The sequence below is a fragment of the Schistocerca piceifrons genome, chromosome 2 (genome assembly GCF_021461385.2).
Source record: "Schistocerca piceifrons isolate TAMUIC-IGC-003096 chromosome 2, iqSchPice1.1, whole genome shotgun sequence".
NCBI classification, from domain to species: domain Eukaryota; kingdom Metazoa; phylum Arthropoda; class Insecta; order Orthoptera; family Acrididae; genus Schistocerca; species Schistocerca piceifrons.
This window is the reverse complement of record NC_060139.1, coordinates 297,344,431-297,632,788: the sequence shown is the minus strand read 5'-3', so window position 1 is coordinate 297,632,788 and position 288,358 is coordinate 297,344,431. Positions and strand designations below refer to the sequence as shown.

The 288,358-nt window shown below is 42.3% G+C and overlaps 1 protein-coding gene across 1 annotated transcript; it reads left to right on the top strand.

Annotated features, from left to right (window-relative positions):
- The first annotated feature begins 82,598 nt into the window (after positions 1–82,598).
- LOC124775335 (galactosylgalactosylxylosylprotein 3-beta-glucuronosyltransferase P-like) lies at positions 82,599–276,323 on the top strand. The gene is made up of 6 exons (XM_047250167.1): positions 82,599–82,826; positions 193,604–193,793; positions 221,356–221,513; positions 257,707–257,883; positions 258,140–258,253; positions 276,204–276,323. The coding sequence occupies exons 1-6, from the start codon at positions 82,599–82,601 to the stop codon at positions 276,309–276,311; spliced, it is 975 nt and encodes a 324-aa protein (XP_047106123.1). The 3' UTR covers positions 276,312–276,323.
- The last annotated feature ends 12,035 nt before the right edge of the window (positions 276,324–288,358 follow it).

Sequence of the window (288,358 nt, the reverse complement as noted above, 5' to 3'; positions counted from 1 at the left end):
GTCTTTAACACTGGTAGCATGCCGCGACAGGCATGCGGGAGGCCGGGTGGACGTACCGCCGAATTGCTCAACACGTGGGGCGTGAGGTCTCCACAGTACATCGATGTTGTCGCCAGTGGTCGGCGGAGGGTGCACGTGCCCGTCGACCTGGGACCGGACCGCAGCGACGCACGGTTGCACGCCAAGACCGTAGGATCCTACGCAGTGCCGTAGGGGACCGCACCGCCACTTCCCAGCAAATTAGGGACACTGTTGCTCCTGGGGTATCGGCGAGGACCATTCGCAACCGTCTCCATGAAGCTGGGCTACGGTCCCGCACACCGTTAGGCCGTCTTCCGCTCACGCCCCAACATCGTGCAGCCCGCCTCCAGTGGTGTCGCGACAGGCGTGAATGGAGGGACGAATGGAGACGTGTCGTCTTCAGCGATGAGAGTCGCTTCTGCCTTGGTGCCAATGATGGTCGTATGCGTGTTTGGCGCCGTGCAGGTGAGCGCCACAATCAGGACTGCATACGACCGAGGCACACAGGGCCAACACCCGGCATCATGCTGTGGGGAGCGATCTCCTACACTGGCCGTACACCACTGGTGATCGTCGAGGGGACACTGAATAGTGCACGGTACATCCAAACCGTCATCGAACCCATCGTTCTACCATTCCTAGACCGGCAAGGGAACTTTCTGTTCCAACAGGACAATGCACGTCCGCATGTATCCCGTGCCACCCAACGTGCTCTAGAAGGTGGAAGTCAACTACCCTGGCCAGCAAGATCTCCGGATCTGTCCCCCATTGAGCATGTTTGGGACTGGATGAAGCGTCGTCTCACGCGGTCTGCACGTCCAGCACGAACGCTGGTCCAACTGAGGCGCCAGGTGGAAGTGGCATGGCAAGCCGTTCCACAGGACTACATCCAGCATTTCTACGATCGTCTCCATGGGAGAATAGCAGCCTGCATTGCTGCGAAAGGTGGATATACACTGTACTAGTGCCGACATTGTGCATGCTCTGTTGCCTGTGTCTATGTGCCTGTGGTTCTGTCAGTGTGATCATGTGATGTATCTGACCCCAGGTATGTGTCAATAAAGTTTCCCCTGCCTGGGACAATGAATTCACGGTGTTCTTATTTCAATTTCCAGGAGTGTATTCTCCTACAGTCTCTCAACGACGACACCTCCCTGTACACCACAGCATCATCGGCAAACTGCTGCTCACTCTGACCTTCAGACCACTTACGTATGCCGAAAACAATAGCTATCCTCTCACACTCCAAACGGGCACTCCTCACTATGCCCTAGTCTCTGATGAACATTTGTCGTCGAGGACATGGTACTGGGTTCTATTACTTACGAACGCTTCGAGCCATACACGTATCTGTGAACTTACTCCGTATGTTTGGGCCTTGGTCAACCATCTGCAGTGGGATACCTTGTACGCTTGCCGGAAATCTAGAAATACGGAATTTGCCTGCTGTCCTTCACCTGTTGTGTACAGGATATCACGTAGGAAAAGGGAAAAACTCAGTTTCGCAGGAACGATACTTCCTAAACCCATGCCGATCTGTGGACAGAAGCACTTCTGTCGCAAGAAAGTTTAATACAATCGAACTGAGAATGTGCTCAGAGTTCTGCAGCAACACCACGTTAAGCATTTTGCTGTCGTGATCTTCAGTCCTAGACTGGTTTGTTGTGGCTCCCCAAGCTGCCCTATCCTGTGTAAGCCTCTTCAACATCGAATAGCTGCTGCAACCTACAGTCTTCTGAATCCGATTACTGTATTCGTCTCATGGTCTCCTTCTACAATTTTTACCACTCCGCTCCCCCTTCTCACCACTTACATCTAATACTGATTGGGTGATCCCTTGAAGTGTCACGATGTGTCCTACCAACCGATCCCTACTTTTAGTAAGGTTGCACCACAAATTTATTTTCTTTCCATTTCTATTTAATACCTCATCATTAGCAACACGATCTGTCTTTAGCATTCTTCATCTTCTATAGCATCACATTTCATAAGATACTATTCTCTTCTTATCTAAACCGTTTATCATCCATGTTTCACTTCCATACAAGGCTACACACCAGACAAATATCTTTATAAAAGACTTTCTATCATTTAAATCTATATGCGACGTAACTCATTTCTCTTCTAAAGGATATTGGTCTGTAAATTTGCGAGTCCGTTCTTTCACTCTTCCCATATACAGGAGTCACATCTTTCGCACAGTTGTTTGGGAGTTCGCGCTGTGTGAGAGATTCACAATAAATGAAAACAAAGTAAGGAGCCTATGCCGAAGGGCAGTCTCTGTAAAACCGAGCTGAGATTCCATCTGGGCCTAGCGACTTACTTCTTTTCAATTTCTCGACACCAGGAATGCCTATTGCTACGTCCTCCATTTGGGAGACTGCGGGACGGTCACACGACGGTACGTTTGTGCGACCCTCCTGCGTTGATGATTCCCTAAATGCGAAATTTAAGACTTCAGTTTTCCCTCTGCTGTTTTCTGTTGTCGCACAAGTCTGGTTAAATAGTACTGGCTAGAAGCGTACGATCAGCTCAGGTAATTTTCCTAGGACCAGAATTTTCTCGGTTTCTCGACCAAATCTTTCGCTGAGGTATGCCGGTGGAAGTTTTTTTATGCTTCGCGCATTGATCGTCTTACGGACGCACAACAGTATCTGTTTCCTCGGCATTTTTCGAATCTGATAATGAAGCCCCAGAAGGTCTAAAAAATGGTTCAAATGGCTATCAGCACTATGAGACTTAACATCTGTGGTCATCAGTCCCCTAGAACTTAGAACTACTTAAACCTAACTAACCTAAGGACATCACACACATCCATGCCCGAGGCAGGATTCGAAACTGCGACCGTAGCGGTCATGCGGTTCCAAACTGAAGCTCAGAAGGACTTTTCCATCCTCAATCCACTTATCTGGCACGCACGTAATTCAGAGTGCGGTTTACAGTCAGTTTAAAAGTAACAGGGTGGCGCAATGGTTAGTTTACTGGACTCGGATTCGGAAGGACGACGGTTAAAACACGCGTCCGGCCATCCTGATTTAGGTTCTCTGTGATTTCCCTAAATCGCTTCTGGCAAATGCCGGGATGGTTCCTTCTAAAGGGCACGGGCGATTTCCATCCCTATTCTTTCCTATTCCGAGCTTGTGCTCCGTCTCCAATCACCTCGTTGTCGAAGGAACGTTGAACACTAATCTCCTTCGTCTTCCTCAATCAGTTTAAATTTTGTGAATTATTCCTCTATATCCTTAATATTGAAACTAAATGGTACGTGTAACTGTCTTCTCAGTCCGGGACATACAGTTGTGGGACGAGGAGCGGCTGGTAGTAGCGGCAAGTAACACGAAGTCAATGGACGCAGTCATGCGGTCGGTGTGTGCCTCATCTCTGTTTCACTGGCGGAATTAAATCACTCAGCATTCCCTCCGAACAGGACATTGTCCGTCAACTCGTGACGTCATATTCTGGTGTAGGAAACTCCAGCGTGTGACGGCTGTTTTGTAATAGTCAATGGTCAGAACGTATTCTAAGAGTGAACATTAAAATATGACAAGTGGGCAGAAGTAAATATAGGTGAGAAGACCTGCCTTACATTTTCGCTGTTGACAACACTTGTACGATAAAATTATTACATTTTATGTAATATCTCGGCCCAAGCGTAGAGGTTGTGGTTCCAGGTCTCAGTGTGTTTCAGTGCGACTGGCTTATGTTTTCTTAGCGCATTGATCAGCCAGTCACATTTATCCGATGCACAGTTTTTGATTTTTCCATTGAATACTTTATCGTTATTACTAAAAGCCTTAAATTGACAGTAACTTCGAACTCTGTATTCCTGCGCGTGCGCGAGTGCGAGTGTATATCTGTGTGTCTGTGAGTGTGTATATGATGGTTACATAATAGTAGACATTAATATTTCTTTAACTTCACTCATCTGATAAGGCATATTTGAAAGTGCGCCAAAAACATGGCTGCATTCCACCCTAAAAACATCCATCATCATTAGCGTTGATGGCACCAATTGCTCAGCGGATCAAATAATAACACATCTAGAACGCGCAGAGGGATTGTATCCATAATATGTTGTCGGGAGAGGTGCAGTATGAGTTGTTAGGAACGATGTAGCACTCGGCTGCAGGGACACCAGAACAGCGCGTCTGTGGTTGTACGTAATTAAACGCTTCCAAGAGAAGTCAGCAACATCCCATGAGCGACGTGACACTCTTGATGGTGGTGTCCATGTGAGCATGATGTCGTTGGAGCACGGTTCGCCACCGTAGTTACTGGCGGGCACACCTAACTCTTACTAGTCTGGTGGCTTTTTTATATACAGAACGCAGGAAGGCCCAATCCTGAAGATATAAAGTTTACGGGATGTGATAATGTACTTGTAAAGCAGAATATCACCTTCGTTATTTCTTATCCCCGTTTGTTCACAATTTTAATATACTGCAGTTCTATAAAACGAATGTCCATTTACCAGCCGGAACAGATAACCTTTATAGCTGATGTAAAGTAGTGCCATAAAACAAGTGCCCATTTAGCATCAGTAGCAGATAACCTTTATAGCGTGCGTACGCTTTATGAACTGATTTCAAGGACGCTTCGGTGACGTGGAATATTTACGGCTGACGGCAACGCTAGAAGCTACTTGTATCAATAATTTTATGGGGCGGTTGTTTAACATGTGACTGGTGTAATATGAGAATAACAGTTCGCCATAACGAAATTTTCAACGTTAACGTACAAACGTCTTGACAAGCACTCAGTATGTTATACTGGCAAAAAAAAAAAAAAAAAAAAAAAAGTTTTTGGATTTGATACCAGTGACGTCTTTGCGCTTGTAAAATACAATTTCGATGGAAGTTCAAGTTAAAAAAAAAATTCCATATACCTCAAACTGCAACATTGGTTGTCACGGAAACAGACTGTTTTACTAGGGAGGAGTCGTACAGAACACTAAACGACCTAAATCTAAATAAGGCACGTGGAACAGACGAAATATCGTTGGAAGAACCAACGGTAACAAAAATGTCACAGTTGGCATGTAGAATTGATATGAAGCGCGCAAGACCGTTAGACTTCAGGAAGATTCTAATGATTCTGATAGAAGGAGGTGGTGAGAGATGCATTCCCGAACCATGAGGAGGAAAGATGCTAACATAAATCTTCTACAGCAGAATGGAACGACAGGTGAAATCCGATGTGGGTGATGTTAGTTTGGATTACGGAGAAAAGTATCCAATACTAAACCCCTCAACTCATTTTAGAAGATAGACTAAACGAACATAAACCAACATACAGTATATAACGTTTGTAGCTTTATAAATGATTTTCCACTTTGCTTAGAGCTATACCGTTGTTGAATTTTTTAAGTCATCTGAGGTAAAATGCAGACAGCTAAAGTTGGTATACAAGTATTATATAAGCACGTCGCAGTTCTACGAATCTGACAAATGAAAGGGAAGCAGAAAATCGGACGAGTTACGGTGGTAGCCTGTCCCTCATCTTACTCAATCTTTAGAAACATAAAACAGCGTAATAAGTTAAGGGCACATTGAGTTAAGGACAAAGTAACAATATCTTCAACGTTTGCCGATCACGTCACATTGGTGTCAGAGAAGGCACAGCATTTGGAAAACGAGCTGAATGTTTTGAAGAAAGAAAAAAGATGTATCTGCGATCTGGTTTCTGCAGTCTTCTTGCCGTGCAATGGGGGAGTCACAGCGATTTTCTGCCGGCAGCGGGAGGGGCAGTGACGGACGCTTTAAGTGCGACAGCGGGGACAGTTGCTTTCTCTCAGTGACCAGGCGTCAAGCGGTTTGTGTGGCGACGGCTGGTAATGAACACTGTGACGTCATGAGCAGCAGGGCAAAGTGTGTTCTGATGCATTTTCTTTTTGCTGGTTGCTTACATTCAGAGGCATACCTATTGTTATACTGCTTAATTTATGACCCCATGGACTTGATTTCTGACCTCCTGAGGATAATCTGCCCTTCTGAGAAACCATCCACTCCTCCTCCTCCCTCTCCTGCACCCCTACTTCTCTGGGAAATCTCCCATACACCACTTCCCCTAGTCGATAAAAGCACACTTTTGATATCAGATCAGTTGACTGATTAATTGAATTGATGAATTAATCACCCCATGAACCTTCCTGTGAATACCCAGTGTCCCCTTTCCTCCCTTCACTTCCCCTTCCCCACCCACCAAAGTAATCGTTCAGAATGTGGAGAGCTGCTGGTATGGAAGGTGCAGGTACTACCCTCTGGAGCAACTACATGTCCTAATTATGTATTTACACTGCTGCAGTTGGGAGGTGTAGTCTTCTCAGAAAATTTTTGTATGTGTGCTCACTTTGACATGCAAGGATCGACTACGCCGGTGCAAAATGACATTTGACATGCAAGGATCGACTACGCCGGTGCAAAATGACACCCCCAGAGAATGTCCTACCACCCCCCCTCCCCAGAAAAATTGGTGGAAGTAATATTCCGTGCTGGAGAGGAAGGATCTTACACCATAAAATTCAAAACAGTACCATTAGTACATTCATTTTGGGGGTTTAGCCAAAGGTGTAGCCAAAACTGGCCTAGTGATCCAGAACCCACCTAATGTATCTACCTTTACCCCAATCTTTCCGCTGAAATTTCTCTCAAAAAACTCTCAGGTTGGCACAAGCGTTCACCTTTGTTCACCGTAGTTCACACCTTTATTCTCTTACGTTTCTCCTCTTTGTAGAGAGCGAAACGAATGCTAGTCTCTTCAACAGCGATAAGATTTTTATGCACTGCCAATTCTCTATGCTGTGTGAGTTATGTATTGAATACAGTTCCACTACACTCACACGCCGAACGGTCTAAGGCGCTGCAGTCATAGACTGTGTGGCTGGTCCCGGCGGAGGCTCGAGGCCTCCCTCGGGCATGGGTGTGTGTGTTTGTCGTTAGGATAATTTAGGTTAAGTAACGTGTAAGCTTAGGGACTGACGACCTTAGCACTTAAGTCCCATAAGATTTCACACAAATTTGAACATTTGAACACACTCACACGTAATTTTTATCTTCTTTAATCGCCATTAAATTGTGTATGTTATAAATGAACCCCAACAAGAGCTCTACAATGGTCTACATTGTTGAAGAGCTAGCAGAAATGATTTACAACAGATCTGAATTAAGACCTTTATTTGAATCAGAAGGTGAATACAGTGATCATGAATATGTTGACTATACTGATTATGAAGAAGATTACAAGAATGAGTAGTGCGACTGCTTCCCTAGGTGAATGTAAGAAAAAAGTGTAAAACATTCATATCGAACACATTCCACTCAGTGATCACTGAGCTTCAGGCCTCTGCCTTCTGTACGTCAACTCAGCATGGAGTCCTATCTCTGAATTAACAGAGTCGCTCCATTATTCGAGTTGAAACACGCCAATGGATGGCGTACAGAAGAGAGGGTAGAAAATGTTTTGTCAAGTGGCTAGCTCTCTTCAAACCACTAAAACTTGATGACTCCATGAGATGATGGCCAAAATCCTTCTGTCTATGTACTCGGTTATGAGGTTTGACAGAACAAAGAGGCTCTTTTCTTTTTCTTTATTGGATTTGAATTCCCCGACCCTCGAAGGGGGGAGGCTGGCAGCAGCATAATATTCTTCTCTACAGCCTACATAAAAGGTAAAAAACATAATGAGAATATAAACAAATGAGAGAAACAAGGCGATAAAACGGTGACATTGTAAAATGGCGGAAGATGTGGAATTTAAAATATAAAAACACTGCAGTAACGATGCTGAAGAAGATACACAAGAAGGAGACAGGCTCAATTAAAAAACACGGTGGCAGTCTGGCTTCTGTTGGCATGAGATAAAAAACACAGCTAGCAACCCATCATAGCTGTTCCCAACACTGACCCAGGAAGCACAACACAGAACACTCACTTATAACTGCACTATAGAGCGGCAGAAAGGGCGGTGGTAGGGGGGGGAGGACCCGGACCTATGAGGGGAAGGACAGGAAAAAAAAATGGGGAGCTGATGGAGGGAGGGAAAATAAAAAAGTGGGACCTGGGCAGATGCTAGAGGGAGTGGGAAAGGCAGTGGAGATGAGAGCAGAAGGGACTAGGGGGAGAGAAGGGAGGCAGAGAGAAGTTGGGCAGCGAAAAAACAGGATGGAAGGGGGGACAGAGCCCAGGGAAAGGACAGAGGAAGGGAGGGGGAGTTGAGGATCAGAGTTGATAGGAGGGATAAATGGAGGGAGAGAGGGCTTCGTCCAGGAGAGGGAGTCGACAGAAGCCACCTTGGGCAGGTGAAGAGCAGCGGGGACACAATGGTGAAGACGTGGCAGAGGGCAGGCTTGGAGAGGAGAGGAGCAACAAGCAAAGGCAACGGGAGGTGTAAAGGATGCAGGTAGAGGAAAACTAGCAGGTAGAGGATCCATGTGGGGGATGGGAGGTGTATACAGAAAGCGAGGTGGAGTGCTTGGCACTCGAGAATCTGGAGGGACTTATAGAATTTGGGGGGGTGGGTGTGGGCGGATATCCAGGCGGGACTGGCATGACAGATGATGGGACAGATTAAGGATTTGTAGGTGTGGAGGATGGTAGAGGGGTTCATCCCCCATGTCTGGCCAGAGAGGAGTTTGAGGATCCGAGGCGGTTGTGGGCTTTGAATTGGATAGATGAGAGATGAGGTATCCAGGTGAGGTGACAGTAAATGGTGAGGCCAAGATAGGTGAGGTCTGAGAAGAGGCGGACAGGACAGGCGCAGATGGTAAGGGAGAAATCAAGGAGCCTGAAGGAGCGAGTGGCATGACCTATGATGATTGCCTGGGTCTTGGAAGGATTGATTTTCAGGAGCCACTTGGTACACCATGCAGCAAAAAGGTCAAGGTGACTCTGGAGAAGGCGTTGGGACTGTTGATGGGTAGGAGTGAGGGCACGGAAGGCAGTGTCATCGGTATGTTGCAGGAGGTGTACTGGATTGGGGAAAGGGGGTTTGGGGCGTATCTGCCACGTACAGGAGGTAGAGGAGAACGTAGAGAACAGAGCCTGGGCCACACCTACAGAGGGGTAGAAGGTGCGGGAATCAGCATTATGGGCGGTAACAGAGGAGGGGCGATAAAGAAGCTCTTCCTTTTTTCTTTACTGGATTTCAATTCCCCATCGGGGTGGGCTGGCAGCAGCATATCCGCTGCTCTTCAGCCAAAAGACAATAATGATACAACGGAAGACATTTAAATTTACAAAGGAGAAAATATGTCAGACAAAAATATAAAAAGTGGAACATAATGGACGAGAACAGACAAAAAGGGGGCGACTGTAAAGTGGAGGCAAAAATTTTAAAAAGTATTGAGCACAAAAAACCACACACTGGGACAATTAAAAGAGCACAAGGCAAAGTATGGCTTCAGCATATGGACGGCGTAACACATAACGAATACTGACAGTAACACTATGTACAAGTCCAGCACATAACTAAAATCACGGCTCTGGACACACAGGATGTAGCGGGACGCGAAATTGAAGCGTCACCCATCCACCAGTGTCAGCCCAGTTTGCAGGTGAATATTAATTTAATTTAGTGTTTTGTTTATGTATTTTTGTAATCTTTGTAATTGTTGTGAATTACCTAAAGTTTTGTATCTATTTTTTTATGTTTCATGTACGGAGAGGGCGGCGCAACGAACGGAGACAGCATCTTCACTGACGGGACCAGAGAGAAAATTACTGGCCACTATACGTCGTGGGTCGACAGCCAAAGAGCAACGGAAGATCCTGAAACCGAGTTGTTGCGTCGTGCTTCTAAAAACTGGAAAAATAAGAATTTGTAATGTTTCTACAACAATGATGTCATAGAAAGTTTAATCATGTTGTAAATGTTCAGTCATAACTTCTCAAGGCTCAGATTCACGTCTATATGTAGGAAGATAATAAACTAGTGGATACTGCTAAAGTTCAAATACATGTTCCGAGAATTTATTTATGAAGAATTATGTGAATGGATTGATTATTAATTTTGACAACGTTCATCGCGAGTTTGACAGCACCAAACACAACACTGACGTAGCACACTGATGACAATGAGCAAACTGGAGGATCTGCCAGGCGCAATGAGATGAGGGAGAAGGGAAGAAGGGAGAGAGAGAAAGAGAGGGGGAGACAGGTGGGGGGCTCGCCAAGGAGGGTCAGGGATGGAAAGAAATGGGATGGAAAGAGGCAAGGATGGGGTGCTTGACTCAGGAAAGGAGGAAAATCCGCTCTGGGAGAAGGAGGGGAGAGGAAAAGGGGGGCCATGGGGTGGGGGGAAACAAAACAAGGTTACATTTGGAAGGAAGGGTATACGTCATGGCGAAGTTTAACATCTGGAAAGGGGATGTGTTGGAAATTGCCCTGATGAAGGAGATGGACGGTTTGGAGGTGGAGAGAGGCAGGGATACAGTGATAGAGGTCCGGCAATGGGCGAGGGATGGAGAGGATGGAGGAAACCAGGGGGTGGAGGAGATCAAGCCAGTGGACAGTGTAAAGGATGCGGAGATGTTGGAGGGAAAGGAGGAGGTGGGGGAAAGGGATGGAGCCGTACAGGAGCCATGTGGGGGAAGGAAGGCGGATGAGGAAGGCAAGGTGGAGCACATGGCGTTCGAGGATTTGGAGGGCCTTGTGAATGTGCGTGGGTGCAGAGATCCAGGCAACGCTGGCATAACAGAGGATTGGACAGATGAGGGATTTGTAGGTGTGGAGGGTGGTGGAAGGATGCAATCCCCTTGTAAGGCTGGACAGGAGTTTCAGGAGGCAGAAGTGGGAATGGGCTTTCAGCTGGATGGTTAGGTGGTGAGGGCTCTAGGTGAGGTGACGGTCGAGGGTGAGGCCAAGGTATCTCAGGGTGGGGATGAGCTGGATGGGACGACCATAAAGAGTGAGGTAGAAATCATGGAGACGGAAGAAGCGGGTGTTGCGGCCTATGAGGATTGCCTGGGTTTTGGAGGGACTGTGACAAAGGAATCACTGTTTACACCAAGTGGTGAACTGGTCAATATTAATTTTCTGCAGTCAAGTGCCAGCTCTGACCTGCTGCCAGAGGCATCTATTGAGTGCTTGCTTAACTGCTGCAACACAAGTGTTGCTGGGACCGATAGAGACAGAGATACGAAGGCGAGGCTAGTTATCTCAAGGCCGCGTCAGCTGCTCTATAACACCCTGCTATTTTCTCTAGCGCCCATTTGAGTTAGCGATCTCATACGAGCAAGACTTACGCAATTTCTGTCACATGTCGCGGGCAGCGGTGGCCGATACTTCACGAAGAAGTAAAACTTAAAAATTTTCAAGCAAAATTCTGGGTTGCGAATCATAAGTCAAAATCTTTTTACCATACATTACCAAATACATAAGTGTATCTTTCGGAATGTTATAATTAAAAATGGCACACGTTTATCGTTTGCGTTCATTGTTCATCGCCCAACGGTTGCATTCAACGCTCAACATTTACCTTTAACGTTCAACACTTATGTTCATCATTGAACACTTATGTTCAAAACTTGCACTCAGCATTCAACACTCACGTTCATCATTCAGCTCTTGAGTTCAACACTTGTGCTCATCGTTCACCGCCATCGAATGCATTCTTGCGTGAATGAGCGTATTGAACATGAACAAAGTTCCAGGGAGGAATTCTTTCTCCACTGGAAAAGAATAACATTTATTTCCTATTTTCATCTCTTGCATGCCATGCCTCGACGACGTGTAGTAGGTGATTTCTGAACAAAGCTGATGCAGTCTAAGACTCCTTCGGCAGTCACTGAATTGAACAGTTGCCTATAGTTTCTAAGTTGTTAAAATCGATTTTAATGATCGTTATATAGGTCTAAACTTTTTGTTCTCGTACCAACTTTGTCACTGAAACATCTAGTATGTAAGTAGGCTGTTTAGGTTTTTATGTTGGTTACGCCACGTAGCGCTCTGTATGAAAATCACTGACTGTGCTGTGTGCAGTCTGTGGCTGGTTGACATTGTTGGAATATTCGCTATTGTAGAGTTGCGCAGTTGGATGTGAACAGCGCGTAGCGTTGGGCAGTTGGAGGTGAGCCGCCAGCAGTGGTGGATGTGGAGACAAAGATGCCTGAGTTTTGAGCGGACGATATGGACATGTGTCCGTCAGAAAAAGGAAATTTGTTTCATCGGAAGTCACAAAATTATATATATTATGACTTTTGAACGCTATTAAAGTAAATACATTCTTTGTTATCTATCAAATCTTTCATTTGATAACTATTCCTATTAGTAGTTAGTGCCTTCCGTAGTTAGAATCTTTTATTTAGCTGGCAGTATTGACTCTCGCTGTATTGGGGTAGTTCGACTAACGAAGATTTTTATGAGATAAGTGATTCATGAAAGGTATAGGCTATTGTTAGTTAGGGCCATTCTGTTGTAGGGATTATTGAAAGTCAAATTACGTTGCGCTAAAAAAATATTGTGTGTCAGTTTAACAACGATCAGAATAAGTAAAGAGAGAACTATCTGAATAAGTTAGTTGTTACTGAGCTGTCTTTGTATCAAATAACGTAGGAGTTTACAAGCACAGTAATTCATAATTTTCTAAAGGGGACGTTTCCCATGTATTTTATTTAGCGCAACGCAGTCTGATTTTCAATAATCCCTACAAAAGAATGGCCCTGACTAACAATAACCTATACCTTTCATGAATCACTAACCTCACTAAAATCTTCGTTACACGAACTACTGCACTACAGCGAGCGCCAATACTGCCAGCTAAATAAAAGATTCTAACTACGGTAGGCACTAACTACTGATAGGCATAGTTAGCAAATGAAAGAGTTTGATAGATAACAAACTATATATATATATATATATATATATATATATCATCATCATCATCATCATTTATTGCCTTATCGGGCCTTTAAGGCCTACAGCAAGAAGAACAAAAGGAAAAGTAAAGACAAAAAGACTTACAAAAGTACTCTATACAGTAGTAAAAGTTACATATGTACATTACAGCTTAAAGAAAAACGAAAAAATAAACAGGGCATTCAATCAAAGGTTTAAAAGGCAAGAGGGATACATTACAGAAACAAAAAAACAAAAAAAAACACACACGCAGTGTCTGTCAATTACACGAGAGGAGGGAGCTGTTGCAGATGGCAGTCCATCTCATCCGGTCGTTGGCGTCCTCCTCCACGGCTGCTGGTTCCACTTCTTTCAGGATCGTTGTTATCCTATCCTTCCATCGAGTTCTTGGGCGTCCTCTAGGGCGTTTTCCTGTGGGTTGAGAGTGGAGGACTCTGTTTGGAAGGGATCCGTCTGCCCGTAGGATGTGGCCAAACCATTGGAGTCTCTTCTGCGCCAATATTCGTCCAATGTGTGGCTTTCCATACCGCTGGTATAAATCTTCTTTTTTTCTTCGTTCCCATTTACCTTCCATGGCATTGTAGATGGGTCCATATATCTTCCGAAGTACCTTCCTTTCAAATGCACATATTGCTTCTTCTGCTGTTGCTGATGTTGCCCAAGTTTCACAGCCGTATAAAAGTACTGGTCTCACCAGTGTCGTGTATAGGTGGATCTTGTTCTTCTGCGATATCAGCCGAGATCTGAAAAGATTGTTCAGGCTAAAGAACATGCGATTAGCATTTGTTATACGTTGCTGTACTTCTTTCGTTACTTCACTTCTATTTGTTAGTATGGAGCCCAGGTACTTGAACTCTTCAACTCGTTCGAAGGTATGCCTGTCGACATCAATGGAAGGAGGGAGATCTCGGCGGCGTGATACAACAAGATATTTAGTTTTTTCCTCGTTCACCACCAGCCCAATTTTCTCTGCATTGTGGAGGAATCGGGAAGTATCCCTGCGTACTTGCTCTAGAGTGTCGCCAAGGATCACAACATCATCAGCAAATGCCAAGATTGTGTCTGCTCCCACCATCTCCATCTCTCTGGTTCGACAAGTGTCACGGCTTACTTTTTCCAGGGCCAAATTGAATAATATTGGCGCCAATGGATCTCCTTGTCTCAATCCATTTTGTATACTGAATGATGGTGATAGTTGATTACCAAACCGCACTTGGGCCGTAGACTGAGAGTAGCAAGCAGCAATTAAGCGGATGTATTTTGATGGGATGCCAAGTTCCTCTAACGTTTCCCATAACGTGGCGCGGTCAATGCTGTCATAAGCTTGTCGAAAATCGATGAAGATGAGGTGTAGATCCTTATTGAATTCGTAGAATTTTTCTATCAACTGCCTCAGAGTAAATATGTGATCAATTGTCGATCGTCCAGCAACGAACCCACATTGATAGGTCCCTACAATTCCTTCAGCCAGTGGTTTCATGCGGTTTAGTAGCAGTGTTGTAAAAACTTTGTAGCCAATTTCAAGTAACGAAATCCCTCGGTAGTTGGATACATGAGTAGCATCTCCCTTCTTGAATATGGGACATATGATTGCTCCCTTCCATTCCTCAGGAATAACTTCTGCTTCCCAGATGGTAGAAATTAATCGTTTCAAAGCACCCACCAGTGTTTCCCCTCCCAAGCGAAGCATCTCAGCTGTGATACCACTACCTCCTGGAGCCTTGTTGTTCTTGAGTGCTTTTAGGGCAACACTGATTTCTTCCTCAGATGGTTCAGGGACTTCAACTCTGTCAAAACGGGCATCCGTCTGTGTTGTCCCTACTGGTGGGTTGTCGGGATTCAATAGGTTTTCAAAATGTTTTTTAAATAGGGTTGCTTGCTCTTCTGGCGGTACAACTTCACCCGTCTCATTCGTTAGGACCAATGTACGTTGTCTGTATGCGCCTCTGGCGAATCTTGAGGCCTGGAAAAACGAGCGTGACGACTTTGCTTCTTCGACTGCAATCAACAGACTTTTGTGGTGGTCCCGTTTCTTCTTTCTCATATATATATATATATATATATATATATATATATAATTTCGTGACACCCAATTAAACAAATTTCCTTTTTCTGACGAACACGCGTCCAGATCGTCCGTTCAAAACTCAGGCATCTCTCTCTCTCCACATCCACACTGCTGGCGGCTCACCTCCAGCTGTGCAACACTATGCGCTGTTTACATCCAACTGCCCAACACTGCAATAGCGAATATTCCAACAATGCCAACCAGCCACAGACTGCACACAGCACAGTCAGTGATTTTCATACAGAGCGCTACGTAGAGTTATCAACATGAAAACCTAAACAGCCTACTTACAAGTATACATACAATCTTCAAGCCTCTTTACTCTGTCAACGCTCGTAACTGAGTACATGGGCAGAGGATTTTGGCCATTATCTCAAGGGTGAAGTGTCAGTGGTTTGAGGAGAGCTAGTCATTTGACAGAACATTTTCCATCCTCGCGTCTGAACGACTTATCGCCATCCATCGACATGTTTCAACCTGAATAATGGAGGGGCTCTGTTAATTCAGAAATGGGACTCCATGCTGAGTTGACGTACAGAAGGCAGAGGCCTGAAGCTCAGTGACCACTGAGTGGAAGGTGTCCGATGGGGAATGTTTTGCACTTTTTTCTTACATTCAACTAGGGAAGCATCGCACTACTCGTTATTGTCATCTTCTTCATAATCAGTATAGTCAACATATTTATGATCACCGTATTCACCTTCTGATTCAAATAAAGGTCTTAATTCAGATCTGTTGTAAATCATTTCTGCTAGCTCTTCAACAATGTAGACCATTGTAGAGTTGTTGTTGTCTTCTGAGTCCATTTGTACTTTGTCTTCAACAGCGTAGCCATTGTAGAGTTGTTGTTGTCGTCCATTCATAACATACAAAATTTAATGGCGATTAAAAAACTAAAATTACGTGTGAGTGTGGTGGAGCTGTATTCAATACACAACGCACACAGCATAGAGAATCGGCAGTTCATAAAAATCTTATCGCTGTTGAAGAGACCAGCATTCGTTTTCTTCTCTACAAAGAGGTGAACATAAGAAAACAAAGATGTGAACGACGGTGAACGAAGGTGAATGCTTGTGTTAACCTGAGCATTTTTTGAGATAAGTTTGAGCTGATAGATTGGGTTAAAGTAGAATACTTTTAGGGGTTTTAGATAACTGACTCATTTTTTCGCGAACCCCGAGGGGACCCTCAGGGTGAGCCAGAAAATGAGTCAGTGAGCCAGAAACCCCAAAAGTGTTCTACTGTCGTTAATTTATTGATGCATACTGTTACATCTACAAGTTACATTGTAAGTAGGCTGTTTAGGTTTTTATATTGGTAACGCCACGTAGCACTGGCTCTGCTGTGTTGCAGTCTGTGGCTGGTTGGCATTGTTGTAATACTCGCCATTGTAGCGTTGGGCAGTTGGCTGTTAACAGCGCGTAGCGTTGCCCAGTTGGAGGTGAGCCGCCAGCAGTGGTGGATGTAGGGAGTGAGATGGCGGAGTTGTGAGAGCGGATGATCTGGACAGAGACAGTAAATTTGTAAGACTGGATGTCATCAACTGATATATATAATATGACTTTTGAACAATATTAAGGTAAATACATTGTTTTTTTTCTCTATCAAAATCTTTCATTTGCTAACTATGCCTATCAGTAGTTAGTGCCTTCAGTAGTTTGAATCTTTTATTTAGCTGGCAGTAGTGGCGCTCGCTGTATTGCAGTAGTTTAGTGTTGATCAGAATAAGTAAAGAGAGTAATGTCTGAGAACGTTCAGTTTTGCTCAGCTGTTTGAAAAGCAAATAAGGTGAGAGGTTTATCAGCACAGTAATTCAATAATTTTTCTAACGGGATGTTTCAACATACATACTGAGTGTATTGTCATGTTGGAAAGTTTTTGCGTGTGTGCAGGGATAGACTGAGCTAGTGCACAATGCCACCAACAAAGGATGTCACAACCCCTCACTCACTACCCACTCCCTCCTCACCCTCTCAGAAAAATCTAGCTGGGAAACGATTGAGTCTGTGCTGCAGCTGAAGCATTGCATGACACGAAATTCAAATCAATGTCAATAACATAGGATTCCTTCACGCGGGTAGAGGCCACACTGCACCCACCAGCCTCCCTTCCTTTTTTTTTTTAGTTAACAGTCTTCTGACTGGTTTGATGTGCAACCTCCTCATCTGAATGTAGTCCTTGTTACCTATATCCTCAATTATTCTTATTATCTGAATGTGTTCCAATCTCTATTTCTCTCTACAGATTTTTCCCTCTACAGCTCCCTCTAGTATCATGGAGCTCATTTTCTGATGTCTTATCAGATGTCAGATCATCCTCTCCCTTGTCCTTGTCACTGATTTCCACACATCCCTTTCCTCTCGACTTTTTCGCACAACCCTCTTTCCTTACCTTATCAGACCACCTAATTTTCAACATTTCTCTGTAGCACCACATCTCAAATGCTTCGATTCTCTTCTGTTCCAGTTTTCCTATAGTACATGTTTCACATCTACTCAATGCTGTGCTCAGAAAGTACATTTTCAGAAATGTCTTCCTCAAATTAAGTCCTATGTTTGATACTAGCAGACTTCTCTTGGCCAGGAATGCCGTTTTTGTCAGTGATAGTCTGCTCTTGATGTTCTCCTTGCTCCATTCCACATTGCTTATTTTGCTGGCTATGTGGAGTTCCTTAATTTCAGCTACTTACTGACGATCAATCCTGATGTTAAATTTCTCGCTATTGTTATTTCTGCTACTTCTCATTACTTTTGTCTTCCTTCGATTTACCCTCAGTCTATATTCTGTACTCATTAGACTATACATTCCATTCAGAAAATCATGTAATTCTTCCTCACTTTCACTCAGGATAATAATGTCATCAGCGAATGGTGTCACCGACATCTTTTCACCTTGAATTATAATTCCACTTCGGAACATTTCTTTTATTTCCATCACTGCTTCTTTGATTCATAGATTGATCAGTAGGGGCGAAAGACTACATCCCTGTGTTACACAATTTCTTATCTGTGCACTACAACATTGATCATCCAATCACATAATTCCTTCTTTGCTCCTTCCTTCTTGCATATTGCACGTCTCACACAATAGCGTAGCCCTACTTTTCTCAGAGTTTCGAACATCTTGCACTGTTCTACATTGATGAACGCTTTTTCCAAGTCGACAAATACAGTGCACGTGTCTTGATTTTTCGTTATTCTTGCTTCCATTATTAACCGCAACATCAGAATGGCCTTTCTAGCACCTTTACCTTTCCTAAAGCCGAACTGCTCATCATATAACACCTCTTCAGTTTTGTTTTCCATTCTTCTGTATGTTATTCATGTAAGTACAACTGATGCATGAGCGGTTAAGCAGACTGTGCAATAATTCTCGCACTAGTCAGCTCTTGCAGTCTTCGGAATTGTGTGGATGATGTTTTTTCGAAAGTGAGATGGTATGTCGCCAGATTCATACATTCTACACACCACTTCCTCCAAAGATTTTAGAAATTCTGACGGAATGTTATCTATCTCTTCTGTCTTATTTGATCTTAAATCCTCCAATGATCTCGCAAATTATGATTCTAGTTATGGATCCCCCATCTCTTCCTTGTTCACTCCTGTTTCTTCTTCTATCACATCAGACCAATCTTCCCCCTCATAGAGGACTTAAGTGTACTCTTTCCGCCTATCCGCGCTGTCCTCTGCATTTAATACTCCAATTCCCAGTACACTCTTAATATTACCACCCTTGCTTTTAATTTCACCAAAAGTTGTTTTGACTTTCCTATATGCTGAGTCAATCCTTTCAAAAATCAATTATTTTTCGATTTCTTCACATTTCTATGCAACTATTTCGTCGTAGCTCTCTGCACTTTCTATTAATTTCATTCCTCAAGGACTAGTATTTCTGTATTCCTGAATTTGTCTGAACATTTTTGGACATCCTTCATTCATTGATCAGCTGAAGTATTTCTTCTGTTACCCATGGTTACTTCACAGTTACCTTCTTTGTACCTATGTTTTTCCTTCCAACTTCTGTGAGTGACGTTTGCTCTTCAATTGCACTGGCTACTGAGCTCTTCCTTATTCCTGTATCTGTAGCCTTAAAGAAATTCAAGTTTATCTCGTCACTCCTTAGTGCTTTTTATCCCACTTCTTTGCATATTGATTCTTCCTGATTAAACTCTTAAAGGTCAGCCTACTTTTCATCACTACTACATTGTGATCTGGGTCTATATCCACTCCTGAGTATGCCTTATAATCCAGTATCTGATTTCGGAATCTCTGTCTGACCATGATGTAATGCAACTGATATCTTCCAACATCCCCTGCTTTTTCCAAGTATACCTTCTCCTCTTGTCATTCTTGGACAGAATATTCGCTATTATTAGCTGAAATATATTACCGATCTCAATTAATCTTTCTCCTCTCTCATCCCTTATCCCAAGCCCATATTCTCCTGTAAGCTTTTCTTCTATTTCTTCCCATACAACTGCATGCCTGTCCCCCATGACTATTACATTTTCATCTCCCTTTATGTACTGTACTACCCTTTAATATCCTCATATACTTTCTCTATCTCATCTACGTCGAAATGTAAACCTGAGCAATTGTTGTCGGTGTCAGTTTGCTGCTGATTCTGATGAGAACAACCCTACTATTGAACGGTTCGTAGTAACTCACTCTCTCTCTCCTACCGTCTGATTCATAACAAATCCTACTCCTGTTATACCATTTTCTGCTGCTATTGATATTACCCTACACTCCTCTGACCAGGAATCCTTGTCTTGTTTCCATTTCACTTCACTGATCCCTACTATATCGAGACTGAGCCTTTGAATTTCCCTTATCAGGATTTCTAACTTCCCTGTCACGTTCAACCTTCTAACATTCCACGCCCCGACTCATAGAATGTATCCTTTCTTCAGCTATTAAATATTTTTCGCATGATCACCTCCCCCTTTGCGGTCCCCTCCCAGAGATCTGAATGGGGGACTATTCTGGAATCTTTTGTCAGTGGAGATACCATCATGACACTTTTTTGGTTGCAGGCCACATATCCTGTGGATACACGCTATGTAGTGCAGTAGTTGTCATTTCCTTCTGCATCCTCATGTCTTTGATCACTGCTGATTATTCTGCCTTTAGATGCAGTTTCTCACCTCAGGGACGTGTGAGTGCCGTGACCTCTGTCTACTCCTCGGTCCTCTTCGACAAAACGTTTGACAGAACGGGGGTTGGAAGAAGTCTTCGGCCACAAATTCTGATTATTAATCACAATTTCGGCTGTGGTGGGTTTCGAAGCAAGGCCTGATGTCGTTTTGATTACTAATAAATGACGTTGCCCCTAGACCATGGGGGCCACTTCCCACTTCCTACGCCATAATAACTGTAAGCAGTGTAGTAGTCCCCATTTTTGCCACCCCGCGCATGCAAAGTGCGTTCCATAAGTAATGCGACCAAATTCATAAAAAATCATTTATTGAATATATTCTTACAAATAGTCAAACATTTTCAAAATAGCACACTGTTGCGTCTATACACTTCCGGAATGTCCCTTAGAGCTGATGTAACATGCGCCCGGATGCTTTCAATCGTGTCCCAATGTTTTCCTTTCATGACTCCTTTTAACCGAGGAAACAAAAACAAAACAAAAAAAATCAGCGGGAGCCAGGTCAGGACTGTAGGGAGGATGGGGAACCAATGGGGTCTCGGTCCTGGCCAGGAAGTCGTTGGCAATGAAGGCACTGTGACTTGGCTCGTTGTCGATATGAACTTTCCACGTGTCCTTGATGTCGCTTCGGCAGCGCGAGCCCCACCTTTTCAGTCTTTTGAACACTTCCAAGTAGAAAGCTGAGTTAATTGTAGTCCTGGTAGGTACGAATTCGTGGTGTACAATGCCTCTGACGTCAAAGAAGATAATGAGCATGGTTTTGATTCTGGACTTGCTCATGCGTGCATTCTTGGGACGGAGCGTTAATGGGGTGTGCCACTCTGAACTCTGCTTTTTGTCCCAGGATCGTATTCAAAAGCCCACAACTCATCACGAGTGATAACTGAGTTTAAAAAGTGAGGATCATTTTCACACATTTCCAACATTTCTCAGCACCGAAGCACTCGCATGTGCTTGTGTTCGTCGGTCAACAATTTTGAGACGAGTTTAGCACACACTTTTCTCGTGTTCAAATCTTCGGTCAGAATGCGGAAAACGGTTGTTTTTGACATGTTTAGAGTTTGTGCTATCAATTGAAGGCTCAGCCGTCTGTCAGAGTTCAAACCATCGCGCACACGCGTCACATTTTTGTCGACTCGTGAGGTTGATGGCCGTTCACTGCGAGGTTCGTCGGTGATCTCCTCTCGGCACTCCATGAACGACTTGTGCCATCGGAAAACTTGTGATTTGGTCAAGCAATGATTCCCAAAGGCATACTGAAGTAATGGAAACGTTTCGGTGGTGGACTGCAAAAGTTTAACGCAAAATTTGATAGCGTACCGTTACTCTACAGAAAGATCCATTGTGCTGTGTTACATAAACTCAAAACGGGTTGACGGAAACATACGTCATAACTCTCCGGCAGCTCGCATCCCAATGAGACAAAGAGCGTTTTGAAGCTAACGCCCCTCTCCACGTAGCCAGCTGGTTACAACACGCTGTGGTGTATGTTGCGTCATAAAAAATTGGACGAGTCACTTATGGAGCGCACTCGGTATGTCTGTCATCTAGGGTCCACCACAGAAGTCAAAAACCTCCCAATGTTCTAGTTAAAGATCACATTACTAAATACTATCGACCGCAGACCGGATGTCGCATTCCTTTAATCTCATGGCCCCAAACAAACCATCAGGTGGCGACATTCTGTTGATCGGCGACTTCCAGACTCACTTCCAGTCTTTGTCTCTTTCAAGTTTCTAATTCCTGTTTGTGTGTTTCCAACGTCCCCAAAACCATAGACAGAGATTTTCATCTCTCCTCTGAGTACTGTGTTGCTATTGAGTAATGCTGGGGACAAAGGGAGAGATGTAATTTCGATATCAAAAACAGAGGGAAAGACTCCATTAGCAGTACTCTCTCAACCTAATTGTTTAACAATTTACAGGAGTCAAGGAGTTCACGTCAGACAATCACTACCATCTTATGATGATCCTTCTCTATAATAAAAGTTATTTTCAACGACTGAGTATCACAAGTAAATATCAAACTTTATCCAAATCAATTCCGTCACAAATAGATCATAGCACTAAATATTTCCGAGGTCTTGTATGCACTGAAGTTTGAGAACGCAAGCACCCTTCTCCACCGAAAATTTTCACTTTTTACAGGAGTAAAAAAATCCCTGTCGTAATCGCGATCGCTAAACGACCGCCGGACTACAGCACATGCCATCTGCCGCTCTTCTCGAAACCGCGCCGCACCACCGGGAGACAAGTGTGCTGCATGTATCGACCACATCAACAGTTAAGCACCAGTCGCTTGGCCAGGAAGAGTAGCAGCATGGGCACCCAGACATCAACCAATTAATTTATATGAGAGTGAATAATTGTCCATCACAAACACTTGCCATATTGATTCTTCTCACGCAACACACACGTCCATTTCTGTCACTGCTCTACCAGCACATTGTCTAGTTCACTAATCAGTTATCGAGAGGGCACCGCGAGACCCACCACTGGGACTAGTCCCTGGCTGCAGCAAGAGTCGACCAGCCCGTAGCCAGAATATTTTCTATGTGTCTGTTGTTCATGCAAGGCTAAGCCATCACTTCCAGTCAGGCACTGACAGCAGACATTGCAAAACAAGCAGCAGTGGCTAGGGTGCATACAGTAGTTCTAATCAATTCCACCCTAACATTGACCAATCAGTTAAAAAAATCCACTTTACTCTATTTGAAACAGTAATGTTATTGACCACATACCTCGAATTTCTGCAACAAAATATAGATTTCTCACTTTTATACGACTTATTTTGGAAGACAGAAGAAATTTAGTCATAAACGAGTTTTCACATCAGTAAAGTATTGTTACTTGTTGTGAAAATGCTTTAACAGTACGGAATAGGCTATATTTCCTCTAAGCATTCTCTCATTAGGAATAAAAGAATCTGACATATTCAGCTTAATATCTGTTAGGTTCTGCATCACAGGACTGGAACATGTAACACATTTTTGACTCATGGCAGAGTGCTAAGAACAAGCTCTACCTCTGTCACAGGATGCTTCCTCACTTTCAGACTCTCTTAACGTAACGAGACGCTTCGTCACATACCGAGTCTCTTAAAGCAACAGCACAGAGAAATTGTAAATATTACGTTTATACTGTGTATCATATTTCAAATTCGGTACTATATCTGACTGTATTGCGATGTTCATCTCTCCGTGCGTTGGTGGGAGATTGAAATTTCGTTAAAAGATCTTGCAGCAACAAAAAAAAGCCTTATTACGGCTCCCATTCCTCGGTCATATCCATGCTGCTCTATTCCTCACTTCCACCGGCCTGCTGGCACGTCACTGGTATGAAGTTAGTAGGCTAATTAATTAAACTGAGCCGGCCGGAGTGGCCATGCGGTTCTAGGCGCTATAGTCAGGAGTCGAGCGACCGCTACGGTCGCAGGTTCGAATCCTGCCTCGGGCATGGATGTGTGTGAAGTCCTTAGGTTAGGTAGGTTTAATTAGTTCTGAGTTCAAGGCGACTGACGACCTCAGCAGTTGAGTCGCATAGTGCTCAGAGCCATTTGAACCAATTAAACTGATCGTGAGGGTCACTTTGCAGGATGAGTAATTATTCTCCAGCTGTCAGATTACAATCGCCAGGTAGCTCAGATGGAATCCCTGGAGGGAAGGCGATATTCTAATTCTGTAAGGATCTGACATTTGAAGCCGATCACAGAAGGATTCTACCACAGCCAACGTACATTTCGCTTTAGGACCACAAGGATAAGATACAGGAAATTAGCACTCAAAAGGAGGCATATAGACTTTCTTCATCCCTCGCTCTGTTTGTGAGTGGAATACAAAAGGGAATGACTAGTAGTGGTATAGGACACTCTCAGCCACATACCCTCTGATGGCTTTAGAAGTAACTATTTAAATGTAAGTATAAATTTCATCTACCTACGAATATGTCACTGCATCTATTTATAGGCACACAAACCTCATGGAAGAATGTCGTCTCTTATTTATTGATAAAACAAATGACAGAACTACTGCTGCTGATTGTCTCTCGGTAAACATATTCATATTAGCTCCTAATTTTCTCACTGCAGTCAGATAGCGCGATGTATATGAGAGGTTGTAATACGTTTGTCCACAACACTTACCTAAGTAGTATAGAGCTCAACTCCCTTTTCGTCAGAGTAACGCTTGCCTGCTGTATCTCACAAATGCTCCAGTCTTCGACGTATAGCATTTGAATACACATGATTTCCACGAGTGAGAGATGTCCCCCACCAAGTCACAGGCCCCTGTTGACACGCTCGAATACCCATAACCTTCTGACAGCACTGTTCTATTAGTTAGAAGGCTATCTAGCCCTCCAGCCATCACATTAAGAAAAATAGCACACTAACACACAGGAGGAAATTCATGACCATGCAGAGTATACAAATAAGTTCAGAGGCACAACATCCACAATTCATCGATATCAAATCATGGTCTACAAATATCATCCTGATCTCCTTTAACATATTCCTATGATTACTATGTTAGAAACACGACAGTGTAATGGTTTCAAAGACTTCACTGAGAGCACAGTCTCTCTCTGTCTCCCCCCTCGTTATTTTTGTAACATCCAGTGGAATAAAACTATGACCTAGAAAAAATTCACTAACATCACCTGGTACAGTACTCGATAAGATAGTACCACGTTCTTCTATTCCAATATATCGAAAACAAATGCAGTCTGCATGTTGACATCTAGTACATGTGGTGATCCTATTATATAGAGAAGTATTGGTGCACCTGTTCAGGTGACCACTGATCAAAGTCGCTTGTGCAGACCTGTTTAAAGCTCTGTCACCTGGACTCTAGGAGGACCATATCCCAAAGACTGTCAGTTCTTGTGGCGTTCTTTCACGAGAAATTTCATACAATGTTTTCTGCTGTAACACATCCAAGCAGTGTACAACACAGCTTTGTGTCCCACCATTTTTTTCCACCATGACTTTCAAGTCTCTGTCAAGTGCTGAGCCAGCATTAACACGTTTCGATCCGTCAGCTCTCACAGAAAGCTGGACATCACATACTGTAAGTTGAGCTGCTCCCACAACACACTGGATTGTTGAAATAAAAGACAAAGCCAGTGTTTATAATCGACAAAAATTCTGAAGACATAGCAACATATGGAAACTGGAAGGGGTTTCAGCGTTGTGGAGTGTCTCTAAACAACTCTCCACAAGTGATGACCTCTACATTTAAACTCACAGTGATGGGGTATTAGATACCTCAATGCACTGTTTTTTGATGAGACCAAGAGCACTGACTCTCATATTACCAGAGCATATTTCACCAATGTATTTGATCATTTTTTCGGTGTCCTAGGTGGGGCATCATTACTGAAAAGTATTTGGACACTACGTCTTTCATTTTTGTGGGCTACAATGCACGTGGAACTAGAGCTTATTCTGCAGGACTTCAGCACATAGAGCATGGACAGTATTGGCCTTCAGTCGTTAATCGCACCAGTGGTAGAAGGGAATGACTTTCATAAACCCAGTCAGGCACGTAAGCAACGTAATTCATCCACATTTTAGTCATTTTTACCTCCATTTTACGAATTTCCCATCAATTTCCGTTATTTTACCAGGTTCCCCTTAATTGAAATGCATTTCACCCAATTACCTGAACTTCAAGAAACCAATCTCAATGACACGTCACGTCAACAAAACGTCTCATCTCGTCGATGGTGTGATGCTATCAGCTGATGACAGCACAGCAGGACTCTGAGTTTCTGTACCATTGCTAAACCACCACCCTCCAATGCTCTGTGAGGGCTATATACATGTGGATATATCATGAATCCTGTTACAGTGCATAGACCACCTAACGCAAATACTGTTTCTTGTCAAAACACTTTACAAATTCGGTAAGATTTCATTACGATTTACCATCTCTACCTATGTGGATGGGAGTCACAAAATATTCTTGCATTCATGGATCTTAAGAAAACTCTAGATAGTCTCTCAGTGGATCTTGTAACTGTTCCTCTGTTTTTAACCAACCCTCCTCGCAGCATTGTCTCTGATTTAATATGGAACTGACGAGAAGTAGAGCGCACTATACTTGCTACATTCGATATCTCCTTAAGGAAAAGAACGAGATGAGATCCACGTAGTCGATACACTTCGATACTTTTCTTTCAGGAGGAGCATAGCATGTGTTCCAAACATGCACAACCGATCAATGCCTGTGATACAGCATAGTAGTCTCATTCTAATACCACAACCACCGTTATGTGAAGACTATTCTGTACCAACCTTACTCGGTCACCTATCCATATACGCCCTATCTCTGTAGATGCATGTATGCTGAGGATGTTAGCACCACTTATTGGTGTGTAGTAGCTACAAACCTGATACATTTGAGAGTGTTGTGGTTATATAACAGACTGTGAGGAAGAAGAAGAAGAAGAAATGCATAGTTTATTCATGATGGAGTTCAAGATGGAAATATTTTTAAACATTTTATGAAAGTCACTTGTGCTGTCAATTCTGTAGTATCGTTGCAGTGTTTGGATTCTATACCAAGAAGATATTGTAATGAGAGAAATGATTATAGAACATAACGACGCACTTCCAAGGCTATATGGTTGTGCGTTTAAATACGCTATAACGTTAAGGCAGTGTGATTTCCGCTGTGTTAGTCATGTGGAATGCAAAGCTGTTAGTACCCCAATGCAGGAAATACATTTCCAACACCTGACACAGATTCACCCAGTATGTTTTCTATCCCACTCACTACGGTGAGAAACTGTAAGACGATAAAACTACTACGTGCTACATCAAAGGAAAGAAAAACATTGATTCTTTGTTTTGAATGCGACTATATAGCTTTCTGGCGGTATACTGTGTTCACTGTTCACACGTGATTACGGTTAAAAAACTATGCTATGCTGGCACCCTTCCTATAAGATGATCATCCGCAATGGAACATGTATGAAACCATGAGACTGTGTAAGGAAATAGACAAATGCGTGGTAGCGGAGTTTTACATGTGAAATTACACTTCACGCAGCCGTAACCTCGTGAACCGCAGACAGTCTCTTCCACACACAACATCTGTTTAGCAGCTGTATGCACAGGGTTTGCAGTACCTCACAAACCTCTGTCACTGACTTCGAATCACTGCAGTTATAGAACTGAAGACCAGATTTACGTCCAAAATGTGGCAGAGAAATGGAATATCTTGCATACACCGTCGTTTGTCTAGAGGTGGGTGCCGAAATAGGTTTTCCACCGGTCTGGTGAACATGATTCATCCCACATGCCCTGGATGTCCTCTGGTGGCTGTGGTACGGAGATCTTTTCTGTAGTCGATTGCAGGTAGATAGCGCTCTAAGTAACACCCATAAAATGCAATTATACATTAGTCGAAAGTGGGTTATATGAAATAGCTGATACACCCCGAGAGCAAAACGGAAAAAAATCGTCAAATGTGTGAAAGCGACCTGTTGCAACATTGCCTCTTTCTAGAATGCATCATCATTGTACTATTAAATCACACCTCACTATTGCCCCTCTCAACCGATTACTCCATCTACTTTCTATCATCCTTTAAAGCAGATCTACGTCAGATTAGAGGCAGGTGGTTCTCTTTTCCAGAAAATGATCAAAGACAGCATTAGCTCGTATGTATCCCTATTACGTAAATAGACACACAGCAGAACGTTGTTAGAAACCATGCATCATCCGCTCTGTAAGGTGTTTTTTTAGCTATCACTACATAGTTCTTATTGACAGAGAGTGCAGAGAAGGACGTTGTAAATACTGTTTGTTAGAGTTTGAAACATCTAAACAGTCTTGCACTGGGTCAAACAAACAATGCATTGTGTAGTTGTATATTGCAGTTCTCAAGCTTGTGATACAATGCTCTTTAACTAAGAATATTCTATAAACGTTTATAAGGTGGTTGCCTATAACTCTGGAATCACACCTGGGCTTGTGATCAAATACAAATTTATTGCTCTAAATTCAATAGTCAACTAAATTAACAAATGTATTCCAGCCATCTTCTAACTGTCTACGAAAAATGACTGTATCTCTGGTACCCAGTGCTTCCATGGCAACTTTTTCTCGTATTTCTCATGCTGTGATGTACTCATCCCTATGTGCAAGCATTTTCCTGCACCAAGCAGACATATAAGTTCTCCCTCATTCTCCCACAATTTACCCACATTTTTGTGTATTTTCTCTCAATTTATACGTATTTTTCGTTAATTTTACTAATGTTATGTCACTTCTGTTCATGTGATCAAGACATCACTCTTGCCATGTATTCTAAAATTGCTTGTAAATGTAACACAGTTGTGAACATGTAGTGCAACAGCGCTATTTTTCTGTATGTGTGTGTTTGCCCGTACCAATTTCATTCAACACCTTAGATATATTAATCGCAACGATCTATTTGTGGCGGAAACACCACTACTTGATTTGCATAATGTTTGCATGTGATCTCAGACGCTGAAAATTTGATCTATTTGATTCCTGTAAATTTTCGTACTATTAATTTGATAGTTCAGTGCTCATGGACTATTTTCCTTCTAGTTTTAATATCGAAATTGTATCAGCTCTCCCTTAGTCCCCAGCATTACCCAATAGGAAAATGGTCCAAATGGCTCTGAGCACTATGGGACTCAACTGCTGTGATCATAAGTCCCCTAGAACTTAGAACTACTTAAACCTAACTAACCTAAGGACATCACACACAGCCATGCCCGAGGCAGGATTCGAACCTGCGACTGTAGCTTTCGTGCGGTTCCAGACTGTAGCGCCTTTAACCGCTCGGCCACTCCGGCCGGCACCCAATAGGAACACAGTATTCTAAGGATAGATGAAAACGTCTGTCTGTGTGTTTGGAGACTTTGGTCCACACACAATCAGGAAGTAGCCACTTGAGAGAGACAGAGAGAGGGAGTTAGTCTGGAATTTCCTGATCAACAGAGTGTTACCTGATGCTTTGCTTGTGGTCATGAGACGAAAGGAGGCCATCATCTGGTCCATGTCAGCGGTATTTAGTATTATTATATGTAATTAGGACACTGGGCAGTTTTTAGACCCCTGTGGCGTTGCACAGATGACAGCCATACGTGTGGGGGACCCCAGAGTTATCATACGATGAAATGTGTGGGTTGACGGTACAGATATAAGCTCTACCCAGATAGAGAGCCCTGTTTCCCAATAACTGATTAAATAAAGAATATGCATTAACATATTACTGACATTGATTTGTATTTCGCGTTATGAGATACTTCCCTCCAGCATTGACTTAGCCTTTATACCACCAATTTTTTCTGAGGAGCGGGAGAATGCGAGGGGTGGGTGTGACACATCCTCTTGTAATAGCGACGGGCACCGGCTCAGTCGATCGCTGCACATCAAGGTGGGGACACACACAAAAAGTTGCCAACCAGACAACACCTCCAGTCTGCAGCAGTGGAATTACACAATTAATACACGTAAGATTGTGCATCAATATATTATTCACATTGATTTGATTTTCGTGTCCTGAGGTCCTTTCCAGCAAAGATTGAGTGTTTTTCCCTCCGCTATTTCTGGGAGCAGTGGGGACAGAGGGGGCGAGGGGTGGGAGAGTGGGACAGCCTGTGGTGGTGGCATTGTCCACTATCTCAGTCGATTCCTGTATGCCAGAGTGAGCACACTGAAAAAGATTTAACAACAAGGCAACACATCAAATTTGCACCAGTGTATTTACGTAATTATTACATGTAGGTATTTTACCAATGGTCTAGCGGTAGCGTCATTCATTATAAATCAAAACGACATCGGTCCTAGGTACGAAAACCACAAATGATTAAATTTTGATTAATAATCAGCATTTGCAGCTGAAGACTTCCTGCATAAGAAGTCACCCGTCATTCTGCCAACGGCTTTGTCAAAGAGGGCAGAGGAGTGGACAGAGGTTCAGGGCACTTTCGTGTCCTTGGGTTGGGAAACTGCCCCTATAAGCTGAAAATCAGCAATGATCAACGGTATGAGGCTGCAGAAGGAAATGAAAACCACTGCATTAAAGACACATAACGTGTATTTACAGCGCATGTAACCTGTAATTGAAGAAGTGTCATGATGATCTCTCCATTGGCAGTAGATTCTGGAATAGTCACGCATTAGGATCTCCAAGAGGGGCTGCCAATAGGAAGGTGACCGTGAAAAAAGATGGAATAACTAACAGAAGAATAACATTCCGGGAGACCAGGTGCGAAATGTCAGAAGCTTGGATTTGGTAGGGAAGCTAGAAAATCAACATATAGTAGAAATCGGTGAAGTTAAATGGAAAGAAGATAAGGATTTCTAGTCAGCTGAGTGTAGAGTAACATCAACAGCAGGACAAAATGGGACTCGGATTCGTTATGAACAGGGTGGTACGGCAGAGAGTGTGTTACTGTGAAGAGTCCAGTGGTAGGGTTGTTCTTATAAGAATTGACAGCAAACCTGCACTGACAACGGTAGTTCAGGTATACATGCCGACGACGCAACCTGCAGATGAAGAGAGAGAGAGAAAGTATTTGAGGATACTGAAAGTGTAATAAAGTATGAAAATGGAGACGAAAATCTAATAGTCATGGTAGACTGGAAAGCAGTTGTAGGGGAAGGAGTAGAAGAAAATGTTACAGGAGAATATGGGCTTTGGAGAGGAACGAGGAGGAGAAAGATTAATTGGGTTCTGTAATAAATGTCAACTAGTAATAGCGAACACTCTGTTCAAGAATAGTAACAAGAATAAGTATATCTGCAAAAGGACAGTTGATATGGGAAAATATCAGTAAGATCATATCATAGTCAGACAGAGATTTCGAAATCAGGTACTGGATTGCAAGGCATACATAGCTGCAGGTACAGACACTGATTACAATGTAGTAGTGATGAAGAGTATGTTGAAGTTTAATGCATTAGTCATGAAGAATCAATACAGAAGGAAGTGGGATACGGAAGTGCTAAGGAATGACGAGATATGGTTCAATTTCTCTTAGGCTGTAGATAGAGCAATAAGGAATAGCTTAGTAGGCAGTACAGTTGAAGAGGAGTGGACATATCTAAAAAGGCCCATCACAGGAGTTGGGACGGAAAACGTAGATACAAAGAAGGTAACTGCAAAGAAACTATGGGTAACAGAAGAAATACTTCAATTGATCGATGAAAGGAGGAAGTACAAAAATGTTCTGGCAGTCACAGGAATAGAGAAATACAAGTCGCTGAGGAATGAAATAAGTAGGAAGTGCAGGGAAGCTAAGACGAAATGGCTGCAGGAAAAATGCGAAGAAATCGAGAAAGAAATAATTGTCAGAATGACAGATCAGGATACAGGACAGTCAAAACAACCTTCGGTGACATTAAAAGCAAGGGTGATAGCATTAAGAGTGCAACGGGAATTCCATTGTTAAATGCAGAGGAGAGAGCGGGTATGTGGAAAGCTTACATTGAAAGCCTCTACGAGGGGTAAGATTTGTCTGATGTGACAGAAGAAGAAACAGGAGTCGATTTAGAAGAAACATGGGATCCAGTATTAGAATCAGTCTTTAAAAGAGCTTAAGATCAAATAAGGCAGAAAGGATAGATAACATTCCATCAGAATTTCTAAAATCATTGGGGGAAGTGGCAACAGAAGGACTACTCAAGTCGGTGTATAGAAAGTGTGAGTCTGGCAAAATACCAGCTCATTTCGGAAAAATATAATCCACACAATTCCGTAGACTGTAAGAGCTGACAGGTGCGAGAATTATCACACAATAAGCTAACACGCTAACACAGCTAAGCACGCAAGTTTCAGAAAAGAATTATATAGAGAAGAAAGGAGAAGGAAATTGAGTTGTTGTTTGATAACGATCAGTTTGTCATTAGGAAAGGAAAAGGCACCATAGAGGCAACTCTGACGTTTCTGTTGATAATGGAAGCAACACTAATGAAACGTCAAGGCACGTTCATACGATTTGTCGACCTGAAAAAGCATCTGACAATGTAAAATGGTGCAAGTTGTTCGAAACTGTGAAAAATGGGGCTAAGCGACAGGAAGATACGGGTAATATGCAATATGTACAAGAAACAAGAGGGAATTATAAGAGTGGATGATCAAGATCGAAGTGCTCGGATTAAAACTTACGTAAGACAGGTCTGTAGTCTTTGGCCCCTACTGTTCAATCTGTACATCGAAGAAATAATGATAGAAATAAAAGTAAGGTTGAGGAGTGGAATTAAAATCCGAGGTGAAAAGACATCAATGATAAGATTCGCTGATCACAATGCTACCCTGAGTGAGAGTGAAGAAGGATTATATGATCTGCTGAATGGAATGGACAGTCTAATGAGTATAGAATGTGGATTGAGAGCAAATCCAAGGAAGACAAAAGTAATGAGAAGTAGCAGAAATGAGAACAGCGAGGAACTTAACAACAGGATTGATGGTTACGAAACAAATGAAGTTAAGGAATTCTGCTACCTAGTCAGCAAAATAACTAGCGACAGATGGAGCAAGGAAGTCATCAAAAGCAGACTAGCACTGACAAAAAGGACATTCCTGGCTAAGAAAATCTACTAGTATCAATCGTAGGCCTTAATTTGTTCCCATCAGTTTTTCATTAGTGGGGAAGGGGAAGTGGGAAAAGGGGATGGGAGATCTGGGGATTTTGCAACAGAGGAGGGAAGTATTAATTCATCAGTTTCATGAATTATCCAATGAATTTGATATAAAATGTGAGCTTGTAACGCCGACATGGAGGGTTGGGTAATTCCCAGAGGGGTGGGGGAGGAGGAGGTACAGGGGGAAGGATGAGGCGTTTCTCAGAAGTAATGATTATCCCCAGGATGTCATAAATCAACTACCAGGTATTCATAAGTCAGTTAGCATAACAATGGATATGCCATCGATGTATGCTTGTCCCTGCATGTATGTAATGCACACAAACAAAATGTGTCAAAACAAACTTTGGCTTACTACTCTCATGGCCGTTTGGATCTTTGGCATCTGAGTTACATGATTCCTGTGTCAGCTGGATCAGTGGAGACTACCCGATGTGGAAGCTATTTCGGTCTGTTGCGAGGTTGCTACCTTGCACTTGGATTTGGATCATTGCAAAGATGCCTGTGATCACTGTGGTGATGGGTAGGTTTCCTATCAGCCAGTGGCAAAGGAGTGGACATGAGGGTGACTGTTGGATATGCCCGACCTACTGAAAGCATTGATTTGGTGATCGTTGACTTATGCTCCTACTATCTAAGAATTACAGTGTGCATGCATTTACATTCCCAATAGTTATGGTTTGTGTGTGAAAAGGCTATTCTGGCTGCTTATCCCTTGTCATCTGTTTTTGTGAACTTGGTCTCTTTGAAGTCATTTTATTGTTTATTTCTGACTATTAATAAATTGTCGGGTGGAAGCCTCTTGCCTGTGTTTGGCCGCTTATTTTAGACTCGCTTATTCTAAAATTTCTCCAGTTTCGCTAGGTGCTGTAATTTTTTTAAGCTTGTTAACTAGTAATCTTCATGTTACAGTATATCATGAGAACACATGTAGTTTATATTGTTAGTTCCGCTAAAAGGCACTCAAGCAAAAGAACTGTTAATTTTAAGGTGGTTCCTCTCTCCATCAGCAGTACTTAAACGAGAGCCTAAAAACTCAGCTGGCCAAGCAGCTTGACTACCAGAATGAGATTTTCACTCTTCAGCAGAGTGTGCACTGATATAAAACTCCTGGCAGATCACAACCGTGCGTCGGACCGAGACTCGAACTTGGGACCTTTGCCCTTCACGGGCAAGTGCTCTACTGACTAAGCTACCTAAGCAATACTTAGGACCCGTCCTCACAGCTTCAGTTTCGCCAGTTCCTCGTCTCCTACCTTCCAAACTTCGCAGAAGCTCTTCTGGAAAACTTGCAGAACTAGCATTCCTGGAAGAAGCGATATTGCGGAGACATGGCTTAGCCACATCCTGGAGGATGTTTCCAGAAAGAGGTTTTCTCTCTTCAGTGGAGTGTGTTCTGATATGAAACTTCTCAAGTCGTGCTTCGGTAGATCAGTCGGTAGAGCACTTGCACATGAAAGGCAAAGATCCCAAGTTGGTTTCTCGGTCTGTCACATAGTTTTAATCTGCCAGGAAGTTTCAGCTTGACTTCCGTTTGTGAAGAAAAAGAAGAAGTTCTTTCGGCTATAAATGAGCAACTGTTTGTAATAGATGTAAGCTTGTCATCAGCATACTTACTTGCATTGCTTTGTTTTTATAATTACATGCGATCTGTTTTACCTGCCGTGGATTTAGTGTTTTAACAGGCTGTTAATCATTTCCGGAAGTGTCTAACGCTTAAATCTGGAATGTATTTTTACTGCCACAGTATTGATCTTATTAAACATCTGTGTTTAAAGCTTGGATTTACTGTTAAGATTTCAGAAATATTTTTCTTAAAACATATTGTCTTCAAATTTTCTGCAGTGTTAATTTAGAGATTTTGTAAGTTGTGCCATCAGTTATTTTGCTTCGGAAAGAGAAATTAAATTTTGGTGGTAGTTTCTGAGACTTCTTTAAGATCATTTTTATGTGGCAATAAGTGGTTTATTTTTTATGAAATTTGTTGATAAAATTATAGCCCAGTTTCCTGCCACTGAACACCAGCTCACTACCACATTTCATTGGCAGCACAGCGTGGTTGTAGTCGAGTTGCCAGATTCTGATCCTGTCTAGTGGTAGGAACAGAATTTACCTTTTTTTATGATTGTGTGGTGGATTCCTTGTTTGTCCTACGATTTTCTCTGTTCTTATCGCTTCTTTCCCCTACAACAATGAGAATAATGCAAAGTCAAATTGCATCTATTTCAGAGTACATCTTGAAACGTATATCCCCCTCTAAATGGTTTTATCTTTTCAGAAGTGGGAGGAAGTCAAAGGTACACTACAACACCTAGGAAAATACTTGTGAAACCATCCTTCAAGTTGAGCACAGCTTTATTTCCTTTACAGAGCAACAAATGAAACATAACAATGCCTATAGCCGGACGACCACACCAGTTTTGGCTACGACGCACGCTAGGCAGCCTCAATGTGAAGCAGCCGATTTAATCGGTCAGCTGACGGAGAGTAGTGACCAGTCAGCCGAGCAAGATGGTTGTGGAATATGTTGTGGAATATGTTACGCGTTTTCTCTCATAACAAAAGTACTTCATTATAATTTTAAAAAATTATTTATCCATCATTCTATTTGCTTAATGTGCTACGGATTATACGTTCTATTGCATAGCTGTTGGATAATGAGGAAAATATAGTCACTCATCTGTTTTCATGCAATCAAATTTGCATGAAACTCTCGTTCGTAACAATTTACAGGTGTTGGAGAAAAGTCCCCTATGAAACAAGGGAGTACCAATGCTGTGTGTCATTGACAGAGACGAGGCATTTGGTATATCCGAAAATTTAATGCCACCAAAGGATGTTTTCCGAGTGGATGCTTGAGATTAATTAGCAACTGCTGTAGTAAATGCATGCCGTGTCTCACAAAATATTGTGGCGGGAAAAGATGGCTATAAATTTTAATAAATTTTGTACGTTACTCCAAAACTGGTAATTCCCCCAAGTCCTACAAGGTGTCGAAAGTCAACATGAAATTTGTTTCAGGAAATAAGGATCGTCTGGCTGCTTCGACAAGTGCACAGAAAAAAAAAAGGCAGTCGCATAAATTCTTCCTGGGACAGTTCGATCACAACTGGCAGCGCAGAGCTAGCTGGCTGTCGCAGCTGCCCATACGCGTGGTACAGTGCACACCACTTTGTTATTGGACTGCCTGCCTACTGTGTTTCAGATCTACTACATCATCGACTCAGCCCCCTTCATCTGCGTCTGCACCTGCCAATATTTCTCCCCGTCTCTCACTCCCACTGCTAACATGACACAAGAACTCTACGTATGGGTCCAATGACGAGAATTCAGCTGACAGTAGCTCTGAAACTTTAAAATCCTCTTTAGACTGCTTACACTATCGGAAATGTGTGTCTCCTTACTACAGTTACGCTATTCCTGGTTGTACTGCTATAAAATGATTGAACTAAGCAAGAACTCTGTGTTTTCTAATGATTCACAGCACCAGAATTTTAATACAATGTATCCTAAAATGTTTATGGAAAGCTGCTTGACATTTAGAGTCATCCATAGTGTCTTAGGATTAACACTGAGTGAGTTTCAAATAATGGTTCAGATGGCTCTGGGCACTATGGGACTTAACATCTGAGCTCATCTGTCCCCTAGAGTTAGAACAACTTAAACCTAACTAACCTAAGGACACCACACAAATCCATTCCCGAGGCAGGATTCGATCCTGCGACCGTAGCAGCAGCGCGGTTCCGGACTGAAACGCCTAGGACCGCTCGGCCACAACTGGCGGCTGAGTGGGTTTGCCGTTAGAATATTGAGAGCTGATTCCTTAGGATGGGGCTGGATAAGGTTCCGATTGTCGATAGGTCCGTAATCAGTTACTCTCGATTGTACAACAAATACGTACACTTTATTTAAAGAAATTAAAATTTTAATACAATCTCTTTAAAAAAAAAAAAAAAAAAAAAAACACAATTGACTGTATAACGGCTGAAGGCCTTGTCACAAAAAAACATCCACAATTTTAGGGCCGAAGCCACCAACAATAACCTTAAACAACAAAGGTCTGAGGCCTGAATTAGAAGTCAGAAGAACAATTCCAAATAGCACATACCAAGAAGGTATGGCCGGAACAATCGAAAACAAGATCGGTTTTATCGATAAAATCAAATCCCAAACTCAAGTCAACTGGCAGCTTCTTAACCAATGCCAAAGACATGGACCAGGAGAAATCGCCAACCGAGAAACTCCCTCGGACCCAACCATGCAGAAGCAACACCTGGCCATTGGCAACTCGACATCTCTACACCGGAGAAGGGACCTACCGAAGTCTCGCAAGGTGACCAAATTCAAGAAACCATTCAAAGCTCAACAACGAAAAAGAGCTACCAGAATCCAAAAGGGCACAAGTAGCTTCGCCACCTACCCGGAAACAAATTTAAGGCAGAGGCGGTGATGATGGGGCGGCGATACCGGTACATCAATGTTCAAAGCCTCGATTTCGAAGTCGCTTCCCAGTCCGGCGTCATTTATTGGCTCTGGTCGCACGCGGTTGAAGGCCATAACGAACTAAATCACCTGTCTGACCACACCTGAAACCAAGTCACGGTTCCGTCTTAGCAGCCTCCACCTGTGTCGCTCATTCGGAGTTTTTCTTGACAACGCCCGCGGGCTGAAACTTAGCCTCATGGCATCCCTCGTCAGCAAGCGGTAACGCAGATATCGCTACATCGGTGGCACAAAGTTCTTCCCAGTTTGAAGGACGGTCACAAAAAACAAATTGCGACTTACCCACGGCACGCATTCCACCTAGGACAATAGAAACCAACAGCTTTTCTGGGAAATCGACCAACAAGGCCAAGCTGGCAGTCTTGACTCTGTCCACATTTTGATGTAACTCCTCTTTATCTTGCTGCATCTGCCAGATACAGGGACACTTGAGCTGTTTGCGAACCCTCATGGTCAATCTTTTATTAATTACCGACTGCCTCAATTGCTGCAAAGCGAACTCCTCTGTCATGGCTCGGGATACGAGGGTCCTCAATTCGCCTCTAACTAACGGATCTGCCAGCTTAGAATGACATTATGACATGAAAAGATTTCATTAGGTATGTGGTTTGAGAAGTGATGATAAAGTGAAATCACAACGAATTATTTGCAAAAACTGCAGTGGAATTGATGATACTTCGATTTCTGCTGCAGAAGACTATGAGCTGAAATTCATATACGCAAGACATAATTAAAGCCGAATTCAGGAGTGCGTTGTTTGTGTAGGACACATATTCTTTACTGTCACACTCGTAGATCTCTGTAAATGAAGGCTTCTGATGAGACGTTTGAAAATATAGTTGTTCTGAAATGTAATTTAAAAGAAAAGAAATGAACATTCGTTTGATAACTGACCAATAACTGGAACTATAAATGGAACTGAATTTCAGATTTAACTTTTAGCTGGCCGGTGTGGCCGTGCGGTTCTAGGCGCTTCAGTGTGAAGCCGCGTGACCGCTACGGTCGCAGGCTCGAATCCTGCCTCGGGCACGGATGTGTGTAATGTTCTTAGGTTAGTTAGGCTTAAGTAGTTCTAAGTTCTAGGGGACTGATGACCACAGATGTTAAGTCCCATAGTGCTCAGAGCCATTTTTTTTAAACTTTTATCCTACACACTTTTTATGCACAGTTGACGAATAAGTGTTTTTATTCATATAATTGCATAATTCTTCCAATAATATATGTTATTCACGAATAACCGATAGTATTTTATATCGATATTGGTTATTCGTCATTCGCATAAATTTTACACAAATCTGGTGCTGATGAAACGCATCGTGCATGCTCACACTGTGAATTCGCAGCCTGTGTGTGAGCACAGGTGTGTGAAATCCCGTGGCTCACGTGCCTGGCCGGCCACGCGTACATGCGCTCACGCTGTTGTTCCCCTTCCTGATCTACATGGCTGATTGACCAGACTTTTGGGTTTTCGGCATTTCTTTTGGTGCTAGACTAGAATCAGGCCTTTAACCAAATACTCTTAGCGGAGTAGTCAAAGCTCTCCACAGCGTTCTGTACGCATTGGAATTTGTTTGAACATGACTGTGCCCCTTTTGGTTTGGCAACAGGTGCTGCAGGTTTGTTCTATCTTTGGGATTCTTTTTTCAGTCACCTACATTTTAGGATGATGATGTTACTTATAGTAAGACCTTCGAAGACCACGTAGATCGCATACGTCAGGTCTTGTGCCGACTATGGGAGGCGGGATTGACAGTTAAACGGTCAAAAGTGACATAGCAAAGAAGGAAATTTTCATTCCAGAGTCACATAACATCCACCAATGGTGTAAAGACACACCAAATCCGCATTAAAGCCATCCAACAGTTTCTGATGCTTAAAAATAAGACGAATTCTGCTAGATTCATCAGGATGAACAACTTTTCCTATCAATTCGGACAGAATTTCGCACCGGTGGTGGCCCCCCAAAACCAGCTGATGTGGAAGGGAGAGAAGATCGTGTGAGGCAAATCTCAGCTAGTCCCACGAATGCTCTTAAGATGGCGTAAGCTATTGCGCCAGGGTTGTCCATACCGAATTTTGAGAGAGACTTAATTCTCAAAATCGACGCTTCCAATTCTGGATTTTCCGCGGCTCACCTTAAGGAAACTGGAGGTGCAAGACGAACAAATGACTATGCCTCGAGAGTGTTGTCCCCTGCTAAGAAGAAGTATTCAGCGTATGAATTACACGCTCTGGATGTGGTATTCGGATTAGAGCCCTTCAGGTTTTAACTTGAACATAAATTGTTGTATTTGAAGACTAACAATCAAGCGTTGTCGTGGGCTTTGCCACGACGTCACAAGAAGGAGCCTGTAGTAAGGAGGGCGGTAAGAATTTCGACGTTCCGTTTTTGGGTGTGGCACATTGCAGGGACGTTCAAAACGTGTGTGAAATCCTATGGGACTTAACTACTAAGGTCATCAGTCCCTAAGCTTACACACTACTTAACTTAAATTATCCTAAGGACAAACACACACACCCATGCCCGAGGGAGGACTCGAACCTCCGCCGGGACCAGCCGCACGGTCCATTACTGCAGCGTCCCAGACCGCTCGGCTAATCCCGCGCGGCTTGGAGGGACGTATAATGCTCCTGAGGTTTTAGGGCCCTTTCGGGTCGTTAGAGCAATCTCCCCAGTCAGTTTCTTGATTGAGGATTCATCTTCACTCTAAGTTATTAGTGCCCATGGAAGTTAGCTTAAAGTAGTCATGGTAGCCAGGATGCCAGGGTGCAATCCAGTCCGTCGTTCACAACACACCCGTCCCCTCAATGTTATGGTGAGGGAAGAGTATTGTAGCGTGCCCGTATATCGTGGCGCAATACAGCATTGATAGATACTTCTGGTTATCAGCATCATGGTCGGTGCTAGCTAGAGTCGGAGGGATTTTCCTCCGTCAGAGGCGAGAACAGTGACGATTAACTGTCTTTCAGTGATCGGGTGTCAAGCGGTTTGTGTGGCGACGGCGGATAGTCAGGCTGTAGAGATCATGGTTCGCTGCTTATTTGGAATGTTAGAGTGAGTTACGTGATTCCTGTCTCGAATGGATCGATGGAGAATGCCCGATGTGAAAGTTATTTTGGTGTGTTGCTTAGGCATCTACTTTCACTTAGTTTCTGAACATTCCGAAGAACATTCCGAAGACAACTGAGTACACTGATTTGTTGGTTTGGTTTCCATCAGCCAGTTACAAAGGACTCGACTGTGACTGGTGGATATGCCCAACTGGATATGCCCAACCGATTGCAACCACTGATCGGGTGATCTTTGGCTTATGTTCCTATTCCTTGAGAATTAACCTGAGCATTCAGTTACCGTTCCGCTGAAAGGAATGGTTAACCGTAAAGTGGCTGCTCTATCAATCAACCGTTATAGTTCCTATTTGAAAAGGCTATTCTCTCATTTTGAATCCTCCTTATCCCTCCTCGTCTCTAAAGCGATTTTTGTAAACCTCTGATGCGATTCTTTCAAGTCATTTTACTGATTGTTTTTTACCATTAATAAACTAGTACTGTAGAAGCCTCTGACCTGGGTTTGACGCGATAAATGGCGTTATCTAATTAGGCAGAGCATAACGTGATTTCAACGCACAACTCGCATATTCTAAAATTTCTCCTATGTCTTTAGGTGCTGTAACTTTTTCGAAACTTGTTAACTAGTAACTTAAATGTTAAAGGATAGCTTTAGTTCACATGTGGTTTATATGTTTGGTTCCGCTCGTAGCAATGGTTAACTGTGAAGTGTTGTTTCCATGGCTCTCGGGTGTCCAGCTGGCTGCGATCGTTGAAGTACACGATATTTATGTGAATAGCTTTTCCGCCATCATCAGGTGGCTCTGATAGAATGGTCTGTCTGCTCAATGTCGGTGTTATTTATGTCCGTCAGTCAGGCTTCGATTCCCTGCGCCGACGGTCCGATTGTGGCCGCCCGCTTTCCGGCTGCGAGCGTCGATGCTTCGATTGCGGCCGCCGACAATCAGTCTGCGGGCGCTGACCCAGCTCCGTGCCATCCCCGGCGTCGTGCCGGGTGGTAAAATGCAGAATCCCGTGGAGTGTCCTCGGCGGCCGTCGTGGAAGGATCTTGTGTCAGCTTGAGGCGTGACTTCTTGATGGAGCTAAGTAATGATTTCCATGCCTTTCTGAGTTGAAAAGATGTGTCTCGTTTTATGAGACTGTAAGTTACGCGAATTTCAATGGCCCCCTTGAAGATCCTGTCACAGTATAAGCTGATAGGGGCCATAATCTCGGTCTCTTCGTATTTCGCGTTGTGTCCAGTTTCCAAGCAGTGTTCTGCCAGTGCCGATTTATTGGGCTGGGCTGGCGCGTGTGACGTTGGTGTTCTTTGGAGCGGTCTTCGACTGTTCGGGCTGTTTGACCGATGTAAGATTTGCCGCAACCACGTGGAATATTATATACGCCCGCTATCTTGAGGCCAAATAGGTCTTTCACTGTTGTCGTAGCGGCCCCTTAATGTTAGAGGATACGCAGAACCGACGCGAAAAATGGGTTGGCGAACCCCTGTCAAGAGTGAGGAGATAAACATCGACAATGGGCGGAAATAATAACAGACTTTCCAAATAAACAGATAACTACATCGCCAGACAACATGTGACAGTGTTTCACCAACCGGAACTCACATGACTGTTGTAGCACTCCGCCGACTTGGCTTCATAAGCATGCCTAGACCGTCAGACCGGCAGTGTTTACCAAGTGCTAAGAACAGCTCGATTATAGCGTTGTACTCACTCCCCGCAGTTTTGTAGTAGCACTTTGTCTTTTGCAGAGTAGATTTTGGTCAGTATTTTCTTCCATTGCCTTGTTTCCCTATCTGGTTTGCCACCACAAAAGTTGTGGATTTTTTTTTCTTGCGTTGAAACTTAGTGTATGCCAAGAAGGCGTTTTTCTATAGTTATGGTAAAGTGTGTTCAAATTCACTGCTAGTTCTTTCGTGCCGACCGCAGGACGCTACAGTTATTGGTGACGAGGATAAGATTTTCATTTTCGAACGGAATGGCCTCCTCCGACAAGCTTCTTCAGTCCTTGGTGGAAACTCTACAACAGACTCAGGCTACGCTCTACGGAAATTCACTCTCACTCACCAGCGTTGCAAGAGGTAGCTTATAGAGTTGATTCCATCGCCGGTAGGTTGAACACTTTTCACGTGGCTCCACCGACGTTTCCGGCTTTCGATCGGTTTGTCGAACCATGTTCAGATTATGCCAAACGGCTGTAACAACATTACCGGCACATTGGATGCACGACCAAAATCTAAGTCGGGTCATTTTCCTGGCAACAGTCGGTCCACGGGTGTATCGTCTAATGCAACAATTGAACCCTGAGCAGCCCCCTCGGGATTTCTCATTTACTCATATTAAGGGCTGCCTTTTTGAGTCTTTGACTCACAAATACACATCACTTCCACCCGTCAGACTTTCTCTTCTTGTCGAAAGTCCCCAGGTCAGCCTTATCGGGATTGGAGTACGACGTTCCGAGGCCTCTCCCGCGATGCGCCAACATTGCCTGCAAGCAGTCTTACGCCTCTTCGTTGATTCACGATACGGTCGTGTTTCATGCACCAGACGAGTGTCTTCGGGCTGATATTTTGAAGTTACAGGACTCGTCCCTCGACGCCTGTCTGCTGATCTTTCGTTCGTTTGAACGGTCTCACCGGCTACAACCACCGCGTCTTGATCCAGCTGTTTCCGCGGCTAGCCAGTTGCCTAGCGCCGAGAGAGAGTCTCGTCGATCTGTTGGTCCACTCCGTGACAGGACGCCTTTCACCCGGCTTCCATCCTGTCCGGACTGTTTCCGGACTCACCAACGGTCGGAGTGCTCCCACTGGCGAGCAAGATGCACGACTTGCAGCCGAGCGGGCCACATCGCCGTGGTGTTTCAGGCCTCGCAGGAGCATCTCGTGGATACCACGCTTCCTGCGGACACACAGGCTCGTCACGAACCGTCACCTCAGAACCTGGAGGCCTCGCATTCCATTCACGGGCAAGTATTCTCCATCATTCCCCCAGTCGGGTGCCCGTTTCCTCCTTGCCTTGGAGGTTGCACATACTGTGGTGGTCTTCCAAATTGACACAGCATCATCCGTTTCTATTGTGGATGGTGCCACACCCCAACACCTGGGCTAGCCTTTCGCAGTTTCAATAATCGCTCTATATCAGTAGACGGCGTTTTTTTTCACACAAATCTCTTACAATGGTCGTCCCTTCACAGCTCAGTTGTTGGTGGTCGGAATCTGCAGGACGCGGTACAGGCGGCGTCGATTCTCTCATCAGATACCTCCTCGCCCCGTTGGTCAGGAAGTACGAAACATTGTTCTCAAATTCCACACCAGGTGTGATGTGTTTCACCGCGCATGTCCAGCTTCTTCCCTCTGCTGTTCCTTTTTTTTTAATTTTTTTATTTATTTTTTATTTTTTTATTTATTTATTTTAGGCGCCTTCGTCCCCTTTGCTCTTGCAAGACGAAGGCACCCTTTCTTCCATCGAGCACAGTCGTTGGGCAACGCCTATCTTGACAGTCGAGAAGCCGAATGGCGCTTTACGCATTTGTGGCGATTTTAAGGTCACGGTAAATTCTCAGTCCGTTATCGATGCCTATCCTGTCCCATCAGTGGATGACATACGCACATGTCTTGGGGGCTCGACCGTTTTCGCCAAAACTGATACGCGCGGTGTTTATTTGGAGCTGTGTTGGACGAGGAATCGTAGCAGATCCCAGTCATCAATACCCCGGGTGGCCTTTTCCAGTACAACCGCCTCCCGTTTGGCATCACCAGCGCCCCCGCCATCTCCAACGTTATTTGAACGCCTGAAAAGCCAGGTGCCTGGGCAACCAATTATCTGGACGATCTCATTCTCAGTGACACATCTGCGATGGACCTCATGGACAAGCTGGATCGGCTGTTTCAGGTTTTTTTTCCGAGGATAACCTGCGTTGCCAGAAAGAAAAGTGTGCCTTTTTGCGCGAGACTTCAGCTATCTCGGGTTCACTACTGAAGCTCGCGGCAGACACTCCTCTAAGAAGTGTGTCGAAGTGATTCAAAACCTGCCTCCTCCCACCAATGTGAAGCAACTGCTATCTGTCTTTGGTCACATCAACTATTATCGGCGTTTTATACCCCACGCCGCCGAGATTTCGGCTCCATTGATCGGATTATTGCGCAAGGGTGCGCGTTTGGTTTAGGTTAGGGCGTGTGAGCAGGCTTTCACACATCTCAAGTCAGCTCTCTCCCGCCCTCCTCGTCTGGCCGTTTATGATCCTTCCCTGCCCCTCATCGTCACCGCTGATGCCTCGGACTGTGGCTCTGGTGCAGTCCTCTCGCAAGTGGTCGACGGTGTTGAGAGCCCTGTGGTTTTCACATCCAAAAAATTGACCAACGCTCAGATCAAATATAGTGGAATTGAAAAGGAAGCATTGGCGCTGGTTTACGTTCTAACGAAATTCTGCGATTCCGTGTATGGTCGTCATTTCACGCTGCAGACCGATCACAAACCTTAGATTTCTTTGTTTCACCCAGGTGCTGCAGTGCCCACCCAGACTACGCGCCGCCTCTAGCGTTGGAGGCTCTTCCTTCCGACTTTCAACCTTGATATTGTCTACCGCACCTCTGAATGGCACGCAACCGCCAGTTTTCTGTCTCGGCTGCCTGCCGGGGCAGACTGTGAGTCTTACGCTTCCCCATTGGTTTGTTTAGATGTGGAACCGGACGTGGACGCAGCTTTGGACGCGCTTCTCTTGGATGCCGATACGGTCCGGCGGGCCACCACTCAGGTTCAGACACTGCAAGCCCTCAGCCGCCAAATCGTTGAGGTTCTGCATTTTTGGGATCATTGGCACAGTCCCTATTTCTGCAGTGGTGTCGAAATAGACGACAGAGGGATAGAGAAACAATTAAAATCGCTCAAAAGAGGAAAGGCTGCTGGACCTGATGGGATACCAGTTCGATTTTACGCAGAGTACGCGAAGGAACTTGCCACCCTTCTTGCAGCGGTATACCATAGGTCTCTAGAAGAGCGTAGCGTTCCAAAGGATGGGAAAAGGGCACGGGTCATCCCAGTTTTCAAGAAGGGACGTCGAACAGATGTGTAGAACTATAGACCTATATCTCTAACGGCAATCAGTTGTAGCATTTTGGAACACGTATTATGTTCGAGTATAATGACTTTTCTGGAGACTAGAAATCTACTCTGTTGGAATCAGCATGGGTTTCGAAAACGACGGTCGTGTGAAACCCAGCTCGCGCTATTCGTCCACGAGACTCAGAGGGCCATAGACACGGGTTCACAGGTAGATGCCGTGCTTCTTGACTTCCGCAAGGCGTTCGATACAGTTCCCCACAGTCGTTTAATGAACAAAGTAAGAGCATATGGACTATCAGACCAATTGCGTGATTGGATTGAGGAGTTCCTAGATAACAGGACGCAGCATGTCATTCTCAATGGAGTGAAGTCTTCCGAAGTAAGAGTGATTTCAGGTGTGTCGCAGGGGAGTGTCATAGGACCGTTGCTATTCACAATATACATAAATGACCTAGTGGATGACATCGGAAGTTCACTGAGGCTTTTTGCAGATGATGCTGTGGTGTATGGAGAGGTTGTAACAATGGAAAATTCTACTGAAATACAGGAGGATCTGCAGCGAATTGACGCATGGTGCAAGGAATGGCAATTGAATCTCAATGTAGACAAGTGTAATGTGCTGCGAATACATAGAAAGATAGATCCCTTATCATTTAGCTACAAAATAGCAGGTCAGCAACTGGAAGCAGTTAGTTCCATAAATTATCTGGGAGTACGCATTAGGAGTGATTTAAAATGGAATGATTATATAAAGTTGATCGTCGGTAAAGCAGATGCCAACTGAGATTCATTGGAAGAATCCTAAGGAAATGCAATCCGAAAACAAAGGAAGTAGGTTACAGTACGCTTGTTCGCCCACTGCTTGAATACTGCTCAGCAGTGTGGGATCCGTACCAGATAGGGTTGATAGAATAGATAGAGAAGATCCAACGGAGAGCAGCGCGCTCCGTTACAGGATCATTTAGTAATCGCGAAATCGTTACGGAGATGATAGATAAACTCCAGTGGAAGACTCTGCAGGAGAGACGCTCAGTAGCTCGATACGGGCTTTTGTTAAAGTTTCGAGAACACAGCTTCAGCGAAGAGTCAAGCAGTATATTGCTCCCTCCTACGTATATCTCGCGAAGAGACCACGAGGATAAAATCAGAGAGATTAGAGCCCACACAGAAGCATACCGACAATCTTTCTTTCCACGTACAATACTAGACTGGAATAGAAGGGAGAACCGATAGAGGTACTCAGAGTACCCTCCGCCACACACCGTCAGGTCGCTTGTGGAGTATGGATGTAGATGTAGATGTAGATCCCTTTGCGTAATGATTTGGACGTTCACCAGATTGTCACACTGCATGCGTTGTGCCACTGTGTCCTCGGCTTCTTCCATGCTGGCCGTTTGGGCATCGTCCTCACCAAATATCTGGTCTGCCGACACCTGTATTGGCGCAGTTGGATAAAGACATCGCCTCCCACGTGTCAGCCTGCACCATGTGCCAAACACATCAGGCAGCACCCCCACATCAGTATTTTTTATGGCTGGATGCAACTGCTCCATAGGAACGTTTCCATTTGGATTTCGCAGGGCTGTTTCATGCTTCCTAGTGGCTCATACTGATCGACTCTGGGTTGGGATACTCTTACGTCTTCTGCATGATGAACACCACTTCTGCTGAGACTATCAAAATTCTCCAGCGCCTCTTTGCTGTCGAGGAACTCACCAAAACTATTGTTATGGATAACCGTCCACAGTTTACTTTGACCATGTTTAAGCAATTCTGTACTGCCAATGCAGTTTCCCTAGTCCACACTGCCACATTTCACCCTGCATCAAATGACTGAGCAGAATATTTTGTGTGGATGTTCAAGACCCAGCTCAAGAGGCTGCTGAGCCATCACCTGCTGGAGGAGGCTGTGTTTCTTTTCTTTGCTACATACCGCGCTGCCCCCCTTGCTGGTAAGAATCCAGTGGAGATACTTCACGGTCAACCATTCTGCTCTCCCTTATCTGTACTGGTTCACGAGGCTTCTCACCCGCACGCCAACACACTCCCTCCGCGTCAGGCAGGAGGTTTGGTTGCGGACATTCTCTCATCCACGGCTGTGCTGGGCGCCTGCCGTCATCACCGAGCTCTGCAGCCAGGTGATGGTTTTTGTCTGAGATCGGTGGTTCCGCTGCCCCCGGGCATCTCAACCAGCTCCTCTCTGTCTGGTGGACCACGATTCCCTGGGGAGCTGCCAGCTCCTATTGCCGACTGCTCTGTGGCAGAACCCTGGCTTCCACCTCCGCCTCAGCCCCTGTCTCCGCCACTAGCTGTCTGTGCTGCGTCGCCACCGTCCGCCCCTGCTGGCCACGAGCCCATGAACGTATGTGGTGCTGTGTATTTTTTTCCCACAAAACCGACACGCAAGATAGGTTGCCACCATCTTTCAGAAGTGCGGAGAGAAACATCGACAACGGACAGAAGCTATAACAGATGGTTCAAATGGCTCTGAGCACTATGGGACTCAACTTCTGATGTCATTAGTCCCCTAGAACTTAGAACTAGTTAAACCTAACTAACCTAAGGACAACACACACGTCCATGCCCGAGGCAGGATTCGAACCTGCGACCGTAGAGGTCTCGCGGTTCCAGACTGCAGAGCCTAGAATCGCACAGCCACTTCGGCCGGCAAACTATAACAGACTTTCCAAATAAACAGGGAACTACTTCGCCAGAGAATATGTCACAGTGTTCCACCAATCGGAACTCATATGACTCAAGTGGCACTACGACGACCTGGCGTTATAAGCACGGCTAGACCGTCAGACCGGCGGTGTTTACCAACCGCTAGGAACAGCACCGGCCCTAGTATTGTATTCACTCGCCGTAGCATTACAGTAGCACTTTGTATTTTGTAGAATAGATTTTGGTCAGAATTTTCTTCCATTGTCTTGTTTCCTTATCTGGTTGGCCATCACAAGAGTTGTGGGTTTTTTGTTGTTGTTCTTGCGTTAAAACTTATTGTATGCCGTGAAGGCGTTTTTATTTAATTATAATAAACAAGTTGACTGTTAGTTCTTTCCTGCCGACCGCAGGACACTACTACTGACCCCAGTAATTCGCGTATTTTGGACGATGGTCGGAAGACCGTGCCAATTTTGTGTTGTTTTAGCAGTATCCCAATTTTTCATGTCACGTTGCCTGCGAACTGCGGAAAGGCAAGGCCTGGTTCCTCATCTTTAGACTGTTCTTTATCTGGGTTTCCGCTGTGTTTCCGTCGTCTGAGGGCTGTCTGGATCTGTTCATTAGTGTAACCGTTCTTGCAGAGCACATTTTCTAGGTGTCTGAGTTTTTTGTGCAGATTTTATTCGTCCGATATCTAGTATGCAATGTGAACCAGTGTGTTGAGCATCCCGTTAAGCTGTGCAGGATGGTGGCAACTCGAGGCCTGTAAATGTAAGTCCGTATCTGTCGGCTTGCGGTACACGCTGTGACCCTGTGTGCCATTTGATCTCCGCTCCACAAGTATATCAAGAAAGGGTCATTTCCCTTCCTTCTCGATTTCCACGGTGAACAGTATGTTGTCGTGGATGGAATTTACTTGTTCTAAAAACGTTTGTAGACGATCAGGCCCATGGGGCCAGATGACAAACGTGTCGCCCACCTATCGGAAAAATACACACAGGTTTCCGTTTGGCCGCTTGTACTGCCTCCTCTTCGAAACTCTCCATAAATAAGTTGGCTACCACTGGCGAGAGAGGGCTCCCCACAGCCACACCGTCGGTCTGCTCTTAGAATTAGCCGTCGTAGACGAATTAGGTGGATGTTAGTACGTGCGTGAAAAGTTGGTCTCTCTATCAGCCGTACTTAAGCGAGAGTCTAAAATCTCAGCTGGCAACCAGCTTGATTACGGTTCATAAACAAAAGGAAGGAGTTCGTTTGGAGCTACACGGGCATTTTGTCCACACGACTAATTGATTGTCATTGATGTAAACTTGTCATTAGCCTGTTTACTCGGACTGCTTCTTTTTCGTAATTACATGCGATCTGATTTACTTGCCAGTGGATGTGAGATGTTAATTGCCTGTTAATAATCTCTGTAGCTTTCTATGGCTTAAATTGAAAATGTATCATTAAACGCCGAATTGTAGACCTTATTAAACACCGGCTTGTATTTAATGTCAAGAGCTCATACAATTTTTCTTAAGATTGTTTTATTAAAGGTTATTTAAGAAATTTTGTAGGTACTACCACCAGTCGCCTTGTTTCCAAAAGAAAAAGTCACTAGTAAATTATTTTTTGGTGGCAGTTACTGAGACTTCTTAGATCTTTATGATGTGGCAGTATAAAGTTTATTTTTTGTTAAATTTGTTAGTAAATTGTGGCTCAGTATCCTACCACTCAACAACAGCTAACTACCGCATTTCAGTCTTACGTTGGAATACTAGTTTTTTGCAGTTATTTACGCTGTACAGGATAGCTGCATGTCCTCGTGAAATGTATAGTGGGTGTAGTTTGCCCTTGATTTCAGTTCTTCGCGGTACCAACGTTACAAAGCCAGGTAGTCTAACGTGACAAGGCCATGCCAGTGGATCATACAGGCTGTCTCCCACGCAACAACAGGAAAGCCTACTGCCCCTTTTCAGGAACCATGTCTGACCCTGGCCTCTCTAGCGATACCCTTTGAATGTGGTCGCACCATGGATTACAGCTGCCGCTCGCTGTGTCCGAGCAGTTCTAGGCGCTTCAGTCTGGATCCGCGTTGCCGCTACGGCCGCAGAGTCGAATCCTGCCTCGGGCATGGATGTGTGTGACGTCCTTAGGTTAGTTAGGTTTAAGTAGTTCTAACTTCTAGGGGACTGATGACCTCAGATGTTTATTCCCATAGTGCTTATAGCCATTTGAACCATTTGGTTACGGGTATCTGTGTCGTGTCGCACAGACGTACAAGCCGCACCATGGGTGCAAAGTCCAGTTTTCGTGGGGGGTTAAGTAGGAGTTGTAGTAAATGTTTTGGAACCTGTGCTTCAGAATTGAAAATAAAGTGAGTGGATTGGACGATTAATGAAGAAGTACTGAGCAATCCGGGGAGAAGGAAGTTTTGTGACCACAACTTGACCAAAAGAAGGGAAATGTCAGTAGAAGACATCCTGATGGATCAATGTATAGGTACTGTGGTAATGAAGGAAAGAGTGTGTGTGTGTGTGTGTGTGTGTGTGTGTGTGTGTGTGTGTGTTTGTGTGTGGGTAGAGTTGGATGGGGGAATGTAAAAAACAAGACTTCAGTAAAGAAATTTTGTTCTAATGGAAGTAGACCACAGTAATTATACTGACATTCAGATACAGTAGCGTGGAGAGCTGTATTAGATTATAATTCATATTGCAAAGAACTACATCACGTTCTGTCGTGATCCGTCTATTCCGTCCATCTATGTTTCAAAGCACATGATCGCTTTAGACCGTTGGAGGTTTCGACAGCCATGTAACACAGAAACTGGATTGGAAACATAAGATAAGGCGTCATCAAATGTTGTGTGTGATCATACTGAAAATAGGAAAAAGTGTCATAAAATGTTGTGTTTGATCTGACCAAGAAATGTTATACAGCCGTACTGTCTGCAGGAATAACTCTCTCCCTAAATTTCTTCTATATGTGCACATATATGAGGTTGAGTCAAATGGAAACCTTAAATATTTTTTTAAATATTATTTATTGAGCAGAAGTGGTACAAAGCTGTATCAATTTTCAACATAATCTCCCCCACGCTCAATGCAAGTCCTCCAGCGCTTTCAATGTGCATAAATTCCTTTAGAAAAAAATTCTTTTGGTAGTCCGTTCAACCACTCAAGCACCGCGTGGCGTACCTCTTCATCACAACGGAACTTCTTTCCTCCCATTGCGTCTCTAAGTGGTCCAAATATATGGAAATCACTTGGGGCAAGGTCTGGTGAGTATAGCCTATAAGGAAGACACTTAAAATGCCGGTCGGTGATTATTGCAACTGTTGTAGGGGCAGTGTGGGGCCTTGCATTGTCATGTTACAAAAGGACACCTGCTGACAGCAAACCACGTCGCTTTGATTTGATTGCAGGCCGCAGAAGATTTTTTAGGAGATGCACTGTGTATGATGCACTGGTGACAGTGGTTCCTCTAGGCATGTAATGCACCAAAATGACGCCTTTTTCGTCCCAGAAAAGACAGCACAACCTTCCCTGCTGAAGGTTCTGTTCGAAACTTCTTTGGTTTTGGTTATGAGGAATGGCGCCATTCCTTGCTCGCTCTCTTCATTTCCGGTTGGTGGAAGTGAACCCAGATTTCGTCCCCAGTAACGATTCTAGCAAGGAAGCCATCACCTTCTCGTTCAAACCGCCGAAGAAGTTTTTCACTAGCATCAACACGTCGTTCTCTCATTTAAGGAATCAGCTTCCGTGGCACCCATCTTGCGACACTTTCTGAAACTGGAGCACATCATGCACAATGTGGTGTGCTGACCCATGACTAATCTGTAAACATGCTCCAATGGCATTCAGTGTCACTCGGCGGTTTTCCTTCAGTATTGCTTCAACTGCTGCAATGTTCGTTGGAGTCACAACTTGTTGTGCCTGACCTGGACGAGGAGCATCTTCTACTGAAGTCACACCATTTGCGAACTTCCTACTCCATTCTAGACTTGCCGCTGTGACAAACATGCATCACCGTACTGATGAATTTCAATAGGTTTCACACCTTCACTACGCAAAAACTGAATAACAGACCGCTGTTCTTCCCTGGTGCAAATCGCAAGTGCGTAGCCATGTTTATACTAATACTGCGACGGTATGTGTGGATCTGCACTATGCTGCCACCTACAGGCCATTCAGCACTTTGTTTGTAGCACGCTTGCCAACTTACAGGATAACGGCGCGAAATTTCGATTCGTTGTTACAAATTTAAGGTTTTCATTTGACTCACCGTATTTTTCCCCACCACCTCTAACTCGGCGTTCTGGGAAATGAATGTATGTTACGTCTTCGTAAATGCAAATTGTCTACCTTATTCTCGTGGACTTCATGTGGTAATACAAATGCATGTAGAATGAACGTATGAGATAACTTAAAACTGGATAGACTATGACGTAGTCAAATCTCTAACCTCAGGCACTATGCAAAAACATGTCGAATTCAGTAAAAATGCAGCTTAATTCCCTATTCAGCAGCAAAATTGAATTGGAGTTGTCGGTAAGTTATTAACAACTTACATACTGTACCAGAAAAGATACGCTTGAAGATAAAGTTAAGAAGAAAATCGGCAAGTTTCAGCCGATGCCTGATAAATAGACGAACTGAACTTGAAATGAGGATTTCAGTTTGCAGTCTCTCACGAAGAGAAGCTGAATACCGACATGTTACTAACACACAACAGGCGGTTATCATTGAATGGGAGCCATGTTGCTGTGACAACTGAGAATTCGACAGAATGCGCGGCATGGAGAGTGTACAATTTAAACTAAAAGGCAGCAGCATTATAATAATACCACTGCAAACATTCAGTAAAATAGCTGCAACATAACCGCAAAGGCTTGAGTGTTACGTTTGCTGCCGAAGAAGTGATCTAGATGCAGGCAGTGGTGCCTAAAATTTCTGTGGTCTCTGACAAAACTTGAAGACATTGGAAGGTAAGCTCCCGATGTACGGTGATGTCAGACAAAGGGACTGAGATAAATCACTGCCTGTCGTGGCATTCCCTTACAACTCAATGAAAGAGGATACTTCATGTTTCACATCGTTCTTTGCATTAGGTCGAAACTGCGACTGATACACTGTTGCTTTTTCCAACGGACGATGTTTAGAGTGACTGAGTTAAGCACCTAACCACCAGGACCGAAGAAGCAATATATCCGGCTTGCATACGAATGCGAAGCCCAAGAGGAAGATCAGGAGTGCTAGAACGCAAGGCTTGGCCAGAGCCATACAGCTCGGTAGACTTGGTATACCTCCGGTCGCACTGTCGGACGTCACATACGTTCCACGTGAAATGAAAGATTACGGTCGTTCGTCAAGACGAGAAAAGCGCGGAGAAGTCTTCCATGCCCTCCCACGATGCCCTACAAGAGTCCTACGACGTTGATCGCAGCTAGAGGCTTTTCGTTCAAGGAAACTGGAGAGCCACTGCACCATGACAAGGCTTAAGCACAGTGTAAGGGATGTGACAACACAAGAGCCGAGTATCTGCCAGCGCTGCCGCACAGAGCACCACTAACAACGCCTTGCTAGCGCCAAACTGCTGTAGTCAGGTCCAATGAGCGCTAGTGGGCCTGTGACTTATTGTCTCTACAGGATATACACCTGTGGCGCCTGCAGCGCAGCGTAGGCATCAGCGAGCTACGTCGGTATTCGTAGTAAACGCGCTTTCAGTAATAACCGTGGTACTTCGCTGATTACCCATTGTCTGGTGGAGACGCCTGTTACTTCGAGCATCTACGTCACTGTGGCTCCCATTTAGCAATTTAATGGCCGTCGTCTACACGGAAAGCGCTCGTAATACAAGCAGTACATCGTTCCAAAGGTCAGAATGTTGGAGATACCAATGGATTAGAAAAGAACTACAGGTCAACTGGTCATGAGGCATCCATCAGTGTTTCCCAGAGACGCTGGTCAGGATCAAACGAAATGGTTAAAAGTCTTCAGCCGAGCCGCAGAATTTCATAGGTGGGATAACATGAAGTGCGTAGCTAATGTGTACCTTCACTACTCCGGCCCGAACTGGAGACAACATTTGGTGACAATGAGCACCAAGTCTGGTTAGTGGAAGAGCAATTGAAGAACAGGGCCCGACGTCATAGAGAAACTACACAACCCTACGCATAGAACTATTTGGACCTACGTCGCACTGTGAATCCGGATATGTCAGATGCCGACGACATCTCTCACTTTATGAAGGAGGTGGTGGCAGACATGTACCAAGTTCATCTGGAAAAGGATATCATAACAGTCGAGGAGTGCATCACGTGAGGCCAACGCATCAGAAGAAAAATATCCACACCAAAGGAGTATTGTCGACACCCAAGCTAGTTACAGAAGACCACCTCCACCTTGTCTCTCTTTCACTCCAGGTAGTGAGAGAGGAGCTGAAGCGTATTGTGGCTGCGAGAACAGCCATGCGTGGCTCGTGTTCGTTCCGTTTATTGTTTGTCGTGTTACTGTACTGCCGCCTCGTTTTCTTATTCCATTTACTAGCGTCACCAACTTCCTGCCTTATCTGCCCGTGAGTGGCAGCAGCAGCGCTTATCGGTAAGTGCTCTGTCGTATTACCTCTGGAGCGACCGATAGTATTTCCGGGTCGTCGTGTGTCTGGGAGTCAACAGGGCACGGAGCAGCAGTCGGTGACGGGGCAGCGGTCGGGGACGGAGCGCAAGGGAGGCACGGACAGCCTATACTTGCGGACCGCTGGCCACACACATGAACTGTCCGACGGAAGGAGATTGGAGAGGGAACGACCGCCGGTTGGTCGTTCTGTTGGTCGTCTCATAGGGCGACGTGTATGTGGTTCTTTGACCGTTTCTGGGACTCGTCAGTTGGTCATCTTACCGGACGCGGGTCAGTTCCTTCTTCGTGCAGAGATGTCGTCGCCGATGAGCAAGAGTTTCCTCTGCATGGATGGGTCCGAGCCAGGGTGCCCGGGTCGCCGTGTCTCCGAGTTCCGAACGGACATCGAGTTGAGTCGGGTTGCAGCTGCTGTGAGCTCCGGACAGCAAAGACTCGCCCGACCGTTGCCGACACACATAATTTGAGTTGGGACGATCTTGGTTGGTAGTTGGGTCGGTCGTCTCATCGAACGACGTGTAATTGGTCGCCGACCTCTTATGGAAACTCTGTGTGTGTGTGACTTGTCATTTTTCCTTGTTGTTCCACGGTGATTGGTTTTAGGATTGTCGGAGTTCTTGGTGCAAGTGTTTACGTGGAACTGTGTGTGCTTCTGTGATTTCCACTGAGCAGATGAATGTTGTCTGCGTACTAGAGTAGTAATCGGTCGGTTGCGACAGAGGGAATTGATTAGGTAGTTGGTTGGTTCGTCAACCGTCCCTAGGTGGTGCTTCCACCTGATTATTTAGTTTTACGCTTGGGTGCCTGTCTCATCTAAACTGTTCTTAAAGTTTCCTCACCAGGCCAACCCTTGGAACACTTCTGAGCACCACTGCTTGTTGTTTGTGACTGTCATTTTATTTTGTCGCAGGTACTGTGTCAGGCCTTCAGCCGTGTATTAATATTGCCTGTTTAATATATGGCCTTCAGCCGAACTTCATAACTGCTTTAAGATTAATCCTTCAGCCGTGTTTCATTTAAAATTCTTGTTGCTCTGCATTTAGGCCTTCAGCCGCGTTTGTTTCAGAATCTGTGGCTTTAATATGTAAATCCTGGTGTGTAAGCTTTCTCTTTAATTATCTTGAATTCTTGATACGGCCTTCAGCCGTGTTCTGTAAATGTTTATCTTAAGGTTGTCTTTTTATTATTACTGAGTAATTGTTTGGACCTTCAGCCGACAAGATACTTTCTGTTGTGCCGTGTAAAAGCTTATCTTTAAAGTCCGTCTTTTACTACGTAAAGAAAATTTTTTAAACTGGGATTTCAGCCGAAGAATTAACTTGAATTTTGCTTAATATGGCCTTTAGCTGGAATTTGTAAATGCTTGGCTTTTAAAGAATTCCCCTAGTTGATATGAAATATTATTTCGGCCTTTAGCCGAGAAGATATTGTAATTTTACGTAAGTAAGACCTTCAGCCGTTACTCTAAATCCTGCGTTTTAAAAGCAATCATTTAAACATATTCTGGAGAAGTTACTTGGGCCCTTATCCGTGAATTGATCTTTGTTGTTTTAAAGAGAAAACTATGCATTGGTTTGAGGAATAAAGTTGTATGTGTTCTTGTATAGCTAACAGTAATTGCCCTTGGCCCCTGATCCGCTCTGTCCTGCGAAGCCATATTTCAAGTCGGACCGAATGAGCAAGAGGTAGCAGCCATGAATGTCGTCACCATACGTCAGGAGGTAATCGAGAATTTAGGACGTGTCTTCGCAACCATTAGAACGTGCCAGCTAGAAGGGACTCCGTCAACACAAAACCATGACACAGGCATCAAACGACAACGCAGCATCCGACCAATGCCGGAACATTCAACCCTTCCGCCAAGTATAACACTCAATAGAAGAACTGATGTTTGGAGAGAGGACAACATGCCGAAGTGTCTCCACTGTGAATGCCCTGAATACGCTGTGCACAACTATAGAGAAAGAATGTGAGTTTCGACGACTACTAGACTGCAAGGCGCCAGTCAAGTGCAGATGATTTCACTGATGTGACAAAAGTCATGGTATGCCTTCTAATATCATGTCGGACCTCCTTTTGCTCAGACATGGTGCAGCACCTCGACGTGCACTGACTCAACAAATCGATGGAAGTCCCTTGCAGAAATATTGAGCCACGCTGCCTCTAGAGCCGTCCGTAATTGCGAAGGCGATGCCGCTGCAAGATTTTGTCGGTCGTTAAGGGAATGCCGTCGGCCACAGCGTTGTCCAGGGTGAGAGATAATGCCTCAGATTTGATATTCTCGGCACGCTCTTGACACTGTGGATCTCAGAATATCGAGTCCCATAACGATTTCCGAACTGGAATGTCACATGAGTATCGCTCTAACTACCATATCGCTTTCAAAGTCTGTTGATAACAGTCTTGTGGCCGTAATCCCGTAGGACACCTTTTCATATGAATCACCTGATTACAAACTCCAGCACCACCAATGCGCTACCCTTTTGTACCTAGTGTACGCAATCCACCGCCTTCTCTGTGCGGGCAACTTGCTGTCCCATGACTTCGGTCACGTCATTGTGTATTCGACCTATGGTACTGAGCCTATCGCAGAACCTCGCAGGATGTTCTCCCCTCCCCCCTCCCCTCCCCCCCCCCAAGTAAACCACGCCTCAGCCGTTCCCCGTCCACCAAAAGAGGTACGAAATGCTCCGCTATTCACCAAACTCAGGAAAACTAACGAAAGCGACCATTTAAGAAGGTGAAGCCGCCTGTGGAGCTGAGGCGGCTACAAGAGAAAATCCCCCAGGGACGACAGTCAACAAGGTGTCAGGAAACGTCATTGGCGTGTCATCGACGGCCTAACTGGCCGGGGATTAGTCGACAATGGGCTTCCTTTTCTGTAGTATCGAATGCTTAACGTCGCCGTCAGAGGTAGACTATGTTCAATGACACGAAAACGATTGTACTGAAGGTCACCAGTGCGAAACACGACTAGTCAACAGCAACATATATTATGAGAATAATTATTATGAGAATAATAATAAATGTTATGAGAATTATTACAGTACACAGCCCTTCTAATTTGTGTTTTAACAAAATTTAGGCATGACATAATTCTCAGACGATATCTTTCAAACAATTACACACTGTGGGAAATCAGACCTCCATATTGAAGAAGCTATTCCAATAATCACACAGTGCAAAGAGCGTTCTGGATGTTCGTTTGCCGTTAAAGGCGTTTCTACCCCGCCATACCATGTCGTATAGTTGATCGTTCAGTTCTAATCTAGTTTTCAGTCGGGGTTCTCAGTTACTCTCTGAGGCTCGTCGAGATATAGCTAACAGCGAGTGAAATGATACATGTTGTTTTCTGTCTTATCTTTCGCTTCCTTTTACCATTAACATGGTTCACATTGTTTTCCGTCTTATAATGTAACATGTAATTATGTTTTCCTTTTTTTATATTACAAGATAAAGTTCTTATTAATACGTCTATTGTTATGTTTTGGTACGCAAATATTTCTGCATTATTTGATCATCTCTGCAATTCTTTTATTAAGCACAACGTGTAAAACTAAATGAAATATGCCAGTCTTACATAACTGTGATGTGAGATTGATATCAACAGCTGCAGTCGAACAGAGGCAGTCAATGGGTGTAGAGTGGCGTGCTCCCTGCAAGTGCATACTATCGTTAGAGTGCAGGATGTTTCACAATGTTTTGACGATTCCAAATTTAAGTAACACAGAAACATCACAAATCACAGTTGAAAATATTACAAAAATTACATCAATTCTTCAAGCTCACTTATAAAACACTAAATCGGACAAATGACGCCATTTCGCGGCTAAGAGTACTCGAGACGTTTCGCTCAGTTTTTAATACATCTTTTGTAATAGCTACAGAAATCCCGGAAAAGTTATCATGACTTCGAAACTGTTGCAATCTTCTCTGCTGAGCAGAGTGCATTCTGACCTTCAAATAACCCCATAGATAAAAGTTCGGCACTGTTAAACCAGACGACCGAGGGCAGCCAATGATATAAACGCGTTTTCACGGTTTTGTGAGGGCTGGTTAACTTTCGGTTGGATGCAACGGCAGTTGCACGCTAGTTTATTACCCAGTTCAGTGTTGTTCTATGAGCTGGAATTGGACATCGACACTCAGATTTTAAATGCCTACGAAAGACGCTTTGGCCTGCCGTTGTGGCCGAGCTGTTCTAGGCGCTACAGTCTGGAATCGCGCGACCACTATGGTCGCAGGTTCGAATCCTGCCTCGGGCATGGATGTGTGTGATGTCGTTAGGTGAGTTAGGTTTAAGTAGTTCTAAGTTCTATGGTACTGATGACTTCAAAAGATAAGTCCCATAGTGCTTAGAGCCATTTGAACCATTTTTGAAAGTCGCGTTGCATGGGCATGACAGATTCGCCGTAGGCGAATAACACTACACTGCGAACCCACTATGTTACTTTGACCAGTTGGACAAGACCAATGAACTGTAGTGTGGGGCCGGCTGGTGTGGCCGAGCGGTTCTAGGCTCTTCAGTCTGGAACCGTGCGACCCTTATGGTCGCAGGTTCGAATCCTGCCTCGGCCATGAATGTGTGTGTTGTCCTTAGGTTTAAGTAGATCTTAGTTCTAGGGGACTGATGTCCTCAGATGTTAAGTCCCACAGTGCTCAAAGCCATTTGAACCATTTTTTGTTGTGTGGGATGCAGACTGACACTCTGTGCTACTATTAGACGTGGCCACCAAGGTTAAAATAGACAAAACATTATGGAACACCCTGTGGTAACTCGTCGGACAGAAGCACAAGCAAAATACACCATTGAGTTCTTATGTGCCGGGCACGGTCTGGACTGGTTATGAACGTGAACGTTTTGAAACAAAATACAGTGAGATTGGAGGAGCGCTATAAACAGCAACGACGATGCACATGCGACTGAACGGTCATTATCGTTGCTTGAATCAAATAGTTCGGATATAACACAGTTGCACAACTTAATGTGCATTCACAATACTAGTATTTTGTTTGCAGCTTAATGAACTGCCGTATCGTTTAAAACTGCTGTGGAAATATTGATAGTGATTGGTGCGTTGAAGCGAATTTTATACTGTTTCAGCACCGTGTAGCGGATGTTAATACCAGAATCGCGTGAGTACCGAATATTGTAACCCGATACATATCTATGATCTACACAACTAGAATTACTTCCGAGCAGTTTGTGACCAGAGGAATGCCTCTTTTACTCATTGTTATTTACCACCTCTGTCTCTCTCTTTATATTTCATTGTAGTTGTTATTGCACGTGTTTCTACGTATTTTTTAAAGGGCTCAGTTTTTACATTTGTGTTCACTCTTTCCATTGGAAGTATTATTTGTTTTGTTGTGACATGCTGTGAGCTGCGTGATTCTGTGGTGACGGCCATTAGTTTCCGAGCTCCGACCAGTAAAATTAAATCAGTGAGTTGGTTCACTGAAAAATAGATTTAAGCGTAGCACTTAAATAAAATTTGTTGTTTCCTCTTCACCCGTAGGCTCACAAAGCGCCTAGACGCCTGGAAAATATTTTTACTGATAAGCATTGGCAAAGTGCCCGTAACATGACTGTTGGGGTTTTCTAGGTTAGTAGCAACGGTTTGTCCAAAAATGTGACCGTGAACCTCGGGCTGCCAAACGCCGTGCTTTCACTAAATTTCAAGTACATGTAAAAATGTTGTTTCATGCTCATCTACTGACATTTTTGAAATCAGGAATACTGCTTATGTCGCTTTGGTTTGCACAGTAACTTACAGTCATAGTACACATAAAATCGCTTACACTGTGACACATACAACTAAACTAATAACTTTGAATTAACGAAAATAATCAGTTTTTGAAGATATGATATAATTGGATAGAAAGAAGTCTACTTACCAAGCGGCGGCACGAGTACATAAACATAAGACACATAGTACCTTTTACAAGGGTGTTCTCGTGGCGTCGCATGGTGAGTAGATTTTTTATCTATCCAATTACATTATAATTACGAATTAATCAAGATAATTATGTGGGTGCAGTATTTGATTGTATCCCTTTACCGCGACGGCAAAACGGTACGTTGTATTTGATTCAGAGCCAGATGTTTAATGAAACTCGGTTGGAAAAGAAATAGAGTGTCACGCGTATCTATGTTATTTATGTTAATGAATGTTAGTGCCTTCATTCATTATATCTTGGGAATCTGCACTTTACAGTGAAAGGAATCACCTAACTGGATTGCTGTCGCCGTGGTCGTGTTTTAGTGGAAGGTAACCATCCTGTCCTTCATCGTTCATTTTATTGCAATTTCACACTGGCCTTCCTTTTATTCCAAAATACCACGTATATTGCCATGGCTCAGGTAAACTTATCACAAACATGTGCTGCTGCTGTAATTTTTTTCCCCCGAAGGGGGCGGGCTAGCAGCTGCTTAGTACACTGCTCTACAGCCTACAGACTTTTTAAAAATGAAGAAGAAAAGAAACAAGAAAAACAGGCGATAAAACGGTGACTTAAATTGTAAAACGGCGGAAAATTGTGGAAAGTTAAAATATAAAGCAAAGGGGTTGGCAATGTTAATAAAATACACAGGAATCAGACAATTAAAAAAACATGGCGACAGTTTGGTTTCTGTTCGCAAGAGATAAAAAATCACACCTAGCGACAGTATGATGGCCGTTCGCAACGCTTCCTAAAAGACACACAACACTAAACACTCACTGTAAAACACTGCACGAAAATGTCAGCACAAAGATGACACTCCCTAGCCAAGGACAGATGCGGGGGGAGGGGGACCAGAATGAGGGGGAAAAACAAGAAGGGAGGAGAGGAAAAAACGAAAGGGGGGAACCAAAGAAGGGAGAGGACTCATAAGGGGGAAGAGGGGCAGGGCAGATGCGAGAGGGAATGGGAAAAGGCAGAGGAGGGAAATGCAAAAGGACTCGGGGGAGTGAAGGGGGGCAGAGAGAGGGTAGGCGGAAAAAAGAAAAAAAGAGGATGGAAGGGGGGGAGAGGGAGCCAGGGAAAAGGACAGAGGAAAGGAGGGGGAGTGAGGATCAGAGTTGATAGGAGGGATAAATGGAGGGGGAAAGAGCATCATCTGGGAGGGGGAGTTGATGGAAGCCACCTTGGGAAAGGAGATGAAGGGTGTAGGGATGGAGGGTAGGGGGGACACAACAGTGAAGACGTGGCAGGGGGCAGGGATGGGAGACGAGAGGAGCAACCAGGGGGTGAGGGGGATAAAGGCAGCGGGAGGTGTAGAGTATGCGGATATGTTCGGGGAATAGGAGCAGATGAGGGAAAGGAATGAGGTCATAGAGGATCCACGTGGGGGACGGGAGGCGGATACGGAAGGTGAGGTGGAGTGCATGATGCTCAAGGATATGGAGGGACTTACAGAATTTTGGGGGGGGGGCAGATATCCAGGCAGGACTGGCGTAACAGAGGATGGGACGGATTAAGGATTTGTAGGTGTGGAGGATGGTAGAGGGCTGCAACCCCCATATCCAGCCAGAGAGGAGTTTGAGGAGTCGGAGGTGGTTGTGGACTTTGGATTGGATGGAGTGGAGATGAGGGATCCAGGTGAGGTGACGGTCAATAGTGAGGCCAAGGTAGGTGAGGGTGGAGGTGAGGTGGACAGGATGGGTGCAGATGGTAAGGGAGAAATCCAGGAGCCGGAAGGAGCGAGTGGTACGACCTATGATGATTGCCTGGGTCTTGGAAGGATTGATGTTCATGAGCCACTGGTTACACCATACGGCAAAAAGGTCAAGGTGATTCTGGAGAAGGCGTTGGGACTGCATTTGCTCTCATTACATATTTATTGGTTTCTGTATGATTTATCTTCTGTTCGAATTAACCATGAGAATAATAACATTAGTGATTACGAGTTTCTTCATACAGGAAAATGACAACATTTGTGCAGACAGTTCTTCAAGGTTCTAACAGAAGGCGCCCTTGTCACATTCACAGAACACTAGCGTCTAGTTTCAAGTATCTCAAACTCCGCTGTGGACTCAGTGTATTTAGATCTGTGTTGCAGTCTTTATTTAATTGTATAATTACACACCTCACAGCTGGAGCGCGACTGCAGGCAATAGGTGAAGAGGCGCTGCACTAACGTCGGACGATTAATGGCTACATCTACAACACCTACACTTAATAAACCACTGTGAAGTGCCTAGCTGAGGTTATGTCCAGTTCTGTTCACTTATCGAACTCTGTAAGAACAGGGTTTAAATGCGTCCATTTCTGTTGCAAATAGTCTATTTTGTCCTCACCATAGCTTCAACAATGATACGTAGGGGGTTGTAGTATACCTCTAGAGGTATCATTTTTAAGCCGTGTCTTGACACTTCATATGAAGGCTTCCTCCAAATGCTTTACGTCTGTCAGTTCAGTTTCATCAGCGTCTTTGTGAACAATCTCCCATGCATCAAATAATGCTTTGGCCATTTGTGATGCTCTTCTTTCTATACGTTCTATCTGTATATCCTCTGTTAGTTATATACCATACGGGTTCCACACGCGTAAGCATTATTCTAGGATCGGTTGCATGAGTGATTTGTAAGTAATCTACTACGTAGACTGATTGCATTTCCCCAACAAACCAAAGACTACCATTGAGGTTATGTATTCATTCCATGTCATGTACCTACAAGGAGATTCAGCCAGGAATTTGTGTGGGTTGGTCTATTCCATCTCTGTCGTCATAGAATACAAAATTTTTCCGTTTTGTGAAGTGCACAGTTCTATATTAATAAACATTTAAAGCAGATTGCCTAGATCTAATTCAATATTTATAAAGATTTTCTCAGACAATAATTCGTTATAGGTGCCTTCATCTTCTGCTAAAATTTGAGGTGAAAGGGTACAGTACCGCCCGACATTGAAAATACGTAGTTACAACATTCTTCGTTATTCTTGTCAGAACAACATATTTTTTTCTAATAATAATTCAATTTCAATTAATACAGTGAAGCCGGATACCAGTGTGGGAAAGAATGACAATTTATTTATTTAATTGATCACATGTGCACTCCCACAAAATAAATCCCTTCATCCAGTTTGGTCAGATCTGTGAAATGAATAAATGTATGGTCGTCTGCTAACCGCAGATAGTGAATGTGAATATATGATCATCTTTGAGACGGTACTTTGGTCACCTTTGGTGGGACCAAAGAGATTTACCTGAGCTTTGAGTGCCTGAAATGTGGCTGACCAATACGGTAGCAAGGTGCTCCCCCACTTGGGCAGAGGTGCGAGAGAACCTGAAGAACGGCCATGTTTCAGCACTCTGCCGCTGGATCTAGTGTTGGTAAAACCTGTCTTAGGCGTGCTCCGTAAGGACAAAAGAGTGGAGACATGGTATGCATGTGAAATACTTAAGAGTAGTTTAGAATAATAATTTCTCTATTTCAGCAACTTTTGTGGGGAGAATTAAACGTCAGGAAAGTAACATTAATGGGATCGTAGTAATCTTCGGAAGTGACCAACGGTCACAATGAAACCACGTGTAGCAATAAGTTGAAATACTTCCGAGTGCTTAAGTTAAGCTGAATTACTAGCGTGTGTACTACAAGTTGGAAATATTTAAGAAATTGCGTGTGCAGGACTTGAAATTAGAGACGAGTACTACCACGTGGTGAGGACTGTGTGAGTCTCAATCTGTGTATGAGACAAAGGATAAAGATAAGTACTCGTCCATGGAATCAGTTGAGGACTCGCGTGTGTGATGAATATGTTCTTAACATTACTTTGCGTTTTATGTTTCCGTGTGACGCTTGATTCAAACTATAATACTCTGAGAGAGAAGCAAGGTGAGTCAGCCGTCTATCCAGCAACGCCACTTGGCTTGCATTGCACAGGAAGACGTGCATATATCGTCCAGAGTTCGTAGTAGGAAAGAAAAGTTACGAAGTGGGGCAGTGTCGTGTGGAACTGGGATGAATACCAATTGAAGTGGGAAAGCTGTAAGTGATGGGATTATAATGTTGTGACTATTCCTATGTTGTATTCCATGTTGCAGTGTGGTGTGTGTCATGTAATTTAAGTATGTGTGGTTTGCATGGGAGAGTAGCAAGGTAGTTTCAGAGGTAGTGGGTTATGCATGTTCCTTTTGTACCAGTCGGTCTGGAGGAAAGTTTCGTGATGATGGTTGTGAGGGTCGAAGTGTGATATATAGCAAAAGATCCACCATCCTATCCAGAAAGTGCACTGTAGCATTAAATAGCTACGAGACCATAAGATAGAGAATCACCAATGTAAAGCCATGCCCACTGGGCGGAATTTCTCATGTGTTATTGTTGTAGGTTATAGAATTTGTGTGTTTAGGTTATAGAATTTATCGGAATAAATAAGATAGTGAAAAGAAAAAGATTGGTGGCCTTTTCCTTCGAATTGTATGTTGTCATGATATCCAGAATTTATACGGCGTGCGCCTTTCATATTCAGTGCGATGGCCACGTGTTGATAAAAGCCGTTAAATAAAAAAAGAAAATGTGGTATTGCCAGTGCGTAGTGAACAGTCAGAGTAGTGTAAATTACTAATAGTCAAAATGCGTTTCCGTTGCGTAATATTCATACAGGAGAATAATTTGTAAATTAATTGTGAGTACTAGAGTTCATGTTACTCGACAAATAAGAATGAATCCACTCGCTTGGCAGACCACTCATCTTGCAGGCCTGACTGCTTGATGCCACAGTATGAGCAAAGCATGTGGATGCCTCTCAGAGGTTACCATAAATATTGTCTACAAGGTCATTAGCATACAGTATGAACAAGAAGGGTCCCAAAACACTTTCCTGGAGCATACACGAAGTTACATCTTCATATGTCGATAGTTCTTTATCCAAGACATCTTGTTGCTTCCTACCTACGACAAAATCCTGAATCCTGTGACCAATTTAGCTTCAATTTCCCATACGTAGTTTTGATAGCGAGCATATATGCAATAACGAGTCACATCCTTTGAGGAAATAGAGAAATATCATGTTTCTGACCGCCTTGATAAAAAGCTTTCAATACGTCAAATGAGTTTTTTTTTCACATGGTCGGTGTTTCTGGAATTCATGCTGACTGACATGGAGAAGGTCAGTCTCTTCGAGATGTCTCCTTGTGTTTGAACTGAGAAAATGTTCGAAGATTCTGTAAGAAATCGATGTGAGAGATATTGGACGGTAGCGTCGTGGATCACTTCTACCATCCATCTCGTAAACAGGTGTGAGCTGTGCTTTCTTTCAGCTACTGGCCATGGCTTTTAATTCGAGAGATCTGCGACGTATTGTAGTTGTCAGAGGGACTAACGCAGAGTCCGACAGCAAATCCATCGGGCCATGTAGCTTTGTTCAGTTTAACAATTTCATCTGTTTCTCAGCACCTCTGACATTAATATCTATTTCGCTGATCTTTTCAGTGGTACATTTATTAAATTGAGTTACATTTCCTGGGTTTTGTCTTGTAAAGGAGCGTTTGAAAACAGAGTTTATCATTTCTGATTTTGCTTTACTACACTCAGTTTTAGTTCCTAACTAATTCGGGAGTGACTGGACATGAACTTTGGTACCATTAGAGCCTCTACATGTAAACAGAATTACTTTGAGTCTTGTGGAAGCTTTTTAGTCAAATTCTGGTGTCGTAGTCATTGAAGACTTCACAGATTGTGGTTTTGACAGACAACGATACTTCGTTCAGCATTTCATTGCCTATATCCCTATGTTTTATTACACACCTACATCCATTTGTTTCTGTTTCCTTGAGAGTTCCTTCACGATTACTGTATACCATGAAGGTTCCTTTGTATACATGGAAGAATCCAGGAGATACTAGAAGGTGTCGGATAGATTATACAATGGTAAGACAGAGATTTAGGAACCAGGTTTTAAATTGTAAGAGATTTCCAGGAGCAGATGTGGACTCTGACCACCATGTATTGGTTATGAACTGTAGATTAAAACTGAAGAAACTGTAAAAAGGTGGGAATTTAAGGAGATGGGACCTGGATAAACTGACTAAACCACAGGTTGTACAGAGTTTCATGGAGAGCATAAGGGAAACACAGTGCAAGAAGAATGGGTAGCTCTGAGGGATGTAGTAGTGAAGGCAGCAGAGGATCAAGTAGGTAAAAAGACGAGGGCTAGTTTAAATCCTTGGGTAACGGAAGAAATATTGAATTTAATTGATGGAAGGATAAAAGATAAAAATGCAGTAAATGAAGCAGACAAAAAGGAATACAAACGTCTCAAAAATGAGATCGACAGGAAGTGCAAAATGGCTAAGCAGGGATGGCTAGAGGACAAATGTAAGAATGTAGAGGCTTATCTCACTAGAGGTAAGATAGATACTGCCTACAGGAAAATTAAAAAGACCTTTGGAGAAAGGAGAACCACTTGTATGAATATCAAGAGCTCAGATGGAAACCCAGTTCTAAGCAAAGAAGGGAAAGCAGAAAGGTGGAAGCAGTATATAGAGGGTCTACACAAGGGCGATGTACTTGAGGACAATATTATGGAAATGGAAGAGGATGTAGATGAAGATGAAATGGGAGATATGATACTGCATGAAGAGTTTGACAGAGCACTGAAAGACCTGAGTCGAAACAAGGCCCCGGGAGTAGATAACATTCCACTAGAACTACTGACAGCCTTGGGAGAGCCAGTCATGACAAAACTCTACCATCTGGTGAGCAAGATGTATGAGACAGGCGAAATACCCTCAGACTTCAAGAAGAATGTAATAATTCCAATCCCAAAGAAAGCACGTATTGACAGATGTGAAAATTACGGAACTACCAGTTTAATAAGTCACGGCTGCAAAATACTAACGGGAATTCTTTGCAGACGAATGGAAAAACTAGTAGAAGCCGACCTTGGGGAAGATCAGTTTGGATTCCGTAGAAATATTGAAACACGTGAGGCAATACTACCCTACGACTTATCTTGGAAGGAAAGGCAAACCTACGTTTCTAGCATCTGTAGACTTAGAGAAAGCTTTTGACAATGTTGACTGGAATACTCTCTTTAAGATTCTGAAGGTGGCAGGGTTAAAATACAGGGAACGAAGGGCTATTTACAATTTGTACAGAAACCAAATGGCAGTTATAATAGTTGAGGGGCATGAAAGGGAAGCAGTGGTTGGGAAGGGAGTGAGACAGGGCTGTAGCCTCTCCCCGATATTATTCAATCTGTATATTGAGCAAGCAGTGAAGGAAACAAAAGAAAAATTCCGAGTAGGTATTAAAATCCATGGAGAAGAAATAAAAACCTTGAGGCTCGCCGTTGACATTATAGTTCTGTCAGAGACAGCAAAGGACTTGGAAGAGCAGTTGAACGAAATGGATAGCGTCTTGAAAAGGGGATATAAGATGAACATCAACAAAAGCAAAACGAGGATATTGGAATGTAGTCGAATTAAATCGGGGGATGCTGCGGGAATTAGATTAGGAAATGAGATGCTTAAAGTAGTAAATGAGTTTTGCTATCTGGGGAGCAAAATAGCTGATGATGGCCGACGTAGAGAGGATATAAAATGTAGACTGGCAATAGCAAGGACAGCGTTTCCGAAGAAGAGAAATTTGTTAACATCGAGGATAGATTTAAGTGTCAGGAAGTCGTTTCTGAGAGTATTTGTATGGAGTGTAACCCTGTATGGAAGTGAAACATGGACGATAAATAGTTTGGAAAGGAAGAGAATAGAAGCTTTCGAAATGTGGTGCTACAGAAAAATGCTGAAGATTGGATGGGTAGATCACGTAACTAATCGGGAGGTATTGAGTAGGATCGGTGAGAGGAGACGTTTGTGGCACAATTTGACTACAAGAGGGGATCGATTGGTAGGACATATTCTGAGGCATCAAGGGATCGCCAATTTAGCATTGGAGGGCAGCGTGGAGGTTAAAAATCGTAGAGGGAGACCAAGAGATGAATACACCACGCAGATTCAGAAGGATTTAGGTTGCAGTAGGTACTGGGAGATGAAGAAGCTTGCACAGGATAGAGTAGCATGGAGAACTGCATGAAACCAGTCTCAGGACTGAAGACCACAACAACAACAACATGAAGGTTCCCTACCATTAATACCTGTTCTACTAGGTATATACACTTACAGGTCAAAAGTTGTAGCATAGCGACGTGTACATATGCAAATGGCGACGGTATCGCATACAAATGGTTCAAATGGCTCTGAGCACTATGGGACTTAACATCTATGGTCATCAGTCCCCTAGAACTTAGAACTACTTAAACCTAACTAACCTAAGGACATCACACATGTCCATGCCAGAGGCAGGATTGGTCCCGCGTTTCCAGACTGTAGCGCCTAGAACCCCTCGGCCACTCAGGTTGGCTATCGCATACACAACGTATAAGAGGGCAGTGTGTTTTTGGAACTGTCATTGATAAACAGTGATCCATAAGAAAAGGTTTCCTACGGAATTATGGCCACACAACGGTAATCAACAGACTTTGATCGCACAATGGTAGTTGGAGCTATACGTCTGGGACATTCCATTTCGCAGTTAATATGGCGAGATCCAGTGTGTCAAGAGTGTGCCAAGAATATCAGATTACAGTCATTACCTCACACCACGTACAATTCAGTGGCCGACGGCCTTCACTTAACGACCGACAGCAGCGTCTCTTACGTAGAGGTATCACTGCTAACAGTCAAGCAACACTCAGGGAAATAACCACACAAATCAATCTGGGATGTACGACGAACATATCCATTAGGACAGTGCGGCGAAATTCGGCATTAACGTGCTAAGGCAGCAGAGGACCGACGCGAGTGCCCTTGCTAAGAGCAAGACATCGCCTGCAGCGCCTCTCCTGGCCTCGTGAGCCGGCAGGTGTGCTCGAGCGGTTCTAGGCGCTATGGTCGCAGGTTCGAATCCTGCCTCGGGCATGGATGTGTGTGATGTCCTTAAGATAGTTAGGTTTGAGTAGTTCTAAGTTCCAGGGGAGTGATGACGTCAGATGTTGACTCCCATAGTGCTCAGAACCATTTGAACCTGGTCTCTTGACCACATCAGTTGGACCTAGACGACTGAAAAACTGTGACCCAGTCAGATGAGTGCGGATTCCAGTCGGTATGAGCTGTTGGTAGGGTTCGAGAGTGCCGCCGACTGTAGAAAGCCATGGACCCAACTTGTCAACAAGACACTGTGCAAGCACGTGGTGGCAGCATAGCGGTGTGGTCTGGTTTTACATGGAATGGATTGGGACCTGTGATCCAACTGAGTAAGGCATTGACTGCAAGTAGTTATGTTCGGCTACCTGGAGACCATTTTCAGCCATTTATGTAGTTCTTGTTCTCAGACAACGACGGAACTTGTGGGGATGACAGTGCAGCATGTCACTGAGCCACAGTTGTTCACGACTGATTTGAGGAACATGCTGCATAATTCTAGGGAATACTTTGACTTGGTTGGAAGTGAAACATGGACGATAAATAGTTTAGACAAGAAGAGAATTGAAGCTTTTGAAATGTGGTGCTACAGAAGAATACTGAAGATTAGATGGGTAGATCACATAACTAATGAGGAGGTATTGAAGAGAATTGGGGATAAGAGGAGTTTGTAGCACAACTTGACTAGAAGAAAGGATCGGTTGGTAGGACATGTTCTGAGGCATCAAGCGATCACCAATTTAGTTCAGAATGGTTCAAATGGCTCTGAGCACTATGGGACTTAACATCTATGGTCATCAGTCCCCTAGAACTTAGAACTACTTAAACCTAACGAACCTAAGGACATCACACAACACCCAGTCATCACGTGGCAGAGAAAATCCCTGACCCCGCAGGGAATCGAACCCGGGAACCTGGGCACGGGAAGCGAGAACGCTGCCGCACGACCACGAGCTGCGGACTCACCAGTTTAGTACTGGAGGGCAGCGTGGAGGGTAAAAATCGTAGAGGGAGACCAAGGATGTACTGTGCAGTAGGTACTGGGAGATGAAGAAGCTTGCACAGGATAGAGTAGCATGGAGAGCTGCATCAAACCAGCCTCAGGACTGAAGACCACAACAACAACAACTTTGACCATCCAGATCACCCAATATAAATCCCATCGAACATTTGTGGGACACAATCGAGACCTCAGATCGTGCACAAAATCCTTCACCAACAACAGTTTTGCAACTATTGACAGCTGTAGAGGCAGCATTGGTTGATATGTCTGCAGCGGACCTCCAATGGCGTACTGAGTCCATGCAGCACTACCTGGGGAAAATGCAGGTCCTTCACGATTTCAGGAGGTACCCGACGATTTTTGTCACCTCAGTGTATCTACCCAGTGCTTGGTCAACTATTCTTTGAAATGTGAGCCATAGCTCCTCCACTTCCTTTTGTTGTGAGCTAATAGTTTGAAGGTCTTCGTTCAGATGTTACACTAATTCTTTCTTTTCTAGTTTACTGAAAAAGTAATGGAACTCCAGGTTAATATATCAACAATGAAAAGAAAACATATATTGCTACCTACTGTAAAGATAACATGTTAAGTTGCAGACAGGCAAGATACTTACACATTACCTTTCGGTCAGAGCTTTCACCAGAGAAAGAAAAACACACAGATTCATTCACACAACCAAGCACACGTCACACCCTCATAATCATCAGCTCTGTCAGCTTAGACCAGAATGCAACTGTCACATGCAAAGGAAGCAGCAATCTGGAGGTGGTAGGGAAGGGGAAGTTATTGGTGGGGGGAGAGGAGAGCACCATGTCGCAAAGTGCGTATAGACTAGATTGCCAACAGGCACAGTGTCTGGAGGTTTTGGGCAGGGGCATCAGATAGGTCAGGAAGAATGTAGCGAAAAAAGAGAAGACTGAGGAACCATGTGTAGTTGAGTCGACAGAGTTCCACGCATAAAGAGGGAGGGAGACAATAATACGGAGGAAGTGATAGGACAGACGTGACACTATGTTACGATAGGCGGAGGCTGGGAAATTTCATGAATGCAGAATATGTTGTAACGATAACTCCCATTTGTGCAGTTCAGAAAATCTGCGGGTGAAGGGGAGGATCCTGATGGTTCAGGTAGTGGAGCAGCCATTTAAATAAAGCATGTTATACCGAATTGCATTTTGTGATACTGGGTGATCTACTTTGCTACTGGCCACAGTCTGGTGGTGGTCACCCATCCTGATGGACAGCTAGTTATCAGCCATACCAACATAAAAAGCCATGAAATGATTGCAGCAGAGGTGGCATATGACATGGCTGATTTCACATGAGGCGCAGTCTCTAATGGCGCAGTGTAAGTCTGTGATGGGACTGGAATGATAAATATCTAGTAGCTGTAGATGTAGGAAGTATGCAGCAGACCTCAGTAGTTACGGTGGCTAGAACAGTTGCAAAGTCGAAGAGGAAGAAGAAGGTTCTGCTGTTAGCTAGTTCTCATGGCAGAGGTGTAGGCCAGCAGTTCCAGGAACTGCTGGGGAGTGAGTACCAGGTCACCAGCATTGTGAAGCCGAATGCAGGATTGGCTCAGGTGACTGTTAACATAGGGGGGGGGGGTTATGTAGGGATTTTACTAAAGAGGATGAGGTAGTGATTGTGGGAGGGGCTGGTAACAGTACTGATAGGGATGGGGAGTATGACATACATAGTGACTTGGAAAAGATAGCCACTCACACTGGCAACACGAATGTGCATTTCGTGGAACTGTTTCAGCGTCACGATCGGCCTCATCTTAATACAGTTGTCAGGCGTAATAACATGAGACTTGGGGGTGCGCTGATAACAGAAAACATGGATCACATTTCAGTGGTGTCGGTGGAGTCGATCAGCAGGACAGGTTTCACTAGACATGGCCTTCACCTCAACAGGTGTGGGAAGGGAAGGTTAGCTTATAGGTGACAGCATAGGTGGGGGTGGTGGGATCACTCATGGGAAAATTCCTGCAGTAGTGGGTGTTAGAACTGCACCTTTTTTAGATTGAAGTCAGCTGATAGGTATTCCTGTTTAAGGGAAGTCTCTCTAACAAAGGAAATACTTTTGACAAAGCTTAGGTATCTGAGTAATGAGGGAATTAGTATATTTCATCAAAATATACAAGGTATTAGAGATAAAGTTAGTGAATTGCTTATAGATGTTGACTCTGAAATTATTGGTGTATCTGAACACTTCTTAAATAAGGAGATAATTCAGAGGCTTCCTTTTCCAGGATACAGGTTGGCTAGCAGCTTTTCGAGGAGCGCTTTGCGGTGTGGGGGAGTAGCCATGTATGTGAAAAACGGAATACCATTTGAGTCAATTGATGTTTCAAAGTACTGCACTGAAAAGGTATTTGAATGTTGTGCAGGTGTGGTTAAATTTAATGGAGTTAAACTTCTAAGTGTTGTTGTTTATACATCCCCAGACTCTGATTTCACAACATTTTTGCTAAAGCTAGAGGAGGTTCTTGGTTCACTTTATAGGAAATACAAAAAGTTAGTTATATGTGGTGACTTCAATATTAATAATATAAGTGATTGAGCAAGGAAGAGGATGCTGGTAGACCTCGTTAATTCATATAATCTTATGCAAACCGTATTCTTTCCAACGAGAGTGCAAGGGAACAGTAGAACAACCATAGACAACATTTTTGTTCATTCCTCATTACTAGAAGAGCATGCTGTTAGCAAAAAGGTGAATGGCCTTTCAGATCATGATGCACAAATTTTAACTCTAAAAGATTTTTGTGCTGCAACACGTGTTAAATATAGTCATCAGCTGTTTAGGAAAGCTGATCCAGTTGCTGCAGAGACCTTTGTATACCTTATCAAGGAACAAGAGTGGCAAGATGTTTATATTGCTGATACAGTAGACGATAAATGTAATGCTTTTCTCAAGACTTTTCTCATGCTCTTTGAAAGTTGCTTTACGGTAGAACGTTCAAAACAGGGTACTAGCACAAACAGGCAGCCTGGGTGGCTGACTAGAGGGATAAGAATATCTTGTAGAACAAAGTGGCAATTATATCAATACGTTAGAAACAGTCAGAATCTAAATGCAGCAGCCCATTACAAACAATATTGTAAGGTGCTTAAAAATGTTATTAGGAAGGCAAAAAGTATGTGGTATGCAGATGGAATAGCTAAGTCTCAGGATAAAATTAAAACCATATGGTCAGTCGTAAAGGAAGTGGCTGGTCTGCAGAGACAGGTCGAGGATATAGAATCAGTGCGTAGTGGGAATGTCCATGTTACTGATAAGTCACATACATGTACAGTATTTAATAATCACTTTCTGAATATAGCAGGTGAACTAAATAGAAACCTAGTCCCAACAGGGAATCGTATAGCACTCTTAGAAAGAAGTGTTCCGAGACTGTTACCTGAAATGCTCCTCCATGATACTGACAAGAGGGAGATTGAGTTAATAATTAAATCACTAAAGACCAAGAACGCTCATGAATATGACGGGGTTTCTAGCAGAATACTGAAGTATTGTTGTATGTATGTTAGCCCAGTACTTAGCCATATCTGTGACTTTTCCTTTAGGAGTGGTCGGTTTCCTGACCGATTAAAGCACTCGGTAGTGAAGCCATTTTATAAAAAGGGAGACAGGGATAATATTGACAATAATAGACCCATTTCTATGCCATCGATGTTTGCTAAAGTTATCGAGAAGGTTGTATATACAATATTACTGGAGTATTTAAATTCACATAATTTGCTGTAAAATGTTCAGTTTGGATTTAGAAATGGTTTAACAACTGAAAATGCTATATTTTCTTTTCTCTGTGAGGTTTTGGACGGATTAAATAAAAGGTTGCGAGCGCTAGGTGTTTTCTTTGATTTAACGAAGGCTTTTGACTTTGTTGACCACAAAATATTACTGCAGAAGTTGGACCATTATGGAGTAAGGGGCATAGCTTACAATTGGTTCGCCTCTTACTTTAAGAACAGGAAGCAGAAGGTAGTTCTTCGCAATATTGAGAGTGGTTGTGATGTTCAATCCCAACGGGGCACTGTTAAGTGGGGTGTTCCCCAAGGGTCGGTGCTGGGGCCACTGCTGTTTCTTATTTATAGAAATGATATGCCTTCTAGTATTACAGGTGATTCAAAAATATTTCTGTTTGCTGATGACACCAGCTTGGTATTGAAGGATCTTGTGTGTAATATTGAAACAGTATCAAATAATGTAGTTCATGAAATAATTTCGTGGCTTGTGGAAAATAATTTGATGTTAAATCACAGTAAGACTCAGTTTTTACAGTTTCTAACTCACAGTTCAACAAGAACCGATATTTTGATCAGGCAGAATGGGCATATCATAAGCGAGATGGAACAGTTCAAGTTCCTAGGCGTTCGGATAGATAGTAAGCTGTTGTGGAAAGCCCATGTGCAGGATCTTGTTCAGAAACTAAATGCTGCTTTATTTACCATTAGAACAGTATCTGAAATAAGTTACACTTCAACACGAAAAGTAGTCTACTTCGCATATTTTCATACGCTTATGTCGTATGGTATTATTTTTTGGGGTAATTCTTCTGATTCAAAAAGGGGTATTTTTGGCTCTAAAACGGGCTGTTCGAGCTATATGTGGCGTAAGTTCGAGAACGTCTGTTCTACCCCTATTCAATAGTCTGGGAATTCTGACATTGCCCTCACAGTATATATTTTCTTTAATGTCGTTTGTTGTTTGCAATGTTAGCCTATTCCCAAGTGTTAGCAGCTTTCACTCAGTTAATACTAGGCAGAAATCCAATCTGCATGTGGAATGCACTTCCTTGACTCTTGTGCAGAAAGGAGTGCAGTATTCTGCCGCATCCATTTTCAATAAGCTACCACAAGAACTCAAAAATCTTAGCAGTAGCCCAAACTCTTTTAAGTCTAAACTGAAGAGTTTCCTCATGGCTCACTCCCTCTATTCTGTCGAGGAGCTCCTGGAAGATCTAAAAATGAAGCAAATTCCAGTGTTACACTGTTGATTTTCTTTATTTAAACTTACTTTTCACCTGAATATGTTTTCTATATTTCATTTTATCTGTTTCTAATACCGTGTTATAATTTCATGTATTGACTTGTTCCATGACCATGGAGACTTCTCCTTAATTTGGACCCATGGAACAATAAATAAATAAATAAAATAAATGCTAGTTGGGTCGATAGGACAGGTATTGCACTTGGGTCTTCTAAGGACTACATACCTCATGGCGAGGGGTTGGGGTTAGGAGTGACATCGACTAGGATGTCCTGGAGGTTGTCTGGGTGGTGGAACGTCCTTGAGAGTGTGGGAATATCCTTGGGTAGGATGTCCTTCATTTCTATGATGATGGGTGATCAAAGCTCTGGCAAAGATATGGTTCAGTTGTTCCATTCTGAGGTGGTATTGGATCACAAAGGGGGCACTCTTTATTATCTATTTCTGGGAAGTGGTGGGAGGATTGTGGGTAAGGGCAAATGTCATGGGAAACCTGTTTCCAAATGAGGTCTTGGTGCCTCTTTACGAATGCCTTGTTGAGACCCTCAATTTAATGGCAAGGAAGTTTTTATTACTGAAACTATGGTTTCCCAGGGTGGACATGCTATATAGGAAACATTTTTTGGTGTGGACTGGATGACAGCTTTCGAAACACAGTTACTGTTGGTGGTTGGAGGTTTTAATATGGAGAGATATGTGGATGCACACCACAGCCCAGAAGTTCAATTTCCAGGAAGGTGACAACCCATGTTGAGGAGGACCAAGTGCATCAGATGGGAAAGAAGGTTTTGAGGTTGTGAAAGGATGAAGATGGAGTGTCTTGATTCTGAGCCACGATCATGAAGATATGATCAATAAACCAAAACCAGACTACGGGTTTGGCGTTTTGGGTGGCTAGGAAGTTCTCCTCTAGATGGCCCATAAACAGTTTCCATAGGAGGGTGCCATGTGCGGGCTTATGGCCATGCTGTTGATTTGGTCGTATAGTTTCCCTTCAAAGGAGAAGTAATTGTGGGTAAAGTTAGTAAAGTGTAAGATAGTGGATCTGCAGTCTGAAGGACGTTGGGAATGGTAGTGTTGAATAGCAGTAACACCATAGGCATGAGGGGTGTTCGTGTATAGGAAGGTAGCGTCAACAGTGATGAATAGGAATCATGAAGGTAAAGGGAGTGGGGGATGTTGAAAAGTCAGTGAAGGAAGTGGTTGGTTTTTCTTTTACATTGGACACTATATTATGAGCAATTGGTTGGAGGTTTTGGTCAAATGGGGTATGCAGGTTTGTTGAGTTAGTGGGTTTTGGGTAGTGTGTAGAAGGTGGATGTATGGGCTGTCATATGGGTTAGAAGGGAAATGCATTCATGTAAGAGGTTTTGGGAAGAGCCGAGTGATTACAGCTTATGTTAGATTTCTGGGATCAGCTCACTCTGGCAGAATTTATAGGTGGATGAGTCCGATAACTGGGAAAACCCTTCTACCAGCTAGTCACTGTGGTTCATAACAACAGTGGTGGAACCATTGTCTGCAGGTAGGATGATCAAGTCAGAATTGGTTTTTATTTTGTGTGTGTGGTTGTCCTTTATTTTGCTAAAAGGTAAGTGTTTTGAAGAAGGCACCTGGTAAAGGATGGTGATGATAAGTTTGAGGTAAGGAATTCTGAAAGGTGACCTGTGGAAGGTTAGGTGGGAAGGGGTGCAGGAGGATCATAATTGGATGGTGGTACAAGCTGGCAGATACAGGGTTCATTGTTGGGATTATATTGGTCTTGGTTAAAGGTATTTGTCTCAAAGAACGGACAATGAAAGGAGAATAGGTCTTTGACAAGTTGAGCATCATTCAGTTTGTGCATAGAGCTAAAGGTGAGACAGTACTGAAACTTCTGTGTGGGTGAGGGCAGTCACTATCCCCCATACCTACAGATTTCTTGTGCTGTCTGCCGTCACACCCCCAATCGTTCCACCAGAAAGGAGTGCCTCTTTTGTGGCCCAGTACCATTGCAGACTGGAACAACTCAACCATACCTTCTGCCAGGTGCTTGAGTACCTATCATTATGTCCTGAAATGAAGGACATCGTGACCAAAATTATTCCCACCCCATCACCCAACCAACCTCCACAACATCCTGGTCCATCTCTAAGCCACTCCCAATCCCTACCCCTTGCCACGAGGACCATAGCCCTCTGGAAGACCCAGGTGCATGTTGTGTGCTGTTCATCCACCCAGCATTGCCCGTTCTATTCCTGACACAGGCTTATCCTACACCATCAGAGCCTGGGCCGCCTGTGAAGTCAGGCATGTCAGATACGAGCCCTGCTGCAATCATTGCATGGCATTTTATATTTTTTTGGCTACCAACCAGCTGTCCATAAGGATGAATGACCACCACGAAACTGTTTCCAATAGCAAAATAGAACACCCTGTTGCACTATATGCAATTGGACTTAACATGCTCGATTTCAATGGCCGCTTCACTATGTGAGACATTTGGATTGTCCCCTCAGTCCGTCCCCAATAGCTGAATGGTCAGCGTGACGGTTTGTCAATCCTCTGAGCACAAGTTCGATTCCTGGCAGGGTCCAGGAATTTTCTCTATTCAGTGACTGGGTGTTGTGCTGTCCTCATCATTAATTCAGTACCATGTAAGTAGTAATAAGTGAATTAAGTATGCTAGCATATGCGTGAACTCTGAGTGGCGGCCAGCGTCTTGAAGGTCATTCCAAGACCCTGACCGCAACCCACACACAGGTGGTGGGAAATTCTCTATCCTTTTCTTTCCTATCTTTCTATTTACTTCTTCTTAAATACAAAATGAAATTGTTTTCCATTTCTGTATAACTTATATTATTTGCAAATGTATTCAAAAGATGCACAACGAGTAAAAATGAACAAATAGCGCAAAAGCCCGCCTCCACGAGGTGGGACACGGGCAACAGTGTGAGTGGGATCGAGAACAGGGGAGGTGACACACAAACCACTCCTGGGTCCGAGCCCAGTCACAGTGGCCAAGAGGCTTAATACGACCCACCATGAGGAATTAGAAGGTGGGTCAATAAACAATGAGCAGCAAGTGAAAAAAAAAGTGTCCTCATCATCATCCTGTCATCCTCATCGACTGCCGGTCGCCGAAATGGCGTCAAATTGAAAGACCGACACTCATAGAATGGTCTGCCCGATGGGGGGGGCCCTAGCCATACAAATAAATAAAAAATAAACTTCGTCCCCTCTGCTACCAGCTTTTCTAAATTGCACAAATGGGAGTTATCCTTACAACTCATTCTCCACTCGTGAAATCATCCCAGCGACAAACTACGGCAACATAGTGTTCCCACACCATTTACCTAACAGTTTCCAGCACCTCTGTCCTGTCATATCCTCCCTTTTACCATAACATCTCCCACCCTCTTTGTGTGTGGCCCTCTGCTAACCCATCTACCCGGGTTTTCTCCTTTTTCGCTTCATTCTCCATCCCCTTTCTCACCTCCATGCCAAAAACCTCGATAAACTGCGCATGTTGACCGTTTAGTCCATGCAGTCTCTGCCAGACAGCTCTCTCCTCTCTCCCCACCATACAGTGTTGTCCCTTCCCCTTCCTTCACCCCTCCAGATTCCTGCTTCCACCGCATATGACAGTTGCATTCTGGTCTGAGCTGATGGAGGTGACGATCATGTGTGTATAGGGTCTGCTTGCATGTGTGAACGAATGTGTGTGTTTTTCTTTTTCTGGCAGGAGCTGGGGCCATTGCTACAAAAAAGTCATAGTTACTGGTGTTAGTTTCGATCTGGATATCTTCAAAGAGGTCAGGTCTATTTGTTGCCATTAGATGTAAAGTACACTACTGGCCATTAAAATTGCTACATAAAGAAGAAATGCAGATGTTAAACGGGTATTCATTGGACACATACATTATACTAGAACTGGCCTGTGATTAAATTTTCAAGCAATTTGGGTGCATAGATCCTGAGAAATCAGTACCCAGAACAATCACCTCTGGCCATAATAAAGGCCTTGATACGCCTGGGCATTGAGTCAAACAGAGCTTGGATGGCGTTTACAGGCCCAGCTGCCCATGCAGCTTCAACACGATACCACAGTTCATCAAGAGTAGTGACTGGCGTATTGTGACGAGTCAGTTGCTCGGCCACCATTGACCAGACGTTTTCAATTGGTGACAGATCTGGAGAATGTGCTGGCCAGGGCAGCAGTCGAACATTTTCTGTATCCAGAAAGGCCTGTACAGGACCTGCAACATGCGGTCGTGCATTATCCTGCTGAACTGTAGGGTTTCGCAGGGATCGAATGTAGGGTAGATCCACGGGCTCGTAACACATCTGAAATGTAACGTCCACTGTTCAAAGTGTCGTCAATACGAACAAGAGGTGACCGAGACGTGTAACCAATGGCACCCCATATCATCACGCCGGGTGATACGCAAGTATGGTGATGACGAATACACGCTTCCAATGTGCGTTCACCAAGATGTTGCCAAACACGGATGCGACCATCATGATGCTGTAAACACAACCTGGATTCATCCGAAAAATGACGTTTCGCCATTCGTGCACCCTGGTTGTCCACTGTTCAAAGTGTCGTCAATACGAACAAGAGGTGACCGAGACGTGTAACCAATGGCACCCCATATCATCACGCCGGGTGATACGCAAGTATGGTGATGACGAATACACGCTTCCAATGTGCGTTCACCAAGATGTTGCCAAACACGGATGCGACCATCATGATGCTGTAAACACAACCTGGATTCATCCGAAAAATGACGTTTCGCCATTCGTGCACCCTGGTTCGTCGTTGAGTACACCATCGGAGGCGCTCCTGTATGTGATGCAGCGTCGAGGGTAACCGCAGGCATGGTCTCCGAGCTGATAGCCCATGCTGCTGCAAACGTCTCCATCTGTTGACTCAGGCATCGATGCGTTACAGCCATGCGGATAAGATGCCTGTCATCTCGACTGCTAGTGATACGAGGCCGTTGGGATCCAGTACGGCGTTCCGTGTTACCCTCCTGAACCCACCGATTCCATATTCTGCGAACAGACAGTCGCGATACGATAAACCGCAATCCCGATAGGCTACACTCTGGCCTTTAACAAAGTCGAAAACGTGATGGCACGCATATCTCCTCGTAATACGAGGCATCACAACAACGTTTCACCAGGCAACGCCAGTCAACTGCTGTTTGTGTATCAGAAGTCGGTTGGCAACTTTCCTCATGTCAGCACGTTCTAGGCGTCGCCAAGGCGCCAACCTTCTGTGGATGCTCTGAAAAGCTAATCATTTGCATACCACAGCATCTTCTTCCTGTCGCTTAAAGTTCGCATCTGTAGCATGTCATCTTCGTAGTGTAGCAATTTTAATGGCCAGTAGTGTATTTCCATCGTAAGTGGAGTTTCAAACCATCTGTAACAGGTTGTTTTCGCAAATGGCATTTAATAAAGTCTCCGAGGAGCTCTTTTTATGCCCACCATTAAAAATATTGTCGTTTTACCATTTGACTCTTGAGGATTAAAATTACATCTGATGGTTAGAGTGTGACTGGGGAAGTAAAGTAGAAGTGAACTGAGGTTTCCTCTAAAGTTTTCAATTGCATCAGGAGGTGATTCGCAGTAAGACAACTGATGGAGTAAGTACTCACAAATGTGAATAGATTGTGGGGTGGCGAAAACTCGAAAGGAACGCGAGACATCTCGACGCTGACGCTTTACAAACGGGCCTTGGCCTTGGCCCGAGGTGTACGAGTTTAGACTTATTACAGTCGTTCCTCCTGTTCCTGGTGATGCGATGGTGATGTGGCCTCACTGTGTGGTGTGTCCTCTCGTTGTCCGGTGTCTATCTTTTCCTGGCTACTAGGATGCAGGCATACTAGTGGACTTTGATGTTTTAGGTCTTCTTTGTCTCGCGAGAGACGTTCTACAGCGCTGTCTGCAGGTCTGCAGACAGCTTCCTCGTGCCGTCGCGAACCTCGTTCTTCAGCCGCACGATTGCGTCGTCTAGGATGTATTCCCAGTCGCGCGGCGTGAAGACCGGGTTCGCGTTGATGGTGTTAAGATCTTTCTTTGTCACGAACTCGAGCAGAATTTCCCGATGCCCGCCACGTATCTCCAACGCCTGTGTGGGAGCGACGGCTTCCATTCCCCTTCCACCTGGGCGAAGAGGTATGGTTTCTTTTGGGCGTTGGAGCGCCCATCCCGTAACATGGTGGCAATCTTCTTCAGCACGTTTCGCATGTTCGTGCTGTCCGGGAAGGGTATGATGTCCGTGCGAAGATTGCCATCCTCCTCTTACTTCCCCTCCTGTGCTGCCTCCCCGCCTGGAGTTGGGGAAGGAGAGGACGGTGCCACGTCCATGGGCGTCTCCCCGGTCTCCTGTATTGCTACAGGTTCCGGGGCGACGTCCGTTTGAGTGGCCACGTCCTTCTGCGACGGTAGGTCCGTCTGCGTGACGGCAGGGGAGGCGCACCGCAGGGGAGGCGGGTGCGGGGGCGTGAACCATCTTCTTGTTCAGAGCCCGCAGCTCCTCGCGCAGCTGCTGGAGCTCACGATGAACTGCGACAACTTCTTCTTTGAGCGCGGCCCGTCCCGCCGCAAAGGCGGCTCGGAGGCCGGCCATGGCGTCGTCAGTGGCGGCTTCGGCTTCGGCTTCGTGACGGCGCGGCTCGCACCCGTCGCCAGAGCGGGGTGGGGGGGGGGGGGGCCGTCGTGGCGCTTGACACCAACGCAGCGCTTGGTACGGCGGTCTGACGACGTGACTCCCTGAGGTAGCTGCAGCTACGCGGTTTGGAGGCGTGTGACCCGCCGCAGTTCGCGCAGCTGCTGACCACCCCACGAGGCTTCGTGCAACTGCGCGTGTCGTAGATGTAGATGTAAGAAAATCTCGAGATATAACACGAATCGTGCTCAAGTGCAAGGAAAGTCGCAATCCAATAAATGGATGGCCGCCTGGGGTATCCAGGTGTATCGTACAGCTGCTGAGTCGTATGGAGGTAATCTGCAGATTTGGTGATAAGGGGGCAGGCGATAACGGTGCGGTGATAGAGGGGCAGATGATAAGGGATCAGGAGACAGGGGAACCGGTGCAGCAGGCAGAGGCCGCCATGAGCGCCGACCGGCCGCTGCGCCGGCTGTGGCTGCGGCTGTGGTCGTTGCCGCAGCCCCTGTCGCTGCACCCGCGCTCCCGCCGCCTGCTGGCGGCCTGCTGGCTGCTGGCCGGCGTCGCGCTGCTCCTGCTGCTGCTGGGCGCCTTCCGCTCCTACTACGCCGCTGCCCTGCAGGTAAGCCGTCACCCTCAGGCTACTGTGCGCGCATCAACTTCGTACTGAGGTGCCGAAGCCGTGAGATAGCGATGTGCAGGTATACTGGTCAGGGGTGCTCGCAGGGTGGGGGGGTGGGGGGGGAAGAGGGGGCAGTGGGGGCAGTTGCCCCTAGTGAGAATTCATTCAGTTTACGAATATAAAAAATACCAGCAACTTTAGGGCTCAGTTATTTATGATTTAAAGTACCCGTAAAATTACCACTAAAGTAACCGAGAAATATCGATAAAATGATGTAAAAACGACATAAAACATATGTAAATAGAATTACAGGATGAACTGGAGCAATGAAAAACTTTAAAGGAGAATAGAACTAAATTTAAAAAATGATGATAAATTTAAAAATTGTGTTTTTCTTTAAGAAATCTCGTTCGTTGAAGATGTGCAAAATTGTTATGTATCCGCGAAGGATGACAAGATATCCTTCAGTTACTTCCGAATGTCGATTTTTAATAGCAGGAAATCAAGTAGTTCAGAGAGAAAAAGCTTAGGACAGGATCAAACGAAAATGGCGGCAAAATGTACAGTCTGCTAATGTAAAAACAGGTTTTACTATAGTTATAATGTCAGTTTCTTATGTTCGTAACTCTGGCATGGTGCTAAAAGTGCATCAGTATTTCTAAATTGCATATAAGGGGAAAACAACTGGCTTGCCATGAAACGACAAATTCTCTTCAGAGAACAATAGTAATTCAGTAAGCATATTACAATGCGTAGGCCAATTCCAAAATAGAGCTGTATCACATGAAAGAATCGTTCTTAGTTAATACACTACGCAGCTGCAGAACACTATTGTTAAGTGCATAAAAGCAGCTTTGACAGTAATGTAAGTGAATTTGACCAGGTTTACACAGTTGAGTGTGGTGAACCGTTTTTCTTCCGGACTGTTAATTTAAATCCAACTGCATGAGCAGTATTTTTAAGCGCTTAAACAATTATTAGTGGTAAGAAAACAATTTATTAGCAGAATATGGTTCAGAAACATAATATATATATATATATATATATATATATATATATATATATATATATATATATATATATATATATATATGTGTGTGTGTGTGTGTGTGTGTGTGTGTGTGTGTGAAGAAAATGTTTTGCCGCTACTGAGACAAAAACCTGCGGGCGCCCCTGATACAGGTGGCGGTAGTATCGCGTACGCCAGGTACAAAAGTACAGTGCACTGGCACGTCTGTCAGTTATACCCAAGTGATTCACGTGAAAAGGTTTCCGACGTGGTTACGGCCGCATGACGGGAATTAACAGACTTTGAACGCGGAATGGTAGCAGGCCTTACCTCTCACCACGGGCAACGCAGATGCCGATGGCCGGCAGCGGAGTCGTTTGCGTAGAGTTGTCAGTGCTAATAGACAAGCATAGTGTCAAATAACCTTCCGCAAACAGTAGTATTGAATGAACTGTGGATGAAGCAGGACCAACAGGCATTACATGCATTGAACAAAAATAATAGTGCATTGAGCATAGCTAGTCTCTAGTTGAAATCTAGATCTCCCAATAAAATTTTAAAAGGACGACTCATAGCTTAAATCTATTATTTACAAGTCAATATAACAGGCGCTGAATGCAACAGCCTTCTGAATGCAAGCTAACCTGATGCGAAATCAATGTGCAAACGTACGACGAACGTATCCCTTAGAACGGTGCGACGAAATGTGGCGTTAATGGACTGTGACACAGACAGCCGACGCGAGTGCCTTCGCTGACAGCATGACAGCACGGCATCGTCTGCAACGCCTCTCCTGGGCTCGTCACCATATCAGTTCTACATCTACATCTACATTCATACTCCGCACGCCACCCAACGGTAGGTGGCGGAGAGCACTTTACGAGCCACTGCCATTGCCTCCCCTTCCTGCTCCATTCGCGTATGGTTCGCGGGAAGAACGACTGCCGGAAAGCGTCCGTGCGCGCTCGAAACCCTCATATTTCACATTCGTGATCACCTCGGGAGGTATAAGTAGGGGGAAGCAATATATTCGATACCTCATCCAGAAACGCACCCTTTCCAGACCTGAACAGCAAGCTACACCGCGATGCAGAGCACCTCTCTTGCAGAGTCTGCCACTTGAGATTGCTAAACATCTCCGTAACGCTATCACGCTTACCAAATAACCCTGTGACGAAACGCTCCGTTCTTCTTCAGATCTTCTCTGTCTCCTCTGTCAACCCGACCTGGTACGGATCCCACACTGATGAGCAATACTTAAGTATAGGTCGAACGAGTGTTTTGTAAGTCACCTCCTTTCTTGGTGGACTACATTTTCTAAGGACTCTCCCAATGAATCTCAACCTGGCACCCGCCTTACCAACAATTAATTTTATATGATCATTCCACGACAAATCGTTCCGTACTCATACTCCCAGATATTTTACAGATGTAACTGCTACCAGTGTTTGTTCCGCTGTCATACAATGATACAATAAAGGATCCTTCTTTCTATGTATTCGCAATACATTACATTTGTGATGTCACCGCCAGGCACCACACTTGCTATGTGGTTGTTTTAAATCGGCCGCGGTCCATTAGTACATGTCGGACCCGCGTGTCGCCACTGTCAGTGATCGCAGACCGAGCGCCACCGCGAGGCAGGTGTCGAGATACGGACTAGCACTCGCCCAGTTGTACGGACGACTTTGCTAGCGACTACACGGACGAAGACTCGCTCATTTGCAGAGCAGCTAGTTAGAATAGCCTTCAGCTAAGTCCATGGCTACGACCTAGCAAGGCGCCATTAGCATTACATTGCATTTATCTAGAGAGAGTCTCACTTGTATCATCAAGAACGCTGTATACAAATGATGGATTAAAGTTAAGTATTCCAGCAGCTACGTACTTTTCTTTATAGCATTCATTACGTATCCTGTTTCAGACCTCACGCCACCCTGCGTGAGTTAGCGCGTGCATCTTGGCCGCCTCTTTCTATTAGTGTACGTAGTGTTGGCAAGTCTGCCGACACAACAACATTTGTCTATGTTAAGGGTCAGTTGCCACTCCCTGCACCAAGTGCGTATCTGCTGCAGATCTTCGTGCATTTCGCTGCAATTTTCTAATGCTGCGAAATCTCTGTGTACTACAGCATCATCCGTGAAAAGCCGCATGGAACTTCTGACACTATCTACTAGGTCATTTATATATATTGTTGGATACTAGACGACTGGGAAACCGTACTCTGGCCACATGGTTTCCAGTTTCGGTTGGTAACAGCTGATGGTAGGGATCGGGTGTGGTGCCCACCTCACGATGCCATGGACCCAAGTTGTCAAGGATGCACTGTGCAAGCTGGTGGTGGCCCCTTAATGGTCTGGCGTGTGTTTATCTGGACTAAATTCTATTCTCTGTTCCATCTGAACCGATGATTGACTGAAAATGGCTACCTTCGGCTACTTGAAGACCATTTGCAGCCATTCAACCATAGAATTTTTATGGGTAATATTTCGTCTTGTCCTGGGCAACAACTGTTCGTGATATACGTAGAAATGTGTGTTCTAATAGGACAACTATGCAAGGAGTTCCATCCAATAATATCCAAACAGCAGACTCTGTACACGGTTTATTAAATTGCCAATAGTAATAAGTTAACTTGGCATCAAAGTTTAAAATTATTTATATAAAAAAACTTCGAGAAATATAATGACGCTTAGCACCATAAAATGAAAGAAGCGCGACACACAGCCAATAAATATAATAACAAAATAATAATTTGATACATCCAAAGGGCGAGGGCAACTCCCAACGCAATCACAGACGAGCAAGCTCTCAACACTTCGGAGCCTTCCCACTAGAAACGGTCCCCGAAATAAACCGCTGAGAGCTCCCCGACATGCCTCCCACAACTGCCCGTCACTTACGCACTTTGGTTATGTTCTGTAACACACGACAGATAATATCAACACAAGATAAAATTAAAAAATACAGTATAACATCCCGACAGCACATGATAACCTCGGTGCCGTTAACTCGGGCGCTCTTAATTAGTGCCGGAAGCCAACACACACAAATCTCAGTAAACTATTCTCGCTCCTTAAAACGAAACAATAAAAGCCAAGCGCACATGAATAGTCAAACCACAGTCTTAGAACTGCCTTAACGACACCAAACGCGACTATGCCAGAAGTTAATAATAACACAGTGAGAAAAATACAAAACATAGCACCAAATGCTGTTACACGACCAAACTGACGAGATCGTGTTGTTCAGGTCCGACAAGACAACATATACCAAGCAGCAGTAATTCACTATGTATACACTGTACAAAACTACCATTCTTAGGCAGACTTTACCTAACACATCAAATGCCAAATAAACCATACATGAACGCTACTGCCGGCCGGCCGGCCGGTGTGGCCGTGCGGTTCTAGGCGCTTCAGTCTGGAACCGCGTGACCACTACGGTCGCAGGTTCAAATCCTGCCTCGGGCATGGATGTGTGTGATGTCCTTAGGTTAGTTAGGTTTAAGTAGTTCTAAGTTCTAGTAGACTTATGACCACAGATGTTAAGTCCCATAGTGATCAGAGCCATTTGAACCATTTTTACTGCCGGCCGAGGTGGCCGAGCGCTTCTGGGCGCTACAGTGTGGAACCGCGCGACCGCTACGGTCGCAGGTTCGAATCCTGCCTCGGGCGTTGATGTGTGTGATGTCCTTAGGTTAGTTAGGTTTAAGTAGTTCTTAGTTCTAAGGGACTGATGACCTCAGAAGTTAAGTCCCATAGTGCTTAGAGCCATTTGAACCATGAACGCTACTCCGGGCAGGACTCCAGTTGAGCAAATAAATTAGTACCAACAAATATCGTAACGAGCCCCCCCCCCCCCCACACACACACACAGCAAAAAGTTCCAACAACGCCGCCCCACATCAGAAAGTTCAGAAACCGCTGCTGGAGCTTCCAGGGGAAAATCTGAAGAGCCAACCGAGCCCACACCCTAACCTGGCAGACGACTCCAAAATTCAGCAACTAGTTGTCTCCGGGCCAGAGTATCACAGGACCCCACCGGACCTCCACATCAGACAGGCAGGAAGAACAAGTAAGCCGACCCCAGTTAATCACCACCGCATGGCCAGCACAGCGGCGAGTCGCCTCCGCCCCAGACCACTCTCCTCATATTGCGAGGCACAACCACCTTAGCGCTAGTCACTAGCAGGTCAGGCAGAGCGAAATTTACGTTCCGTGCAATCCCGGGAAACCAACTAGCCTCTCGCTTTCCGCCGGCCACCACAAACACACGCCAGCGACGTCATAGCAAATCGCCACCGGAGCGCCACCCACACCAGGACAACGAACTATAATCGATTACGGTGAGCGCTCTGAACAAGATCACAGGATAGCGTCGCGCGCCATATCACACGTAAATAACGTTCTGGACAATTAGAGCGACACTAAGCCCACCAAATATTTATGGGACATAATCAGGAGGTCACTTTGTCCAAAATATCCTGCACCGGCAAATATGGACTTATATAGAGGCAGCATGAATCAATATTTCTGCAGGGGACTTCCAAAGACTTGACTCCACGTCACGTCGAGTTGCTGCACTACACCAGGCAAAAGGAAATCTGACACGATATTATTCACCTCCGTGAGTAACTCTTTTAATTATATCGCGAGTCTGGACTGTTATTAAAATAATAAATGAAAATAATAAGAATTCAGCACTCCAATATCTGATTTAAACTGCACTCGACAAAACAGTTAAACAGCCACTTTTTAGAAATCCCGTAGTTGTCTCCCATTACAGCGTAGAAGTTTGAAATTTGACGCAAAGCCTACTACAACTTTCTTCCGTGAAGGTGCAAAAGCATCTAGTCCAGTCACCTTCGGACTTGGAGAAGTTTCAAGCAGCCGAGTGTAAACACATCATGGAGAGATAAAGCCAGAGCTCTGAACTTCATGTGAGAGGTAAAGTGATGTAATAATGTCACACAGGCACAAAATTCACCACAATTATTTCCAACGCCACTGTAGTCGTGTCACACGATAGGAAGCTCTCACAACCAGTTTTAAACACATTTCACCCTTTCTGTTGTTACCTATGTGCTGAAGGTGATAACCGTGATGCCCAGCACTGCAGTCACACGGTTTTCCCGTGTGTGACCGTGGAAAACATTCCAGACCCACCGCCGCTCAGCATCCACACAACGGTGGCATGAAGGGCGAAATAAATGGACTCTTTTACTTGGGGCCTTTCTAACATTCTGCGTGGTGTCTGTTTGTTCTAAGTCGTGTCTCCCTACCACTTCCGCGCAACGACGCTCTGAGCGTCTTTTTTTGGGAACTGACTAAGTTGAACCTGGGACCTGAGGCTGGTAAGGAGACGCCAGACCACACATGACATGTAGAGTTCAGAAGAGTTCAGTGGGACTAGCGATGATACAATCAAATACTTAATGATTTCAGCGTCAGCTCCACTGCACTCCCTGTATAAAAATCTTAATACTAACTAAATTTAGTGGAAGGGGTTCAAGGCTTTCCTATTTTTAGTTAGCTGGTAAAATGACGTCGAAAAAGCAGTTAAGTCTACCATTGGAATTTCTACTCTACTCACAAAACATTGTTTATAAATTGTGCTATTGATGAAAGGAAATATTTTAATACAGGATGATAAAAACCAACTGCGTTCAACAAAAATGTGAGTGAATATTCCCTGAATGGGTTTCCAAGTTCTACAATGGATCGAAGAATGACCTATGCCATATCATATCTATAATCTAGGTTTAAATTAAGTTTCATAAAAGAGAAAGCTATCAAAAATGGTCTACAGTGACCCTCAGTTATCTTTAATTACTTATTTAACTTGTCGTAAATTACAGTGGCTGATGTGGCTTCTCAATAATTACATAACAGAAAAATCATCGAGTTTCAGATTTTAACTTCTAGTAGCAAATGTGAATACCATGAGCTTCAATTGACGATCGACATTAGTATTATGCAAAAAGGGGGTGTAACAGATGAGACTTCTGCAGTTCTGAGGGAAGCCTTATGTGGCATCACGTGCGTTCATTACCTTGACATTGGTTAGGCAGCGTCAGGGGGCAGCGGATGGCCCAGCTCCACACACCTCGCCGTCTCGGAAGCAACTCTTTCTAACTTCTCCTTACTACAATTTACTGAAGTTTATTTAAGAAAAGGTATCTGGATGTGTTTTCAACTGACCAATCAGGGTCTCAATGTTAACCTTAAGCTTCGCCTGCAAAAACTTCTGTCTATCCAATGAGAAACATTATACTTTTCGTGGTGGGGCAATGTTTTTAATGTTTGCTACGTAACAGAGACGCGAAAAAGTCTCACGCTAAAACTTGCAACTGGTGTGGCCCTTTTAGTGTTATCGTAAGATCTAAACTGTTCTTCTGGAGGGCTCTATCTTTTAACATGGGCTGGGGGGTCGTCTTGACGGTCGGCTGGCGATGTGGGTGTCCATCCCTTATCGTAGGGCCTTCTAGCTTAACACGGTTCTGCTCTCGGATTCTGTTCTCGTTTCTCCCCTCCGAACTGCGTCTGTTTCACAGTGGGAAGGTATGACATGCATTTAGGCGTTCTTGTGTTAGTCTGTGGTATTCTATTTGCTCACTTGTTGATCGTATTACTTTGGTTAATTTAATGTCAGGATTTATTCAGAACTATGTGACATAGTGCCGGATTTGCTATCATGTCGGGGTTTTCATGGAAGGTGTTGGATTTGCCTGACACCTTACATTCCCACACATTTCGAAGTCGAAAACGACAGTTCGCTTTGTGACGAGCAGGAGGAAGGCGTTCTTGACAATTTATCACGCTGATGATACCCTCGCGGACGATTGAGTCCTCATCTAAGGACACAGTGGGCCTGCAGTCGGTTTGAACGTAATCGCACGCCTCTGAGATGTTGTGCGACCGCAATTTTTGCTCTGAGTTACAGGGTGGTAATCGGTTCGAAGCGTTCAAAACCAGACGACGAAATAGAGAGGGTCGTTTTTGCTTTTTCAGTCCTACTGCTTTGCGTCCTCCTGTTGGGCGTTTGTGAGTTTGGGGGAGATGGGGGCGAGGGGGTGCGACATTGAAATACGCTTTAATAAAACTGCTATGGGTCCCTCTAAATCCCACATTTTTCCAACATCGTCCTCAGTGCCATCTGCGCACCTTTATTGACCACATCAAATATGAAGGCGTACAGAGATAACCAGGCGCTGGTCAGCAGGCGCCAGTGTTAGGCAACCATTTTGAGAGAGCGTCGGATGATGGGACACCTCACATACCTTTGCGTTAAGTGGTGGAGCGAACTGCAACTCCTCCACGAATAGCGAAAGATCAGTGACAAGCACCTGTAAAGATAAATCTCAAGAAAGAAGAATAGGCGAGTCATCTGAATTGGTGACACCTGGGAAGAGGAGGCGCCTCGAGAAGACGGTCGCAAAACTAGCCTCTTTCACGAAAAGTGCAATTATACGTTAAATACGTGCATGTTATTCGAGGAAGGAGTGTCCGACAACCAAAAAGCAGCGTCCTGCACTTGTCGCACCGGACCTGTTTCTGGGTAGTGAATCGCGCTTGCTAAGACTTGTGGAAAAGTTAGGAGTCCGCTGTAAATCTATTTTATTACAGATCCGTGGTGCCAGTTTCTTAGGGAGTTAGTAGAGGCAAATTTTGACATCATTGGACTTCATGAAATTGAGTGAATGCAGGGGACAGATTAAAACAAGGGTGGATAAACGATACCATCTGACATGATATGGCAGCTCCGATTGCTAGAGGAAAGAGAACAATAAATGCCGCGCATGCCGAAAAATTCAAAATATTTCATTCCTAGTTGTCAAACAAGACCTCAGACTTCCACTAAAAATTTTTTCTTTGGGCCTTGTAACGCTTCAACGTGGGGTTGGCCTTGTCGTTACGGATTTGGCGGTGTTAGTTACAGAGGGTGTCCGGATGCCTTTCCTGCCGCCACCCTGAACCCCCCTGGATGTCAGTAGTTTACCCCATATGCCTGCGTCTAGTGGAAGCCATTAAATAGTGCGAACGTCTGCAAATGCCTGTGAGTCGTGTAACTGAGGCGAAACGTGGGGACCAGCCAGGTATTCACCTAGCGGGATGTGGAAAGCCGCCTAAAGACCAAATCCAGGCTGGCTGGCATACCAGCCCTCGTCATCAATCCGCCGGGCGGATTCTATCCGAGGTCGGTGCGCCTACCCGAGTCCAGGAAGCAGCGCATTAGCGCTTTCGACCTCCTGGCGGATCAGACTTCCACGAAGATATGAACCAAAATACTTGTTTGAAGACTTTCTGCTTCGAAACATAACGAAAAACTCTGTACTTTTTATGAATAACGCTCGCAACCATTACGTCGTACAAGATAAGGTTTGTTGGCTACATCAACCTAAGACACGGTTTCACAGTAACTTAAAAAGGGCATGATTGTTAGAATTCCTGTCGCAACACAAGCCACTCAGTTGGGCTCGGGTCGAACGATGCATTGCTAGAGACAGTAGCAAAGAATAGCGTTGCCTACAGTGGAACGCCTTTAGAATTTAGCAACTGAAACAGTGACAGAGGAAGTGTGCAGAAAACTGCCAATGGCCGTTGCTTCCGCGTGCAGTCGGCGACAGCGCCGCTGCTTTGGACCTTAAGAGTCACGTGACAGCTTGTCTAAACCAGACTACAGCGAATGTTTCCTTAATGAAAGAAATGTAGGCGTCGGACTTTTGTAATACGCAGTATTCGAATGCTACCACTCGAGTTTCAGGTAGCCAGTCGTGCCCTTATTACACAAAAGTACTCTTCAATAATATTACATACACTGTCGACAAGCTGACAATTGACACGACAAATCAGCCACCACAAACAGTCCGACTTGATTTTAATCGTTGGGAAAATAGTACTAAACGTCATAAATGGATAAAACCATTACTCCAGAGCGCATTTGCCTGTTAGAAGACGCCCAATGTTATCGTGGTACCACATTAGCTCACGTCGCATAGAATCTTACACAAAATGTAATAACCAGTAAACGTAGTGTATCATGCAGCTCTGACACTTTATTGAAACAATAGCTCTGATTCATGTTGTTTTTCAACTGACAGTTCGTTTAGTAAAGGTCAAACCAAAAGCGTAGCACCAATCAGCAATATTCATATGACACAAAGGTTGCTAATACACGCTGTGCCAAGTGAATTTCACTAATTATTCAATGTGCTAAGGCATTTTGTGACTCTACACGAGGGTGCAGTTCAAATGGCTCTAAGCACTATGGGACTTAACATCTGAGGTCATCAGTCCCCTAGACTTCTAACTACTTGCACCTAACTAACCTGAGGACGTCACACACATACATGGCCGAGGCAGGTTTGGAACCTGCGACCATAGCAGCGGCGTGGTTCCGGATTGGAGCTCCTAGAACCGCTCGGCCACCGCGGCCGACGAGGGAGAAGTTACGATGAACTTCTTACCCAGGCAATTTCACACAGATTCTTAACCATCTCGCAATTCTATTTCATATTCTTCTCCTGCTCCCTCACTTCTGGTTTCAGATTGACTTCAGAAAGAACTATTCAGTTAATGTGCAGTTCTCGCCAATAACTTTGTAATTTGGACTGAGATTTTTGTGCAATCGGCGCACACTGCCCTTTTCTCTGGAGCAAGATCACAACCTCTTCTCGCCGACCGCCCTCCAAAGAGTTTCTCTCGTTTCTCTGCCAGTATTATCTTTGGTCTGTGAAGGCATTTTGGCTATTGTACATTCTTCAGAGATAGCTATTGCTAGCTATGGAATTTCAGACAGGACTTTTTTTATATTACGAAATGAAAGCATATTTTCCTCGGAAAGTAGATATGTTTAAATGGTGAGCAGTGTAGCAATATGCATATGACACAAAGGGTGAGCAGTGTAGCTTCATACTGGAGTTTCAACATACTACTATTAACCTCAAAATCTAGGTTGCCGCAGCGTATTGATCTGTAAAGTGCTCAGAGGTTCGGGTGTGCTCCATGTTTAAAGCATGTTTCGTCACATAAAGCGAAAACTAGTGTTTCTTAGTTTCTGGAACACTTGTTACTCGATACGGCACCAATGTTTATTAACAAAAGTACTATTATGTGCGGTAGTAAGTTAAATTCATGTCTACGTTCAGTGTATCTTGGTGGGCGAATGCCAACTTTTTATTTCAGATGGAGAGCCAGCGACTAAAACAAAAGATACTTTAGGTGTGCCCCAGGCAAATGTGGTGGGACAGGCGCTGTACGTGTTGTACATTAAATTATTTATTTATTGCTCCTTTATTCTAATTACATTATGGCTTCAAGAACTTCTCCTACATATGACCAGGAACAATGAATAGGAAAATTATTACATAACAGTCAAAGCAATAATAATTTGCATTTTTAATAAAATAATGGGCAATAATAATAATAATAATAATATTGAAGGAATGTAATATAATGAAGGAATTGGGATGATATAGATTAGGCATTACATAAAAGACTCAATTATAAAGCTTGCATTATTAGTAAATTAATTGGCAGTAATAGCATTAAAATATGAATGATAACATAATGAAGAATGATATTGCTTAGGTATTACATAAAAACTCATTAATAATAATTTGCGTTGTTAACAGAAAGTAATAATAATAATAATAATAATTGAGGTTTTAAGCAAGATATTTCTTAGTTTATCACTTGAAACTTTTGTTAGTATTAGGAGAATATTGTTCAAAAGTCAGGTTCCTCATACAGAAAATGATTTAGAGAACATGGCAGAATTGTGTAGTGGTACAGAGAGGACTGAGAATGTGTATTTCTGCTGTGTTTTTTCTGATAACAGTGTAAGAACTGAAGATAAATAGGAAGGAGTGCAATGACTGAGAAAACGATACAGAAAACTTAGTGTATAATCATCTCCACACTTATTGGCACACGGCCATAATAATTGTTCACAGGCAGGAGTGATATGGTCGAGGTAGTTTGCATCACAAAAGTATGGCACAAAAGGATTCGTCGCCAGTTGAAAGCGATGTGAGTTCTCAAACTAAAATCATTGAATGATAAGATCACTATAATCAATGAGTGGACGTATTAGTGACTGTATGAGTTCCCTTTTAAGTTCAAAAGAAAGTTTCTTTTCTAGTGTATGTTTGTAGTGGGTGAAGTGATGCTGATGCCTTCTTAGAGACTGCAGCTGTTTGTTCAGTCGAGTCTAAGTGATGGTCTAGAATTTTCCCTGATTTCTTTGCAGGAGAAGAAATGGTTATTATTGTGTTTTTAGGATTAAGAGTGAAAGAGATTCTCGGAACCGAGTAGTAATAAGTATTTTGTGAGCGGTGAAGACTGCTTGCGTTTAGTTTCAGATGGGTTGAGATTCAAATGTATTTTCTGTGTGCATTCTGATAAATTAAACAGGTCAGCATTTACGTACTGTAAGTTAGTGCTTGCAGCGCCATGCAATTAAATGCCGTCAGCTTCTAAATGACATTTGCAATGGTAAATAGTGATCGACACATCATTAACATATAATGAGAAAAATTTATGCCGGCCGCTGTGGCCGAGCGGTTCTAGGCCCTTCAGTCTGGAACTGCACGACAGTTACGGACTCAGGTTCAAATCCTGCCTCGGGCATTGATGTGTGTGATGTCCTTATGTTGGTTAGGCTTAAGTAGTTCTATGTTCTAGGAGACTGGTCACGTCAGATGTTAAGTCTCATAGTGCTCAGAGCCATTTGAACCATTTTTTAGGAAAATAGTGGGCACAATACTGATATTTGTGGGATCCCTGATACTTCTTTCCCCATTGTGACCTATTTGCTCCGATCACTACACATGTCGTGTAGTTATTAGTCTCGATGCAACTTAGTGGAATAAAGCACCGTAATTTGGTAGCTTGATTCGTCTACATAATATTGTAAATATTCCACCCGCAGCAGTAATTCTTAGTGTAGCTGTAACCCTAACAACGTATGGGACAACTTTATCTCACAAAAAAGTGTTGGAGTAGATCGCTCATTATATTAATGTAGAAAATAGGTGCATGCAAGGAAAAAATGGCAGAGTATTTCGTCTGAGGAAACAAATTAATTTTTTGACCCAGAACAGAAAGAAAAGAATCAGTGTTGTTTGTACAACAGTAAAGACCTAGCCATAAAATGGGCAGGTCCTCTACAAATCCTACGGTGATTAATTTTTTAACAAGTTGTCTTTTATCTGAAGAGCTATTGCACAAAAAGTTTATAGCAGCAAGAACACCGAAGCAAAACAACATGGAATTCAACAAAAAGTGAAAGTTTCCAAGTCCAGAGAAGTTTTATCTCCATCACATGGTTTTTGAGAGAATTTGACAACAGTGCATTATGTGCCCAAAAGAAGAAATGTGTCCAGTTGGTCAGTTCTCTACACCTCATTAGCGCAGTAGATGAAGAACGTTAAAAGAAGCCAGATATAGTACTCTGCTGGCCACCCAAAATGCATATGAGGTGAAATTTTCAGCATGCATTTGCGGCGACGAGAGATAGACATGATTAGTATTTTAGCGCATCAAAGGCGCCAGTAGCCCCACCTGCAAGCGCTGTATAAATGGGGAACAGGCGGCCGTCTGGACCTACCGGAATTGTTATATCGTGTGGCTGTTTCGTGTGAGCAGCTTCAGTAAGCCTCGTAGAAGACAGCGAGCTTCTTTCGAGCACGTTTCGCAGTTCGACCGAGAAATAATAGCTGCCTGCGGTTTATCCGTCAGAGAAATCGGTGGTCTTGTCGGACAGAACCAAGCAGCTGCGATGCGGATCTGCACTCGCTGGTTGCCGGAGGGAACGACGTACCGACGGGACCGATTACATCCACGTCGTTGCCCCACTACGCGCGGTGACAGGTATGTTGCGGGCGTGGCAGTGATGGATCGCTCTGCCGCATTGCGAACCGTATCACAACAAATTCGGTCTGCTGCGCAATAAGCAGTGTCCGCGCGTACCACTCGACGTCGTTTGCGGCACAGTGGACTTTCCACAAGGCGTCCATAGCTCCGTTTGTCAATCACAGGTTTTTTCGGCGGTAATGGTGCGACGAATGGAGGACATGGACAACCGAATGGAGCGACGTTGTTTTTACCGACGGATCCCGATTCTGCCTGCACCATTGTGATGTTCGGAGTAGTGTCTGGAGACATCGTGGTGAGGGATTGTTGAACTGGCACCTATGAAGTGTCATACTGCCCCTGCACCCCGTATTATTGTTTGGTGTGGTATTGGATTCCACCCCCGCAACCCCTAGTACGCATTGCCGGTAAACTAAACAGCCAGCGTTACATCTCTGAAGTGCTGGAACCCGTTGTCCTCCCATACCTTCGGAGCCTGTCGATGGCCACATTGCAACAGGATAACGCGCGACCGCATGTGACACGCAGTGCTTCAGACTTCTTCGTCGCCCATCGGATTGTATTGCTGTCTTTGCCCCCTGTTCTTCCGATCCCTCGCCAATCGAAAATGTGTGGTCGATGTCTGCGGAACGACTGGCCCGGAATACAACACCCGCTGCTGTACCGGATCACCTTTGGCAATATGTGGAAGCAGCATGGACTGTTGTACCCGAACAACACATCCAAAGCCTCTGTGTTTCAATGCCGAGGCATGTACCAGCAACTGTAGCCAGCAGTGACGGCAACACGATACCGCTTTCATCTTCAGCACTTCATATAGGGTTGTATTTTCAGTAATGTGACCTTTGTACTACGTATTATCTCCTAAACCAATTTGTCTATGATATTTCCGGTCCTTGGAATTGCATGCTGGATGGCCAGTGTGGCCGCCCTCCGTCGATTTGCTGACGCAGACTTCTCTGACATAAGATACTGATATTGTTATCTACTGTGTACACCAGACTTCTCGTTAAATCTACACATCAGATGCAGAAGCCACAAACATCTTCACTGTAATGGTGACTAAATTTCGGGTTTGAATGCTAATAATTAATGTTAACTTTGTGCTCAGTCGATCACCCTTCATTTGTTGCTGCGTTACCGAAGACAAGATAGTTAATATCGTCTTTGGATGTTAGTAATTATTTACCAATATACACGTCATTATGGAAATAACTTAAGTTTTTTATTAACAACATTCGATAATAATTAAATGATCATGAATGATTGCTTTTTGCATAGGGGGAAAAGGAGGGTTGATCTTACAATTACACACAGCAATTACGGCAACTAAAATGTTCGTTATTTTTATAGGTATTGTACTAAAGCCACGGTCCATTACTGTACTTCGATACAGTCAAACTTCGTAAGCTCTTATTTTCATAAAGCTAAGTGTCCAGTTCCGTTCTTATACTCAATTTAACGTCCATTCCACAGATCCTGTTATCAGTTATTCCACATGTAATAGAATTTAAGACTGAGCGCTACTTTTTCTCGCGCACATAATTCCACAGATATTCTTAGTCCTTCACCTTACGGGAAAAGACTGTCGCGTAAAAATTAACAATAGTCATTTTTCTGCAATTCAACAAGAGTGCCCTGATCCATTCCGTAGCCACACGGAAATGCCCGTTATATTGTACTCCGTAGCAGCGTAGACTTATTCAGAGCGTGGGAAACAAAATGGCTCTGAGCGCTATGCGACTTAACTTCTGAGGTCATCTGTCGCCTAGAACTTAGAACTAATTAAACCTAACTAACCTAAGAACATCACGCACATCCATTCCCGAGGCAGGATTCGAACCTGCGACCGTAGCGGTCGCTCGGTTCCAGACTGTAGCGCCTAGAACCGCACGGCCACTCCGGCCGGCCGGAAAACAAAAGGAGAGAACTATGGTTTACATAGTAGAACTTAGAAACAAAAGTAGCCGCGTCAAAACCTCTTTGATTTCCCTGAAGCGCTACTTTGCTGCGGGCGTTATTCTGATGAGAGATTATATATCGACAATTTTGATTAAGCCTTTCTCAATGCAATTAATTATTTCCCATGTTATCGATCACATCTCCCCTACATGAAAATAAATGGTTCAAATGGCTCTGAGCACTATGGGACTTAACATCTTAGGTCATCAGTCCCCTAGAACTTAGAACTACTTAAACCTAACTAACCTAAGGACATCACACACATCCATGCCCGAGAAAGGATTCGAACCTGCGACCGTAGCAGTCCCGCGGTTCCGGACTGAAGCGCCCAGAACCGCACGGCAACCGCGGCCGGCACATGAAAATAATTCAGATAATGTTGTTCTTAGTTAAAACATCAGTCATACTATGAGTGTATTATTGAACAATAAAATTAAAAGAGAAGGCTCTTCACGAAAGGGCACTTACATACAAATGCAAGAGAAAATCAAGAAGATAGCCCTTTTACTTATGGACAAATGTAGTGGGCGCAGAACCAACAAGTACTCTGAGTTCATTTCCGCAGCAACATCTCGATTACCAGTGAGATGAATCTGCTGAAAGGAGAATTTTCCTCAATCAGCTACAGCTAGAAGTGATATGTTCTCATATGGAGAAGAGAGAGAACAATCCACACCTCCGAAAGAATGTTCCACAGACCAAGGCAAGTTGTTGCGTTACTAACAGACGAATACTATGGTAACCAGATCAGAAAGACACAAGGTGTTCCGCGTGCCAAAACATATTAGACAGAAAAAGTGGTCAGCAACGCACGTAATGCACAATATATAATTACAAAAACTGAATGTGACTGTAAATTGGGTTGTTCTCATGAGCAGAACTTCTGGTGTAAGCCCAGTAAAATTAAAATTTGTTGTCGAATCTCAGAAATATTATAGTGTATTACATGGTTTGAAAGTACTGAAATGAAGGTTACAATCTCATAATAAATACTTTGTTATTCATTCTGTACCACCAAACCCCTCATAATTTGATGATGTTGTGTTAATACACGGCTTTATGTTTTTGTTGCGATACAAGGATCTTACAGAACCCGCTACAACAATTTTGTTGGTCGAGCTACTCACGCATCCGAGGATTAAATTGGGAGAAACTTTATATGCATCTCACAACGCGAAAAATCCAGTTAATGCCATGATTACAACAATTCTCGGAATAATTCAACTCATCTGCGTGTCACAAACTGTAATGCTGTGAAATGGAGCAGTCACACAGAGTCAGTCGTAGGTATGGCAGGTGAACAACCCATGTGAAAAAGTTACCAGACTGTGTGCGACCCGCACCAAATAGGAATAATACTCACAGCATACAGAGAAGAGCAGTGTGAACACTCAGGGGTTTGTTTGAGTTTCGAGAGGACAACACGGAATAGTTAAAAAAGTAGAACTGGCTGACGCAGAGACAGATGTAGATCATCCAGCGAAAGCCTATTAAAAACATTTCCAGAATCGCTAATTGGTGAGCAGTCCACAGCTCCCTCTGAATCGCCACTGAGCCGTTCGTCAAGACAGAGTTGTGCTAATTCACGGCACGTCAAGTGGCATTTGAGCAATGAGTCAGGCCGCGTTCCATATGAGACTGTTAGCGGAGGAAACCCTTGCATGTGGTACAATGCTAAGAACCTGCTGCCATGCGCTCCACGGTGGTTTTCAGAGTATGTATGTATACATGTCTATTTATATAGATGTAGATGTACAAAACTGCGAAGTAAATTCTCATCAGCTGTATCAACGTAAGATACAAAAGTTTAACGGGTACCTTGGTGTATTTTATGTATATCGTACATCAGCTATGAAAAATGCGAGACGATGTGGGAACTCTAGGATGTTAATTCATCATAATTCTCATACACATGCTGGGTAGACCTTCAGTCTCCCAATACACTGACATGTGATTGTATTCTGAGTAAAGTTGGATAAATACCTTATTTTAAGTAGTTTTTATTTACCAACAGCGGCAGAGCAGTATTTCTTTTCAGCGTAGTGCAAATATATAAAGCAATCCAGCAGTATTTTTCACATTTCCCAGAGCGACTACAGCCACACTTCATTACCAGTGCACATCACAGAAGAGGCACGCAGCTGCCGTTTCTGCCTCTTAATGCACAGCTTGACTCGTTTCGGAGTCCAAGCATCCCCTTATGGTCGGATTTACGGAACATGTTTTCCCTTTCATCGAGCTTCAGAGGCCCATCCGTGACGTTTAATATCTTTTGTCACAGTAATTATACATTTTACTTTAATGAAATTTTATGAATTTTTCTTATTTGTCAAGTCAGTAACAATTTTTGGAAAAAACATTAAACTATACTTATGGATTGTGACACGTATTCTCACGTACATACCTCGCACGTCCGTGCGGTTAGAACCAATTTTTCAACAACCAGATGTCTGTCTGCGCAGCCCCTAAAAATGTTGGCGGGGAAGAGGACAATCAAATGAGAAGATGAAGGACTTGTTGGAGTAGTCTTCTGATTCTGGGAACCCACCTAGTGAACGTGAATCTTCCATTGATAATGAGGTAGATGTCGCTGAAAACTCATAGCTACACAAAAATCAAAATCATGAAGAATCCCATTACGAAGATGGAGAAGAACAATGTAGTGCAAACTCTGCTGAGTGTTACTCATTCTTTTCTCATAATGGGAATCAAATATGGGCTACAGATCCTCAAGCTCGAATTTCTGGTAGGCAGAGCAAAAAGGACGTATTGAAAGAAGACCAGTGACTTAAATGTTTTTTGATTAGGAACTATTATAATGAAGAGTCTTCCTTCATGTTGTTCAGTCGTGTGCCCGTCACTGACAAAATGTGTATGTGGACCAACAAGAAGGTCCAATTCTTTACGAGGACTGTTTCTTGGTGGTCTGATCCCGACTGGAGTTTACAAGTCACTAAAAGATGATAACAGTAACCTTTGGAGTATTGAGAAAAGCCGACCACAGTTCAGTGACTTTATATCTCGCAGCTACTTCCATGTTATTCTGATGGTGTTGCGCTTTGACGATGCAGTAGCCCGACATGAACGTAGGTCAAGTGACAAATTGGAACCAATCAGAGAAGTTTTTGTGACGTGGGGAACTACCCTTGCCGGCCTGGGTGGCCGAGCGGTTCTGAGCGCTACAGTCTGAAACCGAGCGACCGCTACGGTCGCAGGTTCGAATCCTGTAAGTTCTAGGGGACTGATGACCTTAGAAGTTAAGTCCCATAGTGCTGAGAACCATTTGAACCATTTTTGAACTACCCTTAGGGATGCCTACATTCCAGGATGGTGCGTGAGGTGGATCAACGGTTGGTCACAATTCAAAATTGCTTTCCATTTTGACAGTACATCCCATCAAAACCTGTTAGATATGGAATAAAGTTCTGGGCAATTCGTGGCAGTGCAACAAACTACTGCTGGAAGACGAAAGTGTATTTGGGGCAGGAGGAAGAAACCAGGTCCGTGTAACTTGGCGAAAATATTGCGAAAACCCTGATGATTGAACTTTAAAAGTCATGCTGTAATACCTTGTGTGGTAACTTTTTTACATCTATACATTTTTCTCATTATTTGTTGTCAAAAGATCTGACATTTGACGGTACTATCCACAACAATAAATGTGAATTGCCTGCAAAATTTATTACACCTAAAGGACGTAAAATATACTCTTAACTATGTGGTTTTCATTCAGTTGTGTTGATAGCGTACTATTTTCCTTAAAAAAGCAAAGTTGTTACCGAACCTAGCTCTCTTCATGACCAACCAATGGCGTCATCATCACAGGTAAAGAAACCTCAAGTTACAACGATATTCAGTATCACAAAGGGCGTTGACACCATGGACCAAAAGACGCGATGACACAGCGAGAAGAGATAAACAAGTCTCTGTCCACTGGTGGTTTTCTTCATCATGATCGATGTAAGTGTAATGAATGAATATACAATTTGGATGACACTGTCTACCAATAAACATGAGACATCGGACTTTCATCATCAATTTGGTAAAGGAATTAGTGGGGTAAGGTTGTCACCGGATCCAGGAAGGGTAGTGAAACGACCAGCTAAGAAAAGGAGATGATGTGCATGTTGTGTAGAGAAGAAAGACAGCAAAAGTCATACTCAATGTTACAATTGTACCAAGCACTCAGATCATTCTGCCTGTAGATATTGCGCAAATTTTCAACAATAACAAAATTCACCATTAAAGGTAACATGATTTTGTCATTTTAAATATAAACTTATAATAAATAAAATTATTTTGTAAGTACTCACACTTAAATGTCCATCGCATCATTAAAAACTGTCAGTTTAAACAAGACAGGCCTGAGGGGATCCAACTGATAGGCTGCGCTATACTGATTTTCTGGCAAGCAGAGGATTAAGCTTACAAACACACATATATGTACAGTATAAATTAGAATGGTAACATTGTCTTTTCAACGTGCAGGTGGTTCCTCCAATTTCTTGCTCTATATACAGTATAAATGGTATGTAACAAGTGTCCTTGTTTTGTTTTTTATGTGGAGGAAAGATTTAAAAATTGTGTACAAGGTATCAGGTTAATTCGACAGGAGCAGTATTACATGACACCGATATAGTGTGAAACACAATCCGAGTTGTTTTTGTGTGCGCTTACTGATAAGAGCATTATCCGGAAATCACGTGTTATCGACATTATTCTTGCAAGATGAGAAACTTTCGTAGTGTCTGCAGTTGGTGATCAAACCATAAAGAAGCTTTCGTATACTCACGGGGTCAGTTGTCAATGTTCTGCTTCCTAATCGGCCTACTGAATTACGATGTAATTGACAGTGATCGCGTATACATTACGAAATTTTACAATGAGCAAGGCTATCGTTACCTAAGGAAAATAATACTGGTTCATAGGAGGAAAGTGTACAACAGAGCCTTGTGAACGAAGAATCTAAATACTGATAACAGTTTTGAAATGGGTGTAACTGAGTGCAATCGCTCACGAACTACACAAAGTGTGGGGAGGATGGGTACCACGTAACAGTTTGAATACAAATATATATTTACGGTGTATAAAATACTGTTTAGCTAAACAAGAGACAATTAAACGATCGCCAGCCACTAGGGAAATGAATATTTACAATCCTAAGAAAGATAATGGGAAAGAAAATTAGGCAAATAATCGCTAGTGTGGCAACAGAAAGTTCTCACGCTTATACACAGCACAACATTTCACGAGAAGGTAAGTGAATGAGAAAGTACTGAGTCTGCAGTTACTTAATCTGAATTACTAAATTGTGAAAGCTAAGTTAAACCTCAGTGTAAAATAGTGCAAAATTTAGAAAAAGATAAGCAATTAACTTGTGATTAGTGAAAGATTGAACTGAATTTACTATAAAGCAAATGAGGGACGGAATTACAATAAAACACATACCAAGCCAGAAAAAGTCACTCCCTAAGCTTAATACCGAATAAATGAAATCTGCCACTCTTAATTTGTGTTATATCTTCCGCTATTAATTTTGCCAGTGAAGTTTTACGTTACTTTAAGTGAGTGAAGTAAATACTGAAAATTGCAAATTAGTTGAGCCTTTGTTATGCGAAACAGGAATGAACAGTTACTGAGGTAGCAAAATTTAGACTGAAACTGGCCATTAGCCAACAAACAAAACAGGCAGTAAACAGCTCAATTTCATATATTTACGACACTCTGTGATTACATGGAAAGAAAGGGACTCTGCTTGTTAGTAATGCCTGAGAACAATGACAACACAGGTGCCCTGTAACCCTCGAGCGGACGTGCTTCCATTCATTACGCGAGTGAGGGCGTGGCGCATCCTGTGCGACGTGTCGATTTTTTCAGTTTCTTACGTCTCATTTGTACTTTTATTGCTATTTACATGGATTCATGAATGACAAAAAACAGTACACATATATTTGGGTTAGCAGAAGATTATATTCCATGCCTTGCGTATAAAACACTAAATATTACATAGAGACAGTGCAATGTTATTTCTTTATCGTAATAATCAACTACAAAACTCGACATTATTATGAAAGTGAACAATACACACATATTTGTTTGTAGCATCTTATTCTGAGTTTAAATGTTTATAGTTTTCACATGTTTATATGATAGCCACATGCTGTTGGCAGACGAAATTTCGCCTAAAATCACATTTGATTGTAGTGTTTATGTTTTCAGCACATCCGCAGTTTACACATCATCCACGCTTCTTTGAAAAAGACCCTCCAACTTTTGCAACTTCTGCTTATTTGTAATTTCGAAGGAAAGCTGAAATACAAATGGTAGAGATGGAATGTTAGTTCTCTGTTGCAGATGTGTTTTCATTAGGGTATATGACAAGCCTTTCAGGATTATTCTTCTTGGGATTTTAGGATGCTTAGAATTTGCATGGTTTATTCTTTGGGCATTGATACCTGCAAGGTCCATCAGCGCAAAAAAAACATTACAAAAGGCCATCTTCACGTAATTCTTGCTACAGAATAGGAGGCACACATTTGATCAACAGCGCCAAATCCTCCTTTTGTGGCGTTTTAGTCCATAATGATTGCAGGCTTGTTAGTTTCTTTACTGATAGCTCCAGAATCATGCATCATAGATAGGAGAATCACAGCTTTATTCTTTTTAGGTACGTAGGACATCAAAGTAATAGTGTTCTGGTACCCAAATAATGACGAATTTTGTACTCATTGTTCCAATGCATGTGATTTTCCTGGTCAGTAAGGAGAGTGCTAGTGCGTAACTGATATACCACTTATCGATAGCCACATTCCTATTGCTTCCTTCAATGTGGCTGGTAAGTCTGCTGACCACATCTGAAGGAGAATTTTAAACAGCATATGGCCCTTGAGGTTGCTTTCCACCACAGATCACCAAGAACTGGTGTAAAAAGTTCTCGCATCACAGAGAGCAAACATATTTATTCCATATTTCTCTGGTTTATTTGGGATATACTGAATGAAGTTACAGCGTCCTCTAAATGCTTTTAACTTTTCTTCATCCACAGTTACGAATTCGCTCACGCTGTAAGTGTTTTTGCAGGTTTCAATAAACTCGTCAAGAATTGTCCGTTTCTTGTCTCACTTGTATTCTTTTATCATCAAATCTGAGACACCGTAATAGGTACAGAAAACGCTTGGAGCTGATCGCAGCTCTAAGTATCTGCGTGACTGATCCGTCAGTCGTCCAAAGTTCATTCCAATTTGTACGGTTAGCCTTCTTCGTCCCTAAGATGTAAATAAATCCAAACAAAGCCATTATTTCATCTCTCGTCGTGTCTTTGGCATCGTTTCCTTTCACATAATTTACACTAGCCTTTTTATGTTGAATATATATGTTAGTACATTTGACAACCGCATCGATCATGTCAGTGCTGATTATTTTAGTGAATGCACTTATATCGCCCTTGACATCGCTGGCTGTGGCTTTAGGTACGGGAAATATATTGTCAATGTTCTTACTTATTGTCTTTGTTACGATTGTACACCAAGATTTCTTCCACTTACACGTTTTATGCCTTCCAGTATAATACTTGTCATTTGAAACAGATTTGACATCATTTTCTTTGGCATCAGAGGCACATTCTTGCTCACTTGTTGAATCGTGGTCGGTCTGTGTGATGACTTCTTCTTCTTCGTCCTCATCTTCACAATCATCAAACTCGAAATTCGATACCACAAAATCTGGATCCTCACTGAGTAGCCACTTAACCTCACCGTCATTAAGACATCTTTTAGTCCTATAAAAGCAAAAATAATTACAAAATATCTAAAACAATTAAGTGCTATAACGTTAATGTTTTGTACAGCACGCAAAACGAAAAAAGAAAAATACTGACTGCTGTAGGGACATCAGCAAGCGAGCGGCGCACTTTGTGCGCCAACTACACACAGGCGGAAGAAATATGAGATACACTCCTCTTGTAACAATCACAGACAGAAACGATTGTTCACAGCAGAAGTAAAGACAACAATGAAGGAATACACGAGAGAAGAACACAGTGGTACCAACTGATTATATTTCACAGTGATTTTTTAACGAGTATTAAGTTTTTACTACTGCAGGTTATTATTAAGGAAATGCCACTGGGTAATACCTGTACAATATTAGTTATATTCTGTCAGTCTTGCAATGATGTAGCTGTGCCGACGACGAAGAATGTAGCTGATGACAATGCTGAGCTACTGCTTTTGCTCCGGCTGGTTGAGAACCACGAGCCGTCTCCAGAGCCACTGATAATTAGGGGACAGTCAGTAGTTAGAATTGCAGCTTCCTCCGCCTGCCCTCTACTACGCTGCTCTCAATACACGTGGATTAACGAATCAGATGCGTCTACACTGGAGCGAGCATTGATGCACACCACGCCTGTGGCAGCGCCCAACAAATACTTCGGCTCTCTTTCATCACTGAAGCTGCTCTGCATCCTCTCTGCTCGCAGTGCGACAAAGACTCTGTATATACAAAGATAAAAAAGGGCACAGCTACTGCTATTTCGTCGTTGCTATCTACACATTACAATAAAGTGCCCTTGGCTATTACCCAGAAATTTACGCCAGCCGGTGTGGCCGAGCGGTTTTAGGTGCTTCAGTCTGGAACCGCGTAACCGCTACGGTCGCAGGTTCGAATCCTGCCTCGGGCATGGATGTGTGTGATGTCCTTACGTTGGTTAGGTTTAAGTAGTTCTAAGCTCTAGGGGACTGATGACCTCAGATTTTAAGTCCCGTAGTGCTCAGAGCCATTTGAACCAGAAATTTACAATATTTACATTATAACTATAATCAATTGTATACATTCAATAATAAATACATATTAAATACAGTTTCTGTAATAACGCCTACAGATTCAGAATTAGAAGTACAGTACAAGTTATAAACAGATATTAAACGGCGAAAAATTATCGCTGGTGGAGAGGATATTTTATCTGCATTTTCGGTCTTACAAGTTCTACAATTTCATGGTGGTAGATCATGGATTCCAGTGAAATTTCGCACGGATGTTCGTCACTGAAAAAGAGAAGTGTGCGCCTAGTTCTGCATTTTGTTCAATTTATTTTATTTTATTTTATTTTGTAAAAATCTGCGCTGCCTAAATGCCAATGACTACAACCGTTTGGTGAATCAGTAACGTCGGCCAGTGGTGACCGCTTCAGATTCTGCATTTCATGTTTCGCGTTACGGTTCACCCCTCCACATCCTGAGCCTAAAGAGGAAAGGGGGTGGGAGAAGGGTATCAACTACCATGTTTCACGGCTAACTTCCAGAGAATAAAGTATAATGAAAACAACTTGCCTCAGAAATGGCAAGGAATCGTGTAGTTTAGAATCTGCATTTGACACGGAATACTTTACAGTTTCTGGCGTGAGTGCGTGACCACGTTAACGTTACAGCCAGTGATATGGCTGCATTTCACTGGCGGACCACACCCGATGACGGCAGCAAAGCTGCATCGTCCTTGAGTCCACCACGAGTAGGAGGGGGGGGGGGGGGGGGGCGTGGCATCACGAGTAAGCTAAGGCACATGGGAAAGACCTTTCCGAAAAACGAAGAAAGATAAAGACAAGAAAGGGGTGTATAGTTGTTTGTAGCTATTTTCGTCACGAACGTCTACATCTACGTGATGACTTTGCTATTCACAATAAAGTGCCTCGCAGACGGTTCAATGAATCACCTTCAACCTGTCTCTCTACCGTCCCACTCTCGAACGGCACACGGCAAAAACGAGCACTTACATTTTACTGTGCGAGCCCTAATTTATCTTCTTTTATCGTGATGATCATTTCTCCCTATGTAGGTGGGTGCCAACAGAATTTTTTTACAATCGAAGGAGAAAACTGGTGATTGAAATGTCTCGAGAAGATCCTGTCACAATGAAAAATCGCTTTTGTTTTAATGATTACTACTTGTGAAGAAGATTTACTATGATCGTGAATTTGTAATCAGAAAATATTTAAAGAAAAACTGCATGAAGAAAATTAATATTGCGTAAACCCCACGAACTCGTTTTACTTCCGGAAACTTCAAAAGCACACCTCTGTATGAGAAGTTTCCGAATCCTGTTAAACTCCTGAAAATAAAATCAATTGATAGTGGAAAACAGTAAATCAATCTGAAGCTAATTTTATAAATAATAACACAGTGTACTGTAATTTTGCTTGACATTAACAGTTAAACTCACATAAATTTACCTCTAAACGTGAATGAATGGAATTATGACGTTAAGCGGTATGTAAACAAATATCGCGAACTTTGACAGCTGTCAGATTCAAAGTTCCCTCCAATACACTAACTTGAGCCAATGGCGAATAAGCTAGTTCTTTGTAATTGGTTGGTGTAAATAAATTCAATGGCAGATGCCTCAATTTACACGTTTGGTCACATTTCGTAGTGCAACAAATAAGTTCTCCTGTCTAAATTATTGCGTATACACATCGAAGCTCGCCCTTACAAGAGAAACATACAACGCATGCAACTATAAATGCAAATACACCGAAAAGCAAAACAAAATAACTATGGCAATAACTACTGTTAGTGGTGGGGTCAACAAGGTGAACAGTCTTTGCAATTCACTTCTTTTATTTACTGAGAGAAACATTAAGAGATAGGCTACTACAAAGAATAAAGCAATTAAATTGGTTACAATTTTGTTTCTCGAAAGAGGAATCTTTTAATTCTTATCTGTTCTGGGTCGGCGTGATGTGTCAACGGCGGTAGAAACAGTTTTGAAGTTGCTGATATGAATCCTATAAGTTCATCCAGTCGTGTACTTGGCATAAAAATATCCTCTTTTCCTTACATACTGTTTCGGCTGGCGGTGGTAATAAGTGACGTAGCATCCATTTGTCGTAGGACAGAACAAAGTAACTGCTTATGCAGCACCTGAAGGTCTTATTAGTTAATCTGCAACTTCCACACACGATAGTTTGGCACAGTTCACATCGTGTTTAAAAACACATTCCACTTGATATACTTTGCCAATTGCGGAGCTAGACAGTCCATTTAATGTTAATATTCATGGCTCATAATAACACTGTTCCCCCGAAAACAGCCACTTACGCAACAAAACGGTTCACAGTTTCAACATTAGAAGTTAGTGTTTTAGTACACATCATATATCGTAGTCAAGAAAATGAGCAATATTAAATTCACAGTTTATGTAATTCAGCTCAGTTCTAAGCCGACGACAATACTGTCTGTTCAGGAATGCATTGTCACCGTCTCAGGCATCATTCTGCAAAAACCAACAGCATTTGCATAATACAACGTCCGTTTAGAATATCCATCATACAGTCAAATTCCAAACCGGTCAAACACAAAAACGCCCGATATTAATATCGCGTTAAACGCACACCATTGCTACACACAGAACTTGTTTCCATATCGCCATGCTTTCGCGTCATCTGCCAATGTCTGCTTCACTGTTCGACCCGACCGCTATGGATACCTCTCTCGCTCCACAGTTCTTACAACACTTATGCCTATTGCATTCTGTTTCACACAATACATTTACTTCATGTTCTACGCTACATAACCAAATGAAGAATATTCTACGTCATCAGAAATATATCTATGGAGCACAAATAGTAAAAGAAAGGAAAAAAAAAATTATCTCGTTAATAGACATGGCATCACATAGTCCAATTCACGTATCATGTCTGTGGCTCTATCTCTCCTACTTCGTGATAATACAAAACAAGCTGCCCTTCTTTGAACTTTTTCTATGTCATCCGTCAGTCTTACCTGATGCGGATCCCACACGGCACAACAATACTCCAGCATAGGACGAACAAGCGTGGTGTAAGCAGTTTCTTTAGTAGACCTGTTGCACCTTCTAAGTGTTCTGCCAATGAGTTACAGTCTTTGGTTTGGTCTACCCACATCATTATCTACGTGATCATGCCTATTTAGGTCCTTTGAAATTGTAATACCTAAGTATTTAGTTAAATTTATAGACTACAGATTTGAGTGACTTATCGCGTCATCAAAATTTAGCGGATTTCTTTTAGTACTCATCTGAATAACCTCACACAAACCTCCATCACCATCCTGTGAGAGTGGTGCAGAGCGACAGACAGTTGCTCATCTTGTATCGACAAGTCCCGCACGTGCCTACAAGGGTCCTTTCGAAGATTTTCCCACACCGAGGAGTGATATTATAAAATTCATAAAAGACCTTGATCCATCTATAGCTGTTGTTATTAGTATTACTTTACGGTGGAGAGCTGTGCTTAAATTTCAATATGTAGTAATTTGTAATTTTTATACATGTATTGCAATACAATAAATAAATGACCATCGAAAGCAGTACCGGTATCTCCCCAAAATTAATTATCTTATGTAATCATCAGTAAACAATATGGATTGAGAGTAAATGGAAGAAAGACAAAAGCAATGAGAAGTAGCAGAAATAAGAACAGCGAGAAACTTAACATCAGGATTGATGGGCACGAAGTAGATCAAGTAAAGGAATTCTGCTACCTAGGCAGTAAAATAACCAATGATAGATGGGGAAAAGAGGACATCAAAAGCAGACTAGCAACGGCAAAAAGGGAAATTCTGGTCAAGAGTAGGATACTAGTATCAAACATAGGCCTTAATTTTGGGAAGAAATTTCTGATAGTGTACATCTGGTGTACAGCATTGTACGGTAGTTAACATGGACTATGGGAAAACCGGAACAGAAGGGAATCGAAGCATTTGAGATGTGCTGCTACAGACAAATGTTGAAAATTAGGTGGACTGATAAAGTAAGGAATGAGGAGGTTCTGCGGAGAAGCAGGGAGGAAAGGGAAATGTCGGAAACACTGACAAGGAGAATTGACAGGGTGATAGGACATATGTTAAGACATCAGGAAACGACTTCCATGGTACTAGAGGAAGCTGCAGAAGGCAAGAACTGTAGAACAAGACAGAGATTGGATTACTTCCGGCAAATAACTGAGGACGCAGGTTGCAAGTGCTACTATGAGATGAAGAGGTTGGCACAGGAGAGGAATTCGTGGCGGGTCGAATCAAACCAGTCAGAAGACTGATAACCCCCAAAGGAATTTAATCATCTTACGTTACTTGAGTGAATGTGATGAGAATTCAGCATGAAGAGCCTCATCTTGCACGTCGGTTACTTATCTGGTTCGTGGTTGGGTAACGGGCACGCATACAAGAAAATAATCCGTACAGATAGAAATTAGAAAAGGGAAAACCGTTATTCCACTCCGATAGCTTTCTTGTTTGTTTTGAATACAGTCAGAGAGAGTCCCTATAGTCAATCATAGTGCCAGTAGTGCTAGTGTTTGTTTTCAATACAGTCCAGATACAGGTAGTGATATTTTCATTGTTTTCTACAAGAAGTGGCTAGTAACCACAGTTTAGACAACAATCAGCCGCCTTTAGTGAATTAGCAGTCTAGTTAAAAGTTGATTAACTCTCTACAGTAAATTGATTTCTTAGGATGGATAGGATGTGTGATTGCTGTGTACGGACGCAGGATGAGCTGGCCACTGTTCGCGAACAGCTGAACGTGTTGACGGCCGCGGTCAGCCGTCTTCAGGCTGCTGCTTCGGAGTGTGGCGGCAGTGGGAAGTGTGGTGCGTCGCATGGTACACCCCAGGTGTTACATGCTTCACCCACTGTCCCTGCTGTCGAGACATCTTCGCGGGTACCGGGCGCTGTCCCCAAGGGGAGTGGCGGGTTCAGTGGCGTTCGCGGCGCACGAGGCGGAGGGTCAATGTGGAGGCTTGCCGTGTGGCATCTCCTGCTCTGCCTGTGAGTGGACATGTGGCCGTTCCTTCAGCAAGGTCCGAGCAGGCACACGGGGGGAGGGGTTTATTAGTTATTGGCAGCTCCAACGTTAGGCGGATGATGGAGCCCCTTAGGAAAATAGCGGAAAGGTCGGAAAAGAAGGCCAGTGTTCACTCTGTCTGCTTGCTGGGGGGTCTCATCCGAGATGTGGAGGAGCCCTGCCGGCGGCGATAGAGAGCACTGGGTGCACCCGACTGCAAATTGTTACTCAGGTCGGCACCAATGTCTCCTGCCGTCTGGGTTCAGAGGCCATCCTCAGTTCGTACAGGCGGTTGGCGGAATTGGTGAAGGCGGAAAGCCTCGCTCACGGGGTGGAATCAGAGCTAACTATTTGTAGTATCGTTCCCAGAACCAGACGTTCTCTGGTTTGGAGCCGAGTGGAAGGCTTAAACCAGAGGCTCAGATGATTCATCGGAGATCTGGGGTGCAAATTTCTCGACCTCCGCTATCGGGTGGAGAAATGTAGGGTCCCCCTGAATAGGTCACGCGTGCACTACACGCCGGAAGCGGCTACAAGGGTAGCGGAGAACGTGTGGAGTGCACATGTGGGTTTTTTAGATTAGAGAATTCCCTCCCTAGGCCCGACAAGACGCCTCCTGAGACGTGACAAGGTAGGAGTAGGCAAAATGCAACAGGGAATAACAATATTAATGTGCTAATAGTAAACTGCAGGAGCGTCTATAGAAAGGTCCCAGAACCGCTCTCATTAATAAACGGCCACAACGCTGATATAGTACTTGGGACAGAAAGTTGGCTGAGACCAGACGTAAACAGTAATGAAATCCTAAACTCAGAGTGGAATGTATACCGCAGAGACAGGCTGGACAGTGAAGGGGGAGGCGTGTTTATAGCGATAAGAAGTGCAATAGTATCGAAGGAAATTGACGGAGATCCGAAATGTGAAATAATTTGGGTGAAGGTCACGGTTAAAGCAGGCTCAGACATGGTAATTGGATGTCTCTATAGGCCCCCTGGCTCAGAAGCTGTTGTGGCTGAGCACCTGAAGGATAATTTGGAAAATATTTCGAGTAGATTTCCCCACCATGTTATAGTTTTGGGTGGAGATTTTAATGGGAGACTCAAACGTTCATAACGGGTGGCAGAGACAAAGAATCCCGTGAAATTTTTTAAGTGCTTTATCTGAAAACTACCTTGAGCAGTTAAACAGAGAACCGACTCGTGGCGATAACATATTAGACCTTCTGGTGACAAACAGTCCCGAACTATTTGAAACAGTTAACGCAGAACAGGGAATCAGCGATCGTAAAGCGGTTACTGCATCCGTAAGTAGAAATATTAAAAAAGGTAGGAAGATTATTCTGTTTAGCAAAATTGACAAAAAGCAGATAACAGCGTACCTGATGGCTCAACACAAAAGTTTTGTCTCAAGTACAGTTAGTGTTGAGGATCAGTGGACAAAGTTCAAAACCGTCGTACAATATGCGTTAGATGAGTATGTGCCAAGCAAGATCGTAAGAGATGGAAAAGAGCCACCATGGTACAACAACAAAGTTAGAAAACTGCTGCGGAAGCAAAGGGAACTTCATAGCAAACATAAACATAGCCAAAGCCTTGCAGACAAACAAAAATTACGCGAAGCGAAATGTAGTGTGAGGAGAGCTATGTGAGAGGCGTTCAATGAATTCGAAAGTAAAGTTCTATGTACTGACTTGGCAGAAAATCCTAAAAAATTTTGGTCTTATGTCAAAGCGGTAGGTGGATCAAAACAAAATGTCCAGACACTCTGTGACCAAAATGGTACTGAAACAGAGGATGACAGACTAAATGCCGGAATGCTAAATGTCTTTTTCCAAACCTGTTTCACAGAGGAAGACTGCACTGTAGTTCCTTTTCTAGATTGTCGCACAGATGACAAAACGGTAGATATCGAAATAGACGACAGAGGGATAGAGAAACAATTAAAATCGCTCAAAAGAGGAAAGGCCGCTGGACCTGATGGGATACCAGTTCGATTTTACACAGAGTACGCGAAGGAACTTGTCCCCCTTCTTGCAGAGGTGTACCGTAGGTCTCTAGAAGAGCGTAGCGTTCCAAAGGATTGGAAAAGGGCACAGGTCATCCCCGTTTTCAAGAAGGGACGTCGAACAGAAGTGCAGAACTATAGACCTATATCTCTAACGTCGATCAGTTGTAGAATTTTTGAACACGTATTATGTTCGAGTATAATGACTTTTCTGGAGACTGCAAATCTACTCTGTAGGAAACAGCATGGGTTTCGAAAAAGACGGTCGTGTGAAACCCAGCTAGCGCTATTCGTCCACGAGACTCAGAGGGCCATAGATACGGGTTCCCAGGTAGATGCCGTGTTTCTTGACTTCCGCAAGGCGTTCGATACAGTTCCCCACAGTCGTTGAATGAACAAAGTAAGAGCATTTGAACTATCAGACCAATTGTGTGATTGGATTGAAGAGTTCCTAGATAACGGAGCGCAGCATGTCATCCTCAGTGAAGAGAAGTCTTCCGAAGTAAGAGTGATTTCAGGTGTGCCGCAGGGGAGTGTCATAGGACCGTTGCTATTCACAATATACGTAAATGACCTTGTGGATGACGTCGGAAGTTCACTGAGGCTTTTTGCAGATGATGCTGTGGTGTATCGAGAGATTGTAACAATGGAAAATTCTACTGAAATAAAGGAGGATCTGCAGCGAATTGACGCATGGTGCAAGGAATGGCAATTGAATCTCAATGTAGTCAAGTGTAATGTTCTGCGATTACGTAGAAAGATAGGACCCTTATCATTTAGCTACAAAATAGCAGGTCAGCAACTGGAAGCAGTTAATTCCATAAATTATCTAGGCGTACGCATTAGGAGTGATTTAAAATGGAAAGATGATATAAAGTTGATCGTCGGTAAAGCAGATGCCAGACTGAGATTCATTGGGAGAATCCTAAGGAAATGCAATCCGAAAACAAAGGAAGTAGGTTACAGTACGCTTGTTCGCCCACTGTTTGAATACTGCTCAGCAGTGTGGGATCCGTACCAGATAGGGTTGATAGAAGAGATAGAGAAGATCCAACGGAGAGCAGCACGCATCGTTACAGGATCATTTAGTAATCGCGAAAACGTTACGGAGATGATAGATAAACTCCAGTGGAAGACTCTGCAGGAGAGACGCTCAGTAGCTCGGTACGGGCTTTTGTTAAAGTTTCGAGAACATACCTTCACCGAGGTGTCAAGCAGTATATTGCTCCCTCCTACGTATATCTCGCGAAGAGACCATGAGGATAAAATCAGAGAGATTAGAGCCCACACAGAAGCATACCGACAATCCTTCTTTCCACGAACAATACGAAACTGGAATAGAACGGAGAACTGATAGAGGTACTAAGAGTACCCTCCGCCACACACCGTCAGGTGGCTTGCGCTCGATACTGTGCTAAAATCAATCACCGTATCTAAACCAGCATTGTTCTAGAACACTGATAACTAGTGCTCTGCATTGCTCGCTATGAATATTAACCTAAAGGAACGATTTGACTCAAGACTCATTACTGATACAACGTGAACGATTTCGAACCAACACAAATCCGTAAGGGTAAGGTTTTAAACTTCACACGAAAATAGCTGAATTTCACACGCAATGGTTAAAGGGAACAAAATAATTCGCTTCCTACATCTAGTGACACTGGTTCTATCAGGTTGGAATGTGACCTAACTAATAAAAGTTAAGAAAGAATTACCACCTATCACCACGTTCCGGTGGAATGTGTGTTCAACTTCTGAAGCCAGAATGTGCACTCGAAGATTCACTAAACTCCCCCATCCACTACATTCAGAGTTAGTTCTCTGTTGAGGTAGAGTCTCCGCTCAATCACCTAATCCAGAAGTTCCCAAACTTGAGAGTAATTACCCCCTGAGCGGTAACATGAAGTTCTCTGAGGGATGAAAACAAAAGTGTTAGATTGTGTTTCCGTCACGAAACTAAATTCTTTTCAAAATATCCTTACTATTATCACTACTTCACAAGACTGTAACAGTGATTATGTAAGTTGCCAATAATTACAATGTTTTTTAATACTAACATTAAATCCTAAAAATGTGGTAGGAGGTGCAATCAGAGGTCGAACGCAAAGATTTAGGTGTTCATTTTTCCCACGCACCATTCAAGAGTGGAACAGTAAAGAATTGGTATGAAAATGGTTCGATTAACCCTCTGCCAGGCACTTAGGTGTGAATTGCAGAGTAACCATGTAGATGTAGATGTAGATGTACTCCACCCATTACACATATATTTTATACATTGTATATATATTTCTGACAGTATAACATTGAGACGTATACATCACTTGCATTGACTTGAAAAAGTTGTGGGATACTTCCTAATATCGACTCGGACACCCTTTTTCCAGGCCTAGCACAGAAACTCGATATGGCGTGGACTCAAATCCTAGGAAGTCCCCTGCAGAAACATTGAGCCATGGGAAAATGAAGTGTAGGAAAGGCTGCAAATGGTCTCCAATTAGAAGAACATAATCATTTCCACCGAATGATCAGTTCAGTTGTACCAGAGGACCACGTCTGTTCCACGTAAACACAAGCCACACCATTATGGAACCACCACCAGCTTGTACAGTGCCTTCTTGACAACTTGGATCCATGGCTTCGAGGGATCTGCACCACACTCGCACGCCACCGTCAGCTCTTACCAACTGAAATCAAGACTCATAAGGCCATGTCACGGTTTTCCAGTCGTGGAGGGTTCAACCGACATGGTTACAAGCCCAAGAGAGTCACTGCAGGTAATGTCGTGCTGTTCGTAAAGGCACTCGCGTCAGTCGTCTGCTGCCACAGCCCATTAACACAAAATTTCTCCGTACTATCATATCGAACGCATTCGTCGTACGTCCCACATTGATTTCTGCTGTTATTTCATACAGTGTTACTTGTCTGTTACCACTGACAACTCTACTCAAACGTCGCTGCTCTCGGTCGTTAAGCTCTAACATTCTGCGTGGTGTCTGTTTGTTCTATATCGTGTCTCCCTACCACTTTCGCGCAACGACGCTCTGGGCGTGTTTTTTAGGGAATTGACTAGTTTGAACCTGGGACCTGTTGCTGGTAAGGAGACGCCAGACCACACATGACATGTAGAGTTCAGAAGAATTCAGTGAGACTAGCGATGATATAACCAAATACTTAATGATTTCAACGTCAGCTCCACTGCACTCCCTGTAAAAGAATCTTAATATTAACTAAATTTAGTGGAAGGGGCTCAAGGCTTTCCTATTTTTAATTAGCTGGTAAAATAACGTCGAAAAAGCAGTTAAGTTTACCATTGGAAATTTTATTCTATTCACAAAACATTGTTTATAAATTGCACTATTGATAAAAGGAAATGTTTTAATACAGGATGGTAAAAACCGACTGCGTTCAACAAAAATGTGAACGAATATTCCCTGAATTAGTTTCCAAGTTCTACAATGGATCGAAGGATGGCCTATGCCATATCACATCTATAATCTAGGTTTAAATTAAGTTTCACAAAAGAGAATACTATCAAAATGGTCTACAGTGACCCTCAATTATCTTAAATTACTTATCTAACTTGTCGTAAATTACAGTGGTTGATGTGGCTTCTCAATAACTATATAACAGAAAAATCATCACATTTCAGATTTTTACTTCAAGTGGCAAATGTGAACACCATGAGCTTTAATTGTCGATTGACACTACTATTACGCAAGAAGGGGGTGTAACAGATGAGACTTCTGCAGTTCTGAGTGAAGCTTTATACGGTGTTATGCGGTATCGTGTGTGTTCATTACCTTGTCGGTGTTCGTCAGGGGGCGGCGGACAGCACAGCTCCGCTCACCTCGCTGTCTCGGAAGCAACTCTGTCCTAAATTCTCCTTACTACAATTTACCGAAGTTGGTTTAAAAAAACTATCTGGCTGTGTTTTCATCTGACCAATCAGGGTCTCAATGTTAACCTTAAGCTCCGCCTACAAAAATTCTGTGTATCCAATGAGAAACGTTATACTTTTCGTGGTGGGCAATGTTTTTAAAGTTTGCAAAGTAACAGAGATGCGAAAAAGTCTCACACTAAAACTTGCAGCTGGTTCTGCTCTCGGCTTCTGTTCTCGTTTCTTCCCTCGGAACTGCGTCTGTCTCACGGTGGGACGGTATGACATACATTTCGGCATTCTTGTGTTGGTCTGTGGTATTCCATTTGCTCACTTGTTACTTGTATTACTTTGGTTAATTTAATGTCACGATTTATTTTGAGCTATGTGACATACTACTGGATTTGCTTATCATGTCAGGGTTTTCATGGAAGGTGTTGGATTTGCCTGACACCTTACATATCACCACCCTTCAAACTTAATTTTTGTACTGAAGTTAGGCAATGATTGAATCATTGTCTAAGCCAGTCAGAAATTATTCCATTATCTAAATTTTGTTGCCTACTGTTCAGCCACATTATTCTGTTTATGCTAGTTTGTATTACTTATTTATATTTTTATATTCTTCCAAATTATTATCAAAAATTTGTTTATATTGACAGTGGAAGAATATTTTTATTCTATTATAATTATTATTTTTTAATTATTTTTTTCTTTATTTAATTGTGAAGTTTGTTTTTTAAGAAGTTTGTTATCGAAAGTGAGGAGTCTTTCACATCGATTTTCTTAGAAATATTGTTTTTATAAATGTAGTAATTAAGTAAAATCTATTCCTAACACATTTTCGAAATATCATGTACAATTAAAATGTTTTTGTTTCTAGACACTCATTTCAACATTGTTACACAAACAAATAAGAATTATTTCCAAGAATTGTTTTGACAAAGAAATATACATACACAAGTATTGAGATATTATCCTGCAAATGGTACAAATGTTTTAAAAAAGGGAAAACATCGTAGAAGATAATTTTTTATTCTTTGTTTTTTTAAGGAGAAAATAAGTAAAATATAGTTATTCTTTTATTTTTATGAGGAGAAAATAATTGGCATATAGTTTTAGCATTTATTATGCCTTACTTTTGTTCTTTATATACTGCCTATTTCAGAACTAATGACTTATTTTTATCGGTAGTCTATTTTTTACTTAAGTCCATAGTCAATGACTGTTATTTTGTAGTTTATTAGCCGTCTTGTGTGTTTCACTTATTTAGTTTTTTACACGTTTCTTTTGCACAATTCCTACATCACATAATTTGATTTCACACATTCACACAATCCTTTGAATGTATAAGCATGAGGTTGGCGAATGCTTTTTGCATGAAGGCGATTGACTTAAACGAGATGGTTGTGGGCAAGTATTTGATGTACAGCTTCGTTCGTCGTTCCTTGTTGGCTTTGCATGTGTGTGTTGCTGTTGTGGAGATCCCATAGTAGAATGGAGCTGTGAGTGCAGAATCTCGTGGTTTACTGGCTTTGTATGCGTGAAATTCATCGTTATGTGTCGCTGAAAGCGGTCGTTTTTCGTTGTAATATTTCGCAGACGACTAGTTTACAATAGGATAGGGATTTGGGAAGGTATGTCGTCTATTCACCACCCATGTTCTTTCTTGGTCTCAATCTTGCGAATCTTCAACTTATGTTCTTCCTGCTTTTTCTCTGCTCCTTATTTTCTTCTTGGTTCTTCTCTGGGCAGGATATGGAAATATTTATTGATAACTAGTCGCTTTGAAGTTCTCCTCTTAGTAACAGTTTGATAAATTGTTTGGGCATGTCATTTTTACTTTGTGGATGTTTTCTTCAGTTTCGTGCATCAGCGTGCTGTTTAATAGCAGTAGTGTGACTTTTACACAATTTTTTTTTTTTTTTTTGCCTGTGGTGGCTTGCCAAAGCGGTCTTCTCGTCAGGCCGTTTTTTGCTCGCTCCACTCAGTCGGGGCGTTCGGAGACCCTTCTGGCGTTCGGTGTTCTGTCGTGTCTCTGCAGGGTTCCGCCACTGTCTGGTTCCGTGTTCTGTCTCTGTAGGGTTCCACCACCCAGTGGTTCAGCTTGGCAGCAGATTTATTTACTGTCTACTTCGGCTAGAAGGGTCTTCTGTTGGTCTCGCTGTCCTTTCCCTTATCTCGACGCTTCTGCCTTGTAGGAATCGTGTCTCGCTAATTACGTCCTTTCCTTTCTTGATACTTCTCGCGTTGCATCTTGTGGATTGTTGCATCTCGTCCTTTCTGGAGTTTTTACAATGGTTCTTACAAAAAGTTTTACTTATTATCATCCAACATATGTCTAGTACCTGCATTGTTTTACGCCTTCTTAAAAACTTTACAAACTTTGGCGCCCTTTCCATGTTACAGTTCTAAGATATTTTGAGTCTTAACGTCTACAAGAATCCTCAAATTCGTTTTTTATTTTTGTGTAGTGTCATGGTGTATAGCATTTTAGTATTTCATGTTGTTAGACTATCTACGCTTTATCCCTTCACCTTAATCTATGGTACTATTGGTGTTTTTTTGTTTTTGTTTTTATTGAAACTACTTTCTTTTTCCCACCTTCCTCTCTCTTCATTCTTCTTTCTCTTGATGATCTTATCTGCAACATAATCTTGAAATATTGTGCTGATTATTTACCAGTAATAAAATTCATCTTCAAACTTTTTGATATGGCTCACATGGTGAAGTCCTAAGGTTTTGCCTGTTTTTGGGTTCATTAGTTCCACAGCATTATCATGAGCAATTCGGCTAATTATGACAGGTCCTTTGTATGCAGCGTAAAACTTATGAATTTTGTGTTTCTGTTTGCTGGAGAGATGGTGTGCTTTTACAAATACTTTCTGGCCTACTAAGAATGTTCTTTTAATTGCTGTTCTATCTGATCTTTCTTTTCTTTTAATGGCTGCCTTTCTGATGTTGGAGAGTGCTGTTGCTATGACTTGTTTGTGCTGTCTACGTGGTACAATAGGAAATCTAACATTTTCTCTGGTTATGTTTGGGGGTTCAATATTTTTAAGTACAGTAACTGGATATAGTAGTGTAGTGCTATGTGACATTTCATTTATTACTTCTTGAAAATCTTTAAGGTATATATCCCAAGTGTTGTGTCTTTTGTCTGCATATAATCGGCATAAAGTGCCTATGTCCTTCATAGATTGTTCTGCTGGATTTACACTAGGTTTGTACTTAGATATGTAGATGGGTTTTATTTTGTGTTGTATGAACGTGTTCTGCCATTGCACTGATTTGTATTGTGGGCCATTATCCGAAATTATTCATTCCACTCGACCTACTTGTCTGAGAAAATCTTGTCTAAATGCTTTACTTGTAGTAAGACCTGTTACCCATTTGAATGGTGTCAAGGTAACATATTTAGAAGTAAGTTCCAAATCGACAAATATGAAAATATATCCATTTTTGTGCGTGGGAGGAGCCCCATCAAATCTGTTGCAGCTATTTGTTTTAATCTTTTAGGGATTATTGGAAACATATGTGGCTTGGTTTGGAAAATGACGTGTTTAGTCCTCATACATTTTTGCATTTGACTAATACTGTTCTAATTCGTCTTTCCATATTAGGAAAATGGCTTGTTATGTTTTATTTTTAAAAAGCATTTCTTTGGTCCAAAGTGGCCATTACTTAAATATTTATACCATATGTACTTATCAATTAGTTCATCTGGGATATAAATTAACCATTCATTCGTTGCAACATTTCGTCTAAAAAATAAAACATTGTTTTTTACGAGATAGTGCTGTCGAATGTCTGGAAAATCTTTACTTCTCCACTTGTGTTTGATTCCTAATATTTCGGGATCCTTATCCTGTTCTTTGCCTATGTTTTTCAATGCTGTCGTAATGTAGTTTTGGAAAGGTACTTGTTTCATACAGTATTTTGTAAACTGGTCTTCCGCTGCTTCCAAACCTATGTTATTGGGTGCACCCTGTGGACATCGTGATAAAGCGTCTGCTAATACATTCGCTGGTCCTGGTATGTGTGTAATAGTGAAGTCGAATTCTTGTAGTATTAACATCCATCTGGCTAACCTCCCATGAGTTAGTTTGGCGGATAACAGAAATTCTAATGCCTTATGGTCAGTGTATACTTTTGTTTTTCTTCCGAATACGAAGTATCGAAAACGTTGGAAGCCCCATACAATGGCCAATGCTTCCAGCTCCGTGACTGAATAGTTTTTCTCGATTTTTGTGAGTACCCGACTGGCAAATGCAATTGTTCTCTATGATCTTAGCCCTGCCTGTTCGCATTCTTGGAATAAAACAACCCCTAATCCTGTTTTCGCGCTATCAGTGGCCATACAAAAATTTTGTGTTTGATCGGACGTGCTAAAAACGGTGCTGTTGTTAGTGCGTTTTTCACTTTTAAGAATTCTTCATTGGCTTGTTCATCCCATACCCATGGCGTATTTCTTCCAGTCAATGCACACAGGCGTGGTGTTGCGAGAGAGTCGATCCAAATAAATTTTTCATAGAATCTGGCGAGACCTAGAAATCCTCTGAGAGTTTTCTTATTATGTGGAGTACAGAATTCTTTGATTGCCGTTAGTTTTTCTGGGTCGGGCATTACCCCTTTCTCGGAAATTATGTGTCCCAGAAATTTGACCTCTCACCTTCCAAATTTGGATTTTGTTATATTTACTGTGACCCCATGCTCTTTCATGATCTGTAAAAACTGATTTAATGTGTCGTTGTGATGTTCCCAAGAGGGTTCTGCTATAATCACATCATCAACATAACAAGTAACTTTTGTAAAATTTCAGGACTGAGTATAGTATTAAATCCCCTAATAAACGCTGCTGATGATATGTTTAAACCAGTCGTTTAAACTGGTAACATCTACCGAATACGATAAATGCTGTAAATTGTCTGCATTCTGGGGCAATTCTATTTGCCAGAAACTACTCCGTAAATCAATTGATGTAAATATCTTAACACCGTGGATGTTTTGTATCAATTCCTCTAAATTTTCTGGGCGATCTGTCTCAGTGATTATGATTGTATTGATCTGTCCCATCTCGTTTTTGTACAATATGGAGTGGGCTGTTATATGTGGAGGTAGCTGGTTCAATAATATCGTCATCTAACATTTTAGATATCTCCTGGAATACTTTATTCCTGTAGCTTAATGGGATTATATAGGGTGGCACTCTAAATGGTTTGTGCTGTTTTACTTCAAACTTGTACTGAAAGTGTTTAATACTGCCAGTCTTAGGTAAAAATACCTCTGCTTTATCTCGTAAAATACCCTCTAATTCTCTTTTACTGTGTTCCGAAATACCTTGAACGTCTTGCAATTTTTCGTCGATTTCTTTATGGACTTCTAACATGAGTTTAGGCGATTCCCCCTTTTGTGCATACCATTCTAATTCTTCATCCTCTTTATCTCGCATCATTCTTAATTGTTCGTTTATAAGTGGTATTTCTTCTAATTTTAGCTTTTGCTAAAACTTGCAGCTGGTGTGGACCTTTTAGTGTTATCGTAAGGTCTATACTGTTCTTCTGGAGGGCTCTATCTTTTAACATGGGCTGGGGGGTGGTCCTGACGTAACAGAGACGCGAAAAAGTCTCACGCTAAAACTTGCGGCTGGCGTAGTGTAACGATGTAAGTTTCTTATAAATGATTTTCTTTCGACATATGACCGTGTGTAGACTTCGTCACCTACGTCAGTTACAACCCACTTCAAAATTATTTATATTCTTTTTAAATTGTCTGAGAATGGTTCTTGAACGAAACTGTAAAACATCATTTGAGTCGTATGCACAGAATTACGTCATTCGGGCCATTTGGTTTGGGTAAACTTTTTCAATTTTAGATGTCGTTTGTTTCTCCTCAGAAATTATATTGATACACGTTATCTGATTTAATCGATATTAGAACCACATTGAATAAACTTTTTGAAATTCAAAGTCGCGATGAACGCTGTCAAAATTCAATAATATTGTCAAATATATTACTAATTCATTCACATAATTCTTCATAAATAAATCCTCGGAACACGTATTTCAACTTTAGTGGCATCCACTAGTTTATTATCTTCCTACATACAGACGTGAACCTGAGCCTTGACGAGACAAAACTAACATTATCAATAAGATTAAACTTCCTATGATATCATTGTTGTACAAAACATTACAAATTCTTATTTATTTTATTTTTAGAAGCACGACGCAACAACTCGGTTTCAGGATCTTCTGTTGCTCTTTGGCTGTAGACCCGCGACGTATAGTGGCCAGCAATTTTCTCTCTGGTCCCGGCAACGAAGATGCTGTGTCCGTTCGTTGCGCCGCCCTCTCCGTACATGAAACTTAAAAAAATACAAAACTTTAGACAATTCACACCCATTACAAATATTACAAAAAATACATAAACAAAACTAAATTAAACTTATATTCACCTGCAAACTGGGCTGACTCTGGTGGATGGGTGACGCTTCAATTTCGTCCCACTACACTGGGGTGGCCCTTTTTGTGTAATCGTAAGATCTATACTATTCTTCTGGAGGGCTCTAGCTTTTAACAGGGGCTGGGGGTGGTCCTAGCGGTTAGCTGGCAACGTGGGTGTCCGTACCTTATCGTAGGTCCTTCCAGCTTAACACGGTTCTGCTCTCGGCTTCTGTTCTGGTTTCTCCTCTCGGGACTGCGTCTGTCTCAAGCTGGGAAGGTATGACATGCATTTAGGCATTCTTGCGTTAGTCTGTGGTATTCCATTTGCTCACTCGTTACTCGTATTACTTTGGTTAATTTAATGTCACGATTTATTCGGAGCTATGTGACATACTACTGGATTTGCTTATCATGTCAGGGTTTTCATGGAAGGTGTTGGATTTGCCTGACACCTTACAAAGTAAAGGCCGTCGGCCACTGCGTTCGCCGTGGTGAGAGGTAATGCCTGAAATTTGGTATTCTTGGCTCACTCTTGAAACTGTGAATCTAGTAATACTGAAATCCCTAGCGATTACCGAAATGGAGTGTCCTATGGGTCTAGCTCCAGTTACATTCCGCCTTCAAAGTCTGTTAAAGCCCGTCGTGCGGCCTTAATCACGCCGGAAACCTTTTCACGTGAACCGCATGAGTGCAAATGGCAGCTCTGCCAATGCATTGCCCTTTTAAACCTTGTGTTAAGTGATAGTACCGCCATCTGTGTACATGATATCGCTCTCCCATGATTCTGTCATCTCAGCGTATACTGAAATACGTCACGAATCTGTCTTTCTGACCCGTAGGTAGTTCCAGTAATGGACGAGAAGTTGCTTCCTCATTTACTTCGTAACAGATAGATGAACTAATTGACAGCAAAACGCTACAGTAACTATACGATGACTTCTACGTTACTGTAATGCCTACACATTATTATCATTTTTTCACCAAAATAAACTTCAACTGGCAGCTGCACAGAAATTTTAATTTCACTTTACCGGTTTCCTCATATCATTCTGTTATCTTCAGAAATATAATACAACCTAAACCATAGGTAAGCAGACAACAAATGCAGATTGGAGGGTAAAGACGTCCTACAAAGTATTGGGAACAAAAATGTTCCTTCTGCGAAGTGTCACATTTTATTGTGTTGTGACGAAGGTATGTGGTTCTTCTGTCGTTCAGCTATTGTGTATTAGATGTTAACAAAATTTTAATAGTTTTATGAAGTCCATCTATTGTATATATATGTTTTAACGAACTTTTGGTATTTTTTACTTATTCTCTGTAGGACGTATTCATCGTTGGATCATTTTTTTAATTTCGTTTACCTATGCTTTAAGTTTGTATCAAATTTCAGAAGATGACGGAGTAAAGTAAAACTAAAATTTTCATGCAGCTGACGACTGGTTTTTATTTTGGTGAAAATGATTTACACTGCAGCTGCTGAGTACCAGCTACGAACAAAACATAAAGTTATTAATATCAGTCGTGGTAGTCAGAAACAAAATATTGGCAAACGGAGCTGTTACAGTTTCTGTCGGCATAAACGTAAGGATTCCAGCGTCCATTGATTTAAAAACAATAAATATAGTGCACACATTTTATTTTGGTTGATTTGAAACTAGAGTTTTTTGGTGGGGTTGTTTTGGGGAAGGAGACCAGACAGCGAGGTCATCGGTCTCATCGGATTAGGGAAGAAAGTCGGCCGTGCCCTTTCAAAGGTTGAAACTAGAGTGCAGGGTACGCTTGCATGATACACAACAGGTTCTAGGTACCGGATCCCAAGTTGATGCCATATTTCTCGACTTTCGAAAGGCGTTCGATCCAGTTCTACACTGTCGCTTGCTACAAAAAGTGCGCGCTTACGGTTTATCCGATGACATATGCGGTTTGGTAGAAAGTTTTCTAACAGACATGGAGCAGTATGTTGTCCTGAACGGGGTGACTTCAACAGAAACTAGCATAACTTCAGGTGTGCCCCAGGGCAGCGTAATAAGTCCTCTGCTTTTTACAATTTACATAAACGATCTGGTTGGTGGTATTGACAGCGGCATTGGACTGTTTGCCGATGATGCTGTAGTCTACAGGAAAGTAATACCACATGAAAGTTGTGAACAAATCAATGAGGATTTGCAGAAAATAAATGCGAGGTGTAATGACTGGCAGTTATCTCTCAATATTAGCAGGTGTGACCTACTGCGTATAACAAGGCGAAAGTCCCCATTAATGTACGAGTACAAAATAAATGCTCAGTCTCTGGAAGCGGTAATGTCCGTCAAGTATCTAGGATGTGACTATTCGAAATGATCTCAAATGGAATTATCTGGTTACACAAGTAACGGGTAAGGCGAACTCTAGAGCGCGGTTTATTGGTAGAATCCTGAAGCGATGCAGTCCATCAAGAAAGGAAATAGCTTACAATACGTTAGTTCGTCCAGTGTTGGAGTATTGTTCGTCTGTATGGGACCCTTACCAGTTTGGTTTGATTTACGAGATTGAGAAGGTCCAAAGAAGAGGGGCAAGATTCGTGACTGGTACATTTAGCCATCGCGAGAGCGTTACAAATCTCATTGAAAGTTTGAAGTGGGGCACACTTGCAGGTAGACGGAGCGCTAAACAGAAGGGGCTGCTCACTAAATTCCGAAATCCGATCTTCACCGAGGACGTAGAGCATATATTATTACCACTAACTTTAAAATCGCGCAAAGATCACCATTCAAAGATAAGGGAAATAAGAGCTCGTTCTGAGGCGTTCAGACAGTCGTGTTACCCTCGCGCGATCGGCGAGTGGACCAGAGGGGGCGGGGGGGGGGGGAATAGGACTTCGGCGCGAATTGTGCCCTCCGCCACACACCGCTTGGTGGCTAAAGGAGTATATTGTAGATTTAGATGTAGAAATGTCGCTAAGGAGTAGAGTCGTGTAGAGCAATCATGTTTGGTAATCAAGTGCCCGCCCCGCTCTCAGTGTGGACATGGACATTTCTTTTCTGAGGGGGATCTGTGGGTAGCACTCGAGGTGAGTAGAGAGTCACTTCATCATTGTATACAGAAAAAAACTTGTCAGAAATAAGCATTACCAATTGTCTCAGTGACTCACTTGTTAGTGGTTCAAGGATAACCTACTAAAACTCAATATGATTTACCTTTTGTCATTTTAAACATAAAGGTGTTGAAATAAAATCTTAGATGGGTGGTAACATAGATGATGAGGTAGTCGTGATGGGGCGGGTGGGGGGGCGGGGGTACTAGCAATATATGGTTAGGAAGGTTGCCAACCACTGAGCTACTAAGATTGAAAAGCGTGTGTGCTGAGGCAATGACAGGTGCCGAAAAAGAGCCTGAGGTCACTGGCCTCAGGTCTTTCAGAATAGAGAAGAAGTTCCAGAATGTACTAGAAGGCTCTGTCCGCGGTCCCACAAAACTAGTCAAGAAAATATATTTGAAAAGTGCTGGGAAAATGCGCTTCCGCCGTTGAGGTTCCCAACCGCAAGCCAGACCTGGCCAGATTTAAAGAAAGCATCAACTTTTCCTTTGGTTCCAGAGAAATAAAAGTCAGGAAACGACCTCTACTTTAGAGCGAAGTCGCCATGTTCCGATTTCACGCATGTCGTAACACAAGCACTTGGAATAAGAAAGGGAGTGAGGCTACAGAGCTAAGTAACTGAATACGGACACAGAATAAAATAAAACATCAAGCATTCGCATGTGGTTTAAAAGGGATGTTAAATATACTCAAGATAAAATTGTGTAAGATGAAATTATGAATAGGTATGAAAAATAATCACCCCTTTCACCACTTCAAACCCTGAAGAATTACTTTCACAGGAATTTTTTTTAATAAAGAATGAAAATCACGGGAGTTTTTTAGACCAAGGATCCCCGGGTTTACGGGCATCAGACTGTTCTGTCTGTGTTCTAGATGTATAATCATTTAGGTCAGATCCACTCATTAAGAAACATATATGACAAGATAAGGAGGTTCATTATGAGACATCAAAATACATGAAGAATAAAACATCCTGGTTACCCCATTTGGGCTCGACTTAGCTTCTTTGGTATTCAAGACCTTAACAACAAATTTGTACATAAATTACGATTTTTAAAGCAAAATAAGTGAAAGTATCTCACCATGAAAGTATTAAGTGAAAAACAGGTTTCAGACAACACTATTTACACTACTGGCCATTAAAATTGCTACACTAAGAAGAAAAGCAGATGACAAACGGGTATTCATTGGTCAAATACATTATACTAGAACTGATATGTGATTATATTTTCACGCAATTTGGGTGCATAGATCCTGAAAAATCAGTAACCAGAACAACCACCTCTGGCCGTAATAGCGGCCTAGATACGCCTGTTGAGTCAAATAGAGCTTGGATGGCGTGTACAGGCCCAGCTGCTCATGCAGGTTCAACACGATACCACAGTTCATCGAGAGTAGTGACTGGCGTATTGTGACGAGCCAGTTGCTCGGCCACCATTGACCAGATGTTTTCAATTGGTGAGAGATCTGGAGAATGTGCTGGCCAGGGCAGCAGTCGAACATTTTGAGTATCCAGTAAGGCCCGTACAGGAACTGTAATATGTGGTCGTTCATTATCCTCCTGAAATGTAGGGATCGAATGAAGGATAGAGCAGCGGGTCGTAAAACATCTGAAATGTGACGTCCAGTGTTCAAAGAGCCCTCAATGCGAACAGGAGGTGACCGAGACGTGTAACCAATGGCACCCCATACCATCACGCCGGGTGATACGCCAGTATGGCGATGACGAATACACGCCTCCAATGTGTGTTCACCGCGATGTCGCTAAACACGGATGCGACCATCATGATGCTGTAAACAGAACCTGGATTCATCCGAAAAAATGACGTTTTGCCATTCGTGCACCCAGGTTCGTCGCTGAGTACACCATCGCAGGCGCTCCTGTCTGTGATGCAGCGTCAAGGGTAACCGAAGTCGTGGTCTCCGAGCTGATAGTCCATGCTGCTGCATGAACAACGTGGTCGAACTGTTCGTGCAGATGGTTGTTGTCTTGCAAACGTCCCCATCTGTTGACTCAGGAATCGAGACGTGGCTGCACGATCCGTTACAGCCATGCGGATAAGATGCCTGTCATCTCGACCGCTAGTGTTACGAGGCCGTTGGAATCCAGCACGGCGTTCCGTATTACCCTCCTGAACCCACCGATTCCATATTCCGCTAACAGTCAATGGATCTCGACCAACGCGAGTAGAAATGTCGCGATATGATAAGCCGCAATTGCGATAGGCTACAATCCGACCTTTATCAAAGTCGGAAACGTGATGGTACTCATTTGTCCTCCTTACACGAGGCATCACAACAACGTTTCACCAGGCAACGCCGGTCAACTGCTGTTTGTGTATGAGAAATCAGTTGGAAAGTTTCCTCATGTCAGCACGTTGTAGGTGTTGCCACCGGCGCCAACCCTGAGTGAATTCTCTGAAAAGCTAATCATTTGCATATCACAGCATCTTTTTCCTGTCGGTTAAATTTCGCGTCTGTAGCACGTCATCTTCGTAGTTAAGAAATTTTAATGGCCAGTAGTGTATTTACTACTGTTCTCGAGTCGGAAGCAAATACCATACATCGTGGTGACAATTAAAAACAAAAGAGGGAAATAATTATTCAGCTACACTACTGTTGCTGAAAATATTGGAACATCAGTTGCACTTGGACTTGCTAGCCGGATATCTGTGCACGGTGCCTGGCATTGTTGTCAGACTAGTAAGTGTTCCATGGTGTATTCTCCTCCGCAGTCGTATTTGGTGGTAACCTCAGCGAAATTCCATGTGTGGAGGTTACTGTTGGATGTACCAACTATAGATCGAAGGCGGCTAAGGGACCTCCACACAACCCAAACCTATTGATGCCCAGGAGGACAGGCTTCTTCAGAAGGAGGTCAGGTCGAGTTATTCTCAAGCCGAGAAATCCACAGTTCTTTCCTTGTTGTACTTTCTGTTGCTGTTGCTGTTGCAACATCACACAGGTCTTGGTGAAACTTCTTGTAGAGCTCAGCCTTGGTGCAGCTGGAATGTGCCTATATAATGATTCGTTTCCCTGATAAGCATCATTAGTTCTCTCCGTATTGGCAGCTACTTCACGATGGATATGTTGTGACGCTATATGAGCTGGTAGAGTCTTAGAAGTGGTGTACGTCTCTGGCATCTTGTAGTAAGACAACACGTTTCGTTTAGTGCCTTGTCGACTTGGTTTGCGTGGTCAGGTTTTAACCATATGGAGCACGAATATTATGCAGCACTGTTACATGTTGCTGGTGCCGTCGTTCTGAGTGTTTGTGGACGAAAGCCTCAAGTACTACCAGTAATGTTGTGGAGGACGTTGTATCTGGCTTCCACCTCCATTCTCGTTATCTCCAAGTGCTGCTTGTACGCCAGAGTACGGTCCGGAGTGACTCCCAGATGTTTTGGATGGGCCATATTTGGTAATTTTATCCCTTGGCATGCGATGTTAAGTTCGCGACAAGTCTGAGACTGCTTAAGATGAACAACAAACTGTTGGTCTTAAGCTGAGTTTGGACCAAGTCGATAGACACTCAATTCTCTCATAGCATCAGTCAAGTGAGCTTCAACATCTCCAAAATGGTATTCCTTGCCTTGCTACTGCCGGATCTTCGGCATAAAGGAAACTATTTCTGTTTACCAGAAGTGGTTCATCATTGGTATAGATGTTGAATAAGGATTGTGAAGGACAGGTTCCCTGTGGTAAATCAAATTCTGTGGCACCTTCATTGGCTATGCCGAACCTGGAAGTCCACATAGAACCTCTTGCTGAGGAGCAAAATTTGAATACGTTTGCTAAAGTCATAATCTTTTCTTCTCCAGTAGATCTATTACACTGCATGGTGTTTTACAGTGACATAAGCAGCCGTCAATTTGGTGAAAGTTACTCCCGTAATTTTCCGGCTTTCAAAGCATTAGCGTGTTACTTTCTAATTTTTGGGCCGCAACTCAGACGGTTAAGAACCCTCTGAGAATTGAGGGTACTCTTGGACAAATTTTTCTCCTCCATCATTTTGCACCAACCGTCTTCCCCGTTTTTGGATATCCCTGTTAACACATCTCCTCCGTCCAGCAAAAGTTCTTTATTAAAAGGATTATTGTCGAAGAACTGAAGATAGTTTCCCAAACTTCCGTGAGGTTTTTTTAATCAGTTATGTGTTGTGGTCCGCAACCTCGTGTGGTTAATATAGGGGAGCACTGATTCACGATTTTTGCCAAGTCATTATACAACTGTGGAGAAAGATCAGTTCTAAAGATGCTCTCGTCTAACGTAGATAAGATTTTTCCCAGTCGGTTTTCGTAACATTATACCATCTTCCTAAATTGAACTTTGTGAAGTCAGATTGCTGATAATAAGTGGCATATAACAGAGCAGTGTTATGTGTGACATCCTATCAGCTACCGAAGACGTTTATATATCAATGTACCTATGTTAGCTGAGGGGATAATGGTAAGGTGTGTTGTTTATGGTAGTGATATCTGCCACGTTTAACACACTCACAAGTTTCCTGTAAACTGTAGCGAAATGATAAAGGTTGCTAGTATAAGTTGCGAAATGACAGCAGAGCTCACCGCTTGTAGCATAGTCGACAGGATTGCAGGCACAGAGCCGAGTGGAGGGTTTGAATAAGAGGCTCAGAAGATTCTACGACCATGTAGGCTGCGTATTCCTCGACTTGCACCATAGGGTGGTGGGGTTTCGGGTTCCGCTGAATAGGTCAGGAGTCCCTTACACGCAGGAGAAATGGTTCAAATGGCTCTAAGCGCTATGGGACTTAACATCTGAGGTCATCAGTCCCCTAGACTTAGATCTACTTAAACCTAACTAACCTCAGGACATCACACACATCCATGATCGAGGCAGGGTTCGAACCTGCGACAGTAGCAGCAGCGCGGTTCCGGACTGAAGCGCCTAGAACCGCTCTGCCACAGCGGCCGGTACACGCAGGAGACGGCTACATGAGTGTCGGCGGCTGTGTGTCGTAGACTGAACGGATTTTTAGGTTAGGCGGCCTCGGTGAAACGTAAAAGGTACTTCAGTGTCATAGGGTGCAGTTCGAATACAGGAAGAACGTATATCCAGGAGTCATCGGAATAGCAGCTGTAAATCGTCGTAGAAGTCTTGGGAACGTACTAGAGCTCCAAGTGATATTTCAAAGCATTGATAGTCAAATCGTTGTAGGCACTGAAAGCTGCTAAAACCGGTGATAAGTTCAGCTGAAATTTTTGCGAAGGGCCTCAAGGATTTCAGAAAGGATATCATAAATACAGTTGGCGGCGGCGTCTTTGTTGCTGTTAGAAGTAGTTTAACTTGTAACGAAATTGAAGTAGACAGTTCCTGTGAGACTGGTTAGAGGTTATTCTTGGCAACTGGAATAAAATAACAATTGGATCCTTTCACGGACCTCCCAACTCAGGTAATACAATAGCTGAAAGATTCAAAGGAAACTTGAGTTTAATTTCGAACACGTATCCTACTCATAGTGTTATAATTGGTGGTGACTTCAGTTTACTCTCGAAATCTCGGCGAAAATATATGTTTAAACCGGAGGTACACATAAACCGTTATCCGAAGTTGTGCTAATCACAGTCTCTGAAAATTATTTCGATTAGTTCGTTCATGAACCTATTCGAATAGTAACCGGCTGTGAAAACACACTTTAACTCTTAGCAAGAAACAATGCTGAGCTAATAACTAGCATCGAAACGGATACTGGGATTAGTGAACACAGGGTTGTCGTAGTGAGACTGAATACCGAAGCTCCTGAATCCATCAGAAATAAACGGAAAATATAAAAGCAGACAATAATTCGCTTGACACCTTCCTCAGACACAATCTCCACTCCTTCAAAATGAACAATGTAAGTGTAGACCATATAGGGGTAGAATTCAAAGAAATAGTATAGACAGCAATTGAGAGATTTATACCAAATAAATTAACAAGAAACGGAGCTGAACATCATGGTACGGAAAACGTGTCAGAATTCTGTTTCTGAGACAAGGAAAACAGCATGCCAAATTTAAACGAACGCCAAATACCGAAGATTCTCGATCTTTTACAGATGCTCGAAGTTTAGGGCGTAATTCAAATCAGAAAGCTTATGATAGCTTCCCCAACGAAACTTTGTTCCGAAACATGGCAGAAAATCCATAGAGATTCTGGTGTTCTGTAAAGTACGCTAGCGGCATAGCAGTGGAAACACTACCGATGACAGTGCTGCTAAAGCGGAGTTACTAAACAAAGAATTCCGACATTCCTTCACCCAAGAGGCGGAAGTAAATATTCGAGAATTAGAATCAGTAACAGCTGCCAACATGAGGAACATAGAAGTCAATTTCTTCGGAGTAGTGAAGCAAGTTAAATCAATTAATAGAAGCAAGTATTCCGGTGCAGACTGTCCACCAATTAGGTTCCATTCAGAATACGCTAATTCAGTAACTCCATCCGTTAGAATCATACACAACCCCTGACACTGCGAAAATTCCGTACCGAAATACTGGAAAGTTTCATACTTCGCACCAATATTCAAGAAAGGCAGTAGGCGTAATCTACTAAATTACAGGCCCATATCATTAACGCTAATATGCAGCATTAGTTTGATCATTATAAGTTTCCTCTAAGAGAACGGTCTATTGACACACAGTCAACACAGGTTGAGAAAACATCGTTCTTGTCAAACAGAACCAGCTATTTATTCACACGAACTGTTGACTGCTTTTGGCAAGGGATTTCAAATTGATTCCGTATTTCTAGATTTCCAGAAGGCTTTTGACACGATACCTCGCAAGCACTTTGCAATCACATTGCGTGCTTATTGAATATCATCTTAGTTATGACTCTGGCTTCGTCATCTCATTTCAGGGAAGCAACATTTCGTAGTAATTGGAGAAAAGTGAGCAAGTACAACAGAAATGATTTCTGGAGTTCTCCAAGGTAGCGTTATAGGGCATCCTGTGTTCTATATAAACGACTTAGGACAGATTCTGAGCAGCCACCTTAGGTTATTTGCAGATGATACTGTCGTTCACCGCCTTACCGCCTTTTAAGTCATGAAAAGATCAATGTAACTTGTATAATTACTTAGAAAAGATGTATCTATGGTGAAAATTGGCAGTTGACACTATATAATGAAAAGTGTGAGGTCATCCACATAAGTGCTAAAAGCAATCCGTTAAACTTCGGTTACATCAAAGCTCAATCAAATGTAAAGACCGTAAATTCAACTAAATACCTAGTAATTACAATTCCAAAGAACTTAAATTGGATAGAACGCAGAGAAAACGTTGTGTGAAAGGCAAACTAAAGACTGCGTTTTATTGGCAGAACACTCAGAAGGTGCAACGGATTTGTTATTGCCTGTTGTTGTTGTTTGTTGTTGTGGTCTTCAGTCCTGAGACTGGTTTGATGCAGCTCTCCATGCTACTCTATCCTGTGCAAGCTTTTTCATCTCCCAGTACCTACTGCAACCTACATCCTTCTGAATCTGCTTAGTGTATTCATCTCTTGGTCTCCCTCTACGATTTTTACCCTCCACGCTGCCCTCCAATACTAAATTGGTGATCCCTTGATGCCTCAGAACACGTCCTACCAACCGATCCCTTCTTCTGGCCAAGTTGTGCCACAAACTTCTCTTCTCCCCAATCCTATTCAATACTTCCTCATTAGTTATGTGATCTACCCATCTAATCTTCAGCATTCTTCTGTAGCACCACATTTCGAAAGCTTCTATTCTCTTCTTGTCCAAACTATTTATCGTCCATGTTTCACTTCCATACATGGCTACACTCCATACGAATACTTTCAGAAATGACTTCCTGACACTTAAATCAATACTGGATGTTAACAAATTTCTCTTCTTCAGAAACGCTTTCCTTGCCATTGCCAGCCTACATTTTATATCCTCTCTACTTGGACCATCATCAGTTATTTTGCTCCCCAAATAGCAAAACTCCTTTACTACTTTAAGTGCCTCATTTCCTAATCTAATTCCCTCAGCATCACCCGACTTAATTAGACTACATTCCATTATCCTTGTTTTGCTTTTGTTGATGTTCATCTTATATCCTCCTTTCAAGACACTGTCCATTCCATTCAACTGCTCTTCCAAGTCCTTTGCTGTCTCTGACAGAATTACAATGTCATCGGCGAACCTCAAAGTTTTTATTTCTTCTCCATGAATTTTAATACCTACTCCGAATATTTCTTTTGTTTCCTTTACTGCTTGCTCAATATACAGATTGAACAACATCGGGGAGAGGCTACAACCCTGTCTTACTCCCTTCCCAACCACTGCTTCCCTTTCATGTCCCTCGACTCTTATAACTGCCATCTGGTTTCTGTACAAATTGTAAATAGCTTTCCGCTCCCTGTATTTTACCCCTGCCACCTTTAGAATTTGAAAGAGAGTATTCCAGTCAACATTGTCAAAAGCTTTCTCTAAGTCTACAAATGCTAGAAACGTAGGTTTGCCTTTCCTTAATCTTTCTTCTAAGATAAGTCGTAAGGTCAGTATTGCCTCACGTGTTCCAGTGTTTCTACGGAATCCAAACTGATCTTCCCCGAGGTTGGCTTCTACTAGTTTTTCCATTCGTCTGTAAAGAATTCGTGTTAGTATTTTGCAGCTGTGACTTATTAAGCTGATAGTTCGGTAATTTTCACATCTGTCAACACCTGCTTTCTTTGGGATTGGGATTATTATATTCTTCTTGAAGTCTGAGGGTATTTCGCCTGTTTCATACATCTTGCTCACCAGATGGTAGAGTTTTGTCAGGACTGGCTCTCCCACGGCCGTCAGTAGTTCCAATGGAATATTGTCTACTCCGGGGGCCTTGTTTCGACTCAGGTCTTTCAGTGCTCTGTCAAACTCTTCACGCCTACACTACGCTAATCCGTCCTCTTTTGGAGTAGTCCTGTGCGATGTGGGATCCTTACTAGATAGGATTAAAGCAGTACATCCAAAAAGTTCAAAGAAGAGCAGCACGTTTTGTATTATCGAGAAACAGGGAGAGAGTGTATCGAACGTGTTAGAGGGTTTGGGGCGGATATAATTACACTACTGGCCATTAAAATTGCTACAGCACGAAGATGACGTGCTACAGACGCGACATTTAACCGACAGGAAGAAGATACTGTGATATGCAAATGATAGTTTTTCAGAGCATTCACACAAGGATGGCGCCGGTGGCGACACCTGTAACGTGCTGACATGAGGAAAGTTTCCAAGCGATTTCTCATACATAAACAGCAGTTGACCGGCCTTGCCTGGTGAAACGTTGTTGTGATGCCTCGCGTAAGGAGGACAAATGCGTACCATCACGTTTCCGACTTTGATAAAGGTCGGATTGTAGCCTAAGCACGACAGACTTCTTTAGATGGTGTAAGAGTGGGTTTAGCAAGTATTGAGCCGCGTACGTGTTACTCTCTGATGGATTACGTTCTGTGTGTGGCTCAAGGAAGTCGCACAATGTAAATGTAATGGCAAACTGTGTTTCAAGAACATGCAAATAAAAGAAGAAAATGGTTAAAAGCAAAATAATGTATCAGTGCCTCCTCATTTAAACGCCCTAGACAAAATATTTTCTTCAGGTTTTGCAGGAACAAATCAACCAGCCCTAGCGCTGAGAAAAACTTCACAAGACAAGTGCTGTTTATCTGGAAATGTAATGCTTTTTCTCTTTCCAGATACTTTATCGCTTCTTAAACTACGAGATAGTTATTACAGCGTAATATTTGGGGTTTGTTATATATGGACTTACAAGTAAAAGTAAAATGATTAGACAAACGTCGATGACATTTTTCTTCATTTCTTTATGTCTTTTGCGTAAATTACACAGACCATATATGAACATACAAACCAGAGAAAGAGGAAATGTTTTTCCAGCCAGGTCAGTCTCTGACGTGTCCGCCGGATGAGTACTAATGCAATACGGGCTTGGTTCGGAAACGTTGATCATCACCCGCAAGACGATCTTCTTCCGCATTTACAACCCAACAATCGGATTTATGTGTCCTTGATTCTACTTTAAACAAAAGCACGAGATTCTAGAAGACCGCTTTGGATTGAATCTTACGAACATTGTAGTCTCAACTGGCGAACTGTTTCGTTTGGAACACAAGATACGGCCCACGTGACCATCACCTGCACTCTGCCATTAGCACAACGTGTTCTCTTTATCAATACCTTCCTCCCGAGCAAAGCATGGTATTTGGCATAGATCTTTCATTTCCCATAATACTTGGAACGAGCAGTAACATGGGATGGAGGTGGGGCGATATATTCACCGTAGTTGACTTAACCTGCATATTAGCTCGTGAAGATGCTGGACTCGGTCGGACTCGTTTTACGACCAAAGTTGTAGCGCGGTTAATCCACCGTAATTGCACAACGATAGAGAATCATCCGTCAAGTACCACTGCTATTTGTTTGATGTCCATCATTCTCTTCCCCCTGTTCCCCTTGACCCCCTCCTCCATGATCTGCTCCACTTGACAGCCCTATCTTATCAGCTGAGGCGTATTCGACAACACTGTTTACGAGAAAGCTTTTCGGCACCGAAGATCTGGAGCTACGGTTAACAGCATCTAAGTGCTGATATGACGACTTGATAGTACGGCCAGCCACAACTGAGGTGGAGGTCAGGTTTTCGACATTTCCACAGAAGACGGTGTGGGCCGAGCTCGTTGCCTACGACAAAAGTTAGCAGCTTCTGGTGTAACGCAGTCAGTCGCGACATTCCGACAAGCCCACGGCTACATAGTGTCGGCTAAAGTCCATCCACCTCGTACGATCGCAGTCTTCACAAAGACACACTTAACCATCGTTCCACGTGTTATCAAACTAAGACAGTGTGTTGCCGTTTTACTACTCGCCTTGTAAGCAGGACAAACAGCAGTTATTACTGTTCTGATTCCCGATTTTAAACCTCAGCAACAAAGAGAGCGGCCGCTCCGATACATACAAATCGCTTCATGCAGTGGTTCCCCTACAAACTGCCAACATGTTACCGTTTTCTCCTTCACTTATCTGCACACCACTGCATCGCCAAATCTAAGAGGAACTATAGCCAATATTCGCTAATTTTCTTCGGGAGTTCGCATTTGACAAACTGCACTAACCGTGGTTCAAAATGGCTCTGAGCACATTGGGACTAAACTTCTGAGGTCATCAGTCGCCTAGAACTTAGAACTACTTGAACCTAACTAACCTAAGGACATCACACACATCCATGCCCGAGGCAGGATTCGAACCTGCGACCGTAGCGGTCGCGCGGTTCCAGACTGTAGCGCCTAGAACCGCTCGGCCACCCCGGCCGGCCTGACCGTGGTCACCCCACACTAAGCCTCATCTACAATGAAAATTTTAAACTGTCTTAAAGAGGGCATTGCACCGTAGTGAAAGCTGTATCACTGCCAAAAAAAAAAAAAATAAATAAATAAATAAATAAAAAATAAAAAGCGACTCCTTTATGATTTGCTGGGAATAATTTGACGTGGAGGATTTATATTTCATTTTGTTCATCACCATTTCATTTCGTATACCAAATGTTTTCAAGTAGCCTCTCCTTCCAATAGGTTTTCTTGAGTTATGTGGAATAATAGTAGTGTACAAGAAAAGACATTGGTGATTATAGTTTAGAAGGAAGACTTTTAGTGTATGTCCATAAGGGGTTAAAGCAGAAATACTTTATATATTCCTTTGCAGGGAGACATTCATAACTGTCGAGTAAACGATGTTATATTTCACTTTATAGACTTTTTTATTTTTGTCAAAGACTGTCGGAAATGTAAGCATTTTGACAATTTCTTTTTCCCAGGAAGCCATTTTAATTTATGAGTTCAAAAATTTTTAATTACATTTAACGGAAGGCATTTCATTTTCATTTACCTGGAGCTTAGATTAGGGGAGCAAGACTCTTCATGAGATTTTATTTTATGTTTTTCCGTGTTGCTCTCCCTAACGGATATGTGGCAATAAAAACACAACAGGAGGTGACTTCTTAGTTTTACTGTTTTCGAAAAAGTGGGTTTTCCAAATTTGTTTGCTACTCAACTCAAGACGAAAGCGTTACGCTTAAATTGCTAGAGGAGAGCAATTGCCTTACTCAGGTATCAGCACTGGGAACCTCCTTTTATTTCTTTTCAAAGAAAGGAGCAAGAAAGAAAAAACAGCTGTGCCTCAGGATTACTTCCTTTTTTCTATTATTCCTGTTTCTCCCCTTTTTCATGTTACTGTACTACTGTGTTAAATTCGAATGATAGTGCCCCTGCTGTGGACCCAAAGTCAGCTAGAAATATCTATTTGGTAAGTACCATATAACATTTATGTCTTCTTGCCGACCGGTGTGACCGAGCGGTTGTAGGCGCTTCATTCTGGAACCGCGCGACCGCTACGGTCGCAGGTTCGAATCCTGCCTCGGGCATGGATGTGTTTGATGTCCTTAGGTTAGTTAGGTTTAAGTAGTCCTAAGTTCTAGGGGACTGATGACCTCAGATGTTAAGTCCCATAGAGCTCAGAGCCATTTGAACCATTTATGTCTTCATTTTATTTCAACTCTTATAACTCCTGTTACGCTATTTATAAATTATTATGTATCTTTATTCTGTTCCCTGACACTAGACCTAGTGCTGTAGGGAGCCCCAATGAACCTTGCGGTTAGAAAAATATTGCACGTGAGGAAGCTGTAGCAAATCCAAACGTGACAAACAATGAGTAAACAAAGAAATGTCTCGACAACTTCTTTATGGCGGTAGGTATTGTGTAACACAATACCTATACAATATACAATATATACAATATACAATATTTAAGATTGAGATTTAAGATTGAGACAGTATTTACTAAATGAAATTCAGTGATCCAAAAATATTGATTTATTCACAAAACACAAGAAAAACGGCGCTGCCACAAGTGAAAAACACGATTGAAGTGAATAAATATATTGACCTCTCTAAGGCATGAAATGACACAGACTTAATAACGGATAACACAGGACGTATTAGGTCTACAATTTTGCTTCCCTGGTTTTTCTTTTCCTACATAGTTCAAAGCTTTCTGCAAAAAACTTATGAAACATTTACAAATCAAAGTGTTTACAATCGCTGGCCACTACTTTTTCCCATTTTTGGGGCAGTGTGCGATTTCCGCTGCGGAAGATCTGGGCGTCTTTTGAGGAGATCCGTGAATCGATCCAATTTCGCACTTGTTGTACGACCGGACATACTGGTCAGCCATGCCGAGTACCACTGCTCGAAAAATGTGGCAATCAGGGGGAGCAGCAATAGCTGGAGAAAATCCCATTTCAACATTTCCAGGTATGTTTCGATGGATTTTGCGACATGGGATCCGTCACCGTCATGCTCCAAAATCACCTGATCATGTCTATCGCTGTATGATGGCTGTCTGTCTTTCAGTACTCGGACCAAACGCGTTAACTACTTTCTATAACGATATTTTGTGAAAGTCTCTGTCAGCTTCAGGAGCACTGAAAACCTCTCTTCCACTAGCAAGTCGGTCTTCGACGTCCAAATCATCGTTCTTGGAGCGTCGAACTTCTCTGCACGTTGGAACTTAGATATGTAACTTAGCTACAACAAATTTTGCCTACGTTCGTCTGTGAAAATGGGCTCGATAAGCAACCTGAGCTATCAGTTAACTGAATCTAACATGCATAAAACTGTGTGCGTGTTGTACGAGTGTCATTTTCATTGTCATTGAGGCCCTCAACAGATCGTTACATGGAAAACTCAAAACTAATATTTGGATAAACTATCTTAGTGTGTATTTGAATATAAAATGGTTCAAATGGCTCTGAGCACTATGGGACTTAACTTCTGAGGTCATCAGTCCCCTAGAACTTAGAACTTCTTAAACCTAACTAACCTAAGGACATCACACACATCCACGCCCGAGGCAGGATTCGAACCTGCGACCGTAGCGGTCACGCGGTTTCAAACTGAAGCGCTTAGAACCGCACGGCCACACCGGCCGGCTACGAAAAGTTCAAATGGCTCTGAGCACTATGGGACTTATCATCTATGCTCATCAGCCCCCAGAACTTAGAACTACTTAAATCTAACTAACCTAAGGACATCACACAACACTCAGCCATCACGAGGCAGAGAAAATCCCTGACCCCGTCGGGAATCGAACCCGGGAACCCGGGCGGGGGAAGCGAGAACGCTACCGCACGACCACGAGCTGCGGGCATTTGAATATAAAAACTACTGGAACAAATGAACCCGTAACACTGAATACGTAAGCTGTCTGACTGTGTTTTTGAATAACAATTTACAAGTGATACAGAATCTGACTTGTGCAACGGAATTTAATGGATTAGAGTACATGTCATGTTGTGGTGTGTCAGTGTCTCTGTTGTGGCCGTATGCTTTGCACTCGCCTCTTTAGATGACTTCCTGTTTCCATGTGGTTTGCAGTAATTCACAGCACCATGCAGAACGACTTTTTTAAAGGAGTTTGTTTGGGTCCTGTTAACAGCTAAATAACCTGTGAGAAGGCATTTCATGAATTAAGTCTATTTAGAATATCAATAAAGGCTGAGTGTAAGGTTAAGAAATTATTTCAATTTAAAAGTTACATAAACATTTAATAACCACAGCATATTTACTAATTAGATGTGGAGAATAATAATTATTGTTTGGAGGATAAGGAGGCTTCTTTACCTGACGAGCAAAACATGGCATTATTGCAAACTTGGACTATCACGAGCCTAATCCTGTAATTGTTTTTGCGGTATACTTGCGAATTTCACCTTGAATTCCATCTTCAATCGTAGTTAAGTCATCTAAGTCTCTCCTGGCTATATACTGTAAATGAAATCAGGCCATTAATGTGGTAATATTTGTTGTCACCGACGTGAGGGCAGCGTGACACGTCTTCTGTCTCCGAGCTCTCGACCGACACTACTTGGAATCGCGCTCCACTGTTTCGCCCTCAGATTGTTACTATCGTTATCTGACTGCTTATTTATTTCCAATATTACACAATGCAAAGAATAGCTTTAAGTTGGCTACATTGTTTTCAATGTAATCTCGGAAATGACGATAATTAGTTTTGTAAGCTGACATATTCAGTAGAGAGTAAATTTATGATGCAATCACAAATCGCCTTTTTTAATGATCTTACGTTCACAGACGACTGTAGTGATTCACTGAAACTTATGACCTGCTTCCTGCACCGCCACCAGCCGCTTCTGCCGTCTACTGCGGTACGGCGGAAGCTGAGCTGTACACCTAATAACACTTGTCTCGTATCTGTTGAGGAAAGACTGCGGTTGTTAAGGTTGAAGACACAAACACAATTACGTCTTCCATGACTCAATAATACGTATTCTGGGGCGGCAGGTAAATAGGGAGTGTGAAGCTTCGCCGTTTTATCAGAGCCTGAATACTATTTTTGCGTTCGGCCAGAAAGGGACGAAGAACATACTCACCATAATTTCAGGTTTGCAAGTACACATTATGGTTGTGCTGTTTCCTCAGCATGATCGGGAAACTATCACTATAAATAAGAGTTTAGGGTTCTAACTGACTGATATATTAAGTAAAAGATCACAAGCGCAATATGTGCACTACTGGCCGTTAAAATTGCTACACCAAGATGACGTGCTACAGACGCGAAATTTCACCGATAGGAAGAAGATGCTGTAATATGCAAATAATTAGCTTTTCAGAGCGCTCACACAAGGACGGCGGCGGTGGCGACACCTGGAACGTGCTGACATGAAGAAAGTTTCCAACCGATTTCTCATACACAAACAGCAGTTGACCGGCGTTGCCTGGTGAAACGTTGTTGTGATGCCTCGTGTAAGGAGGAGAAATGCGTACCACCACGTTTCCGACTTTGATGAAGGTCAGATTGTAGTCTATCGAAATTGCGGTTTATCGTATCGTGACATTGCTGCTCGCGTTGGTAGAGACCCAATGACTGTTAGCAGAACATGAAATCGGTGGGTTCAGGAGGGTAATACGGAACGCCCTGCTGGATCCCAACGGCCTCGTATCACTAGCAGTGCAGATGGCAGGCATCTTATCCGCATGGCTGCAACGGATCGTGCAGCTTCGTCTCGATCCCTGAGTCAACAGATGGGAATGTTTGCAAGACAACAACCATCTGCACGAACTGTTCGACGACATTTGCAGCAGCATGACTATCAGCTCGGAGACCACGGCTTCGGTTACCCTTGACGCTGCGTCGCAGACAGGAGCGCCTGCGATGGTGTACTCAGCGACGAACCTGGGTGCACGAATGGCAAAACGTCATGTTTTCGGATGAATCCAGGTTCTGTTTACAGTATCATGATGGTCGCATCCGTGTTTGGTGCCATCGCCGTGAACGCACATTGGAAGCGTGTATTCGTCATCGTCATACTGGCGAAGCCGGCCGAAGTGGCTGCGCGGTTCTGACGCTGCAGTCTGGAACCGCGAGACTGCTACGGCCGCAGGTTCGAATCCTGCCTCGGGCATGGATGTGTGTGATGTCCTTAGGTTAGTTAGGTTTAACTAGTTCTAAGTTCTAGGGGACTAATGAACTCAGCAGTTGTGTCCCATAGTGCTCAGAGCCATTTGAACCATACTGGCGAATCACCAGGCGTTATGGTATGGTGTGCCATTGGTTACACGTCTCGATCACCTCTTGTTCGCATTGACGGCACTTTGAACAGTAGACGTTACATTTCAGATATGTTACGACCCGCGGCTCCACCCTTTATTCGATCGCTGTGAAACCCGACATTTCAGCGGGATAATGAACGACCGCATGTTTGCAGGTCCTGCACGGGCCTTTCTCGATACAGAAAATGTTCGACTGCTGCCCTGGGCAGCACAGTCTCCAGATCTCTCACCAATTGAAAACGTCTGGTCAATGGTGGCCGAGCAACTGGCTCGTCACAATACGCCAGTCACTACTCTTGATGAACTGTGGTATCGTGTTGAAGCTGCATGGGCAGCTGTACCTGTCTGTTTGACTCAGTGCCCAGGAGTATCAAGGCCGTTATTACGGCTAGAGGTGGTTGTTCTGGGTACTGTTTTCTCAGGATCTATGCACCCAAATTTCGTGACAATGTAATCACATGTCGGTTCTAGTATAATATATTTGTCCAGTGAATACCCGTTTATCATCTGCATTTCTTCTTGGTGTAGTAATTTTAATGGCCAGTAGCGTAATAATATCCATAATAATTGTAATAATAATAATAAAATTTCAGCTGACATATATAGAATACAAAGACACAAATACATAGATTAGCCCATTCTTGCATAGACCACCAAATAACCCACAAGTCGAAACAACAATAACAACTATCAACACAATTATACACAACAAAATAAATGAAAATACAACTATGGAAGTGTTACAACTACTGGTTTATGTAGAAGCCCTCACTACACTAAATGTACACGCTAGGTAGAGACCAGAACCAACCAACACACAGAAGAAACCCACAAAACCAGCATGGCAACACAGGCCACAGATCAGAATAGAAAAACTGAGAAAAGACATTGGACAGCTAACACAATTTATAAGAAATGAAATATCAGACAAAAAACGAAAAAGGTTAGGTAAAATCTCACAACAAGAAGCGATAGAGCAATTAGATGAAAAAAAGCAGAAATTACAGACATTGGCCAAACGACTTAGAAGATACAAAAAGATTGAAAATAGAAGGAAACAAAACCAAAAATTCGACACAAACCAAAAGAAATTTTACCAGACAATAGATAACACACACATTAAAATAGACAATCCAGTAAACATAACAGACATGGAACACTTCTGGAGCAACATATGGTCAAACCCGATACAACATAACAGACATGCATGGTGGATACAAGCAGAAACAGACACATACAAGACGATACCACAAATGCCTGAAGTGACAATTTTGCAACATGAAAACACCCAAGCAATTAATTCTACTCACAACTGGAAAGCCCCTAGAAAAGATAAAATAGCAAATTTCTGGCTAAAGAAGTTCACCTCAACACATTCACATCTAACTAAATTATTTAACAGTTACATTGCAGACCCATACACATTCCCTGATATACTTATACATGCAATAACTTATCTGAAACCTAAAGATCAAGCAGACACAGCAATCCCACCTAAATATCGCCCCATAACATGCCTACCAACAATATACAAAATATTAACTTCAGTCATTACACAGAAATTAATGACACATACAACACAGAACAAAATTATAAGTGAAGAACAAAAAGGCTGTTGCAAAGGAGCATGAGGATGTAAAGAGCAACTGATAATAGATGCAGAGGTGACATATCAAGCTAAAACTAAACAAAGGTCGCTACACTACGCATACATTGATTACCAAAAAGCTTTTGATAGTGTACCCCACTCATGGTTACTACAAATATTAGAAATATACAAAGTAGATCATAAATTGATACAGTTCCTAAACATAATAATGGAAAATTGTAAAACCACACTTAATATCCAAACAAATTCAAATAATATCACATCACAGCCAATACAGATTAAGTGTGGAATATACCAAGGAGACTCATTAAGTCCTTTCTGGTTCTGCCTTGATCTGCACCCACTATCCAACATTCTAAATAATAAGAATTATGGATACAATATTACTGGAAAATACCAACACAAAATCACATATTTGCTATACATGGATGATCTAAAACTACTGGCAGCAACAAATCAACAACTCAACCAATTACTAAAGATAACAGAAGTATTCAGCAATGATATAAATATGGCTTTTGGAACAGACAAATGTAAGAAAAATAGCATAGTAAAGGGAAAACACACTAAACAAGAAGATTACATATTGGATAACCACAGCGTCTGCATAGAAGCGATGGAAAAAACAGATGCCTATAAATATCTAGGATACAGGCAAAAAATAGGAATAGATAATACAAATATTAAAGAAGAACAAAAAGAAAAATATAGACAAAGACTAACAAAAATACTGAAAACAGAATTGACAGCAAGAAACAAGACAAAAGCTATAAATACTTATGCTATACCAATATTGACCTACTCATTTGGAGTAGTGAAATGGAGTAACACAGACCTAGAAGCACTCAATACACTTACACGATCACAATGCCACAAATATAGAATACATCACATACATTCAGCAACAGAAAGATTAACATTAAGCAGAAAGGAAGGAGGGAGGAGATCTATCGACAGAAAAAACCTACATTATGGACAGGTAGACAATTTAAGAAAATTCTTTATAGAACGAGCAGAAACTAGTAAAATACACAAAGCAATCACTCATATAAATACATCGGCTACACCATTGTAATTTCATAACCACTTCTACAAGCCTTTAGATCAAATAACATCAACAGATACGAGGAAAGTAAACTGAAAAAGGAAAGCAGTACATGGCAAGCACCTGTATCATCTAACACAGCCACACATCGATCAAGACGTATCCAACACATGGCTAAGAAAAGGCAATATATACAGTGAGATGGAAGGATTCGTGATTGCAATACAGGATCAAACAATGAACACCAGATATTACAGCAAGCATATTATTAAAGATCCCAGTACCACAACAGATAAATGCAGACTTTGCAGACAACAAATAGAAACAGTAGGCCACATCACAAGCGGATGTACAATACTAGCAATTACAGAATACCCCAGAAGACATGACAATGTAGCAAAAATAATACATCAACAACTTGCATACAACATGAACTAATAAAACAACACATTCCCACACACAAGTATGCACCACAAAATGTACTGGAGAATTATGAATACAAATTATACTCGAACAGAACCATTATAACAGATAAAACAACACCACATAACAAACTGGACATCATACTCACCAATAAAAAGAAGAAATTAACACAACTAATGGAAATATCCATACCCAATACGACAAATATACAGAAGAAAACAGGAGAAAAAGTTGAAAAATACATCAAACTGGCTGAGGAAGTCAAGGACATGTGGCATCAGGATAAAGTTGACATTATACGAATTATGCTATCAACCACAGGAGTCATACCACACAATATCCACCAGTACATCAACGCAACACAGCTGCATCCAAACGTATATATACAACTACAGAAATCTGTAATTATTGATACATGTTCAATTACTCGAAAGTTGCTAAATGCAATGTAATATATACCGTACAGTTAAAAGGAAGTCACACGTGATCAAGGTCCGTGTCACTTTCCATTTTTAACCAGACACAATATCTGAGAAAGGAAAGAATAATAATAATAATAATAATAATAATAATAATAATAATAATAATGTCCCAATTGGAAACAGCACTATTAGCTGTTCAGAGGCGTCCTTTTCGAGAAGTTGATTTAAAATGGTCTATCACCCAAGTTTGTAATCACCAAAAGTTAATTGCTCGCCACAAAAGTGGAAAATAAGCTCATCACTTTCTACGCGGTTTTGTCAGAATTATGGGCGGCACTCAAACAGTTACTTGCATGAAATCCAAGCTATGCGGGACGGCCTACAGGCCCGTCAGTTCACTTCCTACTTTTACAGAACACGTTTTAGGTGATTTACCAGCTCTGACGTTATCCAAAGTACAGAGTATGCCGGCCTATGACTGACCCAGACACCTTGATAGCTTGGTGCAAAGTGTCTCTTCTCACTGTCTTTCTGGCCGTATTTTATATATGGGCGCAGCGGACCGCTGATCGAAACATATCGCTAACAGCTGCTCTTGGCACATTGTAGCAGCATCTAATGGCCATTTGCTGGGCACTTGTTAATTAATAGTTTTGTCGTTTAATAGTTTAGAGTCTTCTTAATTTTTATATGAATGGAGTTATGTTTGCTTTACTTACTGAAAAAGTTTTAGCTCGACTGCGTTTAAACCCTGCCAGCTGGAATGTTTTGTACGGAAGCGACAGCAGAAGGCGACCTCTGAACTTTTTCTCTAAGATTCCTTGTAATGTCTCAAAACTTGGTACGGGTACATTATTTAGTGATTGTCATCAAGTTCTACAACTAGAACTTTCTGTTGACAAATACAAATTATACTTAATCTAGTACGAATGGGAACATTTTCTTTTCAAATTTAGTTTCCAGTGAATTACTTGAAAACTAACAGGGATAGCTTATTAGTGTTACGTAGTTAATGTTTTCCTACAAAACTGAAGCTACATACGAATTTTCATTTTCTGAGTGTAATATATAGCGCCTTCAATTTTTTTCGTAGATACACCGATTTTGACCAAAACGTTGCTCTGATCAAGTCAAGACTTGTAACATCTGATTGCGGCATACATTTGCACATTCTGAGCTATTTTTAGCTTTCTGTTTTCACTCTATAGAGCCATTTACTTGTTTCTTAAAATAACATATTTAACAAAACATATTCATTAGATCATTCTTAGACTTCACAATGTTAACAGTAATGTACTACAGCACTCACTTGAAAATTTTGTAAGAGTTATTTTAACTTTCAATTTCATTCCTAGAATAGGGTGCCATACTTTATGTGCTATGTGCAGGTGTGTTACGATAACGTGGCGCTGGTAGTGGTGGACTGGGCTAAATTCAGGCACACTCGCTTCCCTTTGTATATCTCAGAATGGTACAGAGCTTGTTTCGTCACAGAAATCCCTATTTATTTCTGTGAAAAACTTTTTTTTTTTTTACAAAATAAATATTAGAAGCAAGTGATATTACTATAGATCGTATACTTATATAAAAACATAATATACTTGGTTTTTGCAAATAAAATCTCGGTTATTGCAAAATTAATGTCCTGATTTAGAATTTTCAGTCTTCACCTGAAGGACAAACTCGCAAACACGTATACAACCGCTCTCTCGAGAAAAGATTAGTACCCAAGGACTGGAAAGCTGCACACGTCTCACCAACATCCAAGCAAGGTAGTATGAGTAATACACTATATTGACAGAGGATTTCAAAGTGATTCCGTATTTCTAGATTTCCATAAGGCTTTTGACACTGTACCATACAATCAGCTTGTAGTGAAGCTGCGTGCTTATGAGCTATCGTCTCAGCTATGTGACTGGATTCCTGATTTCCTGCCAGATAGGTCAGAATTCGTAGTAAGTGACAGAAACTCATCGGTTAAAATAGAAGTGATTTCTGGCATTCTCCAAAGTAGTTCCATAGTACCTGTGCTGTTCCCTATCGATGTAAGCGATTTAAGTGACAATCTGAACCTGACACTCAGCCTTTATTGATACTTATGTCATTGTCATTGTCTATTATTGCTCATGATGATTTGTGAAGTTTAAATAGACTTAATTCATGAAATGCGTTCTCACAAGTTATTTAGCAGTTAACAGGACCCAAACACACTCCTTTAAAAAGTCGTTCTTAGTAACAATAAACTGTAGCCGCTGCTGCTGCATGCTGCTGCGAATTACTGCAAACAACATGGAAACAGGGAGTCATCTAAAGAGGACAGTGAAAGCCTAGGGCCAAAACAGAGACACTGACACACCACAACATGACATGTACTCTAATCCATAAACTCCGTTGCACAAGTCAGATTCTGTATCACTTGTAAGTTCTTATTCAAAAACGCAATCAGAGAGCTTACGTATCCATTGTTACAGGTTCATTTGTTCCTGCAGGTTTTCATATTCAAATACGCATCAGATAGTTTATCCAAGTATTAGTTTTAAGTTTTCCATGTAATGATCTGCATTAGGTTGTTTGCAGATGATGATGTCTTTATCTTCTCGTTAAGTCATCAGAAGAATTGCAAACGATTTAGAAAAGATATCTGTATGGTGCGGAATTTGGTTTGTTGTTGTTGTGGTCTTCAGTCCTGAGACTGGTTTGATGCAGCTCTAGATGCTACTCTGTCCTGTGCAAGCTTCTTCATCTCCCAGTACTTACTGCAACCTACATCCTTCTGAATCTGCTAAGTGTATTCATCTCTTGGTCTCCCTCTACGATTTGTACCCTCCACGCTGCCCTCCAGTACTAAATTGGTGATCCCTTGATGCCTCAGAACATGCCCTACCAACCGATCCCTTCTTCTAGTCAAGTTGTGCCACAAACTTCTCTTCTCCCCAAGCCTATTCAGTATCTCCTCATTAGTTATATGATCTACCCATCTAATCTTCAGAATTTTCTGTAGTACCACATTTCGAAAGCTTCTGTTGTCTTCTTGTCCAAACTAGTTATCGTCCATGTTTCACTTCCATACATGGCTACGCTCCATCCAAATACTTTCAGAAACGACTTCCTGACATTTAAATCTATACTCGATGTTAACAAATTTCTCTTCTTCAGAAACGCTTTCCTTGCCATTTGCCAGTCTACATTTTATATCCTCTCTACTTCGACCATCATCAGTTGTTTTGCTTCCCAAATAGCAAAACTCATTTACTACTTTAAGTGTCTCATTTCCTAATCTAATTCCCTCAGCATCACCCGACTTCATTTTACTACATTCCATTATCCTCGTTTTGCTTTTGTTTACTTTCATCTTATACCCTCCTTTCATGTCACTGTCCATTCCATTCAACTGCTCTTCCAATTCCTTTGCTGTCTCTGACAGAATTCATGCCCCTCGACTCTTATGCGGAAATTGGTAGTTGGCCCTAAATAACGAAAAGTGTGTGGTGATCTATATGAATGCTAAAAGGAATCCATTTAATTTCGGTTACACGATAAAGTAGTCAAATCTAAAGGCAGTAAATTCTACTAAAAACCTGAGAACCACAATTACGAATAACTTGAATTGGGAAGAACACATACAAAAAGTTGTGGTGAAGGTAAACCAAAGACTGCGTGTTATTGGCAGAACCTTTATTATTAGGAAATATAACAGATCTACTATAGAGTCTGCCTACACTGTGCCTGTCCGTCCTCTTTTGGACCACTGCTGCGCGCTCTGCGATTCTTACCCGAGAGTATTGATGGAGTACCCCGAGAAGGGTCAAAGAAGGGCAGCACATTTTGTATTATCGAGAAATAGGGGAGAGAGTGTCACTGACATGATACAGGATTTGGGATGGACAGCATTAGAACAAAGGCATTTTCCGTTGTGGCACAATCATCTAACAAAATTTCAATCACCAACCTTCTCCTCTGAATGCGAAAGCACTTTGTTAATACCGACCTAGATAGGGAGAAACGATCATCATAATAAAATAAGGGATATCAGAGCTCGGCAGATAAGATACAGGGGTTCCTCTTTTTCCGCGCGCTATTCGAGATTAGAGTCATAAAGAATTATTGTGAAAGTGGTTCGATAAACTTTCTGTCGGGTACTAAAGTGTGATATGCAGAGTATCCATGTAGATGCAGAGAAATATTTCGATTTTCAGTAGTCACTCATTTAATCATAACCTTAAGCATTGTTGTGCATCCTTACAAACGTCTTTCACTAAAACATTTAATATATGGAGTGGGAAATTACTATATATGGTTTTCTTTATGATACTCTATTGCCAAAAGGGAAAGGGGAGGAGTTGCCGCTGTGTGCGTTCTTCTCGGTCCCTTCTCCAGTACAGCTTGTGGACTGCCTCTCATGAAACCTCCACGTCCCACGTCCCTGAGAAACGCGTAACAAAGTCTAAGCTTCTCTTCTCAACTTACCTCTAAGTGAGGACAAAATACATTCTATAATCTGATTTCCTTCTATAAGTTAAATAAATAATTGAGATGTGGTTCGAAATAGTTTTCCTTTTTCCAAATTTCTTATTTGGAATACTATTCTTAACTTTTTCAAATTGATAATTAGCGATACCTTACTTCACAAAGTCGTGACATATTACGTCATTATTAAGCTTGAATCACAGACTATGCAACTTTTTTAACCATAGCTATTATTCCTCGAAGGCAACATATGTTTAAGTGATTACAATAGATTAGATTTAGTTTTTGTTCCACAGACTCAAAGAATGAGATGATTCTCGTGGGTGTGGTACATGTCAGTATAACATAAAAAACATAAAACGTTTGAATACAATACTCACTACCCTGATCATTTGTCATAAGATTGTCAAAATGGGTGAATCCATTACAGTAAAATGTAACTGCTAATATCTTGAGAATTAACACACTCTCAGAATGAAACATTGTTATCCACTTTTAATAATTTTATCAACCACAAAATTCCTAACCTTGACTTGTGGCCAAGTGCTGTCAAAACTGAAATCTAACGAACATGTTTACTTATGCTGGCCTAACACTCCCTGTTAAGATAACCACCTATAGAGCGGAAGGAATTGGGTATCAAAAAGTTTTCAAACTCTATTTAAACCGTGCTTTACCTGAATCCAAGTCTTTAGTGGTGTCTCGCAATTTATTGAAAATGTGAGTTCCTGAATATTGGATCTCATTTTGGACCAAGGTTTGTGTTGACTGTTCTTATTCCCAGTATTGGTACTATATATTGAGCTATTGATTGAAAATAGAGATATATTACTTGCAACAAATTTCATTAAGGGACAAATATACTGACAAGCAGTGGTTGAATACAAAGTTATTTGAACAGGTGCCTACATCATGGTCTCGAATTTACAACATAAATTTTTCTTATTACACGCTTCTGTATGCAAAAATGTTTGCTCGGTTTGATGAGTTACTTCGGAATATGATCTCGTATGACATGCTGGAATGAAAGTAAGCGAAGTATGCAAATTTCTTTTATACTTATATTTCCTACATCCGACATCATTCTCACTGCAATTACAGACTCGCTTAGGCGCTTCAGCAATTCTATGGTATCCAGAATGAGATTTTCAATTCTATGGTATGCTCCTCCCAACTGAATTTATTATCGAGTTTTAATCCCAGAAATTTAACACTGTCAGCCTCTTAGATCTGGATGTCTTCATGTTTTATATACATGCTGGAAGGAATACTCATATTTTGTGCTAGTTTGCAGTTTATTTTATTGCCTTAGATGGTGCTTTACTTAGAAATATGAGTAACCTTCGTAAGTTCTGCCTTCATACGGCTCAATTATCGCGTGTATTTCTATGCTAAGAAACTCATTAGTTCCACAGCAGTTACATTCCTTTGTCACACACGTAACCTAGAAACCTCTTTTTTTATAACATACCAATACTCTTCAAACTGCAAGTCTTAATACATCCGTTTACCTGTACTGTTGTCTATTTTCCTTTATCCATATATTTCGAGACTTCTTTCTGCCTTTTATCTTCATCAGCCTACTGACCTCATTATTTACACATATTCTGGGTGTGATCCTCATACCACTTCCACACATCTCCTTTATTTAATGACGAACACTCTGGCTTGCCTTTATTGGGACCATTTTATTACTCTCTCTTATCTTCAGACAACCCTACTTCCAGTTGAAAAATATTAATTTCATATAAATTTTATTGTTTCAGATTTCAAAATTTTCTTCTTCAATTACTTCTCTTACCGCAAGGTATCCGTATGTTACTATTACTAATCCTTTTTGTGGATCTCATTTATCATTTATTTACTTCAGTTATTATTTCTTTATCATTGGTGCTCAAAAGTTACCCACTGCTATTTTAATATTTAGAATTTACCATTGAAAACTAATTCTCTATTCTCTTATAAGTCATTATTTGGGTATAATAATTTTTGGGAATCATCTTACTTACTAGGAAGATATTACAAACTAGTACCATATGTGCAGCATGACGACATGTATTCCTTATATACTGTGGATAGAACAGAAGAAGAGAATGAAACTTGAATGGGAATAAAGTTTCATCCAACTGGGACCGCACAGTTAGCCAAACTATGTATTCACCAAAGAGTGGTAAACTTTCTACAGGATTTGGCTACTGTCACTTCTGCTTCTGTTTCAGATCTACAACGTTTCGTAGACATAGTTCTCTCGTACTTTTCGTTCATTCCAAACGAGAAGCGTTTGCATGGGGCTTACGTATTGTCCTGAACGGTCCTTGATAAACATGCATAAACGTCTTTGTGTCCTCTGAAATTTTCTTAGATTTTTATTTAGTTTTGATCGACACTGAGTACAATATTGTTAACATTAGTGGGGGAAGATTTTGCGCCATGCCTTCTCTTTCTGTCCAAGACTGTGCCTTCTTCTCATCTATGGAGCTCTGAGAGAGGACTGGAAAATCAACCGTGTATGAAAGGATGTTATGCGGTTCTTGATTGAACATTATTTCACAGGGAGCAAAGAATGATTCCTTCGAAGTTTTTGATATGATTGGCCCAAGGTGCTTCCAGGCACAATAAGTTCTACACAATCTGTTTAGGTCACGCATAACACTCTCGCTCATATTTCCCTGCAGAAAATACATCGAGATCCTTGTATGACGAATTCCGGCCTTTTCTAGACATTCTTTAATTTTTCCAGATACAAACTGCGGACCATTATCCGACAAGGGACGTTTAGACTTGCCAATCTTTACAAAATAGTACTTTTGTAGCTTGTCTACCAAGGCTTTTCCAATAGCTCTCTTTGTTGGATATGGTCTGACATTCCTACTAAAGTCTTCAGTAACCACAAAGACATGAGTAAATTCTCTTTTGGATGCAGGGACGGGTTCTAAAATACTACACATAGTTCCTCTTGGTTCTACGTTGTACATATCTCTGAACACCATACTGTATACTGCACCTGCCCTGCAACACACAACACAAGATGCTAGAATCCTTGCCACTATACGATGCATGTTGTCGCAAATCACCTTCTCACTTAATTTAGCAATGAAATTCCTGGCTCCATAATATCAATACCGTAGATGCGCGTAATCTACAATAGTAGCAGATGATCATGTTAAGATGGAAAATATATTTTCCATTCCGCTGATTCTAACTTTTTCTTCGGAATAGAATTCCTTTATAAAGGCAATAGTACTTCCCTTCTTTTGGATAATTATGGAACCCTAAATGGCTTTTGACTAACCTCAACTGATCATCATTTTGCTCCCTTCTTAAGGTTTTATATACTTTCTTCAAGGTACTTTCGTCTTTGAGCTCAAGTATGACCAACATGCACATTTCATTCTTATTTGCTAATGGAATATCTGTTCACGAGCATAGCTCAGCACTTCTTGATAGCCCATCTGCTATCAGATTGTTCTTCTCTTGTATGTAGTTAATCTCAAGGTCGAACTGATTAAGACACGTAGCCCACCTGGTTCGTCTCGCATGTCTTAGTTTGCAGGTTTTAGAAACGTAAGTCACCTTCTGACCTTCGTAATAATCCTCAAACTTTTGCACACCAGATACTATAGCCAGCACTTCTAATTCCGGAATTCCTTAATTTCGCTCCGCTCGTTGCAATGAAGGACTCGCAAAACCGATTGTTTTATGTACTTCTTGGTCGCCCTCTGTTTCTGCCTGAAACACCTCTCCTGCAATCCCATATCCACTTACGTCAACTTATACGCAAAAGAGATTCGAAAAATCTAGATGGAGAAAGAGCGGGCTATTCATCAAACAGTTTTTTGGTTCTTCAAAAGCGGACTGGCACTCTCCAGTCCAAACCCATGGGGTATTCTTTTTCAGTAAGTGGAGTAGACAAGGTGCATTAAACAAGTGATCTTTAACAAAACGTCGGAGAATCCGGAGAAACCGAACATTGGCCTGAGCTGCTTTTTATTTCTGGGCGCTTCAAATTTTTCAGTGATTGACAGTTTCGAGATATCGGGTAATACACGTTCCCTGCTAATTTCATTGCCCATGAATTTTATTTTGTTTCTGACACACTCAGTCTTCTCTAACTTTAATTTCATACATTCTTTTTCTATAGCTTCTAGAACATTGTCTAATAGAGTGATATGTTCTTCTCATGTGGGAGTTGCCAGAAGTATATCATCTACATATAAAGTCACCTGATCTAATAGATCCTGTCCCAATGCATGAGCCATCACTCTTATAAAAGCACACGCAAAAATATTTACTCCAAATGGGACGGCTTTATATTAGTAGTACACTGTGAGACATGAGTTTCTCCTGGCGTATACAGGTTTAAAACAACTTACGGGAATTCAGCCAGGTAATAGTTACTGCAACCGCCGATATTTCGGCTGGATTACATCCCGCCATTTTCAAGGCACAAACTGTAACGGACGGGCCACGTACATGCAAATATAAAATCTCCGTTCTTGGAGTAATTCAAGACAGGTAACACACACACACACACACACACACACACACACACACACACACACACACACACTGAACACTTGCGCCACCAAAGATGAGCAAAGTCAAAGGTATCGATAGCGATAGACTACGAACTAGCAGGTGAGGTAACATTGGCTTTGTCCCTCAGTTTCTTGACAAGGGAGAGAGCAGGATTCTAAGAATGGTTTAAACAAAAACCTCCATCCCCGTTTGCAAGGTTGCTCGCTAATTTAATCTCAACAGCTTCCTTAACAAGACTGTCCCAGTAGCTGGACATGCATGCCAATATCTCGGTATTGTTATAGAACATAGAGGGACCAGTATCCAAACAACGCTCGAGAATGTCAGATCTACTGGGTGCTGTAGTCCTGTGTGCCGTTTATACTCAGTACATCGGTTCCCCACGGTCCAGATAGTCTGACAAATGTATGCCATGCCACAGTTACAAGGAATGGGATATACACACCTTCTTACGCAAACCAAGATCGCCGTTAACAGAAGCCTGAAGCACTCTAATTTTAGTTGGAGGTCGGAAAACACATTTCGCATCGTATTTCCGTAAAAAACGACCGATCTTGTTGGAAGCGTTTCCTGCGTAAGAAAAAAAGGCAGTAGACATAGGTGTCGGCTCAGTATTATCATCAGTCACCCAATTCACAGTTGGTCGATAGCACAACGCACGTTCATTCCGTCTTTCACTATAACCATTCTGACGAAATGTAGTTTCAAGATGGGCCAGCTCAGCTGGCAAAGTCTCAGTGTCGGAAATGATATGTGTCCTGTGTACCAAGGTACCAAGTATCCCTTCACGCTCAGCCAGATGGTGACAACTATCAGCCTGTAAATAAAAGTCAGTGCTCTCTCCTCTGTCAAGAAACAGAAGGACAGAGTCAATGCTACCTCACCTGCTAGTTCGTCTTCTTTGACTATCGATACCTCTGACTTCGGACATCTTTGGTGGCACTAGTGGTTCAAAATGGTTCAAATGGCTCGGAACACTATGGGACTTAACTTCTGAGGTCATCTGTCGCCTAGAACGTAGAACTATTTAAACCTAACTAACCTAAGGACATCACACACATCTATGCCCGAGGCAGGATTCGAACCTGCGACCGTAGCGGTCACGTGGTTCCAGACTGAAGCGCCTAGAACCGCTTGGTCACCCCGGCCGGCCAAGAGACAAACAGCCACAGGGAAGGAACCAAGTTTGTGACGTTTTACGAGTTCCTAACCGGGAGTGAATTGTAAAGCTCCATCTGTGTACTTTAGTATTTCAGCACCGTGAATTTCTGCCTGTTAATTTAATATTTAATTGACACAGCCCTCCCGCTTGTGTTTGTGTTTGAAAGTAAACTGATTTGGTGATATATTACAAGTTCCTAATCAGGAGTGAATTGTGTAGTGTCACCTGAGTGCTTTGGTAGTTCAGTTTTTAAATCTCTGCTTATTAATCTAATTTATTAGACATGGTTCCTCCGTTTTCCTCAGTGTCTACAGTATTGTTCCATACCATGTGTCAACATTCCTTTGTTTGTCTGTGTAGCGTAGTTTTCTACGGTCTGTAGTATGGATAGGGACATTGATTGCTGTGAGCAGATGCGAGCCAGCTGGTGATACTTTGCTCTCAGCTCCAGGCTGTGGTGGCTTCGGTTACACAGCTTGAGGCTGCAGGAGATGGGTGCCACTGATGATGGCTGACTCTGGGGGAACTAACGGAACCCCAGCAAGTCTGAGTCCGCCGATCCGCCTGCACTGGTGGCCAGCCCAGTTACTGCTCACACTGATGTCCCCCAACCAGATGCAGTCGCCTGTTCTGTTTCAGAGCGAACCTCTCAGCCTGCTAGACCCCAACATTCAGACAGGGTAGGATTATTGGAAGTTGGCAGCTCTGGTTTTCGGTGAGTTATGAGGTGCCTTAGACAAATGGCGGTCAAGGATGGGAAGAAAGCCAATATGCACTCCGTGTGCTTACCAAGTGGAGTCATTCCAGAAGTGGAACGGGTCCTCCCGGATGCCAGGACGAGTACAGGGTACAGCCAACCGCAGGTGGTGGCTCACGTCAGTGCCAATGGTGTGAGAGCTTTGTATCAGAAGAGATTCTCTCCAGTTTCGAGCGGCTATCAGAAGCGGTAAAGGTTGCCAGTCTTGCTTGCAAGATAAAAGCAGAGCTCACCATTTGGAGGACAGTTGGCAGGACTGATTGCAGATCTCTGGTGCAGAAACGAATGAAGGGTCTGAATTAGACACTCACAAGATTCTGCGAACTTGTAGGCTGCAAATAGCTCGACTTGCGCCACAGGGTGGTGGGGTTTCAGGTTCTGCTAAATAGCTCAGGAGACCGTTACACGAAGGAGGCAGCTACATGAGTAGCAGGAGCTGTGTGGCGTGGACTGGGCGTTAAAGAGTCTTGGGGAAACATAAAAAAGACTTCAGTCACAAAGGGTGCACGTCGAATACAGTAATAACGTAGATCCAGGAACCATCGGTGTAGCAGTTGTAAATTGTCGTAGCTCTGTTGGGTAAGTACCAGAGCTCCAAGCGCCAATAAAAAGCACTAATGCTCAAATCGTTACAGGCACTGAAAGCTGGCTAAAGTTGGAGATGAGACGAGCCGAAATTTTTGCGGAGAACCTAACGGTGTTCAGAAAGGATAGGCTTAACACAGCTGGCGGTGGCATGTTCATTGAAGTTCGAAGTAGTTTATCTTGTAACGAAAATGAAATAGGTAGTGCCTGTGATGTAGTATGGATAGAAGTCATTCTTAGCAACCTGGACAAATTAATAATTTTTTCCTTCTATCGACCTCCCCACTCATATGACGCAATTGTTGAAGGGTGCAAAGAAAACTCTAATCTAGTTTCAAAGCTGTATCCTACTCATATAAATATAGTTCGTGGTGACTTCAGTTGACCTTGAAATCTTGATGAAAATACACACTTGAATCTGGAAGTATCCATAAAACATAATTAGAAACGATGATAAACCCATTCTCTGGAAATTATTTCGAGCACATAGTTCATGATCCACTAGAATAGTAAAGGGTTGTGAAAACATATTTGACCTCTTAACAACGAATAATCATGTGCATCAAAACGGATACAGAGATTAGTGAACATAGGGCTGTCGTAACGCGACTGGATGCCGTAGGTGCCAAATCCTACAAAAATAAATGCGAAGTTTACCTATTCAAAAAATGAGATAAAAATTCACATAACGCCTTCCTCAGAGACGATTTCCTCTCTTTCATGTACTGGTAAGTGTAAACCAGACATGGCCTCATTCGAAAGAAACAGTGTCGACAACTACTGAGAAATTTATACCAAATAAATTAACAAACTACGGATCTGATCTTCCTTGGCACCCAAAACGGGACGGAAAACTGTTACAGAAACAACAAATGGACGCCAATTTAAAACGAAAGCAAGATCTCCAAGATTGTCGCTCTTATACAGTGCTGGAAATTTAGCCCGGACTTCAATGAGAGATACTTCTTGTTGTTTCTACAATGACACCTTGTCTCGAAATAGTGAAAATCCAAAGAAATTCTGATCGCATGTAAAGTTTGGCAGCAGCAAGACACAATCAATGCCTTCTCTGAGCAGTAGAAATGGAAGTACTGTCGATGACAGTGGTGTGGAAGGACAGTTACAAACACAGCCATCCGAAATTCTCTCACCAAAAAAGGCGAAGAAAACATTCCAGAATTTGAATCGAGAACAGCTGCCAACATTTGTAACCTAGAAATTGATACCCTCGGGGTAATTAAGCAGCTTAAATCAATTAATAAAAGCAAGTCTTCTGGTCCAGCCTGTTACATTAGGTTCCTTCCAGAGTATGCTGATGCAATAACTCCATACATAACACTCTCATACAACCGCTCGTTCGACGGAAGATCCGTACCCAAAGACAGGAAACTTGCACGCCTCACACCAATATTCAAGAAAGGCAGCAGAAGTAACGGACTAAATAACATTCCCTTACAATTAACGTCCGTATGAAGCATTAATTTGTAACATATATCGTGTTTCACCATTATGAATTACCTTTAAGAGAACAGTCTATTGACATGTGTTTAGAAAACATCGTTCTCGTGAAACACAAGTAGCTCTTTACTCACACGAAGTGTTGAGTGATATTGAGAAGAAGTTGCTGATTGATTCCGTATTTCTAGATTTCCAGAAGCCTTTCGACACTGTACAACACAAGCGGCTTGTAGTGAAGTTGCGTACTTACCCAATATCGTCTCAGTTATGTGACTGGATTCGTGATTTCTCATCAGAGAGGTCACAGTTCGTAGTAACTGACGGGAAGTCATCCAGTAAGACACAAGTGATTTCTGGTGTTCGCCAAGATAGTGTTATATCCCCTCTGCTGTTCCTTATCTATACAAACGGTTTAGGAAACAATCTGAGCACTCAGTTTTAGTTTGGTTGCAGATGATGCTGTCGTTTATCGTCTAGTAAAGTAATCAGAAGATCAAACCAAATTGAAAAACGATTTTGAAAAACCATCTGCATGGTGTGAAAATTGGCAATTCATCCACATGAGTGCCAAAAGAAATCCCTTAAACTTTGGTTACATGATAAATCAAACAAATCTAAAGGCCGTAAACACAACTTAATTCCTAGAAATTTCATTTACGAACAACGTAAACTGGAAATAACACACAGAAAACATTGTGGGGAAGGACAACAAGTAATGTGTCTCATTGGCGGAACTCTTAGAATACGTAACAGATCTACTAAAGAGCCTGCCTACGCTACGCTTGTCCGTCCTCTTTTGGAGTACAGCTGCACGGTCTGGGATCCTTACCTGACAGGATTAACGGGGTACATCGGGAAAGTTCAAAGAAGAGGAACACGTTTTATATTATTGAGATATTAGAGGGAGAGTGTCACTGACATGATACAGAATTTGGGGTGAACTTCCTTAAAACAAAGGCGTTTTTCGTTGCGGCAGAATCTTGTTGCGACATTTCAATCACCAACGTTCTCCTCTAAATGTGAAAATATTTTTCAACACTGACCTACACATGGAGAAACAATCATCATAATAAAATAAGGGAAATCACACCTCGCACGAAAAGATATAGGGATTCCTTTTCTCGGCGCCCTGTTAGAGATTGGAATAATAGCGTATTATTGAATAGATGGTTCGATTAGCCCTCTGCCAGGTAATTAAATGTGATTTGCAGAGTATCCACGTAGATGTAGATGTAAATGTTAATGCTAAACAGTCTTCATTTTTGCGATTACATTCATCCCTTGCAAGACTAAACTAGTCTCGCTGTATGATTTGAAAGGCTAAAGGCGACTATGAAGTTACGCCCTGACAGCAATCACTGTAACTAGGAAGTCTTCGACTTATCTACCAGGCCCAGGCGTCTCCTAAGTCGATTTTTCCCTTTGATAGAGGTTGTTGTTTTGTTGGCCTGATTACAGGTTATCACTTTTATCTGAATGCAAATGGAATTCTGAAATAATTTAATGAAATGGTAGCTCTGTCATTACTGTAGTCAATTATTGATGAGTGAATAATATATATCATCACGACACATCTCTTATAAAATAATGGTTGCAAAAGTTTATCGATCATAAAATAGGACAAACAATACAAGTAAAGCGAAATTGTGAAATATGTCGCAATATATTGACGTCACAAATAGACGCTACAAATAGTTAACATACCACTAGGTGGGGTTTAGTTGGCAATGACGAAGATTGGCTGATTAATGGATTTCTTCTATACAGAAGTTGTACTACACTGTTGCAGCTGAGAACAAGAGGCAAGACTGTGATTCTGTTGGCCCTAACAAGCCACAACAACAATACTATACCACTTAGTGTGTAGCGCTGTCTTAGGTGACGGTAATGGGGCAAGCGTCTGCAGAGTGCCGATGTGCAGCGCCTGTAGTTCCTTATCGAGTGCACAAAATACGCAAAGTCGCAGCGGGCGATTTCTACATCTACATCTACATCTACATCCATACTCCGCAAACCACCTGACGGTGTGTGGCGGAGGGTACCTTGAGTACCTCTATCGGTTCTCCCTTCTATTCCAGTCTCGTATTGTTCGTGGAAAGAAGGATTGTCGGTATGCCTCTGTGTGGGCTCTAATCTCTCTGATTTTATCATCATGGTCTCTTCGCGAGATATACGTAGGAGGGAGCAATATACTGCTTGACTCTTCGGTGAAGGTATGTTCTCGAAACTTTGACAAAAGCCCGTACCGAGCTACTGAGCGTCTCTCCTGCAGAGTCTTTCACTGGAGTTTATCTACCATCTCCGTAACGCTTTCGCGATTACTAAATGATCCTGTAACGAAGCGCGCTGCTCTCCGTTGGATCTTCTCTATATCTTCTATCAACCCTATCTGGTACGGATCCCACACTGCTGAGCAGTATTCAAGCAGTGGGCAAACAAGCGTACTGTAACCTACTTCCTTTGTTTTCGGATTGCATTTCCTTAGGATTCTTCCAATGAATCTCAGTCTGGCATCTGCTTTACCGACGATCAACATTATATGATCATTCCATTTTAAATCACTCCTAATGCGTACTCCCAGATAATTTATGGTATTAACTGCTTCCAGTTGCTGACCTGTTATTTTGTAGCTAAATGATAAAGGATCTATCTTTCTGTGTATTCGCAGCACATTACACCATGCGTCAATTCGCTGCAGATCCTCCTGCATTTCAGTACAATTTTCCATTGTTACAACCTCTCGATACACCACAGCATCATCCGCAAAAAGCCTCAGTCAACTTCCGATGTCATCCACAAGGTCATTTATGTATATTGTGAATAGCAACGGTCCTATGACACTCCCCTGCGGCACACCTGAAATCACTCTTACTTCGGAAGACTTCTCTCCATCGAGAATGACATGCTGCGTCCTGTTATCTAGGAACTCCTCAATCCAATCACACAATTGGTCTGATAGTCCATATGCTCTTACTTTGTTCATTAAACGACTGTGGGGAACTGTATCGAACGCCTTGCGGAAGTCAAGAAACACGGCATCTACCTGTGAACCCGTATCTATGGCCCTCTGAGTCTCGTGGACGAATAGCGCGAGCTGGGTTTCACATGACCGTCTTTTTTGAAACCCATGCTGATTCCTACAGAGTAGATTTCTTGTCTCCAGAAAAGTCATTATACTCGAACACAATACGTGTTCCAAAATTCTACAACTGATCGACGTTAGAGATATAGGTCTATAGTTCTGCACATCTGCTCGACGTCCCTTCTTGAAAACGGGGATGGCCTGTGCCCTTTTCCAATCCTTTGGAACGCTACGCTCATCTAGAGACCTACGGTACACCGCTGCAAGAAGGGGGGCAAGTTCCTTCGCGTACTCTGTGTAAAATTGAACTGGTATCCCATCAGGTCCAGAGGCCTTTCCTCTTATGAGCGATTTTAATTGTTTCTCTATCCCTCTGTCGTCTATTTCGATATCTACCATTTTGTCATCTGTGCGACAATCTAGAGAAGGAACTACAGTGCAATCTTTGTTAGACGGATCGCTATTAGTCTCTAAAGGGGACCTCAAATTTTGGCAGACTCCTGCATGTGACACTGTCGTTCAGCAGTCATATCATGGACCAATTGGCTTACTTGTACAACAACGCACACAAAGAGATCAAACGTTATGCTTGAAGACTTGACACGGAGAACATTGCCCTTGGTGCAGCGAGTTGACTGAGATGACTGAGGTCTGAAGTGCGAGTACAGCTAAGTCCTGGCCAAGTTTCACCGCTCCTCTCTCTCCATCAGACCTCAGTAAACTCCAGCAATGCACTCGCACAAACCCGGCCCCCCCCCAATAAAAAGGCTTTCGTGCCATATACAAGACTCCCCGAGCTCAATGTCTCCCCTCTAACTCGTCTGCTCTACTCATCAGTCAATCCTTATAAAATTTAATAATGTTCATCTCTTTCCTGGAGAAGCAGCCAGTCCCCACTCATAAATTCCCGCACAGAGAGGAGAAGACATTGCTCTCCCACCTTGTTTCCTTCCCACAGCCACTTTAATCTTGTAGTTTCGTTTAGTCCTAAAGTGAACATCACATTCATCCTGGAGATCATTACCTGGGTGGGCCATATGTTACAGCGGCTTTGGCTAAATTAGGATAAGTTCTGTCCAGACATAGACCATTTCAGAGCCACCATAGATGTTGCATTCCATTTTAAACTACTTTCGAAGGCCCTAGGCTTCCGAAAAATCTCAGCAGGCAAAGGTACAACACCACCTGATGGCACCCTAGAAAGCGCCCAGTCCACGGTGAACCTGGAAACTTGCGAATTTTTATGACCACCATCCCTATTCACAAAGGTTGTTTACAACTCTGTCGAAACGCCTTGACTAGGCGACCTACATAGGTCTTGCGTCCCTTCCCCTGATGTGGCGAGGGGCGCCTAACACGTAGGTCTAGGTAGGAAGTTTTCCCGCCTCTTCAGCCGAAAGCATTGATAGCACACCGGTGCGAGAAATTCTTCGCCGGTGAGTGCTTCAGGCTGTTCCTCTCCCTAATAGCTGCATGTGGCTTCCAAACAACAAATATCGACTGCACGATTTACTGTTAAATGACCAATCTGGCTGCTTGTTGTCGAATCCAGAAAATACCATTCAAAGAAGAGCCACCATAGAGATTCCACCTGCATTAACAATTTACATGCTCCCATCCCTGTCTGCCCATATTATTAACTTCCTGTTATCTCATAAAAATGGTATCTTTTGTGTAAAATCAACATTAAAGTGTAGCCTTCAATATGAAAAATAGTGAGAGAGTGACTCGTCCTCTCTCACCTTTCTCTTCCTGGAATTCTGAATGCATGATTGTAACGGAAAATGGTGATTTCTTACTCTGTAACAGACAAAAAAAACTAGCATTACTCATTGTATGAAAGGCAAAGTAACATAAAACGCTCTACAACGATCGAGAAATCAATAATGGCGTATTTCGTAAATCCATCTTCATAGCTGTGCACTTGTAACGTTACCTTTACATAAAATTGCATTATCCTTACCTATATATATATATATATATATGTATATATATATTATAAGACATAAGAAGGCGAAGATTAAAATTTTATGGACATGTCACTAGACTTCCCCCCACACGACTCACCAACAGAATTCTCACTTACATAGAAAAAGTCAAATCAACAACACCATGGATTAGCCAAGTAAAATTAGATTTACAAAAAGCAAATATTGAACTTAAAGATGTCAAAGATAGAAAAACTTTTAGAAATAAGGTGGAAAAGTGGATTGTATTGTCGGAGAAGGAAGCACTAAAGAGACCAGGAACAAAATGGACAGAAGAAAGAAAAAGAAAACATGGAGAACGAATGAAAGAAGTATGGAAGAAACGACGTCAGAAAGCTTTGCGTGATCCTTCTGGGTCCATTCGCGATAAGTAAGTAAGTATATATTATAATTGGTGTTTTACCCTTAAGGAGCGCATTTGGACTAAACTACATGGCCAGTTCCTTTTGCTGCCTTCCTTGCTGCCCAAACTTCCCTCATTCGCTCGCTGTGTTTCTGTTTCCGGTCCTCTGTCCATGCTTCTTGTCGGCTTTGTGTCTTCGGCTTCATCTTGATTGCCTTTTTGGTTGCCCATATTTCTTTCATCTTCCGGCTGTGATCTTGCTTGCGTTCTTCGGTCCATTTTACGCCTGTTCGTTTGTCACATTGTATCTCATGTAGTTTACTTTTCTTAATGATGTTTCTGAATTTTATTCTGTCATCTGTGTCTGCTGTTATGTTGAGTTGGTTCAGGTCGTTTTTTAGCTCTGCCACCCATTTGTTGTTTCTAGTGGTTACCCAGTCAAAGATCTGTTTAGTCAGTCTGTATGATGGTATTCTGTATAGGTGTCCATAGAATTGTAGTCTGCGTTTTCTAATCTTTTCTGTGATTGTCTCCGTATGTTGGTGTAGGTCCTCTGTAGGTTTTTTGATCCATATTCCATTGTTGTTAGATGCGCCAAATATTTTCCTAAGTCTTTTCCGTTCTACTTTTTCTAGTTGTCTGATACGAGTATGCCCTAGGATTTGTGTGACCTCTTCTGCATATAGTGCCTCGGGGAGCACCACCGTGTTGTACTGGTGTAATTCGGCTTTTTGTGAGATAGACTTCTTGTTATAATGATTCCACACTACTTTGTATGCCTTGTCCAGTTTAGTTTTTCTTTCTTTGTTTGAGTCTCTGTTATGTCCACTCATTTGTAGTGTTTCACCGAGGTATTTGAAGTTTGCCGTTTTGTAAATCGTGCCATATTTCGTGTTCAGAGATGAGAGTTTCTTTGTGCTCATAAACTGTGTCTTTTCGTACGAGATCTGTAGTCCAGTTTTGGAAGCGATTTCATGTAGTTTTTCAATAGCGTCTTTTGTTTCTTTTATACCTTTCGTGACAATCGGCAAATCGTCTGCAAAAGCCAGGCATTTAATCTGTAGGTTTCCTAAGGTTATCCCCTGTTGTGATGTTTCCCACTCTTTTATTACCTTATCTAACACCAGATTGAAAAGGAGAGGTGAGAGTCCATCGCCTCGTCGGACACCTGTGCGAATTTCAAAGGGTTCTGATAGTTCCCCACAAAACTTTACTTTGGAGGTCGTGTTGGTTAAAGTTTGCTCTATAATATCCCGTGTTTTGTTGTCTACTTTGTATTCTGCTAGAATTTTGAAGAGAGTTTTCCGGTCAATAGAGTCGTACGCCTTTTTGAAGTCGGCAAAGGTAATGATCAGGTTCTGTTTGTGTTGTAAAATCATTTTCAGGTTCCAAATTTGTCCCGCACAAGACCGCCCTTACGGAAGCCTGCTTGGTATTCCCCAATCAAGTGGTCGGTCTTTCATTCTAGTCTGTTTAGTAAAGCTTTAGAGAGGATCTTGTATGTGACCGATAGTAGGGATATACCTCTGCAGTTGTTCGGGTCAGTTTTGTCACCTTTTTTGTGTAGTGGGTTTATCAGGGGAGTTTTCCAGTCGTCAGGAATTTTCATGGTCTTCCAGATATCTTCCAAGATCCCGTGGATGTCTTTGGTGAGTTCTGGGTCTTGTAACTTCCAGATTTCCGCGATGATGCCGTCTTCTCCTGGTGCTCTACGGTTCTTGAGTGACTTAATTATTTCTTTAACTTCTTCTAGAGTTGGAGGTTCACTATCTGGATTGTACGTGCTCGTTTCTGTCATCATTTCTTCCATAGGGGGGTCTGTGTTGAGCAGTTTTTCAAAGTACTTTGCCAGAATGTCACAATTGTTTTTGGTATTGGTTTGTAGGGCTCCATCCGGTCTTCTGAACCACAAGTTGGGTGGTTGATATACAGTCATATTTTCTCTGAATGTTCTGTAGAAGATTCTTGTATTGTTCTTCATGAAGTCCGATTCGATCTCCGTCAGTCGCCGTTTATCATACTGTCGTTTTTCACTGCGAATGATTTTGCTTGATTGCTTCTGTGTTTTCAGGAAGTTCATCCAATTCTCTTGGGATTTATGGCTACTAAATTTTTTCCATGCACTGATTCGTTGGTCAATAGCTTGGTCACAAGTGTGGTTCCACCAACGGTGTTTCCGTGTGCCTGGTGCTTGTGCTAGTTTCATGGCCTCTCGGATTCTTCGTGAAAGTTGTGTCCAGTCTGTCGTTTTCTCCATTTTAATTTTGTGTAATATTTGTGTCTGGTTTAAAGTAACGTATTCTGGATCTGGTCTAACAATTTTGATCTTCTGGAGCTTTTTCTTGGGCAAAAGACGAATCCTGACCTGTAGTAGGTGGTGGTCTGAGTCGAAGTAGCCTTTACGTGTGTCTATGTTAAAAATTTCTTTTTGTGAGTCTATCTGGACTATTACGTGCTCGATTTGTAGTTCTTGCTTTCCGCTAGGGAATTTCCATGTGGTAAGTTTCCGTGTTGGTTTCTTGAATTTTGTTGACATAATGGCGAGGTCGTGGCTTTTGCAAAAGTCTATCAGGTGTTTTCCGTTTTTGTTTGTGTCCTTGTGTGGAGTATGGTATGTCTGTATATCTTTTCTTTTCCGAGTTTAGCGTTGAAGTCTCCCAGTATTATTTTGACTCTATGTGCAGGAATTTTTGTGTTAGTTTCTTCCATTGTCGTCCAGAAGTCATCAATTTCGTCCGGGTTTTTCCTGTTGTAGTCTTTAGTCGGTGCATGTGCATTGATTATTGCGTAGGATTTGTTGGCTGATTTCACTGTGATGGTGCTGATTCTTTCGTTTGGTGACGAAAAGTTGATTATGCTGTCCGTGATGGACCTGTGCACTGCAAATTGTGTGCCAAAAAGCCTTAGGTTTTTCAGTTGTCTCGACGGTTTTCCTTTGTATATTCTGAAATTCTCCGTGTTGAAATGGTCTTCGTCTGTGAATCGTGTTTCTTCGGTGCACATATTTTGATTTGAAATTTTTCGAGAGTGACTGTCAGTTGTTTCATCTTTCCTGTCTTCATCAGTGTGTTCACGTTGAGTGTGCCGATTTAATGTTTGCGTTTGGTCTTGAGGGAGTTTGAGAAGCTGCGATTCTTCTCATGATGTCCGTGAGCCCCCGGAATCCGATGCTCACGACGATCCCAGTCTGTTGACTGGGGCCCGGGGTAATTAGATTTTTCTCGTTGTACCATCATGATGTTTAGTAATTGGATATATGTCATGCTGCCGAGTACAACCTGACTTTCCAGATCAGGAGGTTGGTGGAGGCCGCCACTGACATGTGGAGCAGACGCCTTTTGTAGCCGCCCACTGTGGTAACAGACGCTACTAGTAGTTTTGGTCCACCCCGAGTATTTAATTTCCTCGGTACCACCTATATCTAGGAGGCATTCCCCTATCCGCCAACTATGGAGGCGCTCGGTTACGGGTCTACTAACCGCCCCGATATATATATATATATATATATATATATATATATATATATATATATATATATATATATATATATATATATATATAATTACAGATACGGGTTTCCTTAGATGTCAGAAATTTCATGTACCATCAGGACCTCAGACATGCATAGCGCGTCCACCTCTTTGACAAGAGAAGTTCCTACAAATAGTCGAAAAAAATTACTTTGCAGAGTTCCGCCTCAAGACTGCCATACCTATTTTTAAACGAATTTTCGATTGTTCCAGTGGTGCCTCGTAACTGTCATATAATCAGTCATTCATATTATAGTGTGACCTCAGCTCCTCATCAGTCTTACTGACAAGTAAAATTTTATAGTTTCCTCCACTTGTCATCCAATGTTTCCCTTTTAATTAATTGCTAACCATGTACATACTAAATACTCTTCCACACTCCGAAAATGCTGTCCACATGTCCAAGGAAGTAGAATTTTAGACCAGCTATCACTTTAGAACAAAAACACATACACCATTATTACAATAGTTTATTAAACAACAAATTTTTAAAAGTAAAAATTTGTAATACCTAGACCCCAACTTTCCTAGCACATTGAAAGTTCGACACCTAGAATCGGTTGCTGTCTGCAACCACCTTCGGATCTGTAATACATGTAGGAAACATAGCCTAAGAAAATTATGTACAATCTAGTAGAATACAAAAACACTGTACACCTGAGCAAAAGGAATGGGGAGCCAATTCTAGATGTAAAAGTCAACATTAGACAAAGCCATTTAACAGTGTAGTATAAACTATGTTAACGCTTATCACATAACATACCGTTCAAAATGTGAAAGGGCGGTGAATAAGAATGGGAAGGCATCGTGAGCTGTAGACATAACAACATGCATTCTTAAGTACCATAACACTAACTGTATGTAGTTGAAAACATCACCATGAGCAAGCCAGGTAGTAGTCCTGTCGAATGAATTGTAGACCATAAATCTCGAAAAGCTTATTCTACATTCTAATTGATTTTAAAATATAAATATAATAATGTTATTAAGTTAAGATTACAAGCAGAGATCTGTATTATGACCTGTCTGGTAATATGTAGTTTGTAGGAGGTAGATCCTATGTAACTGGCGTCAATTCATGTGTAAAATATAAGAAGCTTCTGCCTGAATTCAATTAATTTTAAAACCATAAAAGTGTCTTGGGAATGAAGTTAAAAACTAAAAGACAGGGAAGCTGCCATGTATAGCCAACTGGCCACATGCCATACGTGAAAGTTATAAGTGAAAGTTAATCGATAAAAAATATTAAACTACAGAGCAGCGCTAACAAATGTAAATAACAGAATAAAAGACAGATGATAAGTGAAAATCAAATAATAAAAACATCAAAGTACAGCGTAGCGCTAAAAATTTGAATAACACACGATAATTTCGCAGGTTGCCGTCCATACATGAAGTTGTCAAGTTGATTGAAAAGCATATTACTTGCATCCTTTACAACAGTGTGAAATTGAGAAAGAAATTGACACTCTTAAACAAATCGTGGTAGCCAATAGCTATAAATCGTCTGATATCACGAATTGTTACAGTAAGATAAATAAACAAAAAATAGTAGGCCATAATAAGACCCTCTCGCATGTCAAATGTAATCGTATGAATATAGTTAAATTTTCAGCTATTGACTACAATGGTCATGTGTCACAAGAAGTTGAGCAGTGTTTTCGCTTAGGATTGACGTTCAGATTGCCAACTCAATTAAAACACAAATACGAAACTGAATAGGGCCAAAGCTTAGTAAGTTGCATAGATCGGGTGTGTACAAAATCAACTGCAACGACTGCTACAGTTTCTATATTGGCAAGACAGTCCGGCCTTCTGATATACGTTACAACGAGCACAACTACACTCAAAATAGAACATCTTCTGACTCGCATTTTGCTTCTGGAAAGCAAACGGTCAAGACGTTAAAATATTATATTAAGCCCCAAACGGAAGAGAACTTCATTTGCTCGAAGGGTACTTGGAGATTTATTCCAGCGTGATGAAGGTCCCAGATAAGGTTTTGAATGAACAGAAGGAATTCAACAGGAAATATTTCTTCGGGGTCTTCGATGAAATGTTATAGAGCAAGTAGTCGTTGCAATTCTGCGACAGCACTTTTTGTCTTCCGGGCTGGGCAGTCACGGTGAAGCATAGCCCCCATCCGCCATCCACCTGCGCCGGCCTCCAGCGCTGCTAGAGTAACCCCACCTGCTTCCCGCGAGGTGGCGCTCGTTACCATCAGCTGCCGTCTCGTCTCGTCCAATATTTTAGTCATAATTCTGTGTTGTTAAATTCCATGATGAACAACTGTCCCTGCTGTTTACAGCTTTAAGACCATTTGGGTGCTCCACATTTTTTATACCAGGTGTATCACCCAAGCAATCCTCTGTAGTTTTATGTTTACCGCATACGTTGGTGCTAGAAGGTTTGCGTCGACACTGCTGTCCTAAGGAGAAGCGGGGGTACAAGCGAACTTCCACTGAACTGTGCCACCGCCTGCGTGCTCTTCGTCCTGGTTTCGATCTGGGAAGTTCACGTGGCCTTGTGTCCGTAGTTCGAGTCAGGTCTTACAGTCAAACAGGTAACAGCTGCAACGTAATACACCGATATGATACTGATCTACAGGGAGACACACCGCAATTCAGCTGAAGCCTGAACCTTTTTCCAGTCTGACGCCTACCCTCTGCGCATGGTTTTAGACGTACAGAGATTCTCTTAAGAATCCAGGGACCTTTCCAGGTACAACGTGCCGTGGAAAGACCAATCTGAGACACACCGACGTTGCCCAGAACGTTAGAGAGTATTTTGGAGCACATCCCACTTACCGTAAGCATAGATTAAATGAAAATTAAGCGTACATACAACATAGTATACACGAAAGTGTTATCATGCTATTGCATTTAGGTTGCAGTATCATTTGTAATAATAATAATAATAATAATAACAATAGTAATACTATTATGATCATTGTTAATATTATAAAGGTCATTACACCTCCCCCAGTAACACCTTTTTCTCATCGTAATCAGTACAAAGAAGAGCTGCGGCGGACCTGAGGGTATCGAGATCTTTGGCACGAAGGATTCCGGAGGAACGAAAATGGCATCCATTTAAGCTGCACCGCCACCAACAACTACGAGGGTTGTAAGCACCGATCGGTCGCGAATAGTAAACCAGAGTGAAAACCAGAAACGTTGTACTTGCAACTTTTACGTACACCTTCCACCTACTTCTCTACATAGTCGCCGCTCCAACTACGAGTGTTGTCGTAGTGTTGTATCAACTTTCCAATATCCTCGTCATAGAAAGCAGCCGCCTTTGCTTTCGGCCAGTTATCTGCATTAGTCTGAAGCTCATTGTCTATGAACAAATTTTGTCATCATAGCCAGAGGTTCTTGTGAGCAGAGATGAGACTCAGGAGGAGCCAATTACAGACTGTTGTGTGAGTGATCAAACACTTCTCACCGGAAACGCTGCAGGAGCATCTTCGTTGCCCCTGCAGTGTGCGGCCGAGAATTGGCACGAACTGCTCGACGAGTGTGTTATGTGGGCTGCATGACACAGGCGATATCTCTAACCAGGCCCTCATGCTTGGCAGGAGACCCTACTACCTACGCGCCTTTACGTGCTCACTGTTCACTGAAAACTGAAAAGAGCGACGCGACACGATGGACGGGCATACTAGAGACACTGCCCAACACATCTGTGGAGAGCTTTACCGGATTTTCCCAGTGGTTTCCATTTCGCGACCGATCGGAACTTACTTTCCGGACAACCCTCATATATGGAAACGACCTCCACAATCCGATATCTTTCTGAAGTTGTATTGTTTCTATGTAGGAGTTTCCGTAATGCATACGTATTTTTACAGACACACTCATCTATCGTGATGAATTAATGTTAAGCCGTTCTCCATACAAGCTATATATCCTCTGTGTTTGTACTTACGTTTTGTCGTCATTGTTACAGACCCCAATCTGGTGCTGGCTAGTATGTCCTCTATTTCGACAAGCAGTCTTCCCAACTATCGGACCTGCTGTTGCTCAACTATATCATAGCACAGTCATGGCTGGAAACTGTATCTTAGCCACATTCTTGAAGAACACTGCTATTCACCAATACATACATACTTCCTGCAGTAGCTAAAGTACTGTAAATCCGAATTTAATTAGGCAGATTTTATGAGAAGACGAACGCTATTTCGCCAATGATGGAACTGTCAACAGACACAATGTGCACCACTGGGATACTGAAAATCCTCATTGGTTATAACAACATCACACGCAAACTTGCCGGGATGTTGGGGTATGGTACGGCAATATAGGAGACCACACCATTTGATCGGTTTATTTGGCTCCCAGACTAACTGGTCGGCTGAATATTGACAATCTCCTAGAACACATACCACTTCAGTTACCTGTGAGCTACATCTTTCAGCACGATGGTACAGCACCCCATTATTGAAGAAGGATTATAGAATATCTGAATGATTTGTACCCCGATCGCTGGACATGTGGTGGTGGTTGAATTCGACGGCGAGCGAGATCGACTGACTTGACGCCCCTGGCTGTTTTCTTCTAGGGTTATATCAAGGCCAGGGTTTACGAAACGGAACCGGAAAATCCAGATGTGCTGAAAGGACGAATATGTCATGCCATGCTAATACTGAGAGGTGCTTACATCAATGCATCCAATATGGTGGACATACATTCGAACATTTGTGTTACGAATAATGCTATTATAAAGATCTGTTACTCTACAACATAGGTTTAAAGGAGCATCATTTTTGATATTCTTATGACAGTCAAAGATATGACAGCATATATGGAATAATTCCAATTGTGAATTACGAACTGATGCGTTATAAGTCGTTAATAAGTTAGCTGACATATGTTGCTATGCCTCGAAACAGAGAATTAACGTGTTTTGGCCCTTGTGCGTATTGTTTTGGTCAAGGACAATCATTCTTCTACACAGACCACATTCTCGAGCCCAAGAATTTAACCTTGCACCCCTCCCTCCTACGACAAGGAAGTTTTCTAGCGACGTGCTACAGGACCATTTATAGCCGAAAGCGTTTGCTTTTAAGCACTGTTCTTGCGTTTAGCAGGATCTCCTCTCTATTTGTGTGGAGTCTCCTTCACTGTTCTGCTTAGGCAAACCCCTCGGTACTTGTGATATTCGAGATTAACTTACGTCGACTGAGGGCCGCCTCATAAAATGAGGGTTGTCCGGAAAGTAAGTTCCGATCGGTCGCGAAATGGAAACCACTGGGAAAATCCGGTAAAGCTCTCCACAGATGTGTTGGGCAGTGTCTCTAGTATGCCCGTCCATCGTGTCGCGTCGCTCTTTTCAGTTTTCAGTGAACAGTGAGCACGTAAAGGCGCGTAGGTAGTAGGGTCTCCTGCCAAGCATGAGGGCCTGGTTAGAGATTTCGCCTGTGTCATGCAGCCCACATAACACAACTGTCGAGCAGTTCCTTCTTCGTGCCAACTCTCGGCCGCACACAGCAGGGGCAATGAAGACGTTCCTGCAGCGTTCCTGATGAGAAGTGTTTGATCACCCACAATACAGTCCGTAATTTTCTCTCCCTGAGTCTCATCTCTGCTCACAAGAACCGCTGGATATGAAGACAAAATTTTTTCACAGACAACGAGCTGCAAACCAGTGCTCGAAACTGGCCGAAAGCACAGGCAGCTGCTTTCTATGACGAGGATATTGGAAAGTTGATACAACACTACGACAACAGTCGTAGTTGGAGCGGCGACTATGTAGAGAAGTAGGTGGAAGGTGTACCTAACTGTTGCAAATAAAATGTTTCTGGTTTTCTACGTGGTTTCCATTTCGCGACCGATCGGAACTTACTTTCTGGACAGCCCTCTTATATGTTAGACATTATCATCATTTCTAATTATCTTTGCCATGCTATTTTACAGCATTCAATCTTTGTAAATGCCAGCGATCCCGCGCCATCTATCGCCTGTGTTGGCTACCTCGCTTAGCCAGAGGAGCCCTTGTATAATTCAGTTCGTTTTGACCAGTATTGTCAGATTGATGGTGTGCTGAGGTTTGCATATTATCCTTAAGTTTCTACATATTTTGTAAAGGGGACTACGTTATACGACACACAGGATTTTTCTTGTGCAGGCCAGGGCATCGTATTTCCCTCTCACTTTTGGTTCAAATGGTTCAAATGGCTCTAAGCACTATGGGACTTAACATCTTAGGTCATCAGTCCCCTAGACTTAGAACTACTTAAAGCTAAATAACCTAAAAACATCACACACATCCATGCCCGAGGCAGGACTCGAACCTGCGACCATAGCGGTCGCGCGGTTGCAGACTGAAGTGCCTAGAACCGCTCGGCCATCTCTCATTTTTGACTGTCGGTCACTGTGTGGCTTGTACGTTTACACATACGAAACAGCTGACTGGTTTTGGAACCGTTGCGTACAATGCTTTCACGATAACACCTGTTACTGTATTACAAGTAATGAGCTTTTGATTGAACATCTATTTATTCACCTGGAATATTTCCTATGGGGCTCCACTGTACTTAGTTGTTTTTACCTTTGGTTCACTCCGAGACGCCTGGACATTTCCCTTGTAGAGAAAGTAACAATGAGGACGCGATCGAACTGCGGTATTGGCCGTCTAGAGATTTCTGAACTATAGATGACACGAGCCGTGTACTTCCTTCCTGGTGGAATGACTGGAACTGATCGGCTGTCGGAGCTCTTCCGTATAATAGGCGCTGTTCATGCGTGGTTGTTTACATCTTTGGACTGGTTCAGTGACATCTCTGAACAGTCAAAGGGATTGTGTCTGTGATACAATATCCACAGTTAGCGTCTATCTTCAGGAGTTCTGGGAACTGGGGTGATCCAAAATTTTTTTGATGTGTGTACATCTATGAATGTGTCTGATTTCTGAAAACTCACCAGGAATTTTCAACATAAAATAATCATGCTCATAACCATGAGACAATGAACAGAGATGAATTTCACGGAGATATCCACAAAGGAGTGCTCTACCAAAAAAGTGTAAACTACCAGCCCAAAATACTATTAAGTGCATTGCCTGCTACAATAAAGAAAATTTAAAAATTTCATACATTCAAGTTTGATCTTAAACAGTTTTTACTGACACATACTTTTTATAACATTGAAAAATATCTGAATATGGAAAAAGTAATTTTATTTATATATACCGATATAAAATATTTGTATTTATTATCCAAGTTTTTGAAACAAAAGAAATATAAGAAATTATATTGTAATTGACAACATCCTACTTCCGTCGGAGGTTCGAGCCCTCCCTCGGGAACGGGTGTGTGTGTTGTCCTTAGCGTACGTTAGTTTAAGTTAGACTAAGTAGTGCGTAAGCCTAGGGACCGATGACCTCAATAGTTTTGTCCCATAGTCCTTCCCACAAATTTCCGAACAAGATCCCGAACCTGGGCTTTCCACGACAGTTTCCTATCTATCTGAACACCTAGAAATTTGAACGGTTCAGTTACACTAATCATATGCCAATTCTGTGAAATTAAAACGTCAGGTCTTGTTCAATTGTGTGTCAGAAAATGTAAAAACTGTGTCTTACTGTGATTTAGCGTTAGTTTATTTTCTACAGACCTTGAACTTAAGTCATGAACTGCATTATTTGAAACCGAGCCAATGTCTCTCACAGCATCCCTTACTACCAAGTTAGTGTGATCAGCAAACAGAAATATTTTAGAGTTACCGATAGTACTAGAGGGCGTATCATTTACATACATAAGGAACAGGAGCTTCTGAAGTTTGGTGTGGTGCACACGGCCCACTGGACCACAACTATGGTTATGAAAGTTAATAAGGAGAAAAAAACGATCATCGTCCGAAGATGCCGTGGAGGTCCAACGGTACCGACGGGCTGCAGTGTCATCCTCAGTCCTTAGGCATCACCAGATGCAGATGTGGAGGGGCACGTCGTCAGCACACAGCTCTCCCAGCAATCGTTAGTTTTTATGACAGGTGCCGCTACATCCCAATCAAGCAACTCATCAGTTGGCCACGCAAGGGCTGCGGGCATCCTACTTTTCAATACAACTCAGCAGACCCGGACAGTGACCCATACAAATGTTAACCAAGTCCGACAGTATTTAACTTTGGTGATCTGACACAAACCAGTGTTACCACTGCAGCAGGGCCATTGGCCATTAAAGTTACTAGATCAGTCATAAAGGGTAGGAGAGTGTTTCTGCTAGGAACAGCAAAAAATGGTTCAAATGGCTCTGAGCACTATGGTACTTAACTTCTAAGTTCATCAGTCCGCTAGAACTTAGAACTACTTAAACCTAACAAACCTAATGACATCACACACATCCATGCCCGAGGCAGGATTCGAACCTGCGACCGTAGTGGTCGCACGGTTCCAGACTGTAGCGCCTAGAACCGCTCGTCCAGCCGGCTGGCTTAGGAACAGCAGACCAGTAGTTGTTGGCATCTCACATAGAGAGAGAATTAATATTAGTCACTTCCAGTGCAATTGACGTAGAGGAATTATGCGCAAAGATTAAAAAGCTGTAAATCCTGGTCTGGAGGATTCTGCACTGTAGTGTCAGTATCGTTAAGGGTTTACCAACAAAAGATAATTGGCCATCCCGGTAACAATTTTAACATGTAGAGCCTGGAAACCTACGTGGAGACGTACAGTGCTTGACGCTTTCGCCAGACCAATATGAGGTTGTGAGCATTAAGAATCGACTGATTTCAAGCTGAACTGCCCCTACACAGCACAAATATGATGATGATGATGATTGGCTTGTGGGGCACTCAACTACGCGGTTATCAGCGCCTGTGCAAATTCCCAATTTTCCCTCAGTCCAGTCTCGCCAATTTCATGAATAATGATGAAATGATGAGGACAACACAGAACAAAGAGGCCACCAGTTGACGAGCAGGGCAGAGTTCAACAGTTCGAGATTTCCTGCTAGCAGACGTGCCTCCGGTGTCCGTCAGCCGACAGCAGAAAATTATACGAGCGAACGAATCTACCGATTTAAGCTTGTATACTGAGGAGGACTTGTATTCTTGACTGTGCATACCTCTGGACTGTCGGTAGTTCGTCTATCATGGCTTGTATGTACCTACGGCTGATTGTCACTTACGGGCTGACGTGTACGTACAGTATGATAAACAATAAGAAACTGTCTCCTTTTCGGGATTCGAGTCAAAGTGTTAGGTCAGGCACGCTATATTTTCTACTAATTTGAATACCTAATCTAGCAAGCCTCATCTATGTTCTACGCTTATTGAAATTAAGACCCAGTGTCTCTGCTCTTTGACAGGTTCATGTAAACTGGAGAAGAAGCAATAAAATTAGACCAAAGTACCAACCATGAACACTGTTTCTTCATTTCTACCTCCCTAGTGTAATACCCGAGTCTTTCTGTACTGTCGCCAGCCATAGAGACCCTGTCACCGACGTATTCTCTTGCACGAAGCCGCTCATGTGCCAAAGAGCCGGCAGACTCGAAAAATCCCAAATCGCTTCCTATTCGACTAAAAGATCCACTTAACTATGTTGTGACCCCCTTGGTGTTACGACAGTGCCTAGTGAATGGATTAAGGACGGACAAGACCCACCGTGGTTTATCAATGAAATTCGAAAATGCTGAGGAAGCATAGGCATTTGTACTCTCGGTTCAAAAAAAAATAGCAAATGGCGACCCTCAAAGCTTAGTAGTGATTCGTGCGTCTGTGAAAAGATCTGTGTGCGGAGCAGCCAACAACTACCACCGCCATACTTTAGCCGGCCGCGGTGGTCTCGCGGTTCTAGGCGCGCAGTCCGCCTACGCTGCGGTCGCAGGTTCGAATCCTGCCTCGGGCATGGATGTGTGTGATGTCCTTAGGCTAGTTAGGTTTAAGTAGTTCTAAGTTCTAGGGGACTGATAACCACAGCTGTTAAGTCCCATAGTGCTCAGAGCCTTTTGAACCATTTTGAAGCCATACTTTAGCAAAACATCTGACGAGGAGACTGAGAAAATTTTGGTTCTATGTAAAATTGCTAAGTGGTTCTAAGCCTTCCACACAGTTACTCGTTGGCATGTTATGGCGAATCAAACGCTGTATCATTGTGAGAGGTACAGAGATGAACGAGCGTGCTGCGACTTACACCAGTTCACTACTACCAGCGCCTGTTCACCAGAACGCTCCTTTAAGAGTGAAACTAAAAATTAAAATAACTTTTTCAAACTTTGCCAGTCTATACTTCAGTATCTTAACGTTAATTCTGTGAAGCCTCACAATGATCAGATGAACATGTTTTGCCAAATAAACAACAAAACCGCATGGCGAGTCACGAGACTATTTCCCACTTTTAAGGCGAGCAGTTAACTTTGGTGATCACAAGTCAGTGCGATAGACTATTTTACATGGAACTTTCCACAGAAGTCTTTTCTGAACTGTTACTACTGCTGTGTCCGCCCCGATAACCGAGTGGTCAGTGTGGCGGATTGCTATCTTACGAGCCCGGGTTCGATTCCCATCTGGGTCTGGGATTTTCTCCGCTCAGGGACCGGGCGTTCTGTTGTCTTAATCATCATTTTATCCCCATTCGGCACACAGGTCGCCCAATGTGGCGTCGAATGTAATAAGATCTGCACCAAGGCGGCCAATGACACCAAACGCTCATTTACATTTACTACTTCTGTTTCCGATGCGGATATTATTTTTATCATTGCAGATTTTATTATACAGGGTGAAGCGCAATTCGCGCTCTAGGGCTTCGCAGCACGACTTCTCATATGCCAGTAATAATAATTAAAAAACAATCTATCACAAAGTTTCATCTGGCGAGTACATCCAGCAGAAACAGGATGTTAAAGAGTGGCAATCTGGCAACATTGTAACCGCATGTATCGTAAGTACGTATGTCAGCACATGTAAATCGTGCTGTGTAGTTGGTGCAGGAGCTAGAGTTTTGGGTTAGCATTGAGGACGTCAAGGGCTCGATCCTGGGTTGGGCATATTTCATATTTATTTTTTATTTGCTAATTTCATTCTGACATTTCATACTGTAATGTACACCGTTACTTAGGTCACATGTATCCTAAATTTACAACATTTTGTAAAGTTGAACATAACAAATACGAGGTTAGAGCAATAAGGAATAGTTGTAACAAATGACCCATCATAGTACAGAATAACTTCAAAAACAATATCAATTTCGAGATGCTAAAGATGACAGCTCAGTGCAATAACACAACATCTACTTGTCATTTATACTACATATGATACGAGCGCACGATCTGCCAGGGTAGCCGAAAGCACTAATGTGCTGCTTCCTAGACTCGGGTAGGTGCGCTGGCCCTGGATCGAATCCGCCTGGCAGGTTAACGACGAGGGCCGGTATGCCAGCCAGCCTGGATGTAGTTTTTAGGCGGTTTTCCATATCCCGTTTGGTGAATACTTGGCTGGTCCTCACGTTATGCCTCAATTACACAACTCGCACTATTCCATAGTGTACACTAGACGCAGACATCTGGGGTACACTAATTCAGTGCCAGGGATTTGGGAGGGCGGCAGGAAGGACATCTCGCCACCCTCTGCAACTAACACTGCCAAACCAATAGTAACAAGGCCAACTCCGAGTTGAAGCGGGACAAAGGCCCCAAGAAAGAAAGCAGTAATATAACTGCTCAGATGTCACACACTAGCAACTAGTGACAATGACAATGTCTATATTAATGACCAGATGACATTTTCAACGGAATACGTTGTGCTCAGATAAGCAGATGCTCAAAGAGACCTACCTGCACATCCAAACAGCTTGCAACCTGCCAGATCTTACAGCTCTGGACCCTTCACAGAAAAGCTGCGTCCACAGTAACAAGAGCAGCATGAACACGTGCTACCAATTCTTCCACATTCATTGGCGGAGTATAGTAGACATGCTTCTTCTAGTGTCCCCTCAGGAAAAAGTCCACGGGATTTAGGTCAGGTGAACACAGTGTCCGTACAACTGGACCTCCACGTCCAAGCAACTTACCTGAAAATGTTCTGTCCAAATGCTGTCTCACATTAATTCCAGAATGTACAGGTGCACTATCCTCTGCCAAACATGTAGTAGAGTATCTTCCAGTTCATAAGGAGATAGTTTGAGAGGAATACATGATACCTTCGTGCATTCAACCGGTGAGGCAATGTATAGGAGCCCAAACGCCTGTCGCCCAATTTTCTGGCACGTTGGTACCAAAGCGAACTTGATATCCACAGTCGCAGGTGACGTGTGGGTTAATCTCACACGAATGGTGGGCGTTGTGCATGTTGAAGCCACCCTCACGAGTGAATCCTGCTTATTCCGACCGTATTACAGTGTTCACGAAGTCATTGTTGGGCTACTATTGTTGTTGGAACCATTCACAGAATTGCATCGCTGATTTCGATTTGCAGGATGCATGTGTTGCGTGAGAACATAATGACAGGGGTGCATCCCATGCTCGTGCAGCACGTTAACGACCATGCATTGCGAGACATGCAGCTGTGTTGCTACGCTGCATGTACTTAGCTGAGATTCTTGGTGTATGACCCCCAGAATAGCTTCCAAGCTCGAGTATGGCGAGTCCGTAGGCAACCTCTGTCACGCGGTGGTGGAAGAAGAGAACCTGACTCCCAAAAGTGCAGCTCCAGATGACGAAACACGGTTTTAGCTGGATGGCGTCGACGAGGATATCTATCAGCATATTCATGAGCGTCAACACCAGCCCGGTCATCAGATGCACCAAGGGCCGGAATCATATCCACATATTCATCGTTTGTGTATGCCATGCGTCTGCCACAATGGTTTACAGGTTTACAACGGGAAAATTCGATATGTATACACTTGTACATTGGAATCTGTCATGGGCATGTTACACCGCTCGCAACTAGTCCCTGTTGGTGGACAGCGTATACAGTATAAACACGCAGTCAGTCCTGCGCGCAGTTCCACCTAACGCACGTTACTCCTCTCACCGATATTGATCTGCATATTGTGAAATTTTCGAATTACACTGTTTCCCTAAGGTAATAAACGTGATGTTTCCACAATCCCATCGATAGAACAATGATACTACTACTACTACTAATAATAGTAATATTAATGCATTGAGATATATACTGAACAGCGTGTGGTTACCAGACTCAATGCTGAAAGACATAATTAGTGGGACCATGGTGATAAAACATACAAATAGTAACCGGGTTTGGACACCATTCGCAAGGCACGTTGATAGCCCTACTGGTAACTTAAGACCCTAACGAAATGTAATGGACCTGAACGAGGCAAGAATAATAGTTGGTACTAACCTATGGGACCACTGGAAGAGGGTACAAAGAAAACAGGTTTCGCATCTAGTAGACGAAGTGGTGCGAATTAATTACGCCCACGACGTGGAAAGGGCACTTTCAAACATGACCAATCTTCCGTTTCTACCATTGTAGTATCTAGATGCAAATATTTTCTAGAGGACCCGTTGCAAATAGCTGTTGACAATTAAGACGCCAGATACCGTACCACCTGGACTACATTTACCAAATAAAAAAAATGCGGCCCAACCCAGATCGAACCATCGACCTCCTGCATTCTAACCCAAAACTCCGTCCACTGTACCAACCGCACAGCACGACTAACACGAGCTGAAAGAGGTAGTAATTATACAGGTGGTTACAGTGTTGCCAGATTGACACTCTTAAACGTCCTTTTTCTGCCGGATGTACTCGCCGTACGAAATTTTGTGAGAGACATTTTTTTATAACTGGCATGTGATGAGTCGCGCTGCGAAGCCTGAGTGTGAATTTCGCTTCACCCTGTATATTGTGCTTGTTAACAGTTATTGAATTCATCAATCAGTTAAAACTCTAATCTTTTATTCATAGTGATAGTTCCATAATCCTGCTGACTACACAGCAAGCAGGAGCAGCATTCTCTTTCAGTGAGCACAATGAGTAATGTGGACTTCCAGACTAGAAGTCAGTATGTTCTCCATCACTTTCTGGCTGACCGCAAAAGTAGTTTCCGGACTTCTGTAAACAGCGAAGGTTACATTTATTTATCCGTCACCCCAAACAGTGTGGTACGCCAGTTGAAGGTAGCAAAACGAAAGCCGAAGTTTTGAATTTCGGGTTTAAGAAATGGTTCACGGAGGAGAATCGTAGACGCATACCTTCATTGGACCATCAAAAAGCCTCCTCTATGGACGACAAACGTGTGGTTCCTGAAGAGGGGCAGCAGCCTTTTCAGTAGTTGCAAGGGCAACAGTCTAGATGATTGACTGATCTGGCGTTGTAACAGTAACCAAAACGGCCTTGCTGTGCTGGTACTGCGAACGGCTGAAAGCAAGGGGAAACTACAGCCGTAATTTTTCCCGAGGGCATGCAGCTTTACTGTAGGATTACATGATGATGGCGTCCTCTTGGGTAAAATATTCCGGAGGTAAAATAGTCCCCCATTCGGATCTCCGGGCGGGGACTACTCAAGAGGATGTCGTTATCAGGAGAAAGAAAACTGGCGTTCTACGGATCGGAGCGTGGAATGTCAGATCCCTTAATCGGGCAGGTAGGTTAGAAAATTTAAAAAGGGAAATGGATAGGTTGAAGTTAGATATAGTGGGAATTAGTGAAGTTCGGTGGCAGGAGGAACAAGACTTCTGGTCAGGTGACTACAGGGTTATACACATAAAATCAAATAGGGGTAATGCAGGAGTAGGTTTAATAATGAATAGGAAAATAGGAATGCGGGTAAGCTACTACAAACAGCACAGTGAACGCATTATTGTGGCCAAGATAGATACGAAGCCCACACCTACTACAGTAGTACAAGTTTATATGCCAACTAGCTCTGCAGATGACGAAGAAATTGAAGAAATGTATGATGAAATAAAAGAAATTATTCAGATAGTGAAGGGAGACGAAAATTTAATAGTCATGGGTGACTGGAATTCGAGTGTAGGAAAAGGGAGAGAAGGAAACATAGTCGGTGACTATGGATTGGGGCTAAGAAATGAAAGAGGAAGCCGCCTGGTAGAATTTTGCACAGAGCACAACATAATCATAGCTAACACTTGGTTTAAGAATCATGAAAGAAGGTTGTATACATGGAAGAACCCTGGAGATACTAAAAGGTATCAGATAGATTATATAATGGTAAGACAGAGATTTAGGAACCAGGTTTTAAATTGTAAGACATTTCCAGGGGCAGATGTGGACTCGGACCACAATCAATTGGTTATGACCTGTAGATTAAAACTGAAGAAACTGCAAAAAGGTGGGAATTTAAGGAGATGGGACCTGGAAAAACTGAAAGAACCAGAGGTTGTACAGAGTTTCAGGGAGAGGATAAGGGAGCAATTGACAGGAATGAAGGAAAGAAATAGAGTAGAAGAAGAATGGGTAGCTTTGAGGGATGAAGTAGTGAAGACAGCAGACGATCTAGTAGGTAAAAAGACGAGGGTTAGTAGAAATCCTTGGGTAACAGAAGAAATATTGAATTTAATTGATGAAAGGAGAAAATATAAAAATGCAGTAAATGAAGCAGGCAAAAAGGAATACAAACGTCTCAAAAATGAGATCGACAGGAAGTGCAAAATGGCTAAGCAGGGATGGCTAGAGGACAAATGTAAGGATGTAGAGGCTTATCTCACTAGGGGTAAGATACATACTGCCTACAGGAAAATTAAAGAGACCTTTGGAGATAAGAGAACCACTTGTATGAATATCAAGAGCTCAGATGGAAACCCAGTTCTAAGCAAAGAAGGGAAAACAGAAAGGTGGAAGGAGTATATAGAGGGTCTATACAAGGGCGATGTGCTTGAGGACAATATTATGGAAATGGAAGAGGATGTAGATGAAGATGAAATGGGAGATACGATACTGCGTGAAGAGTTTGACAGAGCACTGAAAGACCTGAGTCGAAACAAGGCCCTGGGAGTAGATAACATTCCACTAGAACTACTGACAGCCTTGGGAGAGCCAGTCCTGACAAAATTCTACCATCTGGTGACCAAGATGTATGAGACAGGCGAAATACCCTCAGACTTCAAGAAGAATATAATAATTCCTATCCCAAAGAAAGCAGGTGTTGACAGATGTGAAAATTACCGAACTATCAGTTTAATAAGTCACAGCTGCAAAATACTAACACGAATTCTTTACAGACGAATGGAAAAACTAGTAGAAGCCAACCTCGGGGAAGATCAGTTTGGATTCCGTAGAAACACTACAACACGTGAGGCAATACTGACCTTACGACTTATCTTAGAAGAAAGATTAAGGAAAGGCAAACCTACGTTTCTAGCATTTGTAGACTTAGAGAAAGCTTTTGACAATGTTGACTGGAATACTCTCTTTGAAATTCTAAAGGTGGCAGGGGTAAAATACAGGGAGCGAAAGGCTATTTACAATTTGTACAGAAACCAGATGGCAGTTGTAAGAGTCGAGGGGTATGAAGGGGAAGCAGTGGTTGGGAAGGGAGTAAGACAGGGTTGTAGCCTCTCCCCGATGTTGTTCAATCTGTATATTGAGCAAGCAGTAAAGGAAACAAAAGAAAAATTCGGAGTAGGTATTAAAATCCATGGAGAAGAAATAAAAACTTTGAGGTTCGCTGATGACATTGTAATTCTGTCAGAGACAGCAAAGGACTTGGAAGAGCAGTTGAATGGAATGGACAGTGTCTTGAAAGGAGGATATAAGATGAACATCAACAAAAGCAAAACGAAGATAATGGAATGTAGTCGAATTAAGTCGGGTGATGCTGAGGGAATTAGATTAGGAAATGAGACACTTAAAGTAGTAAAGGTGTTTTGCTATTTGGGGAGCAAAATAACTGATGATGGTCGAAGTAGAGAGGATATAAAATGTAGGCTGGCAATGGCAAGGAAAGGGTTTCTGAAGAAGAGAAATTTGTTAACATCGAGTATAGATTTAAGTGTCAGGAAGTCATTTCTGAAAGCATTTGTATGGAGTGTAGCCATGTATGGAAGTGAAACATGGACGAGAAATAGTTTGGACAAGAAGAGAATAGAAGCATTCGAAATGTGGTGCTACAGAAGAATGCTGAAGATTAGATGGGTAGATCACATAACTAATGAGGAAGTATTGAATAGGATTGGGGAGAAGAGAAGTTTGTGGCACAACTTGACCAGAAGACGGGATCGGTTGGTAGGACATGTTCTGAGGCATCAAGGGATCAACAATTTAGTATTGGAGGGCAGCGTGGAGGGTAAAAATCGTAGAGGGAGACCAAGAGATGAATACACTAAGCAGATTCAGAAGGATGTAGATTGCAGTAGGTACTGGGAGATGAAGAAGCTTGCACAGGATAGAGTAGCATGGAGAGCTGCATCAAACCAGTCTTAGGACTGAAGACCACAACAACAACAATGGACGACATAGGAATCAGCATACCTGGCGTATACAAACAATGGACAAAGCTGAAAACAATAAGTCGCCAGGTCCTAATGGAATCTCACTTCGATTTTACAAACAGTACTCTGGTGCATTGGTCCCTTACTTAGCTTACATTTATCGCTAATCTCTCGGCTAATGCAAAATCCGAAGGAACTGCAAAAACGCGCACGTTACTCCCGTACATAAGAAGGGTAAAGAAACGAGCCTGTAAAATTACATACAAATATCAGTTGCATCGGTTTGCTGCAGGGTCCTTGTGAACATATTCTTTGTTCGAATATAATGATTTTCATTTAGACCACGAATTAGCAGGGTTGTAAAAAGTGTCACTCGTGTGAAACGCAGCTTGCCCTTTTCTCACATGATATATTGCGAACTATGTATGAAGGACAAGTGGCAGATTCCATATTCTTAACTTTTGGGAAAGTACTTGACATGGTGCCCCACTGCAGGCTGTTAACGAAGGTTCGACCAAACTGTGAGCATACCAATATCAGTTGCATCGGTTTGCTGCAGGATCCTTGTGAACATATTCTTTGTTCGAATATAATGATTTTCATTTAGACCACGAATTATCAGGGTTGTAAAAAGTGTCACTCGTGTGAAACTCAGCTTGCCCTTTTCTCACATGATATATTGCGAACTATGTATGAATGACAAGTAGCAGATTCCATGTTCTTAACTTTGGGGAAAGTACTTGACATGGTGCCCCACTGCAGGCTGTTAACGAAGGTACGAGCGAACTGTGAGCTTGCACCAGAGCGGCAATAGCACACTGTAGTGAGGACATGGAACGGGAATATCGCTTAGATAACCTGTGTACCACAGACGGCACACGCTTTTAAGGTGAACATTTATCACCCCTTCCTCCCTTTTTTGGCGACAGTCACGATTTCTGCAGCTCTGTCCCGAACATCGGGACACTTATTTGTCCCGAATTTCACAATTAAGAAACGATTTTTGTCGAACTATATGTTCACTTCACCTGTATCGGTGTGCTCTTATTGAAAGGATACTTCTCTCAAATGAGTAATATTTGGGACAGTGACAGAACACAGTTTGTTGTGGAAACTACGAAAGCAATGTAAGTGACTAGAGTGAATTATTATGAAACATGAATGTTTTCGAAAGACTGTTGAAGAATACAGACAGGCTGAGGCGAATTTCCAGTAGTGATAAATACTGCATGCCCGCTCACATAATTCATCTGGGAAAGTGCTAATAAAATATAAATTAATGTCCTAAATTGAACTGATAGTTTATATTTATTACATTCAGTTCAGACTTATCTTGTAATATCACAATATTGTAATGCGTCCCGAATTCGGTTCTAAAAAATATTGGCACCTTGACACACTGAACTCTAACAAGATTGTTTGCTTGGACATCCTACGCAGCAAGCACAGAAATACCTCTTTGTAAGTAAAAACCGCCTTTACTTGTTGCACTATAATTTAATCCTCCCAAACGCTTTTCGACATTTTTTGCTCTAAGGTGTCTTCGGTGGGGTCTAGAACAATACAGTTTCGGGCTATTTTTAGATTATAAAACAGTTTACGTCGAGCCTTTTATTTAAATAAATAATTACCTACAGTTCACCTTTAGGAGGTCACACTATCTATCAATTTATGAAACATAAGCATATTTTTGTATTTCGAACTTTTTTCTCCACATTGTTTATCTTGTTTATCCCTGTTTTTGAGGTGCACTATTACTCTTCTGAAACTAGTAATAGAAAGTTGTTCAAAAACTACTTATAAGGACGTAAATATTGTTAGTTCACTAAGTGTCCAACCCTGTTGGTTTGCTTACCCACATGTTGCGAAGCTAAAGAAGAATATACTGAAAAAGGTGTGTGTGTGTGTGTGTGTGTGTGTGTGTGTGTGTGTTTGTGGACGCGGGTGCGAATGAGAGGGGGAGAGAGAGACAGACAGAGAGAGTGAGAGAAAAATAGTTCAAATGGCTCTGAGCACTATGGGACTTAACAGCTGTGGTCATCAGTCCCCTAGAACTTAGAACTACTTAAACCTAACTAACCTAAGGACATCACACACGTCCATGCCCGAGGCAGGATTCGAACCTGCGACCGTAGCAGTCGCGCGGTTCCAGGCTGCGCGCCTAGAACCGCGAGACCACCGCGGCCGGCAGAGTGAGAGAGAAAGAGAGAGAGAGAAAGTGTGTGAGAGAGAGACGGAGGGGAGGGAGAGAGGGAGGAAGGGAAAGAGAGAGAGCTAAAGAAGCATATATATATTTTTTGTTGGGGGGCGAGGGGGAATGTGGGAGCGGGGGTGTTAGTCGTTAGGCAGCGTCAGTTGAAAACTGTTGAATATGAATATAATAGGTGTCAGAGAGTGGTTGAAAGCTTAGGTAATCAGCTGATCTGAGTTTTGGTTTAAATGTTACCGGATGGGTTCATGGACAAGTAAGTGGAAAGTTGTTGGGTGATATTACTATTATTATTGTTGGGATAATAATCCTCTCTTGGAAGGTTACTCTTTTATTTTATCTGTTGGTGTAATCAATGAATTATTTGGCACATGTACTTGATCATTCAATGGTGTTTCATTTTCTGCTTTCGTTTTCTGTACATTGTAGTTTTCTTGCAGGGTTTGAAGGTGTTTTTTCTTGTTGATTCTAATTATTTTCATGTCTTCTTCAACAGCGGTTCATTTGTGATTATGTTCTCCCACCAAATGTGGAGTGGTTTATACAATACTTACAGGTTCTCATGTGTTCTTTGTATCTGATATCAGATGTTCTGTCTGTTTGTCCTTTGTATCTTCCATCAAGTGTTACAGTGTAGTTGATATATACTTGCTTTCTGGTATATGCCTCTGCTATTTGTCAGTTTTGGGATGTATTTTAGCACGGTAATGTCTGTTGTGTAAGATAGGTTTATTCCCTGTCTTTTGAAATGTTGTTGATTTTGTATGTGAGTTTGTGTTTGTATGTCATTGTGCACCATCTTGTGTCTTATATTTTTCTGGTTATTCTGTGTAGTTGCTATGCTACTGAGTGTTTGCGTTTTGTTCTGTTGTGTTGTTGCCCATTGTTTGGTGCTTCCTGCTTTTATTTTGCTTTTAATTTTATTGTTAAGCTTTGTGGCTATGTTACTACTGTAAGCGTTGTTTTGTGCTGTTTGGACTATAATGTCAAGCACTTTTTGGTAGTTTTCTTCGGTGAGTGGCACTGTGTTGATTCTATGGAGGATGTGTCGAAGTGCTGCTTGCTTATGTGAGTGTGGATGGTTCGAGGACTGGGGAATGATATTGTCTGTTGCTGCAGATTTACAATTAATTTCAAACATATGCTTTTTGTTTTAGTTTTTGAGTGTTACATCCAGAAAGTTAATTTGGTTATTCTGCTCTCGTTCAATTGTGGTTTTTATATTTTTATGTGCCTTGCTGGTGTCAGTATGTAGGTTTTCAATTTTTGTTTGTGGTTCATCTGTTAAGCAAAGGATATCATCCATACACCTGCACCAATGTAATATGTTGTATTAATTTGCTGCTATTTTTATAAAAATGGTCACAAAAATAGCAGCAAATTAATACAACATATTATGTTGGTTCAGGTATATGGATGACATCCTTTGCTTAATAGATGGACCACAAAAAAAGTTGAAAACCTACATACTGACATCAACAAGGTATATAAAAATATAAAAGCCACAACTGAAAGACAGCTGACAAACCAAATTAACTATCTGAATGTGACAATCAAAAATCAAAACAGTAAAGACATGTTTGAAATTTAGCGTAAATCCGCAGCAACGGACATTATCATTCGCCAGTCCTTTAACCATCCACACTCACAAAAACAAGCAGCACATGCCCTATGGACTCAACACAGTGTCACACACTGAAGAAAATTACCAAAAAGAACTTTACATAATAATCCAAATAGCACAAAACAATGCTTACAGTTGTAACATAGCAACAAAGCTTATCAATAAAATTAAAAGTATAATAATAGCAGAAAGCACCAAACCATAGGTAACAATATAACAGAACAAAACGCAAACACTCATTAGCATACCAACTACACAGAATAACCAGAAAAATCTAAGACACAAATTGATGCAGAATGACATACAAACACAAACTCACACATAAATGCACCAACATTCAAAAGACAGGGAATAAACCTGCCATACACAACAGACAATTCTGTGAAAAAATACATCCCAAATCTGACAAAAAACCGAAACATATACCAGAAAGCAGGTATACATCAACCACACTTGTGATGGCAGATCCAAAGAATAAAAAGACAGAACATTTCATGTCAGATACAAAGAACACAGTATGGGACAAACGACTCCACATTTACAGAGTCCCTAAGAGAACATAATCACAAACCAACGACTATCGAAAAAGACACGAAAATAATTAGAATCGGTCATAAAATACACCTCCTAACCGTGCAAGTGAATTACCACATACAGAAAACCAAAGAAGAAAAGAAAACGCTGTTGAATGATCATGTACACATGCCAAACAAATCATTGTTTACACTAATAAGTAAAGTAAAATTATCATACTTCAAAAAAGGATTATTATCATAATAATAATAATAATACCAACCAGCACCTTTGCACTCCTTTGTCCATGTACCCATCCACAGAACATTTAAATCAAAACTCAGATCAGCTTTTCACCAAAGCTCTCAACCATTCTCTTACAGCTGTTACATTCATATTCAACATTCTGCAACTCACACCGAATAACCCCCCCCCCCCCCAACACACACACAAAATGCATATACACATATACACACCCATTAGTTCTCTCTGGTGCCCCCCCCCCCGTCCCTGTCTCTCTCTCTCTCTCTCTCTCTCTGTCTCTTTCTCTCTCTCTCTCTCTCTCTTTCTCTCTCTCTCCCTCTCGCTCACTCACACAAACACGCACACACACACACACACACACACACACACACACACACACACACACACACACACGTACACAGATATAAATATCATGAATAGACGTTAGTTTTCAGTGTACACTTCGTTAGCTTGGTAACATGTAGGTAAGCAAGCCAAACAGGAATAGACGCATGGTGAACTCACAATACTTGCATATTTATAAGTACAGTTTTCGAACAAATATCTATTGCACACATATGTTGATCACAAAATTTAAAGTGCAAATGACATATGCAATGTGACAAATGTGGGTGAAAGAGCACCAGGAATCGGCCAGTAGAGAATATATCTCCAGGACGACACGCATGAGGTAACAGCGCTGGATATTGTAACACCAAACGATAATTTTAAATATGACATTTGTGTAACAAAAGTTGATTCTAACGTAAAAAAACAAGAGCAAAACACTTGAAAAATGTAACATAGCAGTATATTGTATCTATCACATAATACATATACTGCATGTATAAAAAGAAACATGTATTTTAGACCACTGAAGAGCTTCTCAAATAAAAGAAGCGAAATGCTTATAGAAATAAACAAACCGCCTTCAATTAGTTGCATAGACCAAATGTACCTCCACTGATTGTCGTCAGTTGAAAGGAAAGAATGAATAATTCAGCCAGTATGCAAATCTACAACGGTGTCGAATCTTTTCATTCGATTGCTCCTACTGACTGTTTTTGCTCGAAAGAAAAAAAATAAATAAATAAATAAATGATAATAATCCAACCGATACGTAAAATTACAACTGACTAATACGATTGTTTTCATTTGATTGTTCAAACAGACTAGTTCCAGTCAAAAGGATGGTTAAATAATTCAACCTACACGTATAACAACAATCGAATGATTCTATTGTTTTCCAATATCAGAATGACCCGATTGTTTCACAAGCTACGACATGGTCGGGAATAAAACAGTGACCAGAATATAGAATAAGTTTCCTTCACCTTACGTCTATCGTCCCATTTTTTTTTTTTTTTTTTAATTTGACATCAGACTATAGGTTTCGGTCTATAATGACCATCTTCAGATTATGTTTTATAAAAAAAAGTTCTAATATACTGGCTCCAGTATATTAGGACATGGTTTTATAAAAGAGATCTGAAGATGGTCATTGTAGAACGAATCCGGTAGTCTGATGTAAAAAAAGAAAAAAAAAAGTGTGACCATAGACGTAGAGTAAAGGAAATTGACGCGATTGTTTTCACTCGGTTGTCGCCGCCACTTGCAGCGCTGCTCGCGGGCGGCCGTCGCCCCTGCCTTCGCTGCTGACCGCTGCCAACTGCTGCACGCGGCCGCCGCCCCCCACACCGCGCCGTCGCAGCAGCGCACCGTGTACGTCATCACCCCCACGTACCGCCGGCCCGAGCAGCTGGCCGAGCTGACGCGCCTGGCGCAGACGCTGATGCACGTGCCCGCGCTGCACTGGCTCGTCATCGAAGACGCGGCCCGCACCACGCCCGCCGTCGCCGAACTCCTCGCCAGGACCGGCGTCCGCTACGACCACCTCGTCGGTGAGTAGCGAGCGCTCTCCATTGTGCCGAAGCTTCTAACAGTCGCTAGCTGTTGCCTAATCCTACGTACGAGGGTCGTTCAATAACTGATGCTCCACATTTTTCTTCTCACAACACTTTTATTGTTTAGAGTCAGAATTTAATGTAGAGACACATGAACATGTCTTGTCCGTGTCCTAATTTCCTACGGAGTCTCCATGGCCGTGTGCCAACTCTGTCGAAGAGCTCTTGTCCTGCACGCGTAGCCATGTTGATACTGCAAGACTGACACTCTTGTCATCTTCAAAGTTTGTTCCCCGTAGAGAATCTTTAAGTGGCCCACAGAGATGGAACTTCGAGAGTGCCAGGTCTAGAATGTAGAGTGGATGAGGCCATGACGTCCAACCCAATTTCACAATGTGTCCCCGGGTTCTCAGGCTTTTGTGTGGGCCTGCATTATCGTGTTGGGGCAAGACTTCTGCTGGATTCTTGTCCGATCGAACACGTCGGATCGGTTCTTGCGTTTATTCACAGTCTTCACGTATGCTTCTGAATTGATTGTTGACTCTTTTGGCATTACATCAATGACGCCATTACAATCCCGGAAGACTGTCACCATGACTTTTACCGAAAAAGGGGTTGTTTTGAGTTACTTATTTTGTGGTGAATGAGCATCATGTCACCCTGTGGACTGCCTTTTTGTTTTCGGCGCAAAGTGCTGCACCTAGATTTCGTACCTCGTAACGATCCGTTACGGAAAGGACTCTCCGTCGGTCTCAAAACGCTCGAACAATTCAGATGAAATGTCCTATGTTTGAATCTTGTGGTCGGCTGTGAGCATTCGTGGAATCCATCGTGAACACCTCTTTGAATATCCGAGAGTCTCGATCATTACAGTTGCATTTCCAATGCTGACCGACAAATGTAGGGGCAATTGTGGAGTTGTGATGCGCCGGTCGGCACGAATAATGGCATCCGCACGATTCAGCATGTCTGGAGCAGTAGCTGTGACTGGATGTACCGAGCATGGCTGATCATGGAGCACTGTTTCTGCATTTCCTGAAGCTGTAACTTTGTTTACCCATGGTCCAACTGTACTCCATCAACTGCAGCATCACCATACACTGCACACAAACGTTTATGGGTGTTCACCACGGTTTTTTTTCTGCACACAAGAATTTAATAACAGCGCGCTGCTTGTACCGTGAGTCGTGTGTAGACGAAATTTTGACGCTGTACTACTCTGCGATCTGAATAACGGTTCAAAACTTCACCGGCGCACAGAACAAACGTCAAATATGAAGCGTCAACAAGGACGTTTGTCCATGCATATTAACGGCTTTTTAAAAGAATGTGGGGCATTACGTAGTGGACGACCCTCCTACGAGAGTGAACGAACTGCTGAAAAAACGTTGTCTCACTCGCTCAGCGACATCGTCAGGTGTTCTTGGACGACCAGATGATTTCCCATGTCTCACCGAGCACTCTGTACTACAAAATATTTATGCCACTCATAAAGTTTAGGCCTATTAGGCGGATCTTCAGTGAACTTGGTACGGAAGTTACGCTTAACTGTTGTCACCGACGTCGATTCTTCAAACCAGAACTCACAGCTAGCACGCTGGGGTCCAATGAAGGCAGCCACCTTTAAGCCAACTGCCGCTAGCGCTCCTTGCGCTTGGGTTCCGCTCTAGTGAGCTAAGTGAGACAAAACTTGATGTATTTGCCTACAAATTGACAGTACAATAACCTCTTTACGTACCATGAATTAATTTATATGAATTTTCAAAATCGTTAGGTTCTTTTTGAAACACGCTGTATCTGTGTCCAAAAGAGTCATATCGCGATTAAAAACAGGCCGCTGAAGGTGGAAATTCCGGTGATGGTAGACGGACCTCCAAACTCCAAGAGGATCGATATGTTACCCCGTCTGCGAAAAAGAGCAGACCGCTGCAGCCCCTGTAACCTGTCTCTGTGAGAAGCACTTCGCGGCATGTAAATCGGGATGCTTTTTGTGAACGAAAGCCTGTGCAGCTGATCCCACTTGTATCATGCAGTGGCCGAGAAAGCGTTTGTGGGCGTGCAGAGCATGTTAAGTGGGGTCAACAAAAGTGGTGCACGCTGATGTTCTCCGACAAATCCCACTGCATTGTGACAGACGATTCTGGTTACAATTTTGTAACACATTACACGCTACAGAATATTCATAAACGTCATGGGTGAGGCCTAGACGTTAAGGTGTGGTCAGACATTATGCAAGACGATCGAAGAGTGCTGGATATCTTTGTGCGCTGTAGCGTTGCAGCACAGCGGTATTGCAGGCAGGATATTCCGGATAATTTTATTCTGGTTTGGAGTGCGGTAGGTTCCTACTTTCTGTTCATGGACGACAATCCCGGTCCTCACCGGATTTCTAAGGTGTTACAAACACTGGAAAGTGAAGATATTGAACATATGGAATTTCTTCGATACTCCTCGAGCCTAAAGCCTGTAGGGTGTGCCTTGGATGCTCTTGGTAGAAATGTTTCTAGACGGAAATCTGCTCCCGGAACCGTTATCGAGCTTCATGTTGGTAGTCTGACCTGCGTCAAATATGAACGATGTTTGTGTCTGTCATCCTGCTTTCCCATGAGGTGAAACACGAACCATTTTTCGTTCTAGATGTGTTCCATGACGTCCATCATTGCCACTGATTATTCATGTCCAACAGTGTCTCTGTTCCTTAGCAATTGTCAGTGTACGTATCACTGTCTCGTAAAGAACAAAACAAGAAATCAAGGAATAAGGGTGCATGTTTGTCATTAGATTGGACATTTCCTAGTTCACGGAACTCGGTAACTTTACAATGAAGAGAAATGGTCACAGTAAATCCCATCGCCCACGGAGTATTATTTGCTGTAAGCTTACAAGTTGATTCACATATTGGCACCGCACCAAGCTCCGTCGCCTGCTGGACGGCCTCAATATGTAGGGACCTCACTGCGTTTTCGCTTAGTACTCCTGTGCTCTTCTCCTTCTAGCGTTCCCTGAACATTATCTGCGCCGGCTAGTCAGTGGTCTACCCGGCGTCTGACGTCACAGTCTGGAAGATGGGGCCAAGATAAGGAGCAGAACCTCAAAGTGCAGTTCAGTGGCTACAAGTGTCTCCACAGTGGAACAAAGAATGTCTTATTGCGTTGGTTGATGAATATATGAAAGATTCATTCTTATATTCTCAGACAAGTATCAGTTATTATAACCGACTTCTGCACCCACATTCCCACTTGCGGCAGACCTTACACCGTGTGATTACTTTGGCATGCAGCCTAGGCATCTCCACTCCCTGCAAGCCTACAGTCAAGCTCTACAAAACGTACACTCGACAGCAAAAAAAGTGGGTCACGCCTGAATTCCAACGTGTAAGCTGCACCTGAATCTATGAAACCAACATAGCATATCTGTGTTGCACATAGTCGCAACCCCCCAAAGTACAGTCGTTGTAAGGTACACAATGGGTACCGCTAGAGACTACTAGAGAACACCGATCTTTACAACAGTCTGTCCAGGTGTAAAATAACACCATGATAGTACAGAAGAGATCAGACAGTGCTTAACGTTTGTAAACTAAACTTAATCACAATAAGTGACATTTCAAACGTTTGGGACAACTAATTTTGTCACATAAATCGTTCAGTAATCCTTAGGCACAATTGAATATTTGAGACAGTATATGGATTTATAACGTTGTATGGCAATTGGAAACAAGTTCTTTGCTGTCTAAAAGGTTTACCCAGCACATGCTGAACGTCGTTCAACGTTCAACGGGGAGTGGTTTCGCATCAAATTTACGTAATACTAAGCAGTTAAAAGAAAACGTGATTAACGGCGGCAAGCACTCTACGGAAATCCCAACATTAACAGCGAATCACGAGTGATATCATTTCTCACATTACTCATCAACAGTTACTTGTACACGAAGTTGTACTTTCAATGACATGACCAATGTCTTCGTTCTGGATCCGGATGCAAACCCAGAAAGTAAAGCCATTGTTAACCAGGCAAAGCTTTGTGCCTTATCGGGACTCGATCACTAGGCAGAAAGAGACGTCAAATATTGAGGTTTGCACCAGTATCAGTTATCAGTTCTCAACTTGAACGTAAATGACGATAATGTTTGTACGAAATCAGGAACCCTAACATGACAATTATCTTCTTGGTAATTAACCTTGAAAGACGTTGTATATTGTAGCATTGTCAAGGAGCAAAGGATGCACATGTTTAAAATTGAAATGCCATCATGTAATGCTGATGACAAGGATGCGAACCCAGCACCTAATCGAATAAGTATGTAAAATCAGAATGTAGATATCACAGTTTATCACCAGTAGTGAGGTTGGAACCTTAAATGAGGACTGAAGTTGTATTGCCTGACAGGGATTCGAACCCGGCACCTACTGCCGTCGTTGTCTAACCAGGAACAGACAGTAAATGTCCAATGTTGGTCCACCATTAGCGAGATGTGCGCACGTTTAACTAGAAATAAGGCGACGAAAACGTCTGTGCTGACTGAGAGTCGAACGCCGTACACATGGTTATGAAACACGTTAATAATCAAATTCTTATTCAGTAGTAGCTAGGAGTAGCATGTTCAGTTGCAGACCTTAAGGCCTTTCACATCTCTAGTAACGTGTTTCCTAATATCTGCGATATCATGGTGTTAATTTACAAGTGGATTGACTGCCGTAAAGGGCAATGGTCTCTAGTAGTCGTGTATCATTGAGATGTAAATGAAGCGCCTCAGCAGAAAGTAATTTCCATCGTGCAGCACATATTGTTTAAGAGACACTGAGTACACGTTATAAGTGCACAAAACGTGTATTATATACTAAGTATATACTATTATTTGGATAAGCTGCTGCCAAACCTGTTTACTTTTACATTCCGCTTAGTTGTCGTGGTTGAATACACGTTTTCTTAAGGCTACATCTAATGCAGAGCGCCTCCAAGAAACAATGGTTTCCTGCGTCACGCCATTGCTAGCTAGGTGAAATATTTTGTGGTAGCTATGTTTAAAACGAATGTATTTTTGGACGTGTTGTTCGTCAAATATTTGAATGAATCGCCAACTGTAGGTGTGCCTGCACATGTTATAGCATAATAGCTGTGGCTGCGTTAGTTTATACTGCATACTTGGGTAGGTTAGGTGTAACTTTTGATCCTTCAAGGGGTGATCGTGGCCTTTGCGGCCCGGGTATGTACTAGCCGCGGCTCGCCAGCTACGGGCCAGTCAGGTTGGCCGAGGCTAGATGGAAGTGAGCGAGCTGGCGGTGGCGTTGGTGTGCCAACAGCCCGGGACGAGCCAGCACGGCTGCGCCGCATCCTCTGCCTCTGCCGCTCCGTTTGACGTAAATATGTTTACTTCCTCTCCTGGCATCAGTATACGAGCGGCAAGCAGAAATACACATCAGGCTGTCTGCCGTAATGGCTCACTGGGAGAGGTGTATTCCAAATAGAGTCGTCGCTCTCATTGAAGTAGGAAGATGTTCCATCAGAGAAGCTGTCAGACGGTATGGCGTACCACATATCACTGCAACGAGATGGTGGGGTATATGCCTTGAAAGAGGCACCACCAATAGGGCTCCTGGCTCAGGCAGGAGGAGAGTGATCTTACAGCAGGAAGACAGGGACCTAGTGTCTAGGAGCAGAGAAAATCCCTTTCTGAACGCGAAGCAGTTGCGGCGGGAGACCAACTTCCCCGGATCCAGTGACACGATTCGCTGAAGGCTGAGGGACGCTGGACTGCATGCATGACGATCCACCATGAAACAAGAGCTCAGCGAAGACAACGTTCTATACCGGCTAACATTTTGGAAGCTCCATCTGAGGGCGTCGTGAGACAACGTCATTTTCACTTTACAGGCCGCATGGGACTCGACATCGACGCGAATATGTAACCGCGACGAGAAGAAGTGGCCGGCTATCTGTTACCTGCTGGGGTTGAATTTCTGCGAGAGGGGCGGAAATTCTTCACAGGATAGAAGGAACTCTGGACAGCGTGCAGTATGCCCACATATGGGAAAATGTGATGCTGCCGTAAGTGCAAATGCTGTACGCAGAAGGGGACGTAACATTGCAAGAAGACCATTCTCTCATTCACAAGTCTGCATTTGTTCAGCAGCGGCTCTCCACGATTGGCGTCAACGTCATGGGCTGGCCGCCACGGGCGGCTGATATGAACCCCATGGAAAACATGTGGGCTGAGGTTGCCACAACATTAACAAAGAACTTGCCACGGAACCAACCAACTACTGCGGACGCTCTTTGGGACTGCGTCCTGGAAGCCTGGGAGGAAGTTGCATATTCAGGCTTATACATTCTATCCCAAGACGCATGATACAAGTACAAAATAATGAAGGATTCTGGATAAAATATTAGAGTCCTTAAAATGTTTTGTTTTCTTTTTCGTCATTGTTCCTCATTGGGAACTAGTGGAAGGTCGCGTGGCAACAGAAATACAATATGGGTTAGTTTTCCTTTGAGTTGCCTTTTTAATTCAAGTAGGTTTCTTTTGAATATACAGATTGTTAAATATTCTATTTTGATTTCATTTATACCCTGTCTAAATACTTAGAAACTAATCAGTTTAGATGGACTCTGCCACAGTAGTTTTTGTTATGTCAAATACATCTCTCTCTTCCCTCTATCCATGCTTACACCCTCCGTCCTCCACACAATACGCAAACGATTTGATATTATGTTTACTCGTTGTTAATATCTCCTCTATTCTCTCTCACACATTCTCTCTCTCTGACACTATCGCCGCAAGTGCCCTTCTAATCCATTCCCCCAAAACTTTATAAACAAATCTAGCTACATTTTCTCTTTTAATTGCTGCTGTCATTACTCTCCATCATTCCTCTCAACACCTATGAATCCATATTCTTTGGTCTTCCCTTCCCTATAACCCATTCTTAGTTCTGAAAACAGTCCTTTCTTATCTCTCGGTCCTCAGATAAAACGAACAATCGCACACATCTAAGTACAATACTTTGCAAGCATTTCACGCTTATAGTTTGCACTTCTGCACTTCTATCCATTCCCAGATCCCGCCCTCCTTCCTGTTACCCGTCCCTTGACAACTGCATCTACATCTAAATGAATACTCTGCAATTCATAATTACGGGCTTGGCAGGAGGTTCTGTGGTCTGGTGGACTAATGTTGAATTGATGTGTAAAACGTGTAGGTTCACATCTCACGTCAGGCGTAGATTTTTAACACACACAAGTAACTCTCCCTCAGCCCTAGTATCGCCAAGTGCAGAACGCCAGTAAGCTCCGTAGTTCAATATCCGCAGTAAAGATAACATCCCTTCGCTGCCGACTGGGGCAGAGCGGCATTCGTTTGAGCTGATGGAGAAACCCCGGAAGGCAGAGACTCTGTCATCAGCAAGCCGTCGTAAACTAGAAAACGTATTTCATTTAATGAACCAATGGCAGCGTAAGGTCACAAGGCTTTTACTTTATTTGAAACTGAGACGTTGAAAATTGTGGTGCTGGACTGGGATTCGAATTCGATTTCACTGTATTCCGCAAGATTGCAAACTCTTCTAGGTCTCTTCGAAAGGCACCTAACTGCTTTCGAATCCTTATCAACACAAAATATTCACTGTTTCATTTCAAGCCCTAGCATGTGCACTCCGAACTACTAGTGAAAAATAGTTGCATTTTTAACGTCTCTTCATGCGTTGTCAGCTGTAACGTGTTCATTTCAACTCACAGCCACATTACAAAATCAAACGTTTCCTTACATATTTTCAAGTTCAAACATTCCCTCTCCATCCTACTGGCGAAAACGGATTTGAGTTTGACGTTGCGTTCGTTGTGATCACCAACGACTATATGTTGTCGATGCAACTTCTAGTCAGCAGAGTATTTTCCACCACATCATTGAAAGTACAAACATGCCACTCCCAGCTATTATAGGAAAAGAATTTGATAGTCAAAGTGTCTTCATGACCACGTGTGCGGGGTTTGAATTCCATTCAGCACAGAACTTTTCGTCGCCTGATGTCTAGCTAAACATGCGCACATCTCGCTACTGGTGAGCCAACAATAGCTATATATCGTCTGTTCCTGGCTAGAAAACGACGGCGCTAGATGCTGGGCTCGAATCCCAGTCAGGCAAAAACGATTCTATCGTCATTTAAGGTTCCAACATCTCGCTATTGGTGAAAACATTTGATATTTAACTTCTGATTTTACGCACTTCGTTAACAATCCGATAAGGTGCTGGGTTCGCATCCCTGTCACAAGCTTTACATGATTTCAATTTTAAACATGGGCATACCTTGTTCCTTGCGAATGACACCATAATAAACGTCGTTGGGGGTAGTTCCCAGGAAGGTAACTGTCATGACAGGATTCACAGTTCAGTACAAACATTTTAGTCATTTATTTTCAGGATACTGGTGCAAACATCTATACTTCACGTCTTTTTATGCCTAGTGATCGGGTCTCAATAAGGCACAAACAAAGCTTAGCTTGGTTAGCAATGGCTATAGGTGCTGGATTTGAATCCAGGTCCAGAACGACGATGTTGGTCATGTCATTTAAAGTTCAAATTTGTGTACAAGTAGCTGTTGATGTGTTACGAGAACAGTGATATTACTGGTGATTCGCTGTTAATATTGAGATTTCAGTCGAGTGTTTGTTGCCGTTAATAGCGTTTTTCTTTTTACTGGTTCGTCCAATATTCAGTTTCCAGAGCCACTCGTCGTTGAGCGATGTTCAGCACGTGGATGGAAAACCTTTTCGCGAGCGAAAAATTTTTTCCAGTTGCCATACAGCTTTGTAACTCCATATATTGTCTCAAGTATTTAATTTTGACTAAGGATTACTCTACGATACATGTAAAATAATCCGTGTTCTCAGAACATTTGGAATGTCATTTGTTGTAATTTAGGTTACTTTATGAGTGTCATGGGGTGTCTCATCGCTAAGAACGTGTTTTCTAATATGTTTTGTATGAAGATGTTAGTTGACGCTTAGACTGACTGCCATAAAGACCTTTGGTCTCTAGTAGTCTCTTGCGGTACCCATTGTGTGTAGTCAAACGACTGTACCCCACGGGGTTTTGCTGTTTAGAGGACCTGCAACACAGCTACGTTAAGTTGGTTGTATTCGGCAGTGACCCAAATTTTTTGCTGTCAAGTGTACGATTTTTAAGGAAGTTTGATAGGGCTACTCTTGGCGAGAAGTATATCATCGATGTAGTGGATACTGTCAAGAGCTCTACGCAGCTGATCCGTATAAATGCTTTTGGACGTACAAACGTTACAACATTGTGTGATTGTAGTGAAATATGAGAACACTTGCAGACAATTGACACTTGATTGGGTGACAAGAGTCTATTAACTGCCTGCAGATTATCGAAATATGTAGAAGTAATTTCAAGCATGCCACAGCAAAGTATGTTCAAATTCCTGTTGTTTGAGTAGCATATCAAAGACCCTTGCAAACAATGTTAATAGTAACCTTAGCCTTTTGTGGGTCATACAGTTATCCGTAATTAGTGTCCCCTCAAAAATGTCCAAAAGGATTGTCTAACTTGATAAGATTTCAATGTCATCTAGAATATGGTAGTTCATGTTATGCAGATCCTGCAAAATCTATATTGACAGATACTTGAAGACATATACAAACTGTCCCCTGAAAGCCTATTTACAATTTTTCAAGAGGTAGGATTTGTTAAGGAAGCTCAGAAACACCACGTATCGCTCCCATATGGATTTCAAGACGTTCACAATATGCAGATGCATTTAAGCTATCATTATTCCTGTGCTCCATAGTTATACACAATGTGAAGGAGCAGCAATAGCTCGCACAATCGGAAATACCCCATGCCATGAACTTCTTAGTTGCTTGCAGAGTATAGAGTTAGAGGTGGATGTAAAATGCAGATTTATCTTTACTCACTACCATATATAATTTACAATATGACGTAATTTATTTCAACTTCAAGAATTTCCTAATAAACTCATAAAGCCAATACATTTTCTTGTAACAGTGCGAATAAATCCTCGAAAACGATTGAATTGTTACAAAGAGAACATTCTGTGTAAACATTTCATCCCGTCAACGAAATTACGTCTGGTGATATTAGGCAACACTGAAAAGATATTACTTCATAAAGTAAGATTTCTCATTCAAACACCATAAAATTGGTATACATTGTTAACAAAAAGGAAGATTTTTCAATTCACCGCTATTAAATTGGTATACGTTTCATTTACCAAACGCACTTAGTGTCAAACGTATAAATGTATTGCATTAATATCAGACTGCAAGAACTTGAGACAATACGTGGACTCTTCTTTTCGCTGGGTGACCTATTACTGTTATTTAGGATTCTCTCCTTCCTAGGCGTAATGCAAATGGAACTTCACATTCATGAGGCCCTTTCCGCTATTCTTGACAAACATCAGCAACTTGTAATCACTGCGAGTTACAACTGTGTGATGATAATGATACAGGTTAGCAGTAGTAGTGGTGGTGTTGTTATCAAACTGCTACAGTAACTTTAATGGTGGCGCACATAATTTAGCGCTGAATACCTACTTAAGTAAAGATAGTGTGGTGGCGTCGTCACTTCTCTTTATTTGGCATCAGCTTGAGTAATCCGATTTAACGAACATAGTACTCCATTCGCGAGCTGCCAATGATACAGTATGACTACAGAGATCATCGTGCGGGTATTACATTAATTCTGCAGTGAATTGCTTAACAAATACTACCCTCAGCTATGCAGCTGGAATGACTCATTATACAGGTACTCAATGTTGCACTTGGTTAAGTGATCAGTTCGCTTCAATCCTGCTTCTACTTTTCGTAGTCGGCCGGTGTGGCCGTGCGGTTCTAAGCGCTTCAGTTTGAAATCGCGTGACCGCTACGGTCGCAGGTTCGAATCCTGCCTCGGGCATGGATGTGTGTGATGTCCTTAGGTTAGTTAGTTTTAAGAAGTTCTAAGTTCTAGGGGACTGATGACCTCAGAAGTTAAATCCCATAGGGCTCAGAGCGATTTGAACCATTTGAACTTTTCGTAAATACTTGTATACTGACCATTCGTTATTTTACTAAATATGCGCTACAATCTGATTCGCATGTATATGACATGCGTTGGCGCCGTCACAAAGCAATGACTAACGGTTGGATGCCGTTGAAGTCCTGTTACATTGATCGCAAGACAAATGTCCGCAAATCACCTCTATTGCATCAAAAAACAATTGCATCTTAAATATCGAAAGACCGACGTCCACACTGTCACAGCGCGTTGAAATACAACAACGACGGCCGAAGAAAAATTGTGACCGACCGGGCTTCGAACCTGGACCCAATGCTTACTACACAGACGTGCTGACCACTGCACTATTTTTTTTTTTTTTTTAAATAATTTGAGAAGACTTTGAGCACCAGGTCGGCGGTGGCAAAGGGGGCAGGGGTCGAAGATCCGACGCCTGGCCACAATGCCTCCCCCATGCCTGTCACTGCGTAACAGTATTATTCCCATGTATTCCATGTTTGTTCCTATATATGTCGTAAATTGTAGAACAAAATTGAAGTAGTAATTAAGGTAAAATAAATTATAGATTTCCGCCTCCAATGGCGTGCGTTCCTTGTAGAACATAACTTATAACAATCAAAAGGGTGACGGAAAAATACATAAACATTCATTCAGAAAGATATTCACAATTGAAGTTATTATGCACTGGATGCATATGAGATCTGTAAGGAAGCCATATACTTTTCAACAAATAAAAGAAATTTCGGAGCCGGAGGGGTTTTATCAAATTAGAACAGTTCTGACTTTAGAACCAACGAAAAAGCAGATTCCAGGAATAAAAAAAGGTCATGAATAGTATTCTGCTTATAATCAATAAAACTGCCCACTTCTTTGTAGCCCACATAAAGCAATAGACAAAAAATTTTGAAACCATACCTTATACTTGTTATTTTTCTTCAGCTTAAAATGTTCTGCAATATAAAACATATACTCTTCTTAGTTCGAAGTTTTGTTTGTTAACAGGTAAAACAGAAACTGTCCCAGAAGCCACGAAAAACTGTTATTCTTTGCCGACGGGTAACATTTCTAGTTGGGTTGTAAGGCTTCAGTTATCTGTATATGACATTCTACGGTTCTGTTGATAGTGCTATTTTATTCCTATTCTAGTCCCAAATTCTGATTCTATTGTCACATAAGAATATGTGCGCTACAGTTTCTACAAGCCGACATTTGTCGCAGTATGGAGATGGCCTCAATTTGATTTTCCATAATCGTTCCGCTGTGGGCATGGTTTCGTTTACAACGCCGTACCATACGGCACTGGTAGAATTTTATTGTTGATATTTTTCCATACGTTCATCCAGTTTTTAGTAGGTTAATTTACCTGAATTGGGTTGTGAAGACGATGTCTGGTAATATAATCATAGACGGTTCTAGTTTTGGTTTGTACTGATGGAAGTCTTATACAGCTGCAATCGACATAGTACTTTCGGACGTAATCTAGGCTGGCATCTATATCTGCTACATTAACAGGAGCGTTCCTATTCCCAGGATCTAACGAGAGGAGCAGAAGTTTCATGATGCCTGTGTTAGTGGCATGTATTATTTTGAATGCACGAGTTAGAAACAGTGCGTCACATATAGATTTATCGTCTTTAATTCCAAGTCCTTCGTTTTGCTTCTGCAAAGTCGCCGTGTGGAAGGATACTTTGAAGATATTTTGTTTCCACACATACCAACACGCTGCAGCTAGTATTTTGTGTGCGGCGACCTGCGGTATCGGTAAGACTGCTGCGACATCATATATTTTGCTAAGTACGTATGTATTTATAAACTGAACTTTCTGCAGTCGGTCTAACGATCGCATGTCATTGTCCTTCAACAAGGCTCCGATGACATTAAGTTTCCGCCCCTAATTGTTCGTAGCCATGCGCTTGGGATTCGCCCTTAACCATAATCAGAATTGGAGTCTCTCTTCAGTTACATCTAACCCGTGTGCACCTATTGCACTATTGTAAGAACCGAGATGCAGTATTTTGGATTTAAAATTTTGTAAATTTGTGGTAATATATTAAGCTGCTTAGGTCGTCAGTCCCTAAGCTTACTCTACTTAATCTAACATAAACTAACTTACGCTATGGACAACACACACACCCATGCAGGAGGGAGAACTCGAACCTCCGACGGTGGGCACTATCGGGACACAGCAGCCAACCTCTCTGCAGCACCTATCTACACACGCTATTCGTCAGACGCGAATTCCCATCTTAGCCGCATACCACGTGCGCGGTACCTCCCGACATCTCCCCTCCCCCCCACCCCTGCCCCCCTCGTCCATTATTCCACTCACTCGCGGCCACACTGTTTTCCCGCGAGGGTTCGGACGATGACTTGCGTCTAGCACTGAAAACTTTCGACGACCAGTCGAGACCTGAATAATTATACAGGCTGTTTCAGGAGGAATAGTAAATATTCTAGGAGGTGGTAGTAGAGACACATTGCAGAAAAGTGCCATATAACATGTGTCTAATTTTTATCGAGTACATATAGCTGGGTTCAATGCATTGTCGTTTCATATGTTGGTCCTTACAGGACCCAGTTGTCTACACTTCCTTGAAAATGAGCTTCTAGCGTTATTGGAAGAGGTTCCTTTGGCTACAAGAACGCGTATGTTCCTCCAGCATGACGGGGCTCCTGCACATTCTAGTCATCAGGTGACATTATCCAAGCCTAGCATTTCCCGGACGATGGCTCAATAGATATGGGCACTTTTCTTGGCCACCAAGGTCCCCGGACTTATCTCTTTGGATATTTGCCTGCACTGGTGGTTAAAGGCGAAGTCTAGAAAGAAAAAGTAAAACCAACAGCCGATTTGATAGTTCGGATTATGAATAGTGCAGCCCTCATAAAAGAACGCAAAGACGATCTCGGAAGAGCTACACGTGGTGTTATCAAGAGAAGTCAAATGTGCATTGAAGTTGGTGGGGGAATTTTTGAAAATCAACTTTGAACGTCCTCATTTGCCTTTCCTTTGAGTTTGTTAGGGTGACGTACTAACAGCTGCATCTCTGTACTCAATAAAAAGTGGACGCATTTATTTGTAACTTTTTTATGCAATTCGTCTGTACTACCACCTTATCACCCGCTAAAATATCTACTATTCCTCCTTAGACACCCTAAATATGGATAGACCGGCCGGTGTGGCCGTGCGGTTAAAGGCGCTTCAGTCTGGAACCGCGTGACCGCTACGGTCGCAGGTTCGAATCCTGCCTCGGGCATGGATGTGTGTGATGTCCTTAGGTTAGTTAGGTTCAATTAGTTCTAAGTTCTAGGCGACTGATGACCTCAGAAGTTAAGTCGCATAGTGCTCAGAGCCATTTGAACCATTTTTGAATATGGATATAGGTGTGGTGTCTGTTCTTTCGGACATGTCCGAACGAAAAGACACTACGAATCCGGGTTCCAACCTAGTCAGGCACAAATTTTCATCTGACGCCGTTGTTCTATTTTAACGCCCATGACAGCCTGGACATCTGTCTTTCGATATTTAATTGATTAACAATGCTGTCTATTTCGATTCGTAGTGTCTGTTCTTTCGGAAATATCCGAAAGAACAGACACACACACACACACACACACACACACACACACATATACACACATATTTTTATCCTAAGTGCTATTCGGAAAATGTCTGGCAAATCAGTGATAGTGGCGGACTGGAGCTGCATCAACTTACTCATTTCATTACATATAGTTGTATTTTTATGAGCAATTCCTCTTTAATAAGTGACAGCGACAGTGTATGTATTCGTTTATTTTGTCAGAAACCTGCTTCTTTCTGCCCTAGCCTATACTACAGCAATGAGTGATTGCTCACATTCTTGATACCTCACTGGACGTGCTACTGCAACTATAGCCAAAAATTCAAATCCCACTGGAAAAGTATGTTTCAAGTTAGATGGTTTTGCTCCTCCCCTACTGTCATTGTAAACGATCACAACGAAATTAAGTATAGGAATCCTATGAAACCCATGAGTTCATACTGAGCTGCTGTGCAGATGAAAAAAGTAGTTTTTCACAATTATCAGATGACAGATGGAATTTGTCAGATTCCACTAATTATGACTGCATTATTAATTGTTGGTTTACAGGCGCTTTTCTGCCGCTTGTTGTAACTGTTTTTTGAATGTTAGAGCTGGAAGAATAGAAACATTAAATTTTCGCCATATGAAATATTCGAATTCGCCTTAAGTCTTCACGTTTCGAGCAAAGGCAGAATATCCGTCAGAAAAGCCGACAACAAAAAGCCAGGCCATGCCTGTATTCTGGAGGATGTGCCAATGACAGTGATCTCAATAACAATATTGTGCACCGAAGATACATTGCCAACTTAACCTCCGATTAAGGCCGGTAAACACAAATACTTGTCGCAGTTATTAATTTATGACATTTAGTTTGCACTCAGTGCATCGATGTATTACAAGTAATTACACTCTAGCCCCTAAACCTAGTTACAGAAATGCGAATAAGACTCATTGACATATAATGAGGATATTGCGGCTCTTGCCACCCGCAACTTTGAGACGAAGATATAGTCATTTCCGAGGTCCCTCACAGAACACATCAGCTGGTATTCTTCCTGGCAGTATAACTGAAACTTGGCAACAGCGCAGAATATGTTTGGCAATTCTGTGACCGACCAGTTACTTCCTTGATGGTACAGAAGTAGCCTCCTAAATTCACTTGATATTATCGTGTCATTTCAATTGAATAATGTGATTTTTTCTTGAAATGTGATATAAGGATATCAGGTTAATGCTTTTGAGTCAGCGAAAGTCGTTCCACACGGGAAATACAAATACTCCCGCCTCTTATGTTGCGATTTATCTGTCATAGCGCCTACTGGGTCAATAAGTAAGTCAATGACGCCACACCTGTTCGCTAGCTCCTAGGTAACGTGCTTGCCTGTCATGAGTACGCTTCCTCTGTTGGCCTTTCGAGACTCGCTGAAAGCCAGATTTTTAATTGTTCTGTTGCAGAGCTACAAGCAGGCAGGTACAAACTCAATAAGGAAATCGTAAGACAACGCTCGAGCAAAATTCGTCTTGCTAGTTTTAGTGCCTCTTGGTGTCAGAGCGAAAACCTTACAGTACTGCAAAATTCATAATGCCACTTTTGTTTTCTGCCGAAATATTTTATGTTGTTGTGAATACATAATTTTATCTCTGAACTGCCACATTTTCATAATACTTGAGAATGATACAGGACATGAGGTAAATACAGACCTTTTCGAAGTCAAAGTCGTTAATATCCTACTAATTAGTGTTACAGATACTTAATGCTTTATTAAGAAACACTGCCATTGTGATGTTTCCGTAGTAAGCTGAATTTAATTTGTATTAGTACAGTGAATATTTTAATTGCATTTCCATTAGTTTACTGAACACAACAGTAATCATCAAAGAGAAATTAATTTGCAGCGGAATTTCCTTTCACGATATCTAAAACAATCTGACAATGCTAACGTAGTTTATAAATTCCACACCTGTAGATACCTACTGGTTCTAACGATGTCATTAAACCAGTGCAGTTAGAAGAGTATTTTCGTCTAGAAATGAATTGTCATGACGGTTGACCGATCAACAGCGGGAAAGGTAAAATTTTACGAGTATATGACGAGAGGGACAAATACTTGAGAGAGGACTTCCCTATTAATACAAGTGCCTGAGAGACGACTTTCGTATTAAACTCCTAGATAGTTTTCTTTCTCAAATCAACAGAGTGCGTTATCATGCAGTAGCACAGGCGATGTAGTTTTGTAGGTCGATTTTCTTACAGTGCGACCGAAAGTTGTCTCCATTGTTACCAACAAATTCCAGCTGTGATGCACACACCCCTTGGGGCAGAATTCGTAGCGCAAAACCCATTTTTGGAGCTATCAGATGTAAAATATTATGTTAACATTTCCCTTTGCTCGAGTTTACGTCTTTTGGTGGGACTCAGCCTTTCATTTCTTCTTAGGAAGTTAACGATAAAGGCATCATAACTCGTCACCAGTAACAGTACTGCGTAGGAATGCTCAGTGAACGACCAGATGACGTTCAATAATAGTCACTCCATTGATTTTTGTTGTTTCGAATTAGAGCATGCAGTACGCCTACACCGGATTTCTGAACTTTGCCTGTTGAATGCAAATGTCGCATGACGGCTAAATGGTAATCGATAACATATATCAGAAGTCGAGACTTCCTTAATGTGGAAAATCATTCATGCCAGAACGATCTTTGTTGAAACAAGAATATCTTTGTAACCTCCCCACAAAAAATAAATAATAATTGTATCATGTGTAACCTTCCCACACGAAATATTAATTAAATGAACCAAGTGTAAACTCCCCACGGAAATAATAATTAAATGAATTTTAAAATATTGTAACCTCTGAACAAAATTAGTTCCCATTCATAATGTCTGTGCAGAAATACATTCACATTTAATGTACCCACAAAATTCTTTTCTCATTTAATGTTTAGTTCGAAACAGAAAAATTCCTAAACACCAAAATAACAAAAAAATTCAGTAACCTGGTAAATTTTATGACGACAGCAGCGCTGCGCCACGGCCCTGTACTCTGAATAAAAAAAGCAAAAATTCTTACCTCAATAAAAACTGCGTATATATCTGCCCTTACATAAAAAATTTTCGGCACAGCTCCATGCTATGCTGGCCTATGCTTTGTGACTCGTGAAAGGAATTAATTATTCATTGGATAAAATCTTTAAATTGAAATGAGTGCTTTTTAAAAAAATACTTTATATTATAAAAATTATTATTGGGGCATTTTTTGAAAGAAATTGGATGACAGTTAACGTACATTACTATATATGCGCAAGGCTGCTTCTTTACCATCTACAATAATACTCATCCTCCAGAGTCCCGACCAGAGCAGACTGCAGACACGCACAGATACGCGCAGACTACTGCCGACTACTGCATACTACTGCAGACTACTCAAGACTAATGCCGACTAGCGACAAGCAACAACTAACTACATACTGCTCTCTGGTCAGAGACTCTTCTAAGTCTTGCCTGTTGCAGGCAGCGCATACATCGCATACCTCTCACATAACCCTCCACTGGGGGGGGGGGGGTCAAAAATTTGGCAGCGATGGTGAGTCAATTGGACTTGCCATGAGCAACAAATTTTTCTTACTGAACTAAGTTTACAATCACAGAATATATACATATATATAAGTGCAGAACATGAAATAAAGTACAGTGCACATGCATTGAGTACAGAACATATCAAGCAATGACAAAATGTATGCGCAATGAGTACAAAACATATTAAAAAATGACAAAAGTGCACATGCACTGTAGTACAGAACATATCAGGAAATCACAAAATGTATAGGCAATGAATACAAAACATATTAACAAATGACATAAAGTGCACACGCACTGTAGTTTTCTTTACTATTTTACAAGAACTAGGATAGGAAAGGGAAGGATTGCATCATGGTTGTAGCACATTAGGTTGCATGCAGCTGCACTGAAAGTCCATGTCTTTCTACAGAAGCACAACACCAAGTAAGACAATCTGAAGTTCTTTTTCCTGAAGTATTAATCAGTGTAGCCAAGTCACTGAAATGTCGTAGTAATATTCCATGTTATCATTTTGGTAGTACAATAGGTACACCAAACAGTGGGACCATAATAACATCTCCATCGCTCAAGGTGGTGGGCAGCATGTCGTGTCAACACCACGTTCTTGTAAGGTACACCAACGTAGAATTAGTGCAAAAAGCAAATATAGTTCTCCATGAGCATGAGGGACAAACGGATATTGCAGTAATTTCTGTTAATTAGGTCAGAAAGTGAAGGACATTATGTCACATGCTAGTCATCATTGATAATTACTAGTCTATCAACTGATTTGATTAATTGGAGGCACTCATCGCCCAGTTACTGAACATTTCTGTACCATGTATGAAGTATTGCATAATAATGTTCATAAGTTATCTATTTTCAGAGAACATTGGCACTCATTGACCAGTTACAAAATATTAGAAGTCATCAGTCAAAACAGGAGCTAATGAGTGTAGCATCAAGCTACTGGCATTCATATATACACCATAAAAGTGACATAATACAAATTCAAAATATAAGAAACAGTAGCATTCATTGGCCAATAAGTATTAAATATTACAAAACATTTTTCAGCACTCAAGTGACATATGACATATTTAAAAATAATTATTGCCACTCATTGATCAGTTACAAATCATCAGAAGTCATCAGTCAAAACAGGAGCTAATGAGTGTAGAGCATGCATGCATTATTACAAAATATCATTCGCTATTACTCAGAGCTCATCATTCAAGCGACATATAACATATTTAAAAATGTAACACTCTGTAACTATTACTCAAAAACTGTGATTAGAAAACATCATTCAGTATTACTCATAACTCTCTTAAATTGGTATCATTATTTGGAACTGGTAATACATTTTTTTTGTGCTAGCAATGCATTCCATTGGGATCGATAATTAATTGCTGGGGCATAACAATATTTGCTTATGACTTATTGCTGTAAATGAAGATAGGTAACATCATTCATCATGAGTCAGCTGTAGCAAGGTTATGAAACAAATAAAGTATATGTGATCACATTCATGAATGACACACACAAATGGGTAAAAAAAAGCAAGTTTAATGACCAACTGCTTATAGCACATTAGTTTCATGAATAATTTCTCCTGCAAAAATTACAAAATGGATTATCAAGCTGAAAGAAGAAACGCATATTATGCTGAAAAGTAGTGAACTTCGAATTAACAGGTAATGAAATGTGTATTAAATATATATGTTCTCTAGCTGTCCTTTCCAAAACCTTCAGTCATCGTACCATGCGACATAAGACATACTGTCAAAACGAACTGCAACAAAAACTTATATAACTACATATCATTTCTTAACTAACAGTAAATATATAAACTTCATCTGCAAAGTAAAACTTCATAATCATTACTATCATCACCTGCAAAGAAAAACTTCATTATCCACATCACCATAACTCGATTATTATCATCACCTGTAAAGAAAAACTTCATTATCCGTAGTAGCATATTCTTCATCACTATTCATCATCATTCATCATCATCCGCAAAAAAGTCACTTCATTATTCATTATACAACTATTCATAGTATAGAGTTCCTTATTTCTAGTATATTTCATCACTAAAACTAAGGTGTGTAGTTCTGTCTGACAGCCTGCATCAATCGCCTCATATTCTGAAACAAAAAATTAGTAAAGACTGCTATCATACGATGTGTATAGTATATTCTTGTTAATGCTTGTTAATTCTGATCCATTTACTCTTCGTTTCGAGGTATTGCATCTTCTTTCGTTCATTGCGAAGGTGAAATTCCCATTTCTGTTTAATTTATTTCTTTTACACGTTATTTCTTTCTGAAAACGATGAACAATGATTAATGCCTTGCATTTAAATCATATACCCATTAAATAAAAGCTGGTTTCTAGTGATATAATTGAGCATACAGCATAGCATGACAGAAAACTTAATATGTCAAAAAAACATAGACAGTGTCCAGATGCAAAAATGTACACAGAGTATCACAATGTAGCAGCAAAAAAAAAAAAAAAAAATGTAAAATAGTCATGATGTTGAGCTATCATAAGGCATAATGTCATAGTCAACTGGTGTTTGTTACATCTTAAATATTTCATAGTGCATACAAACAAAACAGTAAAACAATCATACATACATGAAAAATGGAAAATGTGCACGGGCTGATATGTAACGACAAGAAAAGCGACCTGCTATCCTTACCTTGCCGGGCACTTGCCAAGAAAAAATACGATAATCATCGGTAAGTAAACACATAAATATAATTGCATAAGTGGTCATAAAATGTGTAAGTTCATCTGGAAAAATGTACACGGTCTGATGTGTAACGACAAGAAAAGCGACCTGTTAACCTTACCTTGCCGGGCACTTGCCAAGAAAAAATACGATAATCATCAGTAAGTGATCACATAAATATAATTGCGTAAGTGGTCATAAATTGTGTATGTTCATCTGGAAAAATGTACACGGTCTGATATGTAACGACAAGAAAAGCGACCTGTTAACCTTACCTTGCTGAGCACTTGCCAAAATAATACGATAATCATAAGTAAGTGTTCATGTGAATATAATTGCATAAGTGGTTATATAAAATAATCAGGAAATGGCATTACAGTGTGATAAATCATAAAGTATGTTCATTCAATAAAGGGTTTGATGTTGGAGATATGGTGATTCCCTTTGGTTTTTCTGGTTTTCAGAGTTTCGACGCGTACCACATTGGGGTGAGGAATGCTGCGAATTCGATATGGACCTGCATATAGAAGCTCAAATTTACTACATCTAATTTTCCTCTATTAGATAAATAATATGTGCTTACTAATATCTTCTGTCCAATGTGAAAGTCACGGCGTGTACAAACCTGTTTTTGCTGTCTTCTCCGGCGCTCTGTGGCACGTTTGATGTTGTTCAGCGCAATGTCAATTATTTCATGGTGTCGTAGTCGACGAGATGTAGGAAAGGTTACTAATACTTTAATTTTGTTAGGTGGTTCAACATTTTTCAGTATAACAGACGGAGATAGTATAGTAGATTCATTTGGTATGGAATTAATTACATCCTGGAATGAGAGTATGTGTGTGTCCCAATCAATATGTTTTTTATGGCAGTATATTCTACACAGTTTATCAATTTCTTTCATTAATCGTTCACAAGGGTTCGAAGAAGCATGGTACCTGGATATATAGATCGGAGAAATGTTTCTAGCTCGTAACATACGTGTCCATATAGCTGATCGAAACTGTGGTCCGTTGTCGGAAATTACTTTCAACACATGCCCGACATGAAATAGAAAATGTTTTACAAATGCTTTCGAAACAGTTTTAGCAGTAGCTTTGCGTAACGGAGTGAAGGTAAATTTTGAAGTGAGTTCAACAGCGACAAAGATGTAGCAAAAACCTCTATTAGTTCTGGGAATCGGACCAAAAATGTATACAGCGGCCACGTGTCTCAATTTAACAGGTACAGTGGGATGTAATGGAGGAATATGTGAAGTCGTATCTGACTTAGCTTTCTGGCAAATTTTACATGACGCTAAAACTCGTCGAATACGTTTCTCCATGTTGGTAAAATAATCTTCTGTCTCAGTATAAGAAAACATTTTCTGGCTCCGTAATGTGCGTAACTTAAATGAGTATACCAAATTAATTTGTTAACAAGTTCGTCAGGAATGCATAATAACCAATTGTTGCTGTCAGGGTGAGAGCGGCGAAACAGAATGTTATTGCGTACAGTGTAATGGTTTCTAATGGTAACATTATTCCTATCGTGCCAAAGGCGTTTAATTTCTTTCCATACGTTGTCCTTACTCTGCTCTTGCGCTATATCTTGTAATGACGACGAAATGAAATTTTCAAATGCAACTTGTTGAATGTACATGACGCTGAAATTTGCTTTGCAGAAGTTGGTTGCGATGTCTTGCTGATTGTTGCTGAGAGAACGGGATAGTGCGTCTGCTACAATATTTTGTGTACCGGGAATGTGAACAATTGTAAAATTAAATTCCTGCAAATAAAGTTTCCATCTACTTAATCTGTCGTGTGTAAATTTAGCGGAAAGTAAAAACTGTATAGCTCTATGATCTGTGTAAACGGTCGTATGTCTTCCGTAAAGAAAATGCCGAAATCTCGTAAATGCCCATACAACACATAATGTTTCAAGTTCTGTAACAGAATAATTGCGTTCAGCAGGTGACAGAATGCGACTCGCAAAGGCGATGTTTTTAATTACTGTAGTGCCATCTTCTTCAATTTCCTGAAAAATGTGTACGCCTAAAGCGGTGTTAGAACTGTCGGTGGCAATGGAAAAATTTCTAGTAAGTTCTGGATGTGATAAAAGTGGTGCATTCAACAAAGCATGTTTCAAATAACATTTTCGTGAACAAGATTCTATGTATCTGAAGTACTGCTTACGTTGCTGGAAGTTGCAACCTGTACTGTATTTAGTCAAATTCTATCTGATGTGCTATTATTTTCGGGAGGATGCTGTGGCATTTCAACTATTTGTACTGTTCTGTTATTTGATCCTGACGTATTACGTTCGGGATGATATCTACTAACTGGTTCATTCATGATAATATGTTGTTGCGGATGATTTTGCTGTTGGTAAGACCGACTGTTATTAAACGTACGCTGAAAATTGTGCTCATTACTTTTACGTCTGTTGTGTTAGTCATTTCTATACAGTGCATTGCGATAGGAATTGAAATAGTGTGTTTTCTGTACGTACTGATTCCCTTGTTGCTGTGCGTTACTATTTGTTGGAGCTGACGCCATACGTGTAGACGGCGAAACATTAAAGCTTGGTTGACCTTGTACATTACATTGTTGGTTAGGTATGCTAACCGGTTGGTTTTGTTGTTGTTGCGGAGAAAAACCTCTATTGTTACCAAAATGTGTTTGCAACTGCTGAAAATTTTGTACATACTGATGATTAAAATTTTGTCTGATATTAAAATTACGCCGGTAGTTCTTGTCATTTCGGGAGCGTATAATGATAAATGTCACTTTCAAATAAAACTTGTCATATCAGGTTTTCTTCAGTCATTCTTAATCCTAGAAAGATCGATAGTTGAAGAGCTAGTTTGATAGATATAAAGGATTGTAGAAGAGAAGTCAGCAATGCAGGAAACTAAAGATGAAATAGCACTACTACGGCTCGGGGCCCTGTGCATGCTACGGCACATATTCATCGAAGCGTAATGAATCCCCTGAGGTTTATTACGCGCTGCAAATAAATTTTAGTTTCTGCGTTACAGGCAATGCTGGTGAAAATTCAAAAGCAAATTGTTGTACCCATGCCAATTCTAGTTTCTGCATTACACGAAATGCCGGTAAAAATTCAAGAGCAAATTGTCGTATCCAGTTCAAAGCGTGTACCTGTGCTCTGTCATTTTTAAATACCTTAGATTTTCTTACGGATAAAAATTGCTTGAAATTAATGTTATCGTCTCTGACTGTGTGAATAGCTTCAGGATTGAATGAGAATCTGTTTGTCTGTGTCTCTTCGAATTCTAAGTTGCGTGGTCTCTGTAAATTACTTAAGTTATACCGGCTGTGTGAGTGTGACAAATGTTCGGAATGTGCGGTATGCTGTGACGTGTTAGTGACCGAAACATTTTTCATTTCTGTCACTTTAAAACGTTCGTCAATTTGGCTGTTCTGTTGTTCACATTTCTTATCGACTTCCGTATCCAGAGTGTGTGAAAGTTCTGGTGACTTTAAATTAAACTCGTCGCGTAACTGTGTCGCATTTTCAGAACATTGTTCAGCGACTGCACTAATTTCATCTCTAAGAGATTCTGTTGTGGCTGCATCTGTATTACTTAATTCTTGTGCCACAGATCTAATTTCTTCACTACTGTTCCTAGCACAAGCCTTAATTTCCTCACGTAATTGTTCTTTAGTATCATGGCATTGCGCGGCAATGGCTGTAATCTGGCACTAAGTTGTTTGTTCTGCTCATTAAGATTGTCGTGTCTTTTATTCGTCTGTTTCAAACATTTATTAAATTGTTTGATATGATTGTCTATTATTTCATTCAACTGTTTGGAATTTTTGTCAAAACTTTCACTAAGTTGTTTGTAATGGTTGTCGTATTTTTCATTGAGTTGTAGAATTAATGCCATAACTTGATCCAACCCAATATTACCTACTCTATTCTCTGTGCTGTTTGATGGCGTACTTGCAATTGTCACATTTTGTGTAACCATTTGGTCATTCTGTGATTCTCGAAAGGGTTTCCCAATCGGATGTGCACTGTAAGTCACTACCTCGGAATCGGATAAATCTGTCGTATTTTGAGTACACTGTTCATTTTCGTTAGAAAAATTTATCTGTTCACAATTCAAATTTTGCAAACCGGGTGTGTCAAGCTGGGCAGCTTTCATTGTAACAGAACGTCCCGCGTCATCAATTGTCGTTAAATTAACAGAGGACACAATTGAATTTGTTTGCTCTTCATTAGCATTAAAATCATTACTAGTGGTCGGCACGCACTGATTATCTGTAAATGGAGGATTGTCATCATTACACTGAGTGTCGCAAATATTATCGGTCAAATTATTCGAGTGGGCTATTTCACTCATTGCGCATCGCGATGTACTGTTAACAGTTTTTCGCGGCATTTTCACTAATCAAAATTAAGCACAAATGAAACAAAAACAAAGCAAAAGAAATGGAACAAACAATTACAAGAAAGAGCAACAAATTGCCGACGATCTGTGAAAGAAAGAGGGAGAAATTAGTAGATGCGTTGCCCCAGATGCAAACTACATTTAAGTAAATAAGAGAAGATATATGACTACTTATCAGAAGATTCACAAAGAAATACGATCCTGGCCGGATGTCGCCAAGTATAACCTCCCCACAAAAATAAAAAAATTAAAATGAACCAAGTGTAACCTCCCCACGGAAATATTAATTAAAATGAATTTCACGTATTTTAACCTCTGAACAAAATTGGCTCCCATTTATTATCTCCGTGCAGAAACGCATTCACATTTGATGTACTCACAAAATTCAATTCCTAAACCCAGAAATAATAATAAAAAATTCAAGAACCTGGTAAATTTTATGACGACAGCAGCGCTGCGCCACGGCCCTGTACTCTGAATAAAAAAAGCAAAAATTCTTACCTCAATAAAAACTGCAAATATATCTGCTCTTACATAAAAAATTTTCGGCACAGCTCCGTGCAATGCTGGCCTATGCTTTGTGACTCGTGAAAGGAATTAATTATTCATTGGATAAAATCTTTAAATTGAAATGAATGCTTTTTTTAAAAAAATTACTTTATATTATAAAAATTATTATTGGGGCATTTTTTGAAAGAAATTGGATGACAGTTAACATACTTTACTAGATATACGCAAGGCTGCTTCTTTACTTTCTACAATAATACTCATCCTCCAGAGTCCCGACCAGAGCAGACTGCAGACACGCACAGACACGTGCAGACTACTGCCGACTACTGCATACTACTGCAGACTACTCAAGACTAATGCCGACTAGCGACAAGCAACAACTAACTACATACTGCTCTCTGGTCAGAGACTCTCCTAAGTCTTGCCTGTTGCAGGCAGCGCATACATCGCATACCTCTTACATCTTTTTCTGGCGTATTTTTCCCAAAAGCACTCGCTCCACACATAGTTCAAATCTTTCTAGTTGCCTCCTCTGCATTCACCCCTCAGTTATACGAAAAGTAAATATTGTGTTGTAGATGTTACACCTTTTCCCACTTGCGACTCAGTTTTACAATGTTTACCGGTAGTTAATGATTTTCGGGTATGCAAAATCCAATGCTGAACTGTAAGATGATAACTAGAACTTCAGACTCGAAAATGACAGTTGATACATACACTGACAGCGTCGCGCCGCGTTCACCTGGGCGGCGCCGGATTTCAGGCGGCGGGTGGCGTGTAGCCGGTGGCCGGTAGCCGCTGCAGCGCGAGGAAACGCTGGACCGTAAGGTGTTCCGATCGCGACGCAGCCACGAGCCGTCCTGCGGAATTGTTTCTGGAAGTACTTGTTGTTGCTGGTGGGTAGAATGTGAAGCGAATTATCTTCGATGTTCAATCACACTCATAACTTTACACGAGGGCCGAAATGTGGTTAAAAAAAAAACAGTTAGACGCAAATAGGCGACCAGAAGTTTAGAACGCTCGACGATTACCACTAGACCACGTGCTCACACATTCCAACAACATCTCGGAAGTAGACAACACGTTCTCTTAACACTTCCGCACCTTACAGTGTTGCCAGATTGTGCAGACGGCCGGACTTATAGTTGTCAAGGGCGGTAAGTTTTATTGGCCACCTTAAGTGAACGACTCGGACTTAATCTCTGTGGCGGCCGGCCGGCGGTCAGTTTTTATGCCTAAGACTGTACATTTGTCTCTGAGATTTCAAAATAGAGGTATCTTTTACAAATGTGGACAATTTAAAACTTGTAAGCATGAGAAATCAAGGCACAATTTTAAATTGGTAATATCGTACTACGGAAGAAAACCAAATATTCGTGATATCTCATACTCTTAAGCATTATAGCTTAAGTTTCAGTTTGTGTGTCATTTCGAATTAGCGCCTGAGCATGCTATCACTAAAGAGGAAACACAATAAGGAAAATAAAATACTGTTAGTGTACTGAGACAAAATATTTTATTAAAATGTGGAGTTTTACAGTAATAATGCCTGCATATTATCCTAAACAAATGTTTCATTATGTTTTAAATTTGATTGATTCCAGTCGTGAAGAATATCATTGCAGCTCCTTCAGCTGTCCAAGTTACAACTTAATCGACGTACTAATTATATCAACGGGCTATGCAAGTTGATGCACTCCGCGTGCCAGATGTTACCTCCGTTCTAATTTAATATTTATTTTCTGTGTAGCGCCTATGCCGGAGGAGTGTAACATCCTACCAGGAGGCAAACCACGTGGAGTGCCACAGCGAAATAGGGGCCTGCAGTGGATAAGAGCAAACGCATCGAGAGGTGTCTTGTATTTTGCTGACGACGACAACTCTTATGACATTCGGTTATTTGAAGAAGTAAGAAATCAATTTTTACACCGAAATTAATGGAATGTGAGTTCTTTGAAGTTACAGTTGTTTAAAAATTGTTTATGAACTTAAATCATCTCGTAATTCCAGTAGTTTCCACATATTTTCAAATGATTATCTTAAAGAAAAAATCTTCTGTAACTTCTTAAATTTCTAGTTTCTCTTGAATAGTATAACACACACGGCAGCCCACTAGTAGCTACATTATTTTCTTTTGTTCTGAGGAACGCAATTGCAGCCATACCTGGGAACAGATAAATGTTTTTATGCTGTAAGAGTGTACGAGAACTAAAGACTAATCCTTATAGCCCTATTTGTGTGTTTTCTGCAGAATATACTGCTTAATAGTACAAGAAATTTTGGAAGGCAGACTAACCTACTGCATAATGTATGCTTACTGGACACCACATCCACTAAGAGATGTCCATACCTAGTGAAAAATGTGCTGTGCTTCACAGTTTTCAACATGGTGCTATGAAAATGAGTCAGGATTGTTGCACACATATACGTGGATACAAACTGACAGTAAATGAAATGAGGGCATAAAATATCATCATGTTCAAAGCCACAGTGGCTTAGAGCACTTACGGCCATCACAGATTGTAACGATTTCCCCCACACAGTTAATGCAAAATTGTGTACTGCCGTGGGCTCTGGTGCAAGCAGCGCTGTATTAAGTATATTTCTAGACGACCTTGGCCTGCATAAACCCCCTTCCACCTTCCCTCCATTCCCCCCAACATATAATAAGGACACTAAACCATCAGTACTGTTTCAGGAACGAAGGGTCCAGCTATTTATGTAGTGGAAACCCTGGATCAATGGGAATCAAGTTCCTCGTCCTAAATCGATGTAGCATGGAAAAGATTGGATTAAATGAGGAAAGTTAAAATCGCATTTGATTATTCCTGATGAGAAAAATCACTGGTGATTTACAGGGAAAGAATATGATGAAGGCTAGTGTTGCGAATGTCGGAAACGCTAAACCACCAAAGTCAGGTTCCACGCCCGGCAGTAGCCTAACTGCGTAATGTACATCATCTGTCAGTGAGCGTCAATCCAAATTTACCAAACGTTTGGCAGTCATTGCGAATAATAAGTAACATAAAGTACAATTGGTCGTATTGATTTAAATAAATGGTATTGGGTGGCGTCACAGTTAAATGATGTGGCTAGTCAAATTTTAACTGTAATGACTCTTTATTCATTCAGCAGCTCTTTGAAATACAGTCTTTAAAGTTTGTGGTTTTATACAAATTATTAAAATAGTGAACAATAAAATAAATCCATCTGTGAAGCATGCTGTAGCGTATTAGTATGAAAATGTGATAGTTTTCCCTATACCAAATGCTTATAGAGCACAACTCGACAACACATCACAGCTGCTGAATTTTGACTAAGTCCCACAGCAGTTGTTAAAGTATCTAGTGCGACCACATGATGCCCAAGATAAACTATCAGTTAAAAGCTATTCATACAACCTAAGTACCACTTCACTTGTGTAACGTTCACTCCCATTTCCATACCACCTGCTGGCCACCAGTTGACCTCTGGCCACACCACCAGTGCCGCTCAGCGCCAAGGAGACATGCGACCTCTTATAGATCCACGCCAGTTGGCTAGAGTCTGTCTCCCTTTCAACTTATAGTCTTTCTTAAATCTCATGATTCATAAAATGGAATGATAAGTTAGATTAAGCACCACGCTTTGCCTAACATTGTTGCAGTAAAAGTTTTTACGCTACTGGAAAAGTCAATTCTCCCTAGTTCGAATAGTACCTGACATCACATATTACAATCAACAACTTCACATCAGTTATTAATAATGGACTTCTGCGCAGTGTTGTATTAAAGAAGTAATAGACAACTAGAATGTGTTGATGATTGATGATGAGAGTATAATGCAGGATGCATTGTTTGTGTTTACGTGGAAGTCATGATATCTGACCCCGGTATGCACTAAATAAATGTTACAACTTAATGCTACATTGATTGTGGCTGTGTAGCGTTCACTGCCAGTAGCAAGAGCACAATGCAATGGTGTGGTGCAATGTCTGTCAAGGTCGCGCATACTTCCTACTCGTTATGAAGCCTGATATATTTCTCAAATGATTTGCTTCCACTCTAAAGCTAACTTCCGTATTACTACGTATATCACAGACATGAATTGTAGATTAAAACTGAAGAAATTGCGGAAAGGTACGAATTTAAGGAGATGGAACATGGATAAACGGAAAGAACTAGAAGTCATAGAGAGTTTTACAGGGCACGTAAGGGAACGGTTGACAAGAATAGGTGAAAGGAATACAGTGGGAGAAGAATGGATAGCTTTTACAGATGAAATAGGGAAGGCAGTAGAGGATCAAGTAGGTAAAAAGACGAGGCCCAGTAGAAATCCTTGGATAACAAAAGAGATACTGAATTTAATTGACGAAAGGAGAAAATATAAAAATGCGGCAAATGAAGCAGGCGAAAATGAATACAAACATCTGAAACATGAGATCGACGGGGAGTGCAAAATAGTTAAGCGGGAATGGTTAGAGGACAAATGTGCAGATGTAGACGCATATATCACTAGGGGTACGATAGATGCCACCTATAGAAAAATTAAAGAGAGCTTTGGAGATAGGAGAACTGCATGTATGAATATCAAGTGCTCAGGTCTAAACCAGTCCGAAGCAAACAGGAGAAAGAGGAAAGCTTGAAGGAGTATTTAAACGGTCTGCACCAATGAAATGTACGTGAAGGCAATATTAGGGAAATTGAAGCCAACGTAGATGAAAATGAGGTGGGAGATATGATACTGTGTGAAGAATTAGATAGAGCACTGAAAGACCTAAGTATAAACAATTCCCCGGGAGTGGAAAACATTCCGTTATAACTACTGATAACCTTGGGAGAGCCAGCCATAAATAAACGCTTTCATCTGGTGAGCAAGATGTATGAGACAGGCGAAATACCCTCAGACTTCGAGAAGCATATAGTAATTCGAATTCCAAACAAGGCTGGTGCTGAGAAGTGCAAAAATTACCGAACTATCAGTTCAATAAGTCATACTAACACGAATTCTTCACAGACGAATGGAAAAACTTGTAGAAGCCGACCTCGGGCAAGATCAGTTTCGATTCCGTAAAAATGTAGGAACACGCAAGACAGTACTGACCCTATGACTATCTTAGAAGCTACGTTAAAGAAAGGCTAACGTACGTGTATAGCATTTGCAGACTTAGAGAAGGCTTTTGACAACGTTTACTGCAATACTCTCTTTCAAATACTGAAGGTGGCATGGGTGAAACACAGGAGCGAAAGGCTAATTCCAATATGTACAGAAATCAGGAGGCACTCATAAGAGTCGAGGGCTCTGGAAGGGAAGCAATTGTTGAGAAGGGAGTGAGACATGGTTGTAGCCTATACCCTACGTTATTCAATCTGTACATTGAGCAAGCAGTAAAGGAAACCAAAGAAAAAATTGGAAAAAATGGTTCAAATGGCTCTAAGCACTACGGGACTTAACATCTGAGGTCATCAGTCCCCTAGACTTAGAACTATTTAAAGCTAACTAACCTAAGGACATCACACACATCCATGCCCGAGGCAGGACTCGAACCTGCGACCGTAGCAGCAGCGCGGTTCCACACTGAAGCGCCTAGAACTTCTCGGCCACCGCGGCCGGCTGAAAAATTTGGAATTGGAATTAAAATCGAGGGAGCAGAAATAAGAACCACGAGGTTTGGCGATGAAATTGTAATTCTGTCAGAGACAGCAAAGTACTTCGGACAACAGCTGAACAGAATGGACAGTGTCCTCAAATGAGGATATTAGATGAACATCAACAAAAGGAAAATGAGGATAATGGAATTTAGTAGAATTAAGTCAGGTGAAACTGAGGGAATTACACTCCTGGAAATTGAAATAAGAACACCGTGAATTCATTGTCCCAGGAAGGGGAAACTTTATTGACACGTTCCTGGGGTCAGATACATCACATGATCACACTGACAGAACCACAGGCACATAGACACAGGCAACAGAGCATGCACAATGTCGGCACTAGTACAGTGTATATCCACCTTTCGCAGCAATGCAGGCTGCTATTCTCCCATGGAGACGATCGTAGAGATGCTGGATGTAGTCCTGTGGAACGGCTTGCCATGCCATTTCCACCTGGCGCCTCAGTTGGACCACCGTTCGTGCTGGACGTGCAGACCGCGTGAGACGACGCTTCATCCAGTCCCAAACATGCTCAATGGGGGACAGATCCGGAGATCTTGCTGGCCAGGGTAGTTGACTTACACCTTCTAGAGCACGTTGGGTGGCACGGGATACATGCGGACGTGCGTTGTCCTGTTGGAACAGCAAGTTCCCTTGCCGGTCTAGGAATGGTAGAACGATGGGTTCGATGACGGTTTGGATGTACCGTGCACTATTCAGTGTCCCCTCGACGATCACCAGTGGTGTACGGCCAGTGTAGGAGATCGCTCCCCACACCATGATGCCGGGTGTTGGCCCTGTGTGCCTCGGTCGTATGCAGTCCTGATTGTGGCGCTCACCTGAACGGCGCCAAACACGCATACGACCATCATTGGCACCAAGGCAGAAGCGACTCTCATCGCTGAAGACGACACGTCTCCATTCGTCCCTCCATTCACGCCTGTCGCGACACCACTGGAGGCGGGCTGCACGATGTTGGGGCGTGAGCGGAAGACGGCCTAACGGTGTGCGGGACCATAGCCCAGCTTCATGGAGACGGTTGCGAATGGTCCTCGCCGATACCCCAGGAGCAACAGTGTCCCTAATTTGCTGGGAAGTGGCGGTGCGGTCCCCTACGGCACTGCGTAGGATCCTACGGTCTTGGCGTGCATCCGTGCGTCGCTGCGGTCCGGTCCCAGGTCGACGGGCACGTGCACCTTCTGCTGACCACTGGCGACAACATCGATGTACTGTGGAGACCTCACGCCCCACGTGTTGAGCAATTCGGCGGTACGTCCACCCGGCCTCCCGCATGCCCACTATACGCCCTCGCTCAAAGTCCGTCAACTGCACATACGGTTCACGTCCACGCTGTCGCGGCATGCTACCAGTGTTAAAGACTGCGATGGAGCTCCGTATGCCACGGCAAACTGGCTGACACTGACGGCGGCGGTGCACAAATGCTGCGCAGCTAGCGCCATTCGACGGCCAACACCGCGGTTCCTGGTGTGTCCGCTGTGCCGTGCGTGTGATCATTGCTTGTACAGCCCTCTCGCAGTGTCCGGAGCAAGTATGGTGGGTCTGACACACCGGTGTGAATGTGTTCTTTTTTCCATTTCCAGGAGTGTAGATTAGGAAATGAGAACCTTAAAGTAGTAGAGGAGTTTTGCTATTTGGGAAGCAAATTAACTGATGACGGTTGAAGTACAGAGGATGTAAAATGTAGACTGGTAATGGCAAGGACAGCGTTTCTGAAGAAGAGAAATTTGTTAACGTCGAGTATAGATTTAAGTGTAGGGAAGTCTTTTCTGAAAGTATTTTTATGGAGTGTAGTCACGTATGGAAGTGATACATGGACAATAAATAGTTTAGACAAGAAGAGAATAGACGTTTTCTAAACATGGTGCTACACAAGAATGCTGAAAATTCGATGGGTAGATCACGTAATTAATGGGGAGGTACTGAACAGAACTGGGGAGAAGAGGTTGTTGTGGCACAACTTGATAAGAAAAAGGGATCGGTTGGTAGGACACGTTCTGAGGCGCAAGGGACCAGCACTTCAGTACTGGAGAAAAGCGTGGTGGGTAAAAATCGTAGAGGGAGACCAAGAGATGAATACACTAACAGATTCAGATGGATGTAGATTGTAGTAGTTACTCGGAGACGAAGAGGCTTGCACAGGATAGAGTAGCTTGGAGAGCTGCATCAAACCAGTCTATGAACTGAAGATCACAGCAACAACAACAACAACGTCACAGAGATCAGGATTTCAATATAAGCGTTAATCCTGCTTAGTGGTCTTTCGTGAACTGAGTGTAGTTGTAGAATCAGCAGCTGAATTAATATTTAGTCTTTAATTATTCGATATTCCTTAACTTTAAATGTCACATAAGTCTCAGTTCTCAGCGCTGACCCAGCTCCCTGTCCACCACTCTTGCCTTAACGAGCTGCACCTGCCAATCCTTTCTTTCAGCTGGTGAACCATCGTTGGATCAGCACAGCTCAGGTGACACCAACGGCCTTGCCACAATGGTACCAATGGTTGTCATCAGATCACCAAAGTTATGTCCTGTCGGGGCTTGGCTAGCACTTAGATGGTTGACCGTGCGGTCTGCCGAGTGCTGTAGGCCAATTAGGTGCACTTAGCCCTTGTGAGGCTAATTGAGTAGCTAGTTGATTGAGAAGTAGCAGCGCCCGTCGTGAAAGCCGACAATGGACAAGAGAGTGATTTTCTGACAACATGCCCCTGGTTTTTGCAAGAAGTGACAGATGTCGGCTGAGGATGAGATGGCTGTCGCTCGCTACCATTTAAACTTCTGAGGCCTGTTCAGACAAAGGAGGAGAAGGAAGTGGAGGAGCTGGCGAGGTGCTCGTGACCTCGGCACCACGTGTTCTACGCAACCGTCATATTACAGACGGGTCTTTATCAACAAGAAACCAGTCCTGGCGAATTTAAATTTCCGCTAGATCCGTTACTCATTAATACTACATTTGTTAAAATGACTTCTGTAGGCACACTATCGACAAAAAGGCGATGTTCCCTACCAGAAAATATGGTGTGGACATAGCCTTTTCGTCGACAAATAACGTCCAGCATCGGTACAACCATAACGAGCTATCTACCACAGACCCACGCAAACTCTGGGGTTTACACACACGTTTCGAAAAAAAAAAAAAAAAAAAAAAAAAAAAAAAAAAAAAAAAAAAAAAAAAAACAGAATACCTTGAACGACTAGAGATACGACGTTCGTATTCATATGACATGAAAACTAGTATGTTCTGCAGAAACGATTAGCATTTGAGTCGCCATTGTTGAGCATGTGTCCTGTTGCCCAGTAGGCAAAGGGTCCACCATGGGCCCTGATAACTTGTCCCATGCGTAGTGGCATCTATTAGGCGAGAATGGCGTCCTCTTGTATAGGCATCCAGGCTGCATTCACCTTATAACCCTCCAACATCTCCTGCTAATTAGACTTTTCTATATGACCGTGTACCTAAAGTCCCTGATCTGCAGGGAAAAGGCATTTACTCCGAAGAATAAAGCAAAACCGAGAGACGTCGATGAAGTTATAACCGAATCGCCATTGCTCAGTACTTTAGCAATGACGATTAGGAAAAAAAATTCCGGTTTACTATATGTATTTTTATAGCGTCTGTCACTACGGTTGGAAAGTCTTGTCTTTGCAGCTTCATTTTTTTTGTGGTCGGCTGCAAGGTCCGACGTATCTTGTGTTCTAGGGCTCTTTATATTTCTATATAAGTAGCAATTATGATTACAGGATAGTGTCATAACCTTAGCTTTCTCCATTTATATCGTAAAATTGCGCATAGAATTCCTTCGCTGTACGGAACGGTCCATGCTGCGGAACGCAGTGGCCTCCATATTATGTAAGCCTTGTAATTAACTTTTTTTTTTGTTTGTCACAGTTCTTCTTTCCGGTACATATTGTACTTATACTTAGCATTTTATTCCCGGTTTCAGGTCTCGTATCCTTTTTTATTTGCCTAATGACAACTCGTCGATGTTTCCTAATAATTTTGTCTTAAGCTCGTATGCTGCCATTGAAGGACAGATGTTGGCTCTTCACGTTACTTCTTACGTAAGTTCACAGTTATTGTTAGTTGTAAAGATAGCTACTCAGCCTGGCACGCTGCGTCACCGTACCCCTTGCCTCGTTTTAATGTACCTATGTCTCACAATGTTGTTTTACGTCTCTAGGTTAAACTGAAGATGCCCCACAAGAGCTAAACAAAACGTTTCCCATAAACACATAAAACAATTTCCGCGCTAGACTGACTTATTTTAAGAAGTTCATGACCAACCGCTGCACAAGGCACCCGGTATGGAATAGAACCAATTTTAAACGCACATCTATTTCATTATTCCAAACTGGTAAGGGCCTCAGACCGACGGGTAAATACTCTTATTAAAGATCAGACTAATACGTTGTTTGTAAGCCACTTCTTGCGTGGATGACAAAGTTCATTCCTGCAAGTACATCCGAGTCAGAAATATACTTTATGAACCCTACATCAGGTCGCTCCAGGCAATTACAACTAGGTATTTCGAGGCGTACATTAATTCCTCTAATGATCGATAAGCAAGCTCTACGGTGGAGATGACATAGTGGAGTAACACCTGGACTGTTCGATTTCAAGAGGTGTACTTTATTCGCCATAAAATCGCAGCATGGTCAATAACAACAACAAGCTCCTGTGATCTGTCATTATGAATCACTGATCGCTTTGTTGGTCAGAAACTCCATTTCAGAACCAGAATGGCTAATGGTGGAGGTGCTTATGCTAGTGATGCGTTTCGGAAGATGCTTTCAGATGTCAAGTGCTTTATTACACTGCTGGCCATTAAAATTGCTACACCACGAAGATGACGTGCTACAGACGCGAAATTTTACCGACAGGAAGAAGATGCTGTGATATGCAAACGATTAGCTTTTCAGAGCATTCACACAAGGTTGGCGACGGTGGCGACACCTACAACGTGCTGAAATGCGGAAAGTTTCCAACCGATTTCTAATACACAAACAGCAGTTGCCCGGAGTTGCTTTGTGAAACGTTGTTGAGATGCCTCGTGTAAGGAGGGAAAATGCGTACCATCACGTTTCCGACTTTGATAAAGGTCGGATTGTAGCCTATCACAATTGCGGTTTATCGTATCGCGACATTGCTGCTCGCGTTGCTCGAGATCCAATGACTGTTAGCAGAATATGGAATCGGTGGGTTCAGGAGGGTAATACGGAACGCCGTGCTGGATCCCAACGGCGTGGTATCACTAGCAGTCGAGATGACAAGCATCTTATCCGCATGGCTGTAACGGATCGTGCAGTCACGTCTCGATCCCTGAGTCAACAGATGGGGACGTTTGCAAGACAACAACCACCCGCACGAACAGTTCGACGACGTTTGCAGCAGCATGGACTATCAGCTCGGAGACCATGGCTGCTGTTACCCAGGAGCACCTGCGATGGTGTACTCAACGACGGACCCGGGTACACTAATGGCAAAACGTCATTTTTTCAGATGAATCCATGTTCTGTTTACAGCATCATACTGGTCGCATCCGTGTTTGGCGACATCGCGGTAAACGCACATTGGAAGCGTATATTCGTCATCGCCATACTGGCGTATCACCCGGCGTGATGGTATGTCGTGCCATTGTTTACACGTCTCGGTCACCTCTTGTTCGCATTGACGGCGCTTTGAACAGTGGACGTTACATTTCAGATGTTTTATGACCCGTGGCTCCATCTGATTTCTCAGGATCTATGCACCCAAATTGCATGAAAATGTAATCACATGTCAGTTCTAGTACGAGGGCAGTTCAATAAGTAATGCAACACATTTTTTTTCTGAAACAGGGGTTGTTTTATTCAGCATTGAAATACACCAGATTATTCCCCAATCTTTTAGCTACACAACACTATTTTTCAACGTAATCTCCATTCAATGTTACGGCCTTACGCCACCTTGAAATGAGGGCCTGTATGCCTGCACGGTACCATTCCACTGGTCGATGTCGGAGCCAACGTCGTACTGCATCAATAACTTCTTCATCATTCGCGTAGTGCCTCCCACGGATTGCGTCCTTCATTGGGCCAAACGTATCGAAATCCGACGGTGCGAGATCGGGGCTGTAGGGTGCATGAGGAAGAACAGTCCACTGAAGTTTTGTGAGCTCCTCTCGGGTGCGAAGACTTGTGTGAGGTCTTGCGTTGTCATGAAGAAGGAGAAGTTCGTTCAGATTTTTGTGCCTACGAACACGCTGAAGTCGTTTCTTCAATTTCTGAAGAGTAGCACAATACACTTCAGAGTTGATCGTTTGACCATGGGGAAGGACATCAAACAGAATAACCCCTTCAGCGTCCCAGAAGACTGTAACCATGACTTTACCGGCTGAGGGTATGGCTTTAAACTTTTTCTTGGTAGGGGAGTGGGTGTGGCGCCACTCCATTGATTGCCGTTTTGTTTCAGGTTCGAAGTGATGAACCCATGTTTCATCGCCTACAACAATCTTTGACAAGAAATTGTCACCCTCAGCCACATGACGAGCAAGCAATTCCGCACAGATGGTTCTCCTTTGCTCTTTATGGTGTTCGGTTAGACAACGAGGGACCCAGCGGGAAAAAAACCTTTGAATATCCCAACTGGTGAACAATTGTGACAGCACTACCAACAGAGATGTCAAGTTGAGCACTGAGTTATTTGATGGTGATCCGTCGATCATCTCAAACGAGTGTGTTCGCACGCTCCTCCATTGCAGGAGTCACAGCTGTGCACGGGCGGCCCGCACGCAGGAGAGCAGACAGTCTTGCTTGACCTTGCGGCGATGGTGACACACGCTTTGCCCAACGACTCACCGTGCTTTTGTCCACTGCCAGATCACCGTAGACATTCTGCAAGCGCCTATGAATATCTGAGATGCCCTGGTTTTCTGCCACAAGAAACTCGATCACTGCCCGTTGCTTGCAACGCACATCCGTTACAGACGCAATTTTAACAGCTCCGTACAGCGCTGCCACCTGTCGGAAGTCAATGAAACTACACGAGACGAAGCGGGAATGTTTGAAAATATTCCACAAGAAATTTCCGGTTTTTTCAACCAAAACTGGCCGCGAAAAAAAAATAAGTTGCATTACTTATTGAACTGCCCTCGTATAATATATTTGTCCAATGAATACCCGTTTATCATCTGCATTTCGTCTTGGTGTGGCAATTTTAATGGCCAGTAGTGTATGTGTGAAGACATTGCTAGCGGCAGTAATATGTTATTAATATTTCATTCGTGGAAATATCATCGATATTTAGAGACTTTTTGTTATATAGAATTATCGATACTTAATAGTTTGCCATTGAGCTCTGCTCCAGGTTGTCTCTTTGACAGGTAACGTCGTGCCTGACTTATCGTACTGCAGATGCCACAGGAAGTGTTTGAGCTTACTGTATCATTGGGAGAGACTGCGGAGAGGGAGTAGGTACACAGCCCGAGGCTAGGGCGTTAGTCTCTTCCCAGATGTTTTCCTGGTCGGTCGTGGGTGTGGACGCATTCCAGTAATGTGTATTACTCCTATCATATACTGTCCTTTACAGTGACAGATAGAGTGTTTAGAGTGCAATTCCCTGCTTGGGTGCTACACCGTGGTAGCTACACAATGGCACGCTAACAACAGAGGTGGCGGGCGGCGCCGGACATATGGAGGGGGCGGCCTGCGTGTTGCAGTCTGGCGCCGTTGCTCGACTGGTAACTTCTCTGTGACTCGCTGCGATCTCACCACCAATTAAAGAGACAAACAAAATATAGCAAGTGTGTATCTGTTGCATTGCGGAAATTGTTTCGCAGATACATCACAGTGTGCTGATTGATTATCGGTGCATTTTTTTTTTTTTTTTTTTTTTTTTTAGAATAATGTTCTGCGCCACTGGTTGAATCGTTTTTCTTAGAATAGGGGCGTGGGTATTTGGAGAAATTATAGCAAATAGCAATGGATTATCTGAAAATGTGGTGGCATCATTTTACTATAATATTTGGGAATCTGAAAGTGGCTTATCGCAGTAATATTTACCGCCATTTTCTAAGGATATCTATGCTGCTGATGTTTCTTGTGCAGACATCTAGTGAAGAAAAATAATGCCTCGGAGCACTATGGGACTTAACATCTTAGGTCATCAGTCCCCTAGAACTTAGAACTACTTAAACCTAACTAACCTAAGGACATCACACACATCCATGCCCGAGGCAGGATTCGAACCTGCGACCGTAGCAGTCCCGCGGTCCGGACTGCAGCGCCTAGAACCGCACGGCCACTGCGGCCGGCTCTAGTGAAGAGGAGGAGGATGGGACGAGCTGCGAAAAATTATTGTTAATAACGAATCTGATATTTAATCGTTATTACTATTTGTGAGAAATACAGTACCTTCCAAAGCAAACATGCTTCTTTCACTATAGCGTACGGAGTACAAATGATAATTGGTGTCATAAGGAGTTGGTGAGGGGAGGGGGAACTTGATTCCGATTGGTCCAGTAGGGTCGGCACGTGCACAGGTGACGCTTTGTTCTACGAACGGTTCTGTTGTCCCATGACTTCGGCACGTGGTAGGAGCAGAAGAGGGGAGGGTGAGGGACGGGCGTATCTGCGTCAGTCATATAAATCTCTCCTCGATATCCCCTGATAGCGTTGCCAGCTGGCGTATTCCATGTCGCCACTTCAAACACAACCATCAGTTATTATTATTTAGTATTGGTCATTTATCGAAGGTTCCTGATACATGATATGTTATATCAAACGCTTCAGTTAGGCAATGTAAATGTCATCACCTATTTGGAGAGGAAACGGAATACAATCGAGTAGATCATTGCTAAGATATGTGTATTCAGGAAACAAGTGTATTCCAGAACAGCAGTAAGTCAGTTGCACAACAGGCATTCATCAGTGTTTCCCAGAGTCGCCAGTCGTTCCCCAACGAAATGGCTGAAAGGATTCTACCGAGTCGACAAATACAACAAATCAGATGATATTATGTAATTGGCAAATGTATGCTTTACTTGGACAGTACAGCCCAGAAAAATGACTCGAGAACAACGAGGAGAAGCTCGTTAAATACAAAAAATTCAACGCCGAGCTGATGAAAACATTTGGTGACAATCAGCAACAAGTTCGCTTAGCAGAAGAACAATATCGAAGAACCCGGCCCGGAGACATGCCAAACGACAAAGCCATGCATATTCAATGATTTGGCACTTTGCAGCGTTGTAAATCCGAATATGACAGAAACCAACAAAATTTCATGTTTGATTGAAAGAAGTCACAGTACACAGGTACCAGTCTCTTCTGGTGAAGGATGTCATAAGAATACAAGAATTTATCAAGTTATGCCAGCACAACGTCGGACGAAAGAGGTATCATCGACTTCCAAATGTCGTCCCTATGGGAGTTGTGGAAGACCAGCATGACCTTGCTGCTCTCATAGGGCAGATAGTTTAATGAAAGAGAGACAGCAGTGTGTGGTAGCCAGAAATTCATCTTCTCAAATTAAACTCATAAAATGAGAACAGAGTAAGATTTATTAAAACATTGATATTATAATTATTTAGTAAGTTAACAAACTCGTCATAACAATATTGTCATAGAATAGGTAATACCATCAAATTCTGGAGCAGGAACAGTTTATCAGCAGTAAGCCGATACAATAAGACAAAGTTCATGATGCTTCAACTCCACTAAATTTAGAAAGCAACGCCACATGGGTCCCATAACAACCCCATAATACTAACAGGACATATTGGCCCCAAAATTAGTGCACCTAAGAACTATTTAAACACAGAGCTTAGTGAGAACCTTTAATATTCCCAGCCTTTCTGTAACCACACATTTTTCTATTATAATTTTCTACCGAGAGCCCCTTGCACTACCATTTGAAAATTTTCACTTAATGACAGTAATAGCATCACTAAAATATCACACCAACAATAGCATCACTAAAACCCAAAACTACAATCGAACTCATTGAGTAATAAATTTAGAAGCACATTAATACAAGACGTAAGAATCATCAAGATACAAAGCAAACGTTTACGCAACTTGCAAACATCGGCAAAATGGTTGGTACTGTTGTATCTTCTGTCAGTAGTGTGGTACATTTCGACTCATCTAACCTCTGTTACTTGTTCGTACCTTACAGGTTACTGTCCACAATGATAACTAGTGGGTATCATATCGAAGGCTGATATGAAACAGAGATGCTTTTTGATACATTTACTGCTGGGCAGCAAGATACGGAAAAGTTCACATGAGGTCCGGTGACACAGTTAGCTTCCCACACCTGGGTGAAAGTGATTTGATACCAAAAAATGCACTGTAACCCAGTCCCCACATCACTATACTGTTAACTGTATACTCACACCAAACATGATCATTAACCTGATAGGCAAACAACAACCAATAATGTCTGTTCCATCGTGTGAACTCTATATTACTTAGAGGGCCACAAGACAAAGACCAACTACACCGCCTATGAGTTTGTCGCAAAACACAGTGACAACAAGCAATGCATGATGACAGTTTTGCGCCTCAAATTTGCTTCCATACTAATTTACTCAGAACAGTACCGACCACAGAACAGTCCCTTGACTCGGCCCATCCATACTACAGAACAGGAAGCTGTTCCCATCTACCATGTTCCATGAAGAGAAACACACCATCATGTCCGTGCTATATGGGTCTCGTTCCTCTCTGAAGGCAGTTACTCAAGGTCTCCACAAATATAACGGCAGTAATCACTGCAAGCTTCCACATCACGGAACACTGATTACCATAGCCGCACTAGCTGAACACGCATTTGGTTACGTACAGCCCCATATACAGCTTACACTTACTTTTTCACGCTCTGTGGTGCCGCATGTAACCACCATCCTTACTGTCGCCATCGCCCTCCCAGAGATGCACGACGCAGCCCATCGACCACCACAGAAGTGTCATTAGGCAAAGACATGCCAAAAAGCACAAATGTAGGATCCAGAACATAAGAGGCAGCAGCCGTGAATATCAGCCACATTCGTGAGAGGCTAACAGACGATGTCGATGAAGAGACGAATCGATCTTTGGTACCAATCACCACCACCTGTCAAACGCACTGTGAATAATGGACTCGGACAACGATGACTTATGCCACAGCCATCAAACGACAACACAGCATCCCCCCAATGCAGGTATAACCAGCTTCTAGACCAAGTAAGACGCAACGTGTAACAACAGCCGTCTGCTGGATGGACTATAACACGCCAGTCTGTTTTCACTGTGGACCCTCTGGACACAATATGCGCTACTGCAGAGAAAGAAGGCGAGTGTCTGATGAAGTTTACGTCGCAGGATGTTAATCATAACACATACTCATTCACGCCAGTAAACTACAGACGACTGCAGTCGACTTGTGGGCCTCAGATCATCCCCTTACCCTGGACGACGTTGGTCCCCAACACATCGTAGCCATTCTGCATCGCCATACAGAGGTAACAACCACTCGCCTGTACACCAAAATTAGGAAAACGAAGCGAAGCAATCACCGGAGGAGGTGTGGCCACCACAGATGAAAATCCTCCTCGGACGACAGTTACCTAGATGACATGAAAGCTCTTCGACATCATGATTGACGGCCAGACAGTCTCGATGCTAGTCAGCACACAGACTTCTTGTGTTATAGTGTCGCAAGTGTATTGTCGCCAAATAAAGAAGATGATGATAATGATAATTGGTTTGTGGGCACTCGACTGCGCGGCCATCAGCGCCCTTACAGACTCCCATTTTTTACACATCCCAATTGTTTTACACAGTCCAGTCTAGCCACTGTCCCAAATAATGATGATGATGAAATGATGAGGACAACACTAACACCCAGTCCCCGGGCAGAGAAAATCCCGAACCCGGCCGTGAACCGAACACGGGACTCCGTGATCCAGAGGCAATATCGCTAGCTACTAGACCACGAGCTGAGGACGAAACTGAAGAAGACTTTGTTCCCCAATATGAAGGTGATCGTGCTGAAGGTCCAAAACGGAAAATGTAGCCAGCTGACAGGAACACGTATTGCAGGAGTAACTACCAATGACAGAACACAGAAATTCGAATCTAAAAGCTGGTACCACTTCAGGGGAAAAGAACCTTGACTGGTCTCTCCTGTACATTCAGAAATATTCAGTCATGCCTTCAACTCAGTGACTAAAGAAGAAAAGGAAAATAGCAGTTGGAGTAGGGATGAGGCTGCTGGTTTCAAGGAAAAGCAAAATAAGACACCATACACAGTATATTCCATTGTGACCTTCCACGAGGCGTCATCTTGTACTTGAGGTAATAAAAAATGAAGGCCACAATATTGCGCCACTACAAGATATGAAATACACAAAACTATTAAAGCAAAGCGAGAAAACGTCCATGTATTTCAACCCACTTGCGAGCTACGATGAAACGAACTCCTAACCTTATGTTCCCGTTGATGATTAAATGTTAAATTCCTTTGTATTTAACTTTATTTTATTTAGTCAGTAGAACCCAATTTCTGTGTGCTATTTGTATCTTCCTGTGTGTCCTATTCTTAAAAGTAAGACACAAATTTGTGCTCTCCTTAGTAAATGTGTTAGCTAACACTTACATCTTTCCGTGCGAGCTCTTGATTCCCTTACTTTATTATTTTGATCAATTCTCTGTATTTAAGTGGCTACAACAAAATATTTTCGCATTTGGAGGAGAAAGTTGTCCTCTGCAACGAATAACACCTTTTCTTTAATAATTATTGCCCCAAATCGCGTAGCACATTCGTGACACTCTCTCCCCTATTTCGCGATATCAGAAAATGAGCTTCACTTCTTTGAACGATTTCTATGACGTCCATCAATATTTTCTGGTAAGGATTCCATTCTGAGCAGCAATAGTGTAGCAGAGGACAGACAAGCTTACTGCAGGCAGTATCTTTAACGGATCTGTTGCATTTTCTAAGTATTCTGCCAATAGCACACACTGTTTGGTTCACCTACGCCACAACATTATCAATGGGATCGCTCCAATTTAAGTTATTCGTTATTGTAATTTCTAGTTATTTGGTTGAACTGACAGCCATTAGATTTGATTAACTTGACGTGTAAGCGAAATTTAACGGATTCTTTCGTCCACTCAGGCTGATGACGTCACACTTTTATTAGATTTCGGGTCAATTGCCAGTTTTCGCACCACACACATATCTCATGACTGTATTAGATGGAAAATGATAGTATCAACTGCAGATAGAGTAACATCGTTGTTCAGATTATCTCCGTAGGGACATCAGACGCCTACAACACTCTCATGTGGAACGCTGGGTATCACTTTGAAGCGAGAACGTGTGGGTACCGCCACTTAAGCGACAGTTATGCAGTGAGCCGACGTCACTGTGACACCCAAGCACCTTGTTCAGGATGTAGGCTGTTGTGGCGGTGTGGCGATAGGAACTAATAAGTACACGTTTGCCGAAAATATATTTATTCTGCACAGGTGCGTAAACGAAAAATTGACAAAAATGATATCACATCGCAATATCTATTAATTGGCGATTACGGTAATGATGGTGCACTTTGGTTCCACTCGAACACTGTCCTGGAGGGGACACACTCCTCAGTGACAAACACATGGACTGATCGCGTGACCTGTAAGAGCATTCGACATGTGTCCATAACGAAACGAACTTTGTTTACGATCACAGACGCGACAAAGCGAAAGTGGAAATGGACGGAGAGCGCCAAACAAACTTTCGTATTCGTCAGTGGGGATCTCGCAGATCGCAGCGGCTCGCAGAAACGGTATCCACAAAACGCTTCTGTGCTATACAGCGGCTCTACCCTGATGCCTGTCTCTTTTTGCTCACCCATACTGTGTTTCCAGAATTTTACCTATCAGTAGGTACGTGAACCGGCAGACACTTGAAGCAGCTAGTTTGGGCCTAAGGTGGGCGGCCCAGGTCCATTCACGCATATTTGCAGCACAGCTGACACACAGATCTCCCCTTTTAGAGTGGAGTTCCGGACCTGCGAGAAAGCGCAGGCCTGTGTGACAGATGTTTGTGTGAGGGTGATGGCGGTGGACCGGTCATCCTTGATTGGGCTGTGGTGTGGACATCAGTACACAGGTATACGGTGGGCGTGTCCTTGTGCACTCGGCTAATGACAGCAGCGGCAACAGCGCTGGATACGAATTGGGCGGGCCTCAAGGCTGTGAGTCACATGAAACGCTGGTACCTCGAATAAAACACTGATAACAAAAGTTAACGAAATAAAGCGTTCATGAGTTGCAGTGTTCAAAATTCACTGACATGCTCGTTTGCAAGACCAAAGCTTGTAACTCAGTCTCGATTCAATGCTTGTTTCCTGGAACTTCGACGGACAAGACCTGCAGTGTGCAGGGCGATGATAGAAGCTTGATGGAAAAAGACATGGAAAACTCGCGAGGAAGATAGCCCACTCTCAGTGTTTAACACGGTGGAGGCACAGGGACGCTAACATTGAGTCCAGAGCTGGAACGCACAAATGGCTGCAACGGACAAATGGCCAGTTACTTCTGAGGTGTTTTTCGGAGCTTGAGTGCAGACGGTGTGTGGATGATGCGGCTCTCTGGAGACATGATGTCTCCAGCAGGTAGCCCCTGGGACGTTATCAAGATGCAGCACGGGAATTTGAAATGCACACAGCTGCTGGAATGCGTGACGTCGTCTACTGGCTTCTGTGGTGGGGATGACCCGGGCACCTGTGGAAGATGTGTCTGGGCTGCTGTGCCTGCTGGCTGGGCAAGGTGGGGTGGGGCTGCGGCCCGATGACAGCTGGTGGCATGTGCGTCATGGTCGGCCACGGCTGCTGGCTCTGTCTGACTGGTTCTGGGAGAAGGGTCGTCTGCTGACAGGTCTTCCGCTGGCTCGAGGAAGTGGACGGTGGAAGGAGCAGTCAAAACGTAAGCCGGCTCCATTCGGTCGGTTGTCATTTTGACTGGCTTGCCATTTCTTACGATTTCAAGCGTTCCCTCGCCACAGATGATGACTCAGTGTGGTCCCGAATAGAGTATCCAAAGTGGTGACCATAGCGTGATGGTAGGGACCATAATGTGTAAAATATGTGCGTGAATTCCTAAGAGACCAAACTGCTGAGGTCATCGGCCCCTAGATTTACACGCCACTTAAACTAACTTGAACTAACGTATGTTAAGAACAACACACACACGCATGCCCGACGTAGGACTTGAACCTCTGACGGGAGGGGCCACGCAATCAGTGACATGGCGCCACTCAGCGTGGCCATAATGTGTATGTCGCGTATCGGGTCACCAAATATAAACACTTTGACAGTAAGGTGCTGTGTCAATGCGTGCGGTCAGATGTGGACAATACGGATGCACAGATGTCCTGTCAATGGAAGAGCCTACGCATCACAGTGTCTCCATAAAATCACCGGAGACGGCGAGGGATTGTCTATAAACAAGGTTGGCAGATGAAGCGACGTTCTCTACTTTCGTTGTTAGTCACAGGTTGAGCGGTAGCAGTAGAAGTGCTTCTGTCTAGGCGGCGTTGCGGCAGGTTAGGGAGACATTCAGCGTTCGATGGAGCTGCTCGACCGTGCTGTTAACCACTGGGTGGTAGCTGACAGTTCTGTGTACCTGCATTACACACAGTTGGGCGATATTTGTATACAGTGCACAGCCAAACTGGCGGCTGCCATCCATTGTTACGTAACTGGGGCAGCCGAAGCATCACAGCCAGGTGTCGACCATGGCAGTGGTGACGATCTCGGTGGTGAAGTCCGCTACGGGCGCTGCCTCCAGCCAAGTGCGAAGTGTTCTACCATCGTCAGCCGATAACATTTGCCTTAGGAAAGAGTTAGTGGGTCCGCAGTGTCCACATGAAAGTGTGCAAAACGGCGTGCTGCGTCAGGAAAGGCGCGGACGGGTGCATGGGTGTGCCTCCCGATTTGGCACGCTGAGGTGTGTGCCCATGAACGGCATCTTCCCGCAGATTTGGCCACACGAAACGCGCAGCCACGAGTGCACAGTGCTGTTAATGTTGGTGGGGAGGGGGGGAGGGGGGAAGGGGGGGGGGGGAGAGAGAGAGAGGAGCGGGAAGGTTGACCATCCGTGGACATAAAAGAAAGCACTGTGCCTTAATTTCTCCAGGAGAAACAGATGGTTTTGCCTGTTGAAACGTCGCATCAAATTTTACACACAGAGCCAGGAATGAACACTAGCTTGAGCTGTAGGAGGAGAGGCTGTCCAGTTGTTTGACATTCTCGTATTCTTGGGTACCGTTTTCAAAATCCACAGATAGAGAGATACCGGCAAAATCGAGGGACAAGCAATCAATGACGATGTTACCAATTCCGTAAATGTCGCGGATGACAGTGGAGAACTGCGAACGCATCCCCCACTGCTTGAACTGCCACGGTGTACACTTCTTATTATTGTTCCGAAACACGCCAGTTAGGAACTTGTGGTCTGTGAAAATCGCCAAGGGGCGGGATTCTACTGATAGGTTGAAGTATTTAACTGCCTCAAACACAACAAGAAACTCACAATCGTGGCACTTCAGTCACGTTGCAATCCTAATAGCTTCCAAGAGAAGAAACCAAGTGCCCACCAGGTACTGCCAATATATTGTTGAATCACTGCACCTATAGCTGTCTGGCTAATAGCCACGACCACGGCCATTTCAGTGTCATGCAGAGTGTATGAGTGACCTGTGTCGCTACTGCAAGGGTCCATTTTAACTTAATAAAGCCTCCCTCCATTGCATACGTCCAGTTAACAGGAGCCCTTCCCTCCGAGGTAGAGCCCTGTACCGCCACAGTCAGGGTTTCCGGCATTGCAGCGGCACTTGGCGATGGCGCCAACAGAAATTTAACACATTAAGATAGCGGCGTATCTTTGTGTGCCTGCGTTCGCGGCAGGTTCAAGATCGCCTGTATCCTGTCCAGTTGTGACGTGGATCAGATTGGAGTGATTACATGCCACAGGAACGCAATTTCCGTGACCCAAAATATAATTTTCATGGCGTTAGTGACGTTGCCAGTCTCGCTCAGGCGTCGAAAGATGGTCGTTAGGTGGTGGCTGTGGAATTGGGGCGACTCTGCATACATGAGGGATCGTCGAGGTACGTGAAACACCACGATGTGCCCCCTAAGACGCCATCCAGGAAACGATTCCAGGTCTGAGGAGCATTCTGTAGGCCAAACGTCATCTACAAGCTTTCGAAAAGCCCAACTGTCTTGATAATCGCCATTTTTTGAACGTCTTCAGGCACCACAGGAATCTGCATGAACACCTTCGCTTAGTCAATTTCGCTAAATTTAACTGAAACTGCCAAGGCGTGTCTAAAATCTTGTAAGTATAGTGCTGAACATCAGTCCAGCACTGTCGTGCATTTAAGAGACGATAGTCTCAGCATGGTAGCTACGAATTATCTTTCTTGGGAACCGAGTGCAAGGATGAGAATCGTTGGCTGCTTGATGGTCGAACTATGACCTGTCGCAACATTGCTTCGAACTCGACTTTGCTACTTCGAATCGCGAGGGAGTGAATCGATGTTGATTGCACAAAGTGAGTGGACCAAGTGTAGTCACGGTGTGGTGGACAGTCGAATGCTTCACATACTACAATGCACCAGGTGGGTCTGCTTACGGTCAGGGTGACCTCACTGGTTTAACACTGATGAAAGGGGCTGGCCACCGCTGTTTTACGGTCATCAGATTCGTTGTCGAATCGATCGGCTGGGTGTTTGCAATGTCGGCTGATAATTTTTAGAGACCGCGCAAATCCGGACCCAGATTCATTGATGTCAGCCACAGAGAAGCTCCATGCATATGTCCTGCACAGTCCGAGGTCCAAATCTCTAAGATACGTGCCATACGTTTCTATTGCTGAATTGTTTGCCATCGTAACAGTGCCTTGGCATTTCGAACGTCTCTTAGCATAGATCGGGAGAAAATAGACAGATGGGAACCCATGTCGACAAGGTACCTCACTATGCTAGACCGTTCGGTTACAAAGAAATGAAATAATGTGATCGTGTAGCAGTGATGGCCGGGAGGCCCCATCTATGGAAGTTCGACCACCGAGTTACCAGTCTTATGTCAGGTGACGCCACATTTGGCGACTTGGATGTCGTTGATGATGAGGAGACAAGACAACAGCAACCCATTCGCGAATTGAACCCGGGCCTGCTGCATGGTAAGCAAACACTTTACCACTCAGCTAACCAGGCACTGTTACAGAGAGACACCTGGATGCTGCACGGGACACGGGCAACGCCAGGCCCGGTTGCAGCTGGCATTCGAGTGTGAGCAGGGAGGTCGACACTTTGTCCATTGCCAAAGCGGGAATGATACCAGCAAAAGCCGAGCGGGAACTGCTCTCACATCGACGGTGTACCTCCTGAACTGCTGGTACCGCCGGCTGCGTGAGTGAATCGGCGGTGTTGGGATCTGCTGTCCCCTGTCCTCGAGTGCGCCAATCGGTCTATCTAGGAGCTGAGTGCTGCCACCTGAGTGGTGCAGGTCGGCGACCATGCTGGTGGCTGTTAAGGTCCCCCTATCACCGCGGAGTCATAACTGCCGCCGGGATTGCGTCATCGAAGGTTGCCGCAGCAGCGGTACTGGTCGCCTATGCTGCTGTGTCTTGCACACTATAAGCGAAGTCCAGCGACGACGTAAAGCTGCACTTCTGACTGTGTAACGTTGACCGCCACCACTTGTGCTGGGAGTCTGCACATCCGGATAGCGCGCCAGAGCGAGTCGAGGGCCGTGCTGTCGGACTGTGCGAGGCTCCGCAGGTGGAGTAGGATCAGAGCTGGGCTCCTGTCGCCACACTCCTCTTGGCGCAGCTGCTGATGTAACCAATGAAATTTACAATAACTCCTCCATTAGTCGCTTATATGAAGACTGCTTCCGCAGGGCACTGATTTGCGTGCGGAAGTCTTTCTGAGCCGGCTGTGGGTAGGCAGGATTCGCACGTGCCCCTGGCCCCTGGATGGGCGCCAGCAGCTCGTCTATTGCCTTTCGTCTACCGTCTATTGTCTTTTGCTATTTCCTCAAAGTCGTCACCTTAAATTAGTGTCTAGTTCTGAATGATTCGTCCACAGACAAATCACTGTACGTTCGCGAGGACGTAAGTTTTAGATCCATCACGGTTCCGCTTTAATCATGCTGATGATAGTTCATCAGCACGTGTTTAGCTCAGTAATCAGTCCGGGGATACGAGTTATGGGGAAACGTGTGGGTACCGCCGCTTACATGTCAGTCTTTCAGTGAACCGGCTTTACTGTCGCACCCACGCACTTCCTTCAGGACGTGGTCCACAGTGACGGTATGGTGATGGGAATTAATAAGTACTCGTTTGCCGAATATGTATTTATTCTGCACAGATGAGTAAATGAACAAGTGACAAAAATGAAATCCCTTCTTTGTAGTGGTCTTCGGTCCAGAAACTTGTTTGATGTAGCTCTCCGTGCTATTATATCCTGTGCAAACCTCCTTATCTCTGGATAACTAGTGCAACCTACATCCTTCTAAATGTGTTTACTGTATTCATCTCTTGGTCTCCATCTGTGATTTTTACCCTCCCGGTTGCTTCCAATACAAATTTGGTGGTCCCTTGATGCCTCAGAACGTGTCCTACCAATCGATTCCTTATTCTAGTCAAGTTGTGTCACAAATTCATCTTCTACCCAATTCTATTCAATATCTCCACATTAGTTACTTGATCTACCCATCTCAGAACGTGTCCTACCAATAGATTCCTTATTCTAGTCAAGTTGTGTCACAAATTCATCTTCTACCCAATTCTATTCAATATCTCCACATTAGTTACTTGATCTACCCATCTAATCTTCAGCATTCTTCTGTAACACCACATTTAGAAAGCTTCTGTTCTCTTCTGGTCCAAACTGTTTATCGTCCATGTTTCACTTCCATACATGGCTACATACAAATACTTACAGAAAGGACTTGCTGACACGTAAATCTATTTTTGATGTTAACAAATTTCTCTTCTTCAGAAACGCTTTCCTTGCCATCGCCAGTCTACATTTTCTATCCTCTCCCCTTCGACCATCATCTGTTAATTTACTCCCCAAATAGCAAAATTCATTTACTGCTTGAAGTAACCCAATTCCTAATCTAATTCCCTCAGCATCACCTGATTTAATTCGACTACATTCCATTATCCTTGTTTTGCTTTTGTTGATGTTCATCTTACATCCTCCTTTCAAGACGCTGTCGATCCTGTTCAGCTGTTCTCCCAAGTCCTTTACTGTCTCTGGCAGAGTTGCAATGTGATCACCAAACCTCAAGGTTATTTCTTCTTCCTGGATTGTAATTCCCACTCCAAATTTTTCTTTGGTTTCCTTTACTGCTTGTTCAATGCACAGATTGAATAATATTGGGGATAGACTACAACCCTGTCTCACTCCCTTCTCAACCATTGCTTCCAGTCTGGAACAACACGGCCGCTACGGTCGCAGGTTCGAATCCTGCCTCGGTCATGGATGGGCGTGATGTCCTTAGGTTAGTTAGGTTTAAGTAGTTCTAAGTTCTAGGGGACTGATGACCACAGAAGTTAAGTCCCATAGTGCTCAGAGCCATGTGAACAATTTGAACCATTGCTTCCGTTTCGTGCCCCTCTGCTCTTACAACTGCCATCTGGTTTCTGTACAAATTGTAAATAGCCTTTCGCTGCTGTATTTTACCCCTGCCACTTTCAGAGTTTGAAAGAGAGTATTCCAGTCAACATTGTCAAAAGCTTTCTGGAAGTCTACAAATGCTGTAAACGTAGGTTTGCCTTCCCTTCATCTATATTCTAAGTAGTAGGGTCGGTACTGCCTCAGGTGTTCATACATTTCTATGGAATCCAAACTGATCTTCCGCGAGGTCCACTTCTACCAGTTTTTTCCATTCCTCTGTAAAGAATTCGTGTTAGTATTTTGGATCCGTGACATACTAAACTGACAGTTCGGTAGTTTCCAGATGTGCCAGCGCCTGCTGTCTTTGGAATTGGAATTATCATATTCTTCTAGTCTGATGGTATCTCGTCTGTCTCGTACATCTTGCTCAACAGATGGAAGAGTATGGTCATGGCTGGCTCTCCCAAGGCTACCAGTAGTTCTAATGGAATTTTGTGCAATCCTGGGACCTTCTTTCGACTTAGGTCTTTCAGTGCTCTGTCAAATTCTTCACGCAGTATCATACACTCCTGGAAATGGAAAAAAGAACACATTGACACCGGTGTGTCAGACCCACCATACTTGCTCCGGACACTGCGAGAGGGCTGTACAAGCAATGATCACACGCACGGCACAGCGGACACACCAGGAACCGCGGTGTTGGCCGTCGAATGGCGCTAGCTGCGCAGCATTTGTGCACCGCCGCCGTCAGTGTCAGCCAGTTTGCCGTGGCACACGGAGCTCCATCGCAGTCTTTAACACTGGTAGCATGCCGCGACAGCGTGGACGTGAACCGTATGTGGAGTTGACGGACTTTGAGCGAGGGCGTATAGTGGGCATGCGGGAGGCCGGGTGGACGTACCGCCGAATTGCTCAACACGTGGGGCGTGAGGTCTCCACAGTACATCGATGTTGTCGCCAGTGGTCGGCGGAAGGTGCACGTGCCCGTCGACCTGGGACCGGACTGCAGCGACGCACGGATGCACGCCAAGACCGTAGGATCCTACGCAGTGCCGTAGGGGACCGCACCGCCACTTCCCAGCAAATTAGGGACACTGTTGCTCCTGGGGTATCGGCGAGGACCATTCGCAACCGTCTCCATGAAGCTGGGCTACGGTCCCGCACACCGTTAGGCTGTCTTCCGCTCACGCCCCAACATCGTGCAGCCCGCCTCCAGTGGTGTCGCGACAGGCGTGAATGGAGGGACGAATGGAGACGTGTCGTCTTCAGCGATGAGAGTCACTTCTGCCTTGGTGCCAATGATGGTCGTATGCATGTTTGGCGCCGTGCAGGTGAGCGCCACAATCAGGACTGCATACGACCGAGGCACACAGGGCCAACACCCGGCATCATGGTGTGGGGAGCGATCTCCTACACTGGCCGTACACCACTGGTGATCGTCGAGGGGACACTGAATAGTGCACGGTACATCCAAACCGTCATCGAACCCATCGTTCTACCATTCCTAGACCGGCAAGGGAACTTGCTGTTCCAACAGGACAATGCACGTCCGCATGTATCCCGTGCCACCCAACGTGCTCTAGAAGGTGTAAGTCAACTACCCTGGCCAGCAAGATCTCCGGATCTGTCCCCCATTGAGCATGTTTGGGACTGGATGAAGCGTCGTCTCACGCGGTCTGCACGTCCACCACGAACGCTGGTCCAACTGAGGCGCCAGGTGGAAATGGCATGGCAAGCCGTTCCACAGGACTACATCCAGCATCTCTACGATCGTCTCCATGGGAGAATAGCAGCCTGCATTGCTGCGAAAGGTGGATATACACTGTACTAGTGCCGACATTGTGCATGCTCTGTTGCCTGTGTCTATGTGCCTGTGGTTCTGTCAGTGTGATCATGTGATGTATCTGACCCCAGGAATGTGTCAATAAAGTTCCCCCTTCCTGGGACAATGAATTCACGGTGTTCTTATTTCAATTTCCAGGAGTGTATTTCCTATTTAATCTTCATCTACGACCTCTTCCATTTACATAATATTGCTCTCAAGTACATCGCCCTTGTATAGACCCTCTATACACTCTTTCCACCTTTCTACTTTCCCTTCTTTGCTTAGGACTGGTTTACCAACTGAGCTCTTGATATTCATACAGGTAGTCCTCTTTTCTCCATAGATCTCTTTAATTTTCCTGTAGGCAATATCTATCTTACCCCTAGTGATATATGCCACTACATCCTTACATTTGTCCTCCAGCCATCCCTGTTTAGCCATTTTGCACTTCTGTCGATCTCATTTTCATTTTGAGATGTTTGTATTCATTTTCACCTGATTCATTTACTGTATTCCCTGCTGGTGAAGGCTCTTGTCCTGTAGGTGTAGGCATGTCTTCACTGCATGACTGACATTCTTGTCATCTTCAAAGCTTGTTCACCGTAGAGAATCTTTAAGCGGCTCAAAGATATAGAAGTCCGAGATTGCCAGGTGTGGGCTATAGGGTGGATGAGGCAATGATGCCCAACACAATTTGGCGACGTGTTCCCAGGTTCTCAGACTTTCGTGTGGGCGTGCATTATCGTGTTAGAGTACGATTTCTGCTGGATTCTTGTCCGATCGAGCACGTCAGAAATGGTTCTTGAGTTTATTCAGAGTCTTCACGTATGCCTCTGAATTGATGGTTGACCCTTTTGGCATCACATACACGAGAATGGCGCCATTGCAATCCCAGAAGACTGTCACCATGACCTTTTTTCAGAGGGTCTGTCTTGAATTTCTTCTTTTGTGGTGAATGAGGATGATTCCACTCCATAGACTGCCTTTTTGTTTCCGGCACTAAGTGCTGCACCCAGCTTTCGTCCTCGGTAAGGATCCGTGACACAAAGGCCTTTCTGTCGGTCTCAAAACGCTCCAACAGTTCAGATGAAGTGGGCCTTTCTTTGAATCTTGTGGTCCGCTGTGAGCATTCGTGGAACGCATCGAGAGCACCTCTTTGAACATCCTAGAGTCTCGATCATGCAGACTCACTTCCAATGCTTACCGACAGCTAATGAGCCAATTGTCGGGTTGTGATGCGCCAGTCGGCACGAATAAAGGCATCCGCAAGATTCAGCATGTCCGAGAAGTGGATGTGACAGGACGCCCAGAGCGTAGCTGATCATGGAGCTCAGTTTCTGCATTTCCTGAAGCTGTAACTTTCTTTACCCACCGGCCAACTGTACTATCAACTGCAGCATCGTCATATACTGCACACAAACGTTTATGGATGTTCACTATGGTTTCTTTGTATGTACCAGAGAATAAAATAACAGCTCGCTGCTTGTAACGTGAGTCGTATGTAGGCGCCATTCTGCCGTCATCCAGAACGGTTCGAAACTTCACCGGCACACAAGACAAACATCAGATGTGAAGCACCAGCAGGGACATTTGTCTACGTATATTAATGACCTTTTAAAAAAACATGTGGAACAATATTTATTGAACAACCCTCGTACGTAGATACGAAACCTGATTGGAAGCGGCCTGTGAGCTACGGTACCCGAAAACGTCTGAAAATCTAGAAATTTGGTATTATTTTTAGATCGCCTGTCGAAAGCGCTCGTTGCTTCATGAGAATAATTAACAAACGCCACCATAGAACATCTTTTCTTTCCTGATTCATGCACCCCTGCCTTATTCTGGTAGGCCCAGCGCTGCGAAGTGAATGTTTACCAGTTCTGGTAGATACTCGTCTTCTACCTATGACATAGATCCCTTTATCTTACATAGAATACAACATTTCGTGTAGATCCCTCCTCGCCCGGACCCCTGTCTGATATCTGTCTCGTCACTTTTAATGTAATCACTTGCTACGCTAACATCTTAAAGACGTAAGAAATTTTTCAGCTGGTGAACGTTAAATCTCCCACCTACCTTCTGACAGCCTCTCAAAACACTCTTTTACTATTCTTCTTCTTCAGTAGCTCTACAGCCCTTGGTGAGCCTTGGCTTCTTCAACAATCTTCCTCCACACTTCTCGGTTATTTGCTGCTCTTTTCCACCCCCGGACTCCCATATTGGTGATATCCATTATTACCTCATCGACCCATCTTCTTCTAGGTCTCCCTTTTCGCCTAACTGAATGAATCATACCTTTCATCATTTTCTTTGGAATTCTATCCTCTGCCATTCTCTCCAAGTGTCCTAGCCATCGTATTCGCTGTGATTTCACAAATTTTACTATGTCCCTGCCTTGTATTAACTCTTGTAATTCGGCATTGTAGCGTATTCTCCAGCCTTCTTCCTCTCTTATTGGCCCATAGATTTTGCGTAGTATTTTCCGCTCAGTGCTTCTTAGAGCATTTTTATCGTGTTCTGTCAATGTCCATACCTCTGAGCCGTATGTGATAACTGGGCGGACTAGGGAATTATACATTAGCAGTTTAGTTTTTCTTGTAACAAGGCTATTTTTGAAAATCTGCATATTTGCAAAGTAAGCTCTGTTTCCTGCCTTTATTCTTTCTCTTATAGCCTTTCCAATACTGTTATCATTTGTTATTAGGGCTCCCAAGTAATTAAAAGAGGACACTCCATTGAAGCATTTCCCATTGATGTTTAGGTTTTTAGGGGTTCTTCTGGCCTCAGATTGTGACATTACCATATATTTTGTTTTGTTTTCATTTACTATGAGGCCAATTTTTAAGGCTTCTGTTTCCATTGCCCGGTATGTTTCTAGGAGTGTATTGGTATTTCTTCCCACTATAGCAATGTCATCAGCGTATGCACATATCTGGCTAGTTTTCATAAATATGGTGCCTCTTTTGTTGATTTTATTTACTGCACTATGCAGGGCTATGTTGAATAGGACAGTGGAGAGACTATCCCCTTGCTTCACACCTTTATTAAAGTCAAAGCTATCACTTGTTCTGCTAAGGACCTTTACTTTTGCTCTTGTCTCTGTCATTGTCATTCTGATTAGTCTTATTAATTTAGCACATATTCCAACTTCTTTCAGTACTCTGTATAGTTCCTGCCGATTTATGCTGTCAAAGGCTTGTTTGAAATCGATGAATAAGAAATGCAGATCTATATCATATTCATAGAACTTTTCCATCATTTGCCTTATCACAAATATTTGATCAGTTGTTCCTCTGCCTGGTCGAAAGCCTCACTGATATTCCCCTAGTATGCCTTCTGCACACTTCTGTATCCTTTCGTTTAATATACTTGTGAAGATCTTATAAGCTGTACTTAGGAGTGTTACACCTCTATAGTTTTCACATGCTGTTCTGTCCCCTTTTTTATAAATGGGGACTATTATTCCAATTTTCCAATTATCTGGCATAGTTTCTGTTTCCCATATATCTGATATTAGTGTGTGCAGTTCCTTTATTACAGCCTCACCACCAGTTTTTATTAATTCAGCAATTATGCTGTCTTCCCCAGGGGCTCGATTGTTTTTTGACTTGTGCACAGCCTGGGAGACCTCTTGTAGTGTTGGCTTTCTTGCCTCATTGGTTTCATTGTCTACTTCCAGCTCCACTCTTCCCTCCTGTGCAGAGGTCTCTTCATCTTCTAGGCTGGTGCTTAGTGTATCTTTGAAATACTCTGCCCATCTTCCCACTATCTGTTCTTCCTCCCTTATCATTTTCCCATCTTTACTGGAGCAGGCCGTTGTTTTTGGTTGGAATCTATTCTTCATTTTGCCTATGGCATGATAGAACTTTCTTATTTCACTCTGTTCCTTTAGTTCTTCCAGTTCTTGAAATTTCTTCTTATTCCACTCTCTTTTCTTTCTCTTGCACAGTCTGTTAGCTCTTCTCCTTAATTCTCTATATTGTTCCACATTATTTCTGGTTTCTCTCTGTAACACTTTTGTTCTTGCCCTGTTCTTTTCCTCTATTGCTGACCTGCAATCTTCATCAAACCACTCCTGGATTCTTCTGTTCCTTCTTATGCCTATTATTTCCCCTGCAGCATCCTTAATGGCTTTTTCAAACCTGTTCCACCTTTCATCTACTCCTACTGTGGTCTCTTCATTGCTCAACTTTGTGCTTAGTGTTACTTGGTATTTTTTTACTTCATCAGGGCTGTTCAGTTTGTCTGTATTCCATTTCATTATCTTTCCCATTCTGTTGCCCTTTGTTAGTGACAGTTTCTCTCTCAAGACTGATTTTATCAAAAAGTGGTCTGAATCACAGTTTGGTCCTCTGCAGCTCCGTACATCCGTAACTGACGTAACTGACGTGGAGTGGCGTGCAATCACTAAAATATGGTCAATCTGATTGACTACTCCATTGGCTGCAGACTTCCAAGTACCCAGATGGATCCTTTTATGTGGAAAGCAGGTACTTTTAATAATCATATTATTCCTTGCTGCGAATTGGCATAGTAAGTCTCCATTCTCATTGTTTTCTTCATGTAGTGAATATTTTCCAGAAACTCCATACGGATGTTCATTCCTCCCTATTTTTGCATTAAAATCTCCTATTACTAGCATCAGATCATATTTAGGTACTGCACAGCATACTTTTTCCAAGTCTTCGTAGAACTGTTCTTTAATTATATCCTCTTTTTCCTCTGTTGGTGCATGTGCATTAACTATTGATATATTCCTAAATTTACCTTTTAGTCTGAGTCTGCACATCCTTTCATTTATAGGTTCAAATTCTAGAAGGCTTTTCCTAACTTCCCTAGTTATTATAAACCCTGTTCCAAGTTGACCTGTTCTTTCTTCTGGGCCACTATATACCAATGAGTACTCAGGTTTATCTATCTGCCCATTCCCCTGCCATCTTATTTCCTGTAGCCCTACGATATCATATTTGAATTTTAAAATTTCATTGGCTATTTCTTTCATTTTTCCAGGCTGAAGCATTGTCCTCACATTCCACGATGCTACTGTTAGATCCTTTATCCGTTTCCTTTGCCGGGGTCGTGATACATGCTTTCCATCCAGTTTCCGAGGCTTCTGTTGAATCATAGTAGCTAAGTTCATCTTTACCTGTAAATGCTTCACTTTTGAAAGCCACGACTACTAAGTCACCAGGCGAATGATTATTGATCCGCGTCGTTGGGTGGGTCATGTAGAAGAGGCTTCGTCCTTCGTCCTTCAATTTGGTAGAGATACACTACTATCCTATCAGTCTGGATTATTGGCGAAGACATTTCTGGCATCCGCTTAACATGTTTCTCTAACGAAAATTCTTCTGGTACTTCTTTAAATTCCCAGTCGCTTTCCCAGATATTGACCTCTGTTTTATTGGGGCCCTCATCCAAAACAAGCAACAGCAATATCTCCATTCCAACAGTTGCTACCACTACCGTCTCAAATGTTACCCATTGTAAAACCATGCTGTATATGATAACGTATCTCCTCCAACAGCAATTACCTCAATACCATTTCCATTTATCTCACCCAGGCGTTCACCTGCAACAACTGTCGTCCAGAAACTAACCTTGCAGGTATTCTGCTCCTCTTTGCCTCCAACCGACATACCTCTGACTTCCACAAACTTGAAAATCATTGCTTCAATTATTCAGTACCAATCACGCCTTGCTAGATGTTCTGACCAAGGCTGTGGTCTATTCAAGACAAGTTCTGAAAGTAGGTCTTTTCCCTGATATGTCCCCCAAATCTCATTCGGTCACCCTCCATTCCCTCCCTAACCTGCACAATTTGTTTGCCAAAGTATGACATTCCAAAGACGACCATTTCAACTTTCCCTGCCTCTCTTACCTTTCACACTACCATCCTTTGATTCAGCCATAATCACCTACTCAAGCTACGCCACAGGCAAACTGTACAATATTTAATGAAGGGCAACATGTAAAACTACTCATATTTGTTTCGAACAGACATGTGTTCATTGCATGCCTTTCTGCACACTAACCCTGACTATAACCAAACAAGCAGAATGTCTGAATGTATGAAGGAGTTTTGTGATATCCAGAACCCAGATTGTAGCCTACAGTATGACTCAAGAGACGTTAGTGCCTGCTATTCCACACAAGGAATTTGAATTATCCCAAGTAGTATCAATGTCCCCAAATTCTAGATGGGAGAAGTCGCTTTACAGTGTATCTTCTCTTCCTGCGACCCTCATTCACTCAACACCTTTTATTTTAACCTTCCTTTGCAGTAAACTTTTTGTTGAATGTTGATTTTATTTTGTCATACTTTTATTTATCTCTTCCTTCTTCTCTTACTAATACCTCTCCCTTTGCCTACTTTGTTCCCCTGCCCTTCGTTTCCATTGTTCGCTTTCTTTTTCTTCTTTAATAGCATTAGTCTTTTCTCATTTCACTTCGTCTTCCTCTTCTAAAATAAATTGGTGTCACACTCTGTCATCTCTGAGCTGAATCTCGTGCAGCACTATGTAGAATATTCGACCTTCTGCTCTTTCTGATGACTTGTCTTCATTATGTATGAATCACCCTTAGCTTGTTGTCTGAGTCTCCTGCTGCTCCCGTGTCACCCACAAGATTCCCTTTCCCTCCAAAAAGCTAGGAGTGTTGCCTTTTACCTGAAGAGTTTCTGTTGGTAGTAACAGACTCTGTATAACTTGTGGCTTAAAATCCTTCATAGTATAGCAGTTACCTCTGATTTCTTCTACATAGAGTTACCAATTTCAGTTTCTGATGGTAATATCAGACTTTTTGCAGTCTACCGAAAGTCATATATAGGTTTCTATTAAGCTACCCGAGTGAAACCGAAAATCTACTTGAATATATATGCTGTGACATTGTCATCAACGTGTTTAATTTTAACAGAATGCTTCAAATAGTGAGTCATATGACTTTTTTAATTACTTACCCTGCACCGAAACCTGGCCGGCCGGTGTGGCCGAGCGGTTCTAGGCGCTTCAGTGTGCAACATCGCGACCGCGACGGTCGCAGTTTCGAATCCTACCTCGGGCATGGATGTGTGTGATGTCCTTAGGTTAGTTAGGTTTAAGTGGTTCTAAGTTCTAGGGGACTTATGATCTCAGCAGTTAAGTCCCATAGTGCTCAGAGCCATTTTTTGAACCGAAACCTGAACTGTGTCTACGATGAATACCCTGGAAACACAGGCATAAATTAAATTTCCTGGCAGATCGAAACTGTGTGCAGAACCGAGACTCGAACTAGGGGCCTTCGCCTTTCGTGGGCAACTTCTCTACCAACTGAGCAACCCAAGGACGACGACACGAGACCAGTGCTCACAATTTTACGTCCTCTAGTACCTCGGCTCCACCTTGCCAACTTCTCATGCGAAACTTTAAGGGCTAATACTCCAGGAAGAAAGGTTTTGGGTAGTAGCCTATATGTAGTCCTCGCTCCAGTGATATCCTCTCGGAAGAAGTGAGTGGCGAAATTTTAATTTCGGTTTTGCACATTTTATTTCTAATTCGCCAAGATGAGGAGCAATGTTGCACTAAAAAGTATTATTACCGTACATTGTTCTGTTCAAAGTTTTAAATACATCAGAGCATTATCAAAATACCTTTGGTATATTTCAGAACGGAAGTAATGGCCCGCCCGGCTAGCCATGCCGTCTAATGCACTGCTTCCCGAACCTGAAGGCGTGCCGGTCCCCGGCACGAATCCGTCCGGCGGACTAGCGTAGAGGTCCGGTGTGCCGGCCAACCTGTGGATGATTTTTAAGGCGGTTTTCCATCTGCATCGGCAAATGGCGGCTGGTTCCCCTCATTCCGCCTCAGTTCCACTATGTCGGCGATTGCTGTGCAAACACTGTCTCCACGTACGCGTACACGATAATTACTCTACCACGCAAACCTTGGGCTTACACTCGTGTGGAATCGTTGCTGGCGGCGGGTTAGGTGGGAGGGTCCAATGGGGGCCGTGTGCGGTGGCGGTGGGGTGAGTGGACTGCTGTAGCCTGTTGTGGGTTTGTGTACCACTGAGGGCTGCGGCGGGGACACAGCCTCTCCGTCGTCTCTAGGTCCCCAGTTCAGTATATACATACGTACATACATACAAGGAAATAACGTGCACTCAGGTGTTCAAGTGTCTTGTGCATTATCTCTTAACTTCACTGGTAATAAAATAATCCTAGAAATTAAATATTTGTTATACAGTACAGCTAATCATAACAAAGAAGAATGATATAGAAAGGAAAGAATGGTCAAATATTTTGTGGAATGGTTTTTCTAAAAGCAACAAATGAAATACATTGGAGAAACATTGCCCGTGAATGAGGCAACAGCAAATAATGTGCTGATTGAGAATACACATTCTCTTTCCTGGTATTTGAAGGATTACCTACCGAAAAAGTTTTGAGACTGAAGAATTCTGGAAACTGTTTCACACCTTCAGCGATTGATGATATAAATATGTCAAGGCCAAAAAACAGAAGATTGCACAGTCCACACAATCCACCAGATAATTATCCTCTAGTAATTCCTAAAATGTTAATTTTTATAACAGACATAGAACTTCAAATTCTCAATCTGCACCTTATTTGCTGAAAACGTATTCCAACATCATCACATCAAATGTTCCTGTAACTGCTTTTAGTTCTTTTCCACCCATTCCCTTTTCATTGATTTTATTTTCAAACTCTGGGCAGCAAGCTGTTGCCGAAACGTTTTTCATTTAGTACTTCATCCAAGTTAAGCCATTTTAACAAGCAAATATCACGGTAATGAAATTTTGCGTGTAAATTATCTGTGGCTGTAAGATACGAACTTTTTGTCACTTCATTTCCTTTCGTAGTGTCTTCTCTTCTCGAAATGCGCTAAGTTCAGTAAAGCTTCACAGAAGATATTTTGACTGTTAAATATCACACCGATGCATCTTTTGATGCTCAATATGGCCAGGCCTTGAAGAGGTGAACTTTCTGACACTTCACTTCCTTAGATAGCAGGAACTGTGATCGAAACATTTAAATTTCCTCTGAAAGCACTAGTTACTTTCTTCTTAATCATCTTGATTTGTCAACCAGTTTTATAATGTTTTCGCAAAAGTACATCTCAAGCCGATCTATTTGATACTTTATTCAACAATTTCGTTTCGAAACAAAAATTCTAAAAAAATTCCCCATAAATTATTATTAAATATTATCTGAACTATCCCAATTAAATACATGGCATTAAATCCTTTTTTGCATAGTAAGACCCCATGCTGGTCAGTTTCATACTCCTGTTATAGTTTATCACTCTTCCATTGTCTATTAAAATTCGGTCAAAAATCCTTAGTGTAATCCCCTCAAAGCACAAATTAAATTTCTCTTAATTACCCTGACCATTTTCATGCAATTAGGTATTGTTTGCAAAATTAGATCTCATGCTCGTTATTCAGTTCAAAATCTATATTTGGTAATGAACATTCGGAGAAATTATTTCCTCAAATCAGTAATTAAGTTTTCTTAATTCTCCCTATCACTTTAAGGACGACAGACCCCCTTTTATGGAACTGTACATCACTCTTTTCAATTTGTACCCTGTTTGTCAATTCCCCACTTTTCGTTTGGCGATGAAATTTCTTAAAATACCCGCTGTGTAATGTATAGCGCGTCAGGTTTCTTTGTTTTACATACGACAAATAAAATAATTTTAATCAAAGCAAGATGTACACCTAATCTTGTGAATACCTGTTGGCAATATATCAGACTCTCACTCGCTCCTTAACTTAACTGCGAACTGAATTGCCAGCATACCTAGATTCTCAATCATTTCTTCATTGCCTTTACATCTCTTCACCTACTGTCTCTCAGATGGCCCTCTCCTCATCCATTCCTTCCCTTGTATCTCACGCTTTCGCTTGGTAAGTGCTAGAGATGTCTAGTGGTAGTGTAATGGTACTTTATAAGGTACAATTTTTTTTTCTTTTACAGGTGCGGTCTACTGAGAGAGTAGCAATGTGGCCTGTAGGCTTAATCGGAAATTATGGTCTCAGCACACCTGTGGTTGTAGATGGCAGGTTAGCAGGCTTCTATGATGGCTGGATATCTCAACGAAAATTTCCTGTAGATATGGCAGGGTTTGCAGTGAGTGTAGAATTCCTGTTGCAGGTGAGGCAATGGTAACATTTCAATAAGGAAAACATAAGTGCAGAGATATAATTAATTGTTTGTAAGAATTACTTCTGTTAACAAAGTGTTATTGAGTGTATTTTCAGAGCTAAACTACTGAGTAGTGATTACAGCCTAAGAACAAAAAAGAATGTATGCCCTGTTACTTATCTGCTCAGCACACACTTACTAATGTGTGTAGACACTAAGAAATGCTGGAGTATATTGAAAAAGTTCTATAATTGCTTATTTACAGAGACCAAACGCTTTTATGCCGTATGAGACTGGGTTTGAAGAAGATGGTTTTTTGAAGAGTCTGGCGCCGTTTGAGCCCAATGAAATAGAACTAAAAGCAAACAACTGCACCAAGGTAATAAATAAAGATTAACTATCAAGTCTAAGGGCATGCAACACTGAGATGACCGTTTGTGCCATATTAGTAATAAATAAATCTGTATCTAACATAACATAATTTAAGGAAAAAAATAGAATATAAATGTCGAAATAACGTAGCTATTAGGCATCTGCTCTGCAGCCACTTAAAGAGAGACGAAAGTATGCATGCCCTGCACATTTGCTACATTCAGATTTTTAATAACAGTAGCTCGAATGTTTATAAAAACACTGGACGCTAAATATATTCTTTCTTTATATAATTGTTCTTCACTTTAACGGAACAGTTATCTTTATTTATTTTTGTGTGAAGATAGATGGTTTCGGTACAAAGAAGAACGTTAGCAGCATTATTAGTAATGCCCTGGATACCGTAAACGCATATGCACTCTGCATCTTAACTGTGTGGTATACAACACTGACATGTTTAACAGTCTCATCGAAAAGAATTCTAGGAAGAGAAAGTTTGCATTGTGAAGCAGACTTCCTAAAGCAAAAGATCGCTTTACTGTCCTATCATCTTAAATATGCTCTGCTTTCAATATTATCATAACATTCCAACAAGTGTAATTTGGGTTTGCGGTACACCATTTACAATTCGACACTTGAAATTCCACTCAGTTGAAAAAATATATTCTCTTACAGCAGAGTCCATAAAAAAATCACTTTGATAGAAGGCAATGAGGGGCAAAAAATGAATGCAGTAAAATTTGCGAATAGCGACCTAACAACCTCTATATTTGTACTACAAACATTTAGAATAACCAAATTCATTGAGTGTTTGTCACGCTAAATGTTCCGGATGATCAAAAAATCAGTATAAATTCGAAAACTTAATAAACCACGGAATAATGTGGATAGAGAGGTAAAAATTGACACACATGCTTGGAATGACATGGGGTTTTATTAGAACCAAAAAAAAAAGTATTGCTAGACGCGTGAAAGATCTCTTGCACGCGTCGTTTGGTGATGATCGTGTGCTCAGCCACCACTTTCGTCATGCTTGGCCTCCCAGGTCCCCAGACCGCAGTCTGTGCGATTATTGGCTTTGGGGTTACCTGAAGTCGCAAGTGCATCGTGATAAACCGACATCGCTAGGGATGCTGAAAGGCAACATCCGACCCCAATGCCACACCATAACTCCGGACATGCTTTACAGTGTTGTTCACAACATTATTCTTCGACTACAGCTATTGTTGAGGAATGTTGGTGGACATATTGAGCATTTCCTGTAAAGAACATCATCTTCGCTTTGTCTTACTTTGTTATGTTAATTATTGCTATTCTGATCAGATGAAGCGCCATCTCTACGACATTTTTTGAACGTTTGTATTTTTTTGGTTCTAGTAAAACCCCATGTCATTCCAAGCATGTGTGTCAATTTGTACCTCTGTATCTACATTATTCCGTGATTTATTCAGTTTTAGAATTTATACTGACTTTTTCATCACCCGGTACTTGGCATACGGGAAAGTTCTGTATATGCCTGCATTGAGACTGCTGCTGTTGTCAGGATGATAGAGCATGGGGTGCACTGGATGTGGCCGATCGGCGCACAGCGCGCTGGTGATACAACAAGAATTTAGTACAGTGAAGTTTACACTCGTATATTCTTCCCTGTGGCGTGCCCAGGACAAAGACTGTGCAATGCATGGCCTCATAACCTGCTGCCGCTGTCTCAGCGATCTTCAGAGGCCTTTGCATGCCTCACTGGCGGACGGCGTGACTAATACAACAAGTCCAGAATGAGATTTTTACTCTGTAGCGGAGTCTGCTCTGATATGAAACTTTCTGGCTGATTAAAACTGTGTGCCGGGCCGAGACTCGAACTCAGGACCTTTGCCTTTCGCAGGCAAGTGCTCTACCAGCTCTACTAGCTCAGTTGGTAGAGCAGTTGCCCGCGAAAGGCAAAGGCCCCGAGTTCGAGTCTCGGCCTGCACACAGTTTTAATCTGCCAGGAAGTTTCAATACAACAAGTGTTTCTGCATAGGAAAGCGCCTACATGTCACCAGAGCACTCTCATAGACATCGAGATTGTCGTAGCGATCCCTTATCAGTTAGAGGGCCCGCACAAGAGACAAGCAAGGTGGGCTGCCTACATCCCTTCAAGAGCCCGCCAGTGGATCTAAAAAATCAGCAGACTTCCCGCATAAACACGGCACTACTTCGTGAAAAGCCATGTGACAAACATCCACCAAATGAAACTAATGTGACTACGTGTAGTACTCCGCCGAGCCAGACCGGCAGTGTGTACCTACAGCTAGGACAGCTCCGGCCAATCCCTACGCCAGCTCTAGCCTAGTAGACACTCGTTGTAGCCTTCAGTAGAAAGTTGTATCATGACGCCACTTTGTAATTGTATAGAGTAGTATTTTGGTTATTATTTCTTTTTATTGTCTTGTACTTTTATCTGGCTTTTGTCACCACAAGAATTGTTGCTCTTCTTGTTGTTCTTGTGTTTGGAAATTAGTATAAGCCAAGAAGGCGTTTTAGTTAAATACAGTGTGTTCAAATTTGATCGTTAGTTCTTTCCTGCCCACCGTAGGGCACTACAGAGAGATAGTGTTCACAGAAACTCTCGGCAGATCTGCACAGTGTGAGATGAACTACGGTATAGCCTTTCCACCAAGGAATGCTGGGGATGCCGGTGACTGCCGACTACGAGTAGTTAGGGGCAGCAGCGGTTAGTGTGCCTCCCGAACACTACGACAGGTGGAGTGTGCGCCGAGCACTACCATTTTGGTTCAGTAAGCGAGAGATAGGGTTTACAAGTCTTCACGTCTGTGGCTGCGAGGCCGACACCTCACAATGATCAAGATCAGCAGACAGACAGCTGGCAGTCCTAAAGGCAGAAGTCGTCTCGGTGAACAGCTGCAGCATACCACAGGCTCAGCCTCAAAGGTGGTGTACAGAAACGTAAACAGGTTCAGGCTCTGAAGCCTGGGTGTTTATCACTGCTCATCTGTGACAGTGATGTTTTTAGTGGCCGGTGGTGACCGAATGTGGCCCGATTTTCGGGGCTCGTCAGTAGTCTTCATTATCTCTCTATTTTGCGAGAATGGCTTTCATGGCTTCATCTTGCTGCCTTTTCGTCAGTGTTCTTGAGAAAATTTTACTTTCTCTTGCGAAATCAAGCTGTGCTGTTAGAATGAAGGTCTTTCTTCTCTTCTTTGAGGTCATGATGCTCATTTTATGATTCCAGGCTCTCACTCACGGGGCAATGTCTTCTCGGTTTGTTCTGCTTTTCGCTGTATTCCCTTTCTACCTGTTTGTTGTTTTGATTGCGCAATGGGCCACTGAGCTGGCTCGCGTTGGCTTGGTACTGGCTGCAGAGGACTTCCAGAAGAATTTACATTTGCCTGTAATACATTTCTGCTGTGTGGCAACACTCTGCATCAGATTTGGTATATCCCTATGACTGCCACTTCTTGCTGTGCCCCGCCATGTGCTTCAGCAACGAATATTTCTTTATCACAGAAAGGTTTCAGATTTCTTTTTAGAACCGCACCAAGAGCAAATTATTAATATTCAATGGAAAGGAATCTTTCAACAGATTTCTTCCCATTGATATGCAGCAGTATAGTCAGAAACTTTTGCACGTAATATGTTTTGTTTCATTTGGCTGCAGAAAAACAAAGTTGCAGTATTAATATCTTTAATCATTTCTTCGGTGTTAATTTCACACATAAAGTCTAAAATATATACTGTATAATCTGTGATATTTCTTTACGGATTGAAGTACTAGAGCAGTTTAAGGATCATCTCACCCACTGTTAAAATTTCCTCGAAGACGTAGCTAATCTAATAAACCGCCACAGTTAGCTGGCAGCTATTTTTCATTGATAGACCTTTTGCTATTATGCTACCTCATTACTTGAATTAAACGTTAATCACCCTACTACTAGGTTTAATAGACGTCTATTCTTCATAACTATTATGTAGCATTGATACCTATTTCTAAGTGAAACTCGTAGGACTTTGTATGGTGGCTACCGAGGAGCGTTGCCTTTGCTACCGCTGGCTGCTAAGCATTTCGTGTTGGCACACGGGATATAGCAACTAGTGCTCAAAATACGGAAAAACGGAAGAGACGTACTAGACGAAATCTGCATCGTGCAACAGTAATACCTGGCGTTGTCAGGACTGTGTCACCACCCCGGGATAAGAGCGCATTTAAGCCATACGATCAATAGCTGGGTAACAGAGCAACAAATGCCCCTGGAGCCATATAAATAGCTGTGAATTTTGAGGCAGATGTATTCAGAGTCCAGGAGCACCACCACGATGCCAGGGTTATGCTAGATGAGGTGACAAGGCGCCGCCAGCTGCAGCAGTGGGTTCGAGACTGGGTTGGGCCAGCTTCCTCTACCATTGAGTCTCCATGTGGGACTTAGTACCACAGCTCCAGACACCTGCCAGATGTCAGTGGATGATAGTCCCCCCTCATCTCTGTGCTGGACCCGAGTTGGCCCTTAGTTGCCAGAGTCTCGCCGAGCAAGAGCAGACCACAGTCACAGCAAGAAGAAGAAACATGCCGCTGATGTCATGGCCTTAGCCCACTGGCAGAACTCTGGCAATTGTTCAGCCTGAAGTCAACAACATAGGGTAATGATGCGTGTACCTCTTTGCTGAGGCAGAAGCCACCCACCAGCCACCTTTCGGTGATGGCCGACCTGCCATTACTGATACAGGAGTGACTGCCCCACATTGTACACAAGACGTATCATTGAAGTCTAATAAAATATTGCTCTAGCCACCATAACACGATGGTGGCTAGAGAGCTGATGTCACCACCAACATATTGCAGAGCTTGAACCAGCCCCCACAGTGTGACTTCCGAACCACAACTTACAACCGCCATCCTTGAATTTAGAATATGCCTCACTGCGGGTGTGCTTTTCAATCTATACATGCTAAGCTGAGTGCAGTATTTCTCTTTTGACGTTGTTTGACTGCAATGTCACGTCAAGTTAGTGAGATTTGTAGGGGGTTGAGCTGCATTTGTAAGTTCAGTATGTGACAGGTGAACGCAGTTAGTATTTTTGTGAGAAGACATGAATTTCAGTGATAGCCTTCAACTGGTTGATTTGGGCAAAATGGGTGTCACGAGCAAGGGGTGTGGCTCAATATCTAGCAGAATACATAATTTAAAACTTGCAGCGCATGTACTGCGGAAATGCGAAGCTCTATTGATGTCCAGTTTTCCCAGTATGGAATGGTAATGAGGGGCTCGTATTTTTAGCAAATCAATTTGTGAGTTAAAGAGCATTTCGCTCTCATTTAAGTACATGGCCGAATGAAACAGCCTTCCAGGAATTGTCAAACGAATCCTGTCGTCCAGGACCGAGTGCCTCAAAGAGCACAGATTCGCCACGAGATGGGGAAACTCACAGGCGTCTATTGTGCTGAATGAGGCCAGGCTTACCAGGCCTAAGCGCTGTAGTGTGCGAGTGAAACAGACGAGAACCTACGTCATAGGGAAACCCCACTTAGGAGGTGTTTGTTCCCGGGAAGGGTTATCAATGTTAAATATGGAGGACCTAAGATCCACCTTAAAGGGAAACATTTATGACAACTATTTAAATCCGTAGTAATTCAGGGAATGAGCCACAGTAATTTTAGTCTACAATCTTTCATAAATTTTTATGGTGGTCCCAATGAAATCTGAATATTGATCATGTCTATAATAGTTTAGGATTTACTGTTAAAGAGGAATTAACAAGTTTTGTAAAAAAGACCTGAATACTAAAATCTGAACGATTTGGTCGATCTCAACGAAAGACATTTCAAATAAAAGATCATCATTAAAACGATAAATGTTGTAAATATTAACTCTGTAACTTTATTTGTTTAAAAGATATAGTGAATTTAAATTGTCATTACTTTCAGTTAAGCATCAGATCATCATGTCCTCCACACAGAACACATTGAACAATGACCGCATGACACCTTATTGAATCATTAGGTAATAGACTATTTGATGTTAAGTTTAGTGCATAATAGTTACTTTTGTTCTTTATTTATTAATCAGAAAGGACTTTGGTGCACGGCTACTGGCCGTGACAGTCAACGTTAAGATGGGAATTGTATTGGTTTTATGTAAAAAAATTTGGCGTGTATTATGAATTGGCTTCAGGGAAGGAAAGTGCACTAGTCAGTTCAGCGTCGATGTTCGGCACGCGGTTGACGCGGCCGGCTACGGGCAAAATGACAGTTCGAATTGGGCAGCGAAAGTGGACAGTCAGTCCTTAGGTAGCTAGGAAGTGAAACGTCTTAGAAAATTTCACGTTGTGTGGTATCGCGGGACATAGTCTCTGAGCCGTGAGCAGCTGCGCGCCTGGTGTGAACTCTAACTTTTCGCGTAGATAACGAGGTGGAGTATTGGACTTGTATTTCGCGATGAGATTGTAAATGATCGAACTGTGTGAAATGGATATGCACTCGAGTGTAACAGTAACTGTTAATACGACCACTTTCGCTATTAGTTTGTTTTCTGAATAAACATTATTCTAACCAAGTCGCAACTGTGTGGCCTACGTCATTTACGGGTCGTCAATGTAATTCCAGATATTATTATTATTGTTATTATGTGTTATATTAACTTTACTTGTTTCATACAATTTTGCAAACTTTTCATCAGCCAAACAACTTAACCAAAGAGTCACAAGTGTCTAATTTTGAGCGTGTAATGCGACTCGTGTGGTTCAACCCATACAAGAGTTTGAGGCAAGACATTTCGAAGGAGAGGAGCCGCATGTGAGCCTGAACATCTTTGGTACGTTTGCTCACAACTGGGGGCTCGTCCGGGTAAGGAATTTGGAAAGTTTAATTGAACGATAGGAATCTTGCAAAGTGTCGGAAGAGGATTGGATTATGGAAAGTGTTAGTTGCGGAATATGAATCTGGAAAGTTTTAGAATTGGATTTGAAGTCTGCGAGGTGTTTCCAAAATTAATTTCTGAACTTCGATAGGCAGGACCTCCCGTAAAATTTAAATGTGAGATCGGTTCAGGACGGAATAATAGGTTTCTTTAATAGTTTTGAATCTGTGGTCTAGGTCCCAATTCTGTGCCAGTTTAGGCAGTTTGCGTGGGACTCTGAGCTACGAATTTTGCAACAGTTTTGCGTATCGAGTTTTAGAAGTGCTTACGAGTGATGAAAAAGTAACGCGGAAGAAGAGGCGACATCGAAAGTACGTGGTTCCAGCCAGAAGCGGCATCTTCAACGACGACTCACGGCGCAGTGGCGGTTGCAGTACCACCTCGGAGGCTACGAGATCTTAAGCATCGGCTTCAACTGCAACATCGGCAGAAATACCATGTCAGTACTATCCAGCACGACAAAGATAAGTACCTGAGCTGATAGCGAAATTATATATGATTCTGTAGCTCAATCGCCAACAATAGACGTCGCTAATATTAAGCAGTCGGCCAGTTTGTGTGGGTCCGAAACTACTACCGAGTCGCTTAGCCCGATGTCGGAGCGGGAGAGCGTGATCGGAGGTGAATTTAGTGGGGCAAATATTCAGAAATCTGGCAAGGGAGATGAATTTGGGGTAGACATGATGTCGCAATTAATGCAAATGATAAGAGGATTGGGATCCAAAACTGATTCTGTTAAATCCGATATGGGTGACATAAATTTTAAAAAATGATTCTGTTCAATCTGAAACAGCTTCGGTTGTGAAAGACGAAGTAGGTAAAATTGCTAGTAGAATCGAGGAATTGATAGACGAAAAATTAAAAACTATTGGTGATGAAATGGGCAAACTTTCTGATGAAGCTGGGATACTTGACTCTAAGGTAAATAAAGCGAAGAAAAATTTCTGTGATAAGGTGGAGAAGTTGCTGACAGATATGGGAGGCCACGTAAGAAATTGTATGTGTAAGCAAGATGGTATAGAAAATTCTATAGAGGTACTAACAGCGGTAACGATTATGGTGATGAAGGTGATGATGGAGAAAATTGTTAAGGAGGTTAATGAGGGCGGCGTAGCATTAGCCTCGTCAGCTGTTGACGAGTTCGTGTGCATATCGGTGGATATTGGTGAATTATTTTTGAAGGAAGGTAGTCATGATGTTTGCGTGCTGAAGTTATTAAAGCCGGCCACTGTGGCCGAGCGGTTCTAGGCACTTCAGTGTGGAACCGCGCTGCTGCTGCGGTCGCAGGTTCGAATCCTGCCTCGGCCATGGATGTGTGTGATGTCCTTATGTTAGTCAGGTTTAAGCTGTTCTAAGTCTAGGGGACTGATGACCTCAGATATTAGGTCCCATAGTGCTTAGAGCCATTTGAACCATTTTTTGATGTTACGAAGGTTGAAGCTGCTGGTATTGATACTTTAGAGGAAGAAATCTGTGCATACGTTTCTAATAATGGAGGTGAACCCGAAATTCTGGATGGAGTTTGAGAATGGATGTGGATCTGAATTTGATGTGCGATCTGAAATTAATGTGGCGCAGGAGTGTGTAGGAGAGGAAAAGGTATTATGCTCAGGTTTAAATCAAAACGCAGCGGAATTTAATGGTACTGTTGATTTTGAAGTTGCACGATGCTGTAGCTACAATTTATGTGATGTAACGGCAGAGGATGGTGTAACTATGAACGGTTCTTATATTGGTGATTTGCCGATGGACGTAAGTGAGGTTTTATGTAGCAAGTTGAATGACTTATCAGCGGGTGTTGAAAGTGCTGTTTGTGAAAGTGTTTGTAATGACATGGAAGTAAAACGTAGTGCTTTATTTTATGATAATGATTTTTAGCTACTAAAGTAAATAATTTTAAGGGAGAATACAATGTGTTTGATTCTAATGTAGAAACTGATATTTGGACAGAAAGATATCTTAAGGAGGAATGAGATTTTACTGGAACTGATTGGCGATGGAATGGTAGAACATTATAGCGTCGTTTGTGGACTCGAGATAAGTTTAATATACTGAGAAGTCTAGAAGGGAGAAAAAATTAAAATAGGCCGAAAGAAGCATTTATTGAATTATTTTGAGACCATTATGTAATTCAGGGGTGACTCAAAGAGGATATACGTACTCTGGAGATGAAAGAGAAGGGACGAGACCTAAAGAATGATTTATTAAGGGAACAGTGTTTAGAGCGATAGGAAATGATTAACGTTCAGCCTATCATTGTAATAAAGCAATTGACGAGAAAGTAGGCACACTGCTTGATTCTGGAAGTAATGTGTCGGCAGTGTCAAGAGGTTTTGTATATAGGGCAAAGAATAAGAAATTAGTATTACTACCTGTAAATAGTGTAAAAATTAAAACGGCAGTTGGGGGTTTAAGTCAGCTGATAAGGCTATAAGTGCTATTGGAATTCAAGTACGAAGAGAATCATTTTAGTATAAGATGCTTTGTAGTGAATGCACTTGTAAATAATGTGGCGCTGGGAACGGATTTCTTATGTAAATATAAAACTTCGTTTCACTGTGTGGGAAGGGGTTTGGATTTTGAAATTGAGGGTGCAAAAAAAAAAAGTAAAATTTAAGAATCTTTTGACGGGGAACAACCACACTGGGCACACCATAATTACACATGGTTGAGATGAAGAAAACAATATGTGTGGCAGGATAAAGGAAATGGTAGAAGCAGTCGAGGGTACATCGGAGGTAGAGAGAAAGCAGTTATGTGAATTGCTGTGCCGTTATGAGGACACATTTGTGATCGTCCCGGTAAAGTAACAGACTTTGAATATTCCATTAAAGTGAAGCCGCACGAGCCAGTTAAGTGCAAGCATTGTATTATTCCTATTCCTGATCGGGAAGCCGTCAGGGCCAGGTAAAGGAAAATGCTAGAATGGGATATTATAGAGCAGTGTAGGAGCAATTATTGTAATCGCATTGTAATTTTAAAGAAAAAAGACAAATTGGTTAGAATCATGTTAGATGCGTGTAAGATCAATAAGGTAACTGTGAGAGAACTCGACGAGCTTGGTAATATGGAGGAACTGCTGTAAAACTTCAGGAACATAAAACTGATGTCTGGCATTGACTTGACCTCAGGTTTTTGGCATACCCATTGGCAGACGAAAGCAGACTTTACACAGCTTTCTTATTCGAAGTACGAAGCTACCGGTTTCAGGTTGCACCGTTCGGCCTCAAGGTTTCAGTGGCTGTATTTGTGAGAACGCTAAGCCGTATCTTAGGAGAACGCTTAATGAGTAAGTTGGTGATATATGTGGACGACCTTTCCATAGCGACGGAATCCTGGTACGAACACTGTAAATTGCTGGAGGAAGTGCTTATGTCCTTCAGATGAGGTGGGATGACGTTAAAGATTGCCAAATGCGAATTTTTTCCTAGCGGAAATTCAGTTTCAAGTACACAGTCTTACATCTGAGGGAATTTTACCGAGTACTGCGAAACTAAAATCAATCACGGATTGTAAAAGGACAACCAACAGAAAACAATTAACATAGTACCTCGGATTATGTGAGTTTTATCGAAAATTCTCGGGGGATAGAGGAATGAATAACTCAAACCCCGGCATGACACTTCGACACTTCCGTTCTGTTTGTCGTCAGACCGTTCAGCTTATGGGATAGGCTGCGAAATCTTCCAAGAAAAACAAATCGGCGGGATGGTAGAACACCGGAGTGTGGCTTTCGCCATCCGCATACTCAACAATCACGAATGAGGATACAGCATATCAGAGAAGGAGCTGCTTGCAATCGTGTATGGATTCAAAAAGTTCCGTAGGCATTTGGAAGGTAGAGAGGCTACAGTGCCATCTGGGCATAAGGTCCTTAGCTTTCTGCAAGACTGTAGAATACTAAACGACCCTTTGATGCGCTGGGAAATGTTCCTGCAGCAATTTAGTTACTAGATACGCTACATTAAAGGGACCGAGAATTGTACTGCCGATGTTCTGTCGCAGCTACCCGTTGGAGAGGAAGACAATGGAAGGGAGGAGACAAAGAACGAATTTTAGCTGCTGTATATGAAAGCAGTTCCGGGGGAAAAGGAAATTCATGCGGTCTGCCGGAATATGCGGGGAGCGCAAAACTGTACTGAAGAACATCAATATAAGATTATTTGGAGGGGTAATTTGCAATGTTTTATTTCAGGATTTATTGTAGCTTGTTTGTCGTTTCGTCGTATAAGGATTTTTGTTTTGTTCTTTTTTTCTTTGGCATAGGGTCTGAGCAGTTGTAAAAAGATAGTTTAGACACATATTTCGGGGCGAGGAGGTAGGAGAACTTGATTATCTGGTGAACGGTATCAAGTCAAAATTAGTGTACAGTATGCGTATAAATTATGTTTTGGGGGGTATATAAGGGATTTATTTATGTGTATGTATGTGTTTAGGCTTTAGTTTTTCGATATTTTTGTTGTAATTTCCAAGTTACAAGATATGGTCACGCAAATCTGGGTGCATGCAGGTCGGAGAATTTTGGAAAGTGAAAATTAATCATGCTTATCTAGGAAGACAGATGTGCGTTTATCTAAGAGAATATTTTGGGGGAATAATTTTTTGTTGTATGGAGTAACGATTTGTGTACGCAGCTTCACTGCGCGGAATTAAACGAGTGAGATTTGTTCATATTTGTTGTTAGTTTTGAGTCCAAAATTAAAAGAATACATTAATTAGTCGATGAAGTCGATTGGAAATCTGTGACGAGATGCATGTCTCTAGAGGGACTTCCATAACATGTCACGTGTCAAAATCATTGAAGAAGTTACGAGCATCTTGCAAACGCTGTAAATCAATTGCTTACTGTGTAGTATAGATGTGTTTGTATCGATTCCACAGGGGGAAGTGTTTAGTGTAAATCTAGGTGGTTTCGGAAAGTGTTTGTTTTCTGGTATCTACACGCGATTCGAATTTCATCAGATTTGTTCCCCCAAAACCATTCCAATCGCATACAGAGCCATACAGAATTTCGGTGGGGTACCCCGATCTGAATCTGTGGAGCGCCGCTAGAGAATGCGTTGTGAGGAAAAAGTTCTGTGACAGGGAGCACAGTGACTCTGATATTTCTGCAGCATTTCAATAGACAGTCGATTTTGATAAATGTACAATTTTATTTGGCGTTTAATTAATATGCCGTAATTCATAGTTTATGTCAGATATAAGTTTCTTTAAATTTAAAGCATGCTGCATCAACGCCACTACAAATAATTACACTATTGATCTGATGCTTAGGATATTTATGTTATTGTATTATGAATTTGTGTTTTGTAGATTTAGGTGCTACTTTATAACATATATGGCACGCCAACATGTTATTAAATGGCGGTGTGTGAGTTAACAAAAATTTCGCTCTAATGTAATTACTGTATATGGCTGAAAGAAACAGCCTTCCAGGAATTGTGAAACGAATCCTGTCGTCCAGGACCGAGTGCCTCAAAGATCACAGATTCACCACGAGGAGGGGAAACTCACAGGCGTCAATTGTGCCGAATGAGGCCAGGCTTATCAGGCCTAAGCGCTGTAGTGTGCGAGTGGGACGGACGAGAACCTACGTCATAGGGAAACCCCACTTAGGAAGTGTTTGTGCCCATGGAGGCTTACATTGTTAAATATGGGGGACCTAGGATCGGCCCAAAAGGGAAACATTTATGAAAACTATTTAATTCCTTAGTAATTCAGGGAATGAAGCCACAGTAATCTTAATCTACAACCTTCCATAAATTTTCATGATGATTCCAATGAAACTTGAATATTGTTAATATCTATAATGTTTTAGGATTTACTGTTAAAGTGAAATTAACAAGTTTTGTAAAAACGACCTGAATACTAAAATCTGAATGCTTTGGTCGATCTTAACGATCGACATTTCAAATAATGCGCATCATTAAAATGATAAATGTTGTAAATATCAACTCTGTAACTTTATTTGCTTAAAATATATAGTAAATTTAAATTGTCAGTATTTTCAGTTAAGCATCAAAACAGCATGTCCTCCACACAAAACACATTGAACGATGACAACATGACATCGTATTGAATCATTAGGTAATAGAAAATTTGTTGCAAAGTTTAGTGCATAATAGTTACTTTTGTTCTTTATTTATTTACCAGAGAGCACTTTGGTGCAAGGCTACTGGCCGTGACATTCAACGTTAAGAAGGAAATTGTATTGGTTTTATGTAAAAGAATTTAACGTTTATTATGAAACGGCTTCAGGGAAGGAAAGTGCACTAGTCAGTTGAGCGACGATGTTCGGCACGTGGGTGACGCGGCCGGATACGGGCAAAATGACAGTTCGGATTGAGAAGCGAAAGTGGACAGTCGGTCCTTAGGTAGCTAGGAAGTGAAAAGTCTTAGAAAATTTAACGTTGTGTGGTATCGCGGGACTTAGTCTCTGATCCGTGAGCAGCTGCGCGCCTGGTGTGAACTCTAACTATTCGCGTAGATAACGAGGTGGAGTATTGGACTTGTATTTCGCGATGAGATTGCAAATGATCGAACTGCGTCAAATGTATATGAGCTTGGGTGTAACAGTAACTCCAAATCCGACCACTTTCACTATTAGTTTGTTTTCTGAATAAACATTATTCTAACCAAGTCGCAACTGTGTGGCCTACATCATTTGTGGGTCGTTAATGTAGTTCCCGATAGTATTATTACTGTGATTATATGTTATATTAACTTTGCTTGTTTCATATAATTTCGCAAACTTGCCATCAGGCAGAAAATTTAAGCAAAGGGCCACAAGTATCTCATTTAGGGCGTGTGATGCGACACGTGCGGTTCAACTGTAGACGAGTTTGAGCCAAGACATTTCGACGAAGTGAAACCGCATGTGAGCCTGAACATCTTTGGGATGTTATCTCGCAAATAGATTGTAATAACACTTACAAAGTATACTTTTTGTGCAAACACACACTTTTTCAAATTGAATAAGGGCTATTGACGTTAACAAACTAAAATTTGGGTAAGTTATAATGTCGGTTATGTTTGTCACAGGATTCTGTTGTGAGTCGTTTTCAAAATATTTTATTTTGGGAGGCTCCCACACCGACACTTGTTTGTCCCATACAATCTGTGTAACTGCTAGATACGATGTTATGATGGCTTAAAGTGTTCTCGTGTGTTCCTTGAGTGCATTGCGTCTTTCTAGTCAGTTAGTGTGTCACAGTCCAAGCAACATGTCAAGAGTAGACTATGGTATTTACCAATGCGGAAGAAGCCGACATGCTCATGATGTATAGAGCATGTAGAAAGAATGCAGCTCGTTCTTGTACAGTATAAGCGGCAAGATATCCCAGTGCACGTGCAATTGAATAAGGGCTATTGACGCTAACAAACTAAAATTTGGGTAAGTTAAAATATCGGTTATGTTTGTCACAGGATTCTGTTGTCAGTCGTTTTCAAAATATCTCATTTTGGGAAGCTCCCACACCGACACTGCAATTATTTATCGACCTTTCCGACCAGTTACGTGAAAGTGGTAGTGTAAGTTCATCCACATATTAGCTTCCGGAAAACCACACGAGGTAGTGGCATGAGTCAGGTAAGTGATGTATGCATTCTCCATCGACGAAGGCTCCATCCCTATCCCATCACTCTCCATCAAGAGCAGCATGGAAACGATTATGAGAATCGTGTTAAATTCTGTACATGGCCATTAAGACAGGATACTCCAGGGGTATCATATATCTTGTTTAGTGGTGCAACCACACTTACCAGTCTTGGCCAGGTAAACCGCCAAACCGTGCACTATTGTTCCGGGCAACCACACTTACCAGTCTTGGCCAGGTAAACCGCCAAACCGTGCACTATTGTTCTATTGACAATCCCCTTTGCCTTCGTCAGGTGGATATCAGTGTCCGTGGTGTGTAAACGTGTAATGTGCGATAGTGAAGCTTCAGCTCATAGGCCTATTTTTCATAGAGGGAACACTGAAAGCTCACAAGTATCGCAGACTCTTAACAGATCATCTTCCATGGATGTTAAAAGATGTTCCTCTGCAGACTAGGAGGAACCTGTAGTACCAATATGACGGCTGTTCAGCCCACAGTGCACGACGTACTTACAGCATGTCTTCACGAATTGTTTCCAAATCGTTCGACAGGTCGCATAGGACCTGTACCTCGACCAGCCCGTTTCCTAGATTTGGCGCCTGTTGAGTTCTTTTTCTTTGGGGAAAGCTGAAAGACGCTGGCTCCCAAAACATACCAACCACACCCGATCACATGCAAAGACTTATTACTGCAGCATGCTCGGACATCTCCGCTGAAATGCAAGCACATGTGCAGCAGTCGTTCCACACAAATTAGAAGCTTGTATTACAGCAGCCGGCGGTCAGTTTGAACACAACCTGTGACGTTCAGTTGTCTCGGTACTGATCGGCATCTACATAACTAGTATAAGCACTTCTGGTGATTTTTAGTGTGGGCTACGACAAGTGTTGTACAAGGGACGGTGTGAGAACTTTTCAAAATATGATATCTCGTAAACGACTCGCACATGAATGCTGCAACAAACACCAGTTACATTCTAATTTGCCCTACATTTAGTTTGTTCACACAGAAACTACACTTTCTAAGTATCATTACGATCTGTTGATTGGATAGCAATAGGAGCCCCTCATTACCAATCCATTCTCTGGAAACTGCACACCAAAAGCATTTTCAATTTCCGCAATATATAAATGCAAGTTTCAGGTGATTCACCATGTATAAGCTGTGAACCTTGATTAGTGATTCAGTAGGTGAAGATAAGTGTAATCATTGTTTCCGTATCATCATGGGCAACCACTCACACGAGAGCACGTAAGTTTTAGTTAGTAGTAATATGATAGTATTACGGTCAACTGTTCTGTTGATTTTGTTTTATGCAGAGCAAGGTACATGGCTCGGTATTGAAGCATATAACGCAGTGAGAAGCATAAAATAGTGCTGTGTCATCTTCTGTATATGGCTTCCCACTCTTCTTCTGCTGAATGGCTTTATACACATCTTTTCACATTACTTCTACAATACCATTATTTTCATTATCCACTACCTGGGTTTCTCATTGATGTGTGGAACTGTACAATCATGGCGAGGAAAATTCTGGTAGAGTGGAGTAATGAGAAAAGGAGAAAAACGACCAAATAGCACAAGCATTGACTTATAGGCAGACACACAAAAAGGAATTAAAACTTCACTAGCTTCTGCACAAGTCCTTTAACAAGCTGGTGCACACACAACACATACAGACACACAGATGTACACAATAAATACTTACACACACACACACACACACACACACACACACACACACACACACCTAAACATACTTAAACACACCTCTCCAGCTGTACTGTGCCCACAGAACATATTGTATGTTCAATTAGAATTATTATGTGTGTCTGTCTGTGTGTGTGTGAGTGTGTGTGTGTGTGTGTGTGTGTGTGTGTGTGTGTGTGTGTGTGTGTCTGTGTGTGTGTGTGTGTGTGTGTGTGTGTGTGTGTATGTGCTCGAGCTCGTTAAGAGATTCACTCTTTTTGTGTGCCTGTCCATGATTAAATACCTCTGCTATCTGGGGAGTTGTTTCCTTTACTCCTAAATTATTTATGAATCATACACACATTTATAAAAATCTTTTAATGCCTGTGCAGGTTTCTCTCATTTGTTAGTAACTGTGTCACCTGTAATATTAATTGATGAAACGTGGTATGTACAAAGCATATGCTTTGTTTTACTTCATACTTTTTTCTGTTACAATATTTTCAATTTTCCTCGTTTACATCTACTAAGTTTTGGCTATTTACGTACTCCGTCTCTTCAGTCCTGTCTGGTACCCTTTATCCAGCCAATACCTGGTTGGAAATGATATCGTCCATCTCCTATTTTACAGATAACCAACAATACCTGCATATAGGCGATTACTACAGTGGGGTCACCATTCCTAAAGGGATTGTAATGCTGTTGCCAGGCCCTCACTCCACCCCCTCCCTTCCCTGGGCTGGAGTCTGTGCACCAATTCAGTCTCCGATTATATTTGATCATATAATTAATTGTGACATCGTGTTACATAGTGTTGGCACATCATGTGTCTGACATCGGATGTAGAAACCAGCCCAGTATTTAAATAGGTGAATGTGGAAAACCACCGAAAAACACACCCAGGTTGTTTGACATGGTAGTCCCCATTACTCATCCATGACGTCGGTACGATAGAGGAACAGTGGGACGTTCCTTGTCCTGGAATTGGGCGCTTTTATGCACATGGATTTCAGCACTGGTAAATTATTGTAACTCCCTATTTTTAAAAATTCCCTTCATACACAGTTACATATTTCTGCCTCATGTGTTTTCTCCTATTTCTGTAGTTACCCAACTGTAACTGTTATGCCTGTATGAAGAACATACAGAATAGTGATTGTTTCAATTGAGTTGTGGTAGAATTTGATTATCAAAATCAGTAGAAACCCATGTTTGCGATCTTGCATCTGAGATGGAACATGGATACCAGACCACTGTTCACCTAGTGCGAAATGGAAAACCGGCTAAAACTGACTCACATTGAGGCTGGCCAGTACGCAGACCAATCATCGTTAATTTTCCTGGGGGGATGTGATCAAGGATCGTTGTACCTCCTTGTCGCAAAGCAGCCGCACATTAGCACAAGGAGCTAACAAGGCAGGTTTATAACTACTGTTTCCATTTAATGATGACGCGTGTTCCATTATTAAGTAATATAAACCTTCAATAAATATGACGCTGTCATTATTTGTAGTCACTCCATTGCTACTAGTTCATGGATGTTAGGAAACCAGAGATAATTGACACCTATTTCGTTGTACTATATATGGATATGAAAAGATTCACTTCAGATAGACATAAAGTATATACTCTCATATTACTGTAATATGCTAGATTATTGTTCACAGTTTCTCAGACAGTTGATGATTGCAGAGATAAATTCTTAAAGATATTGCTGGTTCAAGCAAGCACTTTGTGATAATTTCTTTACGTTGTTTTAGGTACTGGTGTGGCACACTCAGACTAAGAAGAATGAACCATCAGCACCTCTAGACATTAAAAAATACAACAACACAAATTTGGTACTTCTGAAAAAACGAACTGTGTAGGGAAGTTCGTTCACCGATGATACAAATGTAGCTAAAGTGCCATTGTAACTTTCAGAATCTATGATTTGAGTGTGTTTTCTGCTGATTTCTTTAACTGCAAGTCACATTACATACTTCTATTTAAGTACTGAAAATTTTGGCACTAAGACGGGAACTGAATATTTTATTGTCAATAAACTCATTCAAATTAAATGAGTTTATATGATAACTTTATCATACATTTAAAAGTTTACATACTGATGATAAACATAATAAATTCTTCTAAGTCAAAGCACACATTCAGTTTTGAACTCTCTTTCTGTGTAGTCCTTCATTTGTAAAGTTTTACTCATATCACTGCTGTAACAAAACGCTGTCTTTTCTGTAAATTAAAAATCAATAATTATATTAAGAAATTTGTAGCTGTAAACTGTAAAAATATGGACTGAAATGTACCTGCCTGCATACAAGTAAGCTGTCATATGGCTGTAACAATTGCTGCTACGTTGTTAAAAGAGGATGTAAAAAGGAACAGAATATTTATTTGTAATGTGTCTGTGTGGTGGTGTGTCAAGAGAGAAATGAGGAGAGAGAGAGAGAGAGACACATGATAACTGACTATAAAGAGTGTACAACATGCTGGTCAAGGACAAGATCTACTCATAAAAGTATTTTTACTGCAGCTATGCAATACATTAAACATTGAGAGCTGGGAGTTATAGAGTTCAATAGTATATTAATTTTCTTGAAGAAGATATTCTAAAATATTTTTATCATTCAGCCTATCGATACAACCTGCTTTGAACAAGATACAAACACGTAATGTTCTAGTTGTGAGTACCCTTGCTATCGCTCCAGGATTGTCACACTTGTTGATTTTCCATGTGTTTCATATATGGATTCATATAATAATGTGCTGAGTCCTGTAACTGTTTTGTAAGGCTGTCCATTAAGAACACAAACAGTCTGTTAATTCGCTGGTTATTCTATCACTGTACTTTATATCCTTGGAGTTAAGTTTTCCTCAAATTCATAAATACTGTATTATTACCAAATAGTCAAGTACTCAACTTTTGAAACAGCCTTGAAAGCTGATTTCTCATTAGTGTTGGAAAGATGACTGATTGAGAAGTATTTCTCCTAGGAAGGCAGTGAGAGGTTGAAAAGAAACTGACTATGACAGTTATACATACAAGTACTGTCGAAAAATTTGTTTAATTTAGCCTTAGAAATTATTGACATAGAGAACTAAAAGAATGTATCAGACTTTAGTTTTGTACATATTATGGAAATTGTTTCCTAATATGAAACTAAAAATACTTCAACAGGTACAATCATACACAATGGCAATATCTCAGGAGATAGGAAGTGGTTTCTCTTGCTTACAACATTTGTTATTGATAACTAAAGAAATGATTAACTCTGTTGTAAATTGTAAATGGAAACTAGCTGATGGGAACAGTTGTTTCATGCACCTGAAACATATAAGCAGTTCACAGAATGTGATGTAAACGTTAAACTACTTAACACAACCAATTTTTGTAGATAAATAATTGCTGTTAGCTACAAATGAACTTTAATACATAACATCTAAAGAAGAAGCAAGCCACTAACTACTGGTTGTATGTGCTAGATAAGTACCTCAGTTTACTGAAATCAAAGCTAAAATATTAAATCTTAATTTTCATGGAAGGGAAATGAGGTAAAGGTGTTGGGGACGGAAAGCCAACAAAACATTAAGAGAGGATACCTTGATGCTCAGTGGTGTCAAGGCTTAGAAACCCCCTTGAAGTATGGAAAGGATGCAATTTATATCATCTATGCTACAACAAAACAGACACATGTTTTATCAGCACAGTAACGCAAACAGATTTAATGTGAATAAATTCAACATATCAGAGCTATGAGCAAGAGTTCTTTCGCAAGAGATTTTCATTATACTGGTCCATTAACTTCATACATTGTTCGGTGTCATTTACTGGTATATGTAGAGACCTGATTTAAGTGTGCATGTATGTGCAGTTCTTTACTATCTTTTTCCATTTGGCATCTCAAATTTTATATGAGGAATTAGTCTGGAAATGTGAGTGAAATGGCAGAAATGCGGGATCCAGAAATTCCTGTCCGATCTGTTCAGTTGCAGTATCTCCTCAAGGGCTACCAAAGATGAGACACCGTAAAACTCATTTCATCTTCGTACTATAAGTATGAGGGTAACGGAAGAGAAAAGATAATTAATTTCACTTTCTCAACAGTGTGTAATGGGAAAACCTTACATACTTGCAGATGAGCTAGTGGCCTTCTGTCCCGGCCGAAACATTTTCTGTTCGAGAGTTTGGACTCCATAAATCGGAAGCCAGTGATTCGCCAGTGTCAACCACACGCAGCCTGAGCGTTCACGACAGATCGCAGGATGCGCATGCGCGGTATAGGCTGCACGTTTCTGATCTCGCTTGTAGGTAAAATTGTAGATTGTTGAAATATGAGTATACGTGTCAAATATCATTCATAAAGAGAGTTTTCACCATTCAGTAGCAACAGTTGAAAACCCGTAACTCAGCTAGCATATAAGGCAAGGAGAAGTGCAATATGTAATCTACAATCGTAGATATAATTTAATTTAAAATAAGTAATTGGGTACATTAGTACCTAGACTTTTTGTTTGGTATGTTGGCACACAGGTTCCTATACGTGCATTTCTCAAGACGTGTCATTTATTATTTAAAATTCTAGTATAGTTATTGCGGTTATTTATTGAACTTTGTATATTTGTATGCATCAAAATTGTCTGTTAATGTACTTATTAACTGTATTTGTGAACTATGATACAGCGATAGCTAAATAAAACGTTTCTATTGATTATAGCCTTTTGTGTCAAGAGAGAACTATCGTGGCAAAGTACAATAAATATGGAATGCCTGTTCTGTTTATCATTACTTCTACCTGCGCAGGGTCTGGGAAATAAAACATTCCCGTTTATTAATCATTTATGCTCTCCTTGTAAGGCGTCAAGAATAAAGTATGCCTGCTTCGCTGGGTGGTAACGTGCTCGCCTCCCATTCAAGAGGGCCTGAGTTCGATTCCCGGCTGGGTTGGAGATTTTCTCCGCTCGGGGCTGGGTGTTGTGTTGTCCACATCATCATTTCATCCTCATCACCGGCGCGCAAGTCACCCAATATGGCGTCGACTGAAATAAGACTTGCAATTGGCAGCCGAACTTTCCGCATGGGGCCTCCCGGCTAACGATGCCATAAGCTCATTTCATTTCCATGAAAAATAAGTGTACCTACTGTGAATAAAATTATGTGACCTGGTAGGGTCAGCTGAGTCCAAGCAGTGCACTGACTGGGAGCAATGTGTCAGACAGCTCTACTATGGTGGCTCAAATGCAAGCTCACTACTGACGCAAAATGAGACAGTTAATAAGATTGCCGGCCGGTGTGGCCGTGCGGTTCTAGGCATTACAGTCTGGAACTGCGTGACCGCTACGGTCGCAGGTTCGAATCCTGCCTCGGGCATGGATGTGTGTGATGTCCTTAGGTTAGTTAGGTTTAAGTAATTCTAAGTTCTAGGGGACTGATGACCACAGATGTTAAGTCCCATAGTGCTCAGAACCGTATAATTCATAAGATTAGTGTTTAATGAATTTAAAGACGGCAGCGGATAACGAATTACACATATAGAAGTCATAAAATACTTCCTTATGGCCGTGACTATCCAATTACGGTTAAAATCAGTAAGTTAAAGGGGGTGTGGTGAGGGCTTGTGAAAGAGATTGACAGATTTCCAAGAAATTTCACACAAGCTTTCTTAAGCAATAAACACAAAGCAGAGGTGTCGCATATTTCATGTTGGACCCAAAGCGGAACACAGTAGTCTATTTTTCAGCACCGTTCGGTCCTTGCACATCTCACTTAGAGCAATTAATCGGAGTGTCACATTAAATCAGGGAGTTTCGACTAGGCAATAAGTAACGTATAACACCAGTGTGCAGAAGGAAAGTAGTCATACAAACGGACATTCAAGAAAAGAATTATGTAGGAACCATTCATTTTATAGATCAAAATTAGGGGAAAACTACCGTATTCTTGGTAGACGGACCGAACTACATTTCCAGATGGCGCCAAGTTGCAAAGATTTCATTAACACGAAAATCCATACTATAAATAAAATTCTATTAATTTATCATTACAAATGGTAGCTCATTGGATTCTCATTGAAATGAAAATACACATGACCAAACTGAAAAAACACAAGGGTAGTTTCACTTATCGACACTGAAGAAAAATTTACCATGTCTACAGTTATTAAATAAACACAGGAATTAGAGATCTATAGGGGCCTACATACACTTGGCTGGACATTTGGGAAGACATCAGAGAACTATCAAACGGAGAAACTAAGTGTTTAAGCTCTAAATCCGTTAAAAATGGAAATATGCTCACACAACAGAAGAAAGATGAAGTACACAGATTAATCTCTAACATTTTTCAAGGAAACATGAGATCGACACAAAAGTACAGTCTTATAAGTTCCCCACTCTGCGGATATATTATGAATTTCAAACTCACACTAAGTGCCTTTACTGTCCTTAAGATTCCTCAGAGCAAGTTACTTTTAATCTCATTAAACAAAGAAATGTTTCCTTTGTACTATAGGAACACACAGTAGGAACTTGACCTACACACCAAGCAGATCCCTCAGAAAGTCTGGTAATCACCTAAACACAGAACTGTACTTAAATTGATACGAAAGTCGCTACTACCATCCTAACGCTGAAAAAGAAATTGTTAATCAGATTATTAACTCAAACAAACCGTTGACGTGCCAATGCAGAGTGAAGGTCAAACAAAAACTGCCTTACCTCGCATCTGGAAGAAGAGCGCTGACCAATGGTCTCCTGATAATCACCCACATGAAGAAGTGGTGAAGGGGTGTGGAGGTTTCTCTGTGCACCCTTGCCAACTTAACAGGATACACGTGAGCAAAGCAACAAGCTCTCATGGGGCCGTTAAACTTCTCTGTCTATTCGCTACATGCCAAAGACCGGCAAACCTATTCTAGAAGTCAAAGTAATTGCCTTTACCAGCATTAAACGCATTCCACTAAAATTTATCAGGCATTCAGTTTCACAAACAGGATTAGGATATTGGAAAAATGTTGGTACTCTTCGTATGGAGGCAGAAATAAAGAAACTAGATTCTTCGACATCCTGAAGGCTAGCTGCTACAGTCTCTAACAGGTATCCATAAGGATTGAATCAGGTAAATAATAGGACAAATTACACGAAAGTGCTAAGTTGTCCAGCAGATCCCTTCCATCACTTTCTCCCCCACAAAACGAAACGAGTTGGGAGTAGCGTTGCATTCTGAATCTAGTCTCCCACCTTTTCTCTAAGATGCAATGTTAATGAAGAGGTTCTAACGAAGCATACAACTGATTCTTTAAATCATGAGCAATGCATATGTTTGGGAACAAAATTATTTGATACTTAGATCATCAGAAAATAATAATTATAAAAATATTGTATTTCTTGATAACACATAGAATTACATAACATAAAGAAAAACTGTAGCAAATAAATTGATGTGAAGAATGAAATATCCATGAGAGGATAACATGTCTCTTCTCGTTAACAAAATTTAATACAGTACATATCACAAACATTGGCTGGCAGACTATTTACAAGAATATGTAAAAAAAAAATATCTCCCTTTCCACTAACATACATATAGACATATTATTCGCCCATCGTTATTGATATGGAAAGAAAAAATGTACAGGGTGGTCATAAACAGTTTGAGAAGCTTGTAAGACTAATGCAGGGTAAATTATGATGAGAAATAATTGTAATGAAAAAGTTCGATAAGTTTCCGAGTTAATTAGCGGTTGAGTTAGCTACCTAATCAGGCAGTTGTAAACAGGAATTCAAGCGGCCCACCAGGTACAATTAGTGTCAGTTGTTCTCATAGCGTAGATGATAGCGCAGGAGATTTCTCATCCTCTGGCTTGGGTTCGATCGCTACTACCACACCATGTCCAATTTTTGTATCGCTCTTCTCTCCTTTGTTAGGAAACCAAATGAAGGACACTTACAGCGACACCACCTCTGGAGGGGCACTTGAATTTGTATAGGCAATGGCTTATTGGCTAACTTCAATGCTAGTTAACTCGGAAATGGCCCAACTTATCGAATTTACAGTTCCACAACTGTTTCTCAGCACAACCTAACCTGGAACACCCTCACAAGCTTTTCAAAATGTTTCTGACCACCCTGTATAATACTTTGAGAGTAAAAACTTAGAGGTGGCAAACTGCCAATGGATAATTACTAAATATCAAAATACATAAACGATTTTTGATGTGCCACATATTTAAGTTGTGAAAGAAAATCACAGCTCTTGTTCGTGAAAGCGTACTAGGAAAACTGAAAAGCTGTCTAGTGATACAGATGCAGTAATAGAGAGATGAATGTTCACACAGGTATTTGACTGCCAGGGAACACAAATGTGTACATTATCCAATGATCTGACAGTAAATCATCTGAGAATGTGCATAATCAATTGGTCAATTCATGATTATCTAGAGGTCATCTCTGTTATATGTCAGTTACAATGTTCCTGACAGATGCCAAAACCCTGAACACTCCATCCAACTAGCCCCAAACTTATTAGAATGTAATGCAAATGAACTTTTAACGTTTCCAGAAGTAACACTTACAGAAATTGTTGGACAGAAAAGTCATTCACGTAAACAGAGTTTGTAATCATAACAGAAAATTTCATACTCTCAGTAAACACAAAATGAAATATTGTCAGTCTCTCTTTTTTTATAAATCGGAAAAAATTAATACAAAACTGAAACCATCACAATACAGAACACGCAGCCACTGAATCGTGACATAGCAGTAACATCTGCACACATTACAGTTCACACACTTGGAGCTATGATCGTTCTATCAGAACTTTTGTAAGGGGAAGAGATGATGTGGATTCATAGTACACAAGGCTACTGTCACAGTTTATTCTGCTAATGGGCAGTTCGTTCTGCACCAACCGCGATCATTTCTGCGTCTCCTAATGTTCTCAAGATGTCTCTTTGAAGTAGGCTATATCGTCCGTCAGTTGAAAATCAGCTTTCCCCTTCATTGTGCGTGGGGAATGCATTGACGTACTGCACTAGGTCCACATTGGAAAATTATCGCACGTTAATGACTGTACCAGCTGTGTGAGCAATCAGTGATCATTGTAGTGTCTTTTCGTCTCCCTGTTAGCAAGATCTTGACCAATGAGGAAGCTGCTCACAGAGACTATCAGTGAACATGTAAAGACTGCATGTACTTCCATAGGTATGATTGATATAAAGTGTTCTGAGATTGTACCTTGCCTCCAGATCTGTGGTGAAATTTTTCTTTGTAAGAGATGCCATGATATGTCACAAAAAGGCTTCAGTGGTAGGCAGACCCACAACAATCTCTTATGAGACGCAGTGCTATATCCGCATAATCTTTATGCCTGCTGTGCATGTACAGGTAGAGTGTAGCAGGGGCTCACTACAGTCATCTAGCACCGGATGAAGACTTTTTACCAGCCTCACTGTGTTCTTGGTGGACACTGTGGCAGGAAACGTATATCATCATATTGCGAAATACAGCAAGATCAGTCAGTAAAGGTGAGGGGTAGAACAGCAGTGTCCTCTCACGTAATTTTTACTGTGTGACGTCAGTGAGCCCTGTCACAGAATGGTGCGGTGTGAAAAGTCACTGTACTGCACAAGGTCGGCAACCATGCACCCAAAGGGGAAGGGTGGAAGGAGAACTGCATGCCCGTTCAGTCACCTCGTGCACTCCGTCTATACGGATTCACCCTTTAAGTAGCAGACTTCGATGTACATAAGTTACAAACAATTACAAAAATACATACACTCATCCCACATTTCAAGAATATTGTGGGTCATTTGCTGACAAGCCGGGTTACATACATGAGTTACGATTATGTATCGCATTTTCCCACTTTTTCTACTTTGTGAGTTCCTGAAGGTGTGCTATTTTATCTATTGATCCTTAATTCATTAAATATAAACTAATCACAAATTCACAGAAACTGACCACATCTTATGCGAACTTGCATGTGAAAACTGTCAAAAAAAACATTTTTTAATTTTTGTCTTAAAAAATTCTCTATAGTTTTCTGAACGAGAAAAAGGTTACTTTCAAGAAAATGGACCACGAGGAATTTAAAAGTGGCTGCACGCACCACGACGTCTCCATGGCAGCTCTGTTGAAATTATAGTTTTGCTCTCATTTGTTTCGTTCTTATGACTTTTTTGTCCCTTAAGTTGGCTCACCTGTGAAAGCTTTACAGTTGCGTATCTTTTGTTTATACAGAGAGTGTAATCATTGTTTGCTGTTGCTTTGGCGAGAATATTTTGTTTACAGCGATGTAATTGTGTGTGTGAGATTCTTATTGTGTGCATGAGTGTCTTATTCCACTTGAAAGCAATGCAAAGAATTAAGAAGTTCGGCTTAAACAACATAAATTTTATGGAAATCGGTTCACCAAACGCGTTAACTCTGCTAATACTGGAATACAGCGTCATACAACACTTGAATCAGTTTCAACTACTCCAAGTGCTTCGATCCTAAAACTGAAATATTTGGACTACGGGCTTCACAGTATTAGTGCTGATAATATAGACACCAACTATTGATTCAGGTTGTGTTACTGTTGAACTCTCTGCTCTGTCTCAACTAATAAATTACGCTTTGTTATGTGAGGGATTTGGCAATAGTAATGTGAAGGTAGTTGAGAAGATACCTGCTAGAAGAGATTGTGCATCAAAATTAAGTATTGTTTGTAATTTTTGCGATGTAAGTGCATTTGGTTATACTTTTGGTGTAACTAAATAAAGAGTGTATAGCACAAATGTTAAACTTTCTTATGCTATGATGCATATAATCACAGGATACGGAAGTGCATAAATTTTCTTTGAATTTACGGTTCTGGACTTACCTCCCCTTAAAAGGTCTGATACAGTAAAATTATTCTACAGACTTTAGAAGAAGTACCAAAGGATATTGTGAAAAATGCTGTCAGGAAAGTGTAGACATGAATGACAGCAATACATGCATGTCTGCAGTCCTCGATGCATCCTGTCAACAAAGAGGTAGTGACAGCTACCTACTTGGACAATTGCAGTCATTGCTGTGGAGTGTATTACCAAGTACTGTCGTGGCTGTAGTACTGGAACTGTAAATCATAAATGTTTGATTACTTTTAGTGATTACGGTGGAAGGATGGAATCTAAATGTGTTGTCAAGATATTTGACGGGTCATTGGAGGAATATGGTGCGATGTATACATATTACCTAGGAGTGGGAGACTGAAAACAATGCCAAGACGTTTGTGAAAACAAACCTAACACTGACACACAAAATGAAAAAATTGAATGTGTTGGACATGTCCAGGAAAGATCAGGTACAAGACTAAGGAACTTGAAGAGGAATTTGAAGGGAAAGAAACTAGCTGATGGTAAGTATATTAGTGGATGTGGTCAGCTTACAGACGAAGAAATGGACAGGCTGCAGTATTATTATGGACAAGCCATAAGACAATATAAAAATAATCTTGATGGAATGAAAAAGACAGTATGGGCTACCTTCTTTCATAGATCCTCCAGAGACAACAACCCATGTCATGCACTCTGCCCACCTGGCAGTGATTCATGGTGTGACCACCAGATGGCTGTTACTCAAAGTGAGACATACAGGCATAAACATTCTTTGCCATTTGCTATTATGGAGGTTATAAAAGCTATATAAAGGGATCATAGTGACACAAGATTATTAGATAAGTGTTTAGATGGTGGGAATCAAAATCCAAATGAAAGTTTCATCAGTTGTATATGGGAACAAATACCAAAAACTGTTATATTAGGACTGAATACTTTAAAAATGTGTGTGCTAAATGATTTTCTATGTTTCAATGACGGTGCAGTGTCAAGGCTTAATGTTATGGAACTGATGGGAATGTCTGGTAGAAAGCTCTAATAACCAATGACCAAAGGAGACTCTTTGAAGCAGAAAATTATGTGTTGCAAGACACCAGAGAAGCAAGAATAAGAGGAAGAAGTGTGAAAAAGAGAAGAGAAGAAAACCAGTGCAGGAAACAAGATGAATACAGACCTAGGATGCAAGTTTGATGGAAAAAGCAAGTTTTAACTTACCTTGAATTTTCGGAAAGTTAAATATTCTGGTACACTTTGGTTACAACCTATTAAAGACACAGCTGAAATTTTGCATACTGTCTTAAAACACGCTTAACTGAGAAGGAGACTACTCTTGTGACTTAACTTTGAAAATAAAATGCTTTTCCCAAGAAAACCCCAGAATCCACTTAAAAATTTTTTGTATCTCAATTTAGGACAGCACCATCTTTTCATTGGTCTGCTTTAAAGATAGTAGTGTAAAGAACTTAAAGGAAAAAAGTAATCCTTATAGGTTGCTTGTATTTTGAGTAATGTGAACTTACCTTGTACATAAATAGTGTAATGGATCTGGGAGATGTTATTTTTTTACCGTATTTGTCGATACCGAATTGTAAATGTTTTCTCATATTTTTCGTCAGAATTTATTATAATTTGTCTTATTATATGTTAATTTACTTCTGTTTTTGAGAGTGAAAGCATATTGATTACTATTAGAAAATGTATCGAAGAATAGCAAAGAGACTGATTACAAGTGGAAGCTTGTGTGTTGTGTAAAATATCTTTGACGTTGGAGTCGTCTTTGACTATAGTCAGTCGGCAGCTAACTGTTGGTGTGTGTTGACGGAAGAAAAATGTGAAGGTCGCCGTCATAAATAATTTTGAATTATGTTACTATTTTTTTGTATTAACTATAAAAAAAAAAGAAACTACATTTGAAGAAATGATATTTGAAACACCAAAATGAGGCAAACACGTTGAACCACGTCAAATCTGCAACTGACAAAGATGCATTGTGGAATCATACTTAGACAACTGAAGCCAAGACTAATATCGTCTTGCAAACGTCTAATGGAAAAGGTACTGTCACGAAATATGGCAAATTTAAGTAAATAAAAAAATAGTGACCATATTTTTAACTTGTGTCTTAGCCGGGATGCCATATTTCAACTGGGGGCTCAGCCGGGATAACAATATTTCAACTGGGGACTGTAGCCGGGATATTGTGTTCACGAGATCTTCAACATTGCTACGAGGAATAAAATTTTTGTGTGTTAATACCAGTTTCTTCAGAATGTGTGTTACAGTATTTGTGTTCATCAGGAAGTAAAAGTTTTGAGAAGAAATGTTTCGGCAAAAAATATAATTTTCGAAAGAAGAAGACACTTCAAGGATTTTGGTCAACAATAACATGGATGGAAAACGTGGTTTTGCAACAGTGGAAGAGTGTTCCAGATAAGTCACGAAACCCTCGTATTTTGCTAAAACAATATTTTTATCTTGTTTTGTATTGTTGTGTATAAATTTTTGTTCTTCACAATGACTTATAAGATTTTCGAGAGTATTGAGCATAAAGTAGAAAGTAGTAATTTAATAAACTTCGAAAATCAGGACAGGTCAAATGAAACAGAAAGAACCGATCAATTTGATTTAAAAAGTTTTCTTGTAAATTTCACGAACGAAATTAAACAATCAGTTGACGACAATAAGACTTACTGGGATGAAAAAATTGATAACATTTTGTTGCAAGTCCAAGCAGTCAATACCCAAGTGTGTGATCTTTCCAGCAGAGTTGGCAGTGTTGAGGAAAAAATTGAATCTGTGGAAGCAAAAGTAAATGAAATTGATGCTAATTTGAGCGGTGAAATTAATACTGTAAAAAATGAGTTACTGGTAGATAGGGAAAGAAATTTAATTGATTTTAATGAGATAAAAGGGGAAATTAAAAATTTGGATGAGAACACAAAAGCTTTAGTAAAAAATGTACAACAAGAAACTGACAATCGTTTGGTTACTCTAGAAAAAAAAGTAGAGTGCAATGATTTAGAAAACAAAAAATCTGTCAGAGAACTTCGCGAAAAACT

Coding starts and splice junctions, on each gene's coding strand:
- LOC124775335 (XM_047250167.1), top strand. CDS start 82,599: ATGATAAGGGATCAGGAGACAGGGGAACCGGTGCAGCAGGCAGAGGCC. Junction 82,827..193,603: donor ACTACGCCGCTGCCCTGCAG/GTAAGCCGTCAC, acceptor GCGCCGTCGCAG/CAGCGCACCGTGTACGTCAT. Junction 258,254..276,203: donor AAGCAAACAACTGCACCAAG/GTAATAAATAAA, acceptor ACGTTGTTTTAG/GTACTGGTGTGGCACACTCA.